At 31.9% G+C, this 220856-nt stretch overlaps 8 protein-coding genes across 14 annotated transcripts; 4 read left to right on the forward strand and 4 right to left on the reverse strand.

Moving 5' to 3' along the window:
• The first annotated feature begins 19816 nt into the window (after nt 1-19816).
• LOC132726618 (E3 ubiquitin-protein ligase MIB1-like) lies at nt 19817-40259 on the forward strand. The gene is made up of 9 exons (XM_060711964.1): nt 19817-19968; nt 26357-26443; nt 27719-27847; nt 28307-28488; nt 30480-30669; nt 31215-31293; nt 33456-33542; nt 34375-34478; nt 35006-40259. The coding sequence occupies exons 1-9, from the start codon at nt 19828-19830 to the stop codon at nt 35144-35146; spliced, it is 1140 nt and encodes a 379-aa protein (XP_060567947.1). The 5' UTR covers nt 19817-19827; the 3' UTR covers nt 35147-40259.
• Nucleotides 40260-48521: 8262 nt separating this feature from the next.
• LOC132726638 (zinc transporter 7-like) lies at nt 48522-61330 on the reverse strand. The gene is made up of 11 exons (XM_060711985.1): nt 61141-61330; nt 57244-57345; nt 56457-56570; nt 55954-56041; nt 54902-55031; nt 54130-54174; nt 52934-53059; nt 51975-52110; nt 51049-51139; nt 50256-50405; nt 48522-49222 (listed from the first exon to the last, which is right to left on the reverse strand). The coding sequence occupies exons 1-11, from the start codon at nt 61212-61214 to the stop codon at nt 49175-49177; spliced, it is 1104 nt and encodes a 367-aa protein (XP_060567968.1). The 5' UTR covers nt 61215-61330; the 3' UTR covers nt 48522-49174.
• A 185-nt stretch (nt 61331-61515) lies between these two features.
• On the forward strand, nt 61516-77676 carry LOC132726627 (NAD kinase 2, mitochondrial-like). Its single transcript, XM_060711975.1, has 9 exons — nt 61516-61931; nt 64976-65064; nt 65847-66017; nt 70218-70307; nt 70616-70846; nt 71149-71300; nt 71836-71976; nt 72951-72990; nt 73453-77676. Exons 1-9 carry the CDS (start codon nt 61665-61667, stop codon nt 73586-73588), a joined length of 1317 nt encoding a protein of 438 aa, XP_060567958.1. The 5' UTR covers nt 61516-61664; the 3' UTR covers nt 73589-77676.
• Nucleotides 77677-80071: 2395 nt separating this feature from the next.
• On the forward strand, nt 80072-100570 carry LOC132726648 (ran-binding protein 3-like). 2 transcript variants are annotated; one of them, XM_060712002.1, is made up of 15 exons: nt 80072-80115; nt 83811-83869; nt 86669-86693; nt 88230-88319; nt 89634-89783; nt 90359-90439; nt 90975-91116; nt 91399-91498; nt 91755-91923; nt 92347-92465; nt 92971-93091; nt 93695-93831; nt 94403-94563; nt 95174-95250; nt 96488-100570. In XM_060712002.1, exons 1-15 carry the CDS (start codon nt 80103-80105, stop codon nt 96538-96540), a joined length of 1497 nt encoding a protein of 498 aa, XP_060567985.1. In that variant the 5' UTR covers nt 80072-80102; the 3' UTR covers nt 96541-100570. The 2 variants fall into 2 exon arrangements, with proteins under 2 accessions (XP_060567985.1, XP_060567978.1); XM_060711995.1 differs by having other exon boundaries at nt 80094-80121.
• Nucleotides 100571-102280: 1710 nt separating this feature from the next.
• LOC132726666 (FGGY carbohydrate kinase domain-containing protein-like) lies at nt 102281-127783 on the reverse strand. Of its 3 annotated transcripts, none has more exons than XM_060712028.1 (17): nt 127672-127783; nt 126755-126933; nt 123739-123856; nt 123228-123379; nt 122873-122961; nt 121612-121727; nt 120437-120565; nt 119711-119808; nt 119221-119328; nt 118735-118796; nt 115470-115626; nt 108061-108135; nt 107407-107527; nt 106564-106658; nt 105883-105944; nt 103641-103724; nt 102281-102491 (listed from the first exon to the last, which is right to left on the reverse strand). In XM_060712028.1, exons 2-16 carry the CDS (start codon nt 126929-126931, stop codon nt 103646-103648), a joined length of 1638 nt encoding a protein of 545 aa, XP_060568011.1. In that variant the 5' UTR covers nt 126932-126933; nt 127672-127783; the 3' UTR covers nt 102281-102491; nt 103641-103645. The 3 variants fall into 3 exon arrangements, with proteins under 3 accessions (XP_060568011.1, XP_060568002.1, XP_060567996.1); XM_060712019.1 differs by having other exon boundaries at nt 103607-103724; XM_060712013.1 differs by having other exon boundaries at nt 102281-103724.
• LOC132726688 (uncharacterized) lies at nt 110581-112953 on the reverse strand. Its single transcript, XM_060712039.1, has 2 exons — nt 112670-112953; nt 110581-112431 (listed from the first exon to the last, which is right to left on the reverse strand). The coding sequence occupies exon 2, from the start codon at nt 112414-112416 to the stop codon at nt 110986-110988; it is 1431 nt and encodes a 476-aa protein (XP_060568022.1). The 5' UTR covers nt 112417-112431; nt 112670-112953; the 3' UTR covers nt 110581-110985.
• A 1211-nt stretch (nt 127784-128994) lies between the features above and the next one.
• On the forward strand, nt 128995-187783 carry LOC132726699 (dual specificity testis-specific protein kinase 2-like). Of its 2 annotated transcripts, XM_060712059.1 has the most exons (11): nt 128995-129225; nt 129512-129812; nt 144591-144712; nt 148666-148714; nt 162567-162719; nt 169576-169661; nt 176056-176137; nt 176969-177052; nt 177356-177442; nt 179674-179791; nt 180035-187783. In XM_060712059.1, exons 2-11 carry the CDS (start codon nt 129534-129536, stop codon nt 181060-181062), a joined length of 2088 nt encoding a protein of 695 aa, XP_060568042.1. In that variant the 5' UTR covers nt 128995-129225; nt 129512-129533; the 3' UTR covers nt 181063-187783. The 2 variants fall into 2 exon arrangements, with proteins under 2 accessions (XP_060568042.1, XP_060568033.1); XM_060712050.1 differs by having other exon boundaries at nt 128997-129812.
• A 1588-nt stretch (nt 187784-189371) lies between these two features.
• LOC132726710 (beta-1,3-galactosyltransferase 1-like) lies at nt 189372-208526 on the reverse strand. Of its 3 annotated transcripts, none has more exons than XM_060712069.1 (3): nt 208391-208526; nt 199399-200753; nt 189372-195546 (listed from the first exon to the last, which is right to left on the reverse strand). In XM_060712069.1, exon 2 carries the CDS (start codon nt 200641-200643, stop codon nt 199411-199413), a length of 1233 nt encoding a protein of 410 aa, XP_060568052.1. In that variant the 5' UTR covers nt 200644-200753; nt 208391-208526; the 3' UTR covers nt 189372-195546; nt 199399-199410. The 3 variants fall into 3 exon arrangements, with proteins under 3 accessions (XP_060568052.1, XP_060568058.1, XP_060568063.1); XM_060712075.1 differs by lacking the exon at nt 208391-208526 and adding an exon at nt 208204-208312; XM_060712080.1 differs by lacking the exon at nt 208391-208526 and adding an exon at nt 202716-202800.
• Between the last annotated feature and the right edge of the window lie 12330 nt (nt 208527-220856).

Consider the following 220856-nt stretch of genomic DNA (forward strand, 5'->3'; position numbering starts at 1 on the left):
GCATGTTGATTGAGTATTTTTATTTTCTGAAATCATTTCATAAATCATTTTCAGCGCACACTGCCAATCAAATTTCTTCCTTTAATCATTTGTTTATGGAAATATTTTGTGGTTTTGGGGCAATTATCCTTTTCTTTTGTATTTATATATTATGATTTTATATATTATAAAATTTTTTCACAGGTATTTGGCATTACCTTTTTTCCATAGGAAGATCATTTTAGGGAGCAAGTTTTTCTGTTGAATTCACATATATCCATGAAAATGTTGTTCATTTTCCCCTCTCTGAAATTATAGAAAAACTAAAAGGGAAAATTAAGCTTATACTAATGTTATGTATACGTCTTTGAAAGCTAACTGCATTTGGAAAGCATAAATTGATGACATCACTTGTTAATTTTTAATGGAACAAACAACATATCATTGTGATTGTCCATTAAATAATAACAAAGTGCACGAGTAAGATTCTAAAATATATTGTTGGATAAGGGGTGTCACGGTTAGAAAAAAGGTAACTGTTTAAACGGTGAACGTAAATTACTAGTAGTTAAAAACATTTAAAACTGACCAAATAAAATGCCAATGAACAAATGCATGTGTATTTGAATTTTGTTAGGCTCCAAAGAAACACTAAATTTGGATAAAAGCAAGAGTTGTAATTTCTGGACATATTGTAGTCACATGACATCATAATAATTGACATGAGATCATAATTTTGTGACAACTTCATAATACAACACTGTTGCTACATAGATCCCAGTTTATCACGATTATATCAAGTTTATAATGACTGTTAGTATGGTACTGTTCTCTCAGATCAGAGTACATTTTATATAGACATTTTTTATTCTGATAAGCCAAGTAAACAAAAATGACAATTTCATTTACTGATACTTTCAAATATCCCATAATTCTGACAACATAGATGTAAGTTTTTACAAAATGGCAATTAATTTGCTGATACTTTCAAATATCCCATAATTCTCGACAAAATAGAAGAGTTTTTACCCCAAAGAAAAAAGAAATTCTATAGATACAGTGATAATGTGACTGAAGTCCATATTTTCTGTAAAGTTCCTGCTTGATTCTTGGTTTTAAGCCTATAACAGATAAAATATTTTGTCAGACGATATTTGGATCAATTTAGAGAAAAAGTGTAACATTGTATTGTTTTATATGCAACAATTTTATACTCCTGAGGCAAGCATTGACATTGTAACAATCAAATTTGTTATACCCATCCCTCTGACACTATAATTTTATCCATATTTTATGGATGAACTTGTGGGAATATGTTTCAGTTTCAAGACTATTAATGTCTTTTAGGACTTGAAATATTGCAAGGTGTTACTTTATAATTTACTTGATTGTGATTTTAAAGGCTGTACTTTATCTGCTGAATATCATATTTTAACAATTTTATCACAACAGACTGAAAATTTTCATTGTAAACAAGAGTTATCCATATTTACATAGCATTACAGTTGATTATGAAAGTTTAATTGAGTGCGACCCATTATGACATAGCATTACAGTTGAATATTAAAATTTAATTGAGTGTGACCAATACTAACATTGCATTACAGTTGAATATTAAAGTTTAATTGAGTGTTGTCCACAATTACATTGCATTACAGTTGAATATTAAAGTTTAATAGAGTGTTGTCCATAATGACACTGCATTACGGTTAAATATTAAAGTTTAATTGAGTGTGATCCATAATGACACTGCATTACGGTTGAATATTAAAGTTGAAATGAGTGTGATCCATAATGACATTGCATTACAGTTGAATATTAAAGTTTAATAGAGTGTTGTCCATAATGACACTGCATTACGGTTAAATATTAAAGTTTAATAGAGTGTGATCCATAATGACACTGCATTACGGTTGAATATTAAAGTTGAAATGAGTGTGATCCATAATGACATTGCATTACAGTTGAATATTAAAGTTTAATAGAGTGTTGTCCATAATGACATTGCATTACAGTTGAATATTAAAGTTTAATTGAGTGTGGTCCATAATGACATTGCATTATTGAATATTACTTGAGTGTGATCTTTAATAACACATTTCATTACAAATAAAGTTTTTATTTGAATAATAGAAAGTAATTGATATAGAAAATAAAAGATGCTTGGTTAGAAAAACTTGATCTATTACTTGTCCTTTGCTTTTGTGGATTTTTTTCCTACAGTGAGTTACTCTTGATGCTTTTGCCCATCATATGGTGTCTCAGTCTAGTAAAATCTATTTGCATTAACAAGTATTTTCAGATCAGATTCAAGATATTCTTAGAATAATCCAATTTTATCAATAGAGCATTAACCTGTAATAGAAAGTATATCACTTTGAATGGAATAAATCATCGGAATTATCACTGTCATCAAACATAAATCCAAATGAAAGTAAAGGAGTCGACAGAAATAAATCATCAGGATGTACAATTTTCTCCTGACATAATGGTGGCTATAATTTAGGATGGTTATGCTGTTTTTAAATAAGGAAAAACCATGAATTATGAGGCTTTCAGATGCTAAGAAAATAGGGCATAGTGACTTCTTTAACACATAATTATAATGATAAAAAAGAGGATAAAAAGATGAAAAAATTTAATAAATTTGAAGAACATGAAGAATGTCAGTCAGTTCACTTTGATTCTGAATTGTCCTTTACCCCACTAAATATCTTTAATGGACTTGTCTGTTGTTCATTTTGGACAATACCATTCATTTTGTATAGGGAAAATTTCAAAATACTGGTAAATACTAACTGAATATTGGATGGCATGGATGTGCCAGCTGATCTTGGTCTGCACTGGGTTGATAGGTACAATTTTTTGCCGCCAGGAGGCTAAGAGTTAAGATCATGATTTCGGAATGCTTTAACACTAGGTTTTGTATTATTGTATCAGTGGCAGCTGTCATGGTAATAAAATCAGGAATTTCTTTTACATTTGATAATATGATCTAATGTGAGTGACATCTTAATCTTGGCTTAATGTTCAAGACATTTAGCTTGCTAGACCCATACCAGATAGTTTAGAAAATTTTTGTTTTACTTTACTGAAGTAGTGGATGTGCAAACAGCTAGTGTGGTCACCATTAATTTTAGGGTACCAAAAATTGTGTTTCTTAGTTTTCAAATTGACATTGTTAGTCCTGAAATTTCAGTTGTATTTAAATATTATATATATGTAACATTGGTTCATGAATGAATTTGAAAGAAAATAGTATGTGTGTTGGGTATATAAATGTTTACTAAAAGAAAAGTTGATGAAAATTTAGTTTTATTTCTATAAATTTCATTCTGTCTAAAGAGAAGAACAGATTTACAGACCGGATTGGCTGGGTTAGCTTGTCTAAAATATCTTACATGATTAGGGGTCACGATTGCAGTGGTGGGTCGATTTTAGGTAAATGCCTGGAATATCTTAAATTTCCAAGAGGAAGAAGGGGGTGTGGATGGGTTGGGGGAGCTTGTTTTAAATAACTTACATAATCAAGGGTTAATTTTAGTTTTGGGGTGTGTATTTTAAATATCTTATATGGTTATAGCAGGTTCAGGAATAGATGACTTCCAAAAAAATTTGCTTAGATTTCTAGATTTTCTAGGTTACTATTCAAGTCATGTTTTTGTCGTCTTACTTGTTATTTACCAATCTATAATAAAATTACATTGAATTGATGGTGCCAGACTTTATTCTGCCTTAGAAGTTATTTTGCAATTCCACTACACCACAAACCATTATACTTTCTCTACTTGAATATCCCTCTAGGGAAAGAACTGGAAATATGAAATAAAATCATAATCTTGCATCAGAAAGTGGTGTTTAAAGTTGATGGAAATGATGCGAGTTTTACCGCACAATACTCTGGTTAATTATTATTAGAAGCAATAAGTTCTGCACCTACCTTCAACATTTTTTGAAGCAATAATTTCTGCACCAAGCTTAGAAGCAAAGTTTTTATAATTTATATCGGTTATAAAGAAAGGTGAGATTGGTCATAAAAGATAAGAACATTTTATTCTTACCCATGGTAAATTGTTATATGTGCAGTTTTACTTTTCATCTTCTCTCATGTCGGTGATTCTTTTACCAAAGTTTGCACCTGAAATACAGGATTAATTCTAAGAACAATGAAACATAAAGATATTGATACATTCATTTAAATATTTGGCAAAAAAATAAAAGGTAAATGCTGAGTAATATTTGGTCCTGAATAAAAATTCTGTTATTGAATTGATAGAAGTATATAAAGATATCATACTTGAAACATCAGTAACTATGACCATAAAAAACAAATCTTAAAATTTTGAATTTGAAATAACATTCATTTGTTTTAAACAGTCTGCATATATTAACAAATAATAGATTAACACTGGGTTTCTTGCTCAGCTTTTCAACCACTTGCCTGTCACAACTGAGGGTTCGAATCCCACAAGTGAGGTTGAATACATGCTTTGGAGGAAGATACTCAGAAAACATGCAGAATAATTTTGCCAGCCAGTACTTGAATTGATGCAATTTGGAGGTTAGCAGATCTTCCTCAACTTAAGTTACAGTTTTGGAGTCTTTCTATTTGATCTTAACAATGTCCGAGATGATACTTGAAACCATTCTTATAGCAAGATATAAAATGAAATATTAACATAGCTTTAAATTAAATGTTAAAATATAACAATAATGAGATGGTCTTTGTACATATAGTGATCACTTAACACAGGTTTAACTGTAAAAGACAACGTTTAAAACTGAGACAAACTATTATCTATACTGTATGATATTGGAGGATGGCTAAATTTGGCACTATGACTCACGTGTTGCCCGGAGTATGACACTGTATCAGGCATAGATTGATACAAACTCTCTGATCAATACATCATAATCCAGAAATATTATTCATATTCATGTTTGATTAACCCTCCTACACTTTATTGCGGTTTTTTGAAAATTTTCTGATGAACCATTCTCTTTTCTAGAAACTTTAGGTTTTTTCTTGAGATTAAAGCTGATGTTATATGTATATTTTGGTTTTTGTGGTGAAATTTATTAAACTTTAAAGAAAATTCAAAGACATGCAAATGTATTGACCTTTTTTTAGATATGAAAAAAAAAATGTTTTGATTTGATATGAACATTTTATAATGTAAAATTTTCTGTAGTTATTAATGTTTCTTCAGAAACTTTGTTCCTAACCCAAAGTTTATTCTAGCCAATAAAGCTCAAGGTTGTGGGCTTGAAATCAAGTTGATGTTGCATTTTTCACTGCAATGGCCTTATGTATGATAACATAATAGGGCTTGTCTAATTCGTCAAGGCATTGAATGACTGGTTTGTTGCATATATTGTAGGCATCTTTGATTTTGATACACAAAAATTTAGTTAGTGTTTTTGTTATGAAAGGTTAGCAGTGGTATTTTTTACAAAAGTTCTATGATAAGAAAACTAATTTGCATACACAAAATCGTTACATTTTAACATCTCATCAGCATTTAAAGAAATCTTAGATTTTCTAAGCAACAATCCTTATGGTAGTTTTTTCTTGTATCATGATGTAGGATTCACAGAGGTTGATCTATAGTCTGAAAGACTAGGCAAGAAAGATGACTAGGAAAATAGAATAAAGTATTAATTGAGTCCGATGTAATGGCCTTGTCCATCAGACCGACCTGATTTGTGCAACAAACTGACCTGATTTGTGCAACAAACTGACCTGATTTGTGCAACAAACTGACCTCAGATTTGTGCAACAAACTGACCTGATTTGCGCAACAAACTGATCTGACTTGTAGGATAAGCTGGCTTGGCGCCTTACTGTACTAAAAGGCTGTTTCTATTTAAAGAACAAAGAATTAAGTACATATTAGAATGGTGAGCTTGACATATAGTATAAAGTATGATTTCAAAAAAAATGTAAAAATTTGTTTAATATTACCTCCCTTTAATATTCCATGTCAGACAGTTTGTGTGATACTTGTTGATTAATCTAGACTCTGTCATTACCATCATCATGGATTTTATAATTCTCTTAGAATTCCATACACATCCTTACATGTTAGGTCATGCTTTAACACAAATTACTCTTTTGCACTACAGAAATGTAAAATTTTCAGATGATTCTTGGTGAAATAAACAGGGCATTAATAGATTTGATACTGAATGAAAAATGTTTTTGTTTTTTTTAAATATTTGATATTTGTAATTCCTTACAGGAAATTAACATACTCTTTCCTAAGGCTATAATTACTTTCTTGATATTAAAATGCTCTGATATAGTTAATGATATTGGGACTGATGTAATATTAAATTGTGTAAGAAATTATTTATTTACAGTAAACATGCAGTATATTTTAGATATATTCTAAGCTCCAGAAGCATTTAAATTCAGTATTTACCCGATAAAACACTTTACCAAGAATTTATTTTACACACTCTTACACAAATTTAAATTTCCAAATTAGGTCGAAAGTTATTTCCCAAGTTTCACAAATACATGATTACAACTGAATGAAAAAAGATTTATTCCAGATGTAGTTTTTGTTTAAATTTTTTTTAAAGCACTTTTTCCGTTGTTTTGCTAAAATTCCAAATAGGTTGTATTTAAATCCAATATTATTGAATTATTGACACTCCTATCTCTAGCATTTAGGGAATGTCAGAATCCACTTTTCAAAAAAATGGAAAAACAACATAACAGTTACTCGTTTTTTTTTTCTCCCATACAAACTCAGGAGAGAACTTGGCATTATCATTACTTGAATTGGTGTTGTCACTTATTACAAGAGACGAGTATAATATAGAGTGACTAAGTTTCCCCTTTAAGGCGAAATGCTTACAGCTACAAGAGCCTCGTGTAATCAACTAGTTTTATAATCAATATGAACCTTCTAGTGTGATACTGACCCAATGGTTTTTCCCGTGGAATTAATGAACATTGACATGACTTACTGCCGTAAATTGCACGATCCCTTTGTCACCTAGTATAGGCGTACCATTAAGCTCTGTGACAATGGACAATCAGAGGTTACTTAATGTAATACAGAAGTATCGCTGTTAAAAAAATCTGTATGTCTGGGATCATTGATCATCATAATGGCTATATTCACAACTGGTATCAGTTCTTCATAGTTGATTTTTTATATAACTATTTAAAAAAAACAGGAGCTTTCCATCAGATCTGGGTTTCCTATCAGATCTAATGTTGGAATATAACTTTATATAATTTTATTCATGTCACTACTGTATTCTCATTTAGTCACTGGAGGTATCCATTGAACTTTAGAAAATGTGAGTATGATCATAATTCTTGGTCTTTGACTTTACCATTTTTTGTGAACATTTCGGATCAAGACTGATCATCTTTTGTTGCTTCAACCCATGCTACCAGTGCAGACCAAGATCCAATGGAATGACTTGTATGTTATGTCTGATCATGGACTGCACTGTTCACTATTCAGTCCGAGTCTAACTTTGTTAATAATTCTCTAAAAATGATAAATGGTTGTGTCCAGATTGAAAGATGTACATGTCCATTATTTAGCATTGAGATACTTGGATATTGGCAAAATAATGTTGTGCAACGCACAATATACATGGTATAGTCAGGTCAAGCTATCTGAATGTGCAAGTTAAATTCGCACGGAATTGTAATGATGGCAAATACAGGTTGTTATTGAAGCTACAGCTCAGAGAGTTAATCTATGAAATCTGCAAACATTAGTGGTCTTCCCTGCAAATTAATGATTTCACATTGTCAGTAATGTTCCTCATCAGTCATTTTACACTGGTTGATCAATATATCATCTTAAGGTCAGACAGTGGGATTTTATCATTTCACTAAGTCCCTCTCTTGCTGTATTTATTAGCAGATATTTAAGTCAATGTTAAGTGATTAGACCTAACGATTTGTACTTATATATCAAGTGTCAATTAAATCACCTTATGGCTCTAATGCCAGTCTCTGTTTTCACTTATATCCCCACATGTGACTATTGCTAGTTCCATTTTAAGTCTACCACTTGACCCTTGCCAGTCAGTCTCAGTTTACAGTTAATTCTAACTAACTAAACCTATTGCAAATCAGCATGTACCCCACCCTCCCATGTGACCCTTGTTAGTCCTATTTTAAGTCAGCACATACCTGACCCCTTTCCATGTGAACCTTAGCTGAGTCTCATTTCACAATTACCTGCCCTCACTGCTATTTCAAGTATTAATTACTTCATTTGTATCCCTAATTTCCATTGCCTGAGTTGCAACCATTGAAAAAAGGACTTTTTGAGCCTCTCATATGATTTACTATTTATGTTTTGCAAAAATCTTTGAAAATTGCAGTGTTGCATTATTCAGAAACAAAAGAAGTATTTGCTGCGTTTTTGACTTTGATGTAGTGAAGGCTTTCACAACATTGTAAACTTTGACCCAAGTTGCCAGAATTGTTGGTACATGTATTCATATACTCAGTTTATCTGGATTATTTCTGTAAATAAAATTCAAAGAACAATTTGTGTAGTCATCGTACAGTGGATATATGGGACGTTACGATTCCATTTGTCTAATTTGGTAAACATTGATTTTTGTGCCATGCAGCATGGTGTTGAAGTGATAGCAAAGAGATGCAATTTGTTTTCGAAGTCGTTTCTCAGGAAATTACGTGAAAAGCAGTGAGAGTAAGGAAATTACAGGAAACATAGTTATCCATGGTCTGTTGCTAGTCCAATTCATTTGTAACAAGTTTATTCTTTTTTCGGGCCTATCTGTTGAGGTTATCTTTTAGCAGGGGAAAAAAGAAGAAGTAATTAGAGATAATCATTATATACTGTTATTTGTTTGATGAAGAATTGATTCACAAGACTGTGACAAAGTAATCTAATTTTTAATTCAATTTTGTCTCTTTTAATTTGGTATATTGTATAGTAAAAGTCATTTCACCCAATTGTTTGTACAAGTGTGTTATAACTTTTTTATTTATCATCAAAGCGAACAATTTTAAGTTCTGAATTTAGATATCAAATGCCTTTCTATCTTTCATATTCAGATTAAGTAATCTGTTGTTCTTAGTCATTTCTTTAAGACTTGCTTGACTATTCTAACTGAGAGATATTAACTAAACCTTTGCGGACAGAGTATAGTAAGGCCAGTCTGCATCTCGGTGCAGTATACTGTTGACGTAAGATTTTTTTTCACCCTTCAATTAATATAAGTGGAAAGCTGGACAAGTCCATATAAAGAAATTCAGCAGTTTAAAAGTTTAAACTGGTCAGTTTGAAAATATGTCTTTTAATATCTGGAAGCTTATAGCTTGAGTGAAACAATATTTGAAATAAACTGATTTTATTCTATCTATGTAATAGAAAGAGCATCGAAACACGAAACACGAGGCTATCTGATTTGTACAAGCATCTGAATATGACATTTCTGTCACTTTCCCTTTCTCTGCTGTCACAATAAGTAAACCCCAGCAAAAATGAGCCAATCAATGGACATGCTCAGTGGAGTGCAGGTAACTAATACCTGCACTCCAGTTAAAGCACTGTGCATGTATATATATACGATTTAACTCACACATTTTCAACAGAAAGGTCCTCAAACTATGATACAATTATTTTATATAATTATATCAAAAAATAGAAAAAATAAAAAATAATTATGAGAATTTTCTAATCACATGTGTAGATACCATATTCTATGTATATTGTTTTGTGTATTGCTGTATTCATGTTGCATTGTTTTAAATGAAAGAGACAAAGTTTTTATTTCCGCATTAACATCATGTTCTGTTTTAGTGTTAAGTTAAATGAACCTTGCGTTATTTGTTATTTTATAAATGAAGACAAAACCTCAAAAAGCTAAAGAAAAGCGTTTGTTTTTTTATTGAACTGTTTATATTAGTTCTGTCTATAAATGAATACAAATATTGCCATACTAAACTGAAGTGTTTCTTGAACACCCCAATACAACGGGTTAAAATTATGGACCAGAAATAAGAAGATAAAGCTTCTGTATGACCAATTAGGAACAATGGCATCTTGCAGAAATCTTGGTATATATTGTCTGAGAAAAGACTAGAAGCCTATCATTAAGGTTTGTCAAGCGTTATTGGTGTTTTCTAACAATACTTTCCCATCTCGCTATCTCCCTCCCCATGTTCTCAGACATTTGAGAAGATCAGAACAAATTGTGGGAGGAAAACTTGTGTGAATTATATCTAGTCGACTTTTTTTTTTCTCTGCCCTGACTTTAAGAATCGTCTGGTCTTAGATTTATGTTTTCACAGTGAAGTTTTTTAGCTCGACTATTCGAAGAATATGAGAGCTATTGTAGTCGCCCCGGCGTCAGCGTCCGCGTCGGCGTCTGCGTTGGTTAAAGTTTTTTGTAAAGTCAAATATCTCAATTATTACTTGAGATATTCAATTGAAACTTACAATACTTATTTATAGTAACAAGGCACATCAGATTGACAAGTTGGATAACTCTGCCTACAATTTTGACAGAATTATGCCCCTTTTTAACTTAGAAATTTTGGTTAAAGTTTTTTGTAAAGTCAAATATCTCAATCAATGCTTGAGATATTCAATTGAAACTTACAATACTTATTTATAGTAACAAGGTTCATCAGATTGACAAGTTGGATAACTCTGCCTACAATATTGACAGAATTATGCCCCTTTTTAACTTAGAAATTTTGGTTAAAGTTTTTTGTAGAGTCAAATTTCTCAATTATTGCTTGAGATATTAAATTGAAACTTACAATACTTATTTATAGTAACAAGGTGCATCAGATTGACAAGTTGGATAACTCTGCCTACAATATTAACAGAATTATGCCCCTTTGGAACTTAGAAATTTTGGTTAAAGTTTTTTTGTAAAGTCAAATATCTCAATTATTGCTTGAGATATTCAATTGAAATTTAAAATACTTTTTTTATAGTAACAATGTACATCAGTTTGCAAAATTGCATAACTCTGCCTGCAATATTTGCAGAATTATTCGCCCCTTTGAAACTTAGAAATTTTGGTTAAAGATTAAAGGTCTTCAAAGATATTTACTTGAAACTTTACACATGCACTTAGGGTCATAATTGGAGGGTCATAATTGTATGTCACTGACCAAGTTCCATAACTTTATCTTGCATTAAGGCTGATTCATATCCCCTTTTCTACTTAGTCTCTTGGTTAATGTTTACATGCAAGTTTTACATATCTCAATAACTATTAAAGATATTTATTAAAAACTTCACATATGCATTTAGGGTCATAATTGTAGGTCACTGACAAAGATCCATAATTCTATCTTGCATTTAGGCTGATTTTTCTCCCCTTTTTCAACTTAGAAAATCATGGTTAAGTTTTTCTTGTAAGTTGTTATCTCAATAACTACTGAAGGGTTTGTGCCTTTTCAGGACAATTTTATGCATTCATAATAATAAAGCAGTGATTTACTTGATAAAACATCTTAATAACAAGCCTTTGTACCTTTTCTGTCAAATTTATTTATTCATAGGTAATTAGTATTATTATACTCAATAAAACACCCTTGTGACATTACCTTCCGAATAGTCAAGCCAATACTGTATAATTAGACTCTCTCTTAGGCCTATAACATGAATTTATAAAAAAAATTAGCCCTTTTGTGAACTTAAAAAATTAAACAATATAAAGGCTCTTTTACTATCAAGCACTTAGAATAGTCGAGCGTGCTGTCCTACAGACAGCTCTTGTTTGAAATCTTGACTCTTTTGTGATAAGTTTGTTGTTTTTTTTTGTGTTGTTGATTATGTTTTAGTTTCTTTTAACCTTTTTGGAATTGTATTATTGAATTAATGTAAAATTTGATACTATTTAAAAGTATAAAAGAAAGAATTAAAAACATAAAAAACTGTTGTATTCCTAACAATGGTACATGTACGTAAAATATTTTAACTCTGCTTATAGTTAAACACATGTCTGTCAAGTGATGTTTTATGCATGCAGACATTAAAAAAAAACAATCAAAGAGACCGCAAAAGCTTCTTTGAAATATCTTTATATTTATAGGTTTGGTTAAGTTAATAAAAGTCAGAAAAGCCCTTTAAAATATTCATGCCAGTACACATAGGGACAAACTTCGAAAGGCGAGATATGTAAATTGAATGAAAAACTTATTGATTTTGTCATGAGCTTTTGTTCATAATTGTCATTACAGTAGAGATTGAGTGCCTCAACCCTATACTTGCCTTGAATTTCCATATAATTCCAGTTCTCTGAACATTTGTATGAATTAGATATTGTCATTAAGGGACCAATAAGCATCCTGTCTTATTCTAAAGTTCCATTTTAATGTTGTGATGAACATAATGTTGTTGATACGAACATGTTCTTCTTACATACCGTCACCTTACTGCAGTAACAGGTTAACTGCTTATATAATTTAATAGGAGCTAACCTATTACTGCACTAAGGTGACAATATATTTATGGTAAAAATAAAGAAACGAAAGAATGACATTTCAAATTGTAGTTTTCAAGCTTTTAAAGTTCATACAAAAATGATTTAAAAAGTTGGATAAACTGGTTTCTAAAAATGGTTGAAGAATGATATATAAACAGGTATTTTATAGAATCACTGATGTAAAATACCCCTTATTTTAAGAAAAATGTTTGAAAATATGGCTGCAGAAAGTGGGAGTCTCCCGCTTAATGTGGGAGAATTCACATGTATGTATGTGTAAGCGGCTCAACACTTGGTTGAGATTTTCATACTGTCAAATCAAAGTAACAACTCAAGATATTTATTTGAACTTTTTATTCAGGATCATAATTGTAGTGTCACTATCTAGGACATGTAACTCTTGCATTAAATCTTACTGAATTATTCTCCTTTTTAAACTTTTAATAGAACGGTAAAACCCTGCTGCAAAGTTCTTAGAATCACTGTAATAACTTAGTGTTAATTTGAAACTTCACAGATGTTTACTAGGTAATAATAATTTATCTAATTGATAAAGGCCCATTACTCAAGCATTTATTTTCACTGAATTATTCCACTTTGTAGACTAAGGAAATTTCTGCTTTATGATAATTTTTTAAAGTAAATTATGTCTTAAGATAATTTGGTAGGTGACATTAGAAAATTCACCTAAATTTTGTTACTTACCAATGCAAATCTTGATATGATGCAAAGAAAGCTTAAAATAAGATAATTTCACTATATGACAAGACAAATAACCTTATGCAATTTGACTTATTATTAAAAACAGAGATAATTTGAAAGTTGTCATTGTGAGTTTTGGCATTTAACAACATTGTCATAATTGTATGATACTATTGAAAAATTGATTTTATTTTAAAAGTTGACTGTCTTTATTTGACATTAAGGTATGATTGTGAATTGCCATGAAATAATAAAGAAAAACAATAACATTTTTAATAATCTTATAAATAATAATAATGATCTTCACCACTTTAGATTTAATTAGAACCGTGAATCTTATGATATTGTTTACCTTTGGGAAAAATGAGGAGGAGAAAAAGGTAAAGGAAACTCATATTTTTACGAGCTTTTCCGATATTGGATAAAGATTTTCAATTAAAGCTTAAACAAACATGTTTTAGCTTGGATTCCAATGATTGCACTTAATTGCCATCTGCGGAAAAAAAAACCCATACAGAGCAATTATTTTTCCTAAGTCTTAACGGCAATGAAATTTGCTGAAACAAGAAATAAAACCAGTAAGAACATGTGCCCAGTTTTTAGAAATCAATATCTGAAATCTTCCTGCTGTTTAAACTGTTGCTATTTGGTTACCATAGCGACTTGGAGATGTTTTTTCAATATGGGGGAGAAGTTACTGTGAGTTCTAGGACTTCTGATAATTTTTTTTATTATTTCTTTTTACGAAAATGGGGAAAAATATGTTATGAGACTCCTACACTAAATTCATGAGTCAAGGACAGAAATGTTTGTTATTGTTGAAAAAATATTAAACATATTATAAACTAATGAACTGTTTAGTTATTTGAAAAATAATCCCTTCCCATAATTCAGACTTTTCTTTTCTGGTTTATACCATCATAGTGTTACAATCTATAATATGACAAATTGCTGTATATGCGAAAAAAATACTTCAGGGAATTTATGCATGAAAGAAATTCTTATGATATTGAATAACTTTTTATGATTGATTTGAACGAAGCCACTTTTTCTACTTAATAATATTGTAAATGAAGTTCTATTAATATTTTAACATTAAAGATATATTAGTGGTGTTGAATAACAGTTGTCTCTAGGGCATCTTAGCTAAAGTAATGTTACATATGAGACTTACATTTTGAAATCTTTTTAGTGCTAGATGGTGATATTAATTGACCCATGTAACACTATGGGATCAGACCAAAATGCATTTCACTGTTTCAAGTTGTCTGGACAATTTGTTTCTTGTTATGCACCAGTCATTTGTAACCCATCCCCAAGGGAAGTGGTGACCTAGTGCTTAAGGTGGTTGCCTCTCAATCCAGGGCTCATTGGTTCAAGCCCTTCTAGGGTCACAACACCATGTTTCGTCACTGGTTATAGCCAGAGACTCAAAAGTGGTTAATTTGTGTTGTAAGAACTTGGAGAAAAGTTGGCAGAGTTTTGTAGTGTATTGGTAGTTTAACTGAATCACAACTTTGATTTGTGCACAACTTGCTTCCTTAAAACCTTACCATGCTATATGGACTTGCCCATCTTTCAGAATATTCATCATTGTTTATAGGGAATATTTCAACATGTTAAATGACTGAATATTGAACAGTGATGGCTCAGATTTTCTGGTAATCTTGGTCTCCATTGGTCGCATGCCGGTCATAGTAATTTTTGAAGAAATTAAATGGATGAAGCCCCTCCTCGTGTGGGTTCATATCGTGACAGGGACTTTGGATTCTTACATGTGAGGAAGTTATCCAGCTGTGGTTCTACTAAGGTGCCTGTTTGTGCCTAAAATAAAGCATGGAAGGGCATCTGAGGGCTTCCTTATGACCTATACTGTGTCGGTGTGACATAAAACCCAATAAAACAAACAAACAAATAAATGGACGCCCTTACAAATTAGGTACAATTCTTCACAAATCCATCATTCTTTTAGTTCTGAAGAAGTTCTTGAGCAAAAAAGAAAAATAACATCTTAAACTGTGTTTCCCATAGAAAAAGTCTACTTGAGGATTGAATTTAAAACACTTCCGAACTTTAACCTACATGATTTTATCAGACAAATTTCACATGTTGTAAAACAAGTTTTAAGAAGGTAGTTTATTTCTCACATTTACTATGTTTACAAATACTTAAAACTGGCTTTTTATTGTCTTCAGCAAATTATCTTTTACGTCAGACTGGTGTGTGGAATTTGTATTAAATTTTTGTGTGCGTGTTTTTTTTGCATGCAAATTATGGGAAACTGTACAGAGCATGTCTTTATTTCGCCTCATTGTTATACAGAGGGTTTTATGCTCCCCCAGAAATGATGCTTCATCCGTCTGTAGTTCTGTACTTTCTGTTGCACAATCTGCCACACTTTCCTCAAGCTTCTCTTTATTGGTAGGTAAATACTTTTGGTATGTCCTTTAACTTTGTGAGGGGTTTGGGGTCACTTGGGTCAAGGTCACATGGGCTCAAAGAGTTTTTTTTTTCATTTTTGCTCATACAGCCTTCATTAATTGACTGATGCCTTTCAGTTATTTGGTGGGTACATACCTTATGCACTTTTAAACTGGGTGAAGTACGGGGTTACTTGGGGCAAGGTCACCAATGCTATAAATAGATTTTTACACTTTTGCTCATACAGGCTTCATTTATGGATAGATGTTTTTCATATTTAATTGGAACATACCTTGGGTGGTCCTCCAACTTTGGCTAAAGTTTTCAAGGTTAAGATCATTGATGCAGAAATTGGATATTTTTGACCACTTTCTTATAAATTTTGTATTGTAGGATATTGATGAACATCAAACTGCTATGAAGATCAAAGCATTTTGTGTCCTGAATGTTCTGCTTCACCCATGATTCATGTAATGAAGTTGCCAATTATTGGTGGAGATCTGATTACTACTTGTTCTGTAAATTCTGATCCAACTTGATGTGACATGATCTGATTGTTACTAAAGTCTAGAAGAAAATTACAGACTGTGACACAATTTATGACAAAAAATATCTGTCCTCTTTTTTTGTCTGAAATGAAATATACTTCATACTTGATATAATTATAAGTAATGGCAGAATATTCTCTCCAAAATTTGAAGAAAACATAAGTGGTTTTTAAGGATAGTAAAGTTGTCCAGTGTCAGGAATTTTTTTTGCGAGTTGGCAATATTTCATTTTAAAAATAATCATATGTTATTAAGTGTCTGGGCAATGAGGGCCTGATTTATCATTTGACAATAATAGAACTATAGGAAAATGTAGCCATTTCTATCAAAATATGACAAGAACATTCATCATTTAGTGGGGAAATGTTAGGTAGAGAAAGAGAATATCTGAACAAGCTTTATCAGTAAAAAGTAATACCAATTATATAGTGGCTGCTAAAATGATTAGGATAGATAACTCTATAGTAGGATACTAATATTCAGAAGGGAATAAGGATTTTCTTATCTCAAAACTACAGTTGGGATGCAATTGATTTAAACCATTTATTTCAACAAGATGCTGTCTGCTGCCTTTTTGTATGTTGATGTATCATTACCATAGTTTATACAGAAGTTATTTTAATTTGATTGTGCAGGAAGCTTATAAGTACACTTAAATCGGTTCCTGGAACCCACCTGAGAAATGAGTTGAAAGTTTCTTGCTCCAAGAAACAATGGATTATCCTTTACAGGGTTTAAACCCACACAGCTAGAGATTATTAGATTTCTAGTCTGACACATTAACCACATGTCCATGCCGGTACACTTTACATACTTTATGAGTGATCATCGCATGATGCATATTTCTTCTCTTTTCTTTTTTTATAATAATCTAAGCATGATTGACAGAAGCCCCTCAACAAGACCATGTAACCCATTTAGTAGCCTAAGTAGCCCCACATATAGTTCATTGGTAAACCTCCAACAGCCCAGTTACCTCTAAGATAGCCCCTTTAATGCAATTTATCTCTTAAGTTAACCCTTTTTGTCCCTTAGGTAAGTGTCCTCTGTTACCTTTTCTGGTAGCTCTATAAATACTTCATATTGTCCTCTGTCGTTACCTCATTTAGATAGGTCTTTAAACCCCTCTGATTGTCTTGTTACATCTTAGATTGCCATAGTAACCCATCATTTTGTCTCTGAAACCTTCATATTGTTTCCATTACAAGTAATGATTAGAAATATTAATTTTGATGATGATAAAAAAATAAATTATATTTTAAAGAGCTGTTCAAACATTTGTCTCATTAAGCAATTAATGAGTATTGCCAGAATTTTGATTAACCCTTAAAGTTCTGGAACTGAAAGCGTTAAGCCTTTCTAACCAGTATAGTCTAGAGCCAGTCTCAGTGCAGTCTGACCAGGCTCTATACTGTTAGCTGACAAACTTTAAATATCAAATTGATATCCCTAAAATTGATAATGGATAGTCCCAAAAATGAAAGTGGGACAAGTTCATTTAAAATATTCAGCATGTTCAGGGTTAATGTATCAGTGACAAATCCTGAATAATTCATGAACTGTGAGAATTCATTTTGTAGATGATCTTTTAGCATTTTGCTGAAAACAATATTTTGTTACGTAAACGCTTCGTCTGAAAGTAGTTAATTGAAAAGGGAAAAATATACTTAAATCTTCTTCCATTACCTCTTTTTACTTTGTACAATTGTGCAAAATGTCCCTGACTTCTTTATTCTTGATTTACTTCTATCACACCATGATGTGCAGGCCAAATTTCATTCACTTCCTTATAAAACAAACAGAACTTATTTTGTACGCCAGGGGAAATGTTTAATTACAGGTTTGTCAGCTTTTAAGAACACAGAACTCTCAGCTGGGGAGAGCAGACATGTGAATTACTTAATTAGATTCATTATCATGTAACAGGAGAGAGTTTTTTTGCCAGTAACTTTAGCTTTTTTTCAGGCCTGGCTTAATGTTTAAGGTCATCCTTTGAGAGGGGAATGATTTGTCTAATGTTTTCGGTTACAAGAGACATGGAAATTGATTTGAGCTGCAAGAATTTTAAAAAATACATGAACATTAAAGGAACTCAGCTGAGGTCCAGAAACATAAGAACCTGATTTTTTTGAAAATTTTGTATATTAAAATTTGTGGCACTTTAAATAGCAAAATATAAAACAGATAATAAAAAAAAATTAGATTGAAAATCAATATTGAGTGCAACAAGCTCTACGATTTGAGATAAAAGCGGTTAAATGCCACTTGGCCACAGATACCTTCAATTTCTAAAGCTGTTTAGTTTGAAAAGGAGGTTCCCATTCTCCTAAACTTGTATAATATTATACAATCATATTACCCAGCATTGACACATTTATAATGAGAGTTGCTCGGCACTTCATTCTTGTTTTTGACCCTTTATAAGTGTTTCTTTAAGTTTGTAACACCCCAGGTTGGCCAAAATCATCTTTCCTGTTCCTGTGGCGTATGATCTGAACTGTGTTGGTGCACTGTAAAACCAACCGTAAACAAAAATCTTCTTGTTCTTGTGGTGTCTGACTTTCCTAATAATATGAATGTAGAGAACAATATTCTCAGCAAATTTTTTTACCAGTTTTCTGAAACCCTGTAATATAACATGATATATCAAACTTAAATGCATAGAGTTCATATGTTTAGAAGTAAATGATCTGGACCTTGAAATGAAATAGGAAAACAAGACATATTTGATAAATGGAGAATCAGTGAGACATTATGTTTTTACACATATTATGTCTGTTATAAAGATGTAATGAGTTTTAATACTGTATGTCAATGTTTAGTCTATGATGATGCCTGTAATTGTCTTATATTGGTCTGGAAAATGGCGAAAATCCAAGTTTTTTATGTTTGATGTTTTATTGTCTAGATAAAATAGGTTTTGTCTTAAATCTAGATTACTGTGATTTATCGACTCAACAATTTTTTTCCTCTTTTCCTTCGATTTCTAAGATTTTGTGTGCAGTGATATGGATTTGGTTTTCAAATTTACTGAATTTTGAAGTGTCTGTTAGAATATGTTGGTTTTTCCACTGGTTTCCAATATACATTATTGGTTTGAATAGTATATAATTTGTTTGAACAGTTGAAATGATTTGCTTAATATTTAATTAATATTAAAACAAGGAAAAAAAGAGAAATGGGGAAACCAGTTTGGTCAAGGAATGTGTAAAATATGTATATATAAACATTGTGATGTCATCAGTACTATCAACATTGCTTATATTCATCAATACCATTATAATGGCCATCATTGTCATCATCATGAGCATCATCACCAACAAGAACATCATCACCATTATCACCATGAACATCATGAATTCATCATCAGCATCATCTTGAACATCATCAATTTTTTTTACATCTCATTTGTTATCAACTTTAGTTGCATGATAAATATATTGGAATTTGCACTGGGAAAGTTATAGCTTATTGAAAAAAAAAAGATTTTTGATCTTCTTGTGTTACATTGTGAATATATATAATTAAAAAATAAATTTATGCTATAAAACTGATCAAGAATAAGTTATGGTACATAAATCATCACCTTAGTGCAATAACAGGTTAACTCCTATTAGATTTAGATAGACTTAACCCATTACTGCACTAAGGTGACAAAATGTAACTCAGAATCTCAGTTATTATGATTAACATTCATTATGTTTATATTTTCAGTGCTATGAGAATTCTATTGTCAAAAGTTCCGCGTCAATGGGTCATTGACGAGAAAAAAGATGACGGCTACACGGCACTCCATCTTGCAGCATTGAACAACCATGTTGAGGTAGCAGAGCTACTTGTGCATGGAACTGGATCTGATGTAAGTAGTATTGACATTTGATTTGAATGTCATTGTACATTTGGAAATGTCATTGTACATTTTGAGGGTCAATGAACATTTGGAATGTCATTTGAATGACATTGTGCATTTAGAATATCATTGTACATTTGAAATGGCATTGTGCCTTTGGAATGGCATTGTACATTTGGGATGGCATTGTGCCTTTGGAATGTCATTGTACATTTGAAATGGCATTGTACATTTGGGATGGCATTGTACATTTGGGATGTCATTGTACATTTGAAATGTCATTGTGCCTTTGAAATGGCATTGTACATTTGAAATGGCATTGTGCCTTCCAAATGTCATTGTACATTTGGAATGGCATTGTACCTTTTGAAATGGCATTGTGCCTTCCAAATGTCATTGTACATTTCAATGAAATTGTGCCTTTGAAATGTCATTGTACATTTGGGAAGGCATTGTGCCTTTGAAATGTCATTGTACATTTGGGAAGGCATTGTGCCTTTGGAATGTCATTGTACATTTGGGATGGCATTGTGCATTTGGAATGTCATTGTACATTTGGAATGGCATTGTACCTTTTGAAATGGCATTGTGCATTTGGAATGTCTTTTGTTCATTTCAATGAAATTGTACATTTTGAATGTCATCGTGCATTTGGAATGACATAATATTGTATATTTTAAATGTCATCGTACATTTGAATTGAAGTATTATTACACATGTATTGAATTTTAGATAACAATGTACATAACAACAGCCTCATAAAATACCATTTAGCATAAAGGATGATGTTTTCTTAGATTTTTCTTTTTTAATATTGTACGTATAAATATCTGTATTAAAGTACATTTTGTGCATAAGAAATGTGCATACTTGTATATAAATTTTATAAAACTGTTATCTAAAAACAGGATTATGTAGATGTGAATCCAAGCATTGCAGAAATTTAATCTTTTATGGGGTACAGTAAATTACAAACACAGTGTTTGTGTCGCCTCTACGGAGTTACGGGAGTAGTGGCGACATATAGGGATCACTTCTCCTTCGTCTGTCTGTCCGTCCGTCCGTCACAAAACTTGTCTGGACTACTCCTCATAAACTACTGATGCAATTTCATCCAAACTTTACAGGAATGATCAGTACCAAGTCTAGTTGTGCATATTGTCAGCATTTTCCGGTTCAATGATTTTTGTCAGAGTTATGGCCCTTTAATAATTTTTAATTTTAAAGTTTGTCCGGACTACTTCTCTTATACCACTAATGCAATTTCAATGAAACTGTACAGGATTGATCTGTAGCTCAAGTCCTTGCGCATTTTGCACAGGTTTTCCAGTTGAATGATTTTTGGTCGAGTTATGGCCCTTTGATAAAAAGGTGTTTTTTTCTGTGTGTTGCCAGATACACAAAAGCTTGTCCGGACTACTCCTCATAAACTACTGGTGCAATTTTATCCAAACTTTCAGGGGCCTCCGTGGCCGAGTGGTTAAAGTCGCTGACTTGAGATCACAGGTCCCTCACCACTGTAGGTTCGATCCTCACTCGGGTCGGATTCTTTCATGTGAGGAAGCCATCCAGCTGGCTTACGGAAGGTCGGTGGTTCTACCCAGGTGCCCGCTCGTGCCTGAAATAATGCCCGGAGGGGCACCTGGGGTCTTCCTCCATCAATAAAGCTGGAAAAAAAATCGACGAAAAATCTCGGCGGGACGCTCTAGGATGGCCCGACTTGAGTGTACGGTCGCCCATATGGGCTTTCCGGCGGCGACCTTAAATAAACGCATTAAAAAAAAAAAAAAAATTATCCAAACTTTACAGGAATGATCAGTACCAAGTCTAGTTGTGCATATTGTCAGCATTTTCCGGTTCAATGATTTTTATGCTCCCCGAAAAAATTTCGGGGGAGCATATAGTCGCCGCCTTGTCCGTCCGTCCGTCCGTCCGTCTTTCCGTCCGTCCGTCCGTCCGTCCCCTTTTCTTGTCCGGGACATAACTTTGAAACAACAAGAGGTATCAACATGAAACTTTGTAGGTAGATAGATCTCATTGAGTAGGTGTGCAGTGCACAAGAACCGTAACTCTGCCTTGCCTAATTTTTGAATTATTCCCCTTTGTTTATTTTTACACTTTGAACTTTGTCCGGGACATAACTCTAAAAGTATAAGAGGTATCAACATGAAACTTTGTAGGTAGATAGATCTCATTGAGAAGGTGTGCAGTGCACAAGAACCGTAACTCTGCCTTGCCTAATTTTTGAATTACCCCCCTTTGTTTATTTTACACTTTGAAATTTGTCCGGGACATAACTCTAAAAGTATAAGAGGTATCAACATGAAACTTTGTAGGTAGATAGATCTCAGTGAGTAGGTGTGCAGTGCACAAGAACGGTAACTCTGCCTTGTCTTATTTTTGAATTATCCCCCTTTGTTTATTTTACACTTTGATCTTTGTCCGGGACATAACTCTAAAAGTATAAGAGGTATCAACATGAAACTTTGTAGGTAGATAGATCTCATTGAGTAGGTGTGCAGTGCACAAGAACGGTAACTCTGCCTTGCCTACTTTTGGAGTTATTGCCCTTTGTTCATTTTAACACTTTGACTTTGTCTGGGACATTACTCTAAAATTATAAGAGATATCAACATGAAACTTTGTAGATAGATAGGTCTCATTGGGTGGAAGTGCAGTGCACAAGAACCGTAACTCTGCCTTGCCTTATTTTGAAGTAATTGCCCTTTGTTTATTTTTACTTTTTGACTTTGTCCTGGACAATACTTTAAAACTATTAGAGATATCAACATGAAACTTTGTAGGTAGCTAGATATAATTGGATAGAATTGCAATGCTTAAAGAACCTAAACAAAGCCTGGTCTAATTTTGGAGTTATTGCCCTTTGTTCATTTTTACACTTTGACTTTTACCTGGGACATAATTCTGATATCATCAGGAAACTTTATAGATAGATAGATCTCATTGAATAGAAGTGCAGTGCAAAAAAACATAACTCCGCTTTGCCTAATTTTGGAGTTTTTGCCCTTTGTTCATTTTTTTTATACTTTCCTGTGTCCAGAACCTTCTCGGGGAGCATCACCCGGTTCAACCGGTTCTTGTTGTCAGAGTTATGGCCCTTTAATAATTTTTATTTTTAAAGTTTGTCCGGACTACTTCTCTTATACCACTAATGCAATTTCAGTGAAACTTTACTGGATTGATCTGTAGCTCAAGTCCTTGTGCATATTGCACGGGTTTTCTGGTTGAATGATTTTTGGCCGAGTTATGGCCCTTTGATAAAAAGATGTTTTTTTTCTGTGTGTTGCCATGAACACAAAAGCTACTCCTCATAAACTACTGGTGCAATTTTATCCAAACTTTACAGGAATGATCAGTAACAATTCTAGTTGTGCACTGTCCGTCTGTCTGTCCGTCTGTCACAAAATTTGTCCCAACATGAAATTGGCCGTCATGAGGCGACATGTGTGATTACTGATCGCTCTTGTGTAATAGAAAAGATAATAGACAAACAAGCTCTTGTCTGCACTTTAAAGGTCATGGTCTCACAAGTCTGTCATTCATAGACTATCCTAAATTCTATAATATGGCTTTAATAAATAAAATTGAAAACTTGTTTGTCAAATCTCTTTGATTTCTAAGAAAATAAAACATCAACAGTGAAAATGGTAATAAATTATTTCCAAAAAATGAACTAATTCGTCATGAAATTAGAAAGTGGGTTGGATTAAACAAACAGTTTAAAAAAACCAAGAGAAATATTAGTCTGTGGTCTGTGAGATGGATCGTCATTATTCCAATTTTACCACTCCTTTTGTTATATGATGTCTGTCCATTTTATGGGATGGATGGATTGTTGTTTGATTTTTGTTACATTGTTTTCCCAACTTTTTGTCAATGATACTGTCATCGTTAAATCTTGGTCTGAATTGTTATAAGGCTGTGTTATGTAGATTTGTAGGTCTTTATTGACCTTTGCAACAATATGGGACCAGACCAAGATGTGTATCTTTGCTTGAAGTTGTCCGGGCAATTTTGTTTCTTGTTATGCACCATTCATTTGTAACAGATCTCCAAAAGGAGCAGTGGTTTATTGGTTCAGGTGTCTGCCTCTCAACCCAGTTTGAGTTGCCTAGCGTAGCGGCCCGGGTAATATTGTAAATAATCATTTATATACGACCATATAACTTGTCAGGAATCTTTATAACACATTTATAATACACCAAACTCCATTTTCATGAGAAAAAATGAGATCTCTTCATAAATTCACAGCAATTGTGTATATAAAATTTACAAATGTTACAAATGTGCAGTACTATAAACAGCTATATTATATAACCCATGAGACATATTTTATGATATAACTGACTTGTCCTAGCTTGATTTCGAGTATGTACATTGCTAGGTCAAGGGTTATCAATATCCTAAAATTTTGAGTGGTCATTAAATATTCTAGAATCCAGTTATTCTATGCAGCAAAGGCAGCTTTTGTATACAGCTGGCACTCAAATAGTTAAAGGTTCTTAACATGTTATGAACTATAACTGTATTAAATAGGCTTGTTGTAATATTTTTCTTGTCCTTCCCAGCATATTAAAAAGTGTTGCAGATTGAGTATCGCTCAAACTGGTGCTAGGGGGCATGAGGGATGTTAAACTTTTTCATTATCATTCATGTACAGACTTAATGAAACCGAGTCTGCAATTTTCATGTAATTATGTTGCTTTAAATGCTTCCAAGGGATCACTTTTTTTCCCCAGATATTTAGATATATAGAGGAGAATGATAAGATAGGGGTTTGTTTACAAATCCTTTTCAGTTATGACTGATTCCCATTAAAGATTTTTGTTATAACTTGTTATATTGACTGTTAATTCGTTTGCCTTGGCTTTAGTTGATTTAGACAGTCCATTGTTTGTATTTTGATTTGTTTGTTTTGGCTTTAGTTGATTTAGACAGTCCATTGTTTGTATTTTGATTTGTTTGTTTTGGCTTTAGTTGATTTAGACAGTCCATTGTTTGTATTTCTTTTGTAAGGAAATTGAGCTCTTGGTCACTTTAATTTTGGTTTGAAGAGTAATTTATGTGCATGGACATCAGATAAGCAAGTTATCAAGAACTTGTATTTTCTTTTGATACTATCTATACATGTAATGATACATTATTTGAGGCCTTTATATGGTGACATGGAGTTATCAGTCTATGTTAAAGTCACAATTTTATGGCATGTTTTGCATTGATCAGTAATGCTGTTAGCAAGCTGCGTGCTTGTAACGCAAACTATGATTCCAATTTTCTCATTGCTGTTATTTTAAAGATCGTCCATCAATCAGATACTTGTGCAAATATATTGTATGGATTCATCTTAAGAAATTGAAAAGTATTGATAAAACAACGATTATGCCATAGATTCTTCTTCTATTCTGTCTATAAAGAAGATGTAATATCAACTTTATTGGCTGCTTTTCTGACATATTATGAAAGGAGGCATACTTGTGAAGACCTCTCACTGGAAGGTTGAATTATTGTTAAATATAATTTTTGCAATGTATCTAAGCTTTTAAATAATGATCCACATAAGGAGTGGTTGGGGGAGGGGCTTATACAGTTTTGCCCATTTTATACCCTCTCTTAGTGGTTTAAGGGCGACATATAGATGTCAGTCATACAGACTGACAAAACAATGGAATGTTGAGGCATCTATGACCTATGGACACATTTCTTGTTTTCTTTTAATTTGAGACAGTCCATTGTTTATCAGATTTCATTGTGAAAATGCTCAGATTAGGCAGTCAACAGTATAAACTCTGGTCAAGCTAGTGTAAGCTCTGGTCAAGCTACCTTAGTGGCACAATGGTTTAAGAGTTACACTGACTGACATCACAAGCTCAACTCTTGAGTACAATCCACTGAAATTGATTATAGACTTTTAAATAGACTTAAAACATATCTAAAAATCCCCCACTTCTTTCTACTGAAATTGATTTCAGACTTTTGAATAGACTTTAAATATATCTAAAGACCCCCCACTTTATTTCACTGAAATTAATTACAGGCTTTTGAATAGACTTAAACATATCTAGAGATCCCCCACTTCATTCCACTGAAATTGATTACAGGCTTTTGAATAGGCTTAAGATATATCTAGAGATCCTCACTTCTTTCCTTTGAAATTAATTACTTTTGAATGAGACTTTAAAAACCAAGGTTCTGTGTAAATGTTGCATGTCGTGGATTTACCAGTTGTTACCTTTTTCAATTATAGAGAGATTATATTTTCGAGGAAGATTAATCTACTGTTAGGTTTAATTACAATTGTTTGAAGTTGCTACATGCTTTGTTTTACCTTGTAATTAAAAATAGAAATGCAATGATTATGTTTATTTGTTATTTTCAGAGGAAAGCAAATCTTGATATTCAGAATGTGAACTTACAGACGGCCTTACATCTAGCCGTGGAGAGACAGCATACACAGATTGTCAGGGTATATACTTAATACTTTGTCTAGTTTTTTTCTCTGTGACTAAAAGGTATTCCCGTCTATGCTATCATATGTCAGTACTTTATATGGCTCCATGGGGTGGGGGGGATGATGGGGAAATGTAGGTTTGCGCATGTTGAGGTTTAGATTTGAGAAAGAAAAATACTTAGGTTAGCAGTCTGCAAATAAAAAGGTAAAATGTCAGTAAGAAGATTGGAAGAAAGACCACCAAAAAATCCTGGCTTATTTATTATCATTATCAATGTATACTTGCCTTCACCTCTTCTAGGGCCAACGGCTCCAGGACATAAGATGTATGATATAATGACAAGCAAGCATATAAAAAAAAATTCTATGTCAACCTAAATGTGCTAACTTTATATGGAGGGTCATCAGAGGTTTTCCTCCACCAGTAAAACTTGAATATCATAAATTTGACCTCATCAGTGTTGGTATGCATTAAAACAAAATGAAAACCTAACAGTAACTGTTGAATTTTTCAAAAGTAATCAAACCCATGTTTCTGAAGGGTATTAATGTTTAAAGACTGTTAGGAAATGTTTTGCTAGGCTGTAACACAATAAATAACATTAATGAGGATTCCTGAAGCCTCACAAAATGTCATTCTGTGATTGGAATTCCTCTTAGTTTAGACTAGAGTTCCTGACTCAGAATATTTGAGAATCTTATTGTTCATTCAACGTATACCAAGGTTAGGACTGGCGACAACAAAAAATTATATGTTTGTCTGTATATTGTTTTCGCATCATTCCACCAAAATAAAAGTTTTAAAATGGATAAAATAAATAAAAAAAGTAACATAGTTACATAATGATAACTGCAGATGTATCGGCTAGTAGCCTTATCAGTGCTTAACATAAATAAAATATAATTTTTTTTTTTATCTAAAACAAGCTTACCTCCAGATTTCTATCATTCTTCACAGTTGATTTATATAGTCAATTGTATAGGAAGCTTAAAGCTGATTGATATATTATCTAATCTGTTCCTGGAACCAGCCAGTTCTGAGCAATGAGTGTAAAGTTTCTTGCTCAAAAAAGGGTATGGCTTGCCCCTGATGGGGTTTGAACCTAAGCAGAAAGTGATCCCTAGATTACTAATATGGCATTATAACTACTCAGCCATGCGGCCACTTCACTTCACAGTTGAAATATATAAATAAATTTAAAAATAAAAGATAATAAACATAGTTCATATTCATTGAAATGGACATTTCATTACACATTTTATGCAATGTATTTTATGTTATTTTAACAGTTGCTTGTTAGAGAAGGATGTAACCTAAATGTACCAGATAAAGATGGGGACACGCCCCTACACGAGGCTTTGAGACATCACACCCTGTCCCAGCTACGTCAGTTACAGGACATGCAGGATGTGGGCAAGGTATGTAATGGGTTTTAAAATAATGCAGCTTTTCATCGATATTGACATACATTTAAAAAGTTGATTTTTGAATTATCCTATGCAAGTTATCTTTGTTACTAGCTTATATAGTAGGCAGCAACTGTTCTACTCATGAGTCTGAAATTATGCTGAGAGGCACCTGAGGTCTTCCTCCACCAGTAAAGATAACTCACAGCAGATTGTTTCATCAAGGTTACTTCCCTTGACTAAGAGGTACTTGGAAGTCTTTTCCACCAGTTCAGAGAGTGGCAATATGATATTTACAGTGTATAGTTTACCTTACAACTTGAAATTAAATTGAATATTGGTACATAAATAGTAGACCACTTTTTGTGAGAAAAACAGTATAGTATTAGTAATGTTCATTATTCTTAATTAAAGTAAACATATTCAAGAGTTACTGCCCTTGGTTTTAAATCTTATTTATTATATTTTCAGCTATTGATGGGGCTTGGTACACCAGGAGCAGATAAAAAGTCGAGTGCATCTATTGCCTGTTTCCTCGCTGCCAATGGAGCTGATCTGAATATCAAAAACAAGAAGGGACAGACCCCTCTTGACCTTTGCCCTGACCCTAACCTATGTAAAGCTCTTGCCAAATGTCATAAAGAGAGATTGAGGTTTGTACTTCATCTATGTACATGTTGTGTGTAGATAACATTAATGGAAAACAAATGTTTTTGTTTTTGTTATTTCACATAGTGGAAGGATGTTATTGTAAAATGGTTTTCAATGAAAGAAGTTATCCTAGTGCTGTTTTAAAGAGGTAATACTTCGCTTATTTCAGAGATGTTACCTTCAGGTTATTGTTGAAGTTACTCTTGCATTAATTTGGAGAGGTAACTAAAAACTACTTGAGAGAGATATATATACATGTAGATAGATTAATGTTTAAACCCAAAATAATTATATAGAATTTATACAGACATTTATACTGGGACTTTAAAAAAATGTCATTTTAGCGTGATTTGAGTACATAAGATCATTTTCATATTTTGTCATTAATTTGTCTGAGTATCCCTTTAAAGAAAGGTTGTCTTTTGGTTATAAAGAGTTGTTACTATTGGGTTATTTAAGAGAGGTTACCCTTAGATTATTTGAAATAGAGGTTGCCCATGAGTTATTTAAGACTAAAATGTGGTGACTATTTGATTATTTGAGAGTGGTTATGCTTAGTTTATTTAAGAGATGTTATACTTGTGGTATTTAAGAAAGAAGTTGAAAAAAAAGACCATATGAAAAAAAAGATTTATCAAACAAGGCTTTTTTGTTGTTGAAAATAACCTTCAGATTAGTTCCCATAGGTTTTTTAAGGGTGGTTTCCATTTGGTTATTTAAGAGAGGTTAAACGTGTGCAATTTAGAGAGAGGTTGAACTAAACAAAAAAGAAAAACAGTCACAAAAGATTTATCAAACTAAAAGGCTTTTTGTTGTTGTTTAAAATACTGTGTTGATTGTTTATCAGAACAGAAATAAATTTGTGGTACAGAACCCATATTAACTCAGTATTAACATATTATCCAATCTATAACATCTTCCTCAATTTTCATCTTCAAATTTTTACGTAAAAATTCTGGATTGAAATTATTCAAAAAATGAAGACCCTTATGGTAATTGCCTGTATTGACAAAAATGAGAACAGCTAATGAAGTATTTTCACTGCCATCATATAGTTTCGGGTTGAACTGAAATGATCTGTTGAAAAGGGAATTATTGATTTGCATATTTCCAGCCTAATAAAATACAAATTTGCATGACACAAGTGGTATATTTATATTTTTGGAAGCAGTCTGTAGAGCTACTTTATCTTATTATGATATAAAACTGCTCATGTTATTTATGTTTATGTCAAATATTAATATTATCTTATATGGTTTCATTTTTATGGTATCAGAAATGTATTGTATTGTTGTATTTTTCATTTGTCTGTTTTATGATAGACAAAAAGCAATCTGTCTTATTCAAGGCCTTTGAGATTGAAGTTTTAGGATTTGTGTTCATCCTTAAGATGGTATAGAGTACATCTATGTTAAACTCTGTACTGGTAGATGTTATGTACTAGTACAGAATTTAAATGCTGAAATTTCTTAACTGTGATAAGCTATTGCCATCAGTATATAGCCAGGCCAGCCTAAATGGCTGTGCAGTTTGATCAAGTTTTTTTACTGCGGGTAGCATATTTTTTAGTAATTTGATATTGAAATGACTTAAACTTTGATGGACTGTTCCAAATTCAAAGTAAATCCATTACGCAAATTCAGCAAATTAAGAGCGAGAAGTGGACTGCCCTAACTTTGAAGCACAGATAAATTAATTGCACATGTAAAGAGCAGAAAAGATTAGTTCTTGGTAATAAAATATTGAATGAATGTTAAATATGTCCCATGTATATAAACATTTTTATAAGGTATTTAGGTATGTGTTAGACTTTCCAGGTCTTAAAATATGAACTGTTGATAATCTAGTTTACTGTAAATGTAATATATTCTAGTTGCTTGATATAGAGCAATGTTAGACAACTCAAACTGTCGGCTTTACTTCATGGTGATGGCATAGTCTTTTGTTATGGCACATTCAAAATTAATCATATTAATATTGTTACATATTTCAGTCCGGGAGGAGCATCAAATGTTGCCATTATTCGTAACGACCAGGAAGCCCTCGAGGAGTGTATGGTATGCTCCGATCTGAAGAGGGATACATTATTTGGACCATGTGGTCATATAGCAACATGCTCCTTGTGCTCACCCAGGGTAAAGAAATGCCTTCTCTGTAAAGAGCATGTGCAATCTCGAACCAAGGTGAGAAATCAATGTCATTTTCTTAGAATTAACGTGTAGGGAATACTTCTGGAATTTAAATTTTTCAGTCTACTGTCTATGCTTGTTTAATGTGACAGTTGTGAGGTGTCATGTCAGTAAGTGTAGGTTATGATAATTCAGTGAAACAACACTGTAATGTTTATATTATCCTCAATATTTATTACAAGAAATCACCTCTATATTTTGAAAGAGAACTTGGGGAAGCACTAAATTCCAGTCTACATAAAGCACTATATATTAGATGGCATTATTCTTCCTCTGCTAAGGCCTCTGTAGCTGTTTGGTTAAGGTCACCAACTTCAAATACTTGCCTCTTAACACTGTAGGTTTGAACCCCTCAAGGGACTACAGATTCTTTTATGTGAGAATATCCAGCTTCTAAAGTCTGGTGCGATTCAAACCCATAGCAGCATGGGTCAAGTGATTGGAAGTCAGCAATTCTTAACTGCTTGTTCATGGAAGTCCCCCTTGCAAAATTTGTATTGCCACTATGTTATTATGATGTTGTTATTTGTATATTATAGATAGAAGAATGTGTGGTGTGCTCTGATAAGAAAGCGTCAGTTCTCTTCAAACCCTGTTCACATATGTGTGCATGTGATGGTAAGTAGGTGGCTCAGTTTGGTTTGCCATTTGAATTCTTTTACTTTAAAACGGAATTCAAGACTTGTAAGGTATTTTGTGTTTTGTTTGAAAGTCAAATTTTAAGTGTGCAACATGTTTTTAGGTCTGAAAAATTAATTCCAGAGAAGGTAAAATCACTTGATAGCAATGGGTGAAAATAATGAAAAAGGTGAAAATTGCTGACTCAGCTTGATTGAGTCTGTTCATGAGATATAACATAATGACTATTAACCCACAATTCCAGTCATGCAAATATATGATTTATACAGGTTTATAACCAAATTTTAAAGTTTGTAATTACATGATTTTTTTCAACATTGAAACATAGAGTGATAGAACATGATTGTAGGATATTGCCAAGACTACTCAAACATAGTTATTGTTGTAACAAGGAATCAGGATGCTATGTATGAATGTATAATTATTAAAGTGGCCATCAGTTTTTGTTTTTTTGTTTTGTTTTCTTTAAATTATGTGCTGTTTTAAACTAAGTATTTCAGTACAATTACCAAAAAAAGTGCATCATATCATTGTTAAGCCTTCTTCAAAACAGCCTTGAGCGCTATTTATAGAACTTGGTGACATTTGTTTTTAAGAATATTTTGGGAAATGAATTGTCCGCTTATCTAATTAATATACAGAGAGGGGATCGGTAGGTTAGACTTATCAAGGGGTTTCCTTATTGTTTATGTATTTTATCAATGATATATTTCATTTAGCACCTCAATACAATGTACTTTGATTTGACAATTATATGAAACGATTTATGTAAATATAACATATTCAAATTTAGAAAATCTGAAAGCTGCTTTAATGTATTTGTCATGTGATTTAGCAAACAATTTCTTCTACTTCCACTACTTGGACGGTTGAGGGGGGTGGGGAGGACATATAGATTTGCCCTTGTTCATATCTTACTATCAAGCTGTCTATCTGTTGAATGACAAAAAAACCCCAAAAAACTGGAATGTGGGTGTATCCATTTTCTTTGACACATTTCTAGTTTATTTAGATTCGTGATGGTAAACTTTTATTGTAATGTATTTTAAAAATCTTATACTCTGCGTGTGAGATTCAGAAACGCTAATATATCGACAGACAAAGACAATTTAAATATTTCCTGGTAATTACATCTTGTCTAATGATTCTATCAGACTTTCTTGTCTTTATAAATCTTGTTTCAGACAAAATCTCTGTCAAATGTCTGTCTTTTTTTTTTCCTTTGGCAAAGAGTAATATCTTTAAAGACCATCTAAGACAATACCTTTGTTTGTTATGAGGCTGATGGTGGTCATTTATTTTGCATAGGCGTATTTAAATCTGGTGGTCAAGTTGTAAAGGTTGTTGACTTTAAACCGCTTCCCCCTCACTGCTTTAGGTTTGAAATCTCGCCAGGGACTTCGAATTCTTTCATGTGAAGAAAAGTATCTAAATCTTCTCATGAGAAACTACTTTGTTGCAAGTTAATATCAATATATCATATGCTGATGGCAATTGTTTTCTATCAAATATTTGGTATATACAACAAAAAAGTTGCTCTAAACAAAAGTTTATCATTTAACTGCGGTCAAAAAAGGTTTTTGTCTTTGAAACTTTAATCGTTATTTTAATTTACAAAGTTCAGCAATAAAGACCCACTTTTACCTTTTTTTTGCCTTTATGAACTCCATGTTCATGTATTCTATCTATTACTATTCAAAATGATACTTGAGACTACATCTATATAGATAATCAAATGTGATATTTTTGGCTTAAACTGATAACAAGTTGATCTTATTACACTGTAAATTCACAGCAAAAAGAAACCTACATTTTATATTTGTTGATTAACAGTAAGTTGAATATAAACATGATAGAGTGTCAAATTTACATACACACATATACATGTATACACTATTAATAGAACTATAATTCAATTTAACAGTTGTTAAAATGCCTATTGGTATTATTGATTAAAAAGGACAAGATACAATTATCCCATTTTAGCTAGAAATACTAAGTAAAAAAAATAGCAATGAAATTTTAAGATGGCTACTGCATAGAGAAGTAAAAACATGTCAAAGGAAACTTGTTCATGATGGGTCTTTAAAGTGTCTGTTAAGAATTATGTTTAACAACACTAATTAAGAACTAATTTTCAGGTTGTGCAAGTTTAATGAAGAAGTGTGTACAGTGTAGAGCATCAATAGACAAGCTGGTACCATTCATTGTCTGCTGTGGAGGAAATCGTAAGTACTTGTATGGAACCAGTCTGGAAATGACTGGTACCCTGCTGTTTTTGGGAATGACTTGTACTCTTTTGTTATGGGAAATGACTGGTACCCCTGACTTGTACCACTTTTGGACACATTTCAAATTTATCACAAATTGATTGACAGAAATAAATTTTAATCAAGGTTGACTTTAAACCACTTGCCCCTCACTGCTGTGGGTTTGAATCCCAACAGGGTCTTTGAATTCTTTCATGTTAGGAAGCTATTCAGCTAACTTACAGGAATGTCAGTGGTTTTTAAGTCAGGTGCCTGGTTGTGCCGGAAGGGCATCTCAGATCTTCCTCAACCAGTAAAGCTGGTAAGTCACCATATGTCCTATATGAATACTGTTATGGTGCAAAGTAAAACCCAACCAAAAAACAAAAAAGAATGGGAAAAAAAAGATAATAATGATAATAAATTTTAATACTACAATGTATTTATTCCATACTACTGCTTCAAGTGAATCTCATGGGGAAGTTGGCTTTTATTTTGGAAAAATAAGTTACTACTTTTACAGAATCAAGGACGGTTTTGTGAATAGGTTAGTACTGGAATAGAATCCAGTGGTAGTACTGAAATTTTGTTTCTTAAAGGAGCCTTGTTAGAAAGAAAACACTGTAATCAAAGCTAGTTGAAAATTATATAAAGAAAGGTTGCGATTTAGAAATAAAAAAAATATACCAAATTTTTTTATGTATTATGTAATCTTAAAATAATGGACCTTGTAGCAGGGGAATGTTTTTGTTTAATCAAACAAATAATATTTACTTTTATATGAAATAATTTATATATTCTAAATTTCTAGCCCCACCAGCTCCGCAACCTGCTGGTATAATGAACAATGGAGCGAAGGACGTTGGAAAAGACATACAGAAACTACAACAACAACTACAAGATATTAAAGATCAGGTCAGAGACAATATTTGTAGTTAAATTTATCAATTAGTATTGTTCAGTCAATATTTTATTTTTTAAGGCAGAGATGGCAATAATAATATAGTGCTGTCGTTACTAGTATCTGTCTGCCTTTTGGGAAGTTTTTGTTTCGCCTAGTTTTATGCCCCAGTAACTAGGGTCTCCCTATACTAGTGAATGCTATGACCTTAATAGTTATTGATTTTCTTTAAAGCCCAAGCTTTTTTCTTTGTCTTAATGAACAGGTAAAATATGTTTATATTTAGTGGACACATTGAATGCCAGGTGTGGAGATAAGACTATACAACCAGTGTATTGCCTTGCACAATCTGTCCAGGCTTTACTGTAGTCTGCTTCACTTTAGCATTTTAATATCAAAACTCTCACATACACTTATACAGTTACAAAAATAAAGCACAGCAAGTTGATAATACAAATCTTAGTACGGTAAGTGTTGATGAAAAGTGTTTAAAATTGTATAAAAAGGTTTTATAATGATGACATATAAATTTTTATTTCAGACGTGTTGTCCAGTGTGTATGGATAGACTGAAAAACATGATATTTTTGTGTGGTCACGGTACATGTCAGATGTGTGGAGATCGCATGGCAGAATGTCCCATCTGTCGAAAACAGGTTGAGAAACGTATTCTCCTGTACTGAAAATAAACTTCGATCCTCAAAAATGGAAGGACTAGAAATATGGTCTTACTTGTGCTAAACTTTCGAAAAATGTGTAAAAAAAGAACATTATAGAGAAAATTTAAGGATTTTGGAATTTTTTCTTTGCGTAGAAAAAAAATTGCCAAAGAGAATTTTTGCTCTGCTTATAATATAATTATATTGAAATAATGCTATTTTAGAGAAAGAGAAAGAAAAGTTTGCATAATTCACTAGTCGGGTGCAACATCAGTCCTCTATGCGGTATAAACTATACCTTGGAAAATAATTACAGGGGTTTTTGACTTAGATTATAAAGGCCCATCTCTGCATTCTCAACTTAATGTCGCCAGAATTTGGTACCCAAACAAAACCAAGGTATATACTTAGCAATATGGGGGGAAATTGAAGGTTAAAACTTAACGCCCCTGATTAAGGGGGGGCGGGGCTAGGGGATGGTGTTGTAATTGGCTGATGTATAACGGCTTGTATTGTGATTGGCCAGTTGGTATGAAATTGTGTATATTCTTTAGGAGTCAGTTCATTAATATGTAAATCATATAGATAGGTATACAATGTAAAAAATAAGGATCAGAGTTCCCTGTTATATTTTCCTCTTTTTTTAATAGCTTGTTTTGTAAGTATTACATATGATATTGTAAAATAGAAAATCAAGGAGACATGACAGTAAACTGTTGCAAGAATTTTTCTCTGTTTTTTTGTTTGTGCAATGAGTAGTTTTAGAACAGATAAAGCTTCATGTTCAACTGGATGATTTCTGTCATCTTGATTTATTTGATGAGCAGTTCTGGCTCTTTTTCTGTTGCAAATTTGCAATGCTAGAAAATAAAATAGGTTTTACAAATAAGTTATGGCAATTGTACGATTTAAGAAAGTAGAATATTAAAATTTGATAAATTGTATTTTTAGCTTTTTAGCCAGCTAAATTTGTATTTTGACTTGCTTACTTTAAATTTGAAGTAGTCATTTGTTGATATAAGGGATTTCAATTCTGAAAATGGTTCTGTAAGTTTATATAGCATTTATTTTACTTTGGTTGTGTAGGAAGCTTTAAGCTTATAGACATATTCTTTAATCTGTTCCTGGAACCAACAAGTACTGAGCAATGAGTGTAAAGTTTCTTGCTTAAAGACACAATGGCTTACCCCCTGACAGGGACCCAGAATCCTTAAATTACATGTCTGACATGTTTACCACTTTATCATGCTGTCACTTAAAAGGTACTTTTAAGCAGCCATTTAAGTTAAGGGCATCAAAGCAAAAACGTATATATAAAAAGTTATGTCACCGTTTCTCAACAGAAAATGTATATTTCCTTGGCATATTGTACAAAGACGTGACTGTTTAACTGACCCTAATATTGTCTGATACGCATTTATTATGGCAAAGATACAAAAAAACTCTGTCACAAAAGACATTCAATAGTGTTGTGTATTTTATCATAAAAAGGAGAGAAAATGACTGTATAAAATGACTGTTTCACAGAAAATTGGTTATTTCCATTTTGTGCTTGAAATGTTACATAGAGGGACACAGGAGGTCTTCCTCTGCCATTCACGTTGGAAAATCCCAAGACGACCTTGTTAGTGTTAATGAGATCTGAAACTGAGCATTTTCTTTTAAACGTGACCTAGATTTATGTAAAACAAGTTATTTTAATTTTCTGTTATATAAGTTGTTTTTTTGTGATAAAGAAGAAAACCTATTGTACCAAATGTTATAGCGAGGCTGAGGTGTATATAAATATATATAGAATGCTTTCCTATCACTTAATATTGTCAAGGTTTGTGCTGTTCTTTTTTTTAAATCTAATCATTAACAACACAAAATTTGAGTATTAATTTCATTTCAAATTTATTTAATGCATGTAAAAAAAATGATAATGTTAAGCTTAAACATATTGTAAGGAATGATTTCAATGACAAATGATTTGAATTTTTGTTTGCTTCACAGATTCATATCAACATAATATTTTGCCTTGTTTGGTTGACATTTGATCAATTCATAAATATATGAACATGTCTGTTTTGTTATGTAAACTATTAAACCAAGTGTTAAAATGTATAACTTGTGAATGAATTTTGAGGCCCAACCTACAGAATATGTTCCAAAAAGTAAATCTTGATAATGGTTTGTAGATTTAAATTTAAACCATTATAGCTTGTATACATGTATTAGTATTAATTAAGATAAAAAGGTATAATAGTTCTTATAGCAACAGGTCTCCAGAGTCATGCTAATTTTAATGAAAATTTTGAAAATGTATTTCAAAGTATTATATTGTAAGATGAACAAAGAGTGTAATTTACACATTGCAATCAGCACTTATAATCCACGTAAATTACACACAAAAAAAGAGGTCAAAATATGCAAAAATAGCTCTTACTGCATTAGTCATGAAGTAGAAATGTGATGATAAATACTACAATATCTGTCATTTATTGCATATAACGTGTAAATTATTTCTTGAATTGTGAACATTTTTATTAGTTTTGTTAAAATCTTAGTACCATTCCTCAAGGTTGGTTTTCTTGAAATATTTTTGCTCTTTGAGGCATGCAGCTTAAATGGCATACAATTTTTGTTTATTAGCTCAACTATTCGAAGAATATGAGAGCTATTGTAGTCGCCCCGGAGTCCGCGTCGGCGTCTGAGTTGGTTAAAGTTTTTTGTAAAGTCAAATATCTCAATTATTACTTGAGATATTCAATTGAAACTTACAATACTTATTTATAGTAACAAGGTACATCAGATTGACAAGTTGGATAACTCTGCCTACAATATTGACAGAATTATGCCCCTTTTTAACTCAGAAATTTTGGTTAAAGTTTTTTGTAAAGTCAAATATCTCAATTATTGCTTGAGATATTCAATTGAAACTTACAATACTTATTTATAGTAACAAGGTTCATCAGATTGACAAGTTGGATAACTCTGCCTACAATATTGACAGAATTATGCCCCTTTTTAACTTAGAAATTTTGGTTAAAGTTTTTTGTAAAGTCAAATATCTCAATTATTGCTTGAGATATTCAATTGAAACTTACAATACTTATTTATAGTAACAAGGTTCATCAGATTGACAAGTTGGATAACTCTGCCTACAATATTGACAGAATTATGCCCCTTTTTAACTTAGAAATTTTGGTTAAAGTTTTTTGTAAAGTCAAATATCTCAATTATTGCTTGAGATATTCAATTGAAATTTAAAATACTTTTTTATAGTAACAATGTACATCAGTTTGCAAAATTGCATAACTCTGCCTGCAATATTTGCAGAATTATTTGCCCCTTTGAAACTTAGAAATTTTGGTTACAATTTAAAAGTCTTCAAAGATATTTACTTGAAACTTTACACATGCACTTAGGGTCATAATTTGAGGGTCATAATTGTATGTCACTGACCAAGTTTCATAACTCTATCTTGCATTAAGGCTGATTCATATCCCCTTTTTCTACTTAGTCTCTTGGTTAATGTTAACATGCAAGTTTTACATATCTCAATAACTATTAAAGGTATTTATTTAAAACTTCACATATGCATTTAGGGTCATAATTGTAGGTCACTGACAAAGATTCATAATTCTATCTTGCATTTAGGCTGATTTTTCTCCCCTTTTTCAACTTAGAAATTCATGGTAAAGTTTTGCTTGTAAGCTGTTATCTCAATAACTACTGAAGGGTTTGTGCCTTTTTTGGGACAATTTTATGCATTCATAATAATAAAGCAGTGATTTACTTGATAAAACATCTTAATAACAAGCCTTTGTACCTCTTCTGTCAAATTTATGTATTCATAGGTAATTAGTATTATTACACTAAATAAAACACCCTTGTGACATTACCTTCCAAATAGTCAAGCCAATACTGTATAATAAGAGTCTCTCTAGGGCCTATAACATGAATTTATAAAAAAAAATTAGCCCTTTTGTGAACTTAAAAAATTTAACATTATCAAGGCTCTTTTACTATCAAGCACTTAGAATAGTCGAGCATGCTGTCCTACCGACAGCTCTTGTTTTTTATAAATGCTCACTTATTGTTGACAGACACAAGCTTGCTTATGCCTATTTTTTGGTGACTAATATAGCAAACACACAGTTTTCTTAGCTATCATTAAAATAATTATTGCAAGTTGAATAGTAAAGTTTATGTTAAAAACTTCCAACTTGCCATTACAAGCATTTGTTTTCTGGCTTACCTGTAATATACGAAGAAATGGGCATTTCTTATTTGTTTTCAAAACCTATTTAAAAATGTATTTTTTTATTTGAATATTTATCTTATTTTTGTGATTTTATTGGAAAAGAAATTTCACAAAGAAATCTTGTACAATCTTGTATAACTGTTTGTACTGTGAAAAAAATGTATATTTCTTTGTTTTAGTAAATAAATCATGTAATTTATAGCATGTTTATAACAGATCTAAAGTGTTTGAAATATGAAAGGGTTATTGTAAGTAAAGTAAGCTGTTGCAATTCAGGAAATAATACAACTTCTATTCAAGTGTTATTTCTTCAGTCGTCAAAAATGGGGAATTACATTCAAATCTGCTCTTTTACATGTGCATAGAACATAGCATAAACAATGGCTGTTAATGTATTAATGTTAGAAAGTTGGCTATGATTTCTAGCTTGTTTGGCGCTGGTGGCGTTCTTGTCATGCAAGAACTTTAATGTAGCACATTATTCAGAAATTTCAAAAGGCGTTGTAAAGTACAACAATACTTGCCTGTATATAAATATTGACCTGCATCCAAGTCCTACTTGTTCCACACCGCCTTTCTCCTTTTACAGTTGATCTTCCACACTTCCTTTTATAGTTGAGAGATAATCTAACAAGGTTATTGAACTTTGATGAAAACAGGCACACAATTTAATTATCTAAAGGTTATTTGTAGATAATATATTTATAATTATCATGTACAGAAATTTTCTCTCCCATTTTATCGTTGTTATTCCCCTTTGTTTATGGAAGGTATGTCAAATCTGCTTTTTATCTTATCATGTATTTTGCATGCAAGTAAAATTGTTATTAAATTGCCTGTGGTCATTTTCTCAGATGTGATAAAAAAATTAAATTGGTAGATTTTGTATTGTTGTAGTTGTTTTTCATCTACAAGGTCATTTGATGTGTCCACAAAATGTCTTTGACCCGACTAATAGGGAATGTCCTAAATATTTATGTTGAATGTAATAATGGAGACAAAAACTGAATGACTTCTAGGTGTCTTAAGAATGTAGTAGTTACATAATTACATACATACTTTGAACAACTGGTTTATTAGTAGACTCAGTAAATACGTAAATACATAATCAGATTTTTTTTTGGGGGGGGGGGGGGGGGGGGGGGTATGTCACAACAATTCAGTAAAGGTCATGTGGCGACTTGACTGGTGAAGTTCACTTCTGTGCATTATTGCTCAAATATCACCGACGTTTTGTAAGATAGCTGGAAAGATTCCTTTAATGAAATAAATCCATAGTCCCTGTCAGGATTCAAACCAACAGATTTGATTATCATTTGATTTACAAAGGCTCAGCTCAACAGAGTACTAGAGGCTGGAATTATTAAGAACATGTAATTGCCTGCAAGTTAACTGTACATTTTAAAATATCTCTTACACAAAACAACATTTGCAACATAATTATTGCAATTAAATAAAAACGGGAACAATTTGTACAGTCTAAACCAAACATGCTGTGGCATGGCCGAGTGTTTATCACGTCGACTAGTAATTTCATGATCGCTAGCCGCATGTGTTCGTCCTGGGCAAGTTGTTTCCTTGAGCAAGAAACTTTACACTCGTTACTCAGTACTGGTTGGTTCCAGGAATGGATTCGAAAGTGTGTCTATAAGCCTATAGCTTCCTGCACAATCAAACTAAAATAAATTCTGTATAAACCAAACAAACAAAAAAGATAAAGAACAACAAAGTCTGAAATTTATTTTAGAAATATAATGTTGATTTTTTATTTCCCCTAACCATAATTTACATATATTAAAATACTGTGCATTAAAATAACAATTTGGTCTCATGAAAAAGCAAAGATCACATGGTTTTGTACAACAATAACATCATAACAATCTCATGCAAATCTAAAACAAGCAGTCACAAACAGTTCTAGTGACTATTCTAAAAGCTTGACAGTGAAACAGGGATTGTGCGGAGTTATCTTGGAAATAATGAAATTGAATTTTCATATCAAGTCTAAAAATTCTAAAGTAAAATTCTAAACTTGAATTATGGATCTTGTTAAGTGACTTTAATCTATATGTAATGTCTTAGGTTTGTTGGATTAGTTTGAAAATTAACTCAAAATTTCTGTTGTCAAAAAGGTATAGTTAGTCATTTTGGCCACAAATTTCTATTATCAGAAGGTGAATAATTGTGTAAAAAGTTCAAGACAGAGTTGGTCAGTCTTCTATCAGGATGACCAAAAGACGTCAATGAAATTTTACAGTTATAAAGAATTAAAGCCACAAATTAAACATAAACCAAGTGTTCCATCTCTGCCTATTCTGACGCCAAAGTAAGACAGCTCACTTAGTCATTAAAAAAAACAACAAACGAGTTAAAAAGTTGATCCCAGTACTGGCAATGGATCTCATTCACACCCTTATGATATGGCATCTGACATTTGTACCACAGATATAAATTATAAGACTAGAAAATCTTCACAAAATTTAAGACAATTATGACTCAACTAGTTTATAATCTGATGGCGTAAAAAAGTTAATTTTCAAAAAAGACTGTGTACAATCAAATTAGTTTTTTCCAAATATGTCAGGACTAGAGATAACCAGTCTGTAAGATAGAATAGTTATACTCTCTTGATAAGCCATCTGGCTTGTTTCTTTGTGATGACTAGTCCTGATATATACATAGCAAAGGTTCAGTTACATCAATTAATGAATTAATGATTGACACATCAATCAATCAATCAAATCAACTAATTAATTAATTAGTAGAAAACAGCTAATCAATCATAAGCAGGTATGGTTCAGTAAAATTTGTAATAACAGGCTGTCCAGCACCCTCTGACAAAAAATTAGGGCAAATTTTAGGGCAATTTTTAAGAAATTTTAGGGCTAAAATTAGGAATTTTAGTGCAAGTAAAAGAAATTTTAGGGCTATAATTTGGAATTTTATAACTAAAATATGGCCCCAAAAGACCATGATTTGGGCTCAACTTTGCATATTTGATACAAAAGTAAGTAACTCACAAATAATGCTCTAGTTCAGTTATAACTAAAGTGTCTACCAGTGTTCCATAGTCAACCGTGAATAAATAGATTCACTGGTCAACTGCCTTTAACTGCCTTAGATCTATGAATAAGAGCTGAAAAACTTTACTACATTAAAACATAACTAGAATGAAAACTTTTTTAAAGTTATGTAAGTATCCCAGAACAACCAATATTCAATTAGTTAAGCTGTAATTTGCCAATAGTAAATGGAAGGAGAAACTATGCTTTAAATTTATTGTAGCTATAAATGCATAAAAAATTTATCATCAATTATTCATTTTGAGATTGGTACAGTTTGAACAAGTCTTGATCTTTCTTAAAAAAACAATTAAAACAATATAACCCACTCAGGTCATTCCCAGGAATACTCTAATATAAATTCAAACAGCAGGGTATTCACCACTAAAGAATTTAATTAAACTAAAAATTGTAGAAAATTACACAACAGAGTCAATCTATGCAATATTTTTAACAGTGTTTTTTTCCAGATATAAAAAAAACATACACTTAATGTTATAACATATTTACAGTACATTGCATTAGTATGACTAATGTTAATGTGTACAAAAAGGGCAGCTGGAGGTGTCACTTCTTAGAACACTAATTGGGGTGCAAAATGGTAAAAGCATCCAATCATTACTGCCACTTTACCTTACCCACTTTATAATATTACCAAATATGAAAACTTGTCTAAATCTGCCAGCTGGTATCACATACAAAAGATCTAATTTTTACAGTCATCACTTGAAAATAACTTGATTACAAATTAAGATTTTATTAAAAAGGTCCCCTGCATAAAGTCTGATGAAATTTTGTGGTTCATCATGTAAATTATAGTTGCTTTGAATACACCTAAGACTAAGGTAAATGGTAAAAACTCTGTAGCAAATAAAAAATATAACTTGCTTGGAAATTTTTTTATCTCTATTTCAAACAAGTGACCATTTTGATATAGTCAAAGTCGGATAATTTTCATTGTTCCATTTAAAACAAACAGTTTCTTATTATTTTTCTGATAACACCTGGCAATAAATCAAGTATGACATTTCTGCAGGAGTTGAAGTAAATACAAGTGACTTTATGCAATTTAGTCAGATATGACATCAGCACCATTGACTGTGTTAAAATTTAGATTGTGATTGAAAAATGGTTGAAACAAAAGATAAAAAAATAGGAATTTCAGTGAAAAAATAGGGCATTTTTAGGAATTCCCTTTGAATTTTTCATTTTTTTAGGAATTTTAGCCAAACTGAAAAAAATTAGGATTTTTTAGGAATTTTAGGGACGCTGGACAGCCTGTAATAAATAAACAATTTATCAATGACATTTCTAACAGTTTCAAATTTTTTTACAAAGACAAAGAAGGAAAAATTTAACTAGGGAACAAATCCCCCCCCCCCCCTTCTTTTCCAATGTAAAAATTGAAGAAACTATGGAAAATGTAATTTATTGACCAATAAGCAAAAATAAAGCAATTATCTTTAATTACAGACTACACAGGTCTGTGACATGGGACTGTTTTGGCAATATTTCATACTGTCAACTGCTCTATGCTACATTTAAAAAAAATATTGTATTATGGAATAACATTTTTACCAGAAAAGTCATCAAAGTCTGAAAAATTGTGAATCTAATTAAAACAAAACAATTACACAGTCACTACATTTTCACAATGGGTAACAATCAGATAATGTAAACAACATTTAACACTTATAAAAGACTTTTTGCTCACATATAAATGACATACATGTATTACACATAATAATTTATTTCATACTTCTGTAAACATAATTTTTTCAGATTTTAAAAACTTACTTTCTATGTAAATGACTTCAATGAAATTTAAAAGCAAAATGGCAACTTCATGTAGAAATGACTCCTTTTTTCATGTAAATGACAAACAATATTTCATAAAAATTATGAATAGCTTACTTCATTTTTCATATTATAACACTTCACATGTAAACGGAAACAGTACCCTCCTTAAAGTTCAAATTACAGCATACTTGTTTGACAATTTTTTCAAACTTTTATTTCCATGAAATGTATGTATACAACATTTGATTATTGTTTTATCAAGCATTTATACAACATTATTATTAAAGTTTTTTGCAAAAAATAAAATAATATGTAAGATTTTGTACAATTTCAATGCAGCAAAAACAGAAAATTACATCCAAACATGAAAATGAGACAAATATGAGCCGATTAAAAATAGCACTTGTTATACAACCAAAGTATTGGCTTACCAGTATTAAATCTTAAAATACAGGACTTTCTTCCCCATTTATATACAGCCAGACAGTGTGGCCTGACTAAACTACTGGTATGTAGTACTGCCTAACCAAATTCCAAGTTTTCAGATTTCCCCAAAATTGATAATGGGACAGTTCCAAAAATAGTACCTGGACAAGTCAACTTAGAAATGTTGCTGAATAAGAATTAAAATATGAACACTCATTTCTCCCCAAAAAAAGATAATGGGACAGTGCCAAAAAATAGTACCTGGACAAGTCCACTTTAGAAATTCTGTAGAATAAGAGTAAAGATATAAACATTGACAGATGTCCTATACAATAATACATAATACAGTTTAAAGCTCACTCACAATATAAACCTATATGATCTTGAGACAATACTTGAGATGGAATGTGATGCTAGTAAATGGGTAGTTACAACATTCTAAATGAAGAAGCAAATCTATGCTAGACTAGACTTTGTGTATTTTGGGTAGTTTAAAATGAAACCCTGTTAACAAGTGACATTCTATTTATTCATGCACAGTAAAATAAAAGAACTTTTAACTAAGTAGAAGTTCATACCAAGGCTGTGAAATTTAACCCTTAACCTGCTGAAATTTCTTAAATGGACTTGTCCAGTTTCATTTATTTGGAACAGTCCATTATCAATTTTGGGAATATTGAGATGAAAATTAACTTACAGAGCCTGGTTAACCTGAAAGGAATGCACAGATGGCAGACTTGCCTGGTTCTATACTGGTGGCTAGGTTAATCAATATCAGTTCCAGCAGGGTAAGGGTTAAAGGGATAACACTCGGTTTCTCAAATATCATTCTACATGAGCAAATTTGCAATTTGGACAATAAACTATAAGTAAGTTAATTGAATTAAAACAATAATTTGTATTTAAATATCCTTCTAGCTAATACAATCACTACATTAAGTCTAAACAATTTGAAATGTGAAATATTGCAGTGTAAAAGTTTCAATTTCATCTACATGTTTAATAAGTTTGAATGCACCTATTTAATAATTACGCTTTTATTTTTTTAGCAGTTAAATTATTTGTCAGAAGTATTTGCTATTTTAAGACAAATATCACTGAATCCTGATACCAATGTATAAAATTCATGTTATCAAACATGAGTTTACAGAAGCCTATTGCATATCAAATATCAATAGAAGAATTAGCTGTTTTGTTTCTGCTGCCTTCATTTATTTTGATCTACAACTCCAAGTACAATTTAATTAAATCATTCTCAATGATGCCATTGCTCAGTTTCATTTCAAACCCCTTATATATGGCCTTAAAGTATGACCAGGGGCTTCAAGAAAATAAAAAAATAGACCAGTCTCATATCGCACTCTGTCATTGGTCAATTCAAAACTTGTGCCCAGAATCAGCAAATCATATGCGGTAGTTATAGACTGGACTCCATAATGAAGTTTTGTATAATTAAAGAGATGCATGATTAACAAAACAATGGCTAATGAAGGAAACAAAATATACAAATATGAAGTGAAAAATAACATACATATATCACTAACACTTATAGAAGCTGTTTTAACAGTGCCTTACAATATGGCTTCAGATTTTTAATATAAAACAACAATTTGTAAAACAATCTCAAAATATTCAAGTGGTACACCACATGCAATTTTAAGACTGATTAACCAATTTTGTTTAATTAAAAGAAAATCCTGTCCATGCCTGTAATCAAGAACCCAATATACAGTATCAAAAATGCTTAAATGTACAATAGTAAATATAATAAGTTTTAGCATTGTTAATAAATAATACTTATTTCTACAATAATTTAATTAAATTGTGCTCTTTTGAACACTATTACAGCATTTACAATAAATAATGTTTGTGCTTTTTAAAGCACCTAAAGTAACTTTTCTATTATTAACACAGTAATTTAAGCATCTGAAATAAATACATTGTAGTGCTTATTTGGAAACATACATTTTAGATTTTGAATTATTTATATTTATGTTAAATAGAACCTAGGAACAAGATCCAAGCAAATCAAAGTTTCAAATCTTGTTTTATTGGAGCCAAAGAAAACGTTTTTTTCATAATTGAAGTCTATATATAAATTTAGTGTTATTCAACCTGGGCACAAAAGGACTGAATTACTTATATTGACTTACATTACAGGTAAGTTTGCTGCCTAAAAAAACCCCCAAAACAATGAATATTTCCATTATATATATAATATAACAATATAATCATAATTTATCTGACTAGCTAATGTCATGAGAAAATTTCAACATCAAAATATTCCTATCTCAATTCCGTCCAACTGTTAAACCTGCTTTAAAAGTCCACCTTTAGATACCATAACAACTGATCTCTTAAATAATGTTGTTTTACCACTTGTACTCAGAAAATTTTCCATTTAAAAAAAATTCTGGACTTAAAAAAAAAGGGCTTGTTTCCATGGTTACAGTATTTTAGAAAGATGGTCTCTCTTGTGAAGGTTGTAATACTTGTATAAGAAACCAATTTAAGTTCTCACATAATAAATATCCAAGTAAAAACATACACGGACAATGACAATACAAAAGGACGATACTGAGATTTTCTGTAGCAAAGGCCAGTAATAAAACATGGTTTGTTCCCTGTCTCCTGACATAGTCTACTAATTCTTTATTAAAGTCTGTGGCACAAAACCTTTAGGCATAAGAAAATGTTCTCTATAAAATGTACAAATTAGATTTTTTCCAGATCAAATTTAGGGAATTAGAAAATAACATTATTGCATTTTAAAACTAAACAAAATAAATATGCAAAAAAAGAATAATCTTCCGTAGTGTCAAAGGACAGCAAACAAACTTTTTTAACCTGGCCTGCATTGACATGTCTAATTACAAGTATGACACCACATGTTAAACTATGATAATGAAACCAACCATGTTCATGATAGTATAAATATGAACACTAAACATTGGCAGTTTTTACATATTTTTCAGTTTGACATGTACACTATGAAGCACTATAGAAGTACAGGAAACTCAGCAAGTTTTGAAAATAATCTAATCATATCATCATGCTTTAACAGTTTGGGTCTTATGATAAAAATATTTTAACTATTGCCATTTTCTGCCATTGATATATTTTTATTTCAGGTGTAAAGCCCATTTTACTAAGATATTTTCAAAATTTTATGCATTTTCTTAAAAATGCCTATGCAGCCTAAATAAAATCACAAATAACAACTGAATATATGTCATACCTGGCAGTGACTTTGACCTTTTGTGCTCCAAGTGAATCTAGAGGGCGATTTGGAGGCTGTTGGTAGCAGAACTTTCCTAAATGGTCAAGGTTGGTCAGGTTTAAATATTCTGTCACAAACCATCTAACAAATGGACAGACGGTTTAAAAAAAAAACATGCCCTCCGCATGTATGTAAAACATAAATTTTGGCACCATTAAATGAAGAACATTTTATTAGGTTATAATTTTTTAATTATTGTAACAATAAAAGTCTTTTCTCTTAAAATTATGGTGTTTAAGTTTAACAGTGACAAAAGCATGAAACTAAGTTAAACCACAATTGAGTCTGCTTCAAGGACATTACTCACATTGGTGTAACATGAGGAAACTGGTCCATGACCCTAAGTTGGACTTAAACCCAAAATCGCTACGAGTGAGAGGCCAAACTCAAAACCACCAGCCCTCATCTTTCCTTTTAACCTGTACACAAAAATGAGGAGATATGAAAACTTCATTCCCCCAACAACTTGTCTCCCTTCTCCACACTGCATATGCTGGGCAGGAAAATGACTTTATCTCTTTTCATTCAAAACTGTGATAGGTGGAAAAAATCTGAATTTAAAAAAAACTTATATACAAAATGCAGAAAATGCGGTTATTATTAAAACACACCAATGTCAAAAATGCAATATGCAATGACCTAAGTAGCACTTTACAGATGATGTTTTCAACTTAACTTCTTTAACAGCTGATGAATAATGGTAAATGCATATCCCGAATTATGTGCTTGAAAAATTAGTATTTCATTCCAAACCCTTGCGAAAGTTTTGTCATCAATTTCTCACATCTTTCATGTCTTACATATACCTTGTGTATCAAGTGCATTTCTCAGATCTTAAACTTCATTTCAAAGTTGGAAAAAATTTCTTAAAAAGGCATACAGTTGCTAAAATTGGTATTTTTTTGCTAAAAAAATGGTATTCTGTTGCTAAAACTGTCAAACAGATGCTAAAACCTTTAATAGATTCCAACACTAGCATACCATCATTAAATCTGTCAATGTTTGTTAACCATTGAATATATCGATACGCTAAAACTGTTGAATAGATGCTAAAACTAGCATAATGATGCTATATATTTAGCAGGAAAGAAAAACAGATAAAATCGTCTTTTGGTCAGAGACTGTAGAACTTCTCTTGAACTTTCATCTTGCACTGTTTCTCGTCCATATTGCACCATTCAAATTTGTCACGTAAAAAACTGTCACCATTTTCTTTATATTGTTGTTGTGAAATGCTACATCATGGCATGGTCTATTTGTACATAAAGTTGTTTTACTCCAGCCTGTATGAAAAAAATTAATTTTTTTGACAATATTGTGTAATGAATAATATGTACTCCTACAAAATCTAACCATTTTTACATCATTTAAATAATTTTATAAAAGAGTTATAAGAGTTATGCAAATTAACCTAGATATTAATCTATTTAAGTGATTATGGAGATTTTATATGCAAGGCTTTTCACTTAACTCAACTGTGAACAGTTTTACAGAGTTAGGGGATAATATTCTGAAAGTAGGTTGGATCATTGGATTTTTTTTTCATTTAGTTTAACGTCACACCAACACAGGTCAAATGGCGACTTTCCAAGCTTTGCCAGTGCATTATTTCAGGCATTAAAGGGACTCCACTGAGGTTTAAAAGCCCTAAAAACATAACATTTGTATTTTATTACATAAATGAGCTGGGGTACTTTAAAGAGTAATATATGCAAAGATAGTTAAGAAATATACTTTGAAATAAATTGAAAATCGTATTTTTATGCTTTTCTTAGCCCAATTTGAGTGAAAAGCGTTAAAACGCTTTTAATTTTGGGTAATTTTTTTATAATTTGAATAATTAATCTGGAATAACGGAGTGTGCGGAAATGATTGAAAATTTTGCACAAAGATTAGTTGGCACAAACCTACATCAAATGGTACATCTTATCTGGAAATCTTTTCAGTCCATCATGTCATGAAGACCTCCGGTGCATTATTTCAGGCATTAACAAGTATCCAAGTAGAACCACTGATATTCTGTTACCTAGCTGGCTAGCTTTCTCACATGAAAAAGATTCAAAATACGCTTGCACAGCTTGAACCTAGCAGTGACAGGCAAGTGGCTTGACGTCAACAACCATAACCACGGATGCCCCCTATTCATTGGAAATACACTTGCTAAGTATGAATGCATTTTGTTATTGAGATATATTCCTGTTTGTACGTTACATCTGTACTAGCATCCGAAACTTTAACATAAAGTCAACATCTTTATCACTGAGAGTAGAATATCCCTATATTTGTAAAGTCAAGCTATCAAATGTCTTTACTTACTTGCAAAAATATACTGTGTGTTTGACTTAGAATATATTTTGAGTCTGCTTTAGCAGAAACCTCTAATTTTATTGTTCCAATATAAACTTCACTACATAAGGTCCAAAAATGAGGTTCTTGGACACTGTAAACGCCCTCAAGCTGGCTTACCTGTGAAAACAGGGAAAAAGAAAATAAGTCACAAATAATAATTTCATATCATAAATTGTTATCTCTTTGGGTACTGTCACATACATTATAACATATAACACATAATTTCATTTGAATTCTTTTACTTGAACTTATATTGGTACATTATGTGAATTCAAGATCAAAATAGGTTTATGTTATACATTTGCCTATAATTTATTGTGAATATCATGCAAAATATCACTGTAATCGTAAACATCACAAGTCTAGCTCCATAAGTTCATATAGGTCCAGGCCTGCACTAGGAACAAACAAAACAGAAAAAGAATTCTTGCTGAATTACCTGATTATTTTCAACGAAAAATTATGCAAAAGACGGTAAAATGAAATAATTGTTGAGAATATTGAAAGAAAATATCTTTAAACTGAAAACATGTTCAACGTATTTAATCTGTTTAACAGGAAAGGGGAGCAGTGGCCTAGTGGTTAAAGTGTCTGACTCTCAACCCAGGGATCATGGGTTCGAGCCCTATACAGGTCACTACCATGTTTATTCATATGACACCAGCACTGGTTAAGTCCAAGAAGTGGACTCCAACAATGATTGAAATAATTGACCTTCTATAAATTAATTTAATCTATGCAACACAAGAAAGATACATACTCTTTGGTAACAGCCAGGGAGGAGATCATCTAACTCCCTCGGTGTACGCTGCATTAAAATACCAATTGAATCTCTCAGTAGTGGTAGAACACTGAAACAAAACAAAAACCAGAAAATTACGTTATTAGGTTCAAATGATCAATATTTGTATAGAAAGGCTTTTATTCACTAGAGATTAATGTATCAAATTCTACTTCATTCATACTGATGCCTTATTGATGTATACTGACACCATGTTATATCCCTGTAAAGAACTACTATAGCAATTATACCTTTTCCTTGTATGATATAAAAAGCTTGCGTTAAAATATATGTTTCTATGACAAGTATTGTAGACTGACTTAAAATCTGCTTAAATTCACTTTTTAATAACAGGAACCGTAAATGTGGCATTGGACTCAATAACAGATCACTGATATTCTACAAAACACTTTTAAAGAAGAATATACTGATTTCCCTAAATTTTCAATAAACAACTTTTCATGAGTTGTGATCAAATTTTCAGCCAATATTTGTGATGGGCAGATACATGAAAGAAGCTACCATAGCAACAGCAGGCAGAAAGTAAACACAGCTGTGTCTGAAAATTGATTTCAGTGATTCCAAGTACCTCCTTAGGGGTATTTTAACACCTAAATATATCTTCAAAAGCCCAACATTTTTATTTTTGGCATAACTCTCTTACTGAGAAGCTTAAAGATTTTAGAAAAACAGTATTTTATTTACCTTTAAATATGTCCTCATTACTTTAGAACTTAAGGTTTTAAGAATAATATAGAGAGTTAAAATTGATACATACATATATCTCCTTTTAAGAAGTAAACTATTCAAGAAAATTAATGTATTTTCCTACTTACTTCAAGTATTAACAAAATCACTGAATTTCTAGGTTAAATATCTATAAGAAATATAAAATATCAACCAACCTTATAGTAATTAAAATGGCAATAAACATTGAACACACTGGGTCTGCGACCATCCAACCAAAATAATGTATTAAACCAGAGGATATGATCACTCCTACACTGCCTAGTGTATCAGCCAGTATATGTAAAAACACTCCTGTAATGTACACATGATATCTATGTTATTTATTTAGATACAATGCAAACATTCTTAACACAACTTTGATTTTGGTTCTTGCTTTAAAACGGCCTTTAGCTTTTATTTTCTGTTGAAAAATCAATTTTGTATTGTTTCAAACTAGGTATTTTAGTAATTTTATTTTTGAAAAGTGCATCATATCACTGGCAAGCCCTTTTCAAAACAGCGTCCCAAGATCTATTTATAACCCATTAATGATGTTCATTTCTAAATATAGAAGATTGGGAAACAAATTGTCAAAAACATTTTAAGTATATATGTAAATCTTGACTGGCAACAGACAGCAACAAGGTTTCCTGCATATTTTCAATATTACTTATTTGTTCTCTTCAAGCATTGTCAAAATCATTTATAAGGGAACAAACACAATATAAAGTAAAAGCATGCTCAACATACTGATTGATTTAATTCAGCTTGACCTTTTATCATTTAATTACACATATTATATATTACACATGGAATACTTCTTTAAAGTGTTCTTTCCCCTTTAACCCTAAACATGTGTAACCCTAAACTTGCTGGTACCAAAACTGATCAGCCTTTGCCACCAGTATAGAGCCAGGTCTGCCTGCATATCCATGCAGTCTTACTAGATTCAGTACCATTGGTAGCTCAATTTTTGTATTTTGATACCAAAATCCCGTAAACTTTGGAATCTGGACCAAGCAATTAAACAAATTCAGCTGGTTTAAAAGGTTTTACCCCTTTTTCTTTTGCTTTTTTTATTTGATTATTTAAGTCTAATACTTTCAGAAATCAAACTTGCACAAAGTCACATTACCTTGCATGATCTGTTTTTGTGATGCATTTTGTTTTGGTTCATGACTATGTCCATGGCTATCATGACTATGTCCATGGTCACCCCCATGGCTATGCCCATGGTCTTTATGGTTATTTTCTTCAAAACCTGGGGAAAAAAGTCATAAATTTGAGAATCAGTCAATAGATGTTTGGAATTTCCAGAATTAAATTGGGAACGTTTGACAAATTCTGACTATTGGAGAAAAAAACTTTTATTCCATGCACAAAAAATTACTGTATGAACTATATTGGAAACATTACAAGTGAGAGTGTTAGAGTATGGGAATACTACCATAACTAAATTAATTGCTTAAATAAAGCCATATAAATGCTTCAAATTACTAGTAATTATACCAATTATCATAACAACAAGTATCAGTAATTACCACTTGTGCAAAATTTTAGATTTAAAGATATACTTTGCTCAAATTTCATACTAGAAAATATTGATAATTGCTATATAGTCTCTTTGTAAATATAAAATAAACATGTTTTGACTTTACACAAAGATATGTTGTGTTTAAAACTGTACACACTATGCGTGGCTACAATATGAATATAGTGTCATTAAAAATACCGGCATTTTTTTTAAAGAAAAGATGAACTTTACTTGACCTGTTAAATGGAATGCAGATTTCCATACATAGTTAATTCATTCTTTTATTCAAATTAAGACATATTTGGTAAGAATTACATAGATTTCAATAAATTTCTGTGATTAAAGTATTTTACTCAAAGACGAGCATAGTATATCCTTAATATAAAATATACCATTATTTCGTTTCAACAGAAAAAAACTTTAAGTTGCAAATTTTCACAATAAAGAATTATAACATTTAAATAACAGGTATGAGAAAAAAAATCCTATGTAAGAACAATTGTTGCATGTACTTCTAAGAAACAGCCATATACATTAGTAAAAAAAAAAATCTTTGACCATCTCTTCTATGTATTTTTAATAATTCAAAAATAACAAACAGCAATAAAGAGGCATTCATGATTTTGTATGTTTTGCTACATATTTACAAACTCAGCACTCAGAATCTGTCTTTTAAGTAGGAAGTGTGAGATAGACAGGAAGGCCTCATACTTAATGGGATGATAGATCAGGTAAAAAAATCTTCAAATTTATTAAATTCCCATCAACACTTAAGGTAACTAATAAGCTTGTCTCACCTAAGCCATGTGAGTGTCCATGTCCACCATGTGAATGCCCGTGATCTGAATAAACGAGAAAAACCAAGTTCAATAAACAATGATTGATAAATATTATATTATTCCTACAGTCTGACCATAACTTTATTTCTGACAATTTAATTTTAACACTGAAATCACTCGATATACAGTTCCAAATTTGATAAAAGGCAAATCTGTTCTACAAATGAATAAATATGTAACGAAACAACTTTTTATAGACAAAATAGACAAACTCATATCAAGACTTCCACCCAACATCTACAACAACTTACTTTAGTCATTTTTTGATGATAGAAATTCCATTGATAGCATTTATGACATATTTCATTGTAATAAGATTACCCGCTGCACTAGCAATTGATGCATCAGATCAGTAAAACTGTCTTAATTGTTGCTTACAGGTGACATTTTGTAAGGGTTACAAGCCAGTCAGGTTTTAAGCCAGTCTTTGTGATCCAGATCCTCATTCCAAGGGAATATTTGGCACTCTAACTTTTGGATTATCTCCCTCTCCATCCCACAATTAAGGCTGTTTACAATAGGGACAGTCATACGGATAAATCCAAGCTTAATAGCCCCTGCATTAAGAGGATGACATATAACCTGCTACATAACCCTGGCAGTGAAGGGATAAAGGGAAAAATATAGGTAACCATTGGTTTTTCCTTATCTGCTATTCCTCACACTGCCTGGTGTTGAGGGGTCAAGGGTTGAATTTACTGTTGTCATATAAAATAATTGTTACGCTTACCTCCACCACCTCCATGAGAATGATTATGTCCATGTTGAAATGCAAATATTCCAATTAAGTTGACTAGAAAACCACCTACTGACACTAAGAACAATCTCTCGTGTCTAACCTCAGGTGGTTCAACCAGACGCTGTAAACATAAATTATACATTCAGATAATTAACATTTCCACACCCAAGTACAACACACTTCTAATGAGTTCAATGGACCTTTTAAGTTCAATGCATAAAGACAAAGTATAAACATAAACTTAACATTGATTCAAGAAATGTCATAAGCTACGGTGGTTAATTTCTCCCACTCTGCTTTTTGCTCCTCCACAAGAAATACTACACATGCCAAATTTACAACCACTCAAAGCACATTTTGAACAATACCAATGATTGTTAATAACAGACATGGGGCAAATTACTTTTAAAATTAATGCATTTAATTAGCATTACTTGCTAAATCTGTGCATTAAATTAGCATAAGCATTACTGTAGAAGGATTTTTCAGAATTATGTAAATTGGAAATTACTTGTAACTAATTGGAAATACTTTTAAAACACTCAGAATGCTAGTTTATAAGTTACTATGATAAAGTCAAGGGCCATAACTCTTTTTCATAATAAACTAAAAACTTATTAGTATGATTAAACTTTTGTTTGTTTGTTTATTTTGGGTTTTACGTCACATCGACACAGTATAGGTCATATCGCGACGTTCCAGCTTCACTGGTGGAGGAAGACCTCAGGTGCCCTTCCGTGCATTATCTCAGGCACGAACGGGCACCTGAGTAGAACCACGGACGTTCCGTAAGCTAGCTGGATAGCTTCCTTACATGAAAGAATCCAAAGTTCCTGTCGGGAGTATGATTAAACTGACTAAGACTGAGATTATTTTTACAAAAAAAACAAAACAAAAAAAAACAAGTCATCAAACATCCATAAATTAAAATGATAATATGTAACAGTACAAAATCATATTTTTTTTAAAAATACAAATTAAAGAACATTAAAACATTATAAAGTAACAGCTGTCTATATAATAAACTTATCAATCAAACCTACCTCAACAGCTTCTGAAAAGATGAAAAATCCTATAAAAAGCAAGAAAAGGCCATTTACAAAACCAGCCAGAACTTCAGCACGAACAAACCTGAAAGTATGAAATATGATGTATACACATGTACAGTAAATCAAACAAGCTGACAAAACTTACAGTTACAATCATTAGTACATATGGCCATCATTTTAGAATTTTATATAGGCAAGTAAACTTGAACTAGGCACAAGTTAAAAAATTTGCCAAACTTTTCCGTGGGCATCGATATTTCCAAACCCCCCTAGATCAATTTTTTAACCCTTTCCAGGTGAAGTCAGATGTAAAGTGCCTCTTTAAGAATGATTGAGTAGATATTCATGTACAAAAAAAATAAATATGTTTTCCCCAAAAACATAATGAATGCTATAATAATAGCATTATTTGACAAAACTAAACTATTATTTTTTTTGGTTTAGAACCAAGTCTCCATACACACATATAAGATGTAAAGGATCAATTCAAAACTTACCCATAAGAATAATTTTCATTTGATCTCCATCTTGAGATAACAGAGGCAGCCAGACCAGCCAGCAGTGCAGTACAATCAAAGAACATGTGGAAGGAATCAGATATCAAACCCAGACTAAAATGATAAATGATACAAATCATGACAAAGGAGCCGTGTCACGACAAAACCAACGTAATGCGTTTGCGACCAGCATGGATCCAGACCAGCCTGCGCATCCGCGCAGTCTGATCAGGATCCATGCTGTTCGCTATCAGTTTCTCTACTTGTAATAGGGTTTGTAAGCGAACAGCATGGATCCTAATCAGACTGCGCGGATGCTTATATACAATGTTGAATTGTGCATTACTTCAGGCATGATTTTAAACATTTAAGAAACAGTTATTTTTTAATTACAAGTTACAGTGTAGGCATGAAAACGAAAACTCAATTTTCCCTCCCAAAAATACAATAATATGAATTCTTTTCTGTTTTTTCATTAATTATTAATAGAATATTTCATCCTAAGTTTACTCATAAAAAAGAAACTTAAAGGATAAAAATCTTAATTTTAAACTCAATACTTCACACATAGATAATCAGCAATTTTAAATTATGTTGACTATATTTAACATTACATGTACACGTATTTAACAGTTGTATACAAATCAATACAAATACTTACATTTAACATGATGTATCACTGATTATCAAAGATTTCAATAGTTCAACAGTCAATTCATGATACTATCCCTTTTATTACTTATCTCCAAATTATGCTGACAGAAATGAAGCATAAATTGTAACTAACCTATTTGTCCAGATTCCATAGGATAGCTCTACAAATGCAAATGAGAGATTCAATAGCAGAAACATAAAAATGTTTCTTGATGTTTTTTCTGAGAATATCAATCTGAAAAAAAAATAATATCACAATGCACATGCTTTTTACATAAAGTTATTAAATACAAATATAATAAAATATTTGTTTACTTGATTTTTATGAATCAAAATAAAACTAATTAACACAACATGAAATAAACTGCTAATAATAACAGCTCCTTCCATAGGCCAAAATAAAAAGCATTCCATAAGAGACGCCGTCACTCACCGGCGTCGCCAATAAAGAATCAAATAATTCAACTGAAAATTGTTACGAAAAACGTATATGCAATGTCAAGTAAGTAATAACTTTTGAAAAACTTAACCATGTGGAGGAATGACAGTTTTTTGTTCCAAGCTTTGATAAGGGCTGCGTTAACAATCTGGTATACATGTAACCCTGGTAAAGCATCACAGTTATATTCACATTACTGCCAAATACGAGGGTTTAAATCCAAAGGGAAATTATGATTCTTGAGATATTCTTTCTGCTTCTCAAACCACACTAATGCAGAAACTACTTTTAAGCCAGACGGAAGTAATCTGGCGTCGGTACGTAATGATACCTTAATCAACTTGATTTCGGTAACATTTCCAAAATCAACTTTTCATAACCGAAATCAACTCGTAAAATTACAATTAAACAATTTATTTTAATTATTTTTGAATAAATAAGTAATATGGATTGAATTGAACTTACATGCAAAAAAAAAATACAAAAATAATAGAAATTGATGATGTTATACAAAAATATATTTTTTATGATTGCTTGCCCTACCTAATGCAAACCAAAATCAACATTATTAATATACAGAAATCAACGTGTAAAAGCAAGTTTTAATAATTTATGTGAGACCTGTTTTGATATTTAAAATTAATGAAGATTCAATTTGACATACAAACAAAGAAAAATAAACAAAACTTGATTTTGATGATCTTATCGATACTAGCTGGCACATGAATAATTTTGGGAAAGCTACTGTATAAATATGTTATATGTCTAATTGAAATTTATCTCCATATTCAAGTAAACTTTTTTTGTTAATTATCTTTCTAATACAATTGGCATATAATTGAAGAGATCTAAAAAAAATTATTTAAATAGAGTTGTTTAATTAGCAACTATATTATTAATTTATTATTTTATATTAGTAAAATCAAAGTGTATACTGCAGTAAATATATTATAAAACAAGAGCTGTCGGTAGGACAGCAACGCTCGACTATTCTTAGTGCTTGATAGTAAAAAAATGCCTGATACAGTTACCTCCTCCTGTTTACAGGTTGGGGTCATGATGGTGAACAAATGTGCAAAGTTTCAAAGCCATATGTCAATGGACTTTGAAAATATTTGAACTATTACAAAAACTTTAACGTAAATTCTAAGTCGAAAAAGGGGCATAATTCTGTCAAAATGCTTGATAGAGTTACCTCCTCCTGTTTACAGGTTGGGGTCATGATGTTGAACAAGTGTGCAAAGTTTCAAAGCCATATGTCAATGGACTTTGAAAATATTTGAACTATTACAAAAACTTTAACGTAAATTCTAAGTCGAAAAAGGGGCATAATTCTGTCAAAATGCTTAATAGAGTTACCTCCTCCTGTCTACAGGTTGGGGTCATGATGGTGAACAAGTGTGCAAAGTTTCAAAGCCATATGTCTATGGACTTTGAAAATATTTGAACTATTACAAAAACTTTAACATAAATTCTAAGTCGAAAAAGGGGCATAATTCTGTCAAAATGCTTGATGGAGTTATGTGCTCCTGTCTACAGGTTGGGGTCATGATGGTGAACAAGTGTGCAAAGTTTCAAAGCCATATGTCAATGGACTTTGAAAATATTTGAACTATTACAAAAACTTTAACGTAAATTCTAAGTCGAAAAAGGGGCATTATTCTGTCAAAATGCTTGATAGAGTTACCTCCTCCTGTCTAAAGATTGGGGTCATGATGGTGAACAAGTGTGCAAAGTTTCAAAGCCATATGTCAATGGACTTTGAAAATATTTGAACTATTACAAAAACTTTAACATAAGTGGTTACGCCGACGCCGACGCTCGGGTGACTGCAATAGCTCTACTTATTCTTATCGAATAGTCGAGCTAAAAATCATCAAAATAAAAAAATTTTCGTAGATTTTTTCACTGGAAGTCAATTTTAGTTATTTATGTACAAAAATGCTAACATACATGTAAGCAAGATAATTAATCCTGGCTCATTTTAATTAGTTGATTTCGGTAAAGTTACCGAAATCAAGTTGATTTCAGTATCCTAAAGTACGAACTATGGTGGTTTTGTCAAACTACCGGTTCGGCGAATTTTATTTATGAAGAGGTGCGAAAGTGGTTTTGTCGATCTTATTTTATATAGTAATTAAAGGCGAAGTTGGCATGGTTCGTCTATATAAAGTGGTTTTATCATCAATATGTTTGTTGTAATCAAATTATGAAGCAAAATTTCATTAATGAATAGAATATATTGTTGATGTATGTCTATATACAATACCTATTTTGGTAATGATTTGTTTGTTACTTGATTAATTATTTTTGAGAAAAGAATATTAAAAAAAATAATTGGAGCCTTATTCGACGCCTGGGACAAGTTCGAAGATGATGAGATGACTACTTCCCAACTACTGAGATTATGTAGCCACATTTCAGGAATAGGATCCAACAACTTCAACAACAGGATTTATGAGGACCATTCTTAAGTTTTATATTGAGTGATGAATAAAGAATAAAAACAGATTGTTGTTGTTTATTAATATTACGTAAAAAACATAGTAGATTCTCTTTAATACTATGCATGTGTCAATTGTTTATATAGAGATGAATAAAGTATTTTAAAAAGATGTGTTGTTTATTACGTACAAAATCATGGCACAAATTTTTCTTATTTTCAATTTTTACATGTTTTTGTATGTCTTGTTTTTTGTGTATATACTTAAATTATAAAATACATTCCTTCTCTTCCAGGTTTTATTTTACTGTGTATAATGTCGATTTTATTCCTAAATAACATTCGTCCTTTTTCAGCTTTTACCATTTGTGAATACAGTTTAACATAGATTATAAAAAAATGTTTTTCTCTTTTCAGGCTTCACTTATATACGTACATGTATATATTTTTATGATGTTGTTTGTTTACTGAGATCTTTTGTATTGAGTTATGCTTTTATGTAAAATATAACTATTATACTAAAGAAAATAATAAATAATAGGTTTAAATTTTCAATATCTTGTCTTTAGTTGCATGAAAATGTGTGATAAACAACAGATTAAGACCCACGATAATTGACGTGCCCTATATACAATAGGTATTTTTTGCATTATATAAATTAAGTTCGCTGAAACCACAACCTGTTTTATTATATAAGATTAGTTCGCCGAACCGATAGTTCGACAAAACCACTCTCACCCTTATGTACCCATCTGGTGTGTATCAAATTCAAAAGCAAAATGCCAGGTACCAAATTTCAAAAGGATTTGTCATTAGATAAAAAAAAACCTTTATTCTTTGTTCATTTAACTTTATAAAAAAAACTCTTTCATATATCAGACCATAATTTACAACTTCGGGACATGGCATTTAAGACTTCAGTTGCATCTGAACAAGGGTCTTATAAAATAAATACACAGTAGCTTCTGTTCTCTCTTTATGCATCTTAACTCTGGTCCCCCCATTATCAAACTCAAATTGATCAGATATAATCTGTCAAATTCTTTTTCAGTTTTAAATAGACATTCATACAAAACCCATACTGCACATGGCTCACTTGTGACAGATTTGGTAATCGCGTTTGTCATAAATTTCCAACACATTTTTACCTCATCCATCCTGTTATCTTTCCTATCAGGCCAGGCCCTCGATATTCCTTATCATGTTTATGTAGTGGAAGCATCCTTTCTTTTAAATAATCTGCTGTAGTTATTAAAAAATCATTAATTTTTCAGTCAAAACATTTTAAGGAAACAGCTGTCGTGGCCGGTTGTTATTTCTAGGATGAAGTAAGAAGTTTTCCGCATGATTTTCCATCTATATTTATAGCAAAAAATTCGAATGAAAATTTGTGTAAAAGAGGAAATAATTATATACTGATGATATAAAATATTACAAAATGAATATTTCATGAAATTCATTTATCCTTTTTAATATCATAATTAAAAACTTAATACAATTACCTCTAAGTTCGAAACAAACATATCAGCTTTACTTGTAAACTCCAATATGGAAGGAAAGTGAAACTTCGCAACTAAAATAAAAATATTTTCAATTATATTTTACTAATTTTGCTTTGTCAGCTCTATTTCTTTTCAGTGAACGGTGATCTGCAATATTGAACGTATTTTCAATGAATAAATTGGCAATTTTACCTCACCTTACCAACAAATACACATCTTTTGCTGGTGCTTTAAAATTTGTAAAAACTAGCAAGAATTTTTACTATGTGGATAGGCCAGCAGGTTGTAGATGTATGGCAAGCAAATGTGAGCGATTTGGCGATGAGGATACTGCAACTTTTAAACCAAGAAGAGTAGTTATATTATCGCGCATAACCAGATATGAATTTGAAAAACTACGCCACAAAGATTCTACAGAGGAGCAATTCAAAAGCAAGGTTAGACTTCAAATGCTAGGACAATAGCAAAGAGTATAGCTCCCAAACCATCACAATCTCATGATATATAATGGATGTAAATATTCGGGTGCCCTTGTTTTGCCAGATTCACAAACTTTTTAAAATTCAATTTTTATTGTAACAGAAAAAAATTAACATGTATGTAGATCTGTTTGTGAGATCTTAATTTTCCCTCTCTTTTTTAAAGAAAAAAGGGGATATAGAAATGTCCTTATCTGTCCATCTGATTGTCTGTCACACTTTTGTGTCCGGTCCATAACATTGAAATAACTTGGCACAATGTTTGTAATAATAAGACAATGTGGACACCCGGACCCCTACCTCCAAGATCAAGGTTATAATTGGGGGTCAAAGCTTAACATTGTCCATTATACAGGTATATTTTGTGTCCAGTATATAACTTTTTCATCAATAAAGGAATTTTAAAATAACTTTGCACAAATGTTAACAAAGATAAGACAACATGTCATGTATGTCACAGGGTGAGAAAAATGTGCAGCCTGACTGGGACTCGAACCCAGGACCCTCTGAACATCATACCTACTGAGCTATCCAGCGGCATACACATCATCTTCCCTAAATAGTGAACAGTTCTGAACTGATTGAGCTATTCGGCCGCTTACATATCGCTCCCCTAAGTAGTGAATAGTTCTGAACCGAGACATGCGCAACACCCAGACCCCTACCTCAAAGGTCAAGGTCACACTTGGAGGTCAAAGCCTCAAAAGTTCTGTTACAGTGTATGATGCCAAGCCAGGCCATTCAAATAAAATGTCATTGCTGAATTGCCTACATACCTTGATTGATGAAAAAGTTACAGACTGGACACGAAACATACCCATGTAACAGACCATTCCCCATCACATACCCATGTATTGATTTTGTTTAATTCCCATTTTGTGGCTTTGAAATAGTAATAACTATACAAATGTATTTTTGTTGAAACATTTACAGTTATTTCATTATATTTCTTTAATGAGTTTATTGTTACTTGTGCAGATCTAGCATTGATCAAGATTTTGCATTGGAAGTCCAGATTCATACCTCATTCGTTTGAAATACCACAATTTTGAGCTTCACGAAAACTTCCCTTAGATGGGGAACATTGGCAACTCTGTTACAAATTCTTGTATTACTTGTTTTGTATTATTTTGCTATTCCTTTTATTAAAATAATAATTTTGAGCGAATAACATTGATATTTTAATCATTTTTTAATGGGAATACCTTTAGGTCTGTCTGCTGTCATGTGACAAATTGGGCCTCTAAATGGACCCCGTGGGATTATGATTTAATACTTCAGTAAATATATTGAGTACAGGGATGCATTTTCCAAGATGACCTTTAAATACCAAGTTCTTTAGAGAGAGACTAAAAAATGTGTTGGAGCACCATATCTGATAAATTCCATATTTCAGTATCTACCGATAAGGCCCTTGAATAATTATATGCTAAAATCTCACCTTTCAACCTGCCGAAATCTTATTAATCTCTTCACATTGTTAACATACCAACTGTTGGTATGTTAACAATGTGAAGAGATAAATAAGATGCCTTAAAGTGTATTTCGGCAGGTTGAAAGGTGAGATTTTAGCATATAATTATTCAAGGGCCTTATCGGTAGATACTGAAATATGGAATTTATCAGATATGGTGCTCCAACACATTTTTCATTCATGTTGAACATGAATGAAAAATTTAATATTCAGTGAAAAAAGTGATATGTTTCTACTTTGTGATTGTGAACATGATTTCTGCAAGTGTCTAGAACTACAGCTCTAGCAATGTGATGAGTTAAATCCAGTTGTTTACATTAGCAATGTACATTATTTTCAGAGTCTTATAACTTAATGAATGACAAAGAAAACAGAAAATAGGGTAAAAATACTGGTTTAATACATGAAAATACTTCACATTTATTGAACTCATAAATAAAATGTCTGTGTTTTTCCTTTACTGTGATGAAAACAGGCCTGACCATGATCCCAAGCAGTTATTGCTTGACAAAGTAAATTAGCGATGCTGAGTCTGTCCATATGCTGGGCTGTAGATGTTATTGTCAGGAGTATTGTAATATATCTTATAATGCATTATTCAATGTGATATGCCACACTTAGAGTAACTTCACATTTAATGATTTTGGTAATTGACTACATAATTTTAAATTCCCAAATTGGTTAAGCTGGTAGCAAGGTCTCAATTACAGGCTTGTGAATTTTCAACTGTCAATAGAAACATCAGTCCCTGACATCACAAAATAAACTTAGGTCGATGCTGTTCACTTAGAGATTGCTTATAAATTCAAGTTTAAAGTGTAAAGCTTTTGTTTTATATAATATAGTTTCAAATTATCTCAAAATAACAGAGGCATTGCTGAAAAGTCATTGATTTTATATTATGATTGATCATCATTCACAGTTGTTAATGATTTAATACAGACAGCAGTTTCATTATTTCTGAATGTACAGTTGCTTTGCAAACCAATCTATTCTGTAACAAATACCAGGGTTTCATTTATATTAATATGTAAGAAGAAGCTTGGTCATTTTTTTAGGCAGGAGAATAAGAATTTACATTATAGAGCTTTTCATCTTAAATAATCAATGAATAAAACACCAATACAAATTTCACACATGTGCATTAAATTTCATGGTACATCAATAAATACATTTTCCTCGGTACAATAATTTGTTGACAGTATATGTCATAAACATAAAAAGAGATAGATAATTGAGTATAAATTGATTCTTTTTGACTGAAGTGACAACAAAAGGTGCTTCTTGCTTCTATTTAAACAGGGGTTGTATTTTATTTACAGATTAGAAGTAAGAGCCTGAGGTATTAATGTTCAACAAAGACATTTACACATTTTGTTACAGTTTAAGTCTTCTTTTTTTGTGTTTAATTAGGTGTTGGGCATTACATTAAAATGAGTATGCAAGTACATAGAGCATAATTTTTATCTTGAGGTTGAAATTTGTTATATTTACTCACTTACTGCATTTTTTATGTGTGTGTTTTCAGATGGAGAGAAAGAGATCAGACTATCAAACATTACTTGAAAGACACAAAACTCATTATTCCTGTGTCGACTTCATGACAAAAAGCTTGGAGTAAGAATATTTTTGCCTTCATCTGAATTTAATTTCTAAATTTCTGTTGTGGATTTGCCTATCTTTAAATTTGGAACAATCCATTTAAAATGTTAGGGATTCCAAGATAAGAAAATTGAGCTATCAGTAGTATAGAGCCTGGTCAGATTGCACTGGTTTATTCTGTAATTTCAAAATGTAAGACTTAAAGGGACTCTCCTGAGTTTTTTTGACATGATAGGACTGAATTTTTTTTTAAAATATACATTCAATTCATCTAGAGCAATAACATTTGTGCAAAATTCCAAATCATTTGCTCATTCTGTTTATCCAGAATAATTATTCTAATTGTGAAAAATGACCTGAAATTGAAAAGAGTTGCAATGCTTTTCAATCAAATTGGGCTAAAAAGCATAAACAATTTGAATTTTAGTTATTTCAGCATATATTTTTTAATTACCTTTTGCATATCATTCTGTTTTAGTGTCTAAGCAGATCTATTTAAGAAATTCAAATTATTTATTTTTAGGCTTTTGGACTTCATCTGAGTTCCTTTAAACTCTTGAAAATTCTCGCTTCTTTGTAAGATATATTCCATTTTCACTAAAAAAGGAAACAAAACATTTTTCTATGTATCAAACCATAACATTGAAGGAATGAAATCAGTTGCTGGTACAGTTTACAGATTTTTACCTGTACAGTTTATACCTTACAATATTCCAGATTATTGATAATAAACCATGTTTCCATATTGGAGGCAAAATACTCGTAAGGATACATGATATATTGATCGTGTCTTACAGGGCCAGTGGTATAGAAACTAAAGTAGTTAAACGGCCACAGTTCACAAATGAGATATTGGACTGGGCCGATGCGGTTTTTACTGCTGGAGGAGATGGGACATTCCTGGATGCTGCGTCCAAAATCCACAATAGAGATAAACCTATTATAGGTGTTAATACAGACCCTAAAAGGTAAAAACTGGTAAAAAAAATCGGGATTTAGGAATGTAATTTTTTTAACTAAGTGCAAACTTTTAGAATAAAGCTTGAATTTATTCTGACGAAGACGAAACGTCTAAAGCTGAAGAAAAGCGTTTGTTTTCTAGCTCATCTGTCACAAAGTGACAGGGTGAGCTTTTGTGATCGCTTTTCGTCCGGCATCCGTCTGGCGTCCATTAACTTTTACTTTAAATGACATATCCTCATAAACCACTAGTAGCCAATTTCATCCAAACTTCACAGGAATGTTCCTTTGGTGGTCACCTTTGAAAATTGTTCAAAGAATATAATTCCATGCAGAACTCTGGTTGCCATGGCAACCAAAAGAAAAAAACTTTAAATATCTTCTTCTAAGAAACCCAAAGAGCTAGAGCTTAGATATTTGGCATGAAACATCTTCTAGTGAGTGTCTACCAAGTTTGTTCAAATAAAAGCCCTGGGGTCAAAATTGGCCCCGCCCTAGGGGGTCATTGATTTTCCCTATATGCATATAGTAAAAACTTAAAAATCTTCTTTTAAAGAACCCAAAGAGCTAGAGCTAAGATATTTAGCATGAAACTTGTTTTAATGGATGTCTACCAAGTTTGTTCAAATAAGAGCCCTGGGGACAAAATTGGCCAAACCCTGGGGGTCATTCATTTTCCTTATATGTGTAAAGCAAAAACTTAAAAAATCTTCTTTGAAAAAACTCAAATAGCTAGAGTTTAGATACTAAGCATGAATCATCTTCTAGTGAGTGTCTACAAAGATTGTTCAAATAAAAGCCCTGGGGTCAAGGGTGTCATTGTTTTTAACTATATGTGTAAAGAAAAAACTTAAATAATTTTCTTTTAAAAAACCCAACAAGCTAGACCTTAGATGTTTAGCATGAAACATCTTCTAATAGGTGTCTACCAAGTTTGTTCAAATAAAAGCCCTGGGGTTTAAACTGGCCCCGCTCCAGGGGCCTATATATAGAGGTGAGCAACTTCAGGGCCATCATGGCCCTCTTGTTTTTTAAACTGATTTTATAAGAATAAAGCTTGAAAACTAAGTAACTTACAATGTAGGTTTTATTTATGGATACCTGAAATTTGATAGATTATTAGGTGATAAACAGTGGTAGACTTATAATTATAATCATAATGTGATAAACCATGACAAAAAAGTTGTTAAAGTTAAAGTTAAGTCAATTCAAAATATTAAAGATGATAAGAAATGTGTCACATAATTAGATGTATAAACTTTATTATATAGTGAAATAAAAATTAATGGAAATATTATATATATGAAAGTATACATGAGTGTAATGATATGGTGCTTTATTTTGTAAGTGCATTTGAATACTATGGATGTTAATATATGAGGTGTGGCCAGAAGTATGATAGATAGATAGATTTATTTCGGCAAAGGAAGCATATACATAGTTGACAATATAACATAGGATAAAATAATGAGCATTATTAAATACTATATCACATACGAGTAAAACTATGACATGCTCACCAAAACCAAGGATAACACAAAAAAGGGCAAAAAAGCTCTTATTTCCATTGTGGTCCTTTGTATTGGCGGCATGACATAGAGAGGCAAACCTTAATATGATCATGTTTAAAAATACTAATAAATCATAAAAATGTATATCACAGTCAAATCTTGAGTTAATGATACTCCTGTTTACAGCTAGGATTTAAAACACATTACTAAAATTGTAATAAGATAAATAGAAGACAATTTAAAATCCTGAGCCGAAATATGTAAAAACATGTTTAAAAAAAAAATTTAAATACTGTTCATAAGATGACTTTTGATGGCAACCTTAAAACTTTGTAACCTGTTGATCTCCGTTAACTTTACAGGTAAATCATTCCATAATTTAATACCAGAGAAAGCAAATGATTTAGAACCCTGGCCTTTGACCTTAGGTAGACAATATCCACCCTTTTGACTAAGTCTTGTACTATAATTATGAATGGAATCTTGTGAAACAAAGTGTTCAGACATGTAATCCGGAGACAGGCCATTTTTTATCTTAAAAACATGACACAACATTATCTGTTCAACTCTTTTGTGGACCAGTAACCAGTTAAGGGACTTAAAGTGGGATGGGTCAATGTGGGCTCTAGAGTCCAAGTCAAGTACAAATCTCATTATTTTGTTTTGACAAGTTTGTAACTTATTTTTTAAAGACTGTGTCAAGCTATTATACCAAACAGAGCATGCGTAATCATAGTGACACTGAATAAGAGACATAACCAGAAGTTTCTTGGTATGCTGAGTAAGAAACTCTTTCTTGCGGTAAAGAAATTTTAACCGAGAGTTGGCCTTCTTAAGAACAGACTCGGCCATGGCGCAAAATGACAGATTTTGGTCTATAGTAATCCCAAGATACTTGATAGATGAAGTTGATTCAATGGATGTACCAGAACAGGTTATATGCAGGTTAGATTGTGACCTAAGTTTTTGCCTGGACCCAAATAAAATTGACTCGGTTTTACCCAAATGCAATGATAACTTATTGTCCACTAACCATTGGCTGACCAATTCCATATCATCTGTCAATGCCTTTTCAACAACAGATAAACTTTTACCAGATACAAGGATACCAGAATCATCAGCATACAAAAGCAATTTATTTTTGACCACAGCTGACATATCATTTACATAAATTAAAAAGAGAAGGGGTCCAAGGATTGAGCCCTGAGGAACACCACATGTTATTTTGGAATTGGAAGAATAAGTACCAGAGACATCTACAAGCTGCTGTCTATCTGATAAATATGATTTGAACCAATTTAGGACGTCAATGCTAAGACCTGATGCTTGCAGTTTCATTAAAAGAATGGAATGGTCGACTGTGTCAAACGCTTTCTGCAAATCCAGCAGCACCATACCAACAACATTACCTTTATCATTTTCATACCTGATGAAGTCTGTAAGGTGAATCAGACAAGTATCAGTAGAGAAGCCACTCCTGAAACCTGATTGAAATTTATACAGCAGATCTTTATCCTTAAAATAAGCTTCAACCTGGTCATAAACCACCTTTTCAAGGATTTTAGATACAACATTTAAAATGGACACAGGCCGGTAATTACCAACAGACAATTTGTCGTTCTTTTTATAGAGGAGAACAACTCTTGCAGATTTAAGATCATCAGGGACTTGACCTTGGATAAGGGATAAGTTTATGATATGAGCTAATGGACTAGCAATAACTGGGGATCCATCTCTGATAAAACGTGAGGGTATACCATCTAAGCCAGTAGCTTTTTTGACACCTAATGAAGTTAAGTATTTAAGAACTTTACTTTCAGAAACAATGGAAAAAGAAAAACTGTTTGCAAAAACACCCTTGTTTGCATAAAAAGTATTAACAAAATTCGTACCAAATTTATGCATACTTTCTGGCAACTTTTCAACAAGTTTACATGCAACTGTTGTATAAAATTTGTTAAATGATTCAGCAATAGGTTTCTTTTCAAAACACACATTATCATCAATATTTAAACAAATTTGAACTGGTTGAAGATGAACCCTTCTTGGAAGGCAAACCAAGATTTTTAACAGTTTTCCATAAAGAGGTTGAGTCATTTTTGTTCTCATCCAGTGTTTAAGTAAAATATTCCTTTTTTGCTTTGGCAACAAGATACTGAACTTTGTTCTTGAGAGTCTTAAATGAATCATAATTATCACAGTTTCTATCACATTTATATTTATTAAAAGCTTTATCCCTTTCATTAATTACACTAAGAATGTCTGAGTCAATCCATGGTTCTGTTCTCTGTTTAATTCTGGTCTGTTTCACAGGTGCTATATTGTCTATCACAGATAAAAGTAACTGTTTAAATATATTCCAGGCATCAATTACATCATCACTTAGCAAAACAGGAGACCAGTCAGTATCTAGAAGACTAGCTTGAAAGTCATCTTTGTTATAATTTTTCAAAGATCTTAAAGTGACATTGTTATGAAAACAAAGAGGAATTTTACTGACTTTTCTTGTACAAAATATTAAGCTATGATCACTAAATGAAGTATGAATTACACCTGACTGAGTAATTTTATCATTATCAGACACCAATATCAAGTCAAAATGCTTATTTCAGATTTCGTCTTCAAAAATGGTCAGTGGATAGGCAGTATGTTAACAACTTTATTTTAATGCAATGAAAATATTGATTTTATTTACAGATCTGAAGGTCGACTGTGTTTGTCAAAAGATGAATACTCTGCTGCCAACTTTGATACTATTTTACAGAAACTTCTGACCGGTGACTTTAGGTATGGAAACTTTAATTTAATACCAATTGAGTAATACTGAGTAAAAAATCATTTTACATGACATTGTTTATTTTATGGTGGTTGTATTGGTAGTTTTGAGTCTGGATCACGGCAGTAAGCCATATTGAATTAACCAGCGCACAGTTCAGCCATCGCATCGTTCCTGGTTGAAAAGTTAACAAGCTGATACAATTTTAAATAATATAGTGAAAATAAATAATAAAAGTGTTAACACTGAAGACATAAAGGTTGAGAAGTCAGAAATCAAGTTACAATACCTTCCAGGATATATATTCTTAATCTTACAGATGGTTATGGCGGCAGCGAATACGCATCACAATATCCGGTTACCATGCCAATGACGACCCTATAGAATTATCGGACCAGCAGCTTCATTATCTTGAACATCGGTACACGGAACATGTGGCCGAGAACGAGATCTGCACTCGATCTTTATATGTCAAAGGTCACACTCATACCAGAGTATTACCTGTAAAAGCATTGAATGAAGTGTTTTTTGGAGAATGTCTTTCATCTAGGTAATTTTACCACTTTGATGTATGATTTAAGTCTGCTTTGCCAACATCTTTCTTGTATATTTAAACGTGCTGTAAGAAATTAGTGTTTAAATTTCATTTGAGAAAAAAGGCATTGTACAAGAGCTGTGACTTTTTCATGTTATCCGGATTTCATATACTAGTAGAATAAGTTTTTGTATGAAAATGGTCTACACATTTTAAATAAACTCATAGCTATGGTCAAAATTGAGCTAAAGTGAAAATAGTTTAAGCAAATAGGAACATGGCTTGTGTTATTAGTATAAATGTATGTATATTTACAGGGTGTCTTACTATGAGTTAAGTATTGATGATCAACCTGGTAGTAAGCAGAAGAGTTCTGGGGTCACAGTATGTACAGGTACAGGGTCAACATCATGGCATTTTCATATCAACAAAATACCCTCCGAGTCGGTCCAAGACATTCTAAGAATAGGTTGGTTTCTATAATAAATAATTCATTTGGAATAGACGTACACTGTTAACTGTATTTACTTAGTAAGATCCATTAGATACATTGATTGTCACACTGAATAGTTACCTGCTACATTGCCCCGTTTTGAATTTTGGAAATGTCTTTTGTAATTATTATGGATTTCAGAATTAAAGTACTTAAAGTGAGTGGCTTACAGTATATTATTAGTCTGATTAGATTACATAGATATGCAGACTATAACTGGTAGTAAGTCATTATTCAGGCTTGTGTTCAGTTTAGTGGCATTATGTCACTGTTGTACATGTAGTTTATTTTAACTCTCATTTGTTGTTGAATGTATGAAGGAAATATTTTCAAATTGTTTCACATTAGCTAAATTGATGTTAAAATGAAGCTTTTGTCTTGTAACTGTATACATTATGTTTCATCTGAATTATATATTTTAAGCTGTAGTTATTTAGACTGCAGTGTGTGAATTTCTTTTTCTTCTCATGGGGCACTTTTTTTCAATATAGTATATCATTTCATTTTTCAGCAAACTCACAGGGCACAGTATCATTTCCAACAGAGGATGCATATTTCGTACAATCTGTAACAGACAAGTTCAATAATTCCTTGATTTTTGACCCCAATGAATCATACATGGGCTACACAGTTAGGGACCCAGTAAATAATGGTAAGATTTTAATCAGACTCATGTGTAAATTGATATCCCCCTTGTTCATACTTTTTAAATGTTACATTTTCTTGTCTCAAAAATGATGCATATTTTTTCTGAGAAAGAGAAAAATGGAAAAAACTTGTGATAAATAAAATGGAAAAGTCTTAGACTTGCTTGAAGTTATAATTGGCTATTTTTAGCTTTTTAACTCACCTAAGCACAACATATTCACATTAAGCTTTCCTTATATTTTTCTAAAACAAGATCTCCTCATAAAACTCTTGGCCAATAGTTGTGGGGCAATAGTTGATCAGCTATAAAATAACTCAAAGATATCCACTAGCGCTTAAAACATTATCTTGAAATGACATTTCCACCTCCACCTGCAGATAGATTTAATGAAAATCTGTAGGAATCAGTATAAGGTGAAATTGCTAAAATTGTTCTGATCTGTTAAACAAGATGGCAACCGGAAACTAAGAATAGAAATAAATGATATCGTCTTGTTAACCACTAAGTAGATTTTTTTTAGGTTTTTAGGAAGTCCCTTCAAGGGCTTTGTGTAAATTGCATGAATTGTTCCAATCAGTTAAGCAAAATGGTCTTCAGAGCTAAAAATAGAAATAAGCTTTAAACAACATTTTGTCCTCAACTAGGCCTACTTTTTAGATATTGTTGAAAGTCTATAAGAATGATCATTGGGTGATGTTTTACAAAACTTGCCAAAATCTGTCTGGTCTATCAGACAGGATGGGCTTAATCAAGGCTTAAAAAAAAGAAGCTTTAACCAACATCTTTTCAGCTGTATCCTTACAAAGTTGCCAAAATTGTTCCAGTCTCCTGAACAAGATGGCTACCAGAGTTAAAAAATTAAGTTTAAAACATTGTCTCCTCAACAGTTTGGCAGATTTTTAATGTATTACTTTACTTATGAAGTAAAACTAAATACTTGTATTGAAAAAATAGCCACTGTCCATTTGATATTTCAGGTGTTTTCAATGTTCCATCCTCAAGAGGGAAAGCAAAGAAGTAAGCTTTTTTAATAAATATTTTGTTGAATTTATTAGTGCAATGAATGATGTTTTGTACTTAAGATATTTAAGGAATTGAAACTCAGCCACAAACAGTAAAGAGTCAGGTAGAATAAGTCTTTTTACATTGCTGTTGGCTTGCAATGGCAATATTGTTGTAAGAATCTCAGTAATAAAAAAAATCACTTTTTTGTTGCCTGAAAAAGATAATATTCTGGTTAAAGCAAATACAAGCTATTATTCAGCATACACATTTGTTATACTGGTAAGGTTTTAAGGGATAATTTTGTTTGATTTTGATGCCATGTTTTAAACATGGCTGTTAAGTTTTCTTCTACTCCAATGAAGATCCCTAAAGGGCAATGAAAACAAAAACAGATTTGCAGACTCTCTTTGATTAAGCCTGTTGATTATTACAATCAAGGGAGACATTGTACAGTAAGGGTGTTTTATTTTACAGAATCCAGATCTCATCACGAATGTGGGATGCCTGTCTCGTACTAGATGGTGGTTGCTCATTCCGGTTTAATGATGGTGCCATAGCAACATGCGAAATGTTTGACGAAGATGCTTTAAGGACTGTTGAATTGGACTGAAAAAAAATATGGAGAATATTTTTTATCCTATTTTAGTATATTTAAAAAGTACAAAAATAAAATTTCTGAAGGTAGCTGTTTTACATGAATTATTTGATTATGTTTTGTTTTGTAAAAACTATGTTATTTTTTAGTTTGTCTGTTTCCAAGAAAAAGTCAAGCTATTATGATAGCTGCATTGTTGTTGTTGTTGTTGTCTTGCAATGTCATTTAATGTAGCCCATTATTCAAATATTTTAAAATTTATCAAAATGAAACTCGTAATACTTGCTTATTTTGACAAGGTGCAGTTGTAAGACAAAGGGGTATAATTCTGGGTAAAAAGGGGTATAAAGCTATATTTTTTAAGTTATGCCCCTTTTTTTACTACGAATTTTTGCCAAAAGTGAGTATTTAAAAAGACAAGTGTTAACATCGCATGCGGTGCTCTTGTTTTAAAGTAGGAAATATATACATGTAGTATGGATTTTGATTTTTTTTCCATATGTCATAGATATAAAAAAATCATGGTAGAAATTTGTGTCATATATTTTACATTGAGTCAAAGAAAAGAAAAAAAAAATGGAGAAAAAAATGTTTGTTATCTTACATGTATTTTCATATGTTGTTCTAGTGATTATTTACATGGCATTTCAAACTTGTGATAGCACTGAGCTAATTTATTCAGTTCAGTTTTTTGTCAGTTTTTTCGAATTTTTCATAAACATTAATGTACACTTATAAATTGGAGGGAAAACATCAAAATAACAAAGGTTTTTAAGTGTATAAAACTCTATATCTGATGCCGGTACTGTAGTAAAGAAAATTATTGCTTGAATTTTGATAAAAGTATAATCCCCAAAATTTTTGTGTAAGATATATACTGGTGCCTCATATTTCCGAGGTACTTAACTGTTTAACACAGACAATAAAAGTTAAAAGGATAAAATTCTGAAAAATACATTGAATATTGTAGGATAGACATGTCAGTTGCCTCATAGTTTATTCCATTTAATGTGTGCATGTAAGCAATTATGTGTACAGCATTGTAATTAACACCCATCTGCTGCCTAGTGAGTAAAGTTGTGTTCTCATATTTCCAAGGCAATTACATTTTAATAGTTTCAAAAGCAAACCCAATAGTAATATTTATTTTTTAGTACACCTATACCTAGGCTTGTCTGAATGTGGGGATTTTCTCTTTGGCATTTATCAAATATCTCAATGGTTGTTTAACAAAGACATTTGTCTTAAAAGGTATGAAATCTAAAAGTAAAATGGTGAAATAAATTACTTTGCTCTTAATCTGAATAAAAAGAATATTTTTTTCCAGTCGTATATGTAATATTTCTATAAAAATACAATAAAATAGTAAAGGTAAAACTACTGGCAGGTTCATGAAGTCTAGAAGGCACTTTGGACTGTTTAAGCCTAATACCTTGGAAATATGGGTACCACGGAAATATGAGGCGCCAGTATACACATATATGTTTGTTTATTTCCTTTACAGCAAATGGGACATGCACTGAACTGTTAAAAGCCTACTTAGAATGGCAAAGTAATATTTTGTTCAAGATAACATTTTATTTTGTCTATGTGTAATAAATGCCAGACACATTGTATGTTACATCTCTATTAAGAATCGACCTTATGAGTATGGAAACAACATAATTTTACCATTTATGAATTTTATAATGATATTTCAATACACTTTAGATTCAATTTAAAAGAATATGTGTTTATTATATTCCGCCACTCATGAAATATTTATTTTCATACCACTCAATGAAAATAAATCCAGGATTTATAGAAAAATAACTTAAATACCCTCTATATTTTTGTCAGCTGATTTTCGGGAGGTGTTTTGTACATACACCAAGATATTTATTTTACTATAACTATTTTCATCTTCCATCATTACTTTTGGAAGACCTTAGAATGAAGCAGCTGCAGTATTATTTTGGTGCATATTATGTAATGTTGACGATGAAGTTTATGTCATGTTTAAAGTGCTTTGATTTCGACGAACAAGGAATTGGGAATATAATGCTAGAATAGAAATACCATGGAACTCGGCAAATGTGGGCTTTTTCCTATATAATCCCTTGGATACAAAGAAACATTTAGAGTTACAACTTGGTGAAAGCGATAATAAGCACAATGCGAAGATAACTCTCTTATGAAAGATAGTTTCCTGTGAAGTTTTAATATTAAAGTTTATTTGTACCGAAGGATAAGATGGGGTAAACCCCACATTGGCCAAGTTGCAGATGACATCTCTGTTATATTTATATTATATTAATATAAGTATTCTTGAATCTCGTTGTCTTGAATCACTTCTGTGAGATCATTATTTTTGTTCTTGATTTATATACTTCACAACAGCAGGTGTCAAGTGCTGTGTGGCACCTGTAAAAAGTTGCCCCGTACTTCATTTCAGTGTTGTTATATTTTTCTGGTCCTTCGGGATCATTGATGCCAGCACTACTAAGTGTTGAGAATTGAGTACCGCTCAAGCCGGTGCTAGGGGGCGCGAGGGATGTTGCACATATTCATTATCCCTAATGTACAGACTCAATCAAACCGAGTCTGCAACTCTCTTGTTATTTTCTTGTGATTAATGCTTCCGAGGGATCACTTTGTTTCCAGATTTTTGATATAGGGCGGATTTTAAGATGGATTTGTTAAATGTACAGAAGAGTATTAATTTTGATAATTATGAAAAAATAAAAACAGTATCCATTTAGCTACTGTTAGTGTTTTTTCAAAGATGAATTTTGTATTGTGAATAGCGGATTCCATGTGTATTTTTGCTTTAACAAAGTAGCCAACACTTATAAACTTATTGTTATAGGTCTGTCTGAATTTACAACTGTCAAAAAGTAGATATTTTAGCATTAATATGTCACTGTGGGGGAAAAAAATGAAAGTTGATAATTGTATTTCAAAACCTTTGCTTATAGCTTGTTGGGGCCAAAATCAAATCCAAACTTAAATTTTATGAGCACTTTTCTAGTCTGTAAAAGTTAGAAATTAATGTACTTTATATGTTCTTATTTCATGTTCTCATTTGCTGTCTTTATTTTGTTTTGACTTTGTTATTTTATTTTCTTTCTTTATTGAGACTAATTAGTCTAAAGGGTTTAGTTTCCATGGTTTTACTTGGCATCCATCAAACATTTCTATATCTTCACAGCTTCATAGATTTGACATATACTGAATTTATTGCTTGATCTTAAAAATAGCTGTATGAAATTTGATTACATTGATGGAACAGATCAAAATTTATGCACATAAATCTTTTTCAGCTCTTTTATGAAAATAGTTTTTGTTTAACTATTGAATGAACCAAAATACTTGTCATACCTTTCAGCATCATTTATTAAACATTCCATGATATTTTCACCAGTTTTGATTGCAACCATTTTTAAGTGAAATTCATTACGTTTTCTTTAAATGTTTTTCTCTTCTTTACATTAAAAAAACAAAATTTGGAACAACATGTAGCAACATTTGTACTGTCAACCGGTAGCTTTATTCCATTTCATTGCTCAATTTGTTATTCGATACTCATGATTATTTATTGAGGAATAAAACACTTCAATTGTACATTGTAGCATGATGATAATTATCCTGTTATTTCATTTTTTTTCCCAATAACCTGCAAATTTTCTGTCACATGATATACATGTACTTGTATTATTTGAAAAACAAACCTGGCAGAAAGGAGAATCATACATGTATACAAGTATAAAGCTGATATTCTGGAGTCACTTTTATTGTTATACAGTTTCATATAAAGTTAGATATGATCATGTGTGGAATAAAGTATTTACTTACCATGAAAAATGTCATGACCTTTAACTTGTATTTTTCTCCCATTGGTAATGTTTGGTTGGTTGAATCGCATTCAGCTTCTCGTCATGTGGTAAACTTGACTAGCAGAATATTAGTCCCAGACCAAGATACTATCATTATACCCCAATTGTATTTTGTTACATTGATCATGTTGTTATTTCAAGCTTAAATGTATTCATTGTCCTTGTTAATTTTATATTTGTTATGAACCATGAACTGCAGTGATCAAAATAAAGAAATGAAAAAATAAAGATATGATATTTTGTTATTTCACATCTTTAGCCCCTTCTTGTTTATTGTATGAGTAAAAATCTAAAAAGTTGTTTACTTTAAACATATTGATTTAAGCTTCATTGTGAAAAAAGTTCTTGCAACATATATTATTCGCTTTCGAGTCTGCTGTCTGGAACTTAACCAGAACTGGTTTTAATATGAAGAAACATGGGCTTGACCCAATGAGGCTCGAATCCATGAGAGGCTGACACTTTAACTACTAGGCCGCCGCTCCTATTCTATTGAGATACTAACACTTAAATATAAGACATCAAAAACTGTTTTGCTCTTAAATTTAAAGTTAAAAAGTGTTTGGTGCGATTTAGAGAAGTAACGATTTTTGACAATTTGTGGATAAAAAAAGGCTAGACGGACTCATTGCAAACAACAGTTATCTGACACATCTACTGATACCATAGAGCCGTATTCTAGGTAAATCAGTCTTTACAAATATTTAAAATTTGAAACACAAAGATTCAGATGCATCTCTCCTTGGCCTGCTGGAACGGAAAGTGATTGCCATAAGTGATTGCCATTTCAGTCCATTTGCCAGTAGCCAGGCCAGCCTGAATTTCCAGCTTGCACATCAATTTTTATCACACTATGTTGTATGAACAAGATAACAGTTGATAATATTTTTCTGAAGAGATCATTGTGTTATTGCTAGATTTTTTGTACAAGTCAATTGTTAAAAGTATTTTGAGCAACCACTGAACATGCAACTGGCACAGAATTATATGAATAGAAATTCTTTAATTGCAAGTCTAAACAGCTGTAACTGAAAGTGATTAATCTTTGCCAGACTGCTGGTTGCTAAATTCTTGTATTTACATATTAAAATCCCTTAAACTTCAAACTGATTGTTCAAACACGTCAAATCCATTTCACTTTTTAAGTACTTACATTTTCTGGTTAGTACAAAAAAATGTATTGCCTTTATTAATCATTTTGTACATGAGAAATCCATGCATTAAAGCATTAAAGTTCTTTCTTGCAGTCACATTTCCTACTATTATATGTATATATTTACATTATCTTGTAAAATCTTTTAGACATATTCTCATTAAAATGCAAGGATGGAAATATTGTGCCTGAGATCTATATGAGTTACTGGCATTTAATAACATATCATTTCAACTAGAAATAAAAACGGAAGAGGAGCCGTATTTTTCAACTGTGGATTGATGGGTTTGAGTCCTTCTTTGGAAACATCTGTGTTTCAATACAAAATCAGAATTTGTCAGTTCTTGGAGTGGACTAGAGCATGATTTATAAGGGTTGTTAAGAATTTGTCTCTGACAGTCAAGCAAAATTTGATATGTTTTACAGTAAAACTTCATGTCTGTATATGACTAAAATACTGTTAGGATCGAACTTATTTATAATCCACTAGACATATATACAATGTATATATACATAATTCCCCAATTTACACCTTTTTCATCACAGAAACCAGGTTTAATAATTATATATAAGGTTTTGTAATGTTTTGTCATTCATGAAAGAAGCAATATTCAAAACTTTGTCAAAGGCAATTTCCAATGTTTAACTTAATTAAGTATACAGTCTAGTGAGGTGTCTGCATGGGTTTTATACCTGTCGTTCTAGATATTATACAAGAATTAAAGTAAATGAAGTAAGTGATACTATATAAATGTACTTATAATACTGCACGTTTGTAACGCCGCTTTTCATTGGATAATCGTGATGATTATATAGTTTTAAATACACCGCTGCTGTTGATTTATGGAGAATACTTATTTTTTTCTCTTAAAAAATGATGCTTGCTATATTATAAATTTGTTATAAATATTTCTGAAAGGTTATAATTTATGGCCGTATATTAATGCTTGTTTGTGATATAACCCTGACGCCTAGCAGCTTTGGTTATATTTCCAAACAACTGTTTATATAGGGCCATCTAACCTGTCAAAAATCTTTATAACTAGTAGTACATGTATAGTTGAGTTCACACTAAAGGTTACACAAAATGCACTTGCAGGGTGTGCACTTTAATGCGCCTTTGTAGTGCACTTAAATATGTGTACTTTTAGTGCACAAGCAAGACTACTTATATTGTTTTTAGTTTGACTTAGTCAAAAATATTTACTGCTAATTGTTATATTGGTACACGGATTTATATTACAATTATTGTCAATTAAAGTCTGTGATAACATCAAAAAAAGACATTTTTGCTTGGCTGTATAACCCCTTTAAAAATTCTAGACCATTACTGTGAAAATTGTTTCAATTAAACATTCACATCTTCCATGTAGCTGTTGATCAGTGTTTACACAGATATAATCTCATATTTAGACATTTAAATTATCAACAAAACCACGTGTTGGATTTGTTTACGTTTTATTTTTAGCTCGGTCACGTGATAATCGGATAATATTCAAAGATGGCCGACTCAGGTACGGGTGAGCGCGAAATATGTCAATTATAAGCAACATTCTTGCTATTTCTTCACAATTAACAAATATATCGAGTTATTACATTCTGTAACGCCTTCATGTACAAGAAGGCTGCGTTACAATATTAACAAAACCTCATGTCACGTCGTCCATTAAACAATAAATTTACTCAATGTTTTTTTTAGTGGGTGGGGTATGACTCTTTTATGAAAATATTTTCTGGTGTGGAAATTTTAGGATAGATTTCGCTGTCATTTTGCGGATTTTAATAAACCCACTGTTAAGTTAAACATATTCATATAGTAAGCAATATGAATAAGACTGAATTGACTTGTAATCTTGAGTAAAGCAGGAAGTGATCAATGAACTAAAAATTAACAGATTAAAGGCAATAAAATGCTAATACATTTTAAATCATAGCCAATCATGTCATGATCATGCAGCAACACGTGTGCATAATTTCAGAGACTGCAAAGTTAAGAAAATGCCACTATATATGAATATACATATGTAAGTCTGTTTTGTGATCTCATATTTGAAATTAAATGTTATAACTATCAATTCATTCTAATGATAATAATCTATCTCTAATAGTACAATGGTATTTAAACAAAATGGAAAAAGATGATATTTATCTTAGGTAATCAGTTCTCATTGTATATCTCACTTATCTTAAACCAGTGTTTTTTTTCACTTTTGGGGGAAGGGGGTCAGTGCCCTTTGGAGGGGGAAAAATGCAATAGGAGGGGGAATTTTATTTGTTTACTTATTTTATATTGTTTTCTTTGCGGTGGAAAAGGGGAGCAACTCTTGCAACGCAAGTTTAAAATACGTCTCTTTTTCTTAACATACGCAGGGCTCACGCTGTCGGTCGCCATAGTCGCCATTGGCGATTATTTTTGCATTTTGGCTACAAAATCTGGCGATTATTTTTTACTTCCAACAGTGTTTATATAAGGTGTAAAAATCGATAATGAATGCAGTAGACCCAATTAACACCAGCGGGGTGCATTTAATTGAGTGTCAACTTTTTACCGGTCACGTGCTGCTAACTATATTGCCCGAGGTGATAAAATACATGCGAGATGTATAATTGTATAAGTACTTTAAAGATATTGTCCAGCATTTATAATAGCCATCAAATATCCGTCAATTAGCCACAAAAAATCGTTTTAAAATTAATAAACTGGATATTGACTTACTCAAAATTTACCGTGAATTCCAGTAAATTATTGCAAATTTTGATTTTTTTTTTTTTTAAGCTACTTGACTAAATCGCCAGTGAAAACAATGGTGAAATATTTAAAAAGTATTAAATTCCAAACAACTATTTGCACAACAACCAAAATTGTGAATATTTCTTCAGAAAACAGGAAAAATCCGATTGTCACATATTTTCGCGACACTGATAATTTTGATATTTATTTAAAGGTGAAATAAGCTATGTTCTGTTTAAAAATCTTTACTACTATGGCAGAAAATTTGTATTACATTGGTGATGATGATATTTTTCAGTAAATTATTCAGAAAAAAGGCTGCATTCTGTGAATGAGTTTGCAAACTTGTGTTATTTCTGTAGGCTAATATGACCTAGATCTACTCCAGTTCTGTGTGAAATGTGGAAATTGAAAGTGGTTATAGCTGACAAAATTTGATTAGAACAAACAAAAAAAAGTTGTCTGATAACAGCATTATATAAAGTTATAATGAATCTTTTATATTATTGTTATACATTAATTATACTAATTATAACGTTTTTATTCTGTTCTATAATAACAATTAAAGTTGAGGTTCTATTTAAAAAAAGGTAGTTATCAATATACACAAATGTAATAGTTTATTTGAGAATCCTTATAAAACTGAAAGATATAAATGTAATGTTTATTTAATCAACTGCTTATGTTGTTAATCGCTAATTCGTGAATAGTCCGCTGAACTTTTGGCTATTATTTTTTTTAAGTTGAAATTATTGGCTATTATTTTATTTGAGCCAGTGTGAGCCCTGCATACGGATCTAAAATATCAATGCGTCGCATGTTATACTTGTTGGGACGCCGGGAGTAGCTCCCCTTACCTACCAGAGAATGATTTGTAAACAACCTTGCTTAACAGTAAGTCTTACGTGCATTTAATAAAACATTTTTCGGCAGTTAGTTGCAAAAAATATGATATTTATTGCAGGCAAATTTGGGCTGCCATATAGGGGGAAATTTAGGCTTTGAGGGGGGGAAAAACATACTATTTTGAGGGGGGAATGGGGCCGAATTTCGCCGAATATTTACATGGAAAAAAAACACTGTAAACCCATATGATTCTTAACAACAGCTTTTTAGCTGTTTTGCAGAAATTCTCATTACTTTATTTTAATTTGTTTATGATATTTTCAATTTTCCAGTTTAAGTTTCCATTGCAAAATTTGTATTATTTTCAGTTGCACATGCCATGGATTTTTATGCCCCCACAATGTGGGAGCATATAGCGTTGCACTTGTCCGTCCGTCCGTCAGTCCGTCCGTCCGTACGTCCCGAAATCTTGTGAACGCAACTCCTCTTAAACCGGATGGCAGATTTTGCTTAAACTTACAGGGATGAACAACCTTAATGTGTAGATGGTAGTAAAGGAAGGAATTTTTGCTGCGACCAAATTTAACAGAATTATGGCCCTTTGTTGATTTTTTCACTATATACTATGTAGAAATTTTGTGAACGCAACTCCTCTTAAACCGGATGGCAGATTTTGCTTAAACTTACAGGGATGAACAACCTTAATGTGTAGATGGTAGTAAAGGAAGGAATTTTTGCTGCGACCAAATTTAACAGAATTATGGCCCTTTGTTGATTTTTTCACTATATACTATGTAGAAATTTTGTGAACGCAACTCCTCTTAAACCGCATGGCAGATTTTGCTTTAACTTACAGGGATGAACAACCTTAAGGTGAAGAAGATAGTAAAGGAAGGAATTTTTGCTGCGACCAAATTTTACAGAATTATGGCCCTTTGTTGATTTTTTCACTATATATTATATAGAAATTTTGTGAATGCAACTCCTCTTAAACCGGATGGCAGATTTTGCTTAAACTTCCAAGGATGAACAACCTTTATGTGTAGATGGCAGTAAAGGAAGGAATTTTCGCTGCAACCATATTTAACAGAATTATGGCCCTTTGTTGTTTTTTTCATTATATACTATGTACAAATTTTGTGAACGCAACTCCCCTTAAACCGGATGGCAGATTTTGCTTAAACTTCCAGGGATTAACAACCTTAATGTGTAGATGGTAGTAAAGGTAGGAATTTTTGCTGCGACCAAATTTAACAGAATTATGGCCCTTTGTTGATTTTTAGTTTTCAACTTGTGGCACATGTAGTCCAAAAAATATTTGACCCAGAGTCATAAGATTGACAGAACAGTGGCGTGTGGGGGCATCCGTGTCCTATGGACACATTTCTAGTTTTTTCAATTTCAATTGCCATGGCAAAATAATTTGTTTACATATAACAAACATATCTCTTCTGACTGAATATGACTGTACCTTTGGACAAATATAGACTTTCTCAATGCACTTGTCTGTGGACAGGTGAATTCGTGAGCCAGAAAAACACCAAAATACTGTCTTTGTTAACACTAAGATTAATTATCCTTTGACTAACTTGTTTATCTTTAAACTTTGTAATTTTATTATCGTCACTTCAGAAACTCAGAGTGCTAGACAGTGTCCAGATACTGGCCAGACTGTCCCAGAATCCTCTGATGTAAGTTTTAACATTCATTGAATAAATAATCGGAAAGTATATTTTTCATATAAAATACTTTTTCATAAAAATTTCTCAGAAACAATTAGCAAACATTTCTTTTAAACATTTTAAACTTGAAGCATTAAAACCTATTTCCAGTAAATCTATCACAATTTTGGTTACATTTCGAAGAAGTGGTCTTTTACTGAAGGATATTATAATATACCCTGTGCAGGATTGCATGCAATACAGTCTACTCCACTTATAATGAGATCGGTTTTAACGAGGTACCGCTTATAACGTACATTTTACTGTTTCCCGTCCTTTTTCCTTCTATTTTTTTTCCATTTTATATCGTTTATAACAAGATCGGTTTTAGCGAGATATTGGTTACAACGTACATATATTCGAGGTCTCGTGTGTAATTTTTAGAATTTTAATGAGGTCACTTTGTCTGCATTAGTTTGACACCTTGAGAAAAACAATGGTGACCAAGAACAAAGGTGAACTAAGGAAGAAATTATTGAGCAATTAGCGATCAAATGTGTCGGTCTTGTTTTTGTCAAAGCTCCAGGCTAAATTGTCCTTTAGGTGACGAAATGTTATAACAAAACAATTTTATTGAGTGATTAGCACAAAGGAAGCGGTTAATTTTTAGCTCACCTGAGCTTGCTCAGGGTGAGCTTTTAGGATCGATGAATGTCCGTCGTCCGTCCGGCCGTCCACAATTGCTTGTGAACACTCTAGCGGTCGCATTTTTGCCTCAATCATCATCAAACTTGGTCAGGATGCTTATCTAGTTGAAAGCTCGGATGAGTTCGAACATGGGTCATCTCAGATGAAAAACTAGGTCACAAGAGCTAAAAATAGAAAAACCTTGTGAACACTCTAGAGGTCACATTTTTGACCCAATCTTCATCAAACTTGGTCAGGATGTTTGTCTAGGTGATAGCTCGGATGACTTCGAACATGGGTCATCTCGGATGAAAAAGTAGGTCACAGGAGCTATAAATAGAAAAACCTTGTGAACACTCTAGTGGTCACATTTTTGAACCAATCATCATCAAACTTGGTCGGAATGCTTGTCTAGTCAATTGCTTGGATGAGTTCGAACATGGGTCATCTCTGATGAAAAACTAGGTCACAGGAGCTAAAAATAGAAAAACCTTGTGACCACTCTAGTGGTCACATTTTTGACCCAATCATCATCAAACTTTGTCAGGATGCTTGTTTAGATAATAGCTCGGATGAGTTCGAATATGGGTCATCTCGGATGAAAAACTAGGTCACCGGAGCTATAAATAGAAAAACCTTGTTAACACTCTAGCGGTCACATTTTTGCATCAATCATCATCAAACTTGGTCAGGATGCTTATCTAGTTGATAGCTTGGATGAGTTCGAACATGGGTCATCTCGGATGAAAAAGTAGGTCACCGGAGCTAAAAATAGAAAAACCTTGTTAACACTTTAGCGGTCACATTTTTGCATCAATCATCATCAAACTTGATCAAGATGCTTGTCTAGGTAATAACTCGGATGAGTTCGAACATGGGTCATCTCGGATGAAAAACTAGGTCACAGGAGCTAAAAATAGAAAAACCTTGTTAACACTCTAGTGGTCACAATTTTGACTCAATTGTCATCAAACTTGGTCAGGAAACTTGTCTAGGTCATTGCTGGGAATAAATCGAACATGGACATCTCGGATGAAAAACTAGGTCACAGGAGCTAAAAATAGAAAAATCTTGTTAACACTCTAGTGGCTACTGTTGTGATCCAAATATTCTGTTAATTGGTCTGAAAGTTTGTTTTGATGATTTCTAAGTCAAGATCGAACATGGGTCATCTTGGATGAAAAACTAGGTCACACCGCCCAAATATGGAAAAACCTTGTTAACATTCTAGTGGTCACATTTTCGACTCCATTATCATCAAACTTGGTTAGAATGCTTGTCTAGGTAATTGCTTGGATGAGTTCGAAATCGCATGTGAAACTAGGTCACCGGAGCTAAAAATAGAAAAATCTTGTTAACACTCTAGTTGCTACTGTTTTGATCCAAGTATCCTGGAAATTGGTCTGAAAGTTTGTTTTGATGATTTCTAGGTCAAGTTTGAATATGTGTCACCTGGGTAAAAAACTAGGTCGCACTGCTCAAATATGGATAATCCTTGTTAACACTGTAGTGGTCACATTTTTGACTCACCTGTCATGAGACTTGGTCAGAATGCTTGTCTAGGTAATTGTTTGGATGAGTTTGATAATTCAGGTGAGCGATCTAGGGCCATCATGGCCCTCTTGTTTGCATTGTTATTCGATGCTCGTGAGAAATACATTGCATGACTTTTGGAAAAATAAATTTAAAATGTACATATTAATAAAAACACACGCGGTTTGACGTGGTATGGGTTTTCATATGTTTTGTTTAAATTCTATGATAGCTAGATATATTCATTTACATGTATATTTTATTAAAACAAAGCCTACTGTGTGCAAAGTTACCTCCCCTTATGTACTCTTTAAAAAGGGGGTACGCGAAAGCGAATGTAGAAATAAATTATGTTCGACGGTGTTGGATTTCTCAATTTGTTCTGTTCCTGTTATAACAAGACCCGGTAATAATGAGGAATCATGCGAATTCCCGACGATCTCGTTATATCCGGAGTGCACTGTACTTCAGTAAGACTTTTCTGGTATTCTTGTTGACAAACATTAATTTGCATAAAAGAAGTTAAGTGCTAGCATTGCAGTCTAGGTAATAAAGTTAAGTGTTACAAAAATCTCATTAATCACTATGTAATCTTTCTTTTTCTTACAGGAGACTGAAGTTTCATCTGCCTCAGGTATTATATAGATGTGTTGCAATGTTTTCCACTCAAATTGGGCCAAAATAGCTAAAGAAAATATGATTCTTAAATATTTTTTGCATATATTTCAATTTTAAGTGCCCCAGATAATCTATACATGTAAGATTTTCAAATTTAATGTTTTTAGGGTGGAGTTCCTTTAATAGTTCAAACTGAAACTCATCTAAGTGTTTAGAATAGAATAATTAAAAGCAAAAAAATAAAAAAAAATTTGTGCCTTAGATTGAGCAGTAAATAGTTTTTAGTCCCCTACCGGTTTAACCGGAGGGGACTTTAGGTTTACCCTCCGTCCGTCTGTCCGTCTGTCTGTCTGTCCATCTGTCTGTCAGTCTGTCAGTCCGTCAGTCCGTCCGTCCACAAAACTGGATCCCGCGATAACGCAAAAAGTACTGAAAATATTTTTATGAAACTTGATATATGGATAGATGGCAGTATGGAGATTATGCACATCTTTTTTTTTTCTTCCTATGTTGAAAATTCTGGTTGCTATGGCAACAAATAGTCTGAAAATATGGCAAATTTAACACATAAACTGGATCCAGTGATAACTCAAAAAGTAATGAAAATATTTTTATGAAACTTGAAATATGGGTAGATGGCAGTCTGGAGATTATGCACATCTTTTTCTTTTCTTCTTATGTTGAAAATTCTGGTTGCTATGGCAACCTGAATTTCAAGATTTCTGATTTAAATTTTTCAGCTTTTTCACTATATGTTCTTTATTTCTTAAGGTGTTTACTTCAAACTTTAAATATAAGTTTCTGATCATCAACCACATCATATGTGACAAGGTTTATAACTCTAGCACAAAAAATATCAGTATTACCTCCCTTGAACTTAGATTTTTTAGGGGAAAAAATGTTGTCTTTTTTAAATAACTTCTTTATTTCCTAATGTATCTACTTAAAACTTCATATATATGTTTCTTATTATCACTCAACATTTTTGAGAAGGTTAAATACTCTAGCAAGACTATTTTCAGAATTATGTCCCCCTTGAACTTAGATTTTTTTCGAGAAACTAGTATTTTCACTCCAACTTCTTCATTCCTTATAGGATTTACTTTAAAATCCCACATCGTAATAATATGACAAGGTTGTATAAACATAATTTCCTTACTAAGCATGGAAACTTAACACATTACTGTGATATAGACAAACTTATTTTATTATGTTTTGTGGTCGATATTTTCAAATACAGACTTCATCCTCAAATTCATTATAAATGGCAATACACAGGAGTGTATGACAATTAAAGAACTTTTTGAGGGACCGGTAGGGGACTACTGTATTGCCCGCAATACTATCAAATGCTTGTTTTTATATAAATTTGAAATGCTGACCTTTTTCCAAAGTTTTGTATGGAAAATATATTTTTAACATATGATAAAATGTATAGCATCCATCTACCAATTACCAGTAAAAAGTTGTTTTTTCATGGCCTTTTGAACTGTGAAAAATTGTTGGGAAATGTTAGCAAATATATAATTAACACTGTCTCTTTTGTTACTAGGGGGAGCAACCAACGGAAGTTCAAACGACCCTCCGGCATATGATTCTTACCAAGCCATTAAACCTGCCAAGTTTGTGCCTACAATAAATGGTATGTTAACAATATTTATTTAGCTCATTATCAATTAATAAGAAGTATTATTGTGTTTTATATTCAGTAATAAGACATTGTTTTATTTTTGGTGATATATTTTTTCATTGATATTCATATATTTTGGAGTTAAAGATCAGTTGTTCCTAGCGGAATACTGCACATGATATTATCTTGTATTCTTTACTTAGAGGAATCTACCCTGCTTGTTTTCAAAAGGTTGATGTTATGTTAGGTTATGTTGAGGTTTCTGAAATACATGTAATGCAAAGTGGAATACGGAATGTTTTCTCCATCCATAATAAATGTGAAAAATCTCAATATGACCCTAACCAGGGCTTCCAATAAGTTTCGAAATTTGAAAGTCAAAGACTGCAAAATCTTTGATATTTGGAGTCACATTATAAAGGTAAAGAAGGAAAGTATTAGATTTTGGAAGTCACAAGCCAAAATCAAGGAGTAAATGACTCCCAAACTTCCATTAATGGAAGCAGCAGCCCTGCCTAACTGTATTGATAAGACTTCAATCACCTCAGATTTGTAATGTACAGTAGAGGTCTATGGTTCGATCCTTGAGAAAGATACAATTTCCCTGTGACAATTGGTTTTGAACATTCAGTCTTATGGTAATTTGTCTCTCACCACTGATTTCAGAAATGAGCCGCATCACGACAAAACCAACATACTGGGTTTGCGACCAGCATGGATCCAGACCAGTCCGCGCAGTCTGATCAGGATCCATGCTGTTCGCTATCAGTTTCTCTGCTTGTAATAGGGTTTGTAAGCAAACAGCATGGATCCCGATCAGACTGCGCGGATGTGCAGGCTGGTCTGGATCCATGCTGGTCGCAAAGCCATTATGTTGGTTTTGTCGTGACGCGGCTCAAATATGTAGGATTAATAGTTGTCAGTGTCTTGTGGAGAAATTGGTTATTACTGGTTAGTTATCTAGGAAAACTGATATGGTAGACTGACTGACTTAATGTGATGAAAAATTCTCTTTAAAACAGGGTAAAGCCTAACAAACAAACAAAAACCAAATAAATAATGTATTTTTATCATTGAACGCTAGTCAAAGCTTGAATTTCTATATCATTTACATTGCTAAAACCATTAGTGATTACCTTTTTCCACCAGTATAGTATAGCATCTGACCAGGCTCTATACTTTGGGCCAACTTTCTTAGTTTTTAATTTTAATTTTCCCCAAATAGAGTATGGAGAGTTCTATAAATTTGAAGCTGGAAATGTCCAACAAAGAATTCTGCAAATTTCAAGTTGAATTTTTTTTTATAATTTATTTAATGTTTTTCAGCTCCCAGTATGAATCCATTTGCTGCACGGCCAACATTGAAGTCGGATGTCGTATCAACCTCTGGTACATATACGGGTGCTCCGAATCCTCCGAAGTTTGTTCTCCGCCCATCAGCGCTCTCTGCTCATCCATTAAATAATAAAAATGATGGTAATATATTTAAAAAAAAAATAGGGCTCTATGTTTTAGGTACAAAGACTCTGAATCACATGCTCCTCACTGCTTTGGATTTGATTCCTTCCAGTCACTTTAAAACATTTCAAATGAAGATGCCATTGTGTAAGTTTAAGAAAGATAAGTGGTTCTACTCATTGTGCCCGTTTGTGACTTGAATAATTCACAACAGGTTGTTTTAGGTATTTTTTGCTAGTAAAGCTTTAAAGTAACCATATATCTTATACAGTGCAGGTGTGACTTAAATTCAATCAAATATATAAAAAAAACATTCAAGGTTTTGATATTATCTTTGAAGATGTTAATTAGTAGGATACTCTTTGTAATATACTTATAAGAATTTGTTACTTTTATTTGGAAAAAAATGCTTTTATTATTTGGAAGTGTAAATTGTTCATGACATTCCAAACTGGTATGGTTTTACTTTACAAGGTTTACCTATACATTACAAGGTTTACCTATGCATTTCATGGTTTTATTAATACTGTGAATCTGTAAAGTAACTTATGCATAACAGACCAATGCAATATTCCCTATGGGTATATTTACAGTATGTGGAGCTGAAACTGGAAGTGCACCTCCTTTATTAAAGCCAGCCAAACTACCTGATCCAACAAAAGGTCTCACAAAAGGTAATTATCATTGTCTTACATGCGCTCATTATCAATTTTAATTCCTGCCACACTTTATATATTAAATGGACTAATCCATCTCTCAATCTGGACATTACCATTCATTATTGTTAGGGAAATTTTCAAAATATATACTGAATGAATGTTCTACAGTGCTGCCTGTGATCAGACAGCACAGATGTGTGAGAGGATCTTGATCTGCACTGGTCGATGCAGGTAAAGATTAAACATTGGACAAACAAAAATGGAAGCTAGTATGATAATGAAGAGTCGGTAGTTTTGTCATGAAATAAGGCAGTTAAAATTCATTTGTATCTTAATTAAAATCATACACAATTACCTACATTAAAAGAATGGTGTCGTAATATATCTGATAAAGAGAGTCCCATATGCAGGAATAATTTCTTAATCTAAGAAAATGAAAACATCGGCATTGCACCAATTTTTTTGTCTTTAAATAAATTTTCATTGTAAATTTTGATAGTTATTGCCAGAAGCTCATGGGTTTATTTGAATTATTTTATAACTTGAGTAGAAAGTGAAGTTACAGAAAAAGAGAACAAAGATTCAGGTACAATATTTGGGGCATCATCATCTGTATTCAAAGATTCAGCACCCCCTGATAGTGGTGGGGAAAACCTTTTTCAGGCTGCTTTACAAGAACAGGCAGAAAAAAAGTAAGTCCAGTCTATAAATACTTTGACATTGTTCCGTAAACAAATCAAGATTTAAGTTTTTTCAACTTTAGTTGTAAAAAATCTTAGAATGATATAATTTTGTGAAATACGCAATTTATTACAAAGGAGGTTAATTAAATTAAATAAACTCCATAAACAATCTAAAATCTGACACAAATCTTAATCCAGTTTGCTCATTGGTGACATAAGCTTTGTCATGAAGGCATACCAATACATGTATTGACAGCTGTATTTAATACTGAATATAATTCTATTTTCCAGATTACCAGACAGTAGTTGTAGTCCAAGTAAAAGTAACAGTGCATCTTCATCAGGAGAGGGAGAAAATATCCTCGGACAAAATCTCACAGAAAAAGTTACTGTAAGTTGTTCTTGATATTACATACTGTATAATGCATTATTTCCACGGATGATAATTTTTATTAGATCAGTTAAAGCGTAGAAAGAAATTGTCATATTACCAACAGTTTGTTGTGTATTTGACCCTAGAGTACACCTTGCCCTCTATTTCAAAAAGCTATATTTATACAAAATATATATATTTCTTTAAAGTTGTCTTTTAAACAAAAATGTCATTTAAGGTTACGTAGTATCTGTAAGTATTTCTCATCATTCAGGGTGTACACACCTCCCCGAAAGGTCTAGTCAGTAGCTCAGGTTTTGTTTTTGGGGAGAATTTGGCCGAACGTGTGCAATTTAATCAAGATGGTCACGAAGACAAACCGGAAGACAATGGAGTTGCTTCCCCTGATTCAACGGAGCAGTCAGACAGTGCAAATAATATTGGTAAGGTTCTTAAATCAAGTATATTGTCCATGGAAACTTCAAATTAAAGACTCAGGCATTGGGGCACTATATACGATCATCTGGTTAAAGATAGGGTCCTTAACCTCAATTTTCCTCAAAACTGGACAAATTCTTCTTCAGAAAATGAAAAAAAATTCCTGTTTATGAAACAGTGTCCCACAAATTGAATTAAAATCAGAAATCTGTATTAGTTTATAAAGAAATTCATAGTTGACAAAAATAAAAATAAAAAAACAGTTCATTAATCAGTGAGTTTAATTATTATCTAAAAAAAATTTTTATAATTGTTAATATGTTATTATATTTAATATTGATCTGAAATCCCTTAAACTTATAATAGACTGTTCCAAATTCAAAGGAAGACAAGTTCATTACAAAAAAACTGGTGTTATTTTGTTACAGAGAGAGAAAAAACATTAGAAGAGTCTGCACGTGAATATCAGGCCACCCATAAACGGGAAACAGAGCTTGAGGAGGTGGAAGTGGTCACTGGGGAAGAAAACGAATCCAATGTTTTACAGGTGAATGTCATTTTTTTTAGAATAGTTCAGTTATGAACAATGCAAAGGATATTGAATTATAGTTATTAAACTGACTTGGAACAAGTATGTAGATCTGTATTCACCTTTGACTTAATATAGCTCATAAGGGCATCTTAGGGTGTTTTTTTAACCAGTGAAGACTAAAGATTTCCCAATATGACTTTGTTAGTGTTGAAGTCACTAAGAACCAAATCAGCAGAAAAGTGTTAATGTGAAATAGGAAAAATAGAGTAGTTTTGATAATCTTTATGTTAACTATTGTATGTTCTGCCATATCTTAGATACAGTTTACTTTCTAAATTTTTCAGTTCAAGATACAAAATATTGTAAAGACGCATGATTTGAACTACTAAAATGTTTATTTTTGATTTTTATGTTAATCTAGCAAACTTGAAAGGACTTGCTCAGTCTATGTTAAATTTGTGTTTTTATTTTGCTCCTGTTTGTATAAAGTTTGTTTTTCAAATTCGTTTTTTTTTTCCAGACAAATGGGAAATTATTTGTATTTGATGGTGACACACAGAACTGGATAGAGCGTGGGCGTGGCTTGTTGAGATTAAATGACATGAGATGTGAATCCTCACAGACCTTTCAATCAAGATTATGTAAGTATATATGTGGGAGTGTCCAACACACAGTGGATACGGTCATTGAAGTCAAACCACTTGCCTCTCACTACTGTAAATTTGAGCCACACACAGTTTTTGTATTTTTTTTATGTGAGATAGCTATCCAGCTAACTGACAGAACCTCAGGTGCCCGTTTCTGCCTGAAATAATGCACAGAATGACACCTGCGGTTTTCCCCGATCAGTAAAGCTGGGAAGTTACCATATGACTGATACTGTGTTGGTGTGATGAAAAAAAAAAAAAAAAAAGTTTATATATTTGAACTGAAATGTTTACACTTTCTGAACTTAGAAAATTACTTCAGTATCTAAGTTCTTATTTTTCTATCAAGCGCTTAGAATAGTAATGACAGCTTTAAATCAATATTATATTTTTAGTTTTCTTATGTTTTTTTTTGTTTTTTTTTTCAAAATCTAAATAATGATAAACTCCAAGAACTTCTTTCTAAATACTTGTATATTAACCAATCAAGTAATTAAGTAAAACTGAAGCAAATAAAAAAAATCATGCAAGTGTTTAGATATTTTATACAGTTTATTTGTATGAAATTTTTCTGACCATTGTGCTTTTCAATTCCAGTAATGCGCACTCAAGGAAGTTTACGTTTAATTCTAAACACTAAGATATGGCCAGGTATGACAGTTGAGCGAGCAAGTCAAAAAAGTGTACGAGTCACGGGTACCGATGGAGATCATGTTAAAGTCTTTCTAATAATAGTAAGTAAATTTATTATAACTGTTTGTATACTAGCAGTGATATTGACTAGGTTATGGCAGGCTATCCCTCATATTTAATCATTCTAATTAGAGCGAAACTATATTATGGCAACTTAGTTTTTAGCTCGGCTATTTGAAAAATAGGGAGAGCTGTCGTTCTCACCCAGACATCAGCGTCACATTAAATTTTGGTAAAGTTTTTGCTTGCAAGTCCGAATCTCCAACACTACTTCAGGGAATGGGTTGAAAATTCTCACACTTCTTTGAAAGCATAATAGGAGGTCACTGTCCAGGGCTCATAACTTTTTACTTGGATCTTGTCAGAATTATGACCCTTTTTGAAAAATTCTTAATTATCCAAACTCTTTGTTTTATCTATCTTTCAAACACTGAAAATAGTTGAGCATGCTGACGTATCAACAGCTCTTGTAGAATTCTATAACTGAAATCCCTTTAAATGATAATATTTTGTTCCAAATTGATCTAAGGTTAAAGAAATTGCAGATTTTGTAGAATGTATAGAAAAAAGGTAATTATAGACCATGCTTATGCAAAACTAATCTGTTTTCAGTCAAATCCCAAAGATTCAGAAAATTTGTTAAGAGCTTTAGATTGGCGTGTACAGCAGTTGCGTGTTCAAGAAGAAAAGTTGAAAGAAAGTGGAGAAGTCTCAGGGAAAAGAAAAGCTGAACCCGAGTCTCCCACTGAGGAGTTTGCTGTGAAGAAAACAAAGTATTATAATGCTCATGCAATTTTTATTCTGTTCAGTTTATTATTTTGAATATTTAAAGGATTATGTCCTATTCTTGCAATAGTATTGGAATTGATTTGATATTTTCAATTTTTTTGCTGTTAAGAAGTTAAAATAATAGTTATCATGTGGCAAATACTTGTCAAAGCTTATATTCATATATATTATACACTACATTTTCATATACAATATTTCCTAACATGTATCCTAGGGGATCTGCATTTTTGATTGGTAAAGGCTACCAACTAAAATTTCTTTGTTTGTTCCCTTTGTATGTTCAAACTTATGTAACCAGGAACATTGAAAGAATTTATACTTCATCTTCCAGTAAAGCACATGACCTTCAGTGTCTGAGTGACTTAAAAATTTACAAAAATAACATTTGGCCAGAATGACGCAATGCCTATCACTTATAATTAAGGGATTGTTTACTTTAGCTGCTGCTTTGTACAAAACTAAAACTGCTTCATCAAGCAAGTGATATATTGAAAAAAGCAATGTCCATAATCTGAATGTAGAGAAAGGGAACAACCAGAATAATAATTATTGAATATGTTTGAATTTTAAAATTTGTTTGTTTTATAATTTCAGAAAATCCGATGACGAGGCTCAAGCAAGCTATAAGAGGGAAGAGTCAGATAGTAGTGTCGTAGATCCCGAGACCGAAGGTTAGAAACATTGCTAAGTTCACTTTCAAATATTTCTTTGCAATTTTGAAGTCATTAAAATACACTGGATAATAATTTTTCGGATATGATCTATAAAAATCTAATTGAATCAAGGAACCAACATTGCCTGGTCAAAGAGGTATTCAGCTTGGCCATTTAGTCAAATCAGCATTCCACATGGTCATAAGCATTATTTTGGCCTGGTCATATTATTGACATTTAGTTTAGTGAAAGCAAAGAATGATGTGGGACATTGCAACATTTGATTATGTGCAGTGGTTTTATTGGTATTCTTATTGCAATTTTTGTGCCCCCACTTTAGTGGCGGGCATTTAGATTTACCCTTGTCCGTCCATCCGTCCGTCTTCTTTTGTGTCGCACGTAACTCAAAAAGTATGTGTCCGAGAGTCATGAAACTTTACAGGAATGTTGATCAGCATGTGTAGTTGTGCACCAAGGTATTTTCGTCTGGATTTATTTAGTATTTTTAGAGTTATTGTCATTGACTTAATAAAATTTTGCAATTTTCAACTTTTGTCGCATGTAATTGAAAAAGGATTTGACATAGTGTCATTAAACCTTACGGGAAGGTTGCTCAGCATATTTAGTTTTGCACCCGTGGTTTCGCTTGTGGATTTATCCAGTATTTTGTAGAGTTATTTCCCTTGACTTAGTAAAAATCGTTTCATTATGTTGTTATTTGTTCCTTGAGGGCTTGAGCTAGAATCAACCAACTTTACAGGAATAATGATCAACATCACTGAATTACAGGAATAATGATTCACTTCACTGTGAAGCTATGAACCTGGGACTTTGCATGTGAATTTTTTCAGTTTTGTAAGAGTTATTGCCCTTGACTTACAGTAGTATAAATTTGCAATTTTCAACTTGTTCATGCATAGCTCAAAAAGTATTTCACTTGTAGGCCTGAAACTTTACAAGAATGTTGGTCAGCATGTGTACTTTTGCACCTTGGAGTTTGCTTGTGGATTTATTCAGTATTTGTAAAGTTCTTGCCCTTTACTTAGTAAAAGATTTTTAGTTTTCAAAAAATATTTGACCTAGAGTCATAAGATTGACAGAACAGTGGTGCGTCTGGGGCACCCGTGTCCTATGGACACATTTCTAGTTCAAAAACTTTTACCCTAAATATATTGTAAAACTTAAAATAAGAGATTGAATATACATTTAAGATGTGTTGCTCCATACAATTCAAAGCTGATATATGTATTTTCAGTATCGTCAGAAAGCCATGCATCGTCCTTCACTCTGAGGACAGATTCAGATTGAGAACAACTAGCGGCATAGGGAAAATAACTACAGGATAGAGTAGCAGTATTTATTGTTGACAAACAGTGCCACTGTATATTAGACTGTACAGTGATAACTTTATATGTTAACTGGTGTAAACTTGACAGGGTCTGTATTGCATTCATGTTCGATATTCCCTCCTTTAGATCTTTTGGTAGGAAATCTTGTGACGTCTGGAAGCGACTTTTGTTGGGAACTTTATGAGAAGTATACAAACTAATAAGATCTTGATGGTATATGGCCGTTAGTAAATCTGGATTTATTTTCAAACAAGTCGAGGAATAAAAGAAAGATATTTGACAGATTTGAGACGTTATTCTGTATTTTAAATGGATTAGGTTATGTCAAGTTTTTAACGGATATACTTGAATGTTTGCTTTCTATCTAATATTATTTTGTCTGGTGTTGTAAAAGTGAAGATCTCAAAGGTTCAATTGTTTTTACTCATGGTGGAAACAAATATTTTTTTAGGAGAAAAAAATGTTTTTTTTATAATATACATGCATTTATATTGTCATCCCCCTCCAAGTATTATAGAAAGCTCAGCTATGTACACATTTTAAGTCCATCAACAGTTGTGCTGCAGAAATATCACCCACAGCTCTGTTCTTAAGACGCTATATGCTTATGGGGAAATGTCATTATAGGGAAATGTCATGAGGGTTTATCTGTAGGAGGTTAAGTTTGTGTTCCAACTGAGTAACTTGAGATAAAATACTAGATAAAGGCTTTTTAAAAATGTATAAGATTTCATTCAAAGATTGTAGACAATATTTTGGATATTAAACAAATGTTTCTGTGAAGATGATTGGGTAACAATTTTGCTTGTGGGTCTTCAATTTTTTTCTGGGTGTTGTGTTGTTTTTTTAAAAGATACTAGTGATTAATGATATGGCTTAAACTGGGAACATATCATTGATGTGAAGAGGCCCTCCGTGCAGAGTGGTTAAAGTTGCTGACATCAATGATCAAATCACTTGCCACTCACTGTAGGTTAGAATCCCGCCTTGGATTAGCTTATAGAAGGTTGATGGTTCTACTTAGGTGCTTACGGCAAAAATAATGTATAGAGCAGCACCCCCTGAGTCTTTTGCCACCAGTAAAGCTGAAAAGTCTCCATATTACCTTCACAGTGTTGATGCTGAACAAAAAAGGTATTAATCCATGCATGTGGTACGATTGGCCTTTTATTTAATACCTCGGGATACATGTATATCCCACTTAATTTGATGTCTGTAGGTTTCATCAATGTTTAGGTCAATACCACATTTTCTGTTGACAAAAGAAATGTGTGGTGAAAATAGACTTAGACCCTCAAGATTATGTAGATAACGTTAGAGACCCAATAATTGTAAAAAAAGATATATCAATTTTTAGCAAAGCAATGCAAGAGAATATTAACAATTTGCAAGAGTATGAATCATGCTGAGTAAGCCCCAAGAAGACTTGCATGCATATCTTGTAAATTTTATTTTGAAAAAATATTGTAATGAGATTTTCAGTAAGTACTGGATTCTAAGTTTTCTAGATTGTGCAAGATAATTTGTTTCATGAATATTTTATTCATGTCAGTGACTAGTGTAAAATATTTTGTTTCATGAATATATTTTGTTTTATGAATACTTTATTCATGTCAATGACTAGTGCAAGAAACATGTATTTTGTTTCATGAATATTTTATTCATGTTGGTGACAAATATTATTTGAGTTTTTGTTGTGCTTCAAGGCTAAAAATGTGCTGTATTGATGCAAGATGTACGAAAGCTGTAAGAATGTTTTTATGATAAATGCTAGATAGAAATAATAACAATTATATAATTATTAAGTTTACTTAAGTCAATGAAATCTTGCTTTCTAATAAATCATAAATTTTATGACCTACCTGAACGTTTTATGCTTTCGGACAAAAATAAAGGGGAGCATATATATAGACCGATTTGTTTCCGTCACACTGTTAAGCCTAGTAATGGTTCTTTCATTTGTTGACAGTTGTCTTGCACATTATGTTTGATGGTAGTTTCCAGGGACCTATACCAATCTCTTTGGGATTGATGCCAAGGGGTTAAAGTTCAAGGTTACTTATTGTAGGTAAATATAGAGTTTTTTCTTACTTTTACACAGAATTTGGACTGATACCTTAAGATTATGTATGTATGAGTAGTTTACATAGCTTAGCTAGTACCCTATTTTGAGGTGGGTGGGTTTATGCTATGGGGGACATCAATAGGTTCAAGGTTACTGTTGCTAAAAATAGAGATTTTTCTTACTTTTGCTCAAATTTTGAACTGATATGCTAGGTATTATGTATGTACATGTAGTTGCAAAGCTTGGCTAGTAACTTTAATGGAGGTGGGTGGGGTAATTCTATAGAGTCCCGACAGGTCACTGAAGACAACAATCTATTTTTGTACTTTCCTTCATAGCTTGGAAATGTTTTTACTTGTTCTAAATCAGTGTGAAGTATCATAGATCTCTCTAGAGGCACATATTTTTTACTCAAAAGAAAAATTTTATCGTTTTGGTGGTAGGACCAGAAACAAACATTTTTTATTACTTGATGAATACTATGTATCTATGAAGATCTGAATTGTTGTGCTATTATATCATATTGTTTTATTTAGGGGGTTTGTTGTCAGTTTTTATAAAATTGGGCAATGTTTCCTTGTAGAAGATTATTGCATTGAATTAAATTGTCATGAAACCCAATCATATAGTTAAAATTATGACATTAATTGAAATTTATTTAGTTTGTGCAGGTCGTTACATTTTGGAAATGAAGACCAGTCCTTACCTCCTGATTCTGATTGGTTGATTCTGACTATATGTTTAAAACCAACCAATGGTAGCATTTCATTTTTTCAGACTGGTTTAAAGTTTTAAATGTTAGCAATAACAAGGCATAGAATTTAATAAATTCACGGAAAACCAGTTTATCACCAGTTTGGTTTATTTTTTTAAGTTTATTTTCTTTTGGTTTCAGTTCTACACTGAACCTTCCTTTTCTGAGGTGTACAAATAGTTGATGTGTTTGTTCATATATAAATATATCTGGTTTGTGTTACTGAAAATAGTATCATACCAGAAAAAATTTCTTGAAAATTTGTATATTACTGTACTTGCCGGGGACCATCAACCGGACACTTTTTGAACATTTTTCCATATAGATTTCATAATTTTAAAGCTTAAGATCTGAAAACTTGACACAGTAAAGCTAGGTTCCTCCCCTATTTCTGATTTTATTGACACATCTGAGACCTGTCGAGGAGGGTATCAAAATTACCATTATTGTCCTGTGTCCAGACAGATATATAAATGATGTTGATTTAATCCAAGTTTTAGTTGAATTGTTTTTATTTTTAACACGATAATCAATATTTCAGCAGCAAATGCTGAAGTTTTTGATATTCTATTGTTTATTCTGCAAATGATTATAGCTAGTATAATAAACAGGTCTGGTATTGCTCTTTTGACGTCCAAATTTGCAATGTCAATGTTTTTTTTAAATAGACATTAAAATATTAACGTTAATGAAAGTTGTAATAAATTGAATTACTTAATTATAGAAGAAACATGCATTTATTAATGATAAAAATGCAAATGACTGACAACCACTGTACAAAGAAAAAAAACCTAAATCGGGCATTTTCTGTGCTGCTGTTGTTTGATGGTTGTCCGGTTTTGGTGGTCCCCCAACTAGTTTATAATTTTACGAAGAAAACGGACTGACACTTAAGTGTGATGTGCATAATTGATTTGTTGTAATGAATTAAAATAACTTAAAAATTACGTCTGCATTTGCTAAATATTTTGTTTGAGCACAGCATATGTGCGATCTATTATTTTAATGCCTATTGTTTTATCATGTTTTTGAACAATAGTGTTCATATCATGTTATAGTGATTCCTTATTATAATGATTCTTTTATGTTTCGCTCATTCATTGTAATGCCATGTGGATTTCATATGTAAGAAAAACATAATAAATGTTGAAAGAGAAATGACTAAAAAAAACAATAAACAGTGTTTTCTTATTTATTTTTATCCCAAAGGTATTTTGTAATTAATTTTTTACCTGCTGAATTTGTGTTGTGGATTTCCCTCTTTTAATTTAACTATTCTAAGAATATAAAATACAAAAATTGAGATGCAAAGAACCATGCCGAACTGCACAAATGTGCAAACTGGCTTTGCTCTATACTGGTTTTACCATAAAAATTAGTTGAAATTTAATTTATTCAAAACAAGAAAAGTCACTTGTAAAAACACATTCCCATATAGTCTCTATTGAATAAAAACATCTGCGATGAAGTACTAGCACTTGGTGCTAATTTTTAGGATTGATGCATAGCAGTCCATGATAAATTGAAATGGTCTATCTGTAATCATTTTTCGAAACTGGAGGATATTTGCATAGGATGTTCTCAACCACAAATTTGCCATGGGGTATAGAGCCAGTCCAGCCTGCACATCTGCACTTTATGGAAAGTTAAAAAATTAGAAGCTGGACAAGAAATTAAGTGGATTGCAGTTTAAAAGGGAGAGATGACTAACTGGCTCCATTCCCAACCACTATAAAGTGTCAAGGTTAAAGTTTGTTTGTTGTAATATCATTATGTACAGATACATAATTATGTTTAAAGTAAAATATAGCAAACAAGACATGTTGAACCCTAAACCAGCTGGAGCTAAGTGATAAGCCTTTGCCAGACTACAGAGACTGGTCAGTCTGCACAGCTTCTATACTGTTTGCTGGCCAACCTTTTAAATTCTCATCTTGATACCCCCGAAGTTGATAATGGGCAGTTCTAAAAATAGAAACTAGACAAGTCCATTGAAGAAATTCAACAGGTAAAGAAAGTAAAATATACTAGTACAAAGACATTTTATTCATGATTATAATCATCTGTTTATTCTAAATAAGTTATTAATGTAATATGCATAAAAACTTTATAAGCTTTATTAAACATATCACAATATTTCTTAACAAATCTTTCTATGTATATCTAGCCCCTTGTAGCACCTTCAAATAAATTTGAGGCAAACATGACTTTGGTCTCCCTTTCCATTATATTTTATTAAATTGTATAAAAATGACTATGATGATGGTATTAAACAAACCTTATGTCAGTTTTAAGTTCCATTTCTGTAATAAAAAATTATTTTCAAAGCAGATCAACAAATCCCACTTCATGTATTCCTGTAAAGAGATGACACACTCAACTATTTTAGTATTCTAAAAAGATGTGAATATGTTTATAATTATATAAATAGAGGGGCCTCAATGGCCGGGTGGTTAAGGTTGTTGACTTCAAACCACCTGCCCATCACAGCTGAGGGTTTGAATCAAGACTGGTACTTTGGATTTGTTCATGTGAGAAAGCTATCAAGCTTATGAAACAGATGGTTCTACCAGGTGCCGGTTCATGTCTGAAATAATGCACAGAGGGACACCTGAGGTCTTCATTCACCAATAAAGCTAGAAAGTTGTGTTGGTGTTACGTAAAACCCAACCAAAAAAAAATATATCTTAATAACGATGCTGTTGTCAAATGATAATACAACTGTAATGGAGATAATGCTACATAAATGCCAATATTGCTGAAAAATTTGCAAAAACATCCAAATAATTAACAATTTCCCAAAAATGAAACCATCAATCAACGGATATAAAAATAAAAACTATTATAATTTGCTGGAAACAAAAAGGGTTCACAAACATGTACTATTTATTTATTTTTTTTTTCAAGAATCAATTAAAATATTTTGGCTGTATTGTAGTCCTGTTAAAAATGGAGATACAGTTCAGCATTTCTATACCAGTACTTCAAATGGTTTAAACTATCAAATTTATCCACGGGTAACTTCTCAGCATGAGATGTTTGTGTATTGAATATAAGATATGTTGATTCATATATTTCACCTCCAGTGAAACTGTAACAGATAAATTATTTAATGAGCCGAAAAACTCTGTTAGGAAAATAAAACGCTTTCCCTATTGAGCAAATAAAACTTCTTGAAACACATACAAATACTTTATACTTTACATTTTAACATGTATTTATACACAATATAGTATACACAAATATATAAAATAAAATCTTAGTAAAGTTGCGTAAAAGACTAGTATAAAATTGTTACATCAAATATTGCATTTAGATAATAGCCATATAAAACTTTGTCTGAAAGACTATCTGAATATACCATAATGGACACAACAATTCAATCATCCAGCATGCCTCCAGATCTATGAATTGCTATGAAAATCAATTTAAAAATTTGTTTAAAGTAGTAAACTAATGAAATTTGCTTAAATTGACAACTTTGTTATTTACTTATGGATTTGAATCGTACTTGGACAAAACAACACATATGACAAAATCAACATATTGAATCATTCTGATATCATCACCTTTAGTGCATTAACAGGTTAAGTCCTTCTAAATTGAATATGAGTAACAATATCACCTTAACCTTAATTTGACCTAACTAAGAAAAGGGCACTAATAATAATCCTAATAAATTACTAAATATAATCACATGTATGTCAAAATGAAAAAAAGAAAGATAAAATGCCCTTAAATCAATTAGTGCCAGGGTATGCTGACAGAAATATCAAATCCAATCATATCTTTTCTATTGCACTTAAACCATTACATGGAATGTAAATATTTATAATTTTCATAAAACCTTCATATATTTTCCTACAGTTTGATTTTTTTAATTCAAGTTCACTAATCTGGAGGCATGGTGGCTTTAAAGGCACATTATTTTGACTTCCATACGAATACAAATTCACTATAGGTGTACTTATTGCCAAAAAGCAACAGATTCAGGTAATTGGCCAATGAGTAACTTATGGATGCTATAAAAATACACAAAAATTTAAGAAATAAAAATAAAAGCATTTCTGAGGCAAAATGAGCCTTTAACAATTTCAACAAAAAACTAATTATGGCCACAAGGATCTCTTTCTACATTATGATTATACAAATATTAAATATCATCCCCCTAACAAGACATTATCTTTACTAGGGGGGTGACTTTACAACAATTAATATTGACTGTAGTGTCTATGCCCACCAGTTCTACTGAGTCATCAAGTCCCTGTATTTTCTTTGGTCCGCATACATCTCTAAGAACACTTGGTATTTCTTCTTGTGGTACCTGTAACCATAGCAATTAAAATTGGGTTTAAACAGTATTTAATTCATAAATGTAACATGTATTCTTTAAAGTCACTATTATTCAAGGGCACAAATTTTTGTGGTTTTCGTGGTTAATAGGTCAATTCACAAATTTACGATCCAATGAAATTTTATCCCAACAAATACTTCTTACCATGTCTCAATTCTATATATTACAAACATATGTTGGCGCTGTTTCGGCCGATTATTGTGTTATCAATGTATACAAATAATCAGGTGATTAAGTGACAGATAAAATCCATAAATAGTTTAGGTTTGCTATATTTCAGAAACTTGAAAAAAGAAATTGATTATATGTCTTCAATTTGCTGTAACAAATGTTGGTTGCATATATACACATCATGGGGGCTAATACATTATTGCACAAATCAAGGCTTTTCTAAAAACCCTATTTATCTATATCAAGTTTTATCATAACAATAATTATTTGATGACACTTAGAAACAACACTCTATTTTTTCCTTCTTTTAATACCATCGGCTTCTAGCCTAATGGTTTCAGTGTCACTCTGCCCATCCGTAGAATATATCACCCATAACCTTATAGTAACAAAAATATGACTGTTTAACCCTTTACCTCATATATACGCAAAACAACGCACTGACCAACTCCCCCCTCTTTTAGGCCTCAGATAGTGAAAAAATGTCCTGTTTGGGCCCCATTGAATCATATGTTTTCATTTGAGAAATGATGATAAAAAAAGTGAGCACTTTTTCGGCGGCGCCCCCCCATCCAAAAGGTACATCAGGAGTTGCCAGAAGGATGTGCCCCCTTCTGTTTGGGGGTTTGAAGGGGGGCAGCAGTCCCCCTCATCGCCAAGAAAATTTTGGACTTGTGAGAGGCTAAAAAATGACCCCAAGTCGATCATAAGGTAACGTGTAACCAACGCAGAAAAGCCTATCTGAATCCATTGAGAAGTTGCAGCACTTTGAAATCAATTTTGATGGAAAAAATCAACACAAAATAGTGATTTTTGGAAATTTTGAGATGTCCGCTCGTTGCCATGAAAACAGGAAATTTAAGACTGAACATGTTGTTACAAAGGCAACGGTCCAGTCAACGTTTGTGCCAAGTTTGATTAGTATTGAAGCAGTTTTTATAGTTTTAAAGCAATTTGAACTTGTAACGGGAGACTTTTCAATGAAAACAGCCTTTTTCACAAAATGCTCATGCAGAAATGGGTTAAAGATTAAAAAAATATAAGGCTAACATTTTCCAATATTTTCTGTATCAGTCTAAGGATAACATTTTCCAATATTTTCTGTTTAAGACTTACATTTTCTAATTTTTTCTGTAAAACGCTAACATTTTCCAGTATTTCCTGTATAAGGCTAACATTTTCCAATATTTTCTGTATAAGGCTAACATTTTCCAATATTTCCTGTTTAAGGCTAACATTTTCCAATATTTTCTGTATAAGGCTAACATTTTCCACTATTTTCTGTATTAGGCTTACATTTTCAAATATTTTCTGTATACAAGGCTAACATTTTCTAATATTTTCTGTGTAAGGCCAACATTTTCCAATATAAAGCTAACATTTTCCAATATTTTCAATTTAAGGCTAACACTTTACAACATTTTCTATATAAGCCTTACGTTTTCCAATATTTTCTGTATAAGCCTAACATTTTCCAATATTTTCAATATAAGGCTTTCAACATTTTCTGTATAAGGCTAACATTTTCCAATATTTTCAATATAAAGGCTAACATTTTCCAATATTTTCTGTTTAAGGCTAACATTTTCCAATATTTTCTGTATAAGCCTAACATTTTCCAATAGTTTCTATTTAAGGCCAATATTTTCCAATAGCTTCTGTATAAGCCTAACATTTTCAACATAAGGCAAACATTTTCCAATATTTTCTGTATAAGCCTAACATTTTCCAATATTTTCTGTAAAAGGCTAACATTTTCCAATATTTTCTGTATAAGGCTAACATTTTCCAATATTTCCAATATTAGCCTAACATTTTCCAATATTTTCTGTATAAGCCTAACATTTTCCAATAGTCTCTGTATCTATCTAAATCACTGTAACCTTTTACCTACCACAAAATTCACAAACAAAAACATCTCTGCATATTTTACAATTAAATTTGACCCATTACTTACTGTATATCTTGTTTTGTTGGTAGAGTTATCTCACCAGAGCCACACATGTTGTCCATACATGACTGGAAAGGACAAATGAAAATTAAAATCAATCATTTTATACATATACAAAATCTGATCACTTAAAACCAAAAACATGGTTGGACATAAACGTTGCATTCAGATTGCAATAACCACATTCATTTGGCAGCATTCTTTGCTTTTGAGAAATTCTAAATTTACATCAAATTGGTTAAGATAACCAGTTATTTCTTATTTTCTGCAAGTGACCAAATTCCCAATTCTAACACCACATGATTTCTGAATAAGCCATGAAAAGACAAATTGAGTCACACCATGACAAAACTAACAACATGCGCACAGTCTGATCAGGATCGCTGTTTGCTTACAACCCTATTACAAGTAGAGAAACTGATAGCGAACAGCATGGATCCTGATCAGTCTGTACATCAGCACAGACTAATCTGGATTCATGCTGGTTGCAAACACACTATGTTGGTTTTGTCATGGTGCTGCTCATATATGTCTCATTATTACCTGTAACAAATCCTATGCTTTCCATATTGAAAATATAATTGTAACAGAAGAAAACTAAGCCATGTTCTTTGATAGAAAATTCATGCACTAATATATCAAAGGTAAATTGGTTTTAAAACATTACATTTCATACAAGATAATTACCTGTATTGTAGGATGTAAGCCCGCTGCCGTTGCCCCTAAAATAGCTGCTCCTAGAAGAACAGATTCTTTCTCGTCTGGTACAACAACCGGTAGACCTGAGATACAATTGAGAGCAAACGTTTGTACATGTATAAATGCTGATTTCTATCCTCAATGTAATTAAAATTAGATTAAATCAAGAGAATTTTTGTTAAAATCCTTAAATTACAGACTTTATCAATTTCATATTACATGGGTGATAGGAACATTGGTGATAAAGACCTGAAAAATCGAGGGTTGGTTGCAAAACGGCAGTAACTTATATGACATAAAGGCTTTCTGCAGGTTTGCGATCAACCCTTGGGATGTAGACAATAACATTTTCAGGAGCTCATTCTTGGTCAAGTTTATAAACATTAGGAATTGCTTCAAATATTTTAAAAGAACCACTTGTCTTAATTTCATTTCCTTTTACACCAGTACTGTTTAGATCAATGAGGTCCACTCAATGTAATATACATGCATATAAGTTGCAAAAACTTAAATAAGTTTACAAAATTCCAAGTAGCAGAAATAATACAGTCTTACTCGAAAATAAAACAATTAATGTCAGTATTTACAGTCATAAATCATTTATAGTTGATATATCAAAATTTAACTCTCAGTCACCAGTACATAGCCTGTCCACATGTTCTTACATGCAATCTGACCAGGCTTTATAATGATATTTATGTTGATATCCCCAAAATTGGTAATGGACAGTTCCAAAAATGGAAGCTGGCAAGCACATTTAAGAAATTCAGCAGGTAAAGGGTTCCTGGCATATGTCTCTAGACTGTGTCCCTATCTAGACTGTGTCCTTACCTGTAGCATCAGCATGGGTTTGTATATACAGCTTGTTTTTCCTGAGTCCCCCACATACATACAGAATATCTGGACTGTGTCCACTTTTCCTCATCTCAGTGAGTATATGATTTGTACTATACTGTAAAAATATAGAAAAATATTTCATTTCTATATAACAAAATCATTGACTGGGCTTTTATTTTTTATAAACATGATTGACTGAGGGAGAACTATATCAGAATAAGGAAATTGAACAGCAAAAAAGATAGTGCCATATCAGAATGCATACATGTGTATGATTTCCTGGTTCTATATACATGTTTTATGATTAAAATTGAAAATGATGCTGGTAAAGGTATGAAGCATGAACCCTGAGTCTGTTCTTATTATGGCTAAAATTATAAAACAGGTTAGCTAAAACTGAAACAGACCATGGCTTCTTAAAAAAGCAGACTGTTTTTTTTTTTGTTTTTTTTTTTCAGATAGAAAAGCAGACTGGGTTTTTTTTTCAGATAGAAAAGCAGACTGGGTTTTTTTTTTCAGATAGAAAAGTAGACTGTTTTTGTTTTTTTCAGATAGAAAAGCAGACTGGTATGTTTCAATATTGTTGATGTAAACTAATATTGTAAGTAGCTGATTGCCTTTTAAAAGTTCAACTGTATAAAAACTTACAGCCAGTGCTTGTACCGTGGCAAGATAAAGTATAGCAAGACCAACATCATCTGATCTTAGTGTCAAACCACTGATCTGAAACATGAAGTTCAATAAATTCAATATCAAAATAACACAAAATTAATAATCAAATTACTACATATAGGCAAAACAAAACATATATTTGCTATCAAAAGGACTAAGTCAAAAAATGTTTATTTCCATATTAGGCAATGTTCCAATGGTCAGACATCCGCTTCTGGGTCATGAGATCCCAAGTTTGAGTCCAACGTTATATACAGTCGACTCCACTTATAACGAACTCGCTTATAACGAATTATTGGTAATAGCGAACAAAATCTGAAATCCCCGGCCAATTCCTTCTTTATTTTATATAAAATCCCATCTCTTAATACGTACTCGCTTATAACGAATTTTCGGCTATAGCAAACCATTTTTTCAAGTCCCAAACGGCGAAAAACATGTAAATTTTGTCGGTTATAACAAACTGTTTTCATTGAAATATCAGGATGCGCTCGATTAAAGATCAGTACATAAATACCGCTATTCGATAATTATTCAATCGAGTGAATGTACAGGTAAGTTATGGCTTCAGGGAATAAATATTTTGGTAAAATGTTCTTCCAAAATATTGCAAATCAATTGCTTTGCTTGTATTAAATAACTTTGTAACATAACAGTGTAAAATGGCAACGCCATCAAAAGCTGGTGTTAAACGAAAGGCGATTTCTTTAGATACAAAAATTGGAATTATTAATGAAATAGATGATGGAAAATTATCAAAAACCCAAATTGCAGTCAAATATGGATTAAAGAAAAGCACGCTCAGCACAATTATCAAAAACCGTGACTCTATCAAGTCGGCATATGAGTCGGACTGTCTATCTCATGCTCACAAGAAAATGCGATTTGGTAGGCACGAAGAAGTAGATGATGCGAAGTTAAAATGGTTTCGAGGAGCGCGAAGTTCAAATATTCCATTAAGTGGTGAAACTTTAATGTTAAAAGCCAACGATTTTGCCAAAATGCTGGGTTTTGATGATTTCACTGGTTCGTCTGGTTTTATTGAACGATTTAAGAAAAGACACAATATTATCAGCAAATCAGTTTGTGGTGAATCTGCTGCAGTAGATCTTAGCATAACGGAGAAATTTATGACCGAGACACTTCCTCAGCTACTTAAAGACTATGAGCCAAAAGATATTTTTAACGCTGATGAAACGGGACTTTTTTATAAACTTCTACCAGATAAAACACTGCAGTTCAAGGGAGAGAAATGCCACGGTGGTAAAAAGGGGAAAGAACGCATAACTGTTATGGCTTGTGCGAACATGGATGGCTCAGAAAAACCGTAATATAGCGATATCATCGGTGACCGGTGACAGGTATGGCTTTCTCTTGGCAAATTTGCCCGCCACACAAATCAAGGAAAGTTGTTGTTTTTTTCGCTTTTAGCGAACTTCGGATATAACGAACGATATTTTAATGTCCCATTGAGTTCGTTATAAGCGGAGTCGACTGTACAACTATTTTTTTTTTGAGTCAGATGAATATACTGTATTTTTTGCTTCATTTCATTCAATTCTAAATAGGTTCCTGAGGGGGGAAGTATAATTTCTTTATATTAATATCAACATAATGTGCGCTGCTCTAAATGAGTGTCGGACAAAAGCCTTCCCGTCCAAAATGACAAGGCGGACAAAAGTCTTCCCATGAAAATTACTAGGCGGACAAAAGCCCTTGTCTGCCAAGTTAGAGGAGGGCTTTTGCCCATCCTGTCATTTTCATGGGAAGGCTTTTGTCCGCTGTGTCGTTTTTGGACGCGAGGGCTTTTGTCTAGGAGGACTTTTGTCTGTTTCCAGCTCTAAATAGAATGAAAGATTTTCTTCGGAGATATATTAACAGATTGTAGAAGCTCAAGGAAAACCGGTTAAAGAAATGATTCATTGGTAGTACACACTAAGATCCTAGACTTGAGTTCTATATTGACTCTGCTATTTTTTTCTTGAGCAAGAAATTAACCATGCATTATTTCACTTCACCCATGTATAAATAAGTAGCTGTGTGAGCAGTTATATTTTATGCCACCAAAAACAGAAAAACAATTCTCCAAATGGGGATGTCAGTATGGGAGGAATTCAAGAGGTAAAGTTGTGACCATATTTACTGTATGAAACTGTAACAATAAAACTCTTTTACGGTATTTAATATTGATGTCACTTAGTGCAGTTCATAATATGTACAGATTTTTTATTCATATGCAATGTTGATGAAGTGATTCTCCAAATCAGAAAGTAAATTTTAACAACAAATACTTTTTTTTTCTTACAGAGAGTGATTTAGCCTCATATTTTTATGTGTATCATTCTTTTTTACTTTCGTTGATTTTCTTTTTTTGTCTTTGATGAAAAAAATGAAGAAAATTGAATAATCATTCATTTTTTTCTTATTTTTTGGAAATAAACCAGTGTTACAAAATTTAATTAAGATAACTCATATTTAAATGTTATCAACATAAATAAAAAATAAGCATTATGTATTTTCATCTTTTTATTTTTTCACAACATACTCAACTAACAATATTCACAATAATTTTATATACAAAAATGAGAATGAAATATAAAATAAACAAAATATTGATAGCAGTAAAGAACAAAATATTTACAATGAACAAACTATTACATCTTACAAAGTATATACAATTTATAATGTTATGTATAAATGTGACAATGTCACTTGCTTAGAATGTACATTTTCTTATGCACAAAAATGCTGTCTATTTCATGTTCTAATGAACTCATGTACATAACTTGTAATAAAACACCCGTAATAATTTAATGAAATAGATGAATATTTACATGGCAAGTCTCTATTGCACCTTGTTCATTCATAATCTCAGTCCTTAATTTTACATATTTTTATCTTTTACATGTCCATTTCGCATGAGATTTCAACAGCTCCTTTAAAAACACTTCTATGTCCATCTCTCACAGATTTCATTCCTTTCCAAGCATAATCGTACCTTCTCAGAGCTTGTCTCACTTTCATTTTTGATTTGTCTCCCTTTAACAACATTCTACGTACATATACACTACAGTCTTTTGTTACCAAATTGTCAATTTGCTTGCGGATGTCTTTTCGTCCAAAAAGTTTGCTTTCCCAGTTAGAACTGGATGTAAATCCCCTACACATTTTACTGTATGTTACATACTTTCTAGCATGAGTTTTTGTTTGAACTCCAATTTCATAGATTGCCGGAAGTTTTGTTTTCCCGCCAAAAATTGTTTTGGCTCTGTAACCGTGGCCGCATCCTTTCCTCTTGCAGCTGACATCACTTGCAATTTGTGTCGTTGAGTCTGTTACAACTTTCTGCATTGGATGAACAACAAGTTGCCATTTTGACCAATTCATTTCTCTCAAAAGGAAGTTATTTTCTGAGACGTTTTCTCTTCGAAGTTTTGGCAAATACTTTTCCAAGTATTTCTTATGAGCAGGTACTACTTTTGCCTTCTTAATGCTGGCAGGTGACTTCTTCACAGCTTTAAGAACTGGTTTAGCTCCTTTAGCATTTATTTTCTTTGCCATTTTGACAAGTTTTCCTCCTTTTCCAAGCTTTTTTGCAGGTTCTACGCTACTTTCAGATGGGGCATCAGAAGCTGCGTCTGTTTTGTCTCTAAGATCACCAAACAATTTATGCAAGTCCTTATTTATGTTTGATGAACGAGCCCTAACTTCTTTCTCGTAGTTAAAAAAGAGATCATCCCCTCTTTCTTTGTAACATACGGTCATCAGAAAATCAAAGATATTCTTAAAGTCACTCAGTTTCAAATGTTGACCATCAGTGCGGCGGGCAATTTCTGAGTAAAATTTGTCAGCATTATACGTATGGCATTGTACGGAGTAAATGCGGACTCCAATTTTCCCCAGTTCATCAGCTTCAACTCTCCAATCTAACTTTAATTTGTTGTCAGGATAGTTTGGCTCATGTGGATTGCAGTCGCCAATCATGACAAGTGCCCTCTGTGACCCTGGTGTCCAAGACAGTTTGGTGCGAACCTCATGAAGTACAAGTTCATAGCATTCATCTGAATCGCCACCTCCGGTTGAGCTGACGTTTTGGGCAAAATCCACAAGTTCTGTAACATCATCAGTGAAGTCTACAAATTTCGTGATGTAATTGTGCCTGTCGCAATAGTCACCATGTGCAAAGATTGCCATTTTAATACCGGGGATATCAGCTTGAAGCCTCTGAGCCATGTCTGCAATTCTCCCACGTACCTCGTTTAAACACGAGCTCATACTGCCTGTTGTGTCGAAGGAGAAAACAATCTCCATTGGTCCATTTGGTAAAGCCATTTCTTATGTAAGATTCTGAAATGATGAAAAAAAACTGTCTTTTAAAATCAAGTCATAATTCAGTAACAAGAAAATGTATTTACATGTTACATACTGTTTTCAGTTCAAAATATTTTATGCAATATTTTAATGTAAAATAAATTCAAATGTGTCTTTAAAATAGAAGTAAAATTAAAATTATAAATAACAATTTTAAAAACAAATAGCAATTTAAAAGAAACTAAAAAAATAATTTGTCAGCATTAATTTTTACCTTATTAAAATATGAAGGTAGGTAAATCTTGGAAGATTATTTCACAATCTTTTCCTGTAAGAGTTATCTCAACCTCTTTTTGCACTATCGCAAGTTGTATGAAATAAACCGATAGTGGAGTGGTATATATACTGTATTGGACAAGTCAGTATAGATTTGTTCAGACATGTCAGAAACATGTTCATTTGTTTACTAGTCCACTGAGCATGCTCATGACCTGGCTATAAATAGATATTACATTATACCTTTCAGCTAAAAATAGCATTATCTGTAATGCAGTATAAATATAGTCAATATAGAACATCAAGGCCAGCCAACGAGGGGGAGAGAATTTAAAGAAATTTTGCAATCTTCTTAAATAAATATTGACATTGAAATCGGACAGAATAGATAATAAATAAATGCTTGAAAAAAAGAAAATATCAGAAAATCATATACAATGTATACACAGTATCAATTTTACTAATATCTAAGTTCTAAATGACCTCCAATTAAATACGTTTTCTCAATACATGTAAATGAATATGAAATCGTTTTTCTTCATTATGAATTATCAACAATTTTCTAATAAATATTCATATATACACATGTATGTACAAGTATCAGAGATTTAGATAACATTTTATCTGTATCTCTGCATGCATGTAATTGATAAATCAAAAGCATGTTGATTTACTTCATTTCTTCTACGAAAATCACTGTATAATTTGTTTGTTTGTTTGTTTAATTGGGTTTTAAGTCATACTGACACATTAAAGGTCATATGGCGCTGTATCACTTGTATGGTGCCAGTTAATATGTATTCAATCATTGTATGAAACATAACTGAAAGTTTTCAGAATTATCTCCGAATTCAGGATCAATTTGGAAACCTTAAACTGCGACAAAATGGCCAAATATATGATTTTAATTCTTTTTATTTCTAACTTGCACATATGTATGCATATACCAAACTTAAATAATTACATATTTATGATTATGTAACTAAAATTTAAAATACATGTCTTTACTTTAATGGGAGAATTGATTTATCACATACAATCTCTTTACAAATCATTTTTAATTAAGTCAGTAATATTTAAATCCCTTACTTGCTGAATTTCTATGATAGTTATTTTCTTTTTTCAATATGAAACTGTCCACCAGCAGTTTTAAGAATTTAGCATATTCAAATAAAGAAGAAAATTTTTATAAGACTATGTTTTCCATTCTAATCCTTTCCTTCGAATATATGATTTGACTTGTATCATAATTATATTATATGTATGTTGATATTGTATATATATTCAGGGACTAAATTAGCTACAGCTAAATTTTAAAATTAAGCAGACAACAGTATGAACTCTGGATCTACAGATTGCTTTAACTCTATAATATTGGTGAAATAGGTCTGCCATTATTGTTGCTGGCATATAAGTTGTTTAGTAAGGTTAATCAATTACTTCAGGGACGAACCAAATTACTTCAGGGACGGTCTGAATTACTTCAGGGACGGACCGAATAACTAATGTTATATCATGTCTTATAATTATGAACTTGTTACATCACAGTGTCACCCAGAAATTATAAGGTTGTTTCAAGGTGAAAATTGTTGAAATCTCCTAAGAGTTGCACAAGTGAATTTTCATGGTCCCAGGTTCAAATCTGAGTCAGACTGGACATTTTTTGTCATTCTGTGATAGTTTTATGCCAACTGTGACCTTGCTGACTGAATTCTCTGTTGTATGTCTACCAAGTTTATAATTAAGCTATAAAAAAGTATATGAATTATGTTCTAAAGACATTGTCATGTGGTGACTGTTAACGTGTTTGTAATCTAAATTTACAAATAGCCTCTTTGAAAGTTTTATCAAATTTGTGAGACCTTTCCTGTCAAACCCCTCCCCTTATCTTGCATCTATATGCATATACTAGTTAAAGAAAGCATAGTCTCCAAGGTTAGTATAAAGGTTAAGGTATCTATTTGACAATCTGTATACGGTAAGCTTTGCCTGGATTATAACTACAAATATATGTATGTTTTCCTCATATGACAAGAGTATTTATTGTTTTAGTCAAGGGAGCTTCCCCTGTAGATGTTTCAGACAATGTTATGGGTAACAGCAGAAAATAAACCAGTTCTTCAGGCAGACAAAAAACTTTCAGCTACAAAATTTTTACAAAAATACTTGGAAAGCAGCTGTCAGTTGACTGACTAATGCTGAATGATTTGCTCCTAAATAGAGCTTGAGACAACAAGGAAGTTTGCAGACTTACCAGTATCAGGGGCAGATTGCCTAAATGATAGCTTTTAAAAACTATTGAGGCACAGGATAAACAGCCCAAGTAGTGAGTGGCTTACTACATGGCATTTCCTTACAGTCAAAGGCTTCTGTACATTCTCAAGCTTACTAAGCTGTAGGAAAGGGACCTGTGATTTGTCTTAATCAAGTAATTTCAAAGAAAATGTCCTAACTTATGACTCTTCAATTTCTGAATTGCGATGCAAATCAATTTATGAATTTCGATGCAGATGACCATTTTCACATTGCGGATTGAAACCTGTGCAACTGTATTTTGTCTCTTTTTTTTCAGGAAAATAAAATAAAATAATTTAAAGTCTAAAACTTACTTAAGATAAAAATAATTTTTGAAACAGTCTTAAATAAATCCTATAGTTTGCCATAAGTCCTAGGACTTAGGATAAACTTAGGACTTCATATGAAACTCATCTCTGGTTACATTTAATGGATGTACAGGCCTGGCAATGACCTTAGGCTATAACTATAATGTTACTGTGGTAGTAATTATTGTAATATACCATCCCTTTCAAAGTATGGTCAGCAAGTGGTGATCTGTTGCCATGAAAATCTGGCCACATGTGGAACTCTTTGGTCAGTTCTGCCATACTTGTTAGTCCCTGGTTCCTGGCTTCCTTCTCAAGCAGCTCATATAAATAATCTGTTATATGCTGGTTCCTAATTATAGTAAGAAAAAAGTTGATAAAATTATCATAGCTATAAGTAATCCGAAGTACTATTCAACATCAAAAACAACTGTATGTCACCTGAGTGCAGTAACAGGTTAAGTCCTTCTAAATTTAATAGGAGTTAACCAGTTATTGCACTAAGATGACATACCGTAAAAGTACTTATTTCTGCGGTCTTAATATTCTGCGATTTTTGTTAAAATAAGGGGTTTTAAATTTCTGCGTATCTTATTTCTGCGGTGTCATTCTCGCATTGAAGCTTTTTATTTCTGCATTTTAATTAGGATATTTTTTACAAAATTAAGCGACACAAACAGACAACATTTCAAGATTTGTTGATGTACCATGTTCTTTACTTCCCTTAACATGCAGACGACTGATAATTATAATGTGTTTCATCGTAATCACCTTTTATCGGTATATGCACGTTAATAAACAAAATTCAACAAGGTGCAATGGCAAAAAATTTAATACTGTATGTGTATGAATATGAAGTGTGAATAATAAACAATGGCAAAATCGCACGTAAACACAAAATATTGTACAAACTAGAACTCCGCGAGTCGGACGTGTCGCCTTGTGAACAATGTAGTTTAGAAGAAATGGCCAGGACAAAAATGAAATATGAAAAATAACAAAGGGCAATAACTAAAAAAATAATAAGTGCAGAGCAGCAGTTTCTGTACACTGCACTTCTTATCAATAAGATCTATCATTCTATGATGTTTCAAGTCCATAGCTTTCATACTTGAGGAGAAATGACCAGGACAAAAATAAAGTAAGAAAATCAACAAAGGGCAATAACTCAAAAAAATAAGAAATGCAGAGTATCAGTTCTTATGCACTGCACTTCTTTTTAATGAGATCTCTCATCCTATGAAGTTTCAAGTCCATAACTTTTATACTTTCGGAGAAATGGCCTGGACAAAAATTAAGTATGAAAATTAACAAAGGGCCATAACTCAAAAATTAAGAAATGCAGAGTACCGATTCTTGTGCACTGCACTTCTTAATAATGAGATCTATCATCCTATGAAGTTTCAAGTCCATAGCTTTTATACTTAAGGAGAAATGGCCCGGACAAAATTAAAGTATGAAAATAAACAAAGGGCAATAACTCAAAAAATAAGAAATGCAGAGTACCAGTTCTTGTGCACTGCACTTTTTCTTAATGAGACCTATCATCCTATGAAGTTTCAAGTCCATGGCTTTTATACATTAGGAGAAATGGCCCGGACAAAAATAAAGTATGAAAATTAACAAAGGGCAATAACTCAAAAATTAGGAAGTGCAGAGTACTGGTTCTTGTGCACTGCACTTCTTAATAATGAGATCTATCATCCTATGAAGTTTCAAGTCCATAGCTTTTTTAGTTGAAGAGAAATGGCCTGGACAAAATTAAAGTATGAAAATTAACAAAGGGCAATAACTCAAAAAATAAGAACTGCAGAGTACAGGTCCTTGTGCACTGCACTTCGGGTTATTGAAAGAAGCATGCATACCAAGTTTGAAGTCATTCAGACTTATAGTGACTGAGTTATGCTCCGGACAAGCTTTAGGGGACGCCGACAACGACGCCGACAACGACACCGACAACGACGCCGACACAGACGCCGCCGCCGACACCGCCGACAAAAGTAACCCCTATATGTCACCTTTTCAAGGCGACACAATAAAAAGGGTATGTTTATTGCACCCGTCAAACTACAATAGTTTTATTTCACAAAAACAATCAAGCTAAGGATGAGCGAAAACCATACAAATATGATATTATGTAAACAAAGAAAACAAGCAAAGTAACATTTTTTTAAATATTTTATTCACGACAGATACATAAAGAAAAGTTCCCATCTACAAAAGCTGATAACGGTACATGGTAATGTAATTATATAATACCGGTAGTTGACATATTCCGACATATACACGCGGAAAGGCTTAATTTTCTGCAGTTTTTAAATCTGCGGTGTTGTTATGAACTGCAGAAATAGCAGAAATAAAGTTCCCGCAGAAAAAAGTACTTTTACGGTAGTTTTATGATAAAAAGTGTACCACTGCAATTGATGTGACTGAAATATTTTGAAGATAAGAGTAAAATTGTATTCTAAAACTAAAATGCATTTTTTTAAAGTTTATGAACATTCACAGGTATCCTTCATTCATTCGTTTATTTTAATTCTTAAGTTGACTTGAATAGAAGACTACAGCAAATATACCCATAAATAAGCTACATGTACATGTAATATAATATTTTTTATAAAATTTACAAATGGTAAATTTAACTTCTTGTTGTTTCTTGAAACACTAAAGAATATTATACTAAAAGAAAATAAGATGTTCAGGAACAAAATATTATTTTATGTAGGATTTTAACCATTTACTGATTTCGCATTGATTTTGTGTATAACCAATTCGCTCTTATACAAACATATTTCTTTCATACAGCTTTCATGCAAACTTTTAGATAATTGTTAACACCATTTTTTACTAGAAGAACTATTTTAATTGTTCAAAATGAACTTTAAATAAAAATCATTTAAACCCATTTAACCAAAATCCAGCAAAAGGATTTGCACAAAAAAAAAATTTGAATTTAATTCAGAGATTATTTCTTAATTAATGTTTGCATCTTTTTCCTTTTTAAGAGCCCAAATTTAGCAATGGAAGAATTTCAAATTTTATGGTTTTACCCTTTTGGACCTCAGATGAGTTCTTGTAATGTCAATGAAAAGCATTTCAAAAATTTACTTTAAGATAGACTAAATTCTAGCACCAATTCCTCCAGAACAATCATCAAAGAAATTGTAGTGATCACAGCGTTAGATATAATGTTGCCAATCATACCATCACAGAAATAAAACCGTCCTGTGCAAGAATTCAACAGGCCAAATCCTTGATATTAGAACCTCAGGTTTCCATACAAAACTTATCAAGCAAGATTCTGGTCACAATGACCTCTAGCTCAGTAACCCATGGCTATGATTGTAGCAGTTTGAATTCACTTAGCATGACACTTAATTACTTCCTGTGGGATATTCATAACTGATTTCTGATCACAAACAAGTTTTAAAAAAAAGAAGAGCATAAATAAAGTAACTACCTGTCTGTAGCCTGTTTCAGGGCATCTTGGTAGGATGAGTGAGTCTCAATTACAAAGTCCATCTGAAAAATATAGTATGATCTGGACTTAAATACAACTCATATGCACAATGTTACTACATGTATAAACATTATCTCTTGCATGGTCAATTAATAAGGTCTTTAACTTTAAACCACTTGCCCCTCATCGCTGTGGGTTCGAATCCCTCCAGGGACATCGGAGGAAGCCATCCAGTTTGTTTACAGGTCAGTGCTTCCACTCATCTGCCCACTTGTGCCGGAAATAATGCACAGAGGGGCACCTGAAGTCTTCAGCCGACACTAAAGTTGGACATTTGCAAATGACCTTTGGAAAGTGTCATTGTAACTTAAAACCCCCCAGTCCCCTCTCTCCCAAAAAGTAGTTACAGTCATCCTACTACTGTTACCCTAGTAACCAATGGTTACTATAAACTGAAACATACAAACACCATTCTACTTTTCTTACCAGTTTGCCAGCAGCACTCTGCCCTCCTTCAGCACTCCAAAATCCAGGCACAATTGCTGACCAGTTAGGACCCCATACTCCTGGTACAAATATTGCCTCCTTACTTAACTGTAAAACAAACAAGACTACAATACAATAAAGATAAGTTGCCTGCCTGTGAAGCACTGCCTAAAATGAAGTGAAAATAAAAAGCTAAAATTTCCTTGTTTAAATTCAAGACATGATCAATTAAATACCCATTATTAAAGACAAGAGTGATCAGTTATCACATGTTTGCCCAATAATAGCCATGTTGCAGCAGGAGACACAAAAATCATTAACAGGACAAAACACGTTTTTTATTCAAGGGCCATTACCACAACCAAAATCATTTAACCAGAAAACCTGTTTAATATGTGCATGATCAATCCTGTAAAGTTTCATTTAATTTGCATAAGTAGTATAAGAGAAGTGGTCTGGACTAAACTTTAAACAAGTTTTTCTCCTGTACCTGCATGTGACATGTAGATGTACCGCTGATCATAGCAACCCTGCTTGTCAATGGAGGTAGTGTTATAGAGCTGTCTTTTGGAATACAGCCAAGGCAACCTGCATTGACAAAATAATTGTGTTTTATTTATACATATCAGAAATAAAGATATATACAATTTACTTTCATATGTAAATTTCAGTAGAGTTAAGCAAACAATGAGTATCAACATTTGTAGCCAACTGTTTTTGGTGTTGTTGTTGTTGGGTTTAAAAGTCACATGGAGACTTTCCAGCTTTACTGGTGAAGGAAGACGTAAAGTGCCCCTCTATGTGTATTATTCCAGGCATAAGCATGCACTTGAGTAAAACTTCTGACAATAAAAGCCAAGTGTCATTTCATAAAAATTCATAACTATTCCCATCCAAAATTTATGGAATTGACTTATCCTGGTTTGAATTTTGGACTAGTCCATTACTGATCTAAGGGATCTCAATATGGAAATACAACAACCAAACTATCAACAATATAGATTCAAACCTTCCAGAATGAGAGGAAAAATATGACATGCTTATGATTGTCTGTATTTTTCAAGCACACCTTAATGAATCCTCATAATTAATGTGTACAAAAGGTAAAACAAACATCAGGGAACCGCCACATGTTACATAGGACTGGAATGTCCATACTTCATGACATACAGACCTGCCTACAATGAATTAAACAATATGAAATAAGGAATATGACCTATAGTAGCACAATGTGCATCTATCATTCCCACTGAGACTGCTGTGCCAAGTTTGAGCCCCAGTTCATCTGCTGCATGCTGTGTCAGTCCAGAACCGCACGGCTTACCCTGAGGTTGTATATCATTGCCTGAAATGGCAAAAATACTAATACATACTTTATTATTGGTAAAATATAAGTCGAAAATATAATATACATACATGTAAATGTATTTATAATATTCAAACATGTGCAAGTGAGAATATATTATCTAAATAAGTAGTCTAGTCATACCAACCTTGTTATGGTCATATGCTGACTGTGCAACATTACTGGTGGAAGGCGACCTTAGATGCCCCCTCCAAGCATCAATGCATACACACAAACAAAGAAGTAAGTGATTTGACTTACTCAGTACCTACATGTATGTTTTAATACTGCTGTATTAATTAAATCTAACAGGCTCTGTATGGAAAGTATGAAAGATATACTAAGGAGGAAAATTTTACCCCTTATCATGATTTAAATTCATATTTTACAGTAAAATGGTCGACAAAACTTATTGAACAATAATCATGTCTGTAAAAAATTGAAGAACACTTTTTGTTTAGTTTAGTTGAGTCACACAAACACAGCAAAGGTAATATCGTGAATTTCCAGACCAGAGTTCTCTCTCTTTGTATCATTTCAGGAACAAATGAAATTGATCAACCAACCTTCCATAAGAAAGCTACCTTACTTGAAAAAATCCAAAGTCCTTGGATGAGTTTGAAACCAAAGAAGTAAGGGGGGCAAATAATTCAAAGTCACAAAACAGAATTGCTCTGTGGAAGTGGCCCATTTCCAGGACACTGATAGATTGATTCAATAAAGGAGGCATCAGTATGTCAATAAAATAATGGAATTATTGTTACAAACTTTAGCGTAATTAAAATGTACCGAACATCACAACTATAAACATAATCAACTCTATAAACATAATCTAGCTTTGCCTTAAAGTAATACATGTACAATAATTGTACATGTATAGCTTCTTTAAATCTCAAAAGATAAAACATGACTATTGCTTTATTCTTTTTCTTCCTGAAATAGACTGTAACCACTAAATACATAGACTGTAACCACTAAATACATAGACTGTAACCACTAAATACAATCTCTCATCTGTTGGTAACTGACAATAACTTACCACTTACCAATTTTTTCAAAGTTATTCTCACATAAATCTTCTAGTCCTATTAGTTTATAAAACTTCGGGTCAAACTGCTTATCTTTTGTATACGTCCACTTGGCAGACACAGAACATACAGACCTAAAAACAATTTTGAACAAAGAAAAGATATAACCACTATGATATAACTAAAAGCAATGAAAACAAACCACAAAGTTTGTACTTCTTTTTAAACCAATTCTAGATGATAAAGCAAGAATAATTCCTGAAACAACTGACTATACATAGGATGGTGAAGAGAACAACTTAGTTGATAAATCAATATAGTTTAAAGGACATGTCCTGCTTTGAATCTGGAAGCATCCATTAATGGGAATTCAATAATATGGAATTAAAATAAGCATCCAATAGAAGAGTTTGGTCAGATGGCAGAGATATGCAGGCTGACCTGAATGTAAACTGGTGATCCGTCATTTCCCATACTAATTAATTGTTATGTTCTTATCTAAAAATGCAAACTCACTGGAAAATATTTCAAAAACCTTTATAAATATAATATAAAAAAGGTACAAAACAGTTTTTATGACACTTTGTTGCCTTTTCAACAATTATAAATTTTTCAAAGACTTAAACTAAATAGAGGATATTGAATGATTGTAGGTTTAACATTAAATTTATTGAGGGAGTTGAACAATATCATTTTATGCGAGCCTATGGCGAGCATACTATTGTTTTATTGAACAAGTTCAATAAATTTAATATTGAATCTACATAATTATAATATATTATTTATCAAATATTTAAAATAAGAATGTTAAACAGTTAAAAAGAGCAATTTCTCATTTATACGTCTATAGTGTAACGCTATAATATGCCCGCTTTTATGCTATGTTTGTATATAATGCAAATGACATTATGTCAAAGTGTTATTACACTAGTGTGAAATCAATTTTATTAAATGGCTTTATTACACTCCTGCACCACGGTTTATGTGATAAAGATATTTATCACATTTCATGATAACTATTTAACAGGGTCATAATAAACTTTTGCACCCTTAACAAAAGGTACTAAACGTGTTTTGTGATACCCTGCTGTCTACTGAATACCTGTGTAATCCTCATAATAAAAGGTGATGAATTCCTACTGAGAGAACCTGTTGCTTGACAAAATGTACAAAAACAAAAAACTGCATGAGACAACTTGATACCATCTTCGTCAATTGCACTGTATACATTTTCAAGACCCTATTATCCCTTATTTCATAAATGTAGGAAACTATTTACCTTATGAGAGAACCTGTTGCCCGCCAAGTAAGAAAATCACAAAGGTCGAACATATGACCAGCTTTGTCCCAGCACTTCTCTCTTAAATTCTGTCCGAATAAATTCTATATATAATTCTATATACATGTATATTTGTATGCTTATACATACAAACTACTCAAAATCATTAAATTTTTTCAATTAAAATTTTATAATAATTCTTAAGAAAAGTGAATAATAACATTCACAATTTTTCATTAGTTAAAAAACTTTTAGACTCTTTTATTTTTCAAAAATAAAAAATAAAAAAATTGTACAATAATTTTTCAAGACGATTTACACAAATGTGACAAACCCTATAATAACAATCATATACCCTTTTCAGCCAAAGTAATTTGGGAGGTTCCATTTCGACCGAAATACCACCTCCTGTGTATTTCAGAACATCATGTTTGGTAGCGTTAATAATGTTTGTCTCCTCAGAAGCCCTGTGGTCCATCCACATAATGATGTCACATTCTGCTGTTCCTGTGTTTTAAATCATTAATGTAATTTATATTTCTATTTTACAAGTCTGACTTAAACAATTTAAAAAAATCAAGATAACACATTCTACAAGTCACAACTTTGATAAGTCTTCATCAGAAATGAATATCAACAACTAAAATGATGTAAAGTTAAAAACGTCCGTTAAAAAAATCTACAACAGGTGGTAATACAGTAAATATACACTCAGATCTATAAATTCTTGAATTCCCTAGTAAGAAGGGGACAGGTCTTAAACTAGTCAAATGCAAAATTAGCTTTTGTTACTTCAATAAGGCAATTATGTGATATGGAAATTCAGGTAGGAGACATAGAATTAGGAAACCAGTTTGAGATTTTACCTTCTGGACAAACAGACAGGGGTTTTCCCTCTTTGTCTCTGATGACCAATGAGCAAGTGGCATCAAATCCAATCCCGCCCACATCCTCTTTGCCTACGCCTCCTGTGTCACATACAGTCTTTGAAATATTGAAAAAGGGGATAAGAAATAATGATTGCTAAAAAAAATTTGAATTCAAGGATCTTTAATAAAGAAACCATTCACTGATGCCTTTAAACAAGACACTGAATGTTGAAGCAAGAAAGTAAGTCAGATTAAAAAGTTGTGAAAAGTCTTAGTACATGAAAAATGATTCTAAAAACAAAAATGGAAATGTACAATGATTTCAATGGCTTCAAGAACCATAATGAATTAATGTGCAGATACTCATATGAATACACAGTTAAAATTTACAAAAATTTAATGCAATCCAGGCCTCGACATTAGTGGTGGTCCGTTGGTCCGAGACCACTTGATTTTGGCAAGGACCACCTAATTTTAAAACCCACTGGTCCGTCGGACCACTTGAATTTTCTGGTTGATGCAATGCTCATTTGGGAGAATGGCGATTTGGTCAAAAACATGTTAATATATAATTTTGTTTAAAATCTATGTCCTATGTACATGTATATGGTTCATTAATCTCTGATTAGTTAAAGAAGTTCTTAAGTCATCAATAACTTTCATTTTAAGTCGCTTAAATTTGTTTATGCAAGTTAAAAGAGTTAAGAGTTTATGATATAAATTTAGGTACAAAATTCATTCAAATGGTGCTAGTAATTATGCATCGTCTGATAACGGTTTAAACCACGGCGGAACCATTAACATGTTATGTTATGTTACATGTTAATCAACCGTGAGTATCCGATGATGGTAATTATATGATATCGGATAAACTTAAATTTCAGATACTTGAATAACGGCAGCAAACGAACGGAACTGGAAAAAATACATCTAGTAATTCTATGCTATTTATCTTTATTTTAACTGTTTAACGATAAGAGATCTGTTTCTTCTAGAGTTAAAATTATTTTAAAAGGTTAAAAATACCCAATGTCAAAAATGAATATCAACCAACAAGCAACAGGGAGGTAAAATTCTGTATTATAAATCTGTGAGAAAAATAAGATAAGTTATAGTAAATAATAACGTTGTCATTATTTAAATAATTTAGATATTTCCTTGTTTTCAAAGACAAAAATAAGATAATTTATTAGTTCCATTAAAATGTTAATCTGTAAAAGATGCTATGTTATTATCATGATTATAAGACGTACCGCATATCAGCAATGAATATTTGAATAACAGTAAGAAAATAACAGACACAAATGGCTTCACTATTCCCCAGGCCTCGACATTAGCGGTGGTCCGTTGGTCCGAGACCACCTGATTTTGGCAAGGACCACCTAATTTTAAAAGCCGCTGGTCCGTCGGACCACTTGAATTTTCTGGTTGGTGCAGACTCATTTGGGAGAATGGTGATTTGGTCAAAAACATGTTATAAACATTTTCTTTAAAATTATTTGTCCGATGTACATGTATATGGTTCATTAATTATCTGATTAGTTAAAGAAGTTCTTAAGTCATCTATAACTTTCATTTTAAGTCGCTAAAATTTGGTTTATGCAAGTTAAAAGAGTTTAGACTTTGTGATATCAATTAAGGTACAAAATTCATTCAAATGATGCTAATAATTATGCATCGTCGGATACCTACGGTGGAACCAGTAACATTTATGTTATATTACATGTTAATTAACCGTGGGCATCCGACGATGGTAATTATGATATTGTATGGGATATAAGATAAACTTAAAATTTCATATACTTAAATAATGGCAGCAAACAAAAGGAACTGGAAAAATACATCTAGTAATTCTTTGCTAATTATCTTTATTTTAACTGTTTAACGATAGAGATCCATTTCCTCAAGAGTTAAAATTACTTTAAAAGGTTAAAAATACTCATGTTAAAAATAAATATCAACCAACAAGCAACAGGGAGATAAAAATTCGGTATTATACATCTGTGAGAAAAATAAGCTAAACTATAGTTATATATAACATTAGTATTATTTTTTTATCCTCTAGCTATTTCCTTGTTTTAAGATAATTTGTTAGTTTTATTAAAAATGTTAATCTATAAAAGATACATGTAATTATCATAATTAAAGTCGTACCAAATATCAGCAATGAATATATGAATAACAAATTGAATAAGAAATTTACAGACACAATTTGTTTCACTATTCCCTAACTTGAGTTGAGAGAGAAATCACTCCAATATAAAAGTTAACATAAATAAGAGCCCTGTTGTGTATTTTTGAATGACATATAAAAAACCAAATAACTTTATGATAAAATACCTACTAACTTGCTCTCCTTTATTTCTGATTAGATAAAAATATATATCTAAAATATCTGTTTTCAAAAGGTTAATGATACATCTTTGTCATCAATTTTAAACATATTTTTTCTAATTTTGCAGTAAAATGGCATAATAATATGTGACCACCTGACTCCTGGAAGGACCACCTTAATTTCAAATCTCGTGGTCCGGCTAACCACCTGCTAAAAAAGTTAGTGTCGAGGCCTGTTCCCTAACTTGAGTTGAGAGAGAAATCACTTTAATATAAAAGTTAACATAAATAAAAGCTCTGTTGTGTATTTTTGACTGAGATAAAACCAAATAAGCAAATAACTCTGCGATAAAATACCTACTGACTTGCTCTCCCTTTTCTGATTAATAGATGAAAAATATATATCTAAAAATATCTGTTTTCTTTAAAGATTAATAATACATCTTTGTCATAAAGTTTAAACATTTTTTTCTACATTTGCAGTAAAAAGATATAATAATGATAACTGACCACCTGACTTCTGGAAGGACCACCTAACTTTCAAATCTAGTGGTCCGGCGTACCACCTGCTAAAAAAGTTAGTGTCGAGGCCTGCAATCAACTTTCACATTCTTGTTATAATGTACAGTCATGTATATTTATACCGGTAACTTTAAAAGCTTTTTAAGCACAAGATTACCTTAATTGTATATATAACAGCTAACCAAATCTCTTCTGAGGACTGCTGATAGTAGTCTGGTTTCGGGTTCCAGATCCGAATCTCTTTAGATGCAGTGGCAACAAGTTTACCATCTTGATTAAACAGGGCTGCTCTAACAGAACCTGTGCCAACATCTACACCAATAAAGTATCTCATGCCTGAAGATTAAAGATGAATTCATTAGGGCCTATATTTCATAGATTGCAATATTTTTCATTAAAACAACCTCTGTAACAGTTGCTATTTGTTTTGTTTTTCAGTAAATTGGACGATTATGTAGTAAGTTAAAATTTTAGTGACTTTAAATTTTTCTGGAGGAAAAAGACAGATAGTATGTTATTAAATACCCATGCCTATTTTGAAACTCCATAAAAATGGTATTGCATGGCTGTGAGTTTAAATTATTTAAATGCAATGTCATTAAAATTTTGCGTTATACAAACATACATGTAGTGTAAAGACGCGATAAATGTTAGTGTTACACTATATGCCATCAGTGAAAAATGAATCTTTTGCAGTTTAAACAGTCTTTTTATTGGGTATGTGATTTATAGAATAATCAAATATTTCCACTGTACATTTCAAATGTCATAAATTTGTTTATCAGAAACTGGGAGATTTTGATATGAATTAATACATGTATAACCATTTTTGGCAAAGGATTTAATTATGCAATGTTGGATTTCCTGCATGGTTTAAATGGTGCGTCACTTTGTCATGATGCATTGATTGATTGCAATACTTGGTCAACATTGCAAGTTATCAGTCAGATTCTATTAGGTCAATGTGCTATCAGAATGAAATGATCACAGTTAAAAATTAAAGAAAGTTTCAGCTTAATGAGTGTGAGAAGATGAGAAAACTTTAAACATTTGATAAAACCATGTAAAATTTACCTGATGACAGTTCCTGTAAGTTAGTTAATATTAAGTATTTTTGTAGATAGCAAAATTATTGTTACCGATGATTATTAAGGGAGGTAACTGTAATTAATTTGAAGTGGTTACACGCCACCAAATTATTTCCTTCTTCTTCAAGCCCGCTTCGTTCTCTTCTCAATGCAAGAAAAATCCATCTTTTTTGACACAAAAAGCTAACATAACATACTTCCCATATTACAGATTTCTTTTCCAAATCAGTAGCAAATTCTATCTTTTCAAATACTTTCTTGCATAGCAAACGGGCGTTTTCGTGTGTTTTACCCATGCCGGAAAAATTCATCTGGCATGGGGGTGCCAGATGAGTTGCGTGCTGTACAATGGCATGCTTAGGATGACATCATTTTACTGTTATGAATGAAGTTGCAATTTCATACGCTGTTGTAAGAAAATAGTTATGGTTGTAATAATATAAATTTGCGTTGAAATTTAAGATAAAGAATTTAAAATATAATGGAATATTTCAGAATATGCAAAAAAAATATCTGACATATGTTTGCGGTTCAGATCGGAATATCCGTCCTTCGGTAACCCGAATATCCGTCCTTCGGTAACCCGCCCATGGGCGGGTCACCGAGGGACGGATATTCCGGTCCGACCCCAACATATGACAGATATTATTAATCAATCATTTCTTCATGCAAAGTATTTTAACAGTGGCACATATCAACATATATATTTAAGATTTATGGTTTTCTATGATACTTCAGACCTGACATGACTTCTGTTTCCTCACAAAGATAAGAATAACCACAAATTGAGACAACCCATAATTAAAACCACTTTGGTCCAATCCAAATGGTGGTCTTAAATTGATGGTTTTTACTGAATATCTTAATATACAAATGTAGTTCTGTCTGGACAAATGACTTCATATACTTTACATACTTCTTACAAATACAAAACTTTTCCTACCAATGGATGTATCTTAAATTCTACTTGTACAATGCCCCTTGGGACATTCCTTTTGGATTGTGTTTTTCTCTTTTTCATACATTACACACTTACTTGTCAAAACAAAGAATATAAGAGGATGATTTTGGCAAAGTAGGTAAATGGAGCATCAATCCCCATGGTAATTTACCTATAAGCATTTTGAAAGTAAGTATGTAACCTCTTCTTCCAGGAATGAATACGTTACTGTTACAGTATCCCAGATCATGGTCATTTTTTTTTTGTTTGATTCAAAATACACTCAATGTGCTAAGCAGGTGGAAAGCAATTAGTGGTGTTCAATCGCACATTGTCTTTTACAGCATTTTGTTATTCTATCTTTACTGTACTTCTTTGCTATTTAAGCTACATTTGGGAGCAGAATATTACTAACAGCATTTGTAGAACTAGTTTTCAATAAAACAGACGGAAGATTTATTATTTTTATCAATATAATTATTGGTTCAATGCACAGCGGTCGGGCCTCAATCGTTCCCACAATTCATTTCCGGAAGTTTACACTTAGCGCGAGGGCGCATCAGGAAGTTGGAGAAATGTCAAAATCAAACGTTTCAAAATGTAAATTGAAAGTAGCTTACGGTTTGTCATGCAAAGAGCATGGAATATTGATACAGCTTAATAATGCAGTCACCATAATTTGTAATAAAACGTGTGCATAAATATTTTTCTTTGGATGAATACGTTTGAAATGTAAATACAGTTACTTGTTTGACAGTTTGATACCTTTCTCATGCTGTTAGCAGAATCATCTAGATATAAATCAGATTGTAAGAAATTTGAATTAGAATCGTTGTTTTCTGAAGTGATGAAAAATATATAGAAATTTCTTATATTTATTATTAAGATATAGATTCCGTTGGATTAAGATGAAAGTAAATGGAGAAATGATGCTTAATTCAAAAACAGGGAAATTGAAACGTTCACGGACGTTGAATACAGAATGGTATCCGGAACCAGTAGCACCTCCACAAAATGCTGTAAATAATAATGGAGATGTGCAGAATGAGGCTGAGGAGCAGTTAACACAAAAGAGGGTTCCTGGACCGTCATGCAAGGCTCTCAAACATGCAGTGTCAGGTCTAAGTAGGCTTGATGACTTCATTTGTGAGAAACTTGGAGAAGGATTTTTTGCAGAGGTTTTTAAAGTAAGTATAAGGCAAGGGAGATAAATTTTTCTAATGCCATTGCTAAGATTTGACGCTGTCCTTGATTGGAAACAATTTTAATGATAATTACAGTAATACAAAATAAGCACAACCTTAATTGATTATTGATACATTTTGATGGAACTTTTTTTTGTTGGTTGCTGATTTGCAATTTGACAAGAACAACTTTTAAAACTGAGAGGATAAATAAAAAAAAAGCCCCATTTTAAATTGAGGTTTCACAACATCTGAGTCAATATTCAAAATTGTTGAATTTAAAACAAAGTTTTGAAAAACATATTCTTGTGCTTGAAGTTTTTTTTAGATTGTCTGATATCAGCTTGTTTTAATTGTATTTCTTTTTTATTATGACTGAAATGTTACACATTGTTGTGTTAAGTAATATGGAATAAATCAATCTATGATGGTATGAAACTGGTATTTTCATATTCTTAAATATCCTTGATATTGAAATGCATTAATTAATATTACTCCAGAAAAAATGGCAGTCAATCTTACTAGAATACTTAAATAAAAAAATAAAATAAATGAAGAAGGTTTCTGAACATGTTATGTTTTCATGACTCAGACTGTCATTGATGGCTGTAGCAATAATCAGATCAACACTATAAATGAGTAAAAAGCAACTAGCCAGAAGAGTACAAAACAGTAATACTTTGGGTGGTATGTACCATTAATATAATTGATGATGGTGATAAATATGCATTGATATGACAGAATTATGTGATATTCACAGCATTTACTCATTTTTATATCTGTATATATAATTTATTTCATGTAAGATTAAATGATAAATTTGTCAAAATGCCTGGTATGAGATAGTAAGAAATTATGTTATATAATTTTTCTCCCCAATTGATATACCAAGTATATCATCAACAAAACAAATTGTTCAAATTTAAATAGAAAGATATTTTAAAAAGCTACATGTAGTTTGTAAGTTTTCATTTTGCAAATATAAGCACACATTCTACCTTTTGAACAGTCAATCAATTTAGGTAATTTTGTAGTATACTTTTAACTAAGACAGGGGTCAGTGAAATGTTGCAAAAATTGAAGGCAACTTGCAGCATATTTATTTGTTATATTTATAGTAAGTTATGTATTGTAACAGGAAAATGTTAGGTTTTGGTGAGCCCGAAGTTAGGAAAATTCAGCAAAAATATAAAGAACTAAAGTGTTTAGTATAATGTTAATGGTAAACCATTTCCTGATAAGTTTTTTCTATGGTTGTGGTTTTTGTGAATGAATGCAGATTGTATTACAGTTTTATGGATATACACTTAAATAGTTTGTCAAAATACAGACTGTCCATGAAAAAGAATGTGGATAATGTATGGTTTGATTTCAGTAAGGGCAAAATAAGGTCATCCGTTGAGTAACTTAAATGGACAGCTTATATACAAATAAATGCACAAGAGCATAGTGTATATAATTCTCCTTTATAAGATGTTTGTATATATAATGTAGATATACAATCATATATACGTATGTATTATATATATACATGTTTAGAGGAATACTGTAGCCCAATTGAATTTAAGCCAACAAGAAAACAAACAACATAAGATAACATAGTAATACCTTTAATCAGTTAGAAATGTATACTTTAACAGTTGATAAAAAATTATTGTCCTAATTTTTGTTAAGAAGATTAAAGGCCTAAAAGATAAATATTCAAGTGCTAAATACCTTTGAATGTAAAAGAACATACAAAATATGTGACACAATAATATAGCTATTGTTAAATTCCCACATTATAAAGGGTGTGAACAGCTTATTGTGTGTGTTTTTTTTCAGTTACTGATTGACGTAATAATGCATGATACAGAATTATTCAATTAAAGAAAAATACCGGAACCCATGTGTTCAAATTTGAAACAAAAATGAAAATGTTTAACATCTTTATGCATTTACTTAAATTGCTCGAAAATTGATATTGAAATGACATGGCTATGGCATTTAATTGATTTAAAGTGAGAAGAATGTTAATTCCTGCATTATTTTAAAGAGTTGCATTCTGTTAGGGGAAGGAATCTTTTATGTTTAAAATGCAGAGCAATAGAGTGATTGTAAATACTTCTTAAAACACTTCTTAAACTCTTAACTTATTGCATTTTTTTAATCTTTAAAGCTATATACTATGTACAATGTACTTTCTCATCAGAAGATGTGCAGCATTAAATCTTGATATTAATATTATAAAGTATGTAGATTTATTTTCAGTTTTAAGGCAAAAACTTACCTGTCAATCAAAATTAAATTGAGGACAAACACTTTACAATGCTTGCAGTGTTAAGTTGATGTGAAAAGGTCATTCTGATTTAATTATTGAAATAAATATTCAATTACTCTGTCAAAGTTTTTTTTTATTGACATTAAATATTCAATAACTTATTCAGTGTAGGTTGAAGGCTGCAATGAACAGTTTAATTATCTACAATAAGGCCCACTAAAATGTTTGTTTTGGCCCTGGGCCCCCACACTAGAAATAGGGGTGATACAATGTAGATCTTGATTTATTGTTCCTTTTTTTATTATGAAAAAAAGTCAAAAGTGAAAAATATTTGTATAATCCATTTCAGTGCTTCTATTTATTAGCAACAAAGAATTTAGTAATGTTAAGGAACAACACAAAAACCTACACTTACATTATTTTACTTTGCCTGATAAATGCATTGTATAATTATCGTTTTATATTTATTAGCATATTAAATTACCATCACCTTTGCTTAGAAGTACAGTCATGCTTCAAATTAATGGTAAATTGTAGGGCAATTGCCAATTAGCCACATTTTGTTCAAGTGACTACAGAAATGAAAAAAATAAAGATTCATTTCGCATGAAAAGCATATACCGTCACCTTGGAGCAAAAAGTAATGTAACTGACATTTTTTGAGAAAATCACTTTTTGTCATTATTTGGTTAGAAATACAAACTTTCACCAGTCTCTGAAGTTTAGAAGCTGAATTTTGATAAAAAATGACTTTTTTGGCATAAAAATAAAAAATGTAAGTGCAGCTTCAGAATTTGTTGGTGCAAAAACTACAGTAAGTACACTTACATGAGTTTTTGCGCCAATGTTTATACCGATAAGTTGAAAATAATTTGATGCAAAAAGTATTGTAACTGCATTAAAATATTTCACTACTGCATTATAAAATAGCAAAATTATTTCTAAAATACAAATTTTATATATAAATCTACTTTAGGAAACTAACATTTAAAGAAAATGTTTTATTTTAATTTAACAACAAACAATATAGACAGGAATATTTCAGTATTCAAATTTTGTTGATATTTTTAAATGATTCAAGTAATATAAGAGCTGTCATTGATTTGGTGGAAAACAAATTTAAGATGAAAATTTTTTTTGATGATACACAGATATATTGATAATTACGTACTACTTGTCTCTTAATTCTTTTCCATAATTGTTTAAATGTTTTCAGTAAAAACATGGTCTTTTCATAAATATGTCCTGTTTCAAACAAATGCCCATTGCATGATTTTTGCTAACAATTTTTTGTCATCACTGCCATGAAATATGCTTCTGCATAATTATGTTTTGGTTGAATTTTCATAATTTCTAGACATTCAATTATTAAATCAAAATTATCAGTTTTCTTAAATGTGTACTGATCAACAAAAAATTATCAACGATACATCAATATCATTTCTATTGATGACAGCTCTAAGTAATTTTTTTTTTCAATTGTTTACTCAATTATTTATTATAAAAATAAAGATAAAACTTGCTTAAAAGATTTAAATTCTTATTGCATTATATAAGGACAACTGTATTATAAAAATGTAACTGCAATTTCACTGTTTATAGCCCTGGAAAGAAACAGTTGCTAACATTGATTTATCTTTTCTATTTTAATTTCTATAAAAACATGGCAGACATTAAAGGCATGTAATCTGTTTCAATAATATATTGGTCAAAACCATAATTGCTAGTATGTTAAGTCTAATGTGGTGCATCTACAACACCCATACATTCATACATATAGAATGGGGTCTATTATCAAAAATTAGAATGACTCAGTTAATACTCTATGTCGTGCATGTAAAACACTTTAATTAACAGAAAATCTCAATTTTCAAAGACCCAAACCACATTATGTCACAGAAATTAATCTGAATTTTTATATAAAATCAAATCTATTAAACCATGATAGTGATATGGCGTATAATGTTTAAAGTTTGGTGGCAGGAAATAAGACAATTTGAATTCAATATATCAACATTTTGAAAAGAAGAAGCAATGAAAACAAAATTATATATAAAAATTGAAGTCTGTTCATGAGAGATATTATAAAAGGATCTCACTGGGATATGTTTGACAAGAAAAATTTAGGATTCTTAGCAGGTTCATCCAAAATCTCGACTACATCCAACCAAATGTTCAGAAAAGTTCAAGATTCCTAATGGTTTTATCCAAAATCTCAAAAACTATGTCCCTGTGATGGTTGGATATTATTGAGACATAGATATTATGATATATAGATCTCCAAATGCCCCTTTTTATAACAAATACATAAATAAACTGTACCATTAGAAAATGACAACAGTAAAAAAACATGGGTAATAAGTTGTTACATACTTCACGTCAGTGTTATGTTTTTTCTGGTCCTCTGTAATCATTGATTCCAGTACTTTTAAGTGTACAGCTTAAGTCGGTGCTAGGGGGCGTGAGGGATGTTGCACTTTTCATTATTGCTCATGTACAGACTTAATCAAGCGAGTCTGCAGTTTTCATGTAATTTTGTTGTGATTTATGCTTACATTTACTTTGAAATTAAAAAAAATACACTGCTTTGGATTTACTGTTACTGTTTAAAATTAATTTTAAAATATTCAGTTTTTAAACTTCCTTTCATATGTTTAATGTATTAAATGTGGTTCATAATCCACAATGACCTATTTTAAACAAACCTAACAATTAATTTGTTTGTAATAAACATCTTTCAATGTCTATGCAATGCAGTAACTTCGATACTTAAAATTAAAGTTAGTGCAAAAACTATGGTAACTGCACTTACATCACTTTTTACGTTTAAAATCGCAGTGCAAAAAGTCATGTAAGTGTAGAAGAATGTCTAATTACTTTTTATCCATAAATGAATAATTGTAATGTTTAAAACCAATTTAATAAAACTTATTAATGATATTTTAACATTATTGTCTGGAATTAAAAGGGTTTACTCAAAATGAACAAATCAGTTTTTTGTGTCTCCTGTAAAATTTCAAAAATGTCAGTTACAGTACTTTTTGCGCCAAGGTGACGATACTTTCTTCCTTAGAAACAGGATATGTTATTAATGTAATAATTTATGCGGTTGTCCGTATATACAAAAAAGAGCTATGCATAACACGCACATAAAAATATATAACCCAAAAATGAGCTTGGTTTGACAGGTGGCAGCACGCATATTATAAATAATAATACATCGACATTATGCATGGCACAATAATCATTATTATAATGATTTGTTAAAGGTAATGCTATAAAATATACGACAAACTTTGATTTCTGTCTCGTTTATTTTGGTTGGTGACCAGTGACCTAGGGTCAAGCATCTCCTCGAGGGCTTTCCATTGATTGGTTGATTATCATATTATGTCCCGACTGTCATCTGATATTTGATCGATAGCTGTCTCTGATAGTTTATTGATTTTTTATCATCAGATTATTTTTGCCATTTTTTCTTCTTTTGGATTTAAGTAGATGATTTATAGATACGTTATGATAATATAATCACATATATACATTTTTGACCTGTATTTACAATATTGTTATGCACCTAAAATATGATTTTATAGTCCAAATTTACTTTATTAACAGCGTAAGTAAATTTTGGATGAATAAATTTAAATGTATGTGACAGAATTATTGAAATTATCTTATTATCTACCTATAGGACCAGTACAGACCAATATCAGTGGGCACATAGAGATTTGTACTGTCTGAAACTCTAATCACTGAGTCTGCTATGTTCCCTTTTTATTTAGTGCATATTTTGAAAATTTTCTTTAAAAAAGACAAATGGTCATGCCTAATTTGAAAGATGGACAAGTCCATTTAAGGCATTTACCATGGTAAGAGTAAATTAACAAGACATATCTGCTACAATCATACATTGTATTATTGCTGTAAAAATGTCAGATACAAATCCTTTCATTTGAGGAAGCAATAACTCATCTACTTTTCGAAAAGTCAGTGATTTGTATCCAGATGCCTGATCATGCCTAAAAAAATTCAAATTGGTTAACCTATGTGTTACATTACATTACATCTCTCCACCTGTAAACAGCAAAATGTATGTTTTTCTGTGCACCACGAAAATGCCTATTTTAAATTGATTACAGAAAGTTCAGTTTTCACCCTTTTGTTCTGGGCAGCCGCTATTCAGAAATAGAATAGGAAAACAAACACAAAATTAATTTGCTTCTCTCAGAAATCATATTTTTCATATGGAGTGAATATAATATAAATGACTTATTTTAATTCCAATGAAATTGAGACAATTATTGATATTTTCCCATCAATTTTATTTCTATAGGTTGATTACAAAAATGGAAAGGTGACTGGAAATCTCTGTAAGCTACCGTAACAGTTGACAGCAATGTATTCTTAAATAGCGTAATATCTTTACTGCATTTACAATGATCATTAATAATAATTAATTTAATGCAGTTTTAATGGTGTGCAGAATTATTACTGTTTGACATTTAAGACAGATTTATTGCATACCTTGCACATGCTTTGATGTAGGTAACTCTTCACTTTGTCAGTTAAAGAAAATTTTTACAATCTTCTTTTTTTTCTGAAATGAGACTTCTTTTGTGAAATAATCATATTTCTTTGGTGCATTTTAACAGCATTGTTTTGTTTATAATGTTGTTAAATTCAAGTGCAATACAAAACATTATAAATTAAATAAGCTGAAGTTTTATATCAAAAGAGAATTTTTAGTCTTTAACATGGTGACATTTATAAGTTATTGCATTTATAAATGTCACATTAATTACATGCTTATTTAAGAGAGGTAAGTCCGAAGGCAAATTTTAACTTTGATGTTAACTACGGAAGGCTTTAAATTAAATTATCAGTGACCTGTCTGTCTGTTTGGTGGTACGCTTGCAGTTAAGTTTTTGTACAAACTGTCTATGATATTTATAAATAGTATTTATAAGTATTTATAACAGAATTCAAACCAGTTACTAGCTGACTAGAGTAATATATGTGCACTCTGACCAGACTCTTTACCTCCACTTTTGGTGGTGCCCTCTCCATCCTTGAATCCCTTCCCGTCCGACCCCACCAAAGCTCCTGTACCCCATGTCATGCCCAAAGTCTATTTGCTGGGTGCCTTCACATTTCAGGTGTTGTGGTGGAAGAACATTGAACATTGCTCTCCCTTGTTGATATTCTCTCTCAATGTATTCAATACCGAAAGCTGCATTATGATGTCTTGAATTCCCTCTGTTTAACAATGTGCAGTTCCAAAATGAAAGTAGAACAAGTTCATTATGATTATGTAGTTTAGATGGAAACAATCAAGAAGTCCTCCTGAAAGTGACTTTTGATTGAAGGCATTACTAGTGTTACCCGCAATATTTAAATAATGATAAGTATTTTGGCCCACATGTATAACTAAACTTTAATCTCAAGTAATATGTACTTTAACCAGCTGTTTATAACCAATTCCTTGAAATTTTATAGGGCATGTGCAAGAGCTGTTAGAAATCATCTTAAATTCAAGTATGCATGCAACTGTTTGCACAATAAAAATAGTTGTTATTTCATATTTCTCGGTCAAGGAGCCACTTAACTGCAGCATCAAAGTACCTCTTCTCTTAAAAGAATATCACATTCCCTAGCCCCATAGAAGAAATTGTACCAGACCTGCTTGCCCGCTAATGGAAGGCTGCATTTAAATGTAAAGGTTAACAGTCTGGTTCAAATAACCATTTTGCACCTGAAATTTGCTGAATTTCTTATCAGTATATCTTCATATTCAAACAAATTGGTAATTTATAATTTAAAAGAAAAAGTAAATAATTCATACAAATATATATTTTACTTTGACATATTTGTCATGACTGTTTTTAACACAACTGTTGTTGTTGTCGATGTTATGCAAAAACTTTTATGTAGCCCAATGCCCATTACTCATACAATTTTAAAGATATCAATAATTATGAAAATTGGTTCCAGGCTGATGAACGTTAACACTGTCTGCTGTGCTCTTGTTATACATTTTGAATGTATGTCATTAAATTTATATACTGAGTAATTTAATATATAATGGGCTGAATTTCTTAAATGGACTTGCCCAGCTTCCATTTCTTGTACTGTCCATTTTCAATTAACATGATAAAAATTCAGAGTAAGTCTGCCAACAGTGTAGAGTCTGGTTGTACAGGCTGGTCTGGCTCTATACTGGTAGCAAAGGCTAAACATTTGGCTTTAAAAGGGTTTATCCATACCAGATTTTCATCATTTGCATTTTGTATTGGACTCACCGTGAGTAATATAGTTTATCTAGTCACCATTGCGAAAATAAAGTTTATGCAATGATTCATAATTGTATGAAAAAAAAATGTATTTGTCATCCTTTTTTAAAAGTATAATTCTCATATCATATTTTTAGAGCTAATTGTAATACCATTGGTGTAGAACGAAACCTAAAATATCAACCTTAAATAAAGTTGCTTTAGAATAGTAGTCACTATCGTGTTTTAACTTGTATTTATACAATTGTATTGTATTCAATTAAATAATGGATGGCCAATGCCCATAGCAGAAATCTTTTATCGTTTTGATACAGCTATCTAGTTTCTTCTTTACTTTCCTGTTCTCTTCTTAATCATCTTTTTATATCCAATAAAGCAGTGATAGTTAACCTAATAAATAATAATGTTCCCCTCACAAAATGTGTAAAATTTATGGACCAAGTATTGTTAATTGACTTTATGAATGATACCGATATGGAAGATTGAGTTGTTTAAGATTTATTGGAGGAGAAAGATCCTGATGTAATCATATTAATAAGTTTACATTTGAAGTACTATTATGTTAGGGTATATAAAATGAATGTACTTTTGATCATGACCAGCATTTTACATGTTCTAAATAATCTAAGTTTATGTAATGATTTAAGAGAATAAATTCTTAAAAATTAATGAAAGGAGGAGATTAAACTAATTCTTGGAAATAAATGAAATAAATTAAGTAATAAATGAAGAGACAATTGTTACATATTTGGGTTTAAACCTTGTCAAATATACCCCCCCCCCCCAAATTTCCATACATTATCTTTCTCTATATTACTTATTTTTTAACACATCCTCTGTGGAGTGTACAAGTTATGGACACTGAGAAGATGTCATTATGTCATATTTGTGATGTCAAAGCAGATTGACCTTGAACCTGATGAATTTCTTTAATGAGAATTCAATATCAAAATGCTAAAGAAAAGATTTGCCAACATTATACAGCCTTGTGAGACTTGCCTGCAGACTTGCCTGGCTCTATACATGTACGTAGTGACAAAGGTATAAAATCACTTCAGTTTGCAGCAGCATAATGTGCGTTATCTATCAATTAGTGTTAAGCATTTGTATTACATGTAACTGATTAGTATTTGAAATTGAAGTGCACTGCTGTTACATTGTTTTGTATTTGTCTATGTGACATAATTATGTCAGTATGACTTAGATTTAAAAAATCATGAAACTATACCATACACTGAATCTACTTTAACTGTCAAGTAAAAATATAGAGGAAAACATAATCTAAATGTATTTTTCATAAGACAGATGTGGTTTTAAGTGAAGCAAAAGGAAGGCATTCATATAAACAAGGAAATTAAGTTGTCAAGGTTGAAAGTCACGATGTTTTACAAATGAATATGACATAGAAAAATGATACCTTACATGGCAGGATAGGCAAAAAACAAAGCCACCACAGTTGTTGCTTAACTTATATGATATATGTCAGAAATGTTTTGTTAAATAGTTGTATATCAAAATTTATGCAAATTTTATCAAGAATACAGCTTTTTCAAGCAACACTAGTGGAATTTTGCAGTTGGCCATGACAAGTTTCACCAAACCTTCATTAAACATATATAGCCTGCAACAATTTTGTCACAGTGTGCTTAAGCTGTCCATCTCAACCCTTTTATCTTTTACATTTATTATTTAGTGTAATTAGCGTTATTTAGGAAGGGTAAGTAAGACTTTTCCAGCTTATACATGAGAGGTGGGACATGAAAGGGTGTTGAACGGTATGCTTGCAAAAGTACATGATTTTAAAAAGATTTCCTGACGGGGAAGCAGATGACCCTTGCTGTAGAAGGCCCTGATTTTAAGATTCTTTATAGAATTGCTTCTGTAGGAATTTTGAAATTACGCATTTTATTAGCTCGACTATTCGAAGAATATGAGAGCTATTGTAGTCGCCCCGGCGTCCGCGTCCGCGTCGGCGTCTGCGTTGGTTAAAGTTTTTTGTAAAGTCAAATATCTCAATTATTACTTGAGATATTCAATTGAAACTTACAATACTTATTTATAGTAACAAGGTACATCAGATTGACAAGTTGGATAACTCTGCCTACAATATTGACAGAATTATGCCCCTTTTTAACTTAGAAATTTTGGTTAAAGTTTTTTGTAAAGTCAAATATCTCAATTATTGCTTGAGATATTCAATTGAAACTTACAATACTTATTTATAGTAACAAGGTACATCAGATTGACAAGTTGGATAACTCTGCCTACAATATTGACAGAATAATGCCCCTTTTTAACTTAGAAATTTTGGTTAAAGTTTTTTGTAAAGTCAAATATCTCAATTATTGCTTGAGATATTCAATTGAAACTTACAATACTTATTTATAGTAACAATGTACATCAGATTGACAAGTTGGATAACTCTGCCTACCATATTGACAGAATTATGCCCCTTTGGAACTTAGAAATTTTGGTTAAAGTTTTTTTGTAAAGTCAAATATCTCAATTATTGCTTGAGATATTCAATTGAAATTTAAAATATTTATTTATAGTAACAATGTACATCAGTTTGCAAAATTGCATAAGTCTGTCTACAATATTTGCAGAATTATTTGCCCCTTTGAAACTTAGAAATTTTGGTTAAAGGTTAACAGTCTTCAAAGATATTTACTTGAAACTTTACACATGCACTTAGGGTCATAATTGGAGGGTCATAATTGTATGTCACTGACCAAGTTCCATAACTCTATCTTGCATTAAGGCTGATTCATATCCCCTTTTCTACTTAGTCTCTTGGTTAATGTTTACATGCAAGTTTTACATATCTCAATAACTATTAAAGATATTTATTTAAAACTTCACATATGCATTTAGGGTCATAATTGTAGGTCACTGACAAAGATCCATAATTCTATCTTGCATTTAGGCTGATTTTTTCTCCCCTTTTTCAACTTAGAAATTCATGGTAAAGTTTTGCTTGTAAGCTGTTATCTCAATAACTACTGAAGGGTTTGTGCCTTTTTTGGGACAATTTTATGCATTCATAATAATAAAGCAGTGATTTACTTGATAAAACATCTTAATAACAAGCCTTTGTACCTTTTCTGTCAAATTTATGTATTCATAGGTAATTAGTATTATTATACTCAATAAAAAACCCTTGTGACATTACCTTCCGAATAGTCAAGCCAATTCTGTATAATTAGACTCTCTCTAAGGCCTATAACATGAATTCATAAAAGAAAATTAGCCCTTTTGTGAACTTAAAAAATTTAACAATATCAAGCTCTTTTACTATCAAGCACTTAGAATAGTCGAGCATGCTGTCCTACAGACAGCTCTTGTTACTATTAAGATGAGATTGCTAAATCTTTTGACTACACCATGTAAGAATTAGTACCATTTAAAAGCAAATTGACCTTTATGTGACATTCCTCAATACACAAAGACTATGTAAAATGAGCTCCTTACAAGTTAAAAACATGGTTTTCACCTACTGATTTAATGACCAAGATAAGTTTTAAAAGTACTTCACACATTTTAGTTGGTCAGTTACTACAATGCAAGTGTCCTAATAAGGACCTTTTCCCATTAACATGGATGTGAACAACAAATATTTCAGTAAGGTCTTGAATTAATTGTACAAAATATGTATCAAGTTTAAGTATAGAATGACGCAGCTTATTTGATTTGAAGAATTTGAAAGATTTTCAGAAAAGATATTGATACTTAAAAAAGTTTTCCTTCAATATGAAGATCTACACAAAATATACCTTCAAAGTGAAGATCTGATTATGGAACTGGGTCAAATTGCAACAAGTGAATTTGATTAGAGGAATTTAGTTATATAAATCAGAAATAAATCATGATATAAAGTACTTAGTATGTTTGTTGAAAGTGATTTAAATCTTAGATTTATAGTAGTCCTAAATGTTATAAAATATTGATATTATAGTTTGACATCAATAATAAAAACTTCAGAGATGAATTTTACGGATAAAATGATTGATTTAGATCCATGTTGATTATAAGGCAATATTCCTTTGAAGAATGATCCCAAACAGTTGTCACAGCTAGAGTTAATGTATTAATGAGAATTTATCAATCAGAGTGATTTAAAGTAATTGAATATGTTGCTTTCACATGAAAATATTGCAGTTCAGCTTTATAGGGCATCTTTTGAATTGGGTTTTAGGCATTTTTGAATAATCTGTCTCCAGCAGGTCTGTGACATTGATTGTCAGGCTGTTAATATAAGCTTCCCTAACCAACCTGAAACATTGATCAATAGAAAGAAGCATTCAAGACATTTTCAAAGATCTCCTTATTGTCAGTATTTGATTGGCTAATTTGAATTTTAGAATTTGCAATATGAACCAATGGTAATCTTTCCTTCAGTTTGAGAATGGTGTAGATTTATAATTAAATAAGTAGTCTAGAATATTTGCAGGCAATTAAGAATAGGATCTAAAGATAATTGATAAGTCTTGAATGGAGGTTTTGTTGCAGTTAAATTTAGTACATTGTATTATATACATGATTTTAGGTACAATATATTTCTACAATATTTTATATCTCTGGACAATGTTTTCATTCATTTCATGATCATTTTACCTCCCTAAAGAACAATATCTTCTAAGTCAACATGAAATGATATCTTAATGTTTACAAAGACCAATCTTAAAATAAAATATTTCAGTCTTGGCAGCCCATAAAAGGTATTTAAAATCAATTAACTTCTGTTCATTTTTGATGTGGTTTCAGAAGTATTTTAGCTAAAACTAGTATCTGTGTGTGCCGAAAGTTTACCTACGGTAGGTTATTCTGATTTGTTTACCTAGCTATTGGCCGCTTGTCCTGAGGATCATTCATAATTGATCAATACCTTTGATGTAGTGGTCTAATTTGGGTATATTAGCTCCTCTTGTTTAATGTAAGCTTACCTCTAATTTAATAAACTTGTGAACAAATATACAGTAGGCACTGGTATGTGCTAAGGAATTAGCTGCCTGAACCCAAATTTGTCAATCATGTTAAATTGTTTAATACCTCTACATACACATAATGTATTATCAGTATTTCATGCTGTCTTTTCACTTAATCCATAACCATTTAGTCTCATAAAATGCACCCAGTCATTTGTAATCACGATCCCCGTTCTTGAGAAAATGTGGGTGTAAATTACAGGAATTTTGTTTTAGTGCACCCAAAAATGCATGGCTGGGATATATGCAAATATGCAGTACGTGCCCAGGGTATTGGTGCTTGTAAGGAGACTTCGTTCAACTGATTGTTCACGTTTAGGCGAGCCTACACCAGATTACGTATAAAAAAAAAGTGAAAGTCCCTGCTTTTCCCTTTAACTTAAATGGAAGTTGGACAACTGGTGTCCTGCCCAAGAGAATATTATTTTGGTCTCTTCTGATGTGACATTTTGAATATATTTCAATGGAAGCTGACATTTAACTTGACCTTGACAAATTATGAATGGGAAACACATTAACTGGTGGACAAAACCTTGAATACAACCAAGTTTGTACAGGACTGGTAATTTGATAGGCAGGTGTCACACTATCATCCGTTCTCCACATCAGTGATTTGTTGTAATTTTAGTAAAGTGGCTGAAACTGGCTGAAACATTTAGCTCTTTAGAAATGGATTTTGAGAAATGAACTAGGCAATTATCTTGTTCTTATGTTAACAGTGGTTCAACACTGTTTAGAGTAGGTTGAAAGTTGTGAATACCATTGTAAATTGTTGTTGAGGGTTGGAAACATCTTTGAAGATGTAGTAGACCTACATTGTACATTAAGCAAACATGAATTTTCACCAGTTAAGCAATTATTCCTACTCACAAGTAAATATTGACCTTTTGAGAGCCTGATACCATTGTAGCTAAATATTGAAAGTTGCCAACTTTAAATAACTATCCCTTTACTGCTACTGTGTGGGTTCGAATACCACTAGAGACTTTGAATTCTTACCTTAGAGGAAGCTATCCTCCAGATATATGAGATTTGTGATACTATGTGCTTGAAATAGTGCACATAGACTGTCTGGTCACCTTAAAGATCTTCCTTTGCTATTAAAGCTTGAAAGTTGCCATGTAAAATTCTAATAGGCTGTTTGTTAGACTGAAAACTCTATGTCATCCTTTCAGTGCAAAGATTTGTTTCCTTTGAAATCGTTTTAGTATATATTTATATTTTATTTTTCTCTAAATTATTTCAGGTCACTCATAGAGCAACTGGTGAAGTACAAGTGCTGAAGATGAATAAAATTCAAGACAACAAACCAAATGTTCTAAGAGAGTTGCAGCTAATGAATAGACTGTCACATAAAAATATACTCAGGTAAAAATTTCAACCTACAATTTAAGGTTATGTGGTTGGTTAAATATGAATTTTAAAGGAAGAAATTGACAAGTCAGATATTGAATTGGAAAGTTAACCAATCAGATTAAATAGGATAAGTAACTTTGTTAGCAAATCTTTGAAAATATATTTTTCAGTTTTCTTGTCAGTTCATTAAATGCAAATTAAATGCCATTATAAATTAGTTCTTCACTTAAAGTCAATTTTAAATGGATTTTAAAAAGAATTTCTGGTACTAACGTGCAAACTTCCATTTATTTTCAAAATGTGGAAGTCAGAGAGTAAGTATATAGGTAAAGAAGGAAAACCATGAAATTTTAAGAGTCACATGTCAAAATAAAGAACTCAAATGTCTCTCAAACTTCCACTAACGGAACATTTGATAATGACTGATATTATTTAGAACAAAAGTTTAACCTCTCATAAAGGTTACTCCTGCCAATATTAAATTTTGCTTTGAAATGGACAATTGACCTGAAGGCATCAAGTCTATATTTGGAAGGTACTTGTTTAATAAAATCTGTAGCATTGTCTTTGATTTCATTGAAACATCTTGTAAATCATGGCAGTAAAAAAAAAACAGTATAAATTTACTCTTGACCATCAAGAATTGCTGTGTTCTTTATTTACTCAGCAAACATGTTGACAAGTTTTAGACAGCTTCTATTCTATATCCAGCAAGTGTGTTTGTTCACATACATTGGAAAGCTTGAAGTACTTAATCTCCAGATCTGGCAGTCAATATTTTTAACTCAAGGGAAAAAATAGATGAAAATATAATTATGGACTGTGGGAAACAACAAAGACACAATTTGATAAAGGTCTTTTTTTTCGTTGCATTAATAAATGAAAATAAATTTTGTATCTGACTTTATTTATCTCTGATTGCTGTTGCTTTTCTATGTAATTTTGTAACTTTTTGAACTCAGCAAAACCTCGGTCATTGCTTCAGTATAATCAGAAATTTCCTTGTCTGTACTCAAAATAACAATTGTAATATTCGGAAGCATGCATGTTTGTACAATTCTCTTCTTGATGCCACATATATTGCTGATTTAGAATGACCGAAAAATGACAAGAAACATGAAGACATTGAAACATACAAAGAACAGCCAAGATGGGACTGATAGTAGTATTTTTTAACCAGACTGCATCTATTTCTGGTGTACTAAGAGTAATTGAGAGTAAAATACTGAAGTCCAGTCTGAGAAATCCATTAATTTGATTGGATAATTCTGAAAACAAGTTTGAACTAGACCAATGGCTCTAGTATATGTGGTTTTTCAATTTCTGTGAATTTTTGCAATACCTTTTAATATATAAGTTTATTGATATCGAAATTATGTAGATTGACAAAAACTGTGCTGTTCAATTGCCTGAAATGTGTCTATCTTTGAAAATTGGTCATATCAAAAGTGATGACTTATTCAAGGCTTTTAAGTCGGTCTTTATCAGTAACCTTTCCTGCCAACGTTGAAATTTTATCTACTGTGCACATTGTAAGAGGTTTCTTTGACATCATCATTTTGCACTAAGTTTTTGTTAGGTATTTAAAATAAGTAGATACTTTACTATACCTTTGATTTGCGTATAGGTCATTAAGAAAAGCATATTTGACAGTTTTGTACAAACAACACAATAAAATATGTATCAAACATAGGAACTTGGTACTTAAGGAAAACTAAGTAATTATTAATTTTTCATATTTTTTTAGGTGATATTTTATGGGAAGTCAAATGATCAAATAGAGAGCTAAGTATTTAGATGCTTTGATGATAGTAACAGCCATAGGGCCCTATTATGTCAAGACTGAGGGTATTAGTTTTCACAGTTGACCGAATTTAAATCAATTTATTATTTAACCAGAAATATGACAAACTTGTAATGACTCCAAGCAAGAAACAAATGTTATAATATATAATATATAATAATGATAAACCTCTCAGGTGAAAAGTATTTTATAAACCCTTACCCCCCACTATATATCTGAAATGGACTTGTCCATCTTTCAATATGAATTAGAGCAAAACCATTCATCATTTAAAGGGAAAATTTCAAAATAAATACTAACTGTATATTGTGCAATTTAAACCATGATCAGACAGCTGGGATGTGACGGCTCATCTTGGTTTGCACTGGTGACATGGGTAGTGTCTGTTGCAGCTTAAGCAAGCTAAGAGGTGAAAGAATTGATAGTATTCTTACAGACAAACTGCTGTGATATGGTGTTGTTTACTTTTTGGTTTGTTGAGCGGAATCTGATACAAGATCTAAGCCACCATTATAGAGCCAGGCTAGCCTGCTTCATCAGTGCAAGCTGACCAGGCTTTTAAATTGAGGCCTATCTATGTTACGATTCCAAATTATATTAATGAAACATATTCTTAACAATCATGCTGAAATTTAAATTTTATATTATATAAGGTTTTAACGGTTTAACTGTTGTACAATATACATGTACAAGTTCTGTTTTTATAAGAAAAAAAATTAGAATTTTGATTAATGACTTCTTATTTAAAGTTCATGAGAACGTTGGCAGTGGTTTTCTTTTAGCTTTGTCATTTTAAGATGATGGCATTGGCAATGACTTGATATGCTTAGAATTCATTAGAAATATACAATATCAAATGAAATTTTCATTCATGATATAAATTGAAATTTCTCAGTTACTGAAAGGAAATGAAATGATGTAAATCAAGAAGATGAATGAAATAATCTTTGTTGTTAAGGTTAAATGGTAATGAAAGATGATAAAGCAATTTCTTTTCACTTTTCGGGACATTAAGTTTAAAATTTATATTCATTATGGACAATTAAACAACTATATTGTCATAGAATAAGATCATAATGTAGCACTAAACACCAAAATGATGGGCCGATTAGAACAGGCACACTTTGTTCATACACATGACCTGTTTTCATTTCACGTGGAGCAGTTACGAAATAATTTTTGTCACATTAATTGTCAAGAGCAGCGAGCCATACTTTATTAATGAATTTATTATTACATCACATCAAAGAAGAAAGTTGCTCATTTGAGAAGAGAAAAATCGCTAAGTGCATAGGATGTTTCATTATAAGCAATTTATATGTTTTGTAAAATTACATCACAGTTGACATGATACTGATGTTAGCTAGAATAAAGACATTTAGGGCTGTAACAATTAACCCATGCTAAAGAAATTTTATTCCTCTAATGTTAATATTGAGTTAAGACAATTTAGCACCATTTTTTTTTCTATTTGTAATATGTCCTTGACAACATAGCTTTTTGTCACAATATTTTATTGTATGTGCAATCATAAAATTTTTGGAAGTCATTGTAAATGGAATACATTACTTCAGATATAATGATAACAAGTAATAACTTTTTAAGTCAGTACCAAAAATTTGATCTGTCAGCAAATTTGCACAATAATTTGGTTTTTTAATATTATGTATGTAAAAAGCATTCTTTTGAAACTGACATAATATATATATATAATATATGAATCTCCTGTAAATCATTCCATATTAAGATTTGAACCCTCTTAGTGTTTGAACTCAAAGTGAACAGTCTTTGATGCTTGGGTCTGACCTTGCATTATACTGATTTGCTGACCAGCTGCAAATCGTCAAAAATTTATATTCCCAAAAATTACATCAGACTGTTTCATTGATTTTAGGCTGGGCAACTTACTCATTTAAAAAGTTGAAAAGGTAACTGATTGCCTCTGCAAAGTTTTTGATTTGATTATCAACAGAAGCATACAATGTACCTTCTGTTCTGACACATTATTGTGAATATTTGTAGCCTGTAATGATATGACTGTTTAGGCTTCCTTCTACAAAATATGTTTTTCGTATGTGTTTCGTATATGTATTTCGTATATGTATTTCAAATGTGTTTTAAGTAACCTGTAATTGTATTGTCATTTTGTTTTTATTTTCAGATTTATGGGAGTGTGTGTTCACGAGGGGCAACTTCATGCATTAACAGAGGTAAGTTTTGAATTTTGACGGAGGATTATTATAAAGGGTTAATTTACCTTTTTTTATGCATCAACATCATTCTAAAGAAGCATGAGAATGTATATAAAGCCCCAGTCCACAGCATAAGTCTGAGTGCTTTTGCAGATGTTAATGCCCAAAAAGCAGTGCATTAGCACTATTCTTGCATAAAAATATACTTCTCAATTGCTAATTTCACGCGTCATTATGTGCATTTCATATTAAGGAATCATTGCTTGTGCCATGCTTTCCACCTGCAAGTGGATGTCATTTGTCAGGTATGGTTCGATAATAAAACAACTGGTGTGTGTGTAGTCATTGCATTAAGCTGTTACATTGCGTCCCAAGTCAAGCATATGAAAATACATGTCTCAATGGTGTGTGGTCACAAGAATCATGATCTGTTATTTAATGTATACCTGCATGCAAGAATAAATTTCGCTGTCTGTCTGTGAGAACTAAAAAAGCCGTATCAGCTTATTCTGTAATTTTATTACATATAATTCTAACATTAATATCAAATAAACAGTGTGTGCCAGACAAAATCATAATATGTCTGTCAGTTGCTACCTTGTTACCTAGAGAAATATGTCAATAACCTCAAGAAATAGCTCTCAATTGACTTACCAATGTAGCAGATTTCTTATTGAACTGTAGTTTGCTGATGGAAGTTTTCATCACTGACAGTGCTGGTTAGGAACTTGGGAAGTTTTGAATGAATTTTTAGCCAAAAAACAAAAAGAGATTACCAATGTCGAGACTATGTTTATATGACTTGTTTGTCTGACATTGCCAGAGATTACCTGGCTGTAAATGTCAAGGAATATATACATTTTGACATTGTACCTAAAGATTGGGTTGTGAACATGTATAAAGTAAAAGTTTAAGAAAATCAGATTTGACAGATATAGTCACTGGTATTGGTCAGAGATGCTTTAGTAATAATGGCAGGGATGTACATGCCTCTGCATTGACTAAATAGATATATACCTGCCCTTAAACAATTGTTCTACTCAGATCTAGGAAGTTGCAATGTGACCTTATAATGTGAATGTCACTTTAGCCCCCTGCCCACTCCCAACCACCCCTGCACCTAAAATTGTTTTGATTTTTTCTAGAGAAAATTGCAAAAGTATGAAGGGGATTACTAATGATATTGCTATGTAAAATACCATGATACTATGCTGATTATATTTTTGAAATCTTCATCATTGGGATTAGTGCTCCTTATTGCCAAGTAATGTACTTTTGTTATTTCACATGACACATGAGGCTGAATTGCTCAGAAATAACTTCAACCTCGGAACACATTTATAGTTCTATCATAATTATAGAAATGGGGGGCTTTGTTTTACTAAGAAATAATAAATATACAGTAGACTCTCAGTAACTCAAAGTCACTTGACACAAAAAATTCCATGTTAGTCTAAAGAAATTTTAAGTCCTGTCAAATACCTTCTGTATCTATACATTGTATATTTAAAGTCCTTATACATCAAGTTTTGATTTAAGGACATTTTTGGCAGTTTTCATAATAGATATATAGGCAAAATTAAAACTGTTAATAGAATTTCTTTAAACTTGGCATGTTGTTAGAATATGATAATAGGAACATTTTATGCCTGTATGAAAAATCCCAAAAATTTCATTTATGAGACTTAATTAGTAAAGTTTTTCTCACCACATGGATTAGATGTCTCATGAGATAAAAACTTAGGATTTTGTGAATAAAGCGTTTTAGTCTATATTTGTATTGATGAAACTGTAAGTGTTGTATTTAAAATGCGTCTTAATTTAGATGATAAGACGTGATTGGAGGCATGTAAGTGAGTCAATGGTATGATAATATTTCTGTCTTACAACAATGAATTGAATGTTTCCTTTCCTTATAGGAAGCACTTGAAAAGTATCGTGTGAAGGACAAGTCACTTAAGGTTTTTCCCATAATTTCGATGTGCGTTTCAGAAAGACGTATAGAAAAATTCAGAAAATTTACATACTTTCCGAGTTTATTTTAAGAGTTTGATACAATACGAAGAAGGTTTCACTAGAAATATTGATAAGAGGTCCTTGCTAAAAAAAGATTGGTTCAACTTATGTACTTTAAATTAGTATGCTTACAAATGTATGCTATTTGCACATAGACAGAACAAAAAAGCTTTCCCAGAAATGTATAAATGTTCAAATTGCATAAAGTTTTTAGCAACAAAATCATTGGAAATAGATCTGACTATGTTTGAGGATTAAAAATACAACATTTAGATTTTCTTGACAAAGTGTATTAGAACCAATGAAAAGAAGGGCCAGAAAAAAGTAAGAAGAAAAAAGCGAAGAAAACCAAGCTTAAAAGTAAAATATGATGATATTTCTTATGTTGTTTATACACAAATTTCTTAAGTGTCCAAAGCAAAGGCCATGTTTACAAACCATTGACCTTAAATGCCAGGTGATGATCTTGGCATAGAAACAACAGTTTCAAAATACCTACAAGGCTTTAGATGTTGATTTTATGATATAAGTTGTATATATACAGGTTTATATTTTCCGACAGTATAGTAAGGTGTTTATTTGTGCTACCAATAATAAAGTTACCTATGATAGGTAGATTATTCTAGAATAAACTGCTCTTGATTGTTTATATATGATAATAGTTGTAAATATCAGCATTTTTTCTTCAAGAAAAGCATGAATGTGTTTTTCTGAATATAAACAGAAAGTAACCAAAAGCTAGTGTTTCAAATTTTTCAAGGGTCATCAGAACCAATTTATTTACAATAATATGTTTCCAGTCTGCAAAATATCCTACTTTAAAAGTTTAAGAACAGGTGTAAAGAATTTGGAAGCACATTAAATGCATTAAGTACTTAAACCACTTTAATAAATATTCACTTTATCTTTATATTTAAAGATTCTAAATTATAATGTGTAATTTAGGAAATGATGTACAGTTAAGTCGTATTTGTTATGAAAGTAAGTTATGTTTGTTATTAAAGTCATATGAGTTATGAATGAAAGTCATTATGTGTTATGAATGAAAGTCATATGTGTTATGAATAATGGTCATATTGTGTCATGAATAACGATCATATGTGTTATGAATGATCATCATATGTGTTATGAATGACAGTCATATGACTTGTGTAAAGAAACTCAAATGTGTTATAAGTTATTATAACTATAATGTAATCCATGGATGGGACAGATTATTGTAAAAATGTTCTTTAAGAAAGATAGGTATCTGCAGCATGGACATAGTTAACTGGTTAAAAAAAAAAGAATATTTTTAGCAATACTTATAACACTGTTGTCATCACTATTTTATGAATACAAGAATTCCAATTACTATGATGATTGTTTTATTGAACAATTGTTAAGTTAACTATACTCACTGATATGTGATATAATAAATTATTGTTTGATTCCCTGTAGGAAAATTGACATTTTCAAGCTTCAGTTCACATCAATTGTTTCCATTCCTGTTTTTATACCTTGTATTTTATTGGAATCATTTGGACTGTCTGGGCTGGTAAATAATTGGATGCACTTTATAAGGAGAGAGTCCCAGGTAATTAAGCAGTAGATTGGATGAATACAGATACTGCCCAAAATTTCACCAACCCTTTATTGCACAATGCAATTAGGCTCAAATGTTGAGTTGACAATCACCACTGTCTTGATTGATGCAGAAGATGTAGAACTAAAGAAAGATTCAGGAAACCTGTATAAACTTGGTACAAAACTGCTTGTCATAACTCAGAAGAAGTTTATGCAACAGATATTATATTGTTAAACGAATAGTGCTGGAAAAAGGAGTTTCATAGAAAATGAAAATTTACAAAGAGAATGAATGCTACATAGAGGTACAAATTAATTTGGAGAAAGCTTAATAAAGCATACAATAAGAAAATAATGTTCAATCTTCTACAAGTATTACATGTAGTATAAAAGGTATTTTTTATTGATAAAAATGCTATCCCATACCATATAAGTCTTATATAGATGACCTTATAATGGAATGCCTAAAAATTTGTGAGGGTATGAATATTTTTGGAGAGAACCTATACCATTACCACTAAAGTGCTATGGATAATGCATTAGAAGATGGATCAATCTCCATTTTTGATCACAACTTATCTGAAAGATCTGATGTAAGGAGTAATAACACAGATTTTGCCTTGTCAGAGATTTTTTTTACCAAATATATTCAAAAGAAGAATCTCATTCCATATATAGGTTATTCAGGAGATTAATTTGGCAAGAATTTTCTGATATCAGAGAGACAGTGTGTTTAATTTTAGACAGTGATCACGTTTTTATTGAGATATCTATTTTTTGTCGGCCAAGGCTATCTTATGTTACGAAGTCCTATTAAAACAGATGATGATGAAAGTACTTTATTTGACTGGTGACATTCTATATAAGGAAACAAGTAAACTTAAAGTGCCTGTCACTTGTTATTTAGGTAAACACATAATTGAAAAAATTCTTGTGGTATAAATAAAGACATGGTGGAAACCTGGATGACTTTTATGATAGTAAAGTAATTATTACTGGTTGAACTTAAGAGTCTGTCTGACATTCTAAAGAAGGTCTTCATGGTAGATGTAACACTTGCTGGTAGAACTTAAGGAGGATATGATCATAAATTCACGAAGTGTGCTGGTCCTATAATAGCTGGTAGTCAACACAACATGGTTGCTTTTGGCTGTTGGCTGTTAAAAAAGATGTCCAGGTGAAATATTCTTCAACACTGGTTTAATGTGCTAAATTGCTATTCTGTTTTCCTTTGATATTGTTTATAATGATAACAGTGCAGAACCCTTAAAATAGTACCCCCCCCCCACAAAAAAGAACAAATATAAAAAAACTTCTGATCATTAAAATGCATTACAGCTGAAGGCTTGAATCCTGCCAGTGACATTGAATGATAGCCCTCCAGCTGAATGATTAAAGGTTCTTCTACCGTCATCTCTAAGGATCAACTTAATCATTAGTGCAAGTGTGACTTAAAACTAAATCAAAACCTTGAATGGAAAGAATATTTGGTCAGTATTAAAGTAAAACGATTCATGGTATTTGTTTTTCTTATAATATATAGGTCAGAATAGAAAAGCCAATGAATAGTTAAGTACCGATAACACAATTACAGCAAAATCGTTATAATCAATTACATTAGGAAAAGAAAAGTCAGCAGAAATTGAGAGCATACCCTCTTAGGAATTCCTGTCATAATTAATATTGATTGTCTACATAATTAACAGGCGTTTCATTGACTATGGAGAGTTTGTTTGTCACAGACAAGGGTGTTATTTACATGATGTTGTGATTCCAATTTTTATTATGACTCTTTTGTGCATCTGAGATTGTGTTAATTGTATATTTATGTATATTTCTGCAGCTCTCTCAATGTTGAATTGCTGGTTGTAAAAGTGCATAATGACATAAAATCTTCTGGCAACTTTCCGGCTTTGTTCATGCAGGAAGTCCTCGGAGGTGCCCCTCCATGTATTGTGTCATATATAGTCAAGTACCTGGGTGGAACTTTTGACATTCTGTTAACAAGCTGAATAGATTCCACACACCATACAGTAAAAATATCAGACAAAAAGTTCAATGCATTAACAACAGTGATACTAATTACAGTCGGGAGTTGTTGGAAATGACCTGTTAAGAGTTGTCTGATATTATTCTTGCAAAGTATATATGTTAAGGATCATGTAAACAAACTGCTTGCATTGTTAAAGCTTGACTTTACAATATTAAGAATTTGATTTTAAGTGAGAGAAGTTTTCAACAATATGAGGCATTTGGTGAAATACTGAAAAGAATGAAAAGAATGATCAACAAAGGAGCGATTTTACCAAATGCTGTGAGTCTCAAAGACTTCACCAATCACGGCGAGTCCCAAACTGCACCCATCACCGAAACTAACATTTTGAAATTTTTCACTGGACTGTGTTAATACAAGATTATCTTCAGAAAACAACTGTGTATCACATATTCACAATATGTAATACAATAAACAGAAACTGGAAATTTGTGTCTAGTACTTTTTCTATTAAAAATTAAAACTGAATCCATCTATTTAAATCAGTTGAAAAGAAAACAATTGTAAAATTAATATTCATGAAAGTTATTTGCAGTTTTGAGTACTTGAAGGTTTTAAGAATACATAACATTGGTACAGATTACCTTGTGAAATTTTAGAATGTCAAGTCAAGATTTTGCTGTGTTTGTAAAACTGCAAATTATTTTTGACCGTATTAGTCACTTGTACTAATTTCATTCATTTGAATTTAAAATGAGACATTTTGTCTACATACTTGATTGCAAAGACAATGGTTTTAAGCAATAGTGATAGCTTTAACACACCCTGGACAAATGAACTTACTTGAAACAATTTTAGCAAGGCACCTCTCTGATTATGTAAATTGACAATTTGTATGTAATGAATATGCCCATTTAATGAACCATTTGCAAAAAGACAATGATTTACTATAAAGGAAATTGAAATAAGTTTTTTTTTAAATAGTTTACTTTAAAACAAAAACCTTTAAAAATGTGCTCATGCAGTGAATTTCTTTCCTTAACATTTAAACAACATGTCTTTTTATGCTGTAAATATGTATAAAACTGGATCTAGTGAAACAATAACAACAATGGCATGAAGTCTTTAATAAAGGTTATAATTTTAATGAAAACCAATTTAGGTGTCAAAACTGCTGTTATTTTCCAATATAAATTTTTTTGTATTACAATTGTTTTCAGTTTAAGTTATTTGGTAAAGATAAAAGCTTAAATTTTTTGGTGGGATAAATGTGCTTGGAAAAATATTGAATGATTTACAAGAAAAACTGTTGGTATGATCATATAAAATGAAACTACTAGGGTTTTTGTGGGGAAATAACATGACAGCTAACTGTTAAACCCAAAAATAAAACCGTCGGTATTACTCATATTGTCCGAATCATTTTGATGTTAGGACCGTTTTTACCTTCACAAAAACATAACGAAAACAGAGCTTGATTCATTTTTTTGTGGCTGTTTAGTTTATTGGCTTGACCACCAATTTGTATTATTACAAAAAAAAGAAATGTTATGAGTCATGTATTGTAAAAATAACAGAATATATAATACATTGTATTTATTGATGTTGTCATCATTTTGTTTATATTTTATTGATATATTATATACGTTTGAATGCATTTTATGTTTGACCACTAATGATACCGGAAAAAATATTGAATCATGAATGTACTGTTTTGTTTTTTTGTTTTGATGTAATACTGCCCTGTTTTTGACATGTCTTATCTTTGATCAGTATGAATGAATTGACTGACCGCACATTTGTAACACAATATTATCTTATTGATATGACTATACCAAAGTTATAGGAAGGTTAAATTGATATTGTTATCGCTTCTTGTGGTGATGACTATGTGTGGCATGATGTAATTTAGGCTCATTTTAATAATTTTTCTTAAAGAAAGTTGCTCCCTATGGGTGACAGATCACCTTGAATGATGGAGGCATAATAATTGCAGCCACCGCAATTGGAGTTTATGGGTCTCTTAGCTCCAGCAGGTGAGGCGGTTAAGATCCCTGGTGTTTCTTTGAAGATTAAAGTTATCCGAAATCATCTTTCCTGTTTTGGTGGCATATGACCTATATTTCTTTGGTGCGCCGTAAAAAAGCAAACAAACGAACTGAAAGAAGGTTGGTTACTGTAGATTTTTAAGGTTTCAGTTTATTAAGACTTTATTTTATTGTGTAAAACTTATTTATTTCCATTGTATAGGAAGCTATAAGGTTACAGACACACTCTTGACTCTGTTACTGGAATAATTTTTAAGTTTCTTACCCAAGGAAACAATGGCTTGCCCCTTACTGGGTTTGAAAGTACACATAAAAAGGAGTCCTTCGATTACTAGACTCGGACACAATCATGTACCACTTTGCCATGCCTATACATATTTTTTAGATTGATTCCTTTCATTGCTAAATTTTTTATATTGAATTTGAATGGCTTTGCAGAGCAGCAAGCTCACAGTACATCTCTCAGGTCAGACTGCCTGAATAGCTTGAATTAATGCTAGTGGCATTATAGGCAAGTCACATTTACCACCTAAGCAGTCAATTTAGACATGCAGCTTAAAATATATTTTGCACCAGTTACGCCATCACTCTCACTGGAGAGTAGTTGGGACTTAATTTGTATTTTGGACTACTAAAACCCAAGTGGTGGTAAAGTAAAGTATCATAAAATGCAGTTCATTATTATTCTCCACATTTACAATGAGAAGTTGAAGTCTAATTCTGTAGATTATATTGAAATTGCCTGCAGCTTCATAAACTAAAATAATTTTAAAAACATGTGCTGCGCTCGTTAATTTCAAACAAACAAGTAACATTGAAGAATTCATTGGCAGTAGTATAAAAGAGGTAGATGATTATCTTAATTTTAATGTAGAGATGAAATATTTCAATTATTTGTACAATGTTTATTGTATATTTAATTATACATGTACCAAGTATTTTATTTTTTTTAAACCAAAGAACTTTCTTTGAATTTTCATTTCAATTTCATTGGCTGGATGAGGCTGGGCAGATTTGAAACTGAAATGATCTTCAAAAGTTTCCCATTTCAATATTACTTTAGTGTTAGGCTTAAAACATAAGTATTGTTGTTGAAATCTTAAAGATGTATGCATATAAACTGAGGTTGGAGCACTGATAGACTTCTGTAGAACTGATAATATAAAATACCGGTACTTCTTGAGGTGTATAACCTCATAATCAATAATTTTATTATTAAGACAAGATATGAAACTTAAGCGTTAAAACAAATGTAAAGAGAAATTGATTAAGAACCAAAATAAACCAAAATGATAAAGAACCAATTGGATACAAAACAGGTATGGATCAATATAATGCAAAGCAGATTGATAAAGGACCAATCAAATTCAAAACAGATTGAGAAAGAACCAATCAGATACAAAACAGATTGAAAAAGGACCAATTGGATACAAAACAGATTGAGATAGGACCAATGGGATACAAAACAGATTGATATAGGAACAATGGGATACAAAACAGATTGATATAGGAACAATGGGATACAAAACAGATTGAGAAAGGACCAAATGGATGCAAACCAGATTGAGATAGGACCAATGGGATACAAAAAAGTTTGAGAAAGGATAAATGATATATAAAACAGATTGAGATAGGACCAATGAGATACAAACCAGATTGAGATAGGACCAATGGGATACAAAAAAGTTTGAGAAAGGATAAATGATATATAAAACAGATTGAGAAAGGACCAAATTGATACAAAACAGTTTGAGAAAGGACAAATGAGAAACCAAACATATTGAGATTATAGGACCAATGGGATACAAAACAGTTTGAGCATTTCAGAAAGGATAGATGGGATATAAAACAGATTGAGAAAGGACCAATTATGGGAAACAAATTAGATTGAGAAAGGACCAAATTGATACAAAACAGATTGATATAGGACCAATGAGATACAAAACAGATTGAGATAGGACAAATGGGATACAAAACAGTTTGAGAAAGAACAAATGGGATACAAAACAGTTTGAGAAAGAACAAATGGGATATAAAACAGATTCAGAAAGGACCAATGGGATACAAAACAGATTGAGAAAGGACCGATGGGATACAAAACAGATTGAGAAAAGACCGATGGGATACAAAACAAATTGAAAAGAGATATTACTTCAGTATCTGAGTATGATACATGTCAGATAGAGAAATGAAATCAGTTCCTTGTTGGAAACTAGCCTCAAACATAACATTATCGGTATCTTACAGTCTAATGTTCTTTTACTTTATTCACACTAAACAGATCTAGATAGGATGTCAGGTTATACACTGTACCTTTATTTTGTTTTAGGTGTAAATAAGTCAGTGATACATTATTTCTGTGACCTTCAGACAATCAGCATGTCTTTACCATCATAACAGATGGAATCTTTATGAGTCTCTTAACTACATTGCAAATGATCCATTAACCCAAATTTTAAAGGGGGAAAAAGAAATGGCCTAAGGTTGAGGAAGAGAACCTTTTGTACTTGAAACCGTGGTTATTTTCACTGACAGTCTGTTACAAAGTACATTGTGACTTAACAATTTCACTGCTTAAGCAGCAACGTAATATTGCCTATGCTACCAGTGCAGTACAATGATCAGCCGGGAAATCAGATCTGTGCGATTGGATCATTGTCTACACTGTTCCTTAACATTCAGTTGTTAGATATTTTGAAATTTTCCCTAATAAAGTCCAGATTAAAAGATACACAAGTTCATTTATCATCACAAGTAAAGTGAGAAGATGTGTGGATATCAGAAATGAACTGAATGTCATACTCTTTTATAATTTATATTGTTTGGAAAGCTCTCTATTTCTTAGGAGTAAATGGCTCGATATTCAAGATAATATTTTTGTCTTTAGAAAGGACAAAAACAGAATATACTGATAAATCAAGGTGTAGGAGTAAGCCATAAATAGATAAATATTTTTCTAGAACTTTAAATCAATTTGTTGTTGTGGTTTTCTAGTGCATAGATAATAATCTGCCTTACAGGATCATAAATATCTTATAACATAGATATCATAGTTTAAAATCTTGAATGTACAAGTAATATATCAAAATAGCGCCAAATTGAAGTGGTGTCATCTATCAGCTAGTTTTAATTGGATATTACAAGATGAGTGATGGGATATATATTGATGTGGTAAATCATATGGAAAAATTTCGGTTAAGCTTTTAAAGCAGTTTTTTCATAGCTTTATTTAAAAACAAAATGAAATGCCTTATAATTAAAAAGCTGTAGCTTTAATTAACTCTTTACAATGAAGCATCCAAACTGTTTTTAAATTATTTCAGATAACACTTTATTGGTATTAGAAAAAGTCTGTTTTGTGTGTTTTTATGTTTTATGTACATGTAGAATCATGTATCTTTTTCTATTCTTTTTGTTTGGTTTAAGACAAAAACATATTGTTGTATAAGGTCATTCAAGGGCTTATAACCAGTTTAACTCCAGGGAAAGAATATCAGTGTGCATTTGATGATATTCTGGGCATAAACACTAAGGTCCTATATGGGTTTATAATGGTGGAAAAGCTCCCCTATTGAAGATTAAATTTACTAGTGGTAACATGTAAAACATACCCTAATTTTGGTAAAGGTAAATATTACTCCATTTAAAAGAAACATGGCCAAGCTCGTCACATTCCTAATCTTTTCATAAGGTCAGATTGACTAACTTTACTGCACATGTACTCTCAATAACCGGGCACCAGCTTTTAGTGCCCCTTCATTTTTTTCTTAAAAGATGACAAAGTAGGAAAAGAGATGGGTTAATTAATGTATAATAGTGTTTTTTATGAATCCCAGAAATGTGAAATATTATTTTATATCAGTGTGCTTTAAGTGGTACAATGTATTAACTTTAGTCATAGTCCTTTTCCTGGTTTGGTTTTCCCTGTTTGTTTACATACTTTACTTTAAAAATGTGACCGAAACAAATTCATATCTCAAGCACTTAAAACATTTGTATTATTTTCTGAAAATAAATTATAATGGTATGTGCTGAGTATGATTCATAGATATGAAAAGGGTTTTTTGTGCAACTTATCATCAAATTTTGAAAGCGGAATGAAAATGATGGAAGAACTACTGGTACTCAAATAATCATGGGTTTAGGTTGAATCACATTTTTACAATATTTGCCGACATGTTCCTTTTAATCTGTCTGAAGAAATAGGTTAAGACATTATTTTTACAATGTTTGTCCAAGTCTCATTTGAAGAGTCTCTTTAAGTGTTAAAAAAAGGAAGATTTTCATTATGTGTTACGTGCAAGACGTTACGCAAAATGTATGAGGAGAAAAAATAAACTTTTCAAGGAATGTAATATAATTTAAAGCATTTCAAGAGTGTTATGGTTTTAATAGAATCATTTTCATTATCTGGTTTTAATCATAATTTAAACTTGAATATAACTGGGCAACTGAAATATTTGAATATTTCTGTCAGCAACTTGAGATTAATATTGTTGATATTGTAACAGTTGAATATATTTTCTGTAATAAAAGCTGTTTCTATCTATGTCGATCTATGTGTCTCTTGCTGAAGCTGTATTCTGATTGGTTGTTAGAAATTTGAAATTTGAAAATTAACCAATGGTTGAAGTTGAAAATAGTGCCTGCATTTTAAATTCAAATTTATAGTTTGAAGTAATTAAGATCACTGATTTTGAGCAGTCATTACATTAAATTTTCATTATAAAGGATATCAAATTTTTTATTTAAATGCTATTACAGTGTGAGTGCTAGAACTAGAAATATTACAGTGCGAGTGCTAGAACTAAATTGTTACTTTTAACCATACTTTATGCATAATTTTATATATTTTTTTGTGCCCCCACGATAGTGGCGGGCATTTAGATTTACCCTTGTCCGTCTGTCCGTCCGTCCTTCCGTCCGTCCGTTCACTTTTGTGTCACACGTAACTCAAAAAGTATTTGACCTAGAGTCATGAAACTTTACAGGAATGTTGATCAGCATGTGTAGTTGTGCACCTGGGTATTTTCGTCTAGATATTTTTAGTATTTTCAGAGTTATTGCCCTTGACTTAGTAAAATTTTGCAATTTTCAACTTGTGTCGCATGTAACTCAAAAAGTATTTGACCTAGAGTCATGAAACTTTACATGATTGTTGATCAGCATGTGTAGTTGTGCACCTGGGTATTTTCGTCTGGATATTTTTAGTATTTTAAGAGTTATTGCCCTTGACTTAGTAAATTTTGCAATTTTCAACTTGTGTCGCATGTAACTCAAAAAGTATTTGACCTAGAGTCATGAAACTTTACAGGAATGTTGATCAGCATGTGTAGTTGTGCACCTGGGTATTTTCGTCTGGATATTTTTAGTATTTTCAGAGTTATTGCCCTTGACTTAGTAAAATTTTGCAATTTTCAACTTGTGTTGCACGTAACTCAAAAAGTATTTGACCTAGAGTCATGAAACTTTACAGGAATGTTGATCATTATGTGTAGTTGTGCACCTGGGTATTTTCTTCTGGATATTTTTAGTATTTTCAGAGTTATTGCCCTTGACTTAGTAAAATTTTGCAATTTTCAACTTGTGTCGCATGCTACTCAAAAAGGATTTGACATAGTCATTAAACCTAATGGGCAGGTTGCTCAGCATATTTAGATTTGCACCTGGGGTTTCGCTTGTGGATTTATCCAGTATTTGTAGAGTTATTTCCCTTGACTTAGTAAAAAGATTGACTGAACAGTGGCGCGGTGGGGGCACCCGTGTCCTATGGACACATTTCTAGTTAAATAAGAAATTTGCCTCTTAATAATAGTAATAATAATAATTTTATGAGAGTAATATAGACCTTGACTATAATGCATTTTGGATACACCACCCCCCCCCCTGGATTTATAACAGTGATGTAGCAAGCAAGCCTTAATATGATACAGGTGCTGGTGTTTTGTTGTATGATGATATGGTCTATATTTAAAGAGTTTGAAAACAAATCTTGAGTGATATTAATTTTACAGCAACCAGGAATTCTAGTTTAGATAGATCATGTTTACGGCCAAATTGAGCCAGTGTGGTTTTGAAATTGTTGCCTGTATTTTTGCTTTATGCTTTGATTACTTTCATGCACTAGGATCCATTAAAGGTAGTTACCTCCTATTAGCTTAAATGATATGTAGTTTGGTTTCTTGAAAAACAAGATATACTAGTAGTGCTTTTTTATAAACAAATTTTCTTATTTTGTTTTTTTCAGTACATAAACAATGGTGACCTGGAACAGTTGCTGGCCAACAGTTCTGTTGAGTTACCATGGACTACACGGGTTTACATTGCTCAAAATATTGCTGCTGGAATGGCATATCTCCATGAACAAAGGGGAATAATGCATAGAGATTTAACATCAAAGGTAGGCAACTCTTTTTATCCCTTTCTCCTTAAACAAAGGGAAATAATGCAGAGATTTAACATGAAAGGGTGGTTGCTCGTTTTTCCTCCTCTGTCTCCTTGATCAAAAGTGGAATAATGCAGGTATATAACATTAAAGGTAGGAAACTCTTTCATCTAATAACAAAAGGGGAATAATGTAAGGAAATTTAGCATCAAAGGTAGGTAACTTAAGTTTTACCATGTCTCTGTGAACAAAGGGGAATAATGCATAGAGATTAAGAATCCAAGGTAGGTAACTCATTATATCTCCTTGAAGTAGATGTAGTGATCATTAATTTGATGTGGTGATGTTGCAGTCTTATTGTCCATAACAATATTGTCAATAAATAACAACCTTTGGTCAAGACTTGAGCTCTGGATTTTTAGTCTGTGGACCGTAATATATAAGTTTGCTTGTGATCATTTAGATCTATAGCAACTACAAAATGTAACAAAAGGGGTTTAAAAGTCAAACATCAGACAGAATAGTACTATATGCAGCTAAAATGATTTAAAATGTCTTCAGGTCATTGGCCTTGTAAATTATCTATACTAGCTATGACTACACCTTATATTGAACAGATTCAGTATCTCCATATAAATATATTTACTTAATTTATCTATCAAGTATTTAATTAGATAAACCAGGGTAAACAATCATATCAGTCATTAATATAACTGGTAATTTGTCAATATTGTAGAGTATGTAGTTCAAATTCAAGGACAAACTTAAGTTTATCACTTTTAAGAGAAATGTAATTCAATTAATTACACTGTTTTGGAGAATGAGGGTAGTTCTCAAAATGTTGTGGAGGTGACCTGTTGTGGAGGTGACCTGTTGTTTTTTTCCTAATTTTAAAACCAAGGAATTTTTCCAAAGAAGTATATCTAGACCTTTTTCAATGATAGTAAAAATAATACTGATAATAAAAACAAATGAATAAATACAAGGAAGATATTGCCACATTTTCTGATTGAAAAGAAACAGAAATAATTGCTCTGAAGTAGTCCATGGTCTGTGTTATGTAAAATATTGTAAAGTTTGTTAGCCCGATTCCATTGAACCCAAGGTATACTAAATATTGAGCTATTCTGTTGTTGGCAGTATAGTATTTTGAAGACATTTTATCAAACATACAGGGTTTCAAAATTTTGGTCATAGCCTTTCTATGTTATTTTCATTCTGAAACACTTAATTATAAAATTGTTATGGACTCTTCCAAATTCAAAACAATTGGTAAGGGTTAGTTAATAATTCCATTATATCACTCTAAATTCTGTTGACAATGGACAAGTAAAATATCAGAAAAAGGGTATTTTTAACTATGATTAAAGAAAATTTTAATTGTAATTCCTATTTTTAGAATTTTTCTCTAAGTTCTCTTTGGTTGAATGACGGATATCTTGCTATCATTATAACATCTGCCAATTAAGTAAATATTTTCATTAACAGATTAAGATAGTTGACATAGTCATTTTATCGCATGTTATCAATACTTGGTTTGTTTATATTGTTATTTTATCATATCAGATTAATAATATATTATAGAATGTGATGACCAGAAATATATTAATGAACAAAGATGAAATAATGGAGTGCAAATATTTACCCTGATTTTCTATATTTGCTTTAATGAAGTTTGTGGTATTAATGACTGTCAAAAAATTGAATTAGTTCAAGATTGTTCTTCAAAACCTATATTACTAGTATTGACCTCATTCTCTATTTCTTTGTGGTGAGATATACAGTATATAATGTCGAAAACATTTTTAATGATATTCTTTCATATCAAGAGGATAATTTTGAAATATTCTTGTCCCACAATTTTGTGTGTTTGAATTTTGGGCTGGTATGGACATTCAAGGGATTTGAAGTTGACGGCCTTTACCACTTTGCCATGGAGGTCCTACCATTGAGAAATGACCAATAATTTGCTAATAAACAAGATGGGAGATATTGAAATAATTTGGACTTCTTCAGACATCCTTGCTGTAGTAATTTATGTATTGAGAACTGCAATGAAAAATTTCTTTCGATGACATTGACAATTATTCATTCCTACTCCGCTTTGTCTAAATTTTGTTGAAAAGTTTCTCAAGATAAGAAGCTGTCTTAAAGAAGATTTCCAAGCAATTTCATTTTTGCTGTCAAGTATGGTAATTTGTCTGAATCTTTAAATTATTAATTTTCCTGCCAACATAAATTACCATGATGCCTGTAAATGAGGGAGAGATTTAAGTGAATATATAGAATTGCTTAATGCATAGTTAATAGGAAGAAGTGCTGACTTGAAGTTTATGTGGAAATGGAACCAGGTTAATCATATTAAACAGTTTCGCTTATTTGCCTAAATGGACTTCAATTTTGAAACAGTCCTTTATCGATTTTATGGATATTAGAATGAAAAAAGAAAAAAGAAGTGTCACAGTACAGCTGACAGAATAGGGCCTCAGGGTAGATTACAGTGAAGTTCAGGCTGGCCTGGCTGTATGCTAGTGGCAATAACTTACATGCAGATTTGGTTTAAACAGCATTGTTATTAAGCTGTTTATTTCAGCTATGTTGTTTTGAAAAATTTCAGTATACATTAATATAACCTATCAAAATCATATTTTATCTATTGCTGTCATTTGAGGGCCATGAACGTTCTTAAGGGTAGAGAGACAGACATTCTAAGAACTAGGCTGTTTCTGCTCCCTCCTAATCCAGACTTTTTGTCTATATTGTTTAGTAACTTTCAATTTTAGTATAGTTATAGGGTCATTAATTGATTCTAGGGGTTGTATTTAAATTTTTCACTATTTATAAAAAAAAACAAGACTGGTACAAACTACTTAAATGTTGTTGATTTTACTGCTTATTGGAACAGTAACTTATGGTACACTTTGAGTTTGTATACACCAAGCAAATGAGAAAATACAGGTGAAGCACATGTTCGATTCTATTACTTATTCTTATATAATGCCCTATAAAGAGTAGTGCTAAATGCTATATTGCATTATGATAACCTTTGATTTCTGATGGCTTTTGCACCAGTTCTTGGAGAGACGGCAAAAATACAAGACATAGTTTACTGACTTAATATTAAACACATAATTATGATATAAGTGTCATAAGTGTTATGTAACTGCTGGAAAAGTTCTTTCAGTCGACTCATAGATAACCTGTTACTGAAAATCAGTACTGAAATAAGTACCATATTGATTATAATATGTACCTTGGCCCCTCATAAATTTCTTCTTCCCACACACACTCTCCTCCATCCACCATATCATGTCGGGGTGAGCACTTAAAAAATGTTATAGCAATTTATTCTGTTTGCTTAAGCTCATTTATTACGACTTATTTGAACCTGGCGACTGTGAAGTATATTGAACTTATCAGTGCTTGCGTCTAATGAAGTCACATGCAGGTGACCAAGTAGGCTTAAACCCATGATCCCCTTAGCTTCTTAATCTCCAGGTCATCTCTCCCTTATTTAAATTTTGTCAGCTGACAATCATTATACCAGTGTTGGAACATTTGCCGTAATTCCATCGTTGCTTGAAAAGTAACTTCAACTAAGTATTCTAAACCAAATCTAAGTTTATTTTTGAGTATTAACCCATAGCCTTTTGAAGGTCGTACAACCAATGCAGACCAAGATCATCATTGTCCAAGTAGCTCAATAGGTAGAACTGGCTGAACTGTGCTCTGGTGAATATTAAAAATGGCTTACTGCCGTGATTTTGAGGGTAAACTACAAAACCCACCACCAGACCAAGAACAGCAGGCACATCCTTGTTGTCTAATGATAATCTGCACTGTTTGCTATTGAGTAAGAATGTATTTGAGAAATTTTCCCTTAAAAGTATTAATGGCTTTGTCCAGATTGTAGGATGGACAAGTCCATTGAAGATATTTAGCAGGGAGAAAAGTCTATTATGATGCTTGCTAGTGTCCTCTAGTCAAGTTTGATATACAGTAACCTTCTGATATTTGGCAAGCTTTGCAGGTAAATAATTAAATGAGGGAAATATAATGAGGAAAAAGTATCCTGAGCTTCATCTTGATATTATAAAATGCTGACAAAAGTTATGACAGATTTATTTATTTTCATTATGTAATATGAAATCTGCACCTTGATGACCCCCTTGCAGTGAAAATAAAACATTCATGCATTTTCTTTGGATAACAAAGAAAAAGCAGCACTTATTTTGCAGGTGTTAATATGTGTTCTTATATTTGGTATAAGATTTTTTTGAGGTTTTCCACAGTAACAAAAAGAGTCAAGGTCAAAATAAGTATCTTTACTTTCTGCATAACAATAAACAGATTACTTACAGTTGTAATCACCCAAATGTAATTGTAATTAAATCTAATCATTTCCCTGTAATAGTAATGCATATTGTGCAACTTTATTGTGGTTCTATGTAACTAAGCTGTATACATTCAGAAAATGTTTTTTGCAGCTAATAACTATGAACATTTCTGACAAAAGACAGAGAGAAAAACAACAATGTTATTCTAACGGAACTCCCTACTATTATGCAAGAACATGATATTTTAGAGTTTTTTTTTTTCCACAGCTGATTTATTTCCTTGCAAATTATACAGAGAATATTACTTGTAGGCTTTTCATTAGTAGACATATCTTGGTAAGTGCAAGTTTACATAAGGTGGGTGAGTTGCAACTTGCAGATCTTGTAAATTTAAGAATGCTTTTCATCAGATCGTAACATCCTGGTAGGTTGTTTATATGTTGCTTTTTTTTCTCACATTCTGTCAGACTCATCATTTAGATTCACCTTTGATGTGAAGGAAAAAGCAGGTACTGGTTAGATTACAAGATTAAGTTAGGACAGAGGGTTACAAGGGGATGAAGGGGATTGATATGAAGTTTGATGTTTATAGTGGCACAGGCATGCTGGCTGATCATCAGGTCTGCTAGGTTGGCTGTTTAGTCAGAAAATATTAGGAAAATTCCAGTTAAAATGACAAGTGGTATTGTCCTGATTGCAAATTTAAGATATTAATTAGCATCGTATGGGTATGGAAAATCTTCGAGAATTGTTAGTTTTCAAGCAGTATGCTTTCAATGGTTGGATTTCAACTTTTATGATTTGGATGTGTATATGCCATCTTGGTTAATGAAAGGTTAATGGTACTGTATACTTTGAAACCAGTTTCAACTAGAAAACATGCATGGTGGAACCGGTTAATCTTCAAAGTTGTCTTATGACCTTGAAGTGTTTGTGCTACTTTAAACCGAAGAAATAAGTAAAATTAAAACTGCCTGCTTGTTTACAAATAAGCTGAGAATTAGGTTAGAAATATTGCTTTGTCTGGTATACACTCTGTATATATTGCTAAAACACTTACTGACAAGCATTATGAACCCAAGGGCATATCTGTTGTTTATTTCTATCCTGTAATTATGAATATAATATTAAAAGTATTGTTTGCTGTTTATACTTAAAAATCTCATAGGAACACTAGTTTGCAATAACATACTAAGCAGAGCATATGGGTACAAAGTACTTACCATTTATGAGGGAATTAATTTAAAAGGCTATTATTATTTTTCAGTACTTATGGAATTATTTTCTTCTTATAAGAGGCTCATATTTATGCATGCGTGTATATTCCTTTTGTCAAAAAATAGAGAAACAAAGAGATGAAGACATATTTTCTCAACCTCATAAAGTGATATTCACAGACAGTTGTTCTTATGTAACACCATCTGGATTTATTGCCTCTTTTCCATTTCCTACCCAGTTTAATTTCACTGATTATTCTGCCAGAACTGTTTTACAACATTCATCTATTGTTGTTTTGTTTTTTTTTCCTGCAGGAAAATCATAAATGATATTTTTTTATAATGAAGAGTAATGTAACTTTTGTTCATATTGATTAATACCATAAGTTTTGGAGAATAGTAGCAAAAACTGATAAAATAAGCAGTTTATTTTTGTCTTATGTTTTATTTGATACTTGGATCTGTTTTCTGTATTAGAAAAGTCAATTTAGGAAACACATAATACTTTTATTATAACAAAGTGCTATTTATAGCACAGAAGAATTGGCATTTTATTTTACCTCATTAAAATAACAACTTGTTTTTGAAATTCTGTAATACATATATTTCTGCAAATGGGGTGATCTTAATTACTTTGGGTCTTCTTTTTGAGGATATGGATCAAACTTATGACCATCACCAATTTTAAGCTGTACATTTCTAAGAATAGGGAGACCTATATTGTACTCGCCCATATAAGTCAGTGTCGGTGTTATCTCCAAAACAACTGAAGGGAATGGGTTGAAACTTCACACACTGCTTCTCTGATTATTTAAGATAATGAGCACAGGTCCTGTGACTTTGACTTACTTTTTTATGCTCCTTTTCTTACTGTCAAATTAACACTTTGAATAATTGAGCGTGCTGTCTAAAGTCAATAAGGTAATAAGTCCCAGACTTAGCACATATATATTATACATGTCACCATTTGAACAGTTTGGTTGGTATGTATTACTAAAATAGAAATTATTTTGATTTAAAGATGTGTTGGAATGGTGGTTCAATCTTCTTTGTGCAATATTGAGAAAGTTTTAGGTTCAGAATTTAGTTAAGATTTGCTGTTTGAATTCTTTAAATGGATGACATCTAGGTTGCCTAAATCCCTGAAAAATATTGTGTGTAGCCTATATTCCTCACATGTGATGGATGCAGAACCTAAGGATATATATATTAAGCATATTGCAGATATACTGCATATAAGTTATTTGACAGTTATTAATGGAGAAAATGTAAAAAGATATGGGAGAAATTAACACCTCCTTTAATTTTCTATTTCAGAATGTGTTGATACGAGAAGAGAAAGATGGCTCATTCACAGCTATTGTTGCAGATTTTGGTCTGTCAGCAAAAATTCCAGACCCTTTGTAAGTACAGAAAACAAATTTGTAGATTTTAAAGTCCCTTTATAAGTATATATTTGCAAGATAAAATAAGATACCATAGAGGTAATATGTTTAGACAAGTCATATGTTTAGACAAGAAGGTCATATGTTTGAACAAGTGTTTGACTGCTTAGATAGGTATTTGGTTGGTTAAAGCTGTTTGGTTTTCTCTTAGAAATTTTTCTGGGACTGAACGGTGAGTCCTGAGTCCCTGGGTGAGCGATCTGACCTCAAGTGAACCGCATTTAACTACAGTGTAATACGAACAGGTAGATTGATGACATCACTGTTTGTAGTACTTGTTGGGCGTTTTGCCTTCATATACTGGTATCTTTGTTTAAAGCAAGTGTTCAGCTGGTAAACAGAAGCAATTTGTTAGCTCATTGAACTTTTTACATCACTGCTTTCATGTGGAAACATAAATACCACCCTTTATTCAAGACACATCTCTGTGAAATAAACAATAAACAGATTGCTTAACATTAGAAAAACTTACCTCAGAACAAATAGAAAATGTTGCGCTTCCAAGTATTTTCTTTCCTAACCTACAAGTATTAACAAATTGACAACAAGTGCTGGTCTTTTTTTAGAGATTATCATATTCAATTCATTCTTGGTTTGCTAGGGAGAACCCTAGGGGCGTGGTCTAGGAACTAAAGGGTTCTGAATGAATAGATAAAAAATTTGGATTTATTGTCAATTCTAATAGGTTTTAAGGTGTTTGGTTGCCCCTAGATCTTTGGTCAAAACTATGGTTAATGTTGTTGACACAAGTGCTGGTCATTAAGATCATTTATATACAATTAATAACTATAGCTTTCTGTCACAGACTTCCATCTTTTACTAACAAGAAACAAATGAGTTTATTCCAGTCTAAGCAAGCGATATTACCCCATGTCCTTGGATTACAAATTATCATAGAAAGTATATGATACAAATTATTTTGACACTGTGCCAGCCAGTTTCCCAGATTATTGTTTATTTTCTTCCACGCGATCAGCTGATGGGTGGAATATAATCATTTAACCAAGTGAATGACAGTTATGTTGATGTTCCTATTTCTCTCCTAATAGACTTGTTGTTTTTTGGGTTTTTTTTGTGCCAGTTTGTTTTAAAGATGCTGTATCAATGTTTTTTTGAGTTCATGTAGATAAAGAAATATGTTCTCAAATTAATGAATATAAGTTCTTCGTAAATGTTTGTCTTACTGAACTTTGAGTGCTTGACTTGTAATATTATGATTATAATAATTTAATAGTGAACTATGATAAAAAAATTACATGTCAATATAATAGATTGTAATGTAATAGATTATGGTCATGGACTGGATATCTTGAAGCTGCAACAGGTCATATGTAAGCAATACTACCATGGCATGACCACTTTAAAGTATGTCCGATTTCCAGGGGATGGGGAGGGAGCAAAACACACACGGAAAAAAAACCCAACAGTTTTGAATAGATAAACATAGATTTTTGCGACGGACGCGCCCTCAGGCGCGTTCAGAGCTAAGTCATCTTCACATGGGATTTCGTTGGCTACACTCGCGCAATGTGTCCTAAACCAATTAACAGCCCAAGAAATAGTACATGATCCTTCAAAACTCCCATACTTTGTCTGGATATCTTAATGTCTACCATATTTAGCCTTTTCAATTTCAAATTAAGTTATCCAAGTTAAAATATGAACGTATATTATTGATAAAAACGTTGTAGTCCCCGTAGTATTATTGCGCAATATGCAAATTACTGCTGAAACGATTTACCGCTGTCGAAAAAGTAGGACAGCAAAATTAATATACTACAATAAAGGTGTAACCTCTGAGTTCCAAGACATTATTAGTAGGAAATAAATATTTCTACATTATACAAAACATTATTATTAACAAATCAAAGTTTTTTCGTGACTCTAGGATACCTCGCGCATTAATAAAAGAAGAACTATTTTCGTGACTCATACCGCGGGTTTAGCTGAATATTCAGCAGTTATTAATATATTAGATACAGTACAATGGCTAGTATAAATATCTTTTTTGAAAATGCATGTAAGACACTTTACCGCCATGTAGTCTTTCATGGTAAGGAAGTTATAATATCAGTTCTACTTCCGATTCTTGTGGTTTGTTTACATATTTAACTAGGTCACGATATGAGTTAACCTTCGCTATTCTAAAAATAGATTCTGCATCACCTGTTCTGATTTTTGGACAGGCGATTAGGAAGTACACATTAAACATGTAATTAATAAACCAGCGGATTGTAATGCAATACTTTTAGAAATGCTATACAATTGTAAGAAGCAAACAAGTTGAAAATGGAATTTAGTGTGAAGTTGAAAAGGACAACTAAACACTGTAGTGCTCAAGTGACATTTTAATTAAAATAAAAACGATGTGCTCTGGCCTCTACATCTTTACCTTGTAAATAAACAAGATTGCATTTGAGAAAAATGCTATGCCACCGCATGTTTCAAATTTCATAGCTGTACATCAAAGGACAAGAAAGTAGGTCACATCATCAAAATCTAGGTCAAAGTTCAATTTTACAACTAAAACTGTGCACATGGTCAAAATGTCATTGCTGTACATCAAAGGACAAGAAAGTAGGTCACTGTCCTCTTGGGCAAGGCATAATTTTGACCCAAGGGTTTAATAACAATCTTGATACAGGTCCACCAAACAACATTTCAAGTCAAATACATTGTATCTAAGCTATAGCTTTCTCCCATTCAGAAAACATTTGTTTTATTTTCTGTTTTTACTACGTGAACATAATGAGAATCACTGCCCCCGGGCAGGGCCAATTTTTGACATTTGAACAACTTTGGTAGAGGACCTATAGATGATATTATATATCAAACATCAAAGCTCTATGCCTTGAACCTTCAGACAAATTTTTTTTTTCCACTATATGTACATAATGAAAATCAATGACCCCCGGGGCGGAACCAATTTTGACCCCAGGGCTATAATTTGAACAATCTTGCTAGAGGTCCACTACACAATGTTTCATGCAAAATATCTTAACTCTATCCTTAGTAAATTTAGAGAAGACAAGAGGCAACATTTGAACAACTTTGGTAGAGTACCTTTAGATGATATTATTTAACAAATATTAAAGCTCTAAGCCTTGTACCTTCAGACAATAAGATTTTTTTTATTTTTACTATATGTATATATTGTAATCAATGACCCCCAGGGCGGGGGCAATTTTGACCCAGGACTATAGTTTGAACAATCTTGCTAGAGGTTTACAACACAATGTTTCATGCAAAATATCTAACCTGTAGCATTTGTCAATTGCTAGAAGAATTTTTTTTAAGTTTTTACTATATACATATAAGGAAAACCAATGACCCCTGGGGCATGGCTGATTTTGACCCCAGGGCTATAATTACACAATCTGGGTAGAGGTCTACCAGACAATGCCTTATGCAAAATATCTAAGCTCTAGACCTTTTGGGTCTTTACAAGAAGGTGTTTTAAGTTTTTACTATATGTACATATAGCGAAAATCAATGACCCCAGGGCGGGGCCGATTTTGACCCAAGGGCTATAATTTGAACAATCTTGGTAAGGGTCTACCAGATGATGCCTTATGCAAAATATCTAAGCTCTAGGCCTTTTGGGTTTTTACAAGAAGGTATTTTAAGTTTTTACTATATGTACATAGTGAAAATCAATGACCCCCGGGGCGGCGCCAATTTTGACCCCAGGGCTATAATTTGAACAATCTTGTTAGAGGTCTACTAGACAATGCCTTATGCAAAATATCTAAGCTCTAGGCCTTTTGGGTCTTTACAAGAAGATTTTTTTAATTTATTCTTATAATTCCTTTTGGTTGCCATGGCAACCAGATTTCTATATGGAATGAAATTCTTTGAACAACTTTGGAAGCCCTTCACCCAATGAACAATCCTGCCAAGTTTGGTTGAAATTGGACTAGTGGTTTTTCACAAGAAGATTTTTTAAGTTCACTATATAATCTATATAACACACACACAAACACACACACACACAGGTGAATCGCTATATGCCACCGCATCGCAGATGCTGCGGTGGCATAAAAAAATCTAAGAAATACACTATTAATTGCTGATGATTTTAACCATTTTTTTTTAATGAGACATATCCAAGAGAAATAAAAATACAAATGACTTATATTTTATTGTCTGTATGCCCACTATGATATAACACGAAGCAATTCTAAATAGCATTCTCAAATGTATAATGTATTATGTTTGAAGTTTATTTGCCTGGATTTATTCTAAAAATATTTCGTTTTTTTCTATTTACATATCATTTCTTAGTATAAATCGATAAGGACACTGATTTACAAGTTTGACCAGAGTTTTTAGGCATAAATTTCATTCTGTATTTAAGTGCTTGAAAGTAGAAAATCTGAATTATATCAATTTGGGACACAAAATATATTGCTCTACAAATCTCGAACTTGTATGGAACAAATTTTCTCTGTTATATATTTTGTGTTGTTTTTTTTTGTTTTTTTTTTCTAAAAGAAGCCTTAATATGTCTCTCCGGTTGCATGTCCGTCGCATTCAGTGCTGCAGCACTTTGATTTTGCTACTGTTTATATAAATGATTAACACTTAATGCAGCAACTGAATCTACCTATACATGTCATCTGAGTATGGTCTGCTTTTCTAACAGTCAGTACTTATTTTGAAACTTTGCTTTAAAAGTGATGAATGGTATTGTCCAGATTGAAAGATGGACAAGTCCATTTATGATATTTAGTGTGGTAAGGGTAAATCTGACCAATAAAAACACCAACATTTCATGTAGATTTTTTGCACAGTTGGTATACTAATAAGATACTAATAAGGCAGCTTAAAGTATAAGATTCTTCACTTATTAGGTAATAAAATACAAGTATTGCTTTTCTTAGTATGAAATTTGCTTGTACACATAGTATACTGTATGATACTTCAGTGGTTTTTACCACTTTTAGGGGAATGGCAGCAAGGCCCATAGAGAGTAGAAAATTGACATTATTATGCATTTGGGACATATTAATTTATCTTATATGACATGAAGATAATGATTTATATATACAAACAAAAACAGTCAACTATGCATTGGAACAGATAGTTGGAAGAAATAATTTTGCTTTTTTGTTTTTTGGAGTTTTCAGTTGTGACGTCAATTAATGGCATTAACAGAAACATTTAAAGACATAGTGCCTGAAACCCAAAATTAAACTCTCTGAACTTCATTCTTAAGTTAGTTAAAAAAACAAGTGTTTTTTTTTTATTTTATAACTTTCCATGGAGTTTTCCAGTGTGTATTGCTAATTACCTAATTATCGCTTTATACCTATACAACAGGGGGGAAAAATACCTGTACAATGTTTCCATTATCTTTAAAGATGTATGGGTATAGGTATGGTATGATAATTAAATTGTCTGTCAGTCTCACAAACACTAAATGGATCACCTGTATTATAACAGGTAGCAATTTTAAAGTCACTGCCAGAACTTCAAACAAAATGATATCTCCCAAAGCACACTTAAATGGCTCCATAAAGGTTGATCTATGGCTTTCCTATTAGATAGGTAGTACTTGTGGGTTGACCTTTATGCAAATTAGTTTTCTTTCCTATCCTGAACTTGACAGGTCGGGACAATTAGTATTACTGTTGTTCACTGTTTATTAACTAGTAAATAGCAAAGTAAATAGAACACACCGAAAAGAAATATTAAAATGAGCAATTTATATTAAAATGGCTTAATATTTTTTAAATAAATTGTAAAGGTTATGTTTGAAAATAGAACAAGTCATTCTCATATGGAGATTTATATGAAGATATTAATGGTCCTGTGTAAGGCAAAGTCTTCAAGTGTTGAAGTTAGGATTTGTTTTGACTTGTGGCTGGAGGCCCTTAATGTATTCAGTTGGATACAAAATGCCCTTATTTTGGTATTAATTTGCTCAGCTTTTACATATAAATGATTATATGATTATAAGTGTATGTACAATGTGATTCAAAATTATACAGGAGGTTAATTCTCTATTTTTCCCCCTGCAATATTAGTTAGGCTATATCCCAAGCTTTTTTGAAATTATAAAATATAAATCTACATTGACCCTGAGAAGTTGAAAGTATCTTATAAGCCCCTGCTATATATACTATACTATCAAACCCAACTGTATATTTGCTGCATTCAGTTCTTGCAAACCTTTTACAATTCATACTTGTGCTGTTTTTGATCATTTTCTGCAGATTTATGGCCCTTTTATATGGTTTACTTGGATCAAATTCAAAATTTCAGTGGAAGCTAGTCTGTTTATGAAATCTTGTAAAAAAAGATAATAAAAAATAATTGATTGTAAGAAAATGTGTATTTTATATTATAGAATTGGGAAGCAGTTGTCTCCAGTTGGTTCCCCTTTCTGGATGGCCCCCGAGGTTATTACAGGACAAAACTACAATGAATTGGTAAGATTAAATTTGATCATTTTGATATAGAGTAGAACTTCGGTAAGTTGTAGTTGAAGGAACTTGTTTAAAAACTTTGACACATCGGAACTTCGACACATGAATTGGTCTCAATTATTGACAAAATGTAGAGCATTCGACGTTTACAAGACAGTGAGTTACATAATATTTTAATAGATTTAAAAATTTGTAAGTTCATTTTGCGTAAAAAATGCACTCACCGAAAATAATTTGTATGAACTACTAGGTTAAACCTTATCTGTTAAGAAACCACCTTGGGTATCAATTTCTATCAGCAATAACTGTTAAAACTATATTAGCGATCTAAATATGATACTTATATATGTTGCGATAAATTTTGTAAACGTTGCCAATTCTCAAGTCAAAGTTAGATTAGTGAATTATATCAGAGTGAATATTGAAAGGTTATTATTGAGACAAATTACTGATAAAGTTATAGAAAAGGTGGTTTTTATTGGTCATATGAACAAACAAATGAATAGAAAATTAAAGATCCTTTTTTAGATACCGTTCAGTGCTAAAATTACACCTTACGCAGAATATATGAGGCCCAGGTGGTGTTTTTTTCACTCAATTTTTTGAATGAAATAAAGAATACTTGAAACAGCGCTTAATAAACTTTGTTAGAATTATAAAACGATAAGGATTTAAATTTTTGGGCAATATAGTGATAATTAAATTTTGGGTAAAATTGATTAAATTAAATTTTTAAAATCTGGTAAAACTCTGATAGCTATTTACTGGTGGCAAAGTCTAATCACTATCAGGTCGAGCAGGTTAAGGGTTAATTGCTTTATCTTTGTTTTTCAGGCTGATGTTTTTTCGTTTGGTGTGATTTGCTGTGAAATTACAGCCAGAGTGTCATCAGATCCGGACATATTACCCAGAACTAATGTAAGGGAGACAATTATAACATTCTCACCTGTCTTGTTTATTTTGTATTACCTCCCTTGCATTACATTGAAATGTTCTATTTGAATTATATTTATATAAAAGGGTTAAAAAATTGCCTTTTTCAGACAAGATATATAGATTTGAACTGTCATTTTTACCAAATATAATTAACGTGAAAGGACCTCTTCTGAATTAACATGACTTACTTTATAAGTAAAAGCATAGTAATGTGATAGATAAACTTGTGAAAGAATTTGTAAATTACTGAAATGCATTAATAAAATGTATAATTTTATATTGCAGAATTTTGGTATAGATTATAAAGCGTTTAGTGAACTTATTGACTACTGTCCTCTAGACTTTCTGCGCTTGGCCTTTAGATGCTGTCAGGTAATTATGAGAATACATTCTGTTTTGTGTGCAAAGCTTATTTTTAGCTCACCTGTCACAAAGTGACAGGGTGAGCTTTTGTGATCGCTTTTCGTCCGGCGTCCGTCCGTAAACTTTTACTTTAAATGACATCTCCTCATAAACCACTAAGCCAATTTCATCCAAACTTCACAGGAATGTTCCTTTGGTGGTCACCTTTAAAAATTGTTCAAAGAATTTAATTCCATGCAGAACTCTGGTTGCAATGGCAACCGAAAGAAAAAACTTTAAATATCTTCTTTTAAAAAACCATAAGAGCTAGAGCTTAGATATATGGCATGAAACATCTTCTAGTGAGTGTCTACCAAGTTTGTTCAAATAAAAGCCCTGGGGTCAAAATTGGCCCCGCCCCGGGGGGTCATTGATTTTCCCTATATGCATATAGTAAAAACTTAAAAAATCTTCTTTTAAAGAACTCAAAGAGCTATGGCTAAGATATTGAGCATCAAACATGTTCTAATAAGTGTCTACCAAGTTTGTTCAAATAAAAGCCCTGGGGTCAAAATTGGCCCCGCCCCAGGGGGTCATTGATTTTCCCTACATGCATATAGTAAAAACTTAAAAAAATCTTCTTTTAAAGAACCCAAAGAGTTAGAGCTAAGATATTTAGCATGAAACATGTTCTAATAAGTGTCTACCAAGTTTGTTCAAATAAAAGCCCTGGGGTCAAAATTGGCCCCGCCTCGGGGGGTCATTGATTTTCCCTATATGCATAAAGTAAAAACTTAAAAAATCTTCTTTGAAAAAACCCAAATAGCTAGAGTTAAGATATTAAGCATGAAACATCTTTTAGTGAGTGTCTACAAAGTTTGTTCAAATAAAAGACCTGGGGTCAAAATTGACCCCGCCCCGGGGGTCATTGATTTTCCTTATATGTGTATAGCAAAAACTTAAAATCTTCTTTGAAAAAACCCAAATAGCTAGAGTTTAGATATTAAGCATGAAACATCTTCTAGTAAGTGTCTACAAAGTTTTTTCAAATAAAAGCCCTGGGGTCAAAACTGGCCCGGCCCCAGGGGTGTCATTGTTTTTAACTATATGTGTACAGTAAAAACTTTAAAAAAATCTTCTTTTAAAAAGCCCAATGAGCTAGAGCTTAGATGTTTAGCATGAAACATCTTCTTATGGGTGTCTACCAAGTTTGTGCAAATAAAAGCCCTTGGGTTAAATTGGCCCTGCAACATTGGGGTGGGGGTTGGGGGGGCCTATATACAGGTGAGCGACCTCAGGGCCATCATGGCCCTCTTGTTAACTGCTAGTGAAGTATCTGACATTTAGAACAAACTCTTTCCTATTCTTATCCAGAAGATTTAATCTGGATGTTCATACACTTGCTTAAAGTAATGCACTGGCCACTGAGTGCTATAAAAGTAATTTCTTCACCAGTGTATCTTAAAAGTTGCAAAAGTTTCTACTTGACAGATGAAAATTATACATTAATAAAATGTTAATAATTAAGTTTTTTCATAATGGCCATGTTATTGGGCTGAAGACTGTCATATTAGCCAGAGGCCAATGTGAAATTGCTTGGTTGTGAGGTATTGCAAATGAGATTCATTATTTCAAATGTCTCGGAAACCTACCTTGCAACAATTCAAAATGGTGACTTTTTTTCAATGAAAAATTTTTTCTCAAATCTCATAATAGCTGAGTTTTCTCATGAAGACCTCTCATAAAGACCATACTTTTTGCATAATGGCCTTGTTTTATGTTCATAATGTCGTGCTGAACTTCATATAAGCCTTTCATTTGAAATGAAAACATGCCTAATATTGAAAACTTAACAATGTTTATAACAAGTTGTCATTGTTGTGTTTTTATATCATTATCACTTATAGTATTTGTAATGATTTTGACAGACCTATACATCTGCCCAGTCTGACCACACTGTATTATATATGAGCCGCGCCACGACAAAACCAACATAATGGGTTTGCGACCAGCATGGATCCAGACCAGCCTGCGCATCCGCGCAGTCTGATCAGAATCCATGCTGTTCGCTTACCAACCCTATTACAAGTAGAGATACTGATAGCGAACAGCATGGATCCTGATCAGACTGCACAGGCTGGTCTGGATCCATGCTGGTCGCAAACGCACTATGTTGGTTTTGTCGTGACGCGGCTCATATTATTTTTAATCAAAATGATTCAGATATAATTTCATTAAACTAGTATTTTTCTTGGTTATAGGTTGATCCGAGCAAAAGACCGAGGTTTACAGAAACTGAAGTGTCTACACAGCAAATTTACGAGAATCTCAAAAATGACAATGTTAGTCATATGAGTATGGAAAGAAGAAATTCTATAGGTAAACAATTTTAAAATTAAATATTATAAATCTAAAATTCATGTATGAAGATTATTGTTAAAAAATAACAGTTTTATCTATACATATCATATTTTTATTGTCACAATGTGTTATTTTTTAAAATGAAAAATGTTTTAGAAGTAAAATTTTATATAGATATGACACCTGATAAAGAATCTAAAATTTTGGTTAAATCATCTAACAATGCTTCTGATACAATATATATTGTTTAATATATTTCAGATATAACACATTACAAAAGGTCAAGGTCAGAAGATAACATTCTTCAGGCCAATGATGATGATTTTGACGGTGATGAATATGATGATAATGTTTGTAATGATACCACAGTGACACCTATACTCATTGGTGAAGCCATGAGTCGTGACGATCCTTTTTATGAACCTTCCATATCAAATCCTTTTGCTGGCATGGCAGGATTTCGCGAAGGACGTAAGATTCTCGGTAAATCATTTGGTGATGTTGACTCTATGATGTTTGAGTTGCCATCGCCATCATCTCCCACAACGCCACCGTGCACGCCAAATTTGATGTCTGCAGCTTCTGCTTCTAAGAAAAATTCATTTCAGTTGCGACCGAAAAGTCAGTCACTACCGTCGTCACCAGTTTTGTTGCGGAAGGCAGCAGAAAGACTGCACCAAGAATCTATTCATGGCTCAAATAGTAAAAAATCAATGAATCAAAACAGATACTCTTTTTCAGCTTATAGTACACGATCAAAAAGTGTGTTCTTTCCAGAAGCTGTCGCGCAAAGACTTCAGTTTGAAATGTTTGATACCGGAAGTCCGTACAATAATCGATCAAGAGAAGGTTCAGTTGAAAGTGACAATACGTATAACTATATGAATACTTACCCTATAAATAGAGTCAGGCGGCATTCTAATTTAGAAAATTCATTAAACCATCGCAATGGTACGAACTCATCCTTGTCAAGTAGTTATATCAATTCTCGACAAGAGTCCATTGATGAGACAGGTGACAACGAATTAACCTATTCTAAAACTGATTCAGTTTATCCAAGTTTATCATATGCCCCGGAAAGTGCCAAAACAGAACGAAATTTGTTGAACAATAATCATTTACATAGTACTCCAGATGCCAAAGTGTCTTTTGAAGTATCGTTTGATGATCCATGTGGTCCCGGCGACGATATAGTCGACCCATGGAGCATGAGAAGAGAGACTCTTCACAAAACTGCCATTATAGAGGAACCAGTCTGTAACAATGGAATGATGGAAACTTCAGTTTAGGGGAACCAGTCAACTGATAATAAATTGTCGTATATGTAGCTGTCACAATGGAATGATGGAAACTTCAGTTTAGGGGAACCAGTCAACTGATAATGAATTGACATATATGTAGAAAACCAACAAGTCTGTCACAATGGAATGATGGAAACTTAGGAACCAGCCAGTATATTGATCGACAAATTATCATAGATAAAGGAAACCAGACCATAGAATGCCTAGACAAAAAACCCATGTAGTCAGTGAAACATCTGTGTTTAAACCAGTCAGCTTTTCTGATGGAACTTGATATTTCAACAGTGAGAGAATATCGTGCATTGTACATGGGTCCTTAAACTAGGTTTGTTTTTTGTAATGTTAAATGAAGTTTGTAATTTAGAAGCTTGGTAAGCTTTGCTATGATAGCTTGATATTATGACATATTTATAACAGTGATGATGTGATTATGACTGTATTCTTCAAAAATATAACAGATTAATAAAATAGAAGTGTACTTACATGAGATACTGACCAGTATACTGAAAATTTGTTACTTTATAGCACAGGGACTTTATGAGATAAAATGGTGCAATTGTTAATGTTTTTTATTGTTTTGTAAAAAGTAAAAAAAAAATGCCATAAAATAGTGTATCAAGTTTTTTTGTCTCATAATTGACAGGGGAGAAATTTTTTTTTCTTCTTTAAAATTGTTGTTTTGTTATTAAAAGAAACCAACCCCTATTTATTGGAGGGTCTAAGATTTTATAAACTTGAAAGGATGACGGAGATATTAAATTTTAAGTGTTAGTCAAATGTGTTAAATATGTTACAAAAATGTATCCTTTTATTTAAAATCTTGGACCCTCTGGTATATTTTAAGGGGGTCTTGTTATAAATTTGATATTAAGGCCAGAATAAAAAAATACATTTGTTTGTTGTCTTCATACATAGCCTTTAATCAACGAATTATATATGAGCACCAAAACATTTTTTTCCCTCTTTCTTTGCTTTTGCAGAATGAAGATGTTAAATTTTCATTTAAAAAGTAAAAAAATAAACAAAAAACATGAATAAAAAAACCAACAACAAAAAAAAGAGAGACATTTTTCCATGATACTGATATATCTCATTTTGTACTAAATTGAGAATGGAGTACGGCAAACAAGTATATCTTTTTTGTATGGCCTGACTTTGTGTCTTGTTTTTATTCTGTGTATAACAACATAAATTATTCAGAGTTTTATATATATAGTAAATGATATTATGATAATGAGTATTTTTGATACAGGAATTCCAAAGATTTATTTTGTAAATATCTGAGATAAATATGGAAGAAAATCTTCAATATTGAACCATATCAGTTATTAATATTTTTGTCTTGTAATTTATAATGCTATTTACAGTTTTTTTCTTCGTCTTCATTTTTATTATGTCTAAAGTTTTAAACTTACATTTTGTACTGTAAATCAAATCCTTGTTCTATGAAAAAGAATTAAATGATTCTTTTTTTTCTAATTTTTTTTTGGTTATAAACATAAAACAAGTGAGCAAAACCAATTTTGTCACTTTTTGTTGTGTTGGCTATTGAAGTATTTCTATAATTGTTGTTGTTCTTGAAGTTTTAGTGTTGCTTTGCATAAATATTCTTAAACAGGTCCTTTTAATTATTAGAATCAGGAAATCTCTAATAAAGTCAATATATATATAATTTAAAATGAATATCTTTGATATTCTAAGGGTACTGCTTATGTTCTTAAATCACAAATGTATTGTTTAAACATAAAAAAAGAACAAAATTTTATTAGTGGTATCAAAATAAAAAATACATGGGGAGAAAGTTTTTAAGATTTTTTTTTTTAATTCAGGATTTTCAGATTCCCAAAAGACACATTTTTTCTTTATAAAAAAGAACAAAACAAAACTGTAAACAAAATGGCTTAATAAATGATAAAAGGATTTAAAAAAAAAATCTAACGTTTACCCTTGAAAATTAATTTGATCTACTGAAAACAAACATAATTTTCTGAAATATTTCACTGGATCTTTACTCTATTTCACAATGTTGCTCTGTGTATTTAAATATTCCAATTATTAAATGATACATTTTTATAAGCAATATCTGTCAAGAGTCCGTGATAAAGGGTATATGATGAAAGTCTTAAATTTAATGTTAACCTAATAATATTAAGGTGCCATAAAAGATATATATTTACCCTACCCTACCCTAAATTTTCGTGATGAGCTTGCCCAATTTTGAATTGGGAACTTCTTATTATTACTTTGAGGGATTTCAATATCAAAATGGTCAATGTAAACAGCTAAATAGTATATAGTTGTGTCACATTGCAAAAGTGTACTGTTAAAACAGTGTTCAAGTGACTGTTGAAAAACTGCCGATATTTTATTTCTGCTCATTTTTCACTATATTCCTCATTTCCATTCCAAACTAACTTGCCCTATAGTTTAGATTGTTAATTTTTTTCTGTCATCAATTATTTCTTCATTCCAGTTTAATGCTTTTACTCTTTTAAATTAATCTTGTTACTTGGCAATCATGATACTATATATCACATAGTTTTATTGTATCATGTCAATAGTTTTCTTCCATTATGTAATATACATTCAAGTCACATAGATTCATGTCATTTTTGTCACATAGATTCATGTCACATAGATTCATGTCATTTTTGTCACATAGATTCATGTCACATAGATTCATATGATCATGTCACATAGATTCATGTCACATAGATTCATATTATCATGTCACATAGATTCATGTCCCATAGATTCATATTATCATGTCACAAAGATCCATGTGATCATGTCACATAGATTCATGTGTCACATAGTTTTATTGCATCATGCCATAGTTTTATTTCATTGAGTCACATAAACTATTATCATCATGTCACATAAATTAATTTCATCATGTCACACTAAAATTTCATTGATCATGTCACCCATGTTTTGATTTATATCTAACGAGATCTGATATTGCAAGAATTTCATTGGCCATTTAATTTATTGTCTCATTTTTGTTTTGTTTTTATTTGATTTTTTTGTTGTAAAATTATGTTAAGTTGAAAATGAAGTATTGCTTTTGTGATAATCAATTAGTATTTGGCAAAAAAATTATATTTATAATTTCATTTTAACATTAAAATACGACTTCCATTTCAAAACATCTCTGATAACAAGGTCACATTTATAGGGTTTTAATGAAGTTCATAAGGGCATCTAAGGATTTTCCTAACCAGTTCGAAGTTAGCTGTTCTTAAAATGAGGTCATCAAGCAATTCTTGTTTGTTAAAAGTTCAATCAAGAAAATGAAGACTCACAGAAAACTGGATTTGCAATAAGCAATATATAAAAATGCTGGCTAAGAAAAGTGATTAACTAATATATAAATGCTATCAAGTGTTTGTTTGCAGGATAAACAGGTGTAAAATGTGAATTATGTCACCAGCTGCCTGTTACAGCTGTGGGTTTGAATCCTGCCAGAGTTATTTGCAATTTTCATGTGATAAAGTTATCCAGCTAGCTTTAAGATGGTCGGTGGTTCTATCCAGGTGCCAGATTATGTCTGAAATAATGCAAGGAAGGGCTCCTGTGGTCTTCCTTCACAAGTACAGCTGGTCAGTTGCCATGCAACTTTGACAGTGTCTGTGAGAGGTAAAACCCCAACTAAAATATATATTGATAATCATGAGAAAAGACAAAATGGCATATTTAGAGATTCACATATATTTGTGTAATTTGGATAATATTTGTTATTTATATTAATATAGATGGAAGTATGTTTTCTTATGAAGGAAAGAATGGCAATTTTTTTTATCATAGTTAAACTGGATCATTCATACATGTAGTTAAACGAGATATTTAATGGCTTATACAGGAGGTAATAAAATTTTGTTGTAATAAAATACAATGTTACATGGAATTTATAAAATTTAATGGGGAAGTGCTGAAAAATATCTTGATAATCAATAGTTAATAGATATTAGTATCTTGAAGTAACAGAATGAAAAAAAAAATGTAGCCCATTTCCTATGGAACTTTATGTAAAATTTATATCTCATATTTGCATTTTGTTTACATGAATTGTTAAATTCTGTTGAGCTACCTTAATCAAATTGAATTTGTATGGTGTAAACCTAAAATATTACATTTAAATACTGTATTTATTGAATCTTTTCAAATAACATATCCACTTTGTTTCAGAATTTATTTTTCAAAGTGTACAAAATGTAATTGAGAAAGTAATGCATATCAATTATTGTCTCCAATTGTTAATTAAGTGTAAATTCATGTTCCATTTTTGCTTGTTTTGCAGATTTGCTGATTATAGCCAAAATAAATTCTAAATCATGCCATTTTTAATAACTGTATAAAATTCCTTGTGCATTGTTTAATACATGGCATATGTGTTTTTAAAGATAATCTTGAGCAGCTAAATCTGTACACTGTTAAATCTGTAATTACTATCTAATATAACTTCAACTTTGAATAAGCTTCAGCCTAACATTAACATCATAGACCTCATCTCTGAAATCCTATCTCTGATTTTTCACTGAAACTTTGCTGCAATCATCCCTGTAGTTTGCACCATTATATGTAAAGTAGTTTTTGTTAAAAGCACTCACTTTTGGTCCTGAACTAACCCTGAACTTACTTTGTATATTTGATCTGAATGCCTTGAATTTTGGACATTGCATGAGAGAATGAACAAAGTTCTGAAATTTAGCTGCCATCAGTATATAGAGCCTGACTGTTCAGCATGGATTTTCAGGCTGGCAGAAATGGAAAGGCATTATAACTGTTAGTGTTGGACAGGTTTAAATTGAATGAAATGTACACTATAATCTTGTCATTTGTCTGTGTTCTATTTGTATCTACCTCACTGATATCCCCTTGTATAGTTAACAAACTTTTCCTTTTTTGCTGTTCACATTTTTCATGTAAGGATGGAATTATTTCTTATCTCACTTTGTTTTATAATTTTGGTGATTTTGACTTTTCAAACCAGCCTATGATATGCAAGTCATTCATTGGTCAAAGTTTGAATTAGCCAATCAGGTGTGTGATATTTTTGACTGGTTTGCAAAGCCTATAGTGTTATACTTAAAAAAATAATTCTTGAAACTGCTATTTCACAAGTTTAACTAAGGCATTTTTCCTTATTGTTTTTTCTACCTTTTATTATGAGATTGATTTTAAAGGTAAATCCAATACATTATCTATCTCTCCAATCATTGTACATTCCTCTTTACACAAAACACATCCCCTTCCTATTTATGTTCTCATTTTGATGCAAGTTACACTCACCTATCATACTGGCAATGTTAAGTTATATGGAAAAATGTTTGAAAAAAAAAATGTAAAATTTATTTGCCATAAGAATAATCATGAGTCAATATGACAACCTATTAATTTAAAGTTTGATATAACCAAACTATTAGGACCTTTCTGTAAAACACTTAGCACAATGGCTTGCTGCACTTTTGGAGGCTGAAGCCCCTTTGGTAAATTCAAAGATCTATCTATGTCTTAGATTTTAAAGCATGGAAGAAGGGACCCTCTCAATTCTACCATTGGCATTTTTTTTCTTAGTTTATAAATTATTCTTTCCTAAATTTATATGCAGTAAAAATTTTCAAGAAAAAAAAGGCTTAGCTTAAAATAGCCAATGCAATGTATTTTATTTTTATTGAAATTTTGTTATTTAAATTAGATGTTTAAACAAGAGGTAGAAATTATATTAACCCTTAGCTTACTGGCCGGAAAAGGTTCTACCCATGTGACCAGTGCAGACTAAGATCCGCCCAGCACATGCCGTCAGATCATGGTCTGCACTATGGGCCAACACATGGTCCGCACATACAAAATGTATATACAGAAAATGCAGCAAGTTTAGGGTTGATCAATTTATATAACAATGAAATTGTTTTTGTTATTTTCTTTAATCTGTGATATGCTATAAAATAATATGTTTGTAAATATTTGTTCAATATATTTTCATGCATTGTCTCGTTTGTTATTATAATAAAATAAATAAAAAAATGCCCATAATGTTGGCTATAAACTTTTTGCAGAGAATTTCATTTCACTTGTTTAAGTAGCTTTTGTACTGAGTTAAATTTTGTTGTAAATACTTAAAAATGAAATATAGTTGTTGATAAATAAAAGGAGCAGATATCTGTGAAAAACTTTTTTGAGGATTTTCGGATGTTAACATTTTCCCTGTCATACAGACATTAATTTTGTTATAGAAACTGAGGGATTTCACAAATAAGGGTATTGAAATTTGATTTACTGGATTGAGTCAGAGTATTTTGTTTTTTGCCTCTGAACGTAAAGATTATGGTTTTTGAGCCCTTACTAGGGTCTTTATATGTCGCTAGTACTGGCTAGTCACCAGAAAGTGGACTTTAGTGGTTGAGATAAGCTTAAAGCTTTCACTACAATTGAGCTGAAAGATATTTTTAAAATTTGTGCCAAAAATTAAACAAATTTCAAAATTTGCTGATATTTGATTTTTATACAAGTGTTACGTAATTAACACAAGATTTGATATAATTTGAATCAAAAGACACCCATTATAAAGTGTTAATGAATTTTATTGAAAATAAATCATGCAAATCCTCAGAAAAATATTTCATTTGAAAAGCTAATTGTTTTATTTAATAAGATCTCGTTACATTGCTCCAGGATTGAAGTTCTGCAATAAAGTTAATCAAATCTATGTAACTTCTGCTTTCTTTTTCCATTTTGTTGTACAAAAGCAATGTTTACGGTCAAGTATATATGAATCACTAAGATAATGGTGAGACTAGTGTTGGAGCACTACACTATAGGCCTTATTCCAGTTTATTCCAGACGGGCACCTGAATGATTAAATGTAAAATCTCAACTTTTCACCTGTCAAAATGCACTTTCAGATGGCTTATTTATCTCCTTGCATCAATTTAATAAAATACGATCATGAATGAAAAAAGTAGGAATTGCCTTAACACAATATTTTTTTTACTTTGAGAGCCTGATTTTTGTCAAGCACCATGAGGTACTGCCCTATAAATACTATAGTGAGGCTCACTTGCATAAATTTGCCCACTGTTCATTGTTATGAATTTCTACAGTAGTTTTTTGTGGTCAAACAAGAGCGATCAGTAATCACATGTGTCGCCTCATGATGGCCAATTTCATGTTGGGACAAATTTTGTGACAGACGGACAGACAGACGGACAGTGCACAACTAGACTTGGTACTGATCATTCCTGTAAAGTTTGGATAAAATTTCACCAGTAGTTTATGAGGAGTAGTCCGGACAAGCTTTTGCGTATCTGGCAACACACAGAAAAAAACACCTTTTTATCAAAGGGCCATAACTCGGCCAAAAATCATTCAACCGGAAAACCCTTGCAATATGCGCAAGGACTTGAGCTACAGATCAATCCTGTAAAGTTTCATTGAAATTGCATTAGTGGTATAAGAGAAGTAGTCCGGACAAACTTTAAAATTAAAAATTATTAAAGGGCCATAACTCTGACAAAAATCATTGAACCGGAAAATGCTGACAATATGCACAACTAGACTTGGTACTGATCATTCCTGTAAAGTTTGGATGAAATTGCACCAGTAGTTTATGAGGAGTAGTCCGGACAAGTTTTGTGACGGACAGACAGACGGACAGACAGACGACGGAGAAGTGATCCCTATATGCGACACAAAAAAATGTTATAAAACATATTTGTGCACCCTTGTCTTGAATCTCAGAATTTTCATTGGTCAGTGTGTATTCTGTGCTGGTTTCTGGCCAATCAGATTCCCAATACATGTACTTACAATTTTTCTTTGATACTTGTGGGGGAGGGGGCAGCTCCTTCAGATTTCTTGGCTATGGCCAATCCAAATACCATCTTTGATTAGTTGCCGGGCCGTGCATTGTTCTGAATTTAAGTTTACTTAGTTAACCCTTAGACTGTCAACAGTAGCTGATTACACTCATGTAACAAGAGCACACCAAGATTAGCCATCTGTTTAAGGTCTGCACTGTTATTTTCAGTCAGTACATATGAATTTCACTACAAAAATGATGAATGATTTTGTCCAGATTAAAAACAAAAGTTGTGGTAAGGATGAACTATAGTCGATCAAACTGAATTGATGTGCAGGATATCCCCTATGTCTTGTTTAACAATAGCTTGGAATATCTAGATTTATTGGTCAGCCTCATGATTTTTGTATCGGTTGTCGGAGACAAATGATCATTACACTCGATGTCTAATATCATTCGTCTGTTATGAACTTAAAACAATAACAGCAACAAAACATCTTTGTTCTTTCAGCTTTTATTGCTTTTATGAAACTTTGGCATATTATCAGTAACAAAAAGGAAAGTTTTTCAAACAATCAGCATCATAAACATAAAGTTATTATGTACACATGTACAATGTAGCACTTCTGTTTTCAAAATATCATTTCTAAATAAACCACTTCACAACCATGAATAACAAAAATATTAAAATAATGAGAAACAAAATTTTTTAAAGAACTTTCTTAAGTTCATACAAATGGGTTCATCTTAAGGGTGTTACAAACTCCTTGAAAATCTGAAATGTTACATTTTAAAGTTACACTGATACTGTTAAGGTAACATGGTGTGTTTGTAACCGATGGAGGGTGACTACGGTAGCCACTCTATGTATTATTTCAGGCATAAACAGGCACCTGAGTATATAGAACCGTCAACTTTCTGTAAGTTTGCTGGGTAGCTTTATTCACATGAAAGAATTCAAAGAACATCACACAACTTGAGCCCATAGCAGAAAAGGTAATAAAATTTAATAACTGCTACCCATGCTAACCTGAAGAGGTGCTCAAACCCTATTCATAAATATACCCAGATTTCAAAAAAGGTTTCACAAAAATTCAATAAGGTTTTGAAATGTAAAACAACAAAAAAGTCCATATTTGTGGGCATAAAAAACCCACAGGAGTTTGAAAATTCTATCAAATAAATAATATAAATAATATAGTATAAAAATTATCCCCTATATTTAAAAGTTAGTATTTAAAATTGTACTGTACAATATGGTATTATATCTAAACAAGAGTATTGCTGAAAAAAAATCATCCAGTACAGGATATATTGTATCGTTTAGGGTCCAATATAGGAAATATATCAGATAGTCATACAGTACAAATCAAAAGATGAAAGTGTACATAACTTCTCAATAATGATATTATATAGGGGAGTATTTTTAGTTAATTTTTCTAATATACTTATTACTTGATAAAATTTCAAACTTCTGTGTAAAAAACTGACAATTATTCGTAGCATATATACAAATAGCACTTTGAAATGATAGAATAATATGACTGGTAAAATCTTTCACCCGATACAACTGTTAAATATACAAACTTTTAAAGAAAAATATGTTTTATCATATAAACAAATTATAATTGCAGTTTGAAGAGTAAATATTACATACATACACACTTAGAATTGATTCAATAACAGTAAACTTTCTAAAGTAAAAACATTTTCTAAAGAAAATAACAACTAAAGAAAAGGTTGAATTAATTTGATATGCGTTAAAACACACACCAAAAAAACTTATTAATATACTATCAACTAAAATTCAACTTGAAATAAAAAGAATCTAATAATAAATTCACAAAATTGATGCCATTTTTTAACATAAAAAGAATGCTTTTAACAGGTAAGAAAAAATAATAATAATAATCGGACATTTTCTCAACATAATAAAGCAAGAATATTGAAAAAAATCCAGCAAATTGTGTTATAAAATAGTTTGTTTGCCCTTAATTAGAATTCTAGCAGTAATGAATTGTTTTACTATCTATATAGAGCTAGGCCAGCCGGCACTTCCAGGCCATCTGACTAGACTCTGAACTCTTGGCTGCTCAAACCTATTACTTTAACACTGAAATCCCTTAAAACTCTCACACAAGCCCTGTTCAAAGCAGGATAAGTGCATTTACTACATTCAGTACAGTAAAGGTGGAAACAGATATAACTAAAAATGCCCAAACATTTGCCATATCTGAAAGTATTAAATACATCAATAATTCCTTTTTTGTAATTTTCTTTGAACTGAAGCTTAAACAATACAATTACTTTTTTGCTTCTTTTGACGTCAAATAAATAAAACAGAATTACGTTTTAAATTGCCTGAAAAAAAAAAGACAAGGCTATAAAACTGATATATTTGGACTTTACTATGTGGCAATTTCAATCTATATGTTTGACGAGCAAATTGTGAAATTCATCAAAAATATTTCCGATTATAAAGTCAATAAAAAATTTCTCATATACAAATAAAGAAATTCTCGATACGTATTTTTCCTTGGCAAATAAAGCTAAAACAAGAAGAAATTTACATGTACAGGTATTTATTACTACCTATCTGTACACTGTAATATATGTTTGTTTAACCAAAACATTTATTTCAAGATTGTTGTCTGATAACAGCCTCATTTTATCCGGTTCTACTTTTAACATCCTGTCAAACATGTCGATCATGAATCATTAGAAAAAATAATTCTTTATACATGAATCAACTGAAAGCACAAAAGTAACACAAAATTTAAACCTGAACATGCATAATAGACTTGCCCTGCTGTAAAACTTGAGTAGTCCATTATTAGTTTTAGGGAGTTCAGCATCAAAGCATCAAAATTGAGTGGCAAGTTGTGTAAGGTTTGGTAAGATTGTACTGGGCTGTCTCTAAACTGGTGTCATAGACCTATTGAAGTCACTGCTCCAGTTTTTATTCATTTTGTAAAAAAAAAATGATAATGGTAACATGTACAGGCAGAAATAATTATGATCTGATATAAGTAAATTAATATACATGTATTAATTAAATCATTATATGAATTCAACACTGAAAATTATCCAATTAAATTTCATACTAGACACTGCACACTCCGCTCTTTGTTTGACTATTTCTATAACATTGCTACATGTATTATACCATCTTTGTATAACATATTTTGTCCTTAATTTCAACCTGTGAGTTTTGAGATATATGAACCTGAACAACTATTATATACCTAAACATTTCATTGCCAACTGTGTCACGGCACACAAAAATATTATATAAAAGCCTTCAACAGCTTTTGACATTTTTTATATAGATCACATAAACAGGATGTCATTTGATAGCGTTTTTATGACAAGCAGGTATTTACTCAACCATCAAACGTGTACTAATTTTTCTACCCGAGTCTCGCTAAATCAAACTTGAAACAGTGTAAAACTGCAAAGCTTGCTTGTATTACTGCTAACAAAACAAAATAAAAAACTTTCCCTTCAATAGAAATTGAATAACATGAAAGGGTATGAGGTACACACTTCTTCCAAATGTGCTTGTTAAAAGATAGCAAAATCAAAATTTATAAAACATGATTTCCTTAAATCATTTATTTGTTCTGGCAATTGTTTTTCATTTTTCACTAACAAGTGGCATTCAAGAAGACACAATTATGTTCAACCATGTAACAGTAACTTAAAGGCACATTAAGCCTCAGAAACAAATAAATTTTTAATTTTTTAGAAAGGGCAAACATTAATTTTATAATGTTTAAATAATGGAATTAGATGCTTGTTACCTGAGGAAAGTAGCGGTAAATGATAAGTAATTTGTCATAAAAGTAGCACAATGTAAACAAAGTAGAATTTTGACTTCTTTACAAAATACTAATTTACTATAAATGTACTTGTTGCCAAAAAGCAACAGATGAAAAGGATGGTTCAGGCAATTGGCCAATGAGTAACTTTTTGGATACTTTTAAAGAACACCAAAAATTAAAAAGCATTTGAGAAAGAAAAGTAAAAGCATTTCTGAGGCATACTGGGCCTTTAAACTGTGAAAAAAATAAATTCTGTAATGCAGAGATCTTCAGACAGTTACACTTAATTCAAACATATCAAAATCTACAGAAACCTAAATCTCTTTCAAAACAGTTTCTTATGTAAATAGACTATGGTTTATCTAACCTTCACTGTAAAATAAAATAATGATTGAACTTCCTGAACCAATATCATACACATGAAAAAAAGAAGAAAAAGTTTTAAAAGCCCGATAAGATGTACATTTACTTATTCAGACATAGGTAAGTTTTATTTAATGAATCATACAAAATCAACCTGTGCTGGAGGTAAATAAAAATAGAAGGAAAGTCTTAAATAGTGTCCAGATCTTAACAACCATTCTGTGAAAAGATAAAACATTTTACCTTTTCCCTGTAGTCAATTGAAATGTGAAAATTTTAGAGGTATGGAGACATAGGGTTTGAATAAACAAATCATTAAATTTCATGTAAGTGCTTAACTAAATGTCAAAGTTACAATTTATGATGTATGCAGATTTTAGAAAACTTAAGTCAGATATATTATATCAGTTTTAGATGCTTAACACCATATAATATCATAACAGTTGAAGCTCTAGATACATGTACCTTGTAAATAGAGGCAAAAAAGGATAATTTGAATTCTTTTTGACAACCAAGAGGAACTCTCCCAAGTGGCGGAAAAAAAAATTATTGCTCATTGGAAACCCTGATAAACAATAATTCCTTCATATAATGAATCAAGAATATTAGATAGACAGAATTTACAGCACAGTTGTGAAGTATGAACTTACAAAAATCTTAAATTTTTAACCCTACAATATAAGTTTAACACCTAATGTGTTGTATTTCTAGACTAGACAAGGCTTTAGTTTACACTTAGTACATGTACAATAAAGATGTTATGACCAACCCTGGAGATTTCTCACAGAGAGAAAGACTACTGGAAATAACCCAAACAAAAATATGTTCCCAAATTTATCTGATTGAGATATTAACTTAAGTACATGTACAATAAAAATACCGTCAAATCCAAAAATAATACATGCACATATATCTATGGAATGGAATTTACCCTAAAGTTTACAATTTAACAGTACAGGCAGAAAATTCATTACTTCCAAAAAATAATTAAGTTCACATGAACTTCTTTGGACATACTTTAGATACAAAAAAAAACAAAACAAAAAAACTGAAAAATTTGTTAATTGAAACTATTATATGATTATTAAAATATAAATATTTATATTAAAACTCTAACCCTCCTGCTAGCTCTATTCAAATACATTCTAAGAGATCAAAATTTCGGAAAAAGTCTATTTTATACCAATATCTAACAACTAATAATTCCCCTATTCTAAGGATAATGAATTAATTATCAAATCAGGAAACAAACAATACCTAAATTTTAAAAATACTTGGAAGTTATCTTTATTTACAAATAACTTTGCCTTACAACAAACAACACTATTGAAAATAGATCACTAGCTGTCACTCAAACTTATACAATAGTATAATGCCGATAAATTGTGAAAATTAAGCTACAATGTATATCAAAGGGCTGTAACTCTGTGAAAGACCTTTCAGCAGAAAATCAGACAGACAGGACAGTTTTAATTTGATATTCCAGCTTTTACACGGCACAAAAATATGAAAATCCTGAACCAAAGTCCAGCAGGTTCATTCAATTCCAACAACAGACACATGTTTCTATATTCTAGCAACATCATTATAAATGAACACAAACTGGTTTATACAACATCTAGATCAGGCAAAATGAACAACAAAAACAACAAAATTTAAAAGGAAAATCTGCATAAAAAAATACCAAAGGGCTAATGAAGTTTCCTAACTTCCTAGCACTAACAAAAAATGAGAATAAAACAAAAATGGTATAAAACTAAGATATGAAGATGGGAAATTTTTTAGTGTTTTTCTTTATTATTATTACTATTAATTTATTACATGACTTGATTTGTATAACTGTTTTTTTCAAATATTCAAACAGAATAATAGATTGTCAATTAAAAAAGTTGTTTTTTTACTTTTTACATTAAAAACTTAGAATGCTAGTATTTCAAGTAAAAACAAAAAGAAAAACAAAATCTAAGTAAATATTGTATGAAGGATATTCTTAAGAAAAACAATATCAAATCAGTGATAAGTTCTATTAAAGTTATTCTTGAAAATAAACTAATACCTGTTTACAAACTTGCAATTGTATTAAAAAGCAGTATAATTTCTTAAATTAGTACAATTTCATTCAGATCAATATTTTTTCATCACACTAGTCCACATCATGGCAAGAAATTTGAAAACCTGATCAGTGGAATGCTTTTCAAAATTGAGAATTTTTCCAGAGTAGTCTCCCTTATTAACATTACCCTTGAGTACTCTCCCTTATCAAAAATTCTTTAGAGTAGTCTCCTTTATTTAAATTCCTCTAGAGTACTCTCCCTTATCAATAATTCTTTAGAGTAGTCTCCTTTATTAAAATTCCTCTAGAATAGTCTCCCATATCAACAGGAATGGCACTGGAATGCTTGGTACAATTGGTAGTATTCAGAACCTTTTCTTTACATTTCAAACATTCTAGCTGGCAACATCTTTGTTGGGAACCATTACCTCCTGAAATAGAAATTAAATTATACTTACAGGTGCTGTCATCTCAATCAACAAAGGTACATTATAAAACGGGACGATCCACTGGCAATTAAAATCCCTTAATTATTATGGTCTATGTAAAGGGGTATTTTTGTTTGTAATGAACAATGTAAATAAGAGAAATTTCTGTTGAAAATGTGTCAGAGTGAAATCGTATACATATACATGCACAGTGCTTTAACTGGAGTGCAGGTATTAGTTACCCGCACTCCAGAGCATGCCCATTGATTGGTTCATTTTTGCTGGGGTTTACTTATTGTGACGGAAGAGAAAGGGAAAGCGACAGAAATATCAAGGGAAAGCAACAGAAATATCAATTTAGATGCTAGTTCATTGGTTACTTTTTCCCGGGGTTTCATATTGTGACAACAGGGAACGTGTTTTTATGTTTGGCTATGATACAAAAGAGAAAGAACATCAAAACACTCGGCAATCTGATCTATACTCGGGGGCGTAGACTACGCCCCCTCGTACAAATACGATAGCCTAGTGTTTCAATGCTCTTTCTATTACTTTAAACACTACACTTATTAACCAATCAGCCGTCAACAGGACAACAATATAAGACCTTTTATCTGGTCTGTAGATACTTGTCCCATTATACTTCTTCCCAGAATGAACATATAAAATCAATGGACAAATGTCTAACTGATATAAATCTTAAAAGCCTGATTTTTTTTTTAAAATACCGTCTTGACTCTAAGAACAAACAATGGCAAATAACTGATAAAGTATTTATATATCGATCAAATATTTTCTAAATTGCAATAACATTGACAATCTTAGACAAAACTGTTCAAAAATGATGTCAAAAGATACACTATTTCTGAAAGTTAAAATGAAGGTTAATTCAAGATCCTTGCCTTTATACATAATTAAGTATAAAGGAAAAATTGCTTTCTATTACCTTTATGTGGGCTAATGATTGTAATAATGACTGTCACCCACGCCACATAATGAATTATCTATACAAACTGCTTAATAATACAAAATGTGTGCAGTGTGTAAACTGTCAACTGCCTAAGTACTGTTATCCCTTAAAGTTTTTAATAGACAGCTCTTTAACTTTAGAAGGGTCATGAACTAACTTTTAATTTTTTTCTTTTTGCTATTACAACATCTAATTAATTCTAACTCTAACACAGTAAAATCTTATAGAAAGCTTCACGTATATATAAAATTACTGGTAATATATCTACAATATACATGTATGCAGTATTGAATAATGACATCTATCCGACAGTATCACATGATTTTGAAAACTACCAAAACTAAACCCCTTGAGGATATATTGGGAGAATTTGACCTGAACGATATTAAGTATCGGCAGAATAAACAAGCTGTCTTCCGTGATCGCTAAAAAGAAAAGAATTTTATTACAACCTCTTAAACTGATCAGAAATAGAACTTATAGGAGCGTTTAACTAAATATTACACTTAACACTATTTGATCATTTATTGGTTAATTGGCGCAGGTGACAGTATGTAATGGAAGTTTAAAATCATTTTGCCCACACTTGCGAAGAAGTATTGACATTTCGATTATGTTGGTATTTGAACAAGAATTTACATTGTTAAGGTTTGGTGTAGTCCTATTCTACTTTTAACACTGGTCGTAATTTTGTACAACAGATCAAAGGATTATAGACATTTTAAACTTTTTGTGAAGTTTGAAAATGATACAGATATGTATGAATGATACATGTCAAGATTGTTCTTAAGTGAAAAGAAAAAATTGTATTGTATTGAATGGTTCTTTATCTAAAAGTAGGCCAACTTAAAATATCTCTTTAATTACAAATACAAGTACATTTATTCTATATACATTGTAATATTTGTATTTAACATTTTTCATATGATTTAAGTCACAAGGGGAAAGTTTAGGTCAAGTGACACCAAAAAACAGGGTTTAACCCGCACCCAGGCAGTTCTGAACCCAAAAGTAGCCTTTGCCTCCAGTATGGCGCTGGCCACCCTGCACATCTGTGCAGTCTAAGTGTTAAATCATGAGGAAATCAGACAGACAATCCTAAAGCAAAAATCTAAATGTATATGCATTATGCAGGGTGATGGGTATTGATGGGTATTAAGCAGGTACATACCAGACATTTTAAATTTTCACTGGCATTTTGCTAGTTTGCAAACTTATGTAAAATTTGAGCCCTGCTATCACACCTAGCATAGAACCAAAAGTAAGAGCATTTAATACTTAAAGTGTTTGTTGAAATGAATATTATTTTGTTGAAGTACATTTATATATTTCAAAGAAAGGCATGACAAAATTGAAATTAATAAAATACAAGGTAATTCAACTGAGAAACACTTAGAAAATGCAGCTTTTAGTAATTTGTTTAATATAAATGTTTTGCAATATTAAAGTGTTGGTTATAAATTATTCTGTGCATTACAGGGCCATAAATTTGTTTAAAAAAAAATACCATCCTGATCAGTGTAGGAAATAAATAATCATACAAAAAAAAATTGGTTTAATAAAGCTATGAAGTACCATTAAAGTCCATAAATAGGGATTGTTAATGCACAAGCCCTATCTAAACCTGGCTCCTTGCCACCAAGTAAAAGCAGCTTCTTTTGGTGCTAAAAAAAGATCACTGTATTCAACCACAGCCAACACATAATTATAGAACCAGGACTCACATTCAATCAGGAGACTTAAATTCAAGCAGTAGACTCAAATTCAACCAGCAGACTTGTATTCAACCAACAGACGTATTCAACCAGCAAACTCAAATTCAACCATCACTCATATTCAAGCAGCACACTCATATTCAACCAGGAGTCTCAAATTCAAGCCACAGACTCCTATTTAACCCAGACTCGTATTCAACCCGCAGACTCATACTCAAACTGCATATTTGCGGAGAGGCAACATTGTTAAAGAAAAGTGATTTTACTTTAACAATTAACCTGGTTCAGAATACTGTAGTTTGAAATTTTATTTTCCAGAACAAGAGTGATCATAATAGGTTATCTAAACTGCTGAGAGCAGCAGTAAAATGCTACATGTACTAGGACAATGAAAGGAAATGCTTCACATAATATATCATCTTCCAATCTAAAAGCCTCTTTAAATTCAAGAGGTGTTTGACATTTTCAAGATGATAATCTCAAGAAAATCATTATCATACAATTCATCAATCTTAATCAAATAATATATTACCTTGTTCTACATGTAATTTATAATGTCAACAATCTTCAGGGTTATTTTTCTTTGTTACTGTACATGAAAGTTTTTTGAAGAGGATTTTAATTATTTGTTAATAACATTACCACACAACAGAATACTTATTTCATGTAAACCACACCTCAAAACTGACATCTGACTTACACAGGACTATACCAAGTCTTTTTGGTTCAAATAATAATTTACATTGTAATATTTATATTAAATTTAACTACATGTAAACAAAATCATAGAGCTTTATATGGCTATAATATAACATTTCAGTCATAGAATTCTCATAGCAGTTAATACAGAAATCAAGCTTGTAAGCATTAAACTTACCATACATATAAATCAAATTGAATGTATATTTACAAAGAAAGCCAGGTGGACTATGCAAGTTGAAATGCCTTCCCCTTTCAGTGGCATCAAATAAAAATACAAATGTATGGTTCAGAATAATACACACTTGTTTATTTTAAAACTTAAAAAAAAAAAGCATTTTTTTGTGAAAAGAAACTTTGAAAGGATGAATTTACATGCTTTAACCAAAAGAAACCCAATCACATTCAATAAATCTGATTATTCTGTAAATTTATTAAAGTATACATTTTTAAAAAAACATTTGTATATACCTATTGTAACTGCTATACCCAAGTGAGCTCTTCAGTATCGGCATCGTCTTTGCATATCTGGAAAGCTTCCTGATTAGTATCGAACAATTTATACTGATCTTCAGCACTCACATGATGAACCACAACTACATATAGAAAGTTACAAGTCCGTAAACCCCAGCCACTCAGTGTAAAACGGCCACTTCTTTGGGGCTTCACGTCAAAATGATCGGCTAAGACTCCAACATAAGCATCCTCGTTGGCAAACGGTGGAATGTATCTACTTGTATTGACCAGTTTTTCAACAAGGTCTTTCGACATAAGATACCCCATTCCAACAGCATAAGGGGGATAGTGAGATAAAGGGTATTCCTCCATCGAAACGAACCATTTACTGTCTGGGTCACGTATAACCTTTAATCTACCTTCAGCTTGAGTCACTAGTCCTATATAGGAGTTACTCTTAGGAGTATTACTTGTTAATTTGTGCAATAATTTTGTATTGACATATACATCATCATCAGTTTTTAACACAAAATCACTCGGACAAGTCCGTCGGACCCATTCTAATCCATGCATAGTTTTTATTGTGAGATTTCTATACGAGTCTATATAGCTGCCTATAAGAATGTCATGAAAATCATTTATTTCATTATCTAATTTGTCACTTGATAAATGCACTGAGCTTCGCCCTATTAAAAACACACACTGCCATGGAATTGAGGCTAGATTGAAATTTGATGGCCTACACCATGTCTCTCGTATCGACTTCCTACGCTCGTAATTCTGAGGGGCTGAGGTAATAAGAATGATTATTTTGCTTTCTTTATGACATACCGGTTTTTCAGAATGAACATCTTCATACTTTCGTATATCCCATTTCACAACAACATCTTTCGTTGTTTTTAACATGCGGATACGATTTAAATTAGCAACAGGCCGTGCTATCAGTTTGAAACGTTTACCGGATTTTGATTTATCGCCTGATGAAGATTCATCATGATGTCGCATTAGAGGCACTTTATTACTGACATAAGTGAGAATTACACTATAAGTAATAATGAAAGCAATAGACAAAAGAATAACTGACGTAATACTGGCTTTTAGGATGACACGTCTAGCAGATTTCCTAGTCCGTGACGCTCTCATATCTGTCAGCAACTCGACAGATACTAGTGTTCCTGAAACAGTTTGCAAAAAACTGGACCCTTTCCTTGGCCTCGCGCACACATCCTTTTCACACACATTTTCACTTTCTCCAGACATAGCTGTTTTGTAATCACTGTGCACATTTCCATCAACCTCCAAAGCAGAGTTTCAACTCACCACAGGAACCAAGTTAATCATATTTCATCAGAGTTGTCACAACAATATGCCTGGAAAACAAAAACAACAGCATCACAATATATCATTTCTTCATTTAATACATTTTGACACAGTTAACCTCAGAAGAATTCATGTTTTTTGACAATTTAATTAAGATAACATCAAATTTCAAACTAAACATTATACCCAAGAGTTTCTGTAATTGTAAACATTGGAACACATACAGCATACAACTTGTTTGCACTGTGCCGTCCCTGTTTTTGACATTATAGTAGTTAAAATCAATCAATGATCGAATTTTTACAAAATATTTTGGTGACGAAATACACAGACTAGTCTCAAAAGCCGAGTATTTTTATGTCCTAATTAAACGCACGATTATGAAAAGACCCAATAATGTGGAACAGACTGATTTTAATACCTACAAACGTTTTTATTGAAATTTTGGAGCATTTCCAAACTATTTTATGACGTAAAATGGGCAATTTCATATCTATTTAAATTATTTAAAATAATCCCTTTGAATGAAAAGTATACCTATTATACCAATTTCCTATTAATATGATTATCATTTCAAAATGCAATAATTTAAAGGAAGTTAACAAACTGTTTTTATAAATAACATCCTTATTACAGCTTCATATAATCCTGAGTGATGTAAATGTATTTTTTATGTTATAGGGCTGGGCTTCAAATTCCAAATTTTTGTCAGCCTAAATGAACTTTTGCACTGCATTTTTTTTTTACACACGATTTATATATTTACCTTGCATTGCTACATTGTATAAAAACATTGTTATTTTTGCTAGATTATCACAATTTTCTTTTCTTCAACATTAACATCAATTTTGCACATTTTTACTTTTAAATTTGTATTAGTTTTTAAAAAAAACTAAACTGCAATGCATTTTCATTTCTACTTGCATTTTGCATGTTTGCAAGAGTTTTATTTGAGCCGAGTTTTATTTGAGCCCTATAATATCACCTTTTATTATTTAATTAATGAATTTTAAATTACTATTAAATTGATTTGTTATATTTGTCAGGTTTAAAGTTGCATCATCATCGCACTGGTCATCTTGGCAACTTTTCAGCATTACTGCTGTAATAAAGATCTTAGATCATGCTTTTTAGAGCATTATTACAGGCATGTGCCGGTAACTGATATAGATCCAACAACCTTCAGTCTGCACTAACATGACAGAAGGACAATAGTAACATTGACAGATTGTCATACTCTCCCATGTCACTTTCATAAAACTAAAAACATTGGGTTATTCAAGGTCATTCAATATTATAAAGGTCTATTTGAAAGACCCTGGCTTATTTAATAAGCACATTATAACTTTAAGTTATCAAAAACACACACAAAAAACTCAGAGACCTTGACTACATGCAATATCCATGTAAATAATTGCATACCAAATTTTGCTTACTTTGTAAAACATCTTGAATGTATTAACTATAATAAATATCTTGCATCATACAAAGTTTCCAAGCTACATGTCAAATCATTAAATTCCTATTGTTTGGTTTTATACCTAGGCATTAGGTTATTCAAAATACACAAATAATAGAAATCAAACCCCGATTAAGGCAGTTTGGCATTTTATCTGAAAAACAAAGCAAATTTAAACCAGGCTTTATTAATGTACTATCTTTTCTTCAGTTAATTCTTAAGACAACAATATAAATGTTTCAATTCCAATACTGTCAGATGTTGAACATAATTTATAATCAATTAATAAATATTATAATTAAGCAAGTAAGAATTTATAAAAAGTACTGTGGGATAGCAATAAACCTTTGAGAAAAATAAACCTTTGAGAAAAAGACAATGTTAAGACATTCTTAAAATACTCAACTTTATCCAAATTGTTACCCTTTTTACCTTACAAAAATGTATACCCCCCCACCCCATTACATGTCTATGTATCAATAATTTATAATTAAGCAACAATATTCAGGTACATCAAAGATGAATAATATCATAAAACAGGTATAAAACTTACATTCCTCTTTTCTCAATCCACCTACAGACTTTTCTACTTTTTGTAAACTTGTATAATTGTATACTAAACTGGTGATGTGTGTGTATAAACTAGAAGTGTATATCAAGGTCACTATTGTCTACTCTATATAACACCTGTGTACCACATGCTACAAAATATGTTACACAATGTCTGCAGTCTAGGTCATCAATGAAAGTCACCTCATCATAAAATGTGCATTATATGTTATCATTATCATATTTTTGTAGATAGAAGAACCATGGATTCAAGTGAAGACTATTGTCAGCCAGAACAAACATTAATGATTAAAGGGACCTCACTGAGATTTTTTGACATGAAAAGAACCGAAAATATTTTTTCGAGATTAGGCCACAGAAAATTAATTTTTAGACTCTCATCCTCGCCCGCCCGTATCAAAATCTTTCCGCTCCAAAATAATTTATTTTCATAAAAAAAAATTGTTCATTTCGCAGACGTCTGTGGACGAAAATTCGTCCGAAAATCGTGGTCGAATATTCGCGGGACGAACGCATAAAAATCAGACTGAGGTTTACAGCGTCTAGTGATCAAGATTTTAAATACGTTCGTTTTCGATCAGTAAAATTGTCAAAATGTTCGTCATATGTGAAATATATGATGCAGTAAACAAGAAAACTGTTTGTGATTGGTTTGGGTTTAGTTTTGATCAAAATCTGGGTGGAAATGATGCGACGTTCATCAAAATATAGATTTAAACACTTTTGTTTATTCATACATTTCTGTTTTTTCAGGTCTTAAAAGTGATGGATAAAATAAATTATAAATTCCACCCACCCGCCCCACTTATTTCTTGAAACCTGGATGAGAGTCTAAAGATTAATTTTCTATGGCCTTAATGTTCCATTTGATGTAGGCCTGGGCCAATGGCTTGTGATCATTTGCTCACTGCGTTTTTCCAGAATGATTATTTTTACAGTCTGCGAAAAATACGCAAAGCCCGAGCCCGAGTCTAGTAAAAAATCATTCGGGCTAGCTAAAAAGGCAGGGCACATAGTCCGACGGTCTTGCATTGTTTGGGAAACCGAAATGATTATAAATAGAATTTTAAACACAATGACTGGGAGGGATATAACATATTGATTTTCTTCGAGGTATTGACACGGGATTTTCCAATATACGTCGATACTATTTATAACCGCCGAGAGGGGTATAGCATATTGATTTTTTTCGGGGTATTGACACTGGTATTTCCAAAACGCCAGAGGGGTAAGCTTATTGAAATAATGCATAGACATTTTAAGCCAATCAAATACCGCGTTATTAAAATGTCAAAATGGCGCACATAGATGCATGTATTATAGAGCAAGAGCAAGATTCTGATATCAACTGACAACACAGACAAACCTTTAGAAAGTTCTCCTCCAGAACAAGTATTTGCTGAAGAGGTATATTGCTACTTTTTGAAACATTTTTCATGAAGTTGTTAATTGTTTACTATTAAAAAAAAAACAAGCAAGCAGAATTCAGCTCTTTACCTTTACAACCCGTATTCAATTTTATACTGCAGTCTAGACTAACCATTTTTTTGTATTTTGATACTGAAATCACTTAAAACTTTAAATAATAATTATAAATTGACTGTTCCGATTTCAAAGAAAAGCTATCCATTTCACAAGTTTGCCATGTTAGCTTAGGTTTGAATTTTAATATACTTATAATATTAAAAAGTAAAACATTTGTGTTGTTTTGAAAAATTTTATTCTTATTTAATAACAATGAATTTCACTTTATTTTCCGTAATATTTTCAGCATCATAACCACGGGGAATGTTCTGACAGAGACAGCGACTCAGTTTATGATTCTGGTATAGATGAAGATGAGCCTATGGAAATGAGTCAACAAGAAGTTGAAAGAAATCTATTATCTTTCAGTGTAGAATATCAGAAATAAATGTTATTCAATTGACAAAGCTTTTTATCAATTTCTTCACAATATATATAAATTTGAAAACCTGGCCAAATTATGAAAAATTTTGTATGAATTTTCGGGCTACCTAAAATTTGTTTGGGCTATGTGATATTTTAATGGACCAAGCCCGAATGTCTTTGTCCATAAAAAGTTTTTCGTGCAGACTGTTTTTATTGTGAAAAAGTAAATCAAAATTTAAGTATTGCAAGACTTTTCACTCTCGCCGGGCTAAGACCAGCACAAAAATATTATTTTTTAGTGCCCCAGGTGATCTACATTTCATCATTCATGTTTTGAGACTTTTGGACATCAGTGGAGTTCCTTTAATGTATAACACACAAGTTTAGTTATTATCTTTATACATATTGTACTACATAACACTGACAGTTAAACAAATGTTTTATGCAATTGCAAACAATACCCTAATTATATCAATCAAAATGTTTCTATTCATAATATGGCAATATTCTTTTTAATTAGATCTCTATAATAATGTAATACAATTTTGAAAGAAAATACTATTGGGCCTATATTCAGTATTTAAATTGCTAACAAATAGCCATCTTTTTGCTTAGTATCATTATATATGTATCTATAAAGTTTTGACACCAAAACATACAAAACTATGAAATGCAGTATACTACATTGTGCATTCATGATTAAAGGCCAATTAAACTGTTAAGCATATTTTTCAAATTTGACCTGCTTTACTGTCAATAACCCAGTTTAACTGCCATTTTCTCGTTACAAAAAATAAACCCCTGATTATAATAAAGAAAAAAATAATATGATTGGCAAATTTTCTTGGCAGCTAACCAAACTACTGACACTACATTAAGTCATTTATATATTTTTCTCTGTACTTCAGCTGATATCAAGATCCATTTTTTTTTAATTTCATGTACTTTTAAAACAGAACAGCACTTGCACAGATATTAAAACTTCATATACACTGTAAATGAGTAGCTGGGTATTGACTGTTTATTTTTTTTGTTTTTTTGGCAATGTTATCATTTTATCTTCCATTACGGTGCAGGGATCATTCTAGGGGGCGATTTCTGCGATTTCTCGCAAAAAAATCACCAAAATCTCAGAGAAATTTGTGAAATGAGAGAAAATCTCGCACGGCAATTTGAGCCGGAAAATGTCTAATCACAACCTAAAGAATGCTAAAATCACACAAAAATATGATGAAAAATTTACGATTCCATTCAAAAATTTAATTTCAAATTGTTTATTATTGAAATCGGTGTAAAATACTCCAAAAAGTAGTCCACCACTTTAAATTATTTAGCCTAAAATAATTGCCGATCGGAGACCGCAAATTCACCATACAGAAATACGGTATGATCGCTATTGTAACCTTTATCTATCTGTAAGTCGAGAATTTACACATAACGCTTTTAATTGATTTAAATGAAAATTGTTTGACACAGACTTACATAAAAATGGACATGTCAAAACCAAATATCGGTAAAATAGCCTAAAATTTGTCTTCTAAATGTCACATCAACCACGGTAAATTTTGCCGTAAAAAACAAATTTAAAAATTTTGTTTTACGATTCTTGATGAAATAGCCAATAATAAATATTCTTTTATTGAACAAAAGTATTTAATTTTATGTAATTGCAATCAAAAACAGCTAGAATTGTGAATGTTTCAGCGGAAAACAGACAAATATTCATTTGTCACATATTTTCGCGATGCCGTGATTAAAAAAAAAATACTAAAAGGAAGCTGAGTGTTATTCAAAGGTGTTTAAAAACACTAAAAATGATGTTTATGAATAAAAAATACTTTAGGTATTGTTTATATTTGTCGATATGGAGATATTTGTCATTATGTGTTCAGGTCACATATTCAATGAACATTTTTTAATGGAGGGAGGTGTGTGAAGAGAATCATAAAGAAAACAAAATGTAAGGTTATAAAAAATAGTCTTCAAATTTCAACAATCACTTCTGTACAGTACAGTGTTGTCCATTAGGAACATTGGCAGCAAATAATAGTTGTAGTAGATATCCATGTATAATTCTTTTATATTTCAGAATGAAAGTGTTTTATTTATTTTTCACAATAAGAATTTTATTATGTTTAAAAAATTCACAAAAGAAAAGGCATAGGGTGAATCAAAAAAGTGAAAACAAAAATCACTGTAATAAACAGAGCTACATCTATATCCTCATTAGATAAACAATGTTTATATGTACAGTGATTTTAAAAAGTTAGAAATTTCCATATTTTCAACCTCGCCCATCATGAAAATTAAATCTCTCAAGAAAATCTAATTTCTCTCATTAAAATTTCTCAAATGAGAGAAAATCTCTCACTAAAAATCCTGACCAGAATGATCCCTGCCCGGTGTATTATCTATAAAAATTTAAAATGTTAATTATAATAACATTAACAACACTTTTCAGACAGTTACTATTAAAATAAGCCCTGCAATTAATGTTTTTTGTTTTGTTATGTTTTAAGCATGACAACATTAAACAGCAATCATGTAAAGTCAGCTTTTTCTGAAGTTTTAGAAAGAGACCAGTTGAAAATGGTCATATTCAATAATTGCACAGATGAGCAAACTGGACTAGCTGAAGTCTGTTATTAAAACTTGTGACAAAGGCAGTGATTTTCCAGCTTAAATAACAGACTCCAATAAAAAGCATTTTTCCAATTGAAATTTTCTTTAATTAAAATCATGCAGTTTCCCAAAAAATCAGATCCTAAACCTGCTTTTTTACTTCCTAAATTAGCAATTGAAGTGATAATTTTTTCCAAAATCAAGAGGCTAAGGCTTCTTCCCAATTAAGTGAAGAAAATCATCTAAAGGTTGTTCACTTTCAGTTTCGGCATAATAAGGGTTAACTCTTAACCTGCAGGAACCAAGTGATTAGACTTTGGCATCAGTATAGGGCCAGGCCAGTTTGCATGTTAAGTTTGGAACAATATCATGTTAACTAAGTCATACTACTTTGTATATCTATTACTCATAATGAGCATTTAATACAAAATACACTTTCTTTTACTATCCCATTTCTACAAACTGAGGAACTTTAATTCATTTGAAGTCCCACTCTTTGTCACCTAACTAAAATTCAAGGACTTTTCCAAGATTTTATCACCTTTTCAAGGAGATTCTTATCAAAATTTTAGGACTTAAAAAAATCTTTTTAAGAACATATCTTGAACACTGACTATATTACATACTATACTACATGTATATTTCTTGCAATCAAAATTATATCAAACATTGGTGAAAAGTTGCAGTCCTAGCGGCCATCGCTGCTCTATTTAGCTTTAAAACAAGGAACAGACCCTTGGGTTCAAATCAAGAGTATCTTTAAGGTGTATTCAGAAACTGTCAAGCATAACAAAAAATTATGAATGATTATAATTGCGGTCGAATATTATTGAGGACGAATGTCACAAAGTTTATAGAGTAAGTTACATTAAGCATTTTAACAAATTAATTTAGATTTAACAACTAGATAAACAATTTGACTGAACAAAGTGAGTAAGATAAATCTCTGGCAATCATACTCAAAGTCATTTACAACTGTTGTGCCGACATCCGCCATTTTCGTCATCGTGTCCTTCGGTGTCGGAAAATTGCTGAAAAATTGTGAATGTTTAAAGATTTTATCCAAACTTATTTATTCTTAAATGCGATATGTTACTGCAAAAAGGAAAAAATATTAACGAAATAAGTAAAACATAAACATATTACCATAAATCATTAAAATCCTTGACGCGTTCTAATGAACGTCCAAATCGATTGCAGGGGCGACTACTCACCATGTGGTAAACGGTAAAAGCAGATGCATTTCGATTTCCCACAACAAACACACCTCCAGTCGGTAACCAATCGGAAGAAAGAGAAAGCAAGAGGCCCGTAAGAGACATGACGTGAACAGGACTGTGCTACCAGTCTTTGAAATGAATAAGCCTGATAAGGCCACGACTTTGGCGAATATTAGACATTTAAAAAAAAGTTAAAGAAGAAAAATATACAATTGAAATCTACAAATAATGTTTTTGACTTTGAAAGACACTGTTGAAAAAAAAACTACCCTTCATTGTTGCATACCAAAACATTTAATATGTACAGTATAGACAACCCTAACCTAAATTAACCATATAAAGCCTTGTCTTAACACGGCGGTGGTTTCTTTTAATTTATAAAAATGACTCGTTCCATACCTCAGCTCATTCACCGCGAAAAAAATGTGACACATTTGTCGACTGTAATTTTCTGACATGTAGTCCCATAAAAGTCCCATTTATGGGACTGAGATCAAGGTGGGGTCTCCACGGCTCCAAATGCTTCCAAGAACAATTGTTAGCCGCTCAGGCGCCTTGGGGTAATGATCATATACACTGTCACATCGACAATCATGTTTTAGTGAAAATATAGAATACAAGACTTTAGTATACATGGTCGCAGAGTTTAAGATCAAGGGGAGTTAACTGAACAATACTGAATACGGAGTTATAAAGGAGTTATGTCCCAGGCTGCATGGAATAAGTTTCAATATACATATACAGCATGTTAGCCCTTAGGCATGCTGTAAATGAGCCGATCGATATTAAATTGTAGAATTCTGTACCGCAATAATGACTGCCTGCACCAGCAAATGTCTTGCTGAAGCATGTCCCACAAGTTAAAGCGGGTTGAGGTCCGGGGATCTTGCAGGCCAAGGCAGGAGTTCGATTGTTTCACGTGCAAGTATTGGCCAATGAGGCAAGCATTGTCTTGCATTAGAATAAAAACGGGACACACTGCACATGCATATGGCCAAACATGTACGTCAAGAATCTCGATCACAACAATACCTTTTTGCTGTCAATGTGTAAATATCGAAAATATGGAGGTCTGTTTTGACATATACACTTATATTTCCACATACCATGTGAAACCCTCCACCATATCGGTCTTGTTCAGAGAAGCAAGCTGGTGCAAAACATTCAATTCACTTGGCCTTCGTGCGTCTATTTGTGAAGTATTGGCATAATATAGACTCATCAGTGAACAATTGCGGAGTCTCCATTGCACATGGTCTCGGGCCTTCTCTGGTAAAGTAACATTTATGCCAGGACGTCTGGCGTCCGTGCCAACATCATGAAATTGTTTCCTTATTTTACTTGGTAGATACTAGATACCCATACATTTATTGCATTTTGCAAGCTATTTCTAAACGAAAATGTATGGAACGCCACAGCTGCCTTATATTTACTCTTATCAAGTCGTGATGTCCTTTGGATAAATGATGATGTCGTTTCTATAGATGGTGCTATGGTTTTGATAGATGGTAATGTTATTTTCATATATGGTGATGTCGTTCAGATAGATGGTGATGTAATTTAGAAATATGGCGCAGTCATGTTAAAAGACGGTGCTGTGAATTTGATAAATGGTTATCTCGTTTTGTAAGATGGTGCTGTGGTTTTTATAGAAGGTGCTGTTATTTTGATAAATGGTTATGTCGATTTCTAAAATGGTGCTGTCGATTTGATAAATGGTTAGGTCGTTCTTTTAGTTGATGCTATGGTTGTTAAAGATGGTGTTGTAATTTTGATAAATGGTTATGTCGTTTTGTTAGATGGTGCTGTGGTTGTTATAGATGGTGATGTTATTTTCATATATGGTGATGTCGTTCAGATAGATGGTGATGTAATTTAGATATATGGTGCAGTCATGTTAAAAGACATTGTTGTGAATTTGATAAATGGTTATCTCGTTTTGTTAGATGGTGCTGTGGTTGTTATAGATTGTGCTGTAATTTTGATAAATGTTTATGTCGTTTTGTTAGATGGTGCTGTGGTTGTTATAGATGGTGATGTAATTTTGATAAATGGTTATGTCGATTTGTAAGATGGTGCTGTCGATTTGATAAATGGTTAGGTCGTTCTTTTAGTTGATGCTATGGCTGTTAAAGATGGTGCTATAATTTTGATAAATGGTTATGTCGTTTTGTAAGATGGTGCTGTGGATTTGATAAATGGTTAGGTCGTCCTTTTAGTTGATGCAATGGTTGTTATAGATTGTGCTGTAATTTTGATAATTGGTTATGTCGTATTGTTAGATGTTGCTGTGGTTGTTATAGATGGTGCTGTAATTTTGATAAATGGTTATGTCGTTTTGTAATATGGTCCTGTAAAATTTTGATAAATGGTTATGTCGTTTCAATAGACCGTGCTATGGATTTGATAAATGGTGAGGTGGTTTTAATCAATAGTTCTGTGTTTTTGATAAATGGTAATTTTTGGTCGTTTTGAAATGCTGTTATGCCGTTTGGTATATGGCTATACTGTTTTGGTATATGGTGTTATCATTTTATACATGGTGCTGTGATTTTTGTACATGGTGATGTTTTTCTGAACTGTGGAGATGGTCATTTACTTATTTCTGAGAAAAATATGGCGAAACCTCCTTTAACCCTTTACCTCATATAGATGTGTTTTGACGGCTTGTAGACCCCTCCCCTTTTTGAGGCATTAAACAGTGAAAAAATGCCCTATTTAGGCCCTAGACACTGTTTTTCGTTTGAGAAATGTTGTTAAAAAAGTGACCAGTTTTTCGGCGCCGCCCCCATCAAAATGGTACATCAAGGGGATGTGCCCTCTTCTGTTTTTTTTTTTTTTTTTTGGGGGGGGGGGGGGTTGAAGTAGGCAACAGTCGCCCTCATCGCCAAGAAAATTTTGGACATGTGACAGGCTAAAATAGCCTCAGGTCGATCGTAAGGTAACGTGTAACCAACGCTGAAAAGCCTTTTGCTCCATCTCATTCCATTGAGAAGTTGCAGCACTTTGAACTTAGTTTGTTTTGATGGAAAGAAAAAACAATGCAAAAAAGTGATTTTTGGCAATTTTGAGACGTCCCCTGTTGCCAATGTTACAGGAAATTTAAGACACAGGCTATTGTCCAGTCAACACTTGTGCCAATTTTCATCAGTATCAAAGCATTTTTCATAGTTCCATAGCAGTTGAACTTGTAACAGGAGGCTTTTCAATGAAAACGGCCATTTTTCACAATATGCTCATGAAGGACAGAGTTAAATGTTTTTCTCTGAGATTGATAAATTAAAATAAAAATTGAAATGTTTAACTGATGAAAACAATGGAAGCAGTTTTGAAAAAAACCTTTTACTTGTGGACATTTTTTGAATATGAAAAGATCATGCCTGATTTTGTCTGCAAGTTATCTATACAGGAAATGAAATACTTTAGAATAAATAACAGTCAAGATATGATGAAACTCAGATTAGAGTGTATAAAAGTTGGCGAAAAACAAAGGTCTCCATAATTTAAAATAACCGATCAAAATGTTCCAGTAAACAAACAGGTCATCTATAAATAGATCATCATCATCGTAATAAAAAATAACAGAACCATACATCAAAATAGTATCACCATGTATAAAAAGAACATCACCACATAGCAAAATAGTATAACCATTTATAAAAAGAACATCATCGTACATCAGAATAGTATAACCATTTATAAAAAGAACATCACCATACATTAAAATAGTATCGTCATTTATAAATAGAACATCACCATATATCAAAATAGTATCACCATTTATAAAAAGAACATCACCATACATCAAAATAGTATAACCATTTATAAAAACAACATCACCATATAGCAAAATTACAGCACCATTTATAAAAATAACAGCACCATATATAAAATGACACTACCAGGTACCAAAGTGACACCACCATATATCAAAACGACATCACCATTTATCATTACTGCAGCACCATGTATCAAAACAACAGCGCCATATACATAATTACATCACCATTTTTCAAAACCACAGCAACATTTACTTAAACTACAGCACCACTTATTAAATCCACATCACCATTTATTCAAACTACAGCACAATCTGTCAAAACGACATAACCATTTATAAAAACCACAGCACCATTTATTAAATCCACAGCACCATTTATTTTAACTACAGCACCATCTGTCAAAACGACATAACCATTTATCAAAACCACAACACCACTTATTAAATCCACAACACCATTTATTCAAACTACAGCACCATCTGTCAAAACGACAAAACCATTTATCAAAACCACAGCACCACTTATTAAATCCACAACACCATTTATTCAAACTACAGCACCATCTGTCAAAACGACAAAACCATTTATCAAAACCACAGCACCACTTATTAAATCCACAACACCATTTATTCAAACTACAGCACCATCTGTCAAAACGACATAACCATTTATGAAAACCACAGCACCACTTATTAAATCCACAGCACCATTTATTTTAACTACAGCACCATCTTTCAAAACGACATAACCATTTATCAAAACCACAGCACCACTTATTAAATCCACAACACCATTTATTCAAACTACAGCACCATCTGTCAAAACGACATAACCATTTATAAAAACCACAGCACCACTTATTAAATCCACAGCACCATTTATTTTAACTACAGCACCATCTTTCAAAACGACATAACCATTTATCAAAACCACAGCACCATTTATTAAATCCACAGCACCATCTGTCAAAACGACATAACCATTTATCAAAACCACAGCACCATTTATTAAATCCACAGCACCATTTATTTTAACTACAGCACCATCTTTCAAAACGACATAACCATTTTTAAAAACCACAGGACCATTTATTTAAACTACAGGACCATCTATCACAACGACATCACCATTTATTTAAACCACATAACCATTTATCAGAACCACAGCACTATCTGTCAAAAGGACACGACCACTTTAGAAGTGTTTATATAAGGCAGCTATGGCGTTCCATAAAAATGCGTTCTGGGAACAATTGTGTCGACCCTGAACCCAAATTTAACATTTTCGCCTTGTGCATGTGTTATACATCTAGAACGACCACCATCGTGTAAATGTGCTGCATTTACTTCGCTTTGGAAACAATATTCCACATTCGTTGCGCGGGTAACCTGCCTCTAAGCAGGGTCTTTCAAATTTCTATTTAAAAGAACCTGCTCTGAGATAAGCCTGTCTGCAACATACCAACCCCTTCCTATTCAACCGTGATGCGTCAGCCGCCTTCTCAGATTTTGACTCATTATATTGAATGCTTAAAAACACAGGCTGTATTGCAAACTTTTACCAAGAGGACATAAATTCATACATACACTCAGTATACGTGTCGTCAAAATCTTGATTAAATTTCGAGGTTCATAAAGTTCTCGTGTACAAATCAACAATTCCCTTGCACAGCTGTAACACAAATTCTACAAACTTCATTTGTGTTCAAATTTATGTCCCTGCTCATCTTATTAGTGAGGCTGTTTGTTCCAAATGAAATTTTGAATAGTATACTTGAAAATTACGAGATTAAGGTACATGTATAATAAAAAATGAACATGTTCATGGATAGAAAGTAACAATGTCATGAGGCCATTACATAAGAGACTATTTTCTTGTGGCAGTGTCGGAAAGATAAATCTTTTAAATATGTACATACCAAGTGTCCTCGAACTCATTTTTTTTGATTTTGTAACTAGGACTAATGTAACTAACATAATCATATTTAAGATTTATTTTTCATATATAAAAATATCTAGCATACTATAGTAATTCAATGGATTTATTACCCAACCGTAGAATAAAATTATTCGCTCATTGAACCTTTCTAATTGTTCTGTTTATCTAAACAGGACATGTACATTCCCACCTAAATATCAGAGGAATTACCTGATTACCTATCTTTACATTATTTCAGTCATGAGTGGGTACTTATAGTCTTCAAAAGGATGAAAATTCGCAAAATCAGGAGTTAATGTATACATTTTATTTCAACCTGACATGACGTTCAGATATAATGTTTAACTTTACATCATTTTGTTTGCTTATTTTGGTTTTTAACTCGTTTTTTTGGTCACATCTTGGCGGACATTCCATAAAACCGGCTATCCTAAAGACGGACTACTTTTATCACTCATGATTTCTGAATCGGAGGTGACAGACAAATGTCCGTTAGACTCAATTTCTGAGATCATTTGTCACGGAGGAATTTAGTTTTGCCTGAGGATCGAGCCAACAGCCCAGGGTGATGCTCTTTCTATTCAGCTAAGTAGTTGCTTTTAATGCGATTCGGAGAAATTGGCAAGAGGTTCACAGCAAACAAACTTTAGCCACCAGGTCAGGTCATAATTTTTTTGGGGACTTGCAACAACAACATAATTTCTTTCGAGGAATGGTGATGGGGTTAACAATAGGTTTTATTGATATAAAAAAAAGAAGAAGAGGATACAAAAAATAACATTTTAATAATGTAAAGTTTACAGATCTACAATTGGAAGAACAATATAAATTTTGTAATATGGAGAAGATCAGATTTGTTGGAACGCACTATAAAACTAATGCAACATAGGTAAATTACAAACAATACAAACTACAGTGTATATATATAATTAAACAAGAAAACAAGAGTGATATAACACTTTAACATGATATGCAAATTACAATTAGAATGTAAGGAATTTCAGCAGCAGATACACAATGAGAAAAAAAGAGTCAAAGAAAAAGGTATTGTATAATAACAAAATAAACTCAATTTCTAAATTTGAGAAATTGCAAATGTACTTTGCTAAATAAGTGAAAGCCAAGGCCAAGTGTAAAACAGGTTGAAATATTTATAAATGCAGATGATCTCTTTATAAGTCAATGACAAATAAAGGTGTTAAATACAAATTTTCAGTATTTTTTAAGAATTCAGGAGAAAAAAACAACTTAAACCCTGATAGTAAACCCTGTGTGGTTCATGTGATCAAAATACCGAAAAATGTAGAATATGAAACATGATAAATCTTGTTATCAACTCAAACAAAACATTGCCATAAACTTGACCCTTTACCATACATTATTTTTTTCATGAATTGAAACCTTGTCATCAATTGAAACCTTGTACATGAAATTAAATGGCACCTTGTCACCAATTGAAAAAAAAACTTCTCACTGTTTGGAACTTTGTCTAATCAATTATTTTACATCATTAACGGAAACATTACCTTTAATGAAACATTTTCAATTGTAAAGCAAATACCACCAGTGTAAAGGCACTTTACATGCATTTTTATAATTTTATAACTTTTCAAACCTTTATAACATTTTATCAGTTTGCCTTTTGTCAGTTTAAAGTATCTAATGGAGCCTAAATTATGACTACATTCAAATATGTTGAAGTCACACAATAAATGTTTTAGTACACTTGATAAAATATGTAAACCACAATAAACATGTAATAAAAATCTGACTTTGCAAAGAAATTCAATATTACACTGCTGCGCAAGATAAACACCATCTTATAAATCACAGTCGGTATGTATTATCACATATAATGTATGAAGAATGAAAAGTACACACAGCTGTCATTCATTCTTTTTTCATTTTGTTTGCCCGTTTTTTGTTTCTAGTTTTTCCAAATAAATTTTTAAATATAGTAGACTACTTTTTAACAGTTTTAAAAAGAGCCCAAACTTTTTTAAAAGGGTTCAATAGAAAATAAAAATACTATATTAATTTTTGAATAAAATTTACATTTTTAAATACCAATATATCCCCATATAAAATACAATTTACTTTTTAAAAATTTCAGTTATAATCAGCTTTATGAATAATTAGTGCTCTGAGCTCGGGAAATTGTACGGGCTTTGAACTGGGGGACCACTGCCCTTGAACCGGGGGCCCAAAATTATTGCAAAAATTGTGAAATCCATAGGGTTTTCCCAGCCCCCTGGGCAAAATTTCCAAACCTTCCAAGACAGTTTGGTCGGATTTCGGGCAGGGAAACCCGGGGAAAAAATGCTAATATAAAGAAACTTTAAATGCAATGGTGGGCTAAAAACATTTCATTTTTTGGTGTTTCCAATCACAGCGATTGCGACCTTAAAACAAAGGGTAACGGACCGGCAATGAAAAAAACCGGGAACCCGGGTTTCTGTGATAGACATTGACAGGGATGCTCACGCAGGCGGAAATTGCGCGCACATCCTGATCAGGAATTTGAATGTCAGGACTTCCGGCTAAAGGCTTGCCCCCGTTGTCAAAAGAAAGGCTGCTCTTTCTAAACCTTTTCCCCTTTTCCGACGAAAAAAGTTTATACTTCTACCCAATTCCCTGACTCCCGGGGGTCCCGGGGTTTGGGTTTCGGTGTTTTCAACTAGGGCCCCTGTTTTCCCCTCACTAAACAAATACACTGTAATTCCTTTCTTATAAATTTACAGTTAATCCAGTCCCGAAAAAAAAGGAACACGCACACCCAAATACACAAATTATGATTAAACCTGCAAAGTTCACGTGTAATTATGAACACATCTCTACACTATAATTCGAAATTATCCCGATTTAAATCTCAGTAAACCAAATCACTTGATTTACACGTTTTATTATCAAACGATCTGGTGTTCCTGAATTTATAATAGAAACTATTTTAGTCAAGTATTATGTTTTCAGTGCATATTTTGCTGTGTAACGAAAAATACCTGCACTGTTTGACAGGTTTGTGTAAATGAAATCGGCATAGTATCAAACGAAGCATAACAAAACTGGTCAGGTATACGCATGATATATACACCTACAATTTATATATTTCATAAAGTACGGAACGCCGTGTTGACATTTCTTCTTTAATTCCTATATATAGATTATGAGACAGAATATATCGCAAAATAAAGTCGCTGTTTAAATTCAGTAAAGAAATATTTATGCTTGTTTTTTTATATATAATACTGCTTGATGAATTGATATTAAGGATCAACCGATCCCAACTTTGGTATCGACAACGTTTAGATCGATATTAAAATTTAACCTTAATCTTCACTGCTCTTATCACAAGAAATGGAAAAACAAAAGTATCCGTTAATTTATTTATTTTTCTCGTCTGTCACCAAATTATATGGAAACTAATTCTGCATGGGGATCAGTTCTGCAGAGGGTTTTAAACCTTTAAAGTCTTAGGATGGTAAGCTTGTAGAACCCCCGTGGCTAATTTATCAAGTTTTTCAAAGAAAAACCCCGGGAAAATTTTGCAAAAAAGCCAAAACCCCACTTTCAATATACATTTTCCCCTTGTCGGGAAAATTTTTAAAAGGGTTTTTAAATCTTTGGGTCTTGTTTTTTAAACCTTTTCCCCGATTTTGCCAAAAAACCCAAATTTTTTTTTCAATTTGCGCAAAGCCCTATAAGGGTTTTTAATTTGTTATTGCCTACTTTTTCGTTCATTAAGAAAATCTTAGTTAATATTTTGAAAAAAAGTATATTTCTCATGACCTGGATAAACAAGCGCATGCGAAAATTAGGTTAAATTGAAACAGCTACAGGCGCTCCTTTTGACTGTTTAAATCGTTTTATACTTCCCGTATTATATAGAATAATTTATCTATACAAATAAAAGCCGTGGTATAACGAATAATCGTCAAGCGGGCAGAGTCTGGCGTTCCTTCCCCTTTCGCTACGCAAATACTTGTTACATGCCGGGAACCAGAATAGGGGATTTGTAGTTTCATTTTCCATTGTCACACAATCTGAACTTTGTACCAATGGCGACCAATATGACAGATACGATCAAGTATGGACATGAGATGGCTGATGACTTTCCATGTTCATCGTGCCTTAAAATTGATAAAGATGTGGACTCTGTAAAATATTGTGTCGAGTGTAAGGAATATCTTTGCGAAACTTGCTTAGAGTATCATGGGAGATTTTCATCGACGAAAGATCATAATGTGATCGCGAAATCTAAAGTTCTTGTTCCAAAGGAAAATTTAACGGTAATTGATGTAAGTTTTCAATCAGATACGGCGTCTCCTCGTGACGTCCCAGGGATCTGCGCTGTTACGATAAAAGATGGTTCTGGCCGTTACGCCATTTTCACTGACTGGTATAACGAATCGGTTAAAGTTTAGACCTAGAAGACTTAAAGGTAGTTCGCGTATTGAAACTTGGACAGAAACCCTACGGCGTGTGTGAATTACCTACAAGTGGACTGTTTGCAGTAACGTTACGCGACTCAGAAGAACTAGTCCTTTTAGAGTTCAATTCCCAATTGTTACAACTGGATCTTTTTAAAGGATGGGACCCAATACAAGGAAATGGGTTTAAACAACCCTATACAGCTAAGGTCAAAGAAGAAAGTCGTGGTATAACATCAATTAAGGGGCCTATCAACGACACTATCTTCATTGTAAGCGGAGGGGATCCGAGAAAGGAATCAAGGTCGTTTAAAAAGGCTGCTATTGGCGTGTATGGGAGTACTAAAACGAATGATCTTCTGCACCCAATATATTTCAAGGAAATTTTGAGCTCAAAATCCAGATGCTATCCAAGAAATATGGTTGTAAGCAAAGACTGTAAGAAAATGTTCCTTACCGACCAAATGATCGGGGTTTTAGTGTGCGATATGGATGGCAAAGAGGTGGGGATAATATCAGATCCGATCGTTAAAGAAGCACGTGGAATATGCGCAGATAATGATGGAAATTTGTACATTGCGGGACAGGCGTCAAATAATATCGTGAAATTTACAGCAGATGGACAACTTTTAGGAGAATTGGTCAACAATTCACATGGACTAGCAGAACCGATTTCTATTTGTTTTATGCAGGATACACGATGCCTTTTAGTGGGATTGAGGGGAAATGTTGCCTGTATGAAAATCAAATTGTAAACCTATTCTTAAATAAACCCTTAACAGAGGAAACGTGTGACTTGCAGTTAATATGATTTCTATCTAGAACAATGCTCTATTTTCATCTAGCAACACAAGAGTATACCATGCATATTAAGTGATTAAAATTTATGGTCTAATGAACGTTTGAAAGAATAATACAAACTTGATCATTCAAGGATAGGATAATCATGTACCATTGTCCAATAAAGTTTCGAGGTCTATCTAAGTACTGTAAGAGCACTAATTATAACAGAAGATGACATACTATAAAGTTAGTGTTTTAGACAATTTTCTCATGCTGCAGAAGATAAATAGCTACAAAAAAAGATGACAGCTAGAATGTGTAAACATTGTAAACAAGATGCTGTAGAATCCGAACATCATTTTTAATATTATATAATGCGACTTAACAAGGGTGAAATTGTCCAGAAAAGTCCCTACTCCTGTAAGCAAGAAATAAGCTGAATACATCTTGCTCCTTTTGTTTATCAAATTTTAAATTGATATTTGTATCGGTTTTGATTGACTGCCAAATGCAATTTATGCCATATTGCAATAATACTCATACATGTACTTTATTTTTTCTCTTTACATGCACTTTGAATAAATTATCATATATTATCGTATACATGTTTCATGATACTCCAGCTGTGTTTATAATGCTGCCCCTGCATTAATTTACCTTATATTTGGCCTTACGATATTATACCATATTCAGCAATTAAAATAAGATATGCCTCAGCTTTAGTAATTATACATTTGAAATAAAGATCTTAGAACATACTGTTTTGTTAACTTCCTATTCAGTCTTTAAAGGGTGCTACAAAAGGTTCTAAAGGAATCAAAGCACAGAAGGCGCTGAATTTGTTTGGGTCTCAGAAAGGTGAAGGTTGTGAGATTATCAACCAATTTGTTTTTGTATTGTGCCACCAGTGCTTTCCATCGTTTTAATTGTAGTTAATTGGCTTTAAGACTAATTGCAACACTGATATTCAATTCAATGTTTATTTGATTTAAACAATTTGAAAAAAAAGAGTTGCCCTTCTGGATTTGAACTCCAGACCCCTCAGCCACGGTGAAGTTATATGTAAAATGCCTGAAGAAAACCATATTATTCTAAATTAGGGTTTGTACCCTTATTATTTCGACGCTAACTGTTGTTTAACACAGATGTTAATAATCATGGAGCTTATTATAAGCATGTATATCTATAAAGGATAAAACAATATTAGAAATCTTCGACTATTCGGGAATTATTTTGCTTGAAAATTAATGCGCCTGTCATTTGACCATCTTTACGCAGTGATCTCCCCTGAATTTTTTCGGCGTTAGTGTACATATAAAGGGAAGTAACCGCTTCAAAAAAAGCGGCCTACTTTCGGCATTTGCAATTAACAGCATCAGACTCTGAAATTTCGCTACCATTATTTGTTTGGTCTGACGATCCAAACAAATAAAAAATATTACAATAAGCTATGAAAAATGCC

Source organism: Ruditapes philippinarum, unplaced genomic scaffold, assembly GCF_026571515.1.
Source record: "Ruditapes philippinarum isolate M1 unplaced genomic scaffold, ASM2657151v2 ctg2541_1_1_1_1, whole genome shotgun sequence".
Taxonomy (NCBI): domain Eukaryota; kingdom Metazoa; phylum Mollusca; class Bivalvia; order Venerida; family Veneridae; genus Ruditapes; species Ruditapes philippinarum.

Bases quoted from the DNA above. Each gene is read 5' to 3' on its own strand.
- LOC132726699 (XM_060712059.1), top strand. From the start codon at position 129,534: ATGAAAGTAAATGGAGAAATGATGCTTAATTCAAAAACAGGGAAATTG. The intron at 144,713-148,665 runs GTAAAAATTTCA...TTTTATTTTCAG, and splicing joins TCACATAAAAATATACTCAG to ATTTATGGGAGTGTGTGTTC. The intron at 162,720-169,575 runs GTAGGCAACTCT...TTTCTATTTCAG, and splicing joins ATAGAGATTTAACATCAAAG to AATGTGTTGATACGAGAAGA.
- LOC132726638 (XM_060711985.1), bottom strand. From the start codon at position 61,214: ATGCTTCCACTACATAAACATGATAAGGAATATCGAGGGCCTGGCCTG. The intron at 57,346-61,140 runs GTAAAAATGTGT...TTTTTTTTTCAG, and splicing joins AAGATAACAGGATGGATGAG to ATTGATATTCTCAGAAAAAA. The intron at 50,406-51,048 runs GTATGTATCTTT...CTGTTTTCACAG, and splicing joins TCCCTGGCTGTTACCAAAGA to GTAAGCCAGCTTGAGGGCGT.
- LOC132726710 (XM_060712069.1), bottom strand. From the start codon at position 200,643: ATGTCTGGAGAAAGTGAAAATGTGTGTGAAAAGGATGTGTGCGCGAGG.
- LOC132726648 (XM_060711995.1), top strand. The intron at 88,320-89,633 runs GTATGTTAACAA...AATGTTTTTCAG, and splicing joins GTTTGTGCCTACAATAAATG to CTCCCAGTATGAATCCATTT. The intron at 93,832-94,402 runs GTAAGTAAATTT...ATCTGTTTTCAG, and splicing joins TTAAAGTCTTTCTAATAATA to TCAAATCCCAAAGATTCAGA.
- LOC132726618 (XM_060711964.1), top strand. From the start codon at position 19,828: ATGAGAATTCTATTGTCAAAAGTTCCGCGTCAATGGGTCATTGACGAG. The intron at 19,969-26,356 runs GTAAGTAGTATT...TGTTATTTTCAG, and splicing joins TGCATGGAACTGGATCTGAT to AGGAAAGCAAATCTTGATAT. The intron at 26,444-27,718 runs GTATATACTTAA...TTATTTTAACAG, and splicing joins AGCATACACAGATTGTCAGG to TTGCTTGTTAGAGAAGGATG.
- LOC132726627 (XM_060711975.1), top strand. From the start codon at position 61,665: ATGAATAAATTGGCAATTTTACCTCACCTTACCAACAAATACACATCT. The intron at 65,065-65,846 runs GTAAGAATATTT...CGTGTCTTACAG, and splicing joins TTCATGACAAAAAGCTTGGA to GGCCAGTGGTATAGAAACTA. The intron at 70,847-71,148 runs GTAATTTTACCA...GTATATTTACAG, and splicing joins GGAGAATGTCTTTCATCTAG to GGTGTCTTACTATGAGTTAA.
- LOC132726666 (XM_060712028.1), bottom strand. From the start codon at position 126,931: ATGAGATACTTTATTGGTGTAGATGTTGGCACAGGTTCTGTTAGAGCA. The intron at 119,329-119,710 runs GTACAGGAGAAA...TTTGTTTTACAG, and splicing joins CATCTACATGTCACATGCAG to TTAAGTAAGGAGGCAATATT. The intron at 115,627-118,734 runs GTAGTTACTTTA...TACTATAATTAG, and splicing joins CTGAAACAGGCTACAGACAG to GAACCAGCATATAACAGATT.
- LOC132726688 (XM_060712039.1), bottom strand. From the start codon at position 112,416: ATGGCTTTACCAAATGGACCAATGGAGATTGTTTTCTCCTTCGACACA.